The following is a 288,358-nucleotide window of genomic DNA, read 5'->3' as shown; positions in this document are numbered from 1 at the left end:
AAACGTTCCTCGAATTTGAAGGAGACGTCATAGAATTCATAGTTTTTCATAGGGACGCAATTTCTGTGTTTATTCGACTATGTGAGGGCGCGAGGAATGCAGTAAAGAAGGAACAGTGCATCGGAAAGGAGATAGGCGTATCCCAAAAGAAACTCCTGTCGTTTCCATAGAAACGTTCCTCGATTTCGAATGAGACGTAATAGAATCCATAGTTTTTCATAGGGACTCAATTTCTGTGTTTATTCGTCAATGTGAGGGCGCGAGGAATACTATAAAGAAGGAATAGTGCATCGGAAAGGAGATAGCCGTATCCCAAAAGAAAATCCGGTCGTTTCCATAGAAAAGTTCCTCGATTTAGAAGGAGACGTCATAGGATCCATAGTTTTCCATAGGGACGCAATTTCTGTGTTTATTCGTCAATGTGAGGGCGCGAGGAATGCAGTAAAGAAGGAATAGTGAATCGGAAAGGAGATAGGCGTATCCCAAAAGATAATCCTCTTGTTTCCATGGAAACGTTCCTCGATTTAGAAGGAGTCGTCATAGAATCCATCGTTTTTCATAGGGACGATATTTCTGTGTTTATTCATCAATTCGAGGCCGCGAGAAATGCCGTAAAGAGGGAATATTCATCGGAAAGGAGATAATCGTATCCCACAAGAAAATCATGTCGTTTCCATAGAAACGTTCCTCGATTTAGAAGGAGACGTCATAGAATCCATCGTTTTTCATAGGGACGCAATTTCTGTGATTATTCGTCAATGTGAGGGCGCGACGAATGCAGTAGAGAAGGAATAGTGCATCGGAAAGGAGATAGCCGTATCCCAAAAGAAAAATCTCTCGTTTCCATAGAAACGTCCTCTATTTGGAAGGAGACGTCATAGAAAACATATTTTTTCATAGGGACGCTATTATTGTGTTTATTCGTCAGTGTGAGGGCGCGAGGAATGCAGTAAAGAAGGAATAGTGCATCGGAAAGGGGATAGTCGTATCCCAAAAGAAAATCCTGTCGTTTCCATAGAAAGGTTCGTCGATTTAGAAGGGGACGTCATTGAATCCATAGTTTTTCATAGGGACGTAATTTCTGTGTTTATTCGTCAATGTGAGAGCGAGGAATGCAGTAAAGAAGGAATAGTGCATCATAAAGGAGATAGCCGTTTCCCAACAGAAAATCCTGTACTTTCCATAGAAACGTTCCTCGATTTAGAAGGAGACGTCATAGAATTAATAGTTTTTTATAGAGACGCAATTTCTGTGTTTATTCGTGAATTCGAGGGCGCGAAGAATGCAGTAAAGAAGGAATAGTGCATCGGAAAGGAGATAGCCGTATCACGAAAGAAAATCCTGTCGTTTCCATAGAAACGTTCCTCGATTTAGAAGGAGACGTCATAGAATCCATAGTTTTTCATAGGGACGCAATTTCTGTGTTTATTGGTCAATGTGAGGGCTCGTCGAATGCAGTAGAGAAGGAATAGTGCATCGGAAAGGGGATAGTCGTATCCCAAAAGGAAATCCTGTCGTTTCCATAGAAACGTCCCTCGATTTAGAAGGGGACGTCATAGAATCCATAGTTTTTCATAGGGACGCAATATCTGTGTTTATTCGTCAATGTGAGGGCGCGAGGAATGCAGTAAAGAAGGAATAGTGCATCGGAAAGGAGATAGCCGTATCCCAACAGAAAATCCTGTAGTTTCCATAGAAACGTTCCTCGATTTAGAAGGAGACGTCATAGAATTAATAGTTTTTTATAGATACGCAATTTCTGTGTTTATTCGTGACTTCGAGGGCGCGAAGAATGCAGTAAAGAAGGATTAGTGCATCGGAAAGGAGATAGCCGTATCTTAAATAAAATAACCTGTCGTTTCCATATTAACGTTCCTCGATTTAGAAGGAGACGTCATAGAATCCATAGTTTTTCATAGGAACGCAATTTCTGTGTTTATTCGCCAATGTGAGAGCGCGAGGAATGCAGTAAAGAAGGATTAGTGAATCGGAAAGTAGATAGGCGTACCCCAAAAGATAATCATCTTTTTTCCGTAGAAACGTTCCTCGAATTTGAAGGAGACGTCATAGAATTCATAGTTTTTCATAGGGACGCAATTTCTGTGTCTATTCGTCAATGTGAGAGCGAGGAATGCAGTAAAGAAGGAATAGTGCATCGGAAAGGAGATAGCCGTATCACGAAAGAAAATCCTGTCGTTTCCATAGAAACGTTCCTCGATTTAGAAGGAGACGTCATAGAATCCATAGTTTTTCATAGGGACGCAATTTCTGTGTTTATTCGTCAATTCTGGGGCGCGTGGAATGCAGTAATGAAGGAATAGTGCATCGGAAAGGAGATAGCCGTATCCCAAAAGAAAATCCTGTCGTTTCCATATAAACGTTCCTCGATTTAGAAGGAGACGTCGTAGAATCCATAGTTTTTCATAGGGACGCAATTTCTGTGTTTATTCGTCAATGTGAGGGCGCGAGGAATGCACTAAAGAAGGAATAGTGCATCGGAAAGGAGATAGCCGTATCCCAAAAGAAAAATCTCTCGTTTCCATATAAACGTTCCTCGATTAAGAAGGAGACATCATAGAAACCATATTTTTTCATAGGGACGCTATTATTGTGTTTATTCGTCAGTGTGAGGGCGCAAGGATTGCAGTAATGAAGGAATAGTGCATCGGAAAGAAGATAGTCGTATCCCAAAAGAAAATCCTGTCGTTTCCATAGGAACGTTCCTCGATTTAGAAGGAGACGTCATAGAATCCATCGTTTTTCATAGGGACGATATTTCTGTGTTTATTCATCAATTCGAGGCCGCGAGAAATGCCGTAAAGAGGGAATATTCATCGGAAAGGAGATAATCGTATCCCAAAAGAAAATCATGTCGTTTCCATAGAAACGTTCCTCGATTCAGAAGGAGACGTCATAGAATCCATCGTTTTTCATAGGGACGCAATTTCTGTGTTTATTGGTCAATGTGAGGGCTCGTCGAATGCAGTAGAGAAGGAATAGTGCATCGGAAAGGAGATAGCCGTATCCCAAAAGAAAAATCTCTCGTTTCCATAGGAACGTTCCTCGATTTAGAAGGAGACGTCATAGAATCCATCGTTTTTCATAGGGACGCAATTTCTGTGTTTATTGGTCAATGTGAGGGCTCGTCGAATGCAGTAGAGAAGGAATAGTGCATCGGAAAGGAGATAGCCGTATCCCAAATGAAAAATCTCTCGTTTCCATAGAAACGTTCCTCTATTTAGATGGAGACGTCATAGAAACCATAATTTATCATTGGGACGCTATTATTGTGTTTATTCGTCAGTGTGAGGGCGCGAGGAATGCAGTAAAGAAGGAATAGTGCATCGGAAAGGGGATAGTCGTATCCCAAAAGGAAATCCTGTCGTTTCCATAGAAACGTCCCTCGATTTAGAAGGGGACGTCATAGAATCCATAGTTTTTCATAGGGACGCAATATCTGTGTTTATTCGTCAATGTGAGGGCGCGAGGAATGCAGTAAAGACGGAATAGTGCATCGGAAAGGAGATAGCCGTATCCCAACAGAAAATCCTGTAGTTTCCATAGGAACGTTCCTCGATTTAGAAGGAGACGTCATAGAATTAATAGTTTTTTATAGATACGCAATTTCTGTGTTTATTCGTGACTTCGAGGGCGCGAAGAATGCAGTAAAGAAGGATTAGTGCATCGGAAAGGAGATAGCCGTATCTTAAATAAAATAACCTGTCGTTTCCATATTAACGTTCCTCGATTTAGAAGGAGACGTCATAGAATCCATAGTTTTTCATAGGAACGCAATTTCTGTGTTTATTCGCCAATGTGAGAGCGCGAGGAATGCAGTAAAGAAGGATTAGTGAATCGGAAAGTAGATAGGCGTACCCCAAAAGATAATCATCTTTTTTCCGTAGAAACGTTCCTCGAATTTGAAGGAGACGTCATAGAATTCATAGTTTTTCATAGGGACGCAATTTCTGTGTTTATTCGTCAATGTGAGAGCGAGGAATGCAGTAAAGAAGGAATAGTGCATCGGAAAGGAGATAGCCGTATCACGAAAGAAAATCCTGTCGTTTCCATAGAAACGTTCCTCGATTTAGAAGGAGACGTCATAGAATCCATAGTTTTTCATAGGGACGCAATTTCTGTGTTTATTCGTCAATTCTAGGGCGCGTGGAATGCAGTAATGAAGGAATAGTGCATCGGAAAGGAGATAGCCGTATCCCAAAAGAAAATCCTGTCGTTTCCATAGAAACGTTCCTCGATTTAGAAGGAGACGTCGTAGAATCCATAGTTTTTCATAGGGACGCAATATCTGTGTTTATTCGTCAATGTGAGGGCGCGAGGAATGCACTAAAGAAGGAATAGTGCATCGGAAAGGAGATAGCCGTATCCCAAAAGAAAAATCTCTCGTTTCCATATAAACGTTCCTCGATTAAGAAGGAGACGTCATAGAAACCATATTTTTTCATAGGGACGCTATTATTGTGTTTATTCGTCAGTGTGAGGGCGCAAGGATTGCAGTAATGAAGGAATAGTGCATCGGAAAGAAGATAGTCGTATCCCAAAAGAAAATCCTGTCGTTTCCATAGGAACGTTCCTCGATTTAGAAGGAGACGTCATAGAATCCATCGTTTTTCATAGGGACGATATTTCTGTGTTTATTCATCAATTCGAGGCCGCGAGAAATGCCGTAAAGAGTGAATATTCATCGGAAAGGAGATTATCGTATCCCAAAAGAAAATCATGTCGTTTCCATAGAAACGTTCCTCGATTTAGAAGGAGACGTCATAGAATCCATCGTTTTTCATAGGGACGCAATTTCTGTGTTTATTGGTCAATGTGAGGGCTCGTCGAATGCAGTAGAGAAGGAATAGTGCATCGGAAAGGAGATAGCCGTATCCCAAAAGAAAAATCTCTCGTTTCCATAGGAACGTTCCTCTATTTAGAAGGAGACGTCATAGAAACCATAATTTATCATAGGGACGCTATTATTGTGTTTATTCGTCAGTGTGAGGGCGCGAGAATTGCAGTAAAGAAGGAATAGTGCATCGGAAAGGAGATAGTCGTATCCCAAAAGTAAATCCTGTCGTTTCCATAGAAACGTTCCTCGATTTAGAAGGGGACGTCATAGTATCCATAGTTTTTCATAGGGACGCAATCTCTGTGTTTATTCGTCAATGTGAGAGCGAGGAATGCAGTAAAGAAGGCATAGTGCATCGGAAAGGAGATAGCCGTATCCCAACAGAAAATCCTGTAGTTTCCATAGAAACGTTCCTAGATTTAGAAGGAGACGTCATAGAATTAATAGTTTTTTATAGAGACGCAATTTCTGTGTTTATTCGTGAATTCGAGGGCGCGAAGAATGCAGTAAAGAAGGAATAGTACATCGGAAAGGTGATAGCCGTATCCCAACAGAAAATCCTGTAGTTTCCATAGAAACGTTCCTCGATTTAGAAGCAGACGTCATAGAATCCATAGTTTTTCATACGGACGCCATTTCTGTGTTTATTCGTCAATTCTAGGGCGCGTGGAATGCAGTAATGAAGGAATAGTGCATCGGAAAGGAGATAGCCGTATCCCAAAAGAAAATCCTGTCGTTTCCATATAAACGTTCCTCGATTTAGAAGGAGACGTCATAGAATCCATAGATTTTCATAGGGACGCAATTTCTGTGTTTATTCGTCAATGTGAGGGCGCGAGGAATGCACTATAGAAGGAATAGTGCATCGGAAAGGAGATAGCCGTATCCCAAAAGAAAAATCTCTCGTTTCCATATAAACGTTCCTCGATTAAGAAGGAGACGTCATAGAAACCATATTTTTTCATAGGGACGCTATTATTGTGTTTATTCGTCAGTGTGAGGGCGCAAGGATTGCAGTAATGAAGGAATAGTGCATCGGGAAGGAGGTAGTCGTATCCCAAGAGAAAATCCTGTCGTTTCCATAGAAACGTTCCTCGGTTTAGAAGGAGACGTCATAGATTCCATAGTTTCCCATAGGGACGCAATTTCTGTGTTTATTCGTCAATGTGAGAGCGAGGAATGCAGGAAAGAAGGAATAGTGTATCGGAAAGGAGATAGCTTTATCCCAAAAGAAAATCCTGTCGTTTCCATAGAAACGTTCCTCGATTTAGAAGGAGACGTCGTAGAATCCATAGTTTGTCATAGGGACGCAATTTCTGTGTTTATTCGTCAATGTGAGGGCGCGAGGAATGCAGTAAAGAAGGAATAGTGCATCAGAAAGGAGATAGCCATGTCCCAAAAGAAAATCCTGTCGTTTCCATATAAACGTTCCACGATTTAGATGGAGAAGTCATAGAATCCATAGTATTTCATAGGGACGCAATTTCTGTGTTTATTCGTCAATGTGAGGGCGCGAGGAATGCAGTAAAGAAGGATTAGTGAATCGGAAAGTAGATAGGCGTATCCCAAAAGATAATCATCTTGTTTCCATAGAAACGTTCCTCGAATTTGAAGGAGACGTCATAGAATTCATAGTTTTTCATAGGGACGCAATTTCTGTGTTTATTCGTCTATGTGAGGGCGCGAGGAATGCAGTAAAGAAGGAACAGTGCATCGGAAAGGAGATAGGCGTATCCCAAAAGAAACTCCTGTCGTTTCCATAGAAACGTTCCTCGATTTCGAATGAGACGTAATAGAATCCATAGTTTTTCATGGGGACTCAATTTCTGTGTTTATTCGTCAATGTGAGGGCGCGAGGAATACTATAAAGAAGGAATAGTGAATCGGAAAGGAGATAGCCGTATCCCAAAAGAAAATCCGGTCGTTTCCATAGAAAAGTTCCTCGATTTAGAAGGAGACGTCATAGGATCCATAGTTTTCCATAGGGACGCAATTTCTGTGTTTATTCGTCAATGTGAGGGCGCGAGGAATGCAGTAAAGAAGGAATAGTGAATCGGAAAGGAGATAGCCGTATCCCAAAAGATAATCCTCTTGTTTCCATGGTAACGTTCCTCGATTTAGAAGGAGTCGTCATAGAATCCATCGTTTTTCATAGGGACGATATTTCTGTGTTTATTCATCAATTCGAGGCCGCGAGAAATGCCGTAAAGAGGGAATATTCATCGGAAAGGAGATAATCGTATCCCACAAGAAAATCATGTCGTTTCCATAGAAACGTTCCTCGATTTAGAAGGAGACGTCATAGAATCCATCGTTTTTCATAGGGACGCAATTTCTGTGATTATTCGTCAATGTGAGGGCGCGACGAATGCAGTAGAGAAGGAATAGTGCATCGGAAAGGAGATAGCCGTATCCCAAAAGAAAAATCTCTCGTTTCCATAGAAACGTCCTCTATTTAGAAGGAGACGTCATAGAAAACATATTTTTTCATAGGGACGCTATTATTGTGTTTATTCGTCAGTGTGAGGGCGCGAGGAATGCAGTAAAGAAGGAATAGTGCTTCGGAAAGGGGATAGTCGTATCCCAAAAGAAAATCCTGTCGTTTCCATAGAAACGTTCGTCGATTTAGAAGGGGACGTCATTGAATCCATAGTTTTTCATAGGGACGTAATTTCTGTGTTTATTCGTCAATGTGAGAGCGAGGAATGCAGTAAAGAAGGAATAGTGCATCGGAAAGGAGATAGCCGTATCCCAACAGAAAATCCTGTAGTTTCCATAGAAACGTTCCTCGATTTAGAAGGAGACGTCATAGAATTAATAGTTTTTTATAGAGACGCAATTTCTGTGTTTATTCGTGAATTCGAGGGCGCGAAGAATGCAGTAAAGAAGGAATAGTGCATCGGAAAGGAGATAGCCGTATCACGAAAGAAAATCCTGTCGATTCCATAGAAACGTTCCTCGATTTAGAAGGAGACGTCATAGAATCCATAGTTTTACATAGGGACGCAATTTCTGTGTTTATTCGTCAATTCTAGGGAGCGTGGAATGCAGTATTGAAGGAATAGTGCATCGGAAAGGAGATAGCCGTATCCCAAAAGAAAATCCTGTCGTTTCCATAGGAACGTTCCTCGATTTAGAAGGAGACGTCATAGAATCCATCGTTTCTCATAGGGACGATATTTCTGTGTTTATTAATCAATTCGAGGCCGCGAGAAATGCCGTAAAGAGGGAATATTCATCGGAAAGGAGATAATCGTATCCCAAAAGAAAATCATGTCGTTTCCATAGAAACGTCCTCGATTTAGAAGGAGACGTCATAGAATCCATCGTTTTTCATAGGGACGCAATTTCTGTGTTTATTGGTCAATGTGAGGGCTCGTCGAATGCAGTAGAGAAGGAATAGTGCATCGGAAAGGAGATAGCCGTATCCCAAAAGAAAAATCTCTCGTTTCCATAGAAACGTTCCTCTATTTAGATGGAGACGTCATAGAAACCATAATTTATCATAGGGACGCTATTATTGTGTTTATTCGTCAGTGTGAGGGCGCGAGGAATGCAGTAAAGAAGGAATAGTGCATCGGAAAGGGGATAGTCGTATCCCAAAAGGAAATCCTGTCGTTTCCATAGAAACGTCCCTCGATTTAGAAGGGGACGTCATAGAATCCATAGTTTTTCATAGGGACGCAATATCTGTGTTTATTCGTCAATGTGAGGGCGCGAGGAATGCAGTAAAGAAGGAATAGTGCATCGGAAAGGAGATAGCCGTATCCCAACAGAAAATCCTGTAGTTTCCATAGAAACGTTCCTCGATTTAGTAGGAGACGTCATAGAAATAATAGTTTTTTATAGAGACGCAATTTCTGTGTTTATTCGTGACTTCGAGGGCGCGAAGAATGCAGTAAAGAAGGATTAGTGCATCGGAAAGGAGATAGCCGTATCTTAAATAAAATATCCTGTCGTTTCCATATTAACGTTCCTCGATTTAGAAGGAGACGTCATAGAATCCATAGTTTTTCATAGGGACGCAATTTCTGTGTTTATACGCCAATGTGAGGGCGCGAGGAATGCAGTAAAGAAGGATTAGTGAATCGGAAAGTAGATAGGCGTACCCCAAAAGATAATCATCTTGTTTCCATAGAAACGTTCCTCGAATTTGAAGGAGACGTCATAGAATTCATAGTTTTTCCTAGGGACGCAATTTCTGTGTTTAATCGTCTATGTGAGGGCGCGAGGAATGCAGTAAAGAAGGAATAGTGCATCGGAAAGGAGATAGGCGTATCCCAAAAGAAACTCCTGTCGTTTCCATAGAAACGTTCCTCGATTTCGAATGAGACGTCATAGAATCCATAGTTTTTCATAGGGACTCAATTTATGAGTTTATTCGTCAATGTGAGGGCGCGAGGAATACAATAAAGAAGGAATAGTGCATCGGAAAGGAGATAGCCGTATCCCAAAAGAAAATCCGGTCGTTTCCATAGAAACGTTCCTCGATTTAGATGGAGACGTCATAGAATCCATAGTTTTTCATAGGGACGCAATTTCTGTGTTTATGCGTCAATGTGAGGGCGCGAGGAATGCAGTAAAGAAGGAATAGTGAATCGGAAAGGAGATAGGCGTATCCCAAAAGATAATCCTCTTGTTCCCATATAAACGTTCCTCGAATTAGAAGGAGACGTCATAGAATTCATAGTTTTTCATAGGGACGCAATTTCTGTGTTTATTCGTCTATGTGAGGGCGCGACGAATGCAGTAAAGAAGGAATAGTGAATCGGAAAGGAGATAGTCGTATCCCAAAAGAAAATCCTGTCGTTTCCATAGAAACGTTCCTCGATTTAGAAGGTGTCGTCATAGAATCCATCGTTTTTCATAGGGACGATATTCTGTGTTTATTCATCAATTCGAGGCCGCAAGAAATGCCGTAAAGCGGGAATATTCATCGGAAAGGAGATAATCGTATCCCACAAGAAAATCATGTCGTTTCCATAGAAACGATCCTCGATTTAGAAGGAGACGTCATAGAATCCATTGTTTTTCATAGGGACGCAATTTCTGTGATTATTCGTCAATGTGAGGGCGCGACGAATGCAGTAGAGAAGGAATAGTGCATCGGAAAGGAGATAGCCGTATCCCAAAAGAAAAATCTCTCGTTTCCATAGAAACGTCCTCTATTTAGAAGGAGACGTCATAGAAAACATATTTTTTCATAGGGACGCTATTATTGTGTTTATTCGTCAGTGTGAGGGCGCGAGGAATGCAGTAAAGAAGGAATAGTGCATCGGAAAGGGGATAGTCGTATCCCAAAAGAAAATCCTGTCGTTTCCATAGAAACGTTCCTCGATTTAGAAGGGGACGTCATAGAATCCATAGTTTTTCATAGGGACGCAATTTCTGTGTTTATTCGTCAATGTGAGGGCGCGAGGAATGCAGTAAAGAAGGAATAGTGCATCGGAAAGGAGATAGCCGTATCTTAAATAAAATATCCTGTCGTTTCCATATTAACGTTCCTCGATTTAGAAGGAGACGTCATAGAATCCATAGTTTTTCATAGGGACGCAATTTCTGTGTTTATTCGCCAATGTGAGGGCGCGAGGAATGCAGTAAAGAAGGATTAGTGAATCGGAAAGTAGATAGGCGTACCCCAAAAGATACTCCTCTTGTTTCCATATAAACGTTCCTCGATTTAGATGGAGACGTCATAGAATCCATATTTTTCATAGGGACGCAATTTCTGTGTTTATGCGTCAATGTGAGGGCGCGAGGAATGCAGTAAAGAAGGAATAGTGAATCGGATAGGAGATAGGCGTATCCCAAATGATACTCCTCTTGTTTCCATATCAACGTTCCTCGAATTAGAAGGAGACGTCATAGAATTCATAGTTTTTTATAGGGACGCAATTTCTGTGTTTATTCGTCTATGTGAGGGCGCGACGAATGCAGTAAAGAAGGAATAGTGCATCGGAAAGGAGATAGTCGTATCCCAAAAGAAAATCCTGTCGTTTCCATGGAAACGTTCCTCGATTTAGAAAGAGTCGTCATAGAATCCATCGTTTTTCATAGGGACGATATTTCCGTGTTTATTCATCAATTCGAGGGCGCGAGGAATGCAGTAAAGAAGGATTAGTGCATCGGAAAGGAGATAGCCGTATCACGAAAGTAAATCCTGTCGTTTCCATAGAAACGTTCCTCGATTAAGCAGGAGACGTCATAGAAACCATATTTTTTCATAGGGACGCTATTATTGTGTTTATTCGTCAATGTGAGGGCACGAGGAATGCAGTAAAGAAGGAATAGTGCATCGGAAAGGAGATAGCCGTATCCCAACAGAAAATCCTGTCGTTTCCATAGAAACGTTCCTCGATTTAGAAGGAGACGTCAGAGAATTAATAGTTTTTCATAGGGACGCAATTTCTGTGTTTATTCGTGAATTCGAGGGCGCGAAGAATGCAGTAAAGAAGGATTAGTGCATCGGAAAGGAGATAGCCGTATCACGAAAGAAAATCCTGTCGTTTCCATAGAAACGTTCCTCGATTTAGAAGGAGACCTCATAGAATCCATAGTTTTCCATAGGTACGCAATTTCTGCGTCTATTCGTCAATGTGAGGGCGCAAGGAATGCAGAAAAGAAGGAATAGTGCATCGGAAAGGAGATAGCCGTATCCCAAATGAAAATCCTGCCGTTTCCATAGAAACGTTCTTCGATTTAGAAGGAGATGTCATAAAATCTATAAATTTTCATAGGAACGCAATTTCTGTGTTTATTCGTCAATGTGAGGGCGCAAGGAATGCAGTAAAGATGGAATAGAGCATCGGAAAGGACATAGTCGTAGCCCAAAGGAAAATCCTGTCGTTTCCATAGAAACTTTCCTCGATTTAGAAGGAGACGTCATAGAATCCATAGTTTTTCATAGGGACGCAATTTCTGTGTTTATTCGTCAATTCGAGGGCGCGAAGAATGCAGTAAAGAAGGAATAGTGCATCGGAAAGGAGATAGCCGTATCCCAAAAGAAAAATCTCTCGTTTCCATAGAAACGTTCCTCTATTTAGAAGGAGACGTCCTAGAAACCATATTTTTTCATAGGGACGTAATTTCTGTGTTTATTCGTCAATGTGAGGGTGCGAGGAATGCAGTAAAGAAGGAATAGTGCATCGGAAAGGAGAAAGCCGTATCTTAAAAAAAATATCCTGTCGTTTCCATATAAACGTTCCTCGATTTAGAAGGAGACGTCATAGAATCCATAGTTTTTCATAGGGACGCAATTTCTGTGTTTATTCGTCAATGTGAGGGAGCGAGGAATGCACTAAAGAAGGAATAGTGCATCGGAAAGGATATAGCCGTATCCCAAAAGAAAAATCTCTCGTTTCCATATAAACGTTCCTCGATTAAGAAGGAGGCGTTATAGAAATCTTATTTTTTCCTAGGGACGCTATTATTGTGTTTATTCGTCAGTGTGAGGGCGCAAGGATTGCAGTAATGAAGGAATAGTGCATCGGGAAGGAGATAGTCGTATCCCAAGAGAAAATCCTGTCGTTTCCATAGAAACGTTCCTCGGTTTAGAAGGAGACGTCATAGAATCCATAGTTTCCCATAGGGACGCAATTTCTGTGTTTATTCGTCAATGTGAGAGCGAGGAATGCAGGAAAGAAGGAATAATGCATCGGAAAGGAGATAGCCGTATCCCAAAAGAAAATCCTGTCGTTTCCATAGAAACGTTCCTCGATTTAGAAGGAGACGTCATAGAATCCATAGTTTTTCATTGGGACGCAATTTCTGTGTTTATTCGTCAATGTGAGGGCGCGACGAATGCAGTAAAGAAGGATTAGTGCATCGGAAATTAGATAGCCGTATCCCAAAAGAAAAATCTCTCGTATCCATAGAAACGTTCCTCTATTTAGAAGGAGACGTCATAGAAACCATATTTTTTCATAGGGACGCAATTTCTGTGTTTATTCGTCAATGTGAGGGCGCGAGGAATGCAGTAAAGAAGGATTAGTGCATCGGAAAGGTGATAGCCGTATCTTAAAGAAAATATCCTGTCGTTTCCATAGAAACGTTCCTCGATTAAGAAGGAGATGTCACAGAAACCCTATTTTTTCATAGAGACGCTATTATTATGTTTATTCGTCAGTGTGAGGGCGCAAGGATTGCAGTAATGAAGGAATAGTGCATCGGAAAGGAAATAGTCGTATCCCAAAAGAAATTCCTGTCGTTTCCATAGAAACGTTCCTCGATTTAGAAGGAGACGTCATAGAATCCATAGTTTTTCACATGGACGCAATTTCGGTGTTTATTCGTCAATGTGAGGGCGCGAGGAATGCAGTAAAGAAGGAATAGTGCATCGGAAAGGAGATAGCCGTATCCCAAATGAAAATCCTGTCGTTTCCATAGAAACGTCCTTCGATTTAGAAGGAGATGTCATAAAATCTATAGTTTTTCATAGGAACGCAATTTCTGTGTTTATTCGTCAATGTGAGGGCGCAAGGAATGCAGTAAAGATGGAATAGAGCATCGGAAAGACATAGTCGTAGCATAAAAGAAAATCCTGTCGATTCCATAGAAACTTTCCTCGATTTAGAAGGAGACGTCATAGAATCCATAGTTTTTCATAGGGACGCAATTTCTGTGTTTATTCGTCAATTCGAGGGCGCTAGGAATGCAGTAAAGAAGGAATAGTGCATCGGAAACGAGATAGCCGTATCCCAAAAGAAAAATCCCTCGTTTCCATAGAAACGTTCCTCTATTTAGAAGGAGACGTCATTGAAACCATATTTTTTCATAGGGACGTAATTTCTGTGTTTATTCGTCAATGTGAGGGCGCGAGGAATGCAGTAAAGAAGGAATAGTGCATCGCAAAGGAGATAGCCGTATCTTAAAAAAATTATCCTGTCGTTTCCATGTAAACGTTCCTCGATTTAGAAGGAGACGTCATAGAATCCATAGTTTTTCATAGGGACGACATTTCTGTGTTTATTCGTCAATGTGAGGGCGCGAGGAATGCACTAAAGAAGGAATAGTGCATCGGAAAGGAGATAGCCGTATCCCAAAAGAAAAATCTCTCGTTTCCATATAAACGTTCCTCGATTAAGAAGGAGACGTCATTGAAACCTTATATTTTCATAGGGACGCTATTATTGTGCTTATTCGTCAGTGTGAGAGCGCAAGGATTGCAGTAATGAAGGAATAGTGCATCGGGAAGGAGATAGTCGTATCCCAAGAGAAAATCGTGTCGTTTCCATAGAAACGTTTCTCGGTTTAGAAGGAGACGTCATATAATCCATAGTTTCCCATAGGGACGCAATTTCTGTGTTTATTCGTCAATGTGAGGGCGCGACGGATGCAGTAAAGAAGGATTAGTGCATCGGAAAGGAGATAGCCGTATGCCAAAAGAAAAATCTCTCGTTTCCATAGAAACGTTCCTCTATTTAGAAGGAGACGTCATAGAATTAATAGTTTTTCATAGGGACGCAATTTCTGTGTTTATTCGTCAATGTGAGGGCGCGAGGAATGCAGTAAAGAAGGAATAGTGCATCGGAAAGGAGATATTCGTAGCCCAAAAGAAAATCCTGTCGCTTCCATAGAAATATTCCTCGATTTAGAAGGAGACGTCATAGAATCCATAGTTTTTCATAGGGACGCAATTTCGGTGTTTATTCGTCAATGTGAGGGCGCGAGGAATGCAGTAAAGAAGGAATAGGGCATCGGAAAGGAGATAGCCGTATCCCAACAGAAAATCCTGTCGTTTCCATAGAAACGTTCCTCGATTTAGAAGAGGACGTCATAGAATTAATAGTTCGTCATAGGGACGCAATTTCTGTGTTTATTCGTGAATTCGAGGGCGCGAAGAATGCAGTAAAGAAGGATTAGTGCATCGGAAAGGAGATAGCCGTATCACGAAAGTAAATCCTGTCGTTTCCATAGAAACGTTCCTCGATTAAGCAGGAGACGTCATAGAAACCATATTTTTTCATAGGGACGCTATTATTGTGTTTATTCGTCAATGTGAGGGCACGAGGAATGCAGTAAAGAAGGAATAGTGCATCGGAAAGGAGATAGCCGTATCCCAACAGAAAATCCTGTCGTTTCCATAGAAACGTTCCTCGATTTAGAAGGAGACGTCAGAGAATTAATAGTTTTTCATAGGGACGCAATTTCTGTGTTTATTCGTGAATTCGAGGGCGCGAAGAATGCAGTAAAGAAGGATTAGTGCATCGGAAAGGAGATAGCCGTATCACGAAAGAAAATCCTGTCGTTTCCATAGAAACGTTCCTCGATTTAGAAGGAGACCTCATAGAATCCATAGTTTTCCATAGGTACGCAATTTCTGCGTCTATTCGTCAATGTGAGGGCGCAAGGAATGCAGAAAAGAAGGAATAGTGCATCGGAAAGGAGATAGCCGTATCCCAAATGAAAATCCTGCCGTTTCCATAGAAACGTTCTTCGATTTAGAAGGAGATGTCATAAAATCTATAAATTTTCATAGGAACGCAATTTCTGTGTTTATTCGTCAATGTGAGGGCGCAAGGAATGCAGTAAAGATGGAATAGAGCATCGGAAAGGACATAGTCGTAGCCCAAAGGAAAATCCTGTCGTTTCCATAGAAACTTTCCTCGATTTAGAAGGAGACGTCATAGAATCCATAGTTTTTCATAGGGACGCAATTTCTGTGTTTATTCGTCAATTCGAGGGCGCGAAGAATGCAGTAAAGAAGGAATAGTGCATCGGAAAGGAGATAGCCGTATCCCAAAAGAAAAATCTCTCGTTTCCATAGAAACGTTCCTCTATTTAGAAGGAGACGTCCTAGAAACCATATTTTTTCATAGGGACGTAATTTCTGTGTTTATTCGTCAATGTGAGGGTGCGAGGAATGCAGTAAAGAAGGAATAGTGCATCGGAAAGGAGAAAGCCGTATCTTAAAAAAAATATCCTGTCGTTTCCATATAAACGTTCCTCGATTTAGAAGGAGACGTCATAGAATCCATAGTTTTTCATAGGGACGCAATTTCTGTGTTTATTCGTCAATGTGAGGGAGCGAGGAATGCACTAAAGAAGGAATAGTGCATCGGAAAGGATATAGCCGTATCCCAAAAGAAAAATCTCTCGTTTCCATATAAACGTTCCTCGATTAAGAAGGAGGCGTTATAGAAATCTTATTTTTTCCTAGGGACGCTATTATTGTGTTTATTCGTCAGTGTGAGGGCGCAAGGATTGCAGTAATGAAGGAATAGTGCATCGGGAAGGAGATAGTCGTATCCCAAGAGAAAATCCTGTCGTTTCCATAGAAACGTTCCTCGGTTTAGAAGGAGACGTCATAGAATCCATAGTTTCCCATAGGGACGCAATTTCTGTGTTTATTCGTCAATGTGAGAGCGAGGAATGCAGGAAAGAAGGAATAATGCATCGGAAAGGAGATAGCCGTATCCCAAAAGAAAATCCTGTCGTTTCCATAGAAACGTTCCTCGATTTAGAAGGAGACGTCATAGAATCCATAGTTTTTCATTGGGACGCAATTTCTGTGTTTATTCGTCAATGTGAGGGCGCGACGAATGCAGTAAAGAAGGATTAGTGCATCGGAAATTAGATAGCCGTATCCCAAAAGAAAAATCTCTCGTATCCATAGAAACGTTCCTCTATTTAGAAGGAGACGTCATAGAAACCATATTTTTTCATAGGGACGCAATTTCTGTGTTTATTCGTCAATGTGAGGGCGCGAGGAATGCAGTAAAGAAGGATTAGTGCATCGGAAAGGTGATAGCCGTATCTTAAAGAAAATATCCTGTCGTTTCCATAGAAACGTTCCTCGATTAAGAAGGAGATGTCACAGAAACCCTATTTTTTCATAGAGACGCTATTATTATGTTTATTCGTCAGTGTGAGGGCGCAAGGATTGCAGTAATGAAGGAATAGTGCATCGGAAAGGAAATAGTCGTATCCCAAAAGAAATTCCTGTCGTTTCCATAGAAACGTTCCTCGATTTAGAAGGAGACGTCATAGAATCCATAGTTTTTCACATGGACGCAATTTCGGTGTTTATTCGTCAATGTGAGGGCGCGAGGAATGCAGTAAAGAAGGAATAGTGCATCGGAAAGGAGATAGCCGTATCCCAAATGAAAATCCTGTCGTTTCCATAGAAACGTCCTTCGATTTAGAAGGAGATGTCATAAAATCTATAGTTTTTCATAGGAACGCAATTTCTGTGTTTATTCGTCAATGTGAGGGCGCAAGGAATGCAGTAAAGATGGAATAGAGCATCGGAAAGACATAGTCGTAGCATAAAAGAAAATCCTGTCGATTCCATAGAAACTTTCCTCGATTTAGAAGGAGACGTCATAGAATCCATAGTTTTTCATAGGGACGCAATTTCTGTGTTTATTCGTCAATTCGAGGGCGCTAGGAATGCAGTAAAGAAGGAATAGTGCATCGGAAACGAGATAGCCGTATCCCAAAAGAAAAATCCCTCGTTTCCATAGAAACGTTCCTCTATTTAGAAGGAGACGTCATTGAAACCATATTTTTTCATAGGGACGTAATTTCTGTGTTTATTCGTCAATGTGAGGGCGCGAGGAATGCAGTAAAGAAGGAATAGTGCATCGCAAAGGAGATAGCCGTATCTTAAAAAAATTATCCTGTCGTTTCCATGTAAACGTTCCTCGATTTAGAAGGAGACGTCATAGAATCCATAGTTTTTCATAGGGACGACATTTCTGTGTTTATTCGTCAATGTGAGGGCGCGAGGAATGCACTAAAGAAGGAATAGTGCATCGGAAAGGAGATAGCCGTATCCCAAAAGAAAAATCTCTCGTTTCCATATAAACGTTCCTCGATTAAGAAGGAGACGTCATTGAAACCTTATATTTTCATAGGGACGCTATTATTGTGCTTATTCGTCAGTGTGAGAGCGCAAGGATTGCAGTAATGAAGGAATAGTGCATCGGGAAGGAGATAGTCGTATCCCAAGAGAAAATCGTGTCGTTTCCATAGAAACGTTTCTCGGTTTAGAAGGAGACGTCATATAATCCATAGTTTCCCATAGGGACGCAATTTCTGTGTTTATTCGTCAATGTGAGGGCGCGACGGATGCAGTAAAGAAGGATTAGTGCATCGGAAAGGAGATAGCCGTATGCCAAAAGAAAAATCTCTCGTTTCCATAGAAACGTTCCTCTATTTAGAAGGAGACGTCATAGAATTAATAGTTTTTCATAGGGACGCAATTTCTGTGTTTATTCGTCAATGTGAGGGCGCGAGGAATGCAGTAAAGAAGGAATAGTGCATCGGAAAGGAGATATTCGTAGCCCAAAAGAAAATCCTGTCGCTTCCATAGAAATATTCCTCGATTTAGAAGGAGACGTCATAGAATCCATAGTTTTTCATAGGGACGCAATTTCGGTGTTTATTCGTCAATGTGAGGGCGCGAGGAATGCAGTAAAGAAGGAATAGGGCATCGGAAAGGAGATAGCCGTATCCCAACAGAAAATCCTGTCGTTTCCATAGAAACGTTCCTCGATTTAGAAGAGGACGTCATAGAATTAATAGTTCGTCATAGGGACGCAATTTCTGTGTTTATTCGTGAATTCGAGGGCGCGAAGAATGCAGTAAAGAAGGATTAGTGCATCGGAAAGGAGATAGCCGTAACACGAAAGAAAATCCTTTCGTTTCCATAGAAACGTTCCTCGATTTAGAAGAAGACGTCATAGAATCCATAGTTTTCCATAGGTACGCAATTTCTGTGTCTATTCGTCAATGTGACGGCGCAAGGAATGCAGTAAAGAAGAAATAGTGCATCGGAAAGGAGATAGCCGTATCCCAAATGAAAATCTTGTCGTTTCCATAGAAACGTTCTTCGATTGAGAAGGAGATGACATAAAATCTATAGTTTTTCACAGGAACGCAATTTCTGTGTTTATTCGTCAATGTGAGGGCGCGAGGAATGCAGTAAAGATGGAATAGTGCATCGGAAAGGAGATAGTCGTAGCCCAAAAGAAAATCCTGTCGTTTCCATAGAAGCTTTCCTCGATTTAGAAGGAGACGTCATAGAATCCATAGTTTCTCATAGGGACGCAATTTCTGTGTTTATTCGTCAATTCGAGGGCGCGAGGAATGCAGTAAAGAAGGAATAGTGCATCGGAAAGGAGATAGCCGTATCCCAAAAGAAAAATCTCTTGTTTCCATAGAAACGTTCCTTAATTTAGAAGGAGACGTCATAGAAACCATATTTTTTCATAGGGATGCAATTTCTGTGTTTATTCGTCAATGTGAGGGCGCGAGGAATGCAGTAAAGAAGGAATAGTGCATCGGAAAGGAGATAGCCGTATCTTAAAAAAAATATCCTGTCATTCCCATAGAAAAGTTCTTCGATTTAGAAGGAGATGTCATAGTATCCATAGTTTTTCATAGGGACGCAATTTCTGTGTTTATTCGTCAATTCTAGGGCGCGTGGAATGCAGTAAAGAAGGATTAGTGCATCGGAAAGGAGATAGCCGTATCACGAAAGAAAATCCTGTCGTTTCCATAGAAACGTTCCTCGATTTAGAAGGAGACGTCTTAGAAACCATAGTTTTTCATTGGGGCGCAATTTCTGTGTTTATTCGTCAATTCTAGGGCGCGTGGAATGCAGTAAAGAAGGAATAGTGCATCGGAAAGGAGATAGCCGTATCCCAAAAGAAAATCCTGTCGTTTCCATAGAAACGTTCCTCGATTAAGAAGGAGATGTCATAGAAGCCCTATCTTTTCATAGAGACGCTATTATTATGTTTATTCGTCAGTGTGAGGGCGCAAGGATTGCAGTAATGAAGGGATAGTGCATCGGGAAGGAGATAGTCGTATCCCAAGAGAAAATCCTGTCGTTTCCATAGAAACGTTCCTCGGTTTAGAAGGAGACGTCATAGAATCAATAGTGTTTCATATGGACGCAATTTCTGTGTTTATTCGTCAATGTGAGGGCGCGAGGAATGCAGTAAAGAAGGAATAGTGCATCAGAAAGGAGATAGCCGTATCCCAAAAGAAAATCCTGTGGTTTCCAAATAATAGTTCGTCGATTTAGAAGGAGACGTCATAGAATCCATAGTTTTTCATAGGGACACAATTTCTGTGTTTATTCGTCAATGTGAGGGCGCGAGGTATGCAGTAAAGAAGGAATAATGAATCGGAAAGGAGATAGCCGTACCCCAAAAGAAAATCCTGTCGTTTCCATAGAAACGTTCCTCGATTTAGAAGGAGACGTCATAGAATCCGTAGTTTTTCATAGGGACGCAATTTCTGTATTTATTCGTCAATGTGAGGGCGCGAGGAATGCAGTAAAGAAGGAATAGTGCATTGGAAAGAAGATAGTCGTATCCCAAAAGAAAATCCTGTCGTTTCCACAGAAACGTTCCTCGATTTAGAAGGAGACGTCATTGAATCCGTAGTTTTTCATAGGGACGCAATTTCTGTATTTATTCGTCAATGTGAGAGCGCGAGGAATGCAGTAAAGAAGGAATAGTGCATCGGAAAGAAGATAGTCGTATCCCAAAAGAAAATCCTGTCGTTTCCATAGAAACGTTCCTAGATTTAGAAGGAGACGTCATAGAATCCATAGTTTTTCATAGGGACGCAATTTCTGTGTTTATTCGTCAATGGGAGGGCGCGAGGAATGCAGTAAAGAAGGAATAGTGCATCGGAAAGGAGATAGCCGTATCCCAAAAGAAAATCCTCTCGTTTCCATTAACACGTTCTTCGATTTAGAAGGAGACGTCATACAATCCATAGTTTTTCATAGGGACGCAATTTCTGTGTTTATTCGTCAATGGGAGGGCGCAAGGAATGCAGTAAAGAAGGAATAGTCATCGGAAAGGAGATAATCGTATCCCAAAAGAAAATCCTGTCGTTTCCATAGATACGTTCCTCGATTTCGAGTGAGACGTCACAGAATCCATAGTTTTTCATAGAGACGCAATTTCTGTGTTTATTCGTCAATGTGAAAGCGAGGAAGGCAATAAAGAAGGAATAGTGCATCGGAAAGTAGATAGTCGTAACCCGAAAGAAAATCCTGTCGTTTCCATGGTAACGTTCCTCGCTTTAGAAGGAGACGCATAGAATTAATAGTTTTTCATAGGGACGCAATTTCTGTGTTTATTCGTGAATTCGAGGGCGCGAAGAATGCAGTAAAGAAGGATTAGTGCATCGGAAAGGAGATAGCCGTATCACGAAAGAAAATCCTGTCGTTTCCATAGAAACGTTCCCCTATTTAGAAGGAGACGTCATAGAATCCATAGTTTTTCATAGGTACGCAATTTCTGTGTCCATTCGTCAATGTGAGGGCGCAAGGAATGCAGTAAAAAAGGAATAGTGCATCGGAAAGGAGATAGCCGTATCTTAAAAAAAATATCCTGTCGTTTCCATAGAAACGTTCTTCGATTTAGAAGGAGATGTCATAGAATCCATAGTTCTTCATAGGGACGCAATTTCTGTGTTTATTCGTCAATGTGAGGGCGGGAGGAATGCAGTAAAGAAGGAATAGTGCATCGGAAAGGAGATATTCGTAGCCCAAAAGAAAATCCTGTCGTTTCCATAGAAACGTTCCTCGATTTAGAAGGAGACGTCATAGAATTAATAGTTTTTCATAGGGACGCAATTTCTGTGTTTATTCGTCAATTCTAGGGCGCGTGGAATGCAGTAAAGAAGGAATAGTGCATCGGAAAGGAGATAGCCGTATCCCAAAAGAAAATCCTGTCGTTTCCATATAAACGTTCCTCAATTTAGAAGGAGACGTCATAGAATCCATAGTTTTTCATAGGGACGCAATTTCTGTGTTTATTCGTCAATGTGAGGGCGCAAGGAATGCACTAAAGAAGGAATAAAGCATCGGAAAGGAGATAGCCGTATCCCAAAAGAAAAATCTCTCGTTTCCATATAAACGTTCCTCGATTAAGAAGGAGACGTCATAGAAACCATATTTTTTCATAGGGACGCTATTATTGTGCTTATTCGTCAGTGTGAAGGCGCAAGGAGTGCTGTAATGAAGGAATAGTGCATCGGGAGGTTGATAGTCGTATCCCAAGAGAAAATCCTGTCGATTCCATATAAACGTTCCACAATTTAGAAGGAGACGTCATAGAATCCATAGTTTCTCATAGGGACGCAATTTCTGTGTTTATTCGTCAATGTGAGGGCGCGAGGAATGCAGTAAAGAAGGAATAGTGATTCGGAAAGTAGATAGACGTATCCCAGAAGATAATCCTCTTGTTTCCATAGAAACGTTCCTCGAATTTAAAGGAGACGTCATAGAATTCATAGTTTTTCATAGGGACGCTATTTCTGTGTTTATTCGTCTATGTGAGGGCGCGAGGAATGCAGTATAGAAGGAATAGTGCATCGGAAAGGAGATAGGCGTATCCCAAAAGAAACTCCTGTCGTTTCCATAGAAACGTTCCACGATTTCGAATTAGACGTCATAGAATCCATAGTTTTCCATAGGGACGCAATTTCTGTGTTTATTCGTCAATGTGAGGGCGCGAGCAATACAATAAAGAAGGAATAGTGCATCGGAAAGGAGATAGCCGTATCCCCAAAAAAAATCCCGTCGTTTCCGTAGAAACGTTCCTCGAATTAGAAGGAGACGTCATAGAATCCATAGTTTTCCATAGGGACGCAATTTCTGTGTTTATTCGTCACTGTGAGAGCGAGGAATGCAGGAAAGATGGAATAGTGCATCGGAAAGGAGATAGCCGTAACCCAAAAGGAAATCCTGTCGTTTCCATAGAAACGTTCCTCGATTTAGAAGGAGACGTCATAGAAACCATAGTTTTTCATAGGGACGCAATTTCTGTGTTTATTCGTCAATGTGAGGGCGCGAGGAATGCAGTAAAGAAGGAATAGTGAATCGGAAAGGAGATAGGCGTATCCCAAAAGATAATACTCTTGTTTCCATATAAACGTTCCTCGAATTAGAAGGAGACGTCATAGAATTCAAAGTTTTTCATAGGGACGCAATTTCTGTGTTTATTCGTCTATGTGAGGGCGCGACGAATGCAGTAAAGAAGGAATAGTGCATTGGAAAGGAGATAGCCGTATCCCAAAAGAAAATCCTGTCGTTTCCATAGAAACGTTCCTCGATTAAGAAGGAGATGTCATAGAAGCAATATTTTTTCATAGAGACGCTATTATTATGTTTATTCGTCAGTGTGAGGGCGCAAGGATTGCAGTAATGAAGGGATAGTGCATCGTGAAGGAGATAGTCGTATCCCAAGAGAAAATCCTGTCGTTTCCATAGAAACGTTCCTCGGTTTAGAAGGAGACGTCATAGAATCGATAGTGTTTCATATGGACGCAATTTCTGTGTTTATTCGTCAATGTGAGGGCGTGAGGAATGCAGTAAAGAAGGAATAGTGCATCAGAAAGGAGATAGCCGTATCCCAAAAGAAAATCCTGTGGTTTCCATATAAAAGTTCCTCGATTTAGAAGGAGACGTCATAGAATCCATAGTTTTTCATAGGGACGCAATTTCTGTGTTTATTCGTCAATGTGAGGGCGCGAGGATTGCAGTAAAGAAGGAATAGTGCATCGGAAAGAAGATAGTCGTATCCCAAAAGAAAATCCTGTCGTTTCCACAGAAACGTTCCTCGATTTAGAAGGAGACGTCATTGAATCCGTAGTTTTTCATAGGGACGCAATTTCTGTATTTATTCGTCAATGTGAGAGCGCGAGGAATGCAGTAAAGAAGGAATAGTGCATCGGAAAGAAGATAGTCGTATCCCAAAAGAAAATCCTGTAGTTTCCATAGAAACGTTCCTCGATTTAGAAGGAGACGTCATAGAATCCATAGTTTTTCATAGGGACGCAGTTTCTGTGTTTATTCGTCAATGTGAGGGCGCGAGGAATGCAGTAAAGAAGGAATAGTGCATCGGAAAGGAGATAGCCGTATCCCAAAAGAAAATCCTCTCGTTTCCATTAAAACACAGAAACTGCGTCCCTATGAAAAACTATTAATTCTATGACGTCTCCTTCTAAAGCGAGGAACGTTTCCATGGAAACGACAGGATTTTCTTTCGGGTTACGACTATCTACTTTCCGATGCACTATTCCTTCTTTATTGCATTCCTCGCTCTCACATTGACGAATAAACACAGAAATTGCGTCCCTATGAAAAACTATGGATTCTGTGACGTCTCATTCGAAATCGAGGAACGTATCTATGGAAACGACAGGATTTTCTTTTGGGATACGACTATCTTCTTTCCGATGCACTATTCCTTCTTTACTGCAATCCTCGCGCCCTCACATTGACGAATAAACACAGGATTTTCTTTCGTGATACGTTTCTATGGAAACGAGAGATTTTTCTTTTGGCATACGGCTATCTCCTTTCCGATGCACTAATCCTTCTTTACTGCATCCTATGGGAAACTATGGATTATATGACGTCTCCTTCTAAACCGAGAAACGTTTCTATGGAAACGACACGATTTTCTCTTGGGATACGACTATCTCCTTCCCGATGCACTATTCCTTCATTACTGCAATCCTTGCGCTCTCACACTGACGAATAAGCACAATAATAGCGTCCCTATGAAAATATAAGGTTTCAATGACGTCTCCTTCTTAATCGAGGAACGTTTATATGGAAACGAGAGATTTTTCTTTTGGGATACGGCTATCTCCTTTCCGATGCACTATTCCTTCTTTACTGCATTCCTCGCGCCCTCACATTGACGAATAAACACAGAAACTGCGTCCCTATGAAAAACTATGGATTCTATGACGTCTCCTTCTAAATCGAGGAACGTTTCTATGGAAACTACAGGATTTTCTTTTGGGATACGACTATCTTCTTTCCGATGCACTATTCCTTCTTTACTGCATTCCTCGCGCTCTCACATTGACGAATAAATACAGAAATTGCGTCCCTATGAAAAACTACGGATTCAATGACGTCTCCTTCTAAATCGAGGAACGTTTCTGTGGAAACGACAGGATTTTCTTTTGGGATACGACTATCTTCTTTCCGATGCACTATTCCTTCTTTACTGCAATCCTCGCGCCCTCACATTGACGAATAAACACAGAAATTGCGTCCCTATGAAAAACTATGGATTCTATGACGTCTCCTTCTAAATCGAAGAACGTTTTAATGGAAACGAGAGGATTTTCTTTTGGGATACGGCTATCTCCTTTCCGATGCACTATTCCTTCTTTACTGCATTCCTCGCGCCCTCACATTGACGAATAAACACAGAAACTGCGTCCCTATGAAAAACTATGGATTCTATGACGTCTCCTTCTAAATCGAGGAACGTTTCTATGGAAACTACAGGATTTTCTTTTGGGATACGACTATCTTCTTTCCGATGCACTATTCCTTCTTTACTGCATTCCTCGCGCTCTCACATTGACGAATAAATACAGAAATTGCGTCCCTATGAAAAACTACGGATTCAATGACGTCTCCTTCTAAATCGAGGAACGTTTCTGTGGAAACGACAGGATTTTCTTTTGGGATACGACTATCTTCTTTCCGATGCACTATTCCTTCTTTACTGCAATCCTCGCGCCCTCACATTGACGAATAAACACAGAAATTGCGTCCCTATGAAAAACTATGGATTCTATGACGTCTCCTTCTAAATCGAGGAACTTTTATATGGAAACCACAGGATTTTCTTTCGTGTTACGGCTATCTCCTTTCCGATGCACTAATCCTTCTTTACTGCATTCTTCGCGCCCTCGAATTCACGAATAAACACAGAAATTGCGTCCCTATGACGAACTATTAATTCTATGACGTCCTCTTCTAAATCGAGGAACGTTTCTATGGAAACGACAGGATTTTCTGTTGGGATACGGCTATCTCCTTTCCGATGCCCTATTCCTTCTTTACTGCATTCCTCGCGCCCTCACATTGACGAATAAACACCGAAATTGCGTCCCTATGAAAAACTATGGATTCTATGACGTCTCCTTCTAAATCGAGGAATATTTCTATGGAAGCGACAGGATTTTCTTTTGGGCTACGAATATCTCCTTTCCGATGCACTATTCCTTCTTTACTGCATTCCTCGCGCCCTCACATTGACGAATAAACACAGAAATTGCGTCCCTATGAAAAACTATTAATTCTATGACGTCTCCTTCTAAATAGAGGAACGTTTCTATGGAAACGAGAGATTTTTCTTTTGGCATACGGCTATCTCCTTTCCGATGCACTAATCCTTCTTTACTGCATCCGTCGCGCCCTCACATTGACGAATAAACACAGAAATTGCGTCCCTATGGGAAACTATGGATTATATGACGTCTCCTTCTAAACCGAGAAACGTTTCTATGGAAACGACACGATTTTCTCTTGGGATACGACTATCTCCTTCCCGATGCACTATTCCTTCATTACTGCAATCCTTGCGCTCTCACACTGACGAATAAGCACAATAATAGCGTCCCTATGAAAATATAAGGTTTCAATGACGTCTCCTTCTTAATCGAGGAACGTTTATATGGAAACGAGAGATTTTTCTTTTGGGATACGGCTATCTCCTTTCCGATGCACTATTCCTTCTTTACTGCATTCCTCGCGCCCTCACATTGACGAATAAACACAGAAACTGCGTCCCTATGAAAAACTATTAATTCTATGACGTCTCCTTCTAAAGCGAGGAACGTTTCCATGGAAACGACAGGATTTTCTTTCGGGTTACGACTATCTACTTTCCGATGCACTATTCCTTCTTTATTGCATTCCTCGCTCTCACATTGACGAATAAACACAGAAATTGCGTCCCTATGAAAAACTATGGATTCTGTGACGTCTCATTCGAAATCGAGGAACGTATCTATGGAAACGACAGGATTTTCTTTTGGGATACGACTATCTTCTTTCCGATGCACTATTCCTTCTTTACTGCAATCCTCGCGCCCTCACATTGACGAATAAACACAGGATTCTCTTTCGTGATACGTTTCTATGGAAACGAGAGATTTTTCTTTTGGCATACGGCTATCTCCTTTCCGATGCACTAATCCTTCTTTACTGCATCCTATGGGAAACTATGGATTATATGACGTCTCCTTCTAAACCGAGAAACGTTTCTATGGAAACGACACGATTTTCTCTTGGGATACGACTATCTCCTTCCCGTAGAACGTATCACGTATCACGAAAGAAAATCCTGTCGTTTCCATAGAAACGTTCCTCTATTTAGAAGGAGACGTCATAGAATCCATAGTTTTTCATAGGTTCGCAATTTCTGTGTCTATTCGTCAATGTGAGGGCGCAAGGATTGCAGTAAAGAAGGAATAGTGCATCGGAAAGGAGATAGCCGTATCTTAAAAAAAATATCCTGTCGTTTCCATAGAAACGTTCTTCGATTTAGAAGGAGAAGTAATAGAATCCATAGTTCTTCATAGGGACGCAATTTCTGTGTTTATTCGTCAATGTGAGGGCGGGAGGAATGCAGTAAAGAAGGAATAGTGCATCGGAAAGGAGATATTCGTAGCCCAAAAGAAAATCCTGTCGTTTCCATAGAAACGTTCCTCGATTTAGAAGGAGACGTCATAGAATTAATAGTTTTTCATAGGGACGCAATTTCTGTGTCTATTCGTCAATTCTAGGGCGCGTGGAATGCAGTAAAGAAGGAATAGTGCATCGGAAAGGAGATAGCCGTATCCCAAAAGAAAATCCTGTCGTTTCCATATAAAACGTTCCTCAATTTAGAAGGAGACGTCATAGAATCCATAGTTTTTCATAGGGACGCAATTTCTGTGTTTATTCGTCAATGTGAGGGCGCGAGGAATGCACTAAAGAAGGAATAAAGCATCATAAAGGAGATAGCCGTATCGCAAAAGAAAAATCTCTCGTTTCCATATAAACGTTCCTCGATTAAGAAGGAGACGTCATAGAAACCATATTTTTTCATAGGGATGCTATTATTGTGCTTATTCGTCAGTGTGAGGGCGCAAGGATTGCAGTAATGAAGGAATAGTGCATCGGGAGGTTGATAGTCGTATCCCAAGAGAAAATCCTGTCGATTCCATAGAAACGTTCCACGATTTAGAAGGAGACGTCATAGAATCCATAGTTTTTCATAGGGACGCAATTTCTGTGTTTATTCGTCAATGTGAGGGCGCGAGGAATGCAGTAAAGAAGGAATAGTGATTCGGAAAGTAGATAGACGTATCCCAGAAGATAATCCTCTTGTTTCCATAGAAACGTTCCTCGAATTTGAAGGAGACGTCATAGAATTCATAGTTTTTCATAGGGACGCAATTTCTGTGTTTATTCGTCTATGTGAGGGCGCGAGGAATGCATTATAGAAGGAATAGTGCATCGGAAAGGAGATAGGCGTATCCGAAAAGAAACTCCGGTCGTTTCCATAGAAACGTTCCACGATTTCGAATTAGACGTCATAGAATCCATAGTTTTCCATAGGGACGCAATTTCTGTGTTTATTCGTCACTGTGAGAGCGAGGAATGCAGGAAAGAAAGAATAGTGCATCGGAAAGGAGATAGCCGTATCCCAAAAGAAAATCCTGTCGTTTCCATAGAAACGTTCCTCGATTTAGAAGGAGACGTCATAGAAACCATAGTTTTTCATAGGGACGCAATTTCTGTGTTTATTCGTCAATGTGAGGGCGCGACGACTGCAGTAAAGATGGAATAGTGCATCGGAAAGGAGATAGCCGTATCCCAAAAGAAATATCTCTCGTTTCCATAGAAACGTTCCTCTATTTAGAAGGAGACGTCATAGAAACCATATTATTTCATAGGGACGATATTATTGTGTTTATTCGTCAGTGTGAGGGCGCGAGGAATGCAGTAAAGAAGGAATAGTCCATCGGAAAGGAGATAGCCGTATCCCAACAGAAAATCCTGTAGTTTCCATAGAAACGTTCCTCGATTTAGAAAGAGACGTCATAGAATTAATAGTTTTTCATAGGGACGCAATATCTGTGTTTAATCGTGAATTCGAGGGCGCGAAGAATGCAGTAAAGAAGGAATAGCGCATCGGAAAGGAGATAGTCGTATCCTAAAAGAAAATCCTGTCGTTTCCATAGAAACGTTCCTCGATTTCGAATGAGACGTCAAAGAATCCTTAGTTTCTCATAGGGACGCAATTTCTGGGTTTATTCGTCAATGTGAGTGCGAGGAATGCAGTAAAGAAGGAATAGTGCATCGGAAAGGAGATAGTCGTATACCGAAAGAAAAGCCTTTTGTTGCCATGGAAACGTTCCTCGATTTAGAAGGAGACGTCATAGAATACATAGTTTTTCATAGGGACGCAATTTCTGAGTTTATTCGTCAATTCTAGGGCGCAAGGAATGCAGTAACGAAGGAATAGTGCATCGGAAAGGAGATAGCCGTATCCCAAAAGAAAAATCTCTCGTTTCCATAGAAACGATCCTCGATTAAGAAGGAGACGTCATAGAAACCATAATTTTTCATAGGGACGCTATTATTGTGTTTATTCTTCAGTGTGAGGGCGCAAGGCTTGCAGTAATGAAGGAATATTTCATCGGGAAGGAGATAGTCGTATCCCAAAAGAAAATCCTGTCGTTTCCACAGAAACGTTCCTCGGTTTAGAAGGAGACGTCGTAGAATCCATAGTGTTTCATATGGACGCAATTTCTGTGTTTATTCGTCAATGTGAGGGCGCGAGGAATGCACTAAAGAAGGAATAGCACATCGGAAAGGAGATAATCGTATCCTAATAGAAAATCCTGTCAATTCCATAGAAACGTTCTTCGAATTTGAAGGAGACGTCATAGAATTCATAGTTTTTCATAGCGACGCAATTTCTGTGTTTATTCGTCAATGTGAGGGCGCGAGGAATGCAGTAAACAAGGAATAGTGCATCGGAAAGGAGATAATCGTATCCGAAAAGAAAATCCTGTCGTTTCCATGGAGCCGTTCATCGATTTAATGAGACGTCATAGAATCCATAGTTTTTCATAGAGACGCAATTTCTGTGTTTATTTGTCTATGTGAGGGCGCGAGGAATGCAGTAAAGAAGGAATAGTACATCGGAAAGGAGATAATCGTATCCTAAAAGAAAATGCTGTCGATTCCATAGAAACGTTCCTCGAATTTGAAGGAGACGTCATAGAATCCATAGCTTTTCATAGGGACGCAATTTCTGTGTTTATTCGTCTATGTGAGGGCGCGAGGAATGCAGTAAACAAGGAATAGTGCATCGGTAAGGAGATAGTCGTATCCCGATAGGAAATCCTGTCGTTTCCATGGAAACGTTCCTCGATTAAGAAGGAGACGTCATAGAAACCATATTTTTTCATAGGGACGCTATTATTGTGTTTATTCGTCAGTGTGAAGGCGCAAGGCTTGCTGTAATGAAGGAATAGTGCATCGGGAAGGAGATAGTCGTATCCCAAAAGAAAATCCTGTCGTTTCCATAGAAACGTACCTCGGTTTTGAAGGAGACGTCATAGAATCCATAGTGTTTAATATGGACGCAATTTCTGTGTTAATTCTTCAGTGTGAAGGCGCAAGGCTTGCTGTAATGAAGGAATAGTTCATCGGGAAGGAGATAGCCGTATCCCAAAAGAAAATCCTGTCGTTTCCTTATTAAAGTTCCTCGATTTAGAAGGAGACGTCATAGAATCCATAGTTTCTCATAGGTACGCAATTTCTGTGTTTATTCGTCAATCTGAGGGGGCGAGGAATGCAGTATAGAAGGAATAGTGCATCGGAAAGGAGATAGCCGTATCCCAAAAGAAAATCCTCTCGTTTCCATAGAAACGTTCCTCGATTTAGGAGGAGACGTCATTGAATCCATTGTTTTTCGTAGGAGCGCAATTTCTGTGTTTATTCGTCAATGTGAGGGCGCGAGGAATGCAGTAAAGAAGGAATAGTGAATCGGAAAGGCGTATCCCAAAAGATAATACTCATGTTTCCATATAAACGTTCCTCGAATTAGAAGGAGACGTCATAGAATTAATAGTTTTTCATAGGGACGCAATTTCTCTGTTTATTCGTCTATGTGAGGGCGCGAGGAAAGCAGTAAAGAAGGAATGGTGCATCGGAAAGGAGATAATCGTATCCTAAAATAAAATCCTGTCGTTTCCATAGAAACGTTCTTCGATTTCGAATGAGACGTCACAGAATCCATAGTTTTTCATAGGGACGCAATTTCTGTGTTTATTCGTCAATTCGAGGGCGCGAGGAATGCAGTAAAGAAGGATTAGTGCATCGGAAAGTAGATAGCCGTGTCCCAAATGAAAATCCTGTCGTTTCCATAGAAACGTTCCTCCATTTAGAAGTAGACGTTATAGAATCCATAGTTTTTCATAGGGACGCAAGTTCTGTGTTTCTTCGTGAATTCGAGGGCGCGAGGAATGCAGTAAAGAAGGAATAGTGCATCGGAAAGGAGATAGCCGTTTCACATAAGGAAATCCTGTCGTTTCCATTGAAACGTTCTTCGATTTAGAGCTAGACGTCATAGAATCCATAGTTTTTCATTGGGGCGCAATTTCTGTGTCTATTCGTCAATGTGATTGCGCGAGGAATGCAGTAAAGAAGGAATAGTGAATCGGAAAGGAGATAGTCGTATCCCAAAAGAAAATCTTGACGTTACCATGGAGCCGTTCATCGATTTAGAAGGAGACGTCATAGAATCCATAGTTTTTCATAGGGACACAATATCTGTATTTATTCGTCAATGTGATGGCGCGAGGAATGCAGTAAAGAAGGAAAAGTGCATCGGAAAGAGATAGCCGTATCCCAAAAGATAAATCTCTCGTTTCCATAGAAACATTCCTCTATTTAGAAAGAGACGTCATAGAAACCATATTTTTTCATAGGGGCGCTATTATTATGTAAATACGTCAGTGTGAGGGCGCGAGGATTGCAGTAAAGAAGGAATAGTGCATCGGAAAGGAGATAGTCGTATCCCAAAAGTAAATCCTGTCGTTTACCTAGAAACGTTCTTCGATTTAGTAAGAGGTGTCATAGAATCCATAGTTTTTCATAGGGACGCAATTTCTGTGTTTATTCGTCAATGTGAGGGCGCGAGGAATGCAGTAAAGAAGGAATAGTGCATCGGTAAGGAGATAGTCGTATCCCGATAGAAAATCCTGTCGTTTCCATGGAAACGTTCCTCGATTTTGAAGGAGACGTCATAGAATCCATAGTTTTTCATAGGTACGCAATCTCTGTGTTTATTCGTCAATGTGAGGGGGCGAGGAATGCAGTATAGAAGGAATAGTGCATCGGAAAGGAGATAGCCGTATCCCAAAAGAAAATCCTCTCGTTTCCATAGAAACGTACCTCGATTTAGGAGGAGACGTCATTGAATCCATAGTTTTTCGTAGGAGCGCAATTTCTGTGTTTATTCGTCAATGTGAGGGCGCGAGGAATGCAGTAAAGAAGGAATAGTGAATCGGAAAGGCGTATCCCAAAAGATAATACTCATGTTTCCATATAAACGTTCCTCGAATTAGAAGGAGACGTCATAGAATTAATAGTTTTTCATAGGGACGCAATTTCTCTGTTTATTCGTCTATGTGAGGGCGCGAGGAAAGCAGTAAAGAAGGAATGGTGCATCGGAAAGGAGATAATCGTATCCTAATAGAAAATCCTGTCGTTTCCATAGAAACGTTCTTCGATTTCGAATGAGACGTCACAGAATCCATAGTTTTTCATAGCGACGCAATTTCTGTGTTTATTCGTCAATGTGAGGGCGCGAGGAATGCAGTAAAGAAGGAATAGTGCATCGGAAAGGAGATAGCCGTGTCCCAAAAGAAAATCCTGTCGTTTCCATAGAAACGTTCCTCTATTTAGAAGTAGACGTTATAGAATCCATAGTTTTTCATAGGGACGCAAGTTCTGTGTTTCTTCGTGAATTCGAGGGCGCGAGGAATGCAATAAAGAAGGAATAGTGCATCGGAAAGGAGATAGCCGTTTCACATAAGGAAATCCTGTCGTTTCCATTGAAACGTTCCTCGATTTAGAAGTAGACGTCATAGAATCCATAGTTTTACATTGGGGCGCAATTTCTGTGTCTATTCGTCAATGTGAGGGCGCGAGGAATGCAGTAAAGAAGGAATAGTGAATCGGAAAGGAGATAGTCGAATCCCAAAAGAAAATCCTGACGTTTCCATGGAGCCGTTCATCGATTTAGTAGGAGACGTCATAGAATCCATAGTTTATCATAGGTACGCAATTTATGTGTTTATTCGTCAATGTGAGGGCGTGAGGAATGCAGTTCGAAGGAATAGTAAGCGGAGAGGAGATAACGTATCCTAAAAGAAAATCCTGTCGTTTCCATAGAAACGTTCCTCGATTTAGAAGGAGACGTCATAGAATCCGTAGTTTTTCATAGGGACGCAATATCTGTATTTATTCGTCAATGTGATGGCGCGCGGAATGCAGTAAAGACGGAATAGCGCATCGGAAAGGAGATAGCCGTATCCCAAAAGAAAAATCTCTCGTTTCCATAGAAACGTTCCTCTATTTAGAAGGAGACGTCATAGGAACCATATTATTTCATAGGGACGATATTATTGTGTGTATACGTCAGTGTGAGGGCGCGAGGATTGCAGTAAAGAAGGAATAGTGCATCGGAAAGGAGATAGTCGTATCCCAAAAGTAAATCCTGTCGTTTCCCTAGAAACGTTCTTCGATTTAGAAGGAGATGTCATAGAATCCATAGTTTTTCATAGGGACGCAATTTCTGTGTTTATTCGTCAATGTGAGGGCGCGAGGAATGCAGTAAAGAAGGAATAGTGCGTCGGAAAGGAGATAGTCGTATCCTAAAAGAAAATCCTGTCGTTTCCATAGAAACGTTCCTCGATTTCGAATGAGACGTCACAGAATCCATAGTTTCTCATAGGGACGCAATTTCTGGGTTTATTCGTCAATGTGAGAGCGAGGAATGCAGTAAAGAAGGAATAGTGCATCGGAAAGGAGATAGTCGTATACCGAAAGAAAAGCCTTTTGTTTCCATGGAAACGTTCCTCGATTTAGAAGGAGACGTCATAGAATACATAGTTTTTCATAGGGACGCAATTTCTGAGTTTATTCGTCAATTCTAGGGCGCAAGGAATGCAGTTACGAAGGAATAGTGCATCGGAAAGGAGATAGCCGTATCCCAAAAGAAAAATCTCTCGTTTCCATAGAAACGTTCCTCGATTAAGAAGGAGACATCATAGAAACTATATTTTTTCATAGGGACGCTATTATTGTGTTTATTCTTCAGTGTGAGGGCGCAAGGCTTGCAGTAATGAAGGAATAGTGCATCGGGAAGGAGATAGTCGTATCCCAAAAGAAAATCCTGTCGTTTCCATAGAAACGTTCCTCGGTTTAGAAGGAGACGTCGTAGAATCCATAGTGTTTCATATGGACGCAATTTCTGTGTTTATTCGTCAATGTGAGGGCGCGAGGAATGCAGTAAAGAAGGAATAGTACATCGGAAAGGAGATAATCGTATCCTAATAGAAAATCCTGTCGTTTCCATAGAAACGTTCTTCGAATTTGAAGGAGACGTCATAGAATTCATAGTTTTTCATAGCGACGCAATTTCTGTGTTTATTCGTCAATGTGAGGGCGCGAGGAATGCAGTAAACAAGGAATAGTGCATCGGAAAGGAGACAGTCGTATCCGAAAAGAAAATCCTGTCGATTCCATGGAGCTGTTCATCGATTTAATGAGACGTCATAGAATCCATAGTTTTTCATAGAGACGCAATTTCTGTGTTTATTCGTCTATGTGAGGGCGCGAGGAATGCAGTAAAGAAGGAATAGTACATCGGAAAGGAGATAATCGTATCCTAAAAGAAAATCCTGTCGTTTCCATAGAAACGTTCCTCGAATTTGAAGGAGACGTCATAGAATCCATAGTTTTTCATAGGGACCCAATTTCTGTGTTTATTCGTCTATGTGAGGGCGCGAGGAATGCAGTAAACAAGGAATAGTGCATCGGAAAGGAGATAGTCGTATCCCAAAAGAAAATCCTGTCGTTTCCATAGAAACGTACCTCGGTTTTGAAGGAGACGTCATAGAATCCATAGTGTTTAATATGGACGCAATTTCTGTGTTTATTCGTCAGTGTGAAGGCGCAAGGCTTGCTGTAATGAAGGAATAGTGCATCGGGAAGGAGATAGCCGTATCCCAAAAGAAAATCATGTCGTTTCCATATTAAAGTTCCTCGATTTAGAAGGAGACGTCATAGAATCCATAGTTTTTCATAGGTACGCAATTTCTGTGTTTATTCGTCAATCTGAGGGGGCGAGGAATGCAGTATAGAAGGAATAGTGCATCGGAAAGGAGATAGCCGTATCCCAAAAGAAAATCCACTCGTTTCCATAGAAACGTTCCTCGATTTAGGAGGAGACGTCATTGAATCCATAGTTTTTCGTAGGAGCGCAAATTCTGCGTTTATTCGTCAATGTGAGGGTGCGAGGAATGCAGTAAAGAAGGAATAGTGAATCGGAAAGGCGTATCCCAAAAGATAATACTCATGTTTCCATATAAACGTTCCTCGAATTAGAAGGAGACGTCATAGAATTAATAGTTTTTCATAGGGACGCAATTTCTCTGTTTATTCGTCTATGTGAGGGCGCGAGGAAAGCAGTAAAGAAGGAATGGTGCATCGGAAAGGAGATAATCGTATCCTAAAAGAAAATCCTGTCGTTTCCATAGAAACGTTCTTCGATTTCGAAAGAGACGTCACAGAATCCATAGTTTTTCATAGCGACGCAATGTCTGTGTTAATTCGTCAACGTGAGGGCGCGAGGAATGCAGTAAAGAAGGAATAGTGCATCGGAAAGGAGATAGCCGTGTCCCAAAAGAAAATCCTGTCGTTTCCATAGAAACGTTCCTCTATTTAGAAGTAGACGTTATAGAATCCATTGTTTTTCATAGGGACGCAATTTCTGTGTTTCTTCGTGAATTCGAGGGCGCGAGGAATGCAGTAAAGAAGGAATAGTGCATCGGAAAGGAGATAGCCGTTTCACATAAGGAAATCCTGTCGTTTCCATTGAAACGTTCCTCGATTTAGAAGTAGACGTCATAGAATCCATAGTTTTTCATTGGGGCGCAATTTCTGTGTCTATTCGTCAATGTGAGGGCGCGAGGAATGCAGTAAAGAAGGAATAGTGAATCGGAAATGAGATAGTCGTATCCCAAAAGAAAATCCTGACGTTTCCATGGAGCCGTTCATCGATTTAGATGGAGACGTCATAGAATCCATAGTTTTTCATAGGGACGCAATATCTGTATTTATTCGTCAATGTGATGGCGGGAGGAATGCAGTAAAGAAGGAATAGTGCATCGGAAAAAGATAGCCGTATCCCAAAAGATAAATCTCTCGTTTCCATAGAAACATTCCTCTGTTTAGAAGGAGACGTCATAGAAACCATATTTTTTCATAGGGACGCTATTATTGTGTATATACGTCAGTGTGAGGGCGCGAGGATTGCAGTAAAGAAGGAATAGTGCATCGGAAAGGAGATAGTCGTATCCCAAAAGTAAATCCTGTCGTTTACCTAGAAACGTTCTTCCATTTAGTAAGAGGTGTCATAGAATCCATAGTTTTTCATACGGACGCAATTTCTGTGTTTATTCGTCAATGTGAGGGCGCGAGGAATGCAGTAAAGAAGGAATAGTGCATCGGTAAGGAGATAGTCGTATCCCGATAGAAAATCCTGTCGTTTCCATGGAAACGATCCTCGATTTTGAAGGAGACGTCATAGAATCCATAGTTTTTCATAGGTACGCAATTTCTGTGTTTATTCGTCAATGTGAGGGGGCGAGGAATGCAGTATAGAAGGAATAGTGCATCGGAAAGGAGATAGCCGTATCCCAAAAGAAAATCCTCTCGTTTCCATGGAAACGTACCTCGATTTAGGAGGAGACGTCATTGAATCCATAGTTTTTCGTAGGAGCGCAATTTCTGTGTTTATTCGTCAATGTGAGGGCGCGAGGAATGCAGTAAAGAAGGAATAGTGAATCTGAAAGGCGTATCCCAAAAGATAATACTCATGTTTCCATATAAACGTTCCTCGAATTAGAAGGAGACGTCATAGAATTAATAGTTTTTCATAGGGACGCAATTTCTCTGTTTATTCGTCTATGTGAGGGCGCGAGGAAAGCAGTAAAGAAGGAATGGTGCATCGGAAAGGAGATAATCGTATCCTAAAAGAAAATCCTGTCGTTTCCATAGAAACGTTCTTCGATTTCGAATGAGACGTCACAGAATCCATAGTTTTTCATAGCGACGCAATTTCTGTGTTTATTTGTCAATGTGAGGGCGCGAGGAATGCAGTAAAGAAGGAATAGTGCATCGGAAAGGAGATAGCCGTGTCCCAAAAGAAAATCCTGGTCGTTTCCATAGAAACGTTCCTCTATTTAGAAGTCGACGTTATAGAATCCATTGTTTTTCATAGGGACGCAATTTCTGTGTTTATTCGTCAATGTGAGGGCGCGAGGAATGCAGTAAAGAAGGAATAGTGCGTCGGAAAGGAGATAGTCGTATCCCAAAAGAAAATCCTGTCGTTTCCATAGAAACGTTCCTCGATTTAGAAGGAGACGTCATAGATTCCATAGTTTTTCATAGGGACGCAATTTCTGTGTTTATTCATTAATGTGAGTGCGCGAGGAATGCAGTAAAGACGGAATTGCGCATCGGAAAGGAGATAGTCGTATCCCAACAGAAAATCCTGTCGTTTCCATGGAGCCGTCCATCGATTTTGAAGGAGACGTCATAGAATCAATAGTTTTTCATAGGTACGCAATTTATGTGTTTATTCGTTAATGTGAGGGCGTGAGGAACGCAGTATAGGAGGAATAGTAAGCGGAAACTAGATAATCGTATCCGAAAAGAAAATCCTGTCGTTTCCATATAAACGTACCTCGATTTAGAAGGAGACGTCATAGAATCCATAGTTTTTCATAGGGACGCAATTTCTGTGTTTATTCGTCAATGTGAGGGCGCCAGGAATGCAGTAAAAAAGGAATAGTGCATCCGAAAGGAGATAGTCGTATCTTAAAAGAAAATCCTGTCGTTTCCATGGGAACGTTCCTCGATTTAGAAGGAGACGTCATAGAACCCATAGTTTTTCATTGGTACGCAATTTCTGTGTTTATTCGTCAATGTGAGGGCGCGAGGAATGCAGTAAAGAAGAAATAGTAATCGGAAAGGAGATAATCGTATTCCAAAAGAAAATCCTGTCGTTTCAATAGAAACATTCCTCGATTTAGAAGGAGACGTCATAGAATCCATAGTTTTTCATAGGGACGCAATTTCTGTGTTTATTCGTCAATGTGAGGGCGCGAGGAAAGCAGTAAAGAAGGAATAGTGCATCGGAAAGGAGATATTCGCATCCCAAAAGAAAATCCTGACGTTTCCATAGAAACGTTCCCCGATTTAGAATGAGACGTCATAGAATCCATAGTTTTTCATAGGGACGCAATTTCTGTGTTTAAACGTCCATTTGAGGGTGCGAGGAATGCAGTAAAAATGGAATAGTGCATCGGAAAGGAGATAGCCGTATCCTAAAAGAAAATCCTGTCGTTTCCATAGAAACGTTCTTCGATTTAGAAGGAGATGTCATAGAATCCATAGTTTTTCATAGGGACGCAATTTCTGTGTTTATTCGTCAATTCGAGGGCGCGAGGAATGCAGTAAAGAAGGAATAGTGCATCGGAAAGGAGATAGTCGTAGCCCAAATGAAAATCCTGTCGATTCCATAGAAACGTTCCTCGATTTAGAAGGAGACGTCATAGAATCCATAGTTTTTCAAAGGGGCGCACTTTCTGTGTTTATTCGTCAATTCGATGGCGTGAGGAATGCTGTAAACAAGGAATAGTGCATCGGAAAGGAGATAGCCGTATCTCAAAAGAAAATCCTGTCGTTTCCATAGAAACGTTCCTCGATTTAGAAGGAGGCGCCATAGAATTAATAGTTTTTCACAGGGACGCAATTTCTGTGTTTATTCGTCAATTCGAGGGCGCGAGGAATGCAGCAAAGAAGGAATTGTGCATCGGAAAGGAGATAGCCGTATCCCGAAAGAAAATCCTGTCTTTTCCATAGAAGCGTTCCTCGATTTAGAAGGAGACGTCATAGAATCCACAGTTTTTCATAAGGACGCAATTTCTGTGTTTATTCGTCAATGTGAGCGCGCGAGAAATGCAGTAAAGAGGAATAGTCATCGGAAAGGAGATAATCGTATCCCAAAAGATAATCCTGTCGTTTCCATAGAAACGTTCCTCGATTTAGAAGGAGACGTCATAGAATCCATAGTTTTTCATAGGGACACAATCTCTGTGTTTATTCGTCAATGTGAGGGCGCGAGGAATGCAGTAAAGAAGCAATAGTGCATCGGAAAGGAAACAGCCGTATCCCAAAAGAAAAATCTCTCGTATCCATAGAAACGTTCCTCGATTTAAAAGGAGACGTCATAGAAACCATATTTTTTCATAGGGACGCTATTATTGTGTTTATTCGTCAGTGTGATGCGCGAGGAATGCAGTAAAGAAGGACCAGTGCATCGGAAAAGAGACAGTCGTATCCCAAAAGAAAATCCAGTCGTTTCCATAGAAACTTTCCTCGATTTAGAAGGAGACGTCGTAGAACCCATAGTTTTTGATAGGGACGCAATTTCTGTGTTTATTCGTCAATGTGAGGGCGCGAGGAATGCAGTAAAGAAGAAATACTGCATCGGTAAGGAGATAGCCGTATCCCAAAAGAAAAACCTCTCGTTTTCATAGAAACGTGCCTTTATTTAGAAGGAGACGTTATAGAAAACATATTTTTTCATAGGGACGATATTATTGTGTTTATTCGTCAACGTGAGGGCGCTAGGAATGCAGTAAAGAAGGAATAGTGAATCGGAAAGAGATAGGCGTATCCCAAAACATAATCCTTTTGTTTCCATAGAAACGTTCCTCGAATTTGAAGGAGACATCATAGAATTCATAGTTTTTGAATGGTACGCAATTTCTGTGTTTATTCGTCAATGTGAGGGCGCGAGGAATGCAGTAAAGAAGGAATAGTAATCGGAATGGAGATAATCGTATTCCAAAAGAAAATCCTGTCGTTTCAATAGGAACATTCCTCGATTTAGAAGGAGACGTCATAGAATCCATAGTTTTTCATAGGGACGCAATTTCTGTGTTTATTCGTCAATGTGAGGGCGCGAGGAATGCAGTAAAGAAGGAATAGTGCATCGGAAAGGAGATAGCCGTATCCCAAAAGAAAATCCTGTCGTTTCCATGGGAACGTTCCTCGATTTAGAAGGAGACGTCATAGAATCCATAGTCTTATACTGGTACGCAATATCTGTGTTTATTCGTCAATGTGAGGGCGCGAGGAATGCAGTAAAGAAGAAATAGTAATCGGAAAGGAGATAATCGTATTCTAAAAGAAAATCCTGTCGTTTCAATAGAAACATTCCTCGATTTAGAAGGAGACGTCATAGAATCCATAGTTTTTCATAGGGACGCAATTTCTGTGTTTATTCGTCCATTTGAGGGTGCGAGGAATGCAGTAAAAATGGAATAGTGCATCGGAAAGGAGATAGCCGTATCCTAAAAGAAAATCCTGTCGTTTCCATAGAAACGTTCTTCGATTTAGAAGGAGACGTCATAGAATCCATAGTTTTTCATAGGGACGCAATTTCTGTGTTTATTCGTCAATTCGAGGGCACGAGGAATGCAGTAAAGTAGGAATAGTGCATCGGAAAGGAGATAGTCGTAGCCCAAAAGAAAATCCTGTCGTTTCCATAGAAACTTTCCTCGATTTAGAAGGAGACGTCATAGAATCCATAGTTTTTCAAAGGGGCGCACTTTCTGTGTTTATTCGTCAATTCGATGGCGCGAGGAATGCTGTAAACAAGGAATAGTGCATCGGAAAGGAGATAGCCGTATCTCAAAAGAAAATCCTGTCGTTTCCATAGAAACGTTCCTCGATTTAGAAGGAGGCGCCATAGAATTAATAGTTTTTCACAGGGACGCAATTTCTGTGTTTATTCGTCAATTCGAGGGCGCGAGGAATGCAGTAAAGAAGAAATAGTGCATCGGAAAGGTAACAGCCGTATCCCAAAAGAAAAATCTCTCGCATCCATAGAAACGTTCCTCGATTTAAAAGGAGACGTCATAGAAACCATATTTTTTCATAGGGACGCTATTATTGTGTTTATTCGTCAGTGTGATGCGCGAGGAATGCAGTAAAGAAGGACCAGTGCATCGGAAAAGAGACAGTCGTATCCCAAAAGAAAATCCTGTCGTTTCCATAGAAACTTTCCTCGATTTAGAAGGAGACGTCATAGAACCCATAGTTTTTGATAGGGACGCAATTTCTGTGTTTATTCGTCAATGTGAGGGCGCGAGGAATGCAGTAAAGAAGAAATACTGCATCGGTAAGGAGATAGCCGTATCCCAAAAGAAAAATCTCTCGTTTTCATAGAAACGTGCCTTTATTTAGAAGGAGACGTTATAGAAAACAAAATTTTTCATAGGGACGATATTATTGTGTTTATTCGTCAACGTGAGGGCGCGAGGAATGCAGTAAAGAAGGAATAGTGAATCGGAAAGAGATAGGCGTATCCCAAAACATAATCCTTTTGTTTCCATAGAAACGTTCCTCGAATTTGAAGGAGACATCATAGAATTCATAGTTTTTGAATGGTACGCAATTTCTGTGTTTATTCGTCAATGTGAGGGCGCGAGGAATGCAGTAAAGAAGGAATAGTAATCGGAATGGAGATAATCGTATTCCAAAAGAAAATCCTGTCGTTTCAGTAGGAACATTCCTCGATTTAGAAGGAGACGTCATAGAATCCATAGTTTTTCATAGGGACGCAATTTCTGTGTTTATTCGTCAATGTGAGGGCGCGAGGAATGCAGTAAAGAAGGAATAGTGCATCGGAAAGGTGATAGCCGTATCCCAAAAGAAAATCCTGTCGTTTCCATGGGAACGTTCCTCGATTTAGAAGGAGACGTCATAGAATCCATAGTTTTATACTGGTACGCAATATCTGTGTTTATTCGTCAATGTGAGGGCGCGAGGAATGCAGTAAAGAAGAAATAGTAATCGGAAAGGAGATAATCGTATTCTAAAAGAAAATCCTGTCGTTTCAATAGAAACATTCCTCGATTTAGAAGGAGACGTCATAGAATCCATAGTTTTTCATAGGGACGCAATTTCTGTGTTTATTCGTCAATGTGTGGGCGCGAGGAATGCAGTAAAGAAGGAATAGTGCATCGGAAAGGAGATATTCGCGTCTTAAAAGAAAATCCTGACGTTTCCGTAGAAACGTTCCCCGATTTAGTATGAGACGTCATAGAATCCATAGTTTTTCGTAGGGACGCAATTTCTGTGATTATTCGTCCATGTGAGGGTGCGAGGAATGCAGTAAAGAAGGAATAGTGCATCGGAAACGAGATAGTCGTATCCCAAAAGAAAATCCTGTCGTTTCCATAGAAACTTTCCTCGATTTAGAAGGAGACGTCGTAGAACCCATAGTTTTTGATAGGGACGCAATTTCTGTGTTTATTCGTCAATGTGAGGGCGCGAGGAATGCAGTAAAGAAGAATTACTGCATCGGTAAGGAGATAGCCGTATCCCAAAAGAAAAACCTCTCGTTTTCATAGAAACGTGCCTTTATTTAGAAGGAGACGTTATAGAAAACATATTTTTTCATAGGGACGATATTATTGTGTTTATTCGTCAACGTGAGGGCGCTAGGAATGCAGTAAAGAAGGAATAGTGAATCGGAAAGAGATAGGCGTATCCCAAAACATAATCCTTTTGTTTCCATAGAAACGTTCCTCGAATTTGAAGGAGACATCATAGAATTCATAGTTTTTGAATGGTACGCAATTTCTGTGTTTATTCGTCAATGTGAGGGCGCGAGGAATGCAGTAAAGAAGGAATAGTAATCGGAATGGAGATAATCGTATTCCAAAAGAAAATCCTGTCGTTTCAATAGGAACATTCCTCGATTTAGAAGGAGACGTCATAGAATCCATAGTTTTTCATAGGGACGCAATTTCTGTGTTTATTCGTCAATGTGAGGGCGCGAGGAATGCAGTAAAGAAGGAATAGTGCATCGGAAAGGAGATAGCCGTATCCCAAAAGAAAATCCTGTCGTTTCCATGGGAACGTTCCTCGATTTAGAAGGAGACGTCATAGAATCCATAGTCTTATACTGGTACGCAATATCTGTGTTTATTCGTCAATGTGAGGGCGCGAGGAATGCAGTAAAGAAGAAATAGTAATCGGAAAGGAGATAATCGTATTCTAAAAGAAAATCCTGTCGTTTCAATAGAAACATTCCTCGATTTAGAAGGAGACGTCATAGAATCCATAGTTTTTCATAGGGACGCAATTTCTGTGTTTATTCGTCCATTTGAGGGTGCGAGGAATGCAGTAAAAATGGAATAGTGCATCGGAAAGGAGATAGCCGTATCCTAAAAGAAAATCCTGTCGTTTCCATAGAAACGTTCTTCGATTTAGAAGGAGACGTCATAGAATCCATAGTTTTTCATAGGGACGCAATTTCTGTGTTTATTCGTCAATTCGAGGGCACGAGGAATGCAGTAAAGTAGGAATAGTGCATCGGAAAGGAGATAGTCGTAGCCCAAAAGAAAATCCTGTCGTTTCCATAGAAACTTTCCTCGATTTAGAAGGAGACGTCATAGAATCCATAGTTTTTCAAAGGGGCGCACTTTCTGTGTTTATTCGTCAATTCGATGGCGCGAGGAATGCTGTAAACAAGGAATAGTGCATCGGAAAGGAGATAGCCGTATCTCAAAAGAAAATCCTGTCGTTTCCATAGAAACGTTCCTCGATTTAGAAGGAGGCGCCATAGAATTAATAGTTTTTCACAGGGACGCAATTTCTGTGTTTATTCGTCAATTCGAGGGCGCGAGGAATGCAGTAAAGAAGAAATAGTGCATCGGAAAGGTAACAGCCGTATCCCAAAAGAAAAATCTCTCGCATCCATAGAAACGTTCCTCGATTTAAAAGGAGACGTCATAGAAACCATATTTTTTCATAGGGACGCTATTATTGTGTTTATTCGTCAGTGTGATGCGCGAGGAATGCAGTAAAGAAGGACCAGTGCATCGGAAAAGAGACAGTCGTATCCCAAAAGAAAATCCTGTCGTTTCCATAGAAACTTTCCTCGATTTAGAAGGAGACGTCATAGAACCCATAGTTTTTGATAGGGACGCAATTTCTGTGTTTATTCGTCAATGTGAGGGCGCGAGGAATGCAGTAAAGAAGAAATACTGCATCGGTAAGGAGATAGCCGTATCCCAAAAGAAAAATCTCTCGTTTTCATAGAAACGTGCCTTTATTTAGAAGGAGACGTTATAGAAAACAAAATTTTTCATAGGGACGATATTATTGTGTTTATTCGTCAACGTGAGGGCGCGAGGAATGCAGTAAAGAAGGAATAGTGAATCGGAAAGAGATAGGCGTATCCCAAAACATAATCCTTTTGTTTCCATAGAAACGTTCCTCGAATTTGAAGGAGACATCATAGAATTCATAGTTTTTGAATGGTACGCAATTTCTGTGTTTATTCGTCAATGTGAGGGCGCGAGGAATGCAGTAAAGAAGGAATAGTAATCGGAATGGAGATAATCGTATTCCAAAAGAAAATCCTGTCGTTTCAGTAGGAACATTCCTCGATTTAGAAGGAGACGTCATAGAATCCATAGTTTTTCATAGGGACGCAATTTCTGTGTTTATTCGTCAATGTGAGGGCGCGAGGAATGCAGTAAAGAAGGAATAGTGCATCGGAAAGGTGATAGCCGTATCCCAAAAGAAAATCCTGTCGTTTCCATGGGAACGTTCCTCGATTTAGAAGGAGACGTCATAGAATCCATAGTTTTATACTGGTACGCAATATCTGTGTTTATTCGTCAATGTGAGGGCGCGAGGAATGCAGTAAAGAAGAAATAGTAATCGGAAAGGAGATAATCGTATTCTAAAAGAAAATCCTGTCGTTTCAATAGAAACATTCCTCGATTTAGAAGGAGACGTCATAGAATCCATAGTTTTTCATAGGGACGCAATTTCTGTGTTTATTCGTCAATGTGTGGGCGCGAGGAATGCAGTAAAGAAGGAATAGTGCATCGGAAAGGAGATATTCGCGTCTTAAAAGAAAATCCTGACGTTTCCGTAGAAACGTTCCCCGATTTAGTATGAGACGTCATAGAATCCATAGTTTTTCGTAGGGACGCAATTTCTGTGATTATTCGTCCATGTGAGGGTGCGAGGAATGCAGTAAAGAAGGAATAGTGCATCGGAAACGAGATAGTCGTATCCCAAAAGAAAATCCTGTCGTTTCCATAGAAACGTTCCTCGATTTAGAAGGAGTAGTCATAGAATGCATAGTTTTTCATAGGGACGCAATTTCTGTGTTTATTCGTCAATGTGAGGGCGCGAGGAATGCAGTAAAGAAGGAATAGTGCATCGGAAACGAGATAGTCGTATCCCAAAAGAAAATACTGTCGTTTCCATGGAAACCTTCCTCGATTTAGAAGGAGACGTCATAGAATCCATAGTTTTTCATAGGGACGCAATTTCTGTGTTTATTCATTAAAGTGAGTGCGCGAGGAATGCAGTAAAGACGGAATAGCGCATCGGAAAGGATATAGTCGTATCCCAACAGAAAATCCTGTCGTTTCCATGGAGCCGTCCATCGCTTTTGAAGGAGACGTCATAGAATCAATAGTTTTTCATAGGTACGCAATTTATGTGTTTATTCGTTAATGTGAGGGCGTGAGGAATGCAGTATAGAAGGAATAGTAAGCGGAAACTAGATAATCGTATCCGAAAAGAAAATCCTGTCGTTTCCATAGAACCGTACCTCGATTTAGAAGGAGACGTCATAGAATCCATAGTTTTTCATTGGGACGCAATTTCGGTGTTTATTCGTCAATGTGAGGGCGCGAGGAATGAAGTAAAGAAAGAATAGTGCATCGGAAAGGAGATAGCCGTATCCCAACAGAAAATCCTGTAGTTTCCATAGAAACGTTCCTCGATTTAGAAAGAGATGTCATAGAATTAATAGTTTTTCATAGGGACGCAATTTCTGTGTTTATTCGTGAATTCGAGGGCGCGAAGAATGCAGTAAAGAAGGAATAGTGCATCGGAAAGGAGATAGTCGTATCCGAAAAGAAAATCCTGTCATTTCCATGGAGCTGTTCATCGATTTAATGAGACGTCACAGAATCCATAGTTTTTCATAGAGACGCAATTTCTGTGGTTATTCGTCTATGTGAGGGCGCGAGGAATGCAGTAAAGAAGGAATAGTACATCGGAAAGGAGATAATCGTATCCTAAAAGAAAATCCTGTCGTTTCCATAGAAACGTTCCTCGAATTTGAAGGAGACGTCATAGAATCCATAGTTTTTCATAGGGACGCAATTTCTGTGTTTATTCGTCTATGTGAGAGCGCGAGGAATGCAGTAAACAAGGAATAGTGCATCGGTAAGGAGATAGTCGTATCCCGATAGAAAATCCTGTCGTTTCCATGGAAACGTTCCTCGATTAAGAAGGAGACGTCATAGAAACCATATTTTTTCATAGGGACGCTATTATTGTGTTTATTCGTCAGTGTGAAGGCGCAAGGCTTGCTGTAATGAAGGAATAGTGCATCGGGAAGGAGATAGTCGTATCCCAAAAGAAAATCCTGTCGTTTCCATAGAAACGTAACTCGGTTTTGAAGGAGACGTCATAGAATCCATAGTTTTTCATAGGTACGCAATTTCTGTGTTTATTCGTGAATTCGAGGGCGCGAGGAATGCAGTAAAGAAGGAATAGTGAATCGGAAAGGCGTATCCCAAAAGATAATACTCATGTTTCCATATAAACGTTCCTCGAATTAGAAGGAGACGTCATAGAAATAATAGTTTTTCATAGGGACGCAATTTCTCTGTTTACTCGTCAATGTGAGGGCGCGAGGAATGCAGTAAAGAAGGAATAGTGCATCGGAAAGGAGATAGCCGTGTCCCAAAAGAAAATCCTGTCGTTTCCATAGAAACGTTCCTCTATTTAGAAGTAGACGTTATAGAATCCATTGTTTTTCATAGGGACGCAATTTCTGTGTTTCTTCGTGAATTCGAGGGCGCGAGGAATGCAGTAAAGAAGGAATAGTGCATCGGAAAGGAGATAGCCGTTTCACATAAGGAAATCCTGTCGTTTCCATTGAAACGTTCCTCGATTTAGAAGTAGACGTCATTGAATCCATAGTTTTTCATTGGCGCGCAATTTCTGTGTCTATTCGTCAATGTGAGGGCGCGAGGAATGCAGTAAAGAAGGAATAGTGAATCGGAAAGGAGATAGTCGTATCCCAAAAGAAAATCCTGACGTTTCCATGGAGCCGTTCATCGATTTAGATGGAGACGTCATAGAATCTATAGTTTTTCATAGGGACGCAATATCTGTATTTATTCGTCAATGTGATGGCGGGAGGAATGCAGTAAAGAAGGAATAGTGCATCGGAAAAAGATAGCCGTATCCCAAAAGATAAATCTCTCGTTTCCATAGAAACATTCCTCTGTTTAGAAGGAGACGTCATAGAAATTATATTTTTTCATAGGGACGCTATTATTGTGTATATTCGTCAGTGTGAGGGCGCGAGGATTGCAGTAAAGAAGGAATAGTGCATCGGAAAGGAGATAGTCGTATCCCAAAAGTAAATCCTGTCGTTTCCCTAGAAACGTTCTTCGATTTAGAAGGAGATGTCATAGAATCCATAGTTTTTCATAGGGACGCAATTTCTGTGTTTATTCGTCAATGTGAGGGCGCGAGGAATGCAGTAAAGAAGGAATAGTGCATCGGTAAGGAGATAGTCGTATCCCGATAGAAAATCCTGTCGTTTCCATGGAAACGTTCCTCGATTTTGAAGGAGACGTCATAGAATCCATAGTTTTTCATAGGTACGCAATTTCTGTGTTTATTCGTCAATGTGAGGGGGCGAGGAATGCAGTATAGAAGGAATAGTGCATCGGAAAGGAGATAGCCGTATCCCAAAAGAAAATCCTCTCGTTTCCATAGAAACGTTCCTCGATTTAGGAGGAGACGTCATTGAATCCATTGTTTTTCGTAGGAGCGCAATTTCTGTGTTTATTCGTCAATGTGAGGGCGTGAGGAATGCAGTAAAGAAGGAATAGTGAATCGGAAAGGCGTATCCCAAAAGATAATACTCATGTTTCCATATAAACGTTCCTCGAATTAGAAGGAGACGTCATAGAATCCATAGTTTTTCATAGGGACGCAATTTCTGTGTTTATTCGTCTATGTGAGGGCGCGAGGAATGCAGTAAACAAGGAATAGTGCATCGGTAAGGAGATAGTCGTATCCCGATAGAAAATCCTGTCGTTTCCATGGAAACGTTCCTCGATTAAGAAGGAGACGTCATAGAAACCATATTTTTTCATAGGGACGCTATTATTGTGTTTATTCGTCAGTGTGAAGGCGCAAGGCTTGCTGTAATGAAGGAATAGTGCATCGGGAAGGAGATAGTCGTATCCCAAAAGAAAATCCTGTCGTTTCCATAGAAACGTACCTCGGTTTTGAAGGAGACGTCATAGAATCCATAGTGTTTAATATGGACGCAATTTCTGTGTTTATTCGTCAGTGTGAAGGCGCAAGGCTTGCTGTAATGAAGGAATAGTGCATCGGGAAGGAGATAGCCGTATCCCAAAAGAAAATCATGTCGTTTCCATACTAAAGTTCCTCGATTTAGAAGGAGACGTCATAGAATCCATAGTTTTTCATAGGTACGCAATTTCTGTGTTTATTCGTCAATCTGAGGGGGCGAGGAATGCAGTATAGAAGGAATAGTGCATCGGAAAGGAGATAGCCGTATCCCAAAAGAAAATCCTCTCGTTTCCATAGAAACGTTCCTCGATTTAGGAGGAGACGTCATTGAATCCATTGTTTTTCGTAGGAGCGCAATTTCTGTGTTTATTCGTCAATGTGAGGGCGTGAGGAATGCAGTAAAGAAGGAATAGTGAATCGGAGAGGCGTATCCCAAAAGATAATACTCATGTTTCCATATAAACGTTCCTCGAATTAGAAGGAGACGTCATAGAATTAATAGTTTTTCATAGGGACGCAATTTCTCTGTTTACTCGTCAATGTGAGGGCGCGAGGAATGCAGTAAAGAAGGAATAGTGCATCGGAAAGGAGATAGCCGTGTCCCAAAAGAAAATCCTGTCCTTTCCATAGAAATGTTCCTCTATTTAGAAGTAGACGTTATAGAATCCATTGTTTTTCATAGGGACGCAATTTCTGTGTTTCTTCGTGAATTCGAGGGCGCGAGGAATGCAGTAAAGAAGGAATAGTGCATCGGTAAGGAGATAGTCGTATCCCGATAGAAAATCCTGTCGTTTCCATGGAAACGTTCCTCGATTTTGAATGAGACGTCATAGAATCCATAGTTTTTCATAGGTACGCAATTTCTGTGTTTATTCGTCAATGTGAGGGGGCGAGGAATGCAGTATAGAAGGAATAGTGCATCGGAAAGGAGATAGCCGTATCCCAAAAGAAAATCCTCTCGTTTCCATAGAAACGTTCCTCGATTTAGGAGGAGACGTCATTGAATCCATTGTTTTTCGTAGGAGCGCAATTTCTGTGTTTATTCGTCAATGTGAGGGCGTGAGGAATGCAGTAAAGAAGGAATAGTGAATCGGAAAGGCGTATCCCAAAAGATAATACTCATGTTTCCATATAAACGTTCCTCGAATTAGAAGGAGACGTCATAGAATTAATAGTTTTTCATAGGGACGCAATTTCTGTGTTTATTCGTCAATTCGAGGGCGCGAGGAATGCAGTAAAGAAGGAATAGTGCATCGGAAAGGAGATAGCCGTGTCCCAAATGAAAATCCTGTCGTTTCCATAGAAACGTTCCTCCATTTAGAAGTAGACGTTATAGAATCCATAGTTTTTCATAGGGACGCAAGTTCTGTGTTTCTTCGTGAATTCGAGGGCGCGAGGAATGCAGTAAAGAAGGAATAGTGCATCGGAAAGGAGATAGCCGTTTCACATAAGGAAATCCTGTCGTTTCCATTGAAACGTTCTTCGATTTAGAGCTAGACGTCATAGAATCCATAGTTTTTCATTGGGGCGCAATATCTGTGTCTATTCGTCAATGTGAGGGCGCGAGGAATGCAGTAAAGAAGGAATAGTGAATCGGAAAGGAGATAGTCGTATCCCAAAAGAAAATCTTGACGTTTCCATGGAGCCGTTCATCGATTTAGAAGGAGACGTCATAGAATCCATAGTTTTTCATAGGGACGCAAATCTGTATTTATTCGTCAATGTGATATTTCGAGGAATGCAGTAAAGAAGGAATAGTGCATCGGAAAGAGATAGCCGTATCCCAAAAGATAAATCTCTTGTTTCCATAGAAACATTCCTCTATTTAGAAAGAGACGTCATAGAAACCATATTTTTTCATAGGGGCGCTATTATTGTGTAAATACGTCAGTGTGAGGGCGCGAGGATTGCAGTAAAGAAGGAATAGTGCATCGGAAAGGAGATAGTCGTATCCCAAAAGTAAATCCTGTCGTTTACCTAGAAACGTTCTTCGATTTAGTAAGAGGTGTCATAGAATCCATAGTTTTTCATAGGGACGAAATTTCTGTGTTTATTCGTCAATGTGAGGGCGCGAGGAATGCAGTAAAGAAGGAATAGTGCATCGGTAAGGAGATAGTCGTATCCCGATAGAAAATCCTGTCGTTTCCATGGAAACGATCCTCGATTTTGAAGGAGACGTCATAGAATCCATAGTTTTTCATAGGTACGCAATTTCTGTGTTTATTCGTCAATGTGAGGGGGCGAGGAATGCAGTATAGAAGGAATAGTGCATCGGAAAGGAGATAGCCGTATCCCAAAAGAAAATCCTCTCGTTTCCATGGAAACGTACCTCGATTTAGGAGGAGACGTCATTGAATGCATAGTTTTTCGTAGGAGCGCAATATCTGTGTTTATTCGTCAATGTGAGGGCGCGAGGAATGCAGTAAAGAAGGAATAGTGAATCGGAAAGGCGTATCCCAAAAGATAATACTCATGTTTCCATATAAACGTTCCTCGAATTAGAAGGAGACGTCATAGAATTAATAGTTTTTCATAGGGACGCAATTTCTCTGTTTATTCGTCTATGTGAGGGCGCGAGGAAAGCAGTAAAGAAGGAATGGTGCATCGGAAAGGAGATAATCGTATCCTAAAAGAAAATCCTGTCGTTTCCATAGAAACGTTCTTCGATTTCGAATGAGACGTCACAGAATCCATAGTTTTTCATAGCGACGCAATTTCTGTGTTTATTCGTCAATGTGAGGGCGCGAGGAATGCAGTAAAGAAGGAATAGTGCATCGGAAAGGAGATAGCCGTGTCCCAAAAGAAAATCCTGTCGTTTCCATAGAAACGTTCCTCTATTTAGAAGTCGACGTTATAGAATCCATAGTTTTTCATAGGGACGCAAGTTCTGTGTTTCTTCGTGAATTCGAGGGCGCGAGGAATGCAGTAATGAGGGAATAGTGCATCGGAAAGGAGATAGCCGTTTCACATAAGGAAATCCTGTCGTTTCCATTGAAACGTTCCTCGATTTAGAAGTAGACGTCATAGAATCCATAGTTTTACATTGGGGCGCAATTTCTGTGTCTATTCGTCAATTTGAGGGCGCGAGGAATGCAGTAAAGAAGGAATAGTGAATCGGAAAGGAGATAGTCGAATCCCAAAAGAAAATCCTGACGTTTCCATGGAGCCGTTCATCGATTTAGTAGGAGACGTCATAGAATCCATAGTTTTTCATAGGTACGCAATTTATGTGTTTATTCGTCAATGTGAGGGCGTGAGGAATGCAGTTCGAAGGAATAGTAAGCGGAGAGGAGATAACGTATCCCAAAAGAAAATCCTGTCGTTTCCATAGAAACGTTCCTCGATTTAGAAGGAGACGTCATAGAATCCATAGTTTTTCATAGGGACGCAATTTCTGTATTTATTCGTCAATGTGATGGCGCGAGGAATGCAGTAAAGAAGGAATAGAGCACCGGAAAGAGATAGCCGTATCCCAAAAGATAAATCTCTCGTTTCCATAGAAACATTCCTCTATTTAGAAGGAGACGTCATAGAAACCATATTTTTTCATAGGGACGCTATTATTGTGTATATACGTCAGTGTGAGGGCGCGAGGATTGCAGTAAAAAAGGAATAGTGCATCGGAAAGGAGATAGTCGTATCCCAAAAGTAAATCCTTTCGTTTCCCTAGAAACGTTCTTCGATTTAGAAGGAGATGTCATAGAATCCATAGTTTTTCATAGGGACGCAATTTCTGTGTTTATTCGTCAATGTGAGGGCGCGAGGAATGCAGTAAAGAAGGAATAGTGCGTCGGAAAGGAGATAGTCGTATCCCAAAAGAAAATCCTGTCGTTTCCATAGAAACGTTCCTCGATTTAGAAGGAGACGTCATAGATTCCATAGTTTTTCATAGGGACGCAATTTCTGTGTTTATTCATTAATGTGAGTGCGCGAGGAATGCAGTAAAGACGGAATAGCGCATCGGAAAGGAGATAGTCGTATCCCAACAGAAAATCCTGTCGTTTCCATGGAGCCGTCCATCGATTTTGAAGGAGACGTCATAGAATCAATAGTTTTTCATAGGTACGCAATTTATGTGTTTATTCGTTAATGTGAGGGCGTGAGGAATGCAGTATAGAAGGAATAGTAAGCGGAAACTAGATAATCGTATCCGAAAAGAAAATCCTGTCGTTTCCATAGAAACGTACCTCGATTTAGAAGGAGACGTCATAGAATCCATAGTTTTTCATAGGGACGCAATTTCTGTGTTTATTCGTCAATGTGAGGGCGCCAGGAATGCAGTAAAAAAGGAATAGTGCATCCGAAAGGAGATAGTCGTATCTTAAAAGAAAATCCTGTCGTTTCCATGGGAACGTTCCTCGATTTAGAAGGAGACGTCATAGAACCCATAGTTTTTCATTGGTACGCAATTTCTGTGTTTACTCGTCAATGTGAGGGCGCGAGGAATGCAGTAAAGAAGAAATAGTAATCGGAAAGGAGATAATCGTATTCCAAAAGAAAATCCTGTCGTTTCAATAGAAACATTCCTCGATTTAGAAGGAGACGTCATAGAATCCATAGTTTTTCATAGGGACGCAATTTCTGTGTTTATTCGTCAATGTGAGGGCGCGAGGAAAGCAGTAAAGAAGGAATAGTGCATCGGAAAGGAGATATTCGCATCCCAAAAGAAAATCCTGACGTTTCCATAGAAACGTTCCCCGATTTAGAATGAGACGTCATAGAATCCATAGTTTTTCATAGGGACGCAATTTCTGTGTTTATTCGTCAATTCGATGGCGTGAGGAATGCTGTAAACAAGGAATAGTGCATCGGAAAGGAGATAGCCGTATCTCAAAAGAAAATCCTGTCGTTTCCATAGAAACGTTCCTCGATTTAGAAGGAGGCGCCATAGAATTAATAGTTTTTCACAGGGACGCAATTTCTGTGTTTATTCGTCAATTCGAGGGCGCGAGGAATGCAGCAAAGAAGGAATTGTGCATCGGAAAGGAGATAGCCGTATCCCGAAAGAAAATCCTGTCTTTTCCATAGAAGCGTTCCTCGATTTAGAAGGAGACGTCATAGAATCCACAGTTTTTCATAAGGACGCAATTTCTGTGTTTATTCGTCAATGTGAGCGCGCGAGAAATGCAGTAAAGAGGAATAGTCATCGGACAGGAGATAATCGTATCCCAAAAGATAATCCTGTCGTTTCCATAGAAACGTTCCTCGATTTAGAAGGAGACGTCATAGAATCCATAGTTTTTCATAGGGACACAATTTCTGTGTTTATTCGTCAATGTGAGGGCGCGAGGAATGCAGTAAAGAAGCAATAGTGCATCGGAAAGGAAACAGCCGTATCCCAAAAGAAAAATCTCTCGTATCCATAGAAACGTTCCTCGATTTAGAAGGAGACGTCATAGAAACCATATTTTTTCATAGGGACGCTATTATTGTGTTTATTCGTCAGTGTGATGCGCGAGGAATGCAGTAAAGAAGGACCAGTGCATCGGAAAAGAGACAGTCGTATCCCAAAAGAAAATCCTGTCGTTTCCATAGAAACTTTCCTTGATTTAGAAGGAGACGTCGTAGAACCCATAGTTTTTGATAGGGACGCAATTTCTGTGTTTATTCGTCAATGTGAGGGCGCGAGGAATGCAGTAAAGAAGAAATACTGCATCGGTAAGGAGATAGCCGTATCCCAAAAGAAAAATCTCTCGTTTTCATAGAAACGTGCCTTTATTTAGAAGGAGACGTTATAGAAAACATATTTTTTCATAGGGACGATATTATTGTGTTTATTCGTCAACGTGAGGGCGCTAGGAATGCAGTAAAGAAGGAATAGTGAATCGGAAAGAGATAGGCGTATCCCAAAATATAATCCTTTTGTTTCCATAGAAACGTTCCTCGAATTTGAAGGAGACATCATAGAATTCATAGTTTTTGAATGGTACGCAATTTCTGTGTTTATTCGTCAATGTGAGGGCGCGAGGAATGCAGTAAAGAAGGAATAGTAATCGGAATGGAGATAATCGTATTCCAAAAGAAAATCCTGTCGTTTCAATAGGAACATTCCTGGATTTAGAAGGAGACGTCATAGAATCCATAGTTTTTCATAGGGTCGCAATTTCTGTGTTTATTCGTCAATGTGAGGGCGCGAGGAATGCAGTAAAGAAGGAATAGTGCATCGGAAAGGAGATAGCCGTATCCCAAAAGAAAATCCTGTCGTTTCCATGGGAACGTTCCTCGATTTAGAAGGAGACGTCATAGAATCCATAGTTTTATACTGGTACGCAATATCTGTGTTTATTCGTCAATGTGAGGGCGCGAGGAATGCAGTAAAGAAGAAATAGTAATCGGAAAGGAGATAATCGTATTCTAAAAGAAAATCCTGTCGTTTCAATAGAAACATTCCTCGATTTAGAAGGAGACGTCATAGAATCCATAGTTTTTCATAGGGACGCAATTTCTGTGTTTATTCGTCCATTTGAGGGTGCGAGGAATGCAGTAAAAATGGAATAGTGCATCGGAAAGGAGATAGCCGTATCCTAAAAGAAAATCCTGTCGTTTCCATAGAAACGTTCTTCGATTTAGAAGGAGATGTCATAGAATCCATAGTTATTCATAGGGACGAAATTTCTGTGTTTATTCGTCAATTCGAGGGCGCGAGGAATGCAGTAAAGTACGAATAGTGCATCGGAAAGGAGATAGTCGTAGCCCAAAAGAAAATCCTGTCGTTTCCATAGAAACGTTCCTCGATTTAGAAGGAGACGCCATAGAATCCATTGTTTTTCAAAGGGGCGCACTTTCTGTGTTTATTCGTCAATTCGATGGCGCGAGGAATGCTGTAAACAAGGAATAGTGCATCGGAAAGGAGATAGCCGTATCTCAAAAGAAAATCCTGTCGTTTCCATAGAAACGTTCCTCGATTTAGAAGGAGGCGCCATAGAATTAATAGTTTTTCACAGGGACGCAATTTCTGTGTTTATTCGTCAATTCGAGGGCGCGAGGAATGCAGCAAAGAAGGAATTGTGCATCGGAAAGGAGATAGCCGTATCCCGAAAGAAAATCCTGTCGTTTCCATAGAAGCGTTCCTCGATTTAGAAGGAGACGTCATAGAATCCACAGTATTTCATAAGGACGCAATTTCTGTGTTTATTCGTCAATGTGAGCGCGCGAGAAATGCAGTAAAGAGGAATAGTCATCGGAAAGGAGATAATCGTATCCCAAAAGATAATCCTGTCGTTTCCATAGAAACGTTCCTCGATTTAGAAGGAGACGTCATAGAATCCATAGTTTTTCATAGGGACACAATTTCTGTGTTTATTCGTCAATGTGAGGGCGCGAGGAATGCAGTAAAGAAGCAATAGTGCATCGGAAAGGAAACAGCCGTATCCCAAAAGAAAAATCTCTCGTATCCATAGAAACGTTCCTCGATTTAAAAGGAGACGTCATAGAAACCATATTTTTTCATAGGGACGCTATTATTGTGTTTATTCGTCAGTGTGATGCGCGAGGAATGCAGTAAAGAAGGACCAGTGCATCGGAAAGGAGACAGTCGTATCCCAAAAGAAAATCCTGTCGTTTCCATAGAAACTTTCCTCGATTTAAAAGGAGACGTCATAGAACCCATAGTTTTTGATAGGGACGCAATTTCTGTGTTTATTCGTCAATGTGAGGGCGCGAGGAATGCAGTAAAGAAGAAATACTGCATCGGTAAGGAGATAGCCGTATCCCAAAAGAAAAATCTCTCGTTTTCATAGAAACGTGCCTTTATTTAGAAGGAGACGTTATAGAAAACATATTTTTTCATAGGGACGATATTATTGTGTTTATTCGTCAACGTGAGAGCGCGAGGAATGCAGTAAAGAAGGAATAGTGAATCGGAAAGAGATAGGCGTATCCCAAAACATAATCCTTTTGTTTCCATAGAAACGTTCCTCGAATTTGAAGGAGACATCATAGAATTCATAGTTTTTGAATGGTACGCAATTTCTGTGTTTATTCGTCAATGTGAGGGCGCGAGGAATGCAGTAAAGAAGGAATAGTAATCGGAATGGAGATAATCGTATTCCAAAAGAAAATCCTGTCGTTTCAATAGGAACATTCCTCGATTTAGAAGGAGACGTCATAGAATCCATAGTTTTTCATAGGGACGCAATTTCTGTGTTTATTCGTCAATGTGAGGGCGCGAGGAATGCAGTAAAGAAGGAATAGTGCATCGGAAAGGAGATAGCCGTATCCCAAAAGAAAATCCTGTCGTTTCCATGGGAACGTTCCTCGATTTAGAAGGAGACGTCATAGAATCCATAGTTTTATACTGGTACGCAATATCTGTGTTTATTCGTCAATGTGAGGGCGCGAGGAATGCAGTAAAGAAGAAATAGTAATCGGAAAGGAGATAATCGTATTCTAAAAGAAAATCCTGTCGTTTCAATTGAAACATTCCTCGATTTAGAAGGAGACGTCATAGATTCCATAGTTTTTCATAGGGACGCAATTTCTGTGTTTATTCGTCAATGTGTGGGCGCGAGGAATGCAGTAAAGAAGGAATAGTGCATCGGAAAGGAGATATTCGCGTCTTAAAAGAAAATCCTGACGTTTCCGTAGAAACGTTCCCCGATTTAGTATGAGACGTCATAGAATCCATAGTTTTTCGTAGGGACGCAATTTCTGTGTTTATTCGTCCATGTGAGGGTGCGAGGAATGCAGTAAAGAAGGAATAGTGCATCGGAAACGAGATAGTCGTATCCCAAAAGAAAATCCTGTCGTTTCCATAGAAACGTTCCTCGATTTAGAAGGAGTAGTCATAGAATGCATAGTTTTTCATAGGGACGCAATTTCTGTGTTTATTCGTCAATGTGAGGGCGCGAGGAATGCAGTAAAGAAGGAATAGTGCATCGGAAAGGAGATAGCCGTATCCCAAAAGAAAATACTGTCGTTTCCATGGAAACCTTCCTCGATTTAGAAGGAGACGTCATAGAATCCATAGTTTTTCATAGGGACGCAATTTCTGTGTTTATTCGTCAATGTGAGCGCGTGAAGAATGCAGTAAAGAAGCAATAGTCATCGGAAAGGAGATAATCGTATCCCAAAAGAAAATCCTGTCGTTTCCATAGAAACGTTCCTTGATTTAGAAGGAGACATCATAGAATCCATAGTTTTTCATAGGGACGCAATTTCTGTGTTTATTCGTCAATGTGAGGGCGCGAGGAATGCAGTAAAGAAGGAATAGTGCATCGGAAAGGAGATAGCCGTATCCCAAAAGATAATCCTGTCGTTTCCATGGGAACGTTCCTCGATTTAGAAGGAGACGTCATAGAATCCATAGTTTTTCATAGGGACGCAATTTCTGTGTTTATTCGTCAATTCGATGGCGCGAGGAATGCAGTAAAGAAGGAATAGTGCATCGGAAAGGAGATAGCCGTATCCCAAAAGAAAATCCTGTCGTTTCCATAGGAACGTTCCTCGATTTAGAAGGAGACGCCATAGAATTAATAGTTTTTCATAGGGACGAAATTTCTATGTTTATTCGTCAATTCGAGGGCGCGAGGAATGCAGCAAAGAAGGAATAGTGCATCGGAAAGGAGATAGCCGTATCCCGAAAGAAAGTCCTGTCGTTTCCATAGAAGCGTTCCTCGATTTAGAAGGAGACGTCATAGAATACACAGTTTTTCATAAGGATGCAATATCTGTGTTTATTCGTCAATGTGAGCGCGCGAGGAATGCAGTAAAGAAGGAATAGTCATCGGAAAGGAGATAATCCTATTCCAAAAGATAATCCTGACGTTTCCATAGAAACGTTACTCGATTTAGAAGGAGATGCCATAGAATTAATAGTTTTTCATAGGGAAGCAATTTCTGTGTTTATTCGTCAATTCGAGGGCGCGAGGAATGCAGCAAAGAAGGAATAGTGCATCGGAAAGGAGATAGCCGTATCCCAAAAGAAAATCCTGTCGTTTCCATGGGAACGTTCCTCGATTTAGAAGGAGACGTCATAGAATCCATAGTTTTTCACTGGTACGCAATTTCTGTGTTTATTCGTCAATGTGAGGGCGCGAGGAATGCAGTAAAGAAGAAATAGTAATCGGAAAGGAGATAATCCTATCCCAAAAGATAATCCTGACGTTTCCATAGAAACGTTACTCGATTTAGAAGGAGACGTCATAGAATGCATAGTTTTTCATAGGGACGCAATTTCTGTGTTTATTCGTCAATGTGAGGGCGCGAGGAATGCAGTAAGGAGGGAATAGTGCATCGGAAAGGAGATAGTCGTATCCCAAAAGAAATTCCTGTCGTTTCCATAGAAATGTTCCTCGATTTAGAAGAAGACGTCATAGAATCCATAGTTTTTCATAGGGACTCACTTTCTGAGTTTAGTCGTCAATGTGAGGGCGCGAGAAGTGCCGTAAAGAAGGAATAGTCATCGGAAAGGAGATAATCGGATCCCAAAAGAAAATCCTGTCGCTTCCATAGAAACGTTCCTCGATTTAGAAGGAGACGTCATAGGATCCATAGTTTTTCATAGGGACGCCATTTCAGTGTTTATTCGTCAATGTGAGCGCGTGAAGAATGCAGTAAAGAAGCAATAGTCATCGGAAAGGAGATAATCGTATCCCAAAAGAAAATCCTGTCGTTTCCATAGAAACGTTCCTTGATTTAGAAGGAGACGTCATAGAATCCATAGTTTTTCATAGGGACGCAATTTCTGTGTTTATTCGTCAATGTGAGGGCGCGAGGAATGCAGTAAAGAAGGAATAGTGCATCGGAAAGGAGATAGCCGTGTCCCAAAAGAAAATCCTGTCGTTTCCATGGGTACGTTCCTCGATTCAGAAGGAGACGTCATAGAATCCATAGTTTTTCATAGGGACGCAATTTGTGTGTTTATTCGTCAATTCGATGGCGCGAGGAATGCAGTAAAGAAGGAATAGTGCATCGGAAAGGAGATAGCCGTATCCCAAAAGAAAATCATGTCGTTTCCATAGAAACGTTCCTCGATTTAGAAGGAGACGCCATAGAATTAATAGTTTTTCATAGGGGCGCAATTTCTGTGTTTATTCGTCAATTCGAGGGCGCGAGGAATGCAGCAAAGTAGGAATAGTGCATCGGAAAGGAGATAGCCGTATCCCGAAAGAAAGTCCTGTCGTTTCCATAGAAGCGTTCCTCGATTTAGAAGGAGACGTCATAGAATCCACAGTTTTTCATAAGGATGCAATTTCTGTGTTTATTCGTCAATGTGAGCGCGCGAGGAATGCAGTAAAGAAGGAATAGTGCATCGGAAAGGAAATAGCCGTATCCCAAAAGAAAAATCTCTCGTATCCATAGAAACGTTCCTCGACTTAGAAGGAGACGTCATAGAAACCATATTTTTTCATAGGGACGCTATTATTGTGTTTATTCGTCAGTGTGATGGCGCGAGGAATGCAGTAAAGAAGGACCAGTGCATCGGAAAGGAGACAGTCGTATCCCAAAGGAAAATCCTGTCGTTTCCATAGAAACGTTCCTCGATTTAGAAGGAGACGTCATAGAATCCATAGTTTTTCATAGGGACGCAATTTCTGTGTTTATTCGTCAATGTGAGGGCGCGAGGAATGCAGTGAAGAAGGAATAGTGCATCGGAAAGGAGATAGCCGTATCCCAAAAGAAAATACTGTCGTTTCCATGGGAACGTTCCTCGATTTAGAAGGAGACGTCATAGAATCCATAGTTTTTCACTGGTACGCAATTTCTGTGTTTATTCGTCAATGTGAGGGCGCGAGGAATGCAGTAAAGAAGAAATAGTAATCGGAAAGGAGATAATCCTATCCCAAAAGATAATCCTGACGTTTCCATAGAAACGTTACTCGATTTAGAAGGAGACGTCATAGAATGCATAGTTTTTCATAGGGACGCAATTTCTGTGTTTATTCGTCAATGTGAGGGCGCGAGGAATGCAGTAAGGAGGGAATAGTGCATCGGAAAGGAGATAGTCGTATCCCAAAAGAAATTCCTGTCGTTTCCATAGAAATGTTCCTCGATTTAGAAGAAGACGTCATAGAATCCATAGTTTTTCATAGGGACTCACTTTCTGAGTTTAGTCGTCAATGTGAGGGCGCGAGAAGTGCCGTAAAGAAGGAATAGTCATCGGAAAGGAGATAATCGGATCCCAAAAGAAAATCCTGTCGCTTCCATAGAAACGTTCCTCGATTTAGAAGGAGACGTCATAGGATCCATAGTTTTTCATAGGGACGCCATTTCAGTGTTTATTCGTCAATGTGAGCGCGTGAAGAATGCAGTAAAGAAGCAATAGTCATCGGAAAGGAGATAATCGTATCCCAAAAGAAAATCCTGTCGTTTCCATAGAAACGTTCCTTGATTTAGAAGGAGACGTCATAGAATCCATAGTTTTTCATAGGGACGCAATTTCTGTGTTTATTCGTCAATGTGAGGGCGCGAGGAATGCAGTAAAGAAGGAATAGTGCATCGGAAAGGAGATAGCCGTATCCCAAAAGAAAATCCTGTCGTTTCCATGGGTACGTTCCTCGATTCAGAAGGAGACGTCATAGAATCCATAGTTTTTCATAGGGACGCAATTTGTGTGTTTATTCGTCAATTCGATGGCGCGAGGAATGCAGTAAAGAAGGAATAGTGCATCGGAAAGGAGATAGCCGTATCCCAAAAGAAAATCATGTCGTTTCCATAGAAACGTTCCTCGATTTAGAAGGAGACGCCATAGAATTAATAGTTTTTCATAGGGGCGCAATTTCTGTGTTTATTCGTCAATTCGAGGGCGCGAGGAATGCAGCAAAGTAGGAATAGTGCATCGGAAAGGAGATAGCCGTATCCCGAAAGAAAGTCCTGTCGTTTCCATAGAAGCGTTCCTCGATTTAGAAGGAGACGTCATAGAATCCACAGTTTTTCATAAGGATGCAATTTCTGTGTTTATTCGTCAATGTGAGCGCGCGAGGAATGCAGTAAAGAAGGAATAGTGCATCGGAAAGGAAATAGCCGTATCCCAAAAGAAAAATCTCTCGTATCCATAGAAACGTTCCTCGACTTAGAAGGAGACGTCATAGAAACCATATTTTTTCATAGGGACGCTATTATTGTGTTTATTCGTCAGTGTGATGGCGCGAGGAATGCAGTAAAGAAGGACCAGTGCATCGGAAAGGAGACAGTCGTATCCCAAAGGAAAATCCTGTCGTTTCCATAGAAACGTTCCTCGATTTAGAAGGAGACGTCATAGAATCCATAGTTTTTCATAGGGACGCAATTTCTGTGTTTATTCGTCAATGTGAGGGCGCGAGGAATGCAGTGAAGAAGGAATAGTGCATCGGAAAGGAGATAGCCGTATCCCAAAAGAAAATACTGTCGTTTCCATGGAAACGTTCCTCGATTTAGAAGGAGACGTCATAGAATCCATAGTTTTTCATAGGGACGCAATTTCTGTGTTTATTCGTCAATGTGAGGGCGCGAAGAATGCAGTAAGGAAGGAATAGTCATCGGAAAGGAGATAATCGTATCCCAAAAGAAAATCCTGTCGTTTCCATAGAAACGTTCCTCGATTTAGAAGGAGACGTCATAGAATCCATGCTTTTTCATAGGGACGCAATTTCTGTGTTTATTCGTCAATGTGAGGGCGCGAGGATTGCAGTAAAGAAGGAATAGTGCATCGGAAAGGAGATAGCCGTATCCCAAAAGAAAATCCTGTCGTTTCCATAGAAACGTTCCTCGATTTAGAAGGAGACGCCATAGAATTAATAGTTTTTCATAGTGACGCAATTTCTGTGTTTTTTCGTCAATTCGAGGGCGCGAGGAATGCAGCAAAGAAGGAATAGTGCATCGGAAAGGAGATAGCCGTATCCCAAAAGAAAATCCTGTCGTTTCCATAGAAGCGTTCCTCGATTTAGAAGGAGAAGTCATAGAATCCACAGGTTTTCATAAGGCCGCAATTTCTGTGTTTATTCGTCAATGTGAGCGCGCGAGGAATGCAGTAAAGAAGGAATAGTCATCGGAAAGGAGATAATGGTATCCCAAAAGATAATCCTGACGTTTCCATAGAAACGTTACTCGATTTAGAAGGAGACGTCATAGAATCCATAGTTTTTCATAGGGACGCAATTTATGTGTTTATTCGTCAATGTGAGTGCGCGAGGAATGCAGTAAAGAAGGAATTGTGCATCGGAAAGGAAATAGCCGTATCCCAAAAGAAAAATCTCTCGTATCCATAGAAACGTTCCTCGATTTAGAAGGAGACGTCATAGAAACCATATTTTTTCATAGGGACGCTATTATTGTGTTTATTCGTCAGTGTGATGGCGCGAGGAATGCAGTAAAGAAGGACCAGTGCATCGGAAAGGAGACAGTCGTATACCAAAAGAAAATCCTGTCGTTTCCATAGAAACGTTCCTCGATTTAGAAGGAGACGTCATAGAACCCATAGTTTTTGATAGGGACGCAATTTCTGTGTTTATTCGTCAATGTGAGGGCGCGAGGAATGCAGTAAAGAAGGAATAGTGCATCGGAAAGGAGATAGCCGAATCCCAAAAGAAAATCCTGTCGTTTCCATAGAAGCGTCCCTCGATTTAGTAGGAGACGTCATAGAATCCACAGTTTTTCATAAGGACGCAATTTCTGTGTTTATTCGTCAATGTGAGCGCGCGAGGAATGCAGTAAAAAAGGAATAGTCATCGGAAAGGAGATAATCCTATCCCAAAAGATAATCCTGACGTTTCCATAGAAACGTCACTCGATTTAGAAGGAGACGCCATAGAATTAATAGTATTTCATAGGGAAGCAATATCTGTGTTTATTCGTCAATTCGAGGGCGCGAGGAATGCAGCAAAGAAGGAATAGTGCATCGGAAAGGAGATAGCCGTATCCCAAAAGAAAATCCTGTCGTTTCCATGGGAACGTTCCTCGATTTAGAAGGAGACGTCATAGAATCCATAGTTTTTTGCTGGTACGCAATTTCTGTGTTTATTCGTCAATGTGAGGGCGCGAGGAATGCAGTAAAGAAGAAATAGTAATCGGAAAGGAGATAATCCTATACCAAAAGATAATCCTGACGTTTCCATAGAAACGTTACTCGATTTAGAAGGAGACGTCATAGAATCCATAGTTTTTCATAGGGACGCAATTTCTGTGTTTATTCGTCAATTCGAGGGCGCGAGGAATGCAGTAAGGAAGGAATAGTGCATCGGAAAGGAGATAGTCGTATCCCAAAAGAAAATCCTGTCGTTTCCATAGAAAAGTTCCTCGATTTAGGAGAAGACATCATAGAATCCATAGTTTTTCATAGGGACTCACTTTCTGAGTTTAGTCGTCAATGTGAGGGCGCGAGAAGTGCCGTAAGGAAGGAATAGTCATCGGAAAGGAGATAATCGGATCCCAAAAGAAAATCCTGTCGCTTCCATAGAAACGTTCCTCGATTTAGAAGGAGACGTCATAGGATCCATAGTTTTTCATAGGGACGCAATTTCTGTGTTTATTCGTCAATGTGAGGGTGCGAGGAATGCAGTAAAGAAGGAATAGTGCATCGGAAACGAGATAGGCGTATCCCAAAAGAAAATCCTGTCGTTTCCATAGAAACGTTCCTCGATTTAGAAGGAGACGTCATAGAATCCATAGTTTTTCATAGGGACGCAATTTCTGTGTTTATTCGTCCATGTGAGGGCGCGAGGAATGCAGTAAAGAAGGAATAGTGCAACGGAAAGGAGATAGCCGTATCCCAAAAGAAAATACTGTCGTTTCCATGGAAACGTTCCTCGATTTAGAAGGAGACGTCATAGAATCCATAGTTTTTCATAGGGACGCAATTTCTGTGTTTATTCGTCAATGTGAGGGCGTGAAGAATGCAGTAAAGAAGCAATAGTCATCGGAAAGGAGATAATCGTATCCCAAAAGAAAATCCTGTCGTTTCCATAGAAACGTTCCTCGATTTAGAAGGAGACGTCATAGAATCCATAGTTTTTCATAGGGACGCAATTTCTGTGTTTATTCTTCAATGTGAGGGCGCGAGGAATGCAGTAAAGAAGGAATAGTGCATCGGAAAGGAGATAGCCGTATCCCAAAAGAAAATCCTGTCGTTTCCACAGAAACGTTCCTCGATTTAGATGGAGACGCCATTGAATTAATAGTTTTCCATAGGGACGCAATTTCTGTGTTTATTCGTCAATTCGAGGGCGCGAGGAATGCAGCAAAGAAGGAATAGTGCATCGGAAAGGAGATAGCCGTATCCCGAAAGAAAGTCCTGTCGTTTCCATAGAAGCGTTTGTCGATTTAGAAGGAGACGTCATATAATCCACAGTTTTTCATAAGGATGCAATTTCTGTGTTTATTCGTCAATGTGAGCGCGCGAGGAATGCAGTAAAGAAGGAATAGTGCATCGGAAAGGAGATAGCCGTATCCCAAAAGAAAATACTGTCGTTTCCATGGAAACGTTCCTCGATTTAGAAGGAGACGTCATAGAATCCATAGTTTTTCATAGGGACGCAATTTCTGTGTTTATTCGTCAATGTGAGGGCGCGAAGAATGCAGTAAAGAAGGAATAATCATCGGAAAGGAGATAATCGTATCCCAAAAGAAAATCCTGTCGTTTCCATAGAAACGTTCCTCGTTTTAGAAGGAGACGTCATAGAATCCATACTTTTTCATAGGGATGCAATTTCTGTGTTTATTCGGCAATGTGAGGGCGCGAGGAATGCAGTAAAGAAGGAATAGTGCATCGGAAAGGAGATAGCCGTATCCCAAAAGAAAGTCCTGTCGTTTCCATAGAAACGTTACTCGGTTTAGAAGGAGACGCCATAGAATTAATAGTTTTTCATAGGGACGCAATTTCTGTGTTTATTCGTCAATTCGAGGGCGCGAGGAATGCAGCAAAGTAGGAATAGAGCATAGGAAAGGAGATAGTCGTATCCCGAAAGAAAATCCTGTCGTTTCCATAGAAGCGTTCCTCGATTTAGAAGGAGACGTCATAGAATCCACAGTTTTTCATAAGGACGCAATTTCTGTGTTTTTTCGTCAATGTGAGCGCGCGAGGAATACAGTAAAGTAGGAATAGTCATCGGAAAGGAGATAATCGTATCCCAATACATAATCCTGACGTTTCCATAGAAACGTTACTCGATTTAGAAGGAGACGTCATAGAATCCATAGTTTTTCATAGGGACGCAATTTCTGTGTTTATTCGTCAATGTGAGCGCGTGAAGAATGCAGTAAAGAAGCAATAGTCATCGGAAAGGAGATAATCGTATCCCAAAAGAAAATCCTGTCGTTTCCATAGAAACGTTCCTTGATTTAGAAGGAGACGTCATAGAATCCATAGTTTTTCATAGGGACGCAATTTCTGTGTTTATTCGTCAATGTGAGGGCGCGAGGAATGCAGTAAAGAAGGAATAGTGCATCGGAAAGGAGATAGCCGTATCCCAAAAGAAAATACTGTCGTTTCCATGGAAACCTTCCTCGATTTAGAAGGAGACGTCATAGAATCCATAGTTTTTCATAGGGACGCAATTTCTGTGTTTATTCGTCAATGTGAGCGCGTGAAGAATGCAGTAAAGAAGCAATAGTCATCGGAAAGGAGATAATCGTATCCCAAAAGAAAATCCTGTCGTTTCCATAGAAACGTTACTTGATTTAGAAGGAGACGTCATAGAATCCATAGTTTTTCATAGGGACGCAATTTCTGTGTTTATTCGTCAATGTGAGGGCGCGAGGAATGCAGTAAAGAAGGAATAGTGCATCGGAAAGGAGATAGCCGTATCCCAAAAGATAATCCTGTCGTTTCCATGGGAACGTTCCTCGATTTAGAAGGAGACGTCATAGAATCCATAGTTTTTCATAGGGACGCAATTTCTGTGTTTATTCGTCAATTCGATGGCGCGAGGAATGCAGTAAAGAAGGAATAGTGCATCGGAAAGGAGATAGCCGTATCCCAAAAGAAAATCCTGTCGTTTCCATAGAAACGTTCCTCGATTTAGAAGGAGACGCCATAGAATTAATAGTTTTTCATAGGGACGAAATTTCTATGTTTATTCGTCAATTCGAGGGCGCGAGGAATGCAGCAAAGAAGGAATAGTGCATCGGAAAGGAGATAGCCGTATCCCGAAAGAAAGTCCTGTCGTTTCCATAGAAGCGTTCCTCGATTTAGAAGGAGACGTCATAGAATACACAGTTTTTCATAAGGATGCAATATCTGTGTTTATTCGTCAATGTGAGCGCGCGAGGAATGCAGTAAAGGAGGAATAGTCATCGGAAAGGAGATAATCCTATTCCAAAAGATAATCCTGACGTTTCCATAGAAACGTTACTCGATTTAGAAGGAGATGCCATAGAATTAATAGTTTTTCATAGGGAAGCAATTTCTGTGTTTATTCGTCAATTCGAGGGCGCGAGGAATGCAGCAAAGAAGGAATAGTGCATCGGAAAGGAGATAGCCGTATCCCAAAAGAAAATCCTGTCGTTTCCATGGGAACGTTCCTCGATTTAGAAGGAGACGTCATAGAATCCATAGTTTTTCACTGGTACGCAATTTCTGTGTTTATTCGTCAATGTGAGGGCGCGAGGAATGCAGTAAAGAAGAAATAGTAATCGGAAAGGAGATAATCCTATCCCAAAAGATAATCCTGACGTTTCCATAGAAACGTTACTCGATTTAGAAGGAGACGTCATAGAATCCATAGTTTTTCATAGGGACGCAATTTCTGTGTTTATTCGTCAATGTGAGGGCGCGAGGAATGCAGTAAGGAGGGAATAGTGCATCGGAAAGGAGATAGTCGTATCCCAAAAGAAATTCCTGTCGTTTCCATAGAAATGTTCCTCGATTTAGAAGAAGACGTCATAGAATCCATAGTTTTTCATAGGGACTCACTTTCTGAGTTTAGTCGTCAATGTGAGGGCGCGAGAAGTGCCGTAAAGAAGGAATAGTCATCGGAAAGGAGATAATCGGATCCCAAAAGAAAATCCTGTCGCTTCCATAGAAACGTTCCTCGATTTAGAAGGAGACGTCATAGGATCCATAGTTTTTCATAGGGACGCCATTTCTGTGTTTATTCGTCAATGTGAGCGCGTGAAGAATGCAGTAAAGAAGCAATAGTCATCGGAAAGGAGATAATCGTATCCCAAAAGAAAATCCTGTCGTTTCCATAGAAACGTTCCTTGATTTAGAAGGAGACGCCATAGAATCCATAGTTTTTCATAGGGACGCAATTTCTGTGTTTATTCGTCAATGTGAGGGCGCGAGGAATGCAGTAAAGAAGGAATAGTGCATCGGAAAGGAGATAGCCGTATCCCAAAAGAAAATCCTGTCGTTTCCATTGGTACGTTCCTCGATTCAGAAGGAGACGTCATAGAATCCATAGTTTTTCATAGGGACGCAATTTGTGTGTTTATTCGTCAATTCGATGGCGCGAGGAATGCAGTAAAGAAGGAATAGTGCATCGGAAAGGAGATAGCCGTATCCCAAAAGAAAATCATGTCGTTTCCATAGAAACGTTCCTCGATTTAGAAGGAGACGCCATAGAATTAATAGTTTTTCATAGGGGCGCAATTTCTGTGTTTATTCGTCAATTCGAGGGCGCGAGGAATGCAGCAAAGAAGGAATAGTGCATCGGAAAGGAGATAGCCGTATCCCGAAAGAAAGTCCTGTCGTTTCCATAGAAGCGTTCCTCGATTTAGAAGGAGACGTCATAGAATCCACAGTTTTTCATAAGGATGCAATTTCTGTGTTTATTCGTCAATGTGGGCGCGCGAGGAATGCAGTAAAGAAGGAATAGTGCATCGGAAAGGAAATAGCCGTATCCCAAAAGAAAATCCTGTCGTTTCCATGGGAACGTTCCTCGATTTAGAAGGAGACGTCATAGAATCCATAGTTTTTTGCTGGTACGCAATTTCTGTGTTTATTCGTCAATGTGAGGGCGCGAGGAATGCAGTAAAGAAGAAATAGTAATCGGAAAGGAGATAATCCTATACCAAAAGATAATCCTGACGTTTCCATAGAAACGTTACTCGATTTAGAAGGAGACGTCATAGAATCCATAGTTTTTCATAGGGACGCAATTTCTGTGTTTATTCGTCAATGTGAGGGCGCGAGGAATGCAGTAAGGAAGGAATAGTGCATCGGAAAGGAGATAGTCGTATCCCAAAAGAAAATCCTGTCGTTTCCATAGAAAAGTTCCTCGATTTAGGAGAAGACATCATAGAATCCATAGTTTTTCATAGGGACTCACTTTCTGAGTTTAGTCGTCAATGTGAGGGCGCGAGAAGTGCCGTAAGGAAGGAATAGTCATCGGAAAGGAGATAATCGGATCCCAAAAGAAAATCCTGTCGCTTCCATAGAAACGTTCCTCGATTTAGAAGGAGACGTCATAGGATCCATAGTTTTTCATAGGGACGCAATTTCTGTGTTTATTCGTCAATGTGAGGGTGCGAGGAATGCAGTAAAGAAGGAATAGTGCATCGGAAACGAGATAGGCGTATCCCAAAAGAAAATCCTGTCGTTTCCATAGAAACGTTCCTCGATTTAGAAGGAGACGTCATAGAATCCATAGTTTTTCATAGGGACGCAATTTCTGTGTTTATTCGTCCATGTGAGGGCGCGAGGAATGCAGTAAAGAAGGAATAGTGCAACGGAAAGGAGATAGCCGTATCCCAAAAGAAAATACTGTCGTTTCCATGGAAACGTTCCTCGATTTAGAAGGAGACGTCATAGAATCCATAGTTTTTCATAGGGACGCAATTTCTGTGTTTATTCGTCAATGTGAGGGCGTGAAGAATGCAGTAAAGAAGCAATAGTCATCGGAAAGGAGATAATCGTATCCCAAAAGAAAATCCTGTCGTTTCCATAGAAACGTTCCTCGATTTAGAAGGAGACGTCATAGAATCCATAGTTTTTCATAGGGACGCAATTTCTGTGTTTATTCTTCAATGTGAGGGCGCGAGGAATGCAGTAAAGAAGGAATAGTTCATCGGAAAGGAGATAGCCGTATCCCAAAAGAAAATCCTGTCGTTTCCATAGAAACGTTCCTCGATTTAGATGGAGACGCCATAGAATTAATAGTTTTCCATAGGGACGCAATTTCTGTGTTTATTCGTCAATTCGAGGGCGCGAGGAATGCAGCAAAGAAGGAATAGTGCATCGGAAAGGAGATAGCCGTATCCCGAAAGAAAGTCCTGTCGTTTCCATAGAAGCGTTTGTCGATTTAGAAGGAGACGTCATATAATCCACAGTTTTTCATAAGGATGCAATTTCTGTGTTTATTCGTCAATGTGAGCGCGCGAGGAATGCAGTAAAGAAGGAATAGTGCATCGGAAAGGAGATAGCCGTATCCCAAAAGAAAATACTGTCGTTTCCATGGAAACGTTCCTCGATTTAGAAGGAGACGTCATAGAATCCATAGTTTTTCATAGGGACGCAATTTCTGTGTTTATTCGTCAATGTGAGGGCGCGAAGAATGCAGTAAAGAAGGAATAATCATCGGAAAGGAGATAATCGTATCCCAAAAGAAAATCCTGTCGTTTCCATAGAAACGTTCCTCGTTTTAGAAGGAGACGTCATAGAATCCATACTTTTTCATAGGGATGCAATTTCTGTGTTTATTCGTCAATGTGAGGGCGCGAGGAATGCAGTAAAGAAGGAATAGTGCATCGGAAAGGAGATAGCCGTATCCCAAAAGAAAGTCCTGTCGTTTCCATAGAAACGTTACTCGGTTTAGAAGGAGACGCCATAGAATTAATAGATTTTCATAGGGACGCAATTTCTGTGTTTATTCGTCAATTCGAGGGCGCGAGGAATGCAGCAAAGTAGGAATAGAGCATAGGAAAGGAGATAGTCGTATCCCGAAAGAAAATCCTGTCGTTTCCATAGAAGCGTTCCTCGATTTAGAAGGAGACGTCATAGAATCCACAGTTTTTCATAAGGACGCAATTTCTGTGTTTTTTCGTCAATGTGAGCGCGGGAGGAATACAGTAAAGTAGGAATAGTCATCGGAAAGGAGATAATCGTATCCCAATAGATAATCCTGACGTTTCCATAGAAACGTTACTCGATTTAGAAGGAGACGTCATAGAATCCATAGTTTTTCATAGGGACGCAATTTCTGTGTTTATTCGTCAATGTGAGCGCGTGAAGAATGCAGTAAAGAAGCAATAGTCATCGGAAAGGAGATAATCGTATCCCAAAAGAAAATCCTGTCGTTTCCATAGAAACGTTCCTTGATTTAGAAGGAGACGTCATAGAATCCATAGTTTTTCATAGGGACGCAATTTCTGTGTTTATTCGTCAATGTGAGGGCGCGAGGAATGCAGTAAAGAAGGAATAGTGCATCGGAAAGGAGATAGCCGTATCCCAAAAGAAAATACTGTCGTTTCCATGGAAACCTTCCTCGATTTAGAAGGAGACGTCATAGAATCCATAGTTTTTCATAGGGACGCAATTTCTGTGTTTATTCGTCAATGTGAGCGCGTGAAGAATGCAGTAAAGAAGCAATAGTCATCGGAAAGGAGATAATCGTATCCCAAAAGAAAATCCTGTCGTTTCCATAGAAACGTTACTTGATTTAGAAGGAGACGTCATAGAATCCATAGTTTTTCATAGGGACGCAATTTCTGTGTTTATTCGTCAATGTGAGGGCGCGAGGAATGCAGTAAAGAAGGAATAGTGCATCGGAAAGGAGATAGCCGTATCCCAAATGATAATCCTGTCGTTTCCATGGGAACGTTCCTCGATTTAGAAGGAGACGTCATAGAATCCATAGTTTTTCATAGGGACGCAATTTCTGTGTTTATTCGTCAATTCGATGGCGCGAGGAATGCAGTAAAGAAGGAATAGTGCATCGGAAAGGAGATAGCCGTATCCCAAAAGAAAATCCTGTCGTTTCCATAGAAACGTTCCTCGATTTAGAAGGAGACGCCATAGAATTAATAGTTTTTCATAGGGACGAAATTTCTATGTTTATTCGTCAATTCGAGGGCGCGAGGAATGCAGCAAAGAAGGAATAGTGCATCGGAAAGGAGATAGCCGTATCCCGAAAGAAAGTCCTGTCGTTTCCATAGAAGCGTTCCTCGATTTAGAAGGAGACGTCATAGAATACACAGTTTTTCATAAGGATGCAATATCTGTGTTTATTCGTCAATATGAGCGCGCGAGGAATGCAGTAAAGGAGGAATAGTCATCGGAAAGGAGATAATCCTATTCCAAAAGATAATCCTGACGTTTCCATAGAAACGTTACTCGATTTAGAAGGAGATGCCATAGAATTAATAGTTTTTCATAGGGAAGCAATTTCTGTGTTTATTCGTCAATTCGAGGGCGCGAGGAATGCAGCAAAGAAGGAATAGTGCATCGGAAAGGAGATAGCCGTATCCCAAAAGAAAATCCTGTCGTTTCCATGGGAACGTTCCTCGATTTAGAAGGAGACGTCATAGAATCCATAGTTTTTCACTGGTACGCAATTTCTGTGTTTATTCGTCAATGTGAGGGCGCGAGGAATGCAGTAAAGAAGAAATAGTAATCGGAAAGGAGATAATCCTATCCCAAAAGATAATCCTGACGTTTCCATAGAAACGTTACTCGATTTAGAAGGAGACGTCATAGAATCCATAGTTTTTCATAGGGACGCAATTTCTGTGTTTATTCGTCAATGTGAGGGCGCGAGGAATGCAGTAAGGAGGGAATAGTGCATCGGAAAGGAGATAGTCGTATCCCAAAAGAAATTCCTGTCGTTTCCATAGAAATGTTCCTCGATTTAGAAGAAGACGTCATAGAATCCATAGTTTTTCATAGGGACTCACTTTCTGAGTTTAGTCGTCAATGTGAGGGCGCGAGAAGTGCCGTAAAGAAGGAATAGTCATCGGAAAGGAGATAATCGGATCCCAAAAGAAAATCCTGTCGCTTCCATAGAAACGTTCCTCGATTTAGAAGGAGACGTCATAGGATCCATAGTTTTTCATAGGGACGCCATTTCTGTGTTTATTCGTCAATGTGAGCGCGTGAAGAATGCAGTAAAGAAGCAATAGTCATCGGAAAGGAGATAATCGTATCCCAAAAGAAAATCCTGTCGTTTCCATAGAAACGTTCCTTGATTTAGAAGGAGACGCCATAGAATCCATAGTTTTTCATAGGGACGCAATTTCTGTGTTTATTCGTCAATGTGAGGGCGCGAGGAATGCAGTAAAGAAGGAATAGTGCATCGGAAAGGAGATAGCCGTATCCCAAAAGAAAATCCTGTCGTTTCCATGGGTACGTTCCTCGATTCAGAAGGAGACGTCATAGAATCCATAGTTTTTCATAGGGACGCAATTTGTGTGTTTATTCGTCAATTCGATGGCGCGAGGAATGCAGTAAAGAAGGAATAGTGCATCGGAAAGGAGATAGCCGTATCCCAAAAGAAAATCCTGTCGTTTCCATAGAAACGTTCCTCGATTTAGAAGGAGACGCCATAGAATTAATAGTTTTTCATAGGGGCGCAATTTCTGTGTTTATTCGTCAATTCGAGGGCGCGAGGAATGCAGCAAAGAAGGAATAGTGCATCGGAAAGGAGATAGCCGTATCCCGAAAGAAAGTCCTGTCGTTTCCATAGAAGCGTTCCTCGATTTAGAAGGAGACGTCATAGAATCCACAGTTTTTCATAAGGATGCAATTTCTGTGTTTATTCGTCAATGTGGGCGCGCGAGGAATGCAGTAAAGAAGGAATAGTGCATCGGAAAGGAAATAGCCGTATCCCAAAAGAAAAATCTCTCGTATCCATAGAAACGTTCCTCGATTTAGAAGGAGACGTCATAGAAACCATATTTTTTCATAGGGACGCTATTATTGTGTTTATTCGTCAGTGTGATGGCGCGAGGAATGCAGTAAAGAAGGACCAGTGCATCGGAAAGGAGACAGTCGTATCCCAAAGGAAAATCCTGTCGTTTCCATAGAAACATTCCTCGATTTAGAAGGAGACGTCATAGAATCCATAGTTTTTCATAGGGACGCAATTTTTGTGTTTATTCGTCAATGTGAGGGCGCGAGGAATGCAGTGAAGAAGGAATAGTGCATCGGAAAGGAGATAGCCGTATCCCAAAAGAAAATACTGTCGTTTCCATGGAAACGTTCCTCGATTTAGAAGGAGACGTCATAGAATCCATAGTTTTTCATAGGGACGCAATTTCTGTGTTTATTCGTCAATGTGAGGGCGCGAAGAATGCAGTAAGGAAGGAATAGTCATCGGAAAGGAGATAATCGTATCCCAAAAGAAAATCCTGTCGTTTCCATAGAAACGTTCCTCGATTTAGAAGGAGACGTCATAGAATCCATGCTTTTTCATAGGGACGCAATTTCTGTGTTTATTCGTCAATGTGAGGGCGCGAGGATTGCAGTAAAGAAGGAATAGTGCATCGGAAAGGAGATAGCCGATCCCAAAAGTAAATCCTGTCGTTTCCATAGAAACGTTCCTCGATTTAGAAGGAGACGCCATAGAATTAATAGTTTTTCATAGTGACGCAATTTCTGTGTTTTTTCGTCAATTCGAGGGCGCGAGGAATGCAGCAAAGAAGGAATAGTGCATCGGAAAGGAGATAGCCGTATCCCAAAAGAAAATCCTGTCGTTTCCATAGAAACATTCCTCGATTTAGAAGGAGACGCCATAGAATTAATAGTTTTTCATAGGGACGCAATTTCTGTGTTTATTCGTCAATTCGAGGGCGCGAGGAATGCAGCAAAAAAGGAATAGTGCATCGGAAAGGAGATAGCCGTATCCCGAAAGAAAATCCTGTCGTTTCCATAGAAGCGTTCCTCGATTTAGAAGGAGAAGTCATAGAATCCACAGGTTTTCATAAGGACGCAATTTCTGTGTTTATTCGTCAATGTGAGCGCGCGAGGAATGCAGTAAAGAAGGAATAGTCATCGGAAAGGAGATAATGGTATCCCAAAAATAATCCTGACGTTTCCATAGAAACGTTACTCGATTTAGAAGGAGACGTCATAGAATCCATAGTTTTTCATAGGGACGCAATTTATGTGTTTATTCGTCAATGTGAGTGCGCGAGGAATGCAGTAAAGAAGGAATTGTGCATCGGAAAGGAAATAGCCGTATCCCAAAAGAAAAATCTCTCGTATCCATAGAAACGTTCCTCGATTTAGAAGGAGACGTCATAGAAACCATATTTTTTCATAGGGACGCTATTATTGTGTTTATTCGTCAGTGTGATGGCGCGAGGAATGCAGTAAAGAAGGACCAGTGCATCGGAAAGGAGACAGTCGTATACCAAAAGAAAATCCTGTCGTTTCCATAGAAACGTTCCTCGATTTAAAAGGAGACGTCATAGAACCCATAGTTTTTGATAGGGACGCAATTTCTGTGTTTATTCGTCAATGTGAGGGCGCGAGGAATGCAGTAAAGAAGGAATAGTGAATCGGAAAGGAGATAGCCGAATCCCAAAAGAAAATCCTGTCGTTTCCATAGAAGCGTTCCTCGATTTAGTAGGAGACGTCATAGAATCCACAGTTTTTCATAAGGACGCAATTACTGTGTTTATTCGTCAATGTGAGCGCGCGAGGAATGCAGTAAAAAAGGAATAGTCATCGGAAAGGAGATAATCCTATCCCAAAAGATAATCCTGACGTTTCCATAGAAACGTCACTCGATTTAGAAGGAGACGCCATAGAATTAATAGTATTTCATAGGGAAGCAATATCTGTGTTTATTCGTCAATTCGAGGGCGCGAGGAATGCAGCAAAGAAGGAATAGTGCATCGGAAAGGAGATAGCCGTATCCCAAAAGAAAATCCTGTCGTTTCCATGGGAACGTTCCTCGATTTAGAAGGAGACGTCATACAATCCATAGTTTTTCACTGGTACGCAATTTCTGTGTTTATTCGTCAATGTGAGGGCGCGAGGAATGCAGTAAAGAAGAAATAGTAATCGGAAAGGAGATAATCCTATACCAAAAGATAATCCTGACGTTTCCATAGAAACGTTACTCGATTTAGAAGGAGACGTCATAGAATCCATAGTTTTTCATAGGGACGCAATTTCTGTGTTTATTCGTCAATGTGAGGGCGCGAGGAATGCAGTAAGGAAGGAATAGTGCATCGGAAAGGAGATAGTCGTATCCCAAAAGAAATTCCTGTCGTTTCCATAGAAATGTTCCTCGATTTAGGAGAAGACATCATAGAATCCATAGTTTTTCATAGGGACTCACTTTCTGAGTTTAGTCGTCAATGTGAGGGCGCGAGAAGTGCCGTAAGGAAGGAATAGTCATCGGAAAGGAGATAATCGGATCCCAAAAGAAAATCCTGTCGCTTCCATAGAAACGTTCCTCGATTTAGAAGGAGACGTCATAGGATCCATAGTTTTTCATAGGGACGCAATTTCTGTGTTTATTCGTCAATGTGAGGGTGCGAGGAATGCAGTAAAGAAGGAATAGTGCATCGGAAACGAGATAGGCGTATCCCAAAAGAAAATCCTGTCGTTTCCATAGAAACGTTCCTCGATTTAGAAGGAGACGTCATAGAATCCATAGTTTTTCATAGGGACGCAATTTCTGTGTTTATTCGTCCATGTGAGGGCGCGAGGAATGCAGTAAAGAAGGAATAGTGCAACGGAAAGGAGATAGCCGTATCCCAAAAGAAAATACTGTCGTTTCCATGGAAACGTTCCTCGATTTAGAAGGAGACGTCATAGAATCCATAGTTTTTCATAGGGACGCAATTTCTGTGTTTATTCGTCAATGTGAGGGCGTGAAGAATGCAGTAAAGAAGCAATAGTCATCGGAAAGGAGATAATCGTATCCCAAAAGAAAATCCTGTCGTTTCCATAGAGACGTTCCTCGATTTAGAAGGAGACGTCATAGAATCCATAGTTTTTCATAGGGACGCAATTTCTGTGTTTATTCTTCAATGTGAGGGCGCGAGGAATGCAGTAAAGAAGGAATAGTGCATCGGAAAGGAGATAGCCGTATCCCAAAAGAAAATCCTGTCGTTTCCATAGAAACGTTCCTCGATTTAGAAGGAGACGCCATAGAATTATTAGTTTTCCTTAGGGACGCAATTTCTGTGTTTATTCGTCAATTCGAGGGCGCGAGGAATGCAGCAAAGAAGGAATAGTGCATCGGAAAGGAGATAGCCGTATCCCGAAAGAAAGTCCTGTCGTTTCCATAGAAGCGTTTGGCGATTTAGAAGGAGACGTCATAGAATCCACAGTTTTTCATAAGGATGCAATTTCTGTGTTTATTCGTCAATGTGAGCGCGCGAGGAATGCAGTAAAGAAGGAATAGTGCATCGGAAAGGAGATAGCCGTATCCCAAAAGAAAATACTGTCGTTTCCATGGAAACGTTCCTCGATTTAGAAGGAGACGTCATAGAATCCATAGTTTTTCATAGGGACGCAATTTCTGTGTTTATTCGTCAATGTGAGGGCGCGAAGAATGCAGTAAAGAAGGAATAATCATCGGAAAGGAGATAATCGTATCCCAAAAGAAAATCCTGTCGTTTCCATAGAAACGTTCCTCGGTTTAGAAGGAGACGCCATAGAATTAATAGTTTTTCATAGGGACGCAATTTCTGTGTTTATTCGTCAATTCGAGGGCGCGAGGAATGCAGCAAAGAAGGAATAGAGCATAGGAAAGGAGATAGTCGTATCCCGAAAGAACATCCTGTCGTTTCCATAGAAGCGTTCCTCGATTTAGAAGGAGACGTCATAGAATCCACAGTTTTTCATAAGGACGCAATTTCTGTGTTTTTTCGTCAATGTGAGCGCGCGAGGAATACAGTAAAGTAGGAATAGTCATCGGAAAGGAGACAATCGTATCCCAATAGATAATCCTGACGTTTCCATAGAAACGTTACTCGATTTAGAAGGAGACGTCATAGAATCCATAGTTTTTCATAGGGACGCAATTTATGTGTTTATTCGTCAATGTGAGGGCGCGAGGAATGCAGTAAAGAAGGAATAGTGCATCGGAAAGGAAATAGCCGTATCCCAAAAGAAAAATCTCTCGTATCCATAGAAACGTTCCTCGATTTAGAAGGAGACGTCATAGAAACCATATTTTTTCATAGGGACGCTATTATTGTGTTTATTCGTCAGTGTGATGGCGCGAAGAATGCAGTAAAGAAGGACCAGTGCATCGGAAAGGAAACAGTCGTATCCCAAAAGAAAATCATGTCGTTTCCATAGAAACGTTCCCCGATTTAGAAGGAGACGTCATAGAACCCATAGTTTTTGATAGGGACGCAATCTCTGTGTTTACTCGTCAATGTGAGGGCGCGAGGAATGCAGTAAAGAAGAAATAGTGCACCGGTAAGGAGATAGCCGTATCCCAAAATAAAAATCTCTCTTTTCCATAGAAACGTTCCTTTATTTAGAAGGAGACGTCATAGAAAACATATTTTGTCATAGGGACGCTATTATTGTGTTTATACGTCAGCGTGAGGGCGCGGGGAATGCAGTAAAGAAGGAATAGTGCATCGGAATGGAGATAGTCGTATCCCAAAAGAAAATCCTGTCGTTTCCCTATGAAACGTTCTTCGACTTAGAAGGAGATGTCATATAATCGATAGTTTTTCATAGGGACGCAATTTCTGTGTTTATTCGTCAATGTGTGAGCGCGAGGAATGCAGTAAAGAAGGAATAGTGCATCGGAAAGGAGATAGTCGTATCCCAAAAGAAAATCCTGTCGTTTCCAAAGAAATGTTCCTCGATTTAGAAGAAGACGTCATAGAATCCATAGTTTTTCATAGGGACGCAATTTCTGTGTTTATTCGTCAATGTGAGGGCGCGCGGAATGCAGTAAAGAAGGAATAGTGCATCGGAAAGGTGATAGCCGTATCCCAAAAGACAAATCTCTCGTTTCCATAGAAACACTCCTCTATTTAGAAGGAGAAGTCATAGAAACCATATTTCCTCATAGGGACGCTATTATTGTGTTTATTTGACAGTGTGAGGGCGCGAGGAATGCTGTAAAGAAGGAATAGTTCATCGGAAAGGAGATTGTCGTATCCCAAAAGAAAATCCTGTCGTTTCCATAGAAACGTTCCTCGATTAAGAAGGAGACGTCATAGAATCCATAGTTTTTCATAGGGCCGCAATTTCTGTGTTTATTCGTCAATGTGATGGCGCGAGGAATGCAGAAAAGAAGGAATAGTGCATCGGAAAGGAGATAGCCGTATCCCAACTGAAAATCCTGTAGGTTCCATAGAAACGTTCCTCGATTTAGAAGGAGACGTCATAGAATTAATAGTTTTTCATAGGGACGCAATTGCTGTGTTTATTCGTGAATTCGAGGACGCGAAGAATGCAGTAAAGAAGGAATAGTGCATCCGAAAAGAGATAGTCGTATCCCAAAAGAAAATCCTGTCGTTTCCATAGGAATGTTCTTCGATTTAGAAGGAGATGTCATAAAATCCATAGTTTTTCATAGGAACGCAATTTCTGTGTTTATTCGTCAATGTGAGGGCGCGAGGAATGCAGTAAAGAAGGAATAGTGCATCGGAAAGGAGATAGTCGTATCCCAAAAGAAAATCCTGTCGTTTCCATAGAAACGTTCCTCGAATTAGAAGGAGACGTCATAGAATCCATAGTTTTTCAATGGTACGCAATTTCTGTGTTTATTCGTCAATGTGAGGGCGCGAGGAATGCAGTAAAGAAGGAATAGTGCATCGGAAAGGAGATAGCCGTATCCCAAAAGTAAAATCTCTCGTATCCATAGAAACGTTCCTCGATTTAGAAGGAGACGTCATAGAAACCATATTTTTTCATAGGGACGCTATTATTGTGTTTATTCGTCAGTGTGATGGCGCGAGGAATGCAGTAAAGAAGGACCAGTGCATCGAGAAGGAGACAGTCGTATCCCAAAAGAAAATCCTGTCGTTTCCATAGAAACGTTCCTCGATTTAGAAGGAGACGTCATAGAACCCATAGTTTTTGATAGGGACGCAATTTCTGTGTTTATTCGTCAATGTGAGGGCGCGAGGAATGCAGTAAAGAAGGAATAGTGCATCGGAAAGGAGATAGCCGTATCCCAAAAGAAAATACTGTCGTTTCCATGGAAACGTTCCTCGATTTAGAAGGAGACGTCATAGAATCCATAGTTTTACATAGGGACGCAATTTCTGTGTTTATTCGTCAATGTGAGGGCGCGAGGAATGCAGTAAAGAAGGAATAGTAATCGGAAAGGAGATAATCGTATTCCAAAAGAAAATCCTGTCGTTTCAATAGAAACATTCCTCGATTTAGAAGGAGACGTCATAGAATCCATAGTTTTTCATAGGGACGGAATTTCTGTGTTTATTCGTCGATGTGTGGGCGCGAGGAAAGCAGTAAAGATGGAATAGTGCATCGGAAAGGAGACAGTCGCATCCCAAAAGAAAATCCTGTCGTTTCCATAGAAACGTTCTTCGGTTTAGAAGGAGATGTCATAGAATCCATAGTTTTTCATAGGGACGCAATTTCTGTGTTTATTCGTCAATTCGAGGGCGCAAGGAATGCAGTAAAGAAGGAATAGTGAATCGGAAAGGAGATAGTCGTAGCCCAAAAGAAAATCCTGTCGTTTCCATAGAAACGTTCCTCGATTTAGAAGGAAACGTCATAGAATCCATAGTATTTCATTGGTAGGCAATTTATGTGTTTATTCATCGTTGTGAGTGCGCGAGGAATGCAGTAAAGAAGGAATAGTGCATCGGAAAGGAGTTAGCCATATCCCAAAAGAAAATCCTTTCGTTTACATACAAACGTTCTTCGATTTAGATAGAGACGCCATAGAATTAATAGTTTTTCATAGGGACGCTATTTCTGTGTTTATTCGGCAATGTGAGGGCGCGAGGAATGCAGTAAAGAAGGAATAGTGCATCGGAAAGGAGATAGTCGTATCCCAAAAGAAAATCCTGTCGTTTCCACAGAAACGTTCCCCGATTTAGAAGGAGACGACATAGAATCCATAGTTTTTCATAGGACGCAATTTCTCTGTTTATTCGTCCATGTGAGGGTGCTAGGAATGCAGTAAAGAAGGAATAGTGCATCGGAAAGGAGATAGCCGTATCCCAAACGAAAAACCTGTCGTTTCCATAGCAACGTTCCTCGATTTAGAAGGAGACGTCATAGAATCCATAGTGTTTCATAGGGACGCAATTTCTGTGTTTATTCGTCAATTCGAGGGCGCGAGGAATGCAGTAAAGAAGGAATAGTGAATCGGAAAGGAGATAGTCGTAGCCCAAAAGAAAATCCTGTCGTTTCCATAGAAACGTTTCTCGATTTAGAAGGAGACGTCACAGAATCCATAGTGTTTCATAGGGACGCAATTTCTGTGTTTATTCGTCAATGCGAGGGCGCGAGGTATGCAGTAAAGAAGGAATAGTGCATCGGAGAGGAGATAGTCGTATCCCAAAAGAAAATCCTGTCGTTTCCATAGAAATGTTCCTCGATTTAGAAGAAGACGTCATAGAATCCATAGTTTTTCATAGGGACGCAATTTCTGTGTTTATTCGTCAATGTGAGGGCGCGCGGAATGCAGTAAAGAAGGTATAGTGCATCGGAAAGGTGATAGCCGTATCCCAAAAGACAAATCTCTCGTTTCCATAGAAACACTCCTCTATTTAGAAGGAGAAGTCATAGAAACTATATTTCCTCATAGGGACGCTATTATTGTGTTTATTTGACAGTGTGAGGGCGCGAGGAATGCTGTAAAGAAGGAATAGTTCATCGGAAAGGAGATTGTCGTATCCCAAAAGAAAATCCTGTCGTTTCCATAGAAACGTTAGTCGATTAAGAAGGAGACGTCATAGAATCCATAGTTTTTCATAGGGCCGCAATTTCTGTGTTTATTCGTCAATGTGAGGGCGCGAGGAATGCAGAAAAGAAGGAATAGTGCATCGGAAAGGAGATAGCCGTATCCCAACAGAAAATCCTGTAGGTTCCATAGAAACGTTCCTCGATTTAGAAGGAGACGTCATAGAATTAATAGTTTTTCATAGGGACGCAATTGCTGTGTTTATTCGTGAATTCGAGGACGCGAAGAATGCAGTAAAGAAGGAATAGTGCATCGGAAAAGAGATAGTCGTATCCCAAAAGAAAATCCTGTCGTTTCCATAGAAACGTTCTTCGATTTAGTAGGAGACTTCACAGAATCCATATAGTTTCATAGGGACGCAATTTCTGTGTTTATTCGTCAATGTGAGGGCGCGAGGAATGCAGTAAAGAAGGAATAGTGCATCGGAAAGGAGATAGCCGTATCCCAAAAGAAAATCCTGTCGTTTCCATAGGAATGTTCTTCGATTTAGAAGGAGATGTCGTAAAATCCATAGTTTTTCATAGGAACGCAATTTCTGTGTTTATTCGTCAATGTGAGGGCGCGAGGAATGCAGTAAAGAAGGAATAGTGCATCGGAAAGGAGATAGTCGTATCCCAAAAGAAAATCCTGTCGTTTCCATAGAAACGTTCCTCGATTTAGAAGGAGACGTCATAGAATCCATAGTTTTTCAATGGTACGCAATTTCTGTGTTTATTCGTCAATGTGAAGGCGCGAGGAATGCAGTAAAGAAGGAATAGTGCATCGGAAAGGAGATAGCCGTAACCCAAAAGTAAAATCTCTCGTATCCATGGAAACGTTCCTCGATTTAGAAGGAGACGTCATAGAAACCATATTTTTTCATAGGGACGCTATTATTGTGTTTATTCGTCAGTGTAATGGCGTGAGGAATGCAGTAAAGAAGGACCAGTGCATCGGGTAGGAGACAGTCGTATCCCAAAAGAAAATCCTGTCGTTTCCATAGAAACGTTCCTCGATTTAGAAGGAGTCGTCATAGAACCCATAGTTTTTGATAGGGACGATATTTCTGTGTTTATTCGTCAATGTGAGGGCGCGAGGAATGCAGTAAAGAAGGAATAGTGCATCGGAAAGGAGATAGCCGTATCCCAAAAGAAAATACTGTCGTTTCCATGGAAACGTTCCTCGATTTAGAAGGAGACGTCATAGAATCCATAGTTTTACATAGGGACGCAATTTCTGTGTTTATTCGTCAGTGTGAGGGCGCGAGGAATGCAGTAAAGAAGGAATAGTAATCGGAAAGGAGATAATCGTATCCCAAAAGAAAATCCTGTCGTTTCCATAGAAATGTTCTTCGATTTAGAGGGAGATGTCATAAAATCCATAGTTTTTCATAGGAACGCAATTTCTGTGTTTATTCGTCAATTCTAGGGCGCGTGGAATGCAGTAAAGAAGGAATAGTGCATCGGAAAGGAGTTAGCCGTATCCCAAAAGAAAATCCTGTCGTTTCCATACAAACGTTCCTCGATTTAGATAGAGACGCCATAGAATTAATAGTTTTTCATAGGGACGCAATTTCTGTGTTTCTTCGTCAATTCGAGGGCGCGAGGAATGCAGTAAAGAAGGAATAGTGCATCGGAAAGGAAATAGCCGTATCCCAAAAGAAAAATCTCTCGTATCCATAGTAACGTTCCTCGATTTAGAAGGAGACGTCATAGAATCCATAGTTTTTCATAGGGACGCAATTTCTGTGTTTATTCGTCAATGTGAGGGCGCGAGGAATGCAGAAAAGAAGGAATAGTGCATCGGAAAGGAGATAGCCGTATCCCAACAGAAAATCCTGTAGGTTCCATAGAAACGTTCCTCGATTTAGAAGGAGATGCCATAGAATTAATAGTTTTTCATAGGGACGCAATTTCTGTGTTTATTCGTCAATGTGAGGGCGCGAGGAATGCAGCAAAGAAGGAATAGTGCATCGGAAAGGAGATAGCCGTATCCCGAAAGAAAATCCTGTCGTTTCCATAGAAGCGTTCCTCGATTTAGAAGGAGACGTCATACAATCCATAGTCTTTCATAGGGACGCAATTTCAGTGTTTATTCGTCAATTCGAGGGCGTGAGGAATGCAGTAAAGTAGGAATAGTGCATCGGAAAGGAGATAGTCGTAGCCCAAAAGAAAATCCTGTCGTTTCCATAGGAACGTTCCTCGATTTAGAAGGAGACGTCACAGAATCCATAGTGTTTCATAGGGACGCAATGTCTGTGTTTATTCGTCAATGTGAGGGCGCGAGGAATGCAGTAAAGATGGAATAGTGCATCGGAAAGGAGACAGTCGTATCCCAAAAGAAAATCCTGTCGTTTCCATAGAAACGTTCCTCGATTTAGAAGGAGACGTCATAGAATCCATAGTTTTTCATAGGGACGGAATTTCTGTGTTTATTCGTCGGTGTGTGGGCGCGAGGAAAGCTGTAAAGAAGGAATAGTGCATCGGAAAGGAGACAGTCGCATCCCAAAAGAAAATCCTGTCGTTTCCATAGAAACGTTCTTCGGTTTAGAAGGAGATGTCATAGAATCCATAGTTTTTCATAGGGACGCAATTTCTGTGTTTATTCGTCAATTCGAGGGCGCGAGGAATGCAGTAAAGAAGGAATAGTAATCGGAAAGGAGATAGTCGTAGCCCAAAAGAAAATCCTGTCGTTTCCATAGAAACGTTCCTCGATTTAGAAGGAGACGTCATAGAATCCATAGTATTTCATTGGTACGCAATTTATGTGTTTATACATCGTTGTGAGTGCGCGAGGAATGCAGTAAAGAAGGAATAGTGCATCGGAAAGGAGTTAGCCATATCCCAAAAGAAAATCCTTTCGTTTACATACAAACGTCCTTCGATTTAGATAGAGACGCCATAGAATTAATAGTTTTTCATAGGGACGCTATTTCTGTGTTTATTCGTCAATGTGAGGGCGCGAGGAATGCAGTAAAGAAGGAATAGTGCATCGGAGAGGAGATAGCCGTATCCCAAAAGAAAATCCTGTCGTTTCCATAGAAATGTTCTTAGATTTAGAGGGAGATGTCATAAAATCCATAGTTTTTCATAGGAACGCAATTTCTGTGTTTATTCGTCAATTCTAGGGCGCGTGGAATGCAGTAAAGAAGGAATAGTGCATCGGAAAGGAGTTAGCCGTATCCCAAAAGAAAATCCTGTCGTTTCCATACAAACGTTCCTCGATTTAGATAGAGACGCCATAGAATTAATAGTTTTTCATAGGGACGCAATTTCTGTGTTTCTTCGTCAATTCGAGGGCGCGAGGAATGCAGTAAAGAAGGAATAGTGCATCGGAAAGGAAATAGCCGTATCCCAAAAGAAAAATCTCTCGTATCCATAGAAACGTTCCTCGATTTAGAAGGAGACGTCATAGAATCCATAGTTTTTCATAAGGATGCAATTTCTGTGTTTATTCGTCAATGTGAGGGCGCGAGGAATGCAGAAAAGAAGGAATAGTGCATCGGAAAGGAGATAGCCGTATCCCAACAGAAAATCCTGTAGGTTCCATAGAAACGTTCCTCGATTTAGAAGGAGTTGCCATAGAATTAATAGTTTTTCATAGGGACGCAATTTCTGTGTTTATTCGTCAATTCGAGGGCGCGAGGAATGCAGCAGAGAAGGAATAGTGCATCGGAAAGGAGATAGCCGTATCCCGAAAGAAAATCCTGTCGTTTCCATAGAAGCGTTCCTCGATTTAGAAGGAGACGTCATACAATCCATAGTCTTTCATAGGGGCGCAATTTCAGTGTTTATTCGTCAATTCGAGGGCGTGAGGAATGCAGTAAAGTAGGAATAGTGCATCGGAAAGGAGATAGTCGTAGCCCAAAAGAAAATCCTGTCGTTTCCATAGGAACGTTCCTGGATTTAGAAGGAGACGTCACAGAATCCATAGTGTTTCATAGGGACGCAATTTCTGTGTTTATTCGTCAATGTGAGGGCGCGAGGAATGCAGTAAAGAAGGAATAGTGCATCGGAAAGGAGATAGTCGTATCCCTAAAGAAAATCCTGTCGTTTCCATAGAAATGTTCTTCGATTTAGAAGGAGATGTCATGAAATCCATAGTTTTTCATAGAAACGCAATTTCTGTGTTTATTCGTCAATGTGAGTGCGCGAGGAATGCAGTAAAGAAGGAATAGTGCATCGGAAAGGAGTTAGCCGTATCCCAAAAGAAAATCCTTTCGTTTCCATACAAACGTTCCTCAATTTAGATAGAGACGCCATAGAATTAATAGTTTTTCATAGGGACGCAATTTCTGTGTTTATTCGTCAATTCGAGGGCGCGAGGAATGCAGTAAAGAAGGAATAGTGCTTCGGAAAGGAGATAGTCGCAGCCCAAAAGAAAATCCTGTCGTCTCCATAGAAACGTTTCTCGATTTAGAAGGAGACGTCACAGAATCCATAGAGTTTCATAGGGACGCAATTTCTGTGTTTATTCGTCAATGTGAGGGCGCGAGGAATGCAGTAAAGAAGGAATAGTGCATCGGAGAGGAGATAGCCGTATCCCAAAAGAAAATCCTGTCGTTTCCATAGAAATGTTCTTCGATTTAGAAGGAGATGTCATAAAATCCATAGTTTTTCATAGGAACGCAATTTCTGTGTTTATTCGTCAATTCTAGGGCGCGTGGAATGCAGTAAAGAAGGAATAGTGCATCGGAAAGGAGTTAGCCGTATCCCAAAAGAAAATCCTTTCGTTTCCATACAAACGTTCCTCGATTTAGATGGAGACGCCATAGAATTAATAGTTTTTCATAGGGACGCAATTTCTGTGTTTCTTCTTCAATTCGAGGACGCGAGGAATGCAGTAAAGAAGGAATAGTGCATCGGAAAGGAGATAGCCGTATCCCAAAAGAAAATCCTGTCGTTTCCATAGAAACGTTCCTCGATTTAGAAGGAGACGTCATAGAATCCATAGTTTTTCATTGGTACGCAATTTCTGTGTTTATTCGTCAATGTATGGGCGCGAGGAAAGCAGTAAAGAAGGAATAGTGCATCGGAAAGGAGATAGTTGCATCCCAAAAGAAAATCCTGTCGTTTCCATAGAAACGTTCCCCGATTTAGAAGGAGACGTCATAGAATCCATAGTTTTTCATAGGACGCAATTTCTGTGTTTATTCGTCCATGTGAGGGTGCGAGGAATGCAGTAAAGAAGGAATAGTGCATCGGAAATGAGATAGCCGTATCCCAAACGAGAATCCTGTCGTTTCCATGGAAACGTTCCTCGATTTAGATGGAGACGTCATAGAATCCATAGTTTTCATAGGGACGCAATTTCTGTGTTTATTCGTCAGTGTGAGGGCGTGAATAATGCAGTAAAGAAGCAATAGTCATCGGAAAGGAGATAATCGTATCCCAAAAGAAAATCCTGTCGTTTCCATAGAAACGTTCCTCGATTTAGAAGGAGACGCCATAGAATTAATAGTTTTTCATAGGGACGCAATTTCTGTGTTTATTCGTCAATTCGAGGGCGCGAGGAATGCAGCAAAGAAGGAATAGTGCATCGGAAAGGAGATAGCCGTATCCCGAAAGAAAGTCCTGTCGTTTCCATAGAAGCGTTCCTCGATTTAGAAGGAGACGTCATAGAATCCACAGTTCTTCATAAGGATGCAATTCCTGTGTTTATTCGTCAATGTGAGGGCGCGAGGAATGCAGTAAAGAAGGAATTGTGCATCGGAAAGGAGACAGTCGTATCCCAAAAGAAAATACTGTCGTTTCCATAGAAACGTTCTTCGGTTTAGAAGGAGATGTCATAAAATCCATAGTTTTTCATAGGAACGCAATTTCTGTGTTTATTCGTCAATGTGAGGGCGCGAGGAATGCAGTAAAGAAGGAATAGTGCATCGGAAAGGAAATAGCCGTATCCCAAAAGTAAAACCTTTCGTATCCATAGAAACGTTCCTCGATTTAGAAGGAGCCGTCATAGAAACCATATTTTTTCATACGGACGCTATTATTGTGTTTATTCGTCAGTGTGATGGCGCGAGGAATGCAGTAAAGAAGGACCAGTGCATCGGAAAGGAGACAGTCGTATCCCAAAAGTAAATCCTGTCGTTTCCATAGAAACGTTCTTCGGTTTAGAAGGAGATGTCATAGAATCCATAGTTTTTCGTAGGGACGCAATTTCTGTGTTTATTCGTCAATTCGAGGGCGCGAGGAATGCAGTAAAGAAGGAATAGTGCATCGGAAAGGAGATAGCCGTAGCCCAAAAGAAAATCCTGTCGTTTCCATAGAAACGTTCCTCGATTTAGAAGGAGACGTCATAGAATCCATAGTATTTCATTGGTACGCAATTTATGTGTTTATTCAACGTTGTGAGTGCGCGAGGAATGCAGTAAAGAAGGAATAGTGCATCGGAAAGGAGTTAGCCATATCCCAAAAGAAAATCCTTTCGTTAACATACAAACGTTATTCGATTTAGATAGGGACGCCATAGAATTAATAGTTTTTCATAGGGACGCCATTTCTGTGTTTATTCGGCAATGTGAGGGCGCGAGGAATGCAGTAAAGAAGGAATAGTGCATCGGAAAGGAGATAATCGTATCCCAAAAGAAAATCCTGTCGTTTCCATAGAAACGTTCCTCGATTTAGAAGGAGACGTCATAGAATCCATAGTTTTTCATAGGGACGCAATTTCTGTGTTTATTCGTCAATGTGAGGGCGCGAGGAATGCAGTAAAGAAGGAATAGTGCATCGGAGTGGAGATAGCCGTATCCCGAAAGAAAATCCAGTCGTTTCCATAGAAGCGTTCCTCGATTTAGAAGGAGACGTCATAGAATCCACAGTTTTTCATAAGGACGCAATTTCTGTGTTTATTCGTCAATGTGAGCGCGCGAGGAATGCAGTAAAGAAGGAATAGTCATCGGAAAGGAGATAATCGTATCCCAAAAGATAATCCTGACGTTTCCATAGAAACGTTACTCGATTTAGAAGGAGACGTCATAGAATCCATAGTTTTTCATAGGGACGCAATTTATGTGTTTATTCGCCAATGTGAGGGCGCGAGGAATGCAGTAAAGAAGGAATAGTGCATCGGAAAGGATATAGCCGTATCCCAAAAGAAAAATCTCTCGTATCCATAGAAACGTACCTCGATTTAGAAGGAGACGTCATAGAAACCATATTTTTTCATAGGGACGCTATTATTGTGTTTATACGTCAGCGTGAGGGCGCGGGGAATGCAGTAAAGAAGGAATAGTGCATCGGAATGGAGATAGTCGTATCCCAAAAGAAAATCCTGTCGTTTCCCTATGAAACGTTCTTCGACTTAGAAGGAGATGTCATATAATCGATAGTTTTTCATAGGGACGCAATTTCTGTGTTTATTCGTCAATGTGTGGGCGCGAGGAATGCAGTAAAGAAGGAATAGTACATCGGAAAGGAGATAGTCGTATCCCAAAAGAAAATCCTGTCGTATCCATAGAAATGTTCCTCGATTTAGAAGAAGACGTCATAGAATCCATAGTTTTTCATAGGGACGCAATTTCTGAGTTTAGTCGTCAATGTGAGGGCGCGAGAAGTGCCGTAAAGAAGGAATAGTCATCGGAAAGGAGATAATCGAATCCCAAAAGAAAATCCTGTCGCATCCATAGAAACGTTCCTCGATTGAGAAGGAGACGTCATAGGATCCATAGTTTTTCATAGGGACGCAATTTCTGTGTTTATTCGTCAATGTGAGGGCGCGCGGAATGCAGTAAAGAAGGAATAGTGCATCGGAAAGGTGATAGCCGTATCCCAAAAGACAAATCTCTCGTTTCCATAGAAACACTTCTCTGTTTAGAAGGAGACGTCATAGAAACCATATTTCCTCATAGGGACGCTATTATTGTGTTTATTTGACAGTGTGAGGGCGCGAGGAATGCTGTAAAGAAGGAATAGTTCATCGGAAAGGAGATTGTCGTATCCCAAAAGAAAATCCTGTCGTTTCCATAGAAACGTTCCTCGATTTAGAAGGAGACGTCATAGAATCCATAGTTTTTCATAGGGCCGCAATATCTGTGTTTATTCGCCAATGTGAAGGCGCGAGGAATGCAGAAAAGAAGGAATAGTGCATCGGAAAGGAGATAGCCGTATCCCAACAGAAAATCCTGTAGGTTCCATAGAAACGTTCCTCGATTTAGAAGGAGACGTCATAGAATTAATAGTTTTTCATAGGGACGCAATTTCTGTGTTTATTCGTGAATTCGAGGGCGCGAAGAATGCAGTAAAGAAGGTATAGTGCATCGGAAAAGAGATAGTAGTATCCCAAAAGAAAATCTTGTCGTTTCCATAGGAACGTTCCTCGATTTAGAAGGAGAATTCACAGAAAACATATTGTTTCATAGGGACGCAATTTCTGTGTTTATTCGTCAATGTGAGGGCGCGAGGAATGCAGTAAAGAAGGAATAGTGCATCGGAAAGGAGATAGTCGTATCCCAAAAGAAAATCCTGTCGTTTCCATAGAAACGTTCCTCGATTTAGAAGGAGTCGTCATAGAATCCACAGTTTTTCAATGGTACGCAATTTCTGTGTTTATTCGTCAATGTGAGGGCGCGAGGAATGCAGTAAAGAAGGAATAGTAATCGGAAAGGTGATAATCGTACTCCAAAAGAAAATACTGTCGTTTCCATAGAAACGTTCTTCGATTTAGAAGGAGGTGTCATAGAATCGATAGTTTTTCATAGGGACGCAATTACTGTGTTCATTCGTCAATTCGAGGGCGCGAGGAATGCAGTAAAGAAGGAATAGTGCATCGGAAAGGAAATAGCCGTATCCCAAAAGTAAAACCTCTGGTATCCATAGAAACGTTCCTCGATTTAGAAGGAGACGTCATAGAAACCATATTTTTTCATACGGACGCTATTATTGTGTTTATTCTTCAGTGTGATGGCGCGAGGAATGCAGTAAAGAAGGACCAGTGCATCGGAAAGGAGACAGTGGTATCCCAAAAGAAAATCCTGTCGTTTCCATAGAAACGTTCTTCGGTTTAGAAGGAGATGTCATAGAATCCATAGTTTTTCATAGGGACGCAATTTCTGTGTTTATTCGTCAATTCGAGGGCGCGAGGAATGCAGTAAAGAAGGAATAGTGCATCGGAAAGGAGATAGTCGTAGCCCAAAAGAAAATCCTGTCGTTTCCATAGAAACGTTCCTGGATTTAGAAGGAGACGTCATAGAATCCACAGTTTTTCAATGGTACGCAATTTCTGTGTTTATTCGTCAAAGTGAGCGCGCGAGGAATTCAGTAAAGAAGGAATAGTCATCGGAAAGGAGATAATCGTATCCCAAAAGATAATCCTGATGTTTCCATAGAAACGTTACTCGATTTAGAAGGAGACGTCATAGAATCCATAGTTTTTCTTAGGGACGCAATTTCTGTGTTTATTCGTCAATGTGAGGGCGCGAGGAATGCAGTAAAGAAGGAATAGTGCATCGGAAAGGAAATAGCCGTATCCCAAAAGAAAAATCTCTCGTATCCATAGAAACATTCCTCGATTTAGAAGGAGACGTCATAGAAACCATATTTTTTCATAGGGACGCTATTATTGTGTTTATTCGTCAGTGTGATGGCGTGAGGAATGCAGTAAAGAAGGACCAGTGCATCGGAAAGGAGACAGTCCTATCCCAAAAGAAAATCCTGTCGTTTCCATAGAAACGTTCATCGATTTAGAAGGAGACGTCATAGAACCCATAGTTTTTGATAGGGACGCAATTTCTGTGTTTATTCGTCAATGTGAGGGCGCGAGGAATGCAGTAAAGTAGGAATAGTGCATCGGAAAGGAGATAGCCGTATCCCAAAAGAAAATCCTGTCGTTTCCATAGAAACGTTCCTCGATTTAGAAGGAGACGCCATAGAATTAATAGTTTTTCATAGGGACGCAATTTATGTGTTTATTCGTCAATGTGAGTGCGCGAGGAATGCAGTAAAGAAGGAATAGTGCATCGGAAAGGAAATAGCCGTATCCCAAAAGAAAAATCTCTCGTATCCATAGAAACGTTCCTCGATTTAGAAGGAGACGTCATAGAAACCATATTTTTTCATAGGGACGCTATTATTGTGTTTATACGTCAGCGTGAGGGCGCGGGGAATGCAGTAAAGAAGGAATAGTGCATCGGAATGGAGATAGTCGTATCCCAAAAGAAAATCCTGTCGTTTCCCTATGAAACGTTCTTCGACTTAGAAGGAGATGTCATATAATCGATAGTTTTTCATAGGGACGCAATTTCTGTGTAAATTCGTCAATTCGATGGCGCGAGGAATGCAGTAAAGAAGGAATAGTGCATCGGAAAGGAAATAGCCGTATCCCAAAAGTAAAACCTTTCGTATCCATAGAAACGTTCCTCGATTTAGAAGGAGACGTCATAGAAACCATATTTTTTCATACGGACGCTATTATTGTGTTTATTCGTCAGTGTGATGGCGCGAGGAATGCAGTAAAGAAGGAATTGTGCATCGGAAAGGAGACAGTCGTATCCCAAAAGAAAATACTGTCGTTTCCATAGAAACGTTCTTCGGTTTAGAAGGAGATGTCATAAAATCCATAGTTTTTCATAGGAACGCAATTTATGTGTTTATTCGTCAATGTGAGTGCGCGAGGAATGCAGTAAAGAAGGAATAGTGCATCGGAAAGGAAATAGCCGTATCCCAAAAGAAAAATCTCTCGTATCCATAGAAACGTTCCTCGATTTAGAAGGAGACGTCATAGAAACCATATTTTTTCATACGGACGCTATTATTGTGTTTATTCGTCAGTGTGATGGCGCGAGGAATGCAGTAAAGAAGGACCAGTGCATCGGAAAGGAGACAGTCGTATCCCAAAAGTAAATCCTGTCGTTTCCATAGAAACGTTCTTCGGTTTAGAAGGAGATGTCATAGAATCCATAGTTTTTCGTAGGGACGCAATTTCTGTGTTTATTCGTCAATTCGAGGGCGCGAGGAATGCAGTAAAGAAGGAATAGTGCATCGGAAAGGAGACAGCCGTAGCCCAAAAGAAAATCCTGTCGTTTCCATAGAAACGTTCCTCGATTTAGAAGGAGACGTCATAGAATCCATAGTATTTCATTGGTACGCAATTTATGTGTTTATTCAACGTTGTGAGTGCGCGAGGAATGCAGTAAAGAAGGAATAGTGCATCGGAAAGGAGTTAGCCATATCCCAAAAGAAAATCCTTTCGTTAACATACAAACGTTCTTCGATTTAGATAGGGACGCCATAGAATTAATAGTTTTTCATAGGGACGCCATTTCTGTGTTTATTCGGCAATGTGAGGGCGCGAGGAATGCAGAAAGAAGGAATAGTGCATCGGAAAGGAGATAATCGTATCCCAAAAGAAAATCCTGTCGTTTCCATAGAAACGTTCCTCGATTTAGAAGGAGACGTCATAGAATCCATAGTTTTTCATAGGGACGCAATTTCTGTGTTTATTCGTCAATGTGAGGGCGCGAGGAATGCAGTAAAGAAGGAATAGTGCATCGGAGAGGAGATAGCCGTATCCCGAAAGAAAATCCAGTCGTTTCCATAGAAGCGTTCCTCGATTTAGAAGGAGACGTCATAGAATCCACAGTTTTTCATAAGGACGCAATTTCTGTGTTTATTCGTCAATGTGAGCGCGCGAGGAATGCAGTAAAGAAGGAATAGTCATCGGAAAGGAGATAATCGTATCCCAAAAGATAATCCTGACGTTTCCATAGAAACGTTACTCGATTTAGAAGGAGACGTCATAGAATCCATAGTTTTTCATAGGGACGCAATTTATGTGTTTATTCGCCAATGTGAGGGCGCGAGGAATGCAGTAAAGAAGGAATAGTGCATCGGTAAGGATATAGCCGTATCCCAAAAGAAAAATCTCTCGTATCCATAGAAACGTTCCTCGATTTAGAAGGAGACGTCATAGAAACCATATTTTTTCATAGGGACGCTATTATTGTGTTTATACGTCAGCGTGAGGGCGCGGGGAATGCAGTAAAGAAGGAATAGTGCATCGGAATGGAGATAGTCGTATCCCAAAAGAAAATCCTGTCGTTTCCCTATGAAACGTTCTTCGACTTAGAAGGAGATGTCATATAATCGATAGTTTTTCATAGGGACGCAATTTCTGTGTTTATTCGTCAATGTGTGGGCGCGAGGAATGCAGTAAAGAAGGAATAGTACATCGGAAAGGAGATAGTCGTATCCCAAAAGAAAATCCTGTCGTTTCCATAGAAATGTTCCTCGATTTAGAAGAAGACGTCATAGAATCCATAGTTTTTCATAGGGACGCAATTTCTGAGTTTAGTCGTCAATGTGAGGGCGCGAGAAGTGCCGTAAAGAAGGAATAGTCATCGGAAAGGAGATAATCGAATCCCAAAAGAAAATCCTGTCGCATCCATAGAAACGTTCCTCGATTGAGAAGGAGACGTCATAGGATCCATAGTTTTTCATAGGGACGCAATTTCTGTGTTTATTCGTCAATGTGAGGGCGCGCGGAATGCAGTAAAGAAGGAATAGTGCATCGGAAAGGTGATAGCCGTATCCCAAAAGACAAATCTCTCGTTTCCATAGAAACACTTCTCTGTTTAGAAGGAGACGTCATAGAAACCATATTTCCTCATAGGGACGCTATTATTGTGTTTATTTGACAGTGTGAGGGCGCGAGGAATGCTGTAAAGAAGGAATAGTTCATCGGAAAGGAGATTGTCGTATCCCAAAAGAAAATCCTGTCGTTTCCATAGAAACGTTCCTCGATTTAGAAGGAGACGTCATAGAATCCATAGTTTTTCATAGGGCCGCAATATCTGTGTTTATTCGTCAATGTGAAGGCGCGAGGAATGCAGAAAAGAAGGAATAGTGCATCGGAAAGGAGATAGCCGTATCCCAACAGAAAATCCTGTAGGTTCCATAGAAACGTTCCTCGATTTAGAAGGAGACGTCATAGAATTAATAGTTTTTCATAGGGACGCAATTTCTGTGTTTATTCGTGAATTCGAGGGCGCGAAGAATGCAGTAAAGAAGGTATAGTGCATCGGAAAAGAGATAGTAGTATCCCAAAAGAAAATCTTGTCGTTTCCATAGAAACGTTCCTCGATTTAGAAGGAGAATTCACAGAAAACATATTGTTTCATAGGGACGCAATTTCTGTGTTTATTCGTCAATGTGAGGGCGCGAGGAATGCAGTAAAGAAGGAATAGTGCATCGGAAAGGAGATAGTCGTATCCCAGAAGAAAATCCTGTCGTTTCCATAGAAACGTTCCTCGATTTAGAAGGAGTCGTCATAGAATCCACAGTTTTTCAATGGTACGCAATTTCTGTGTTTATTCGTCAATGTGAGGGCGCGAGGAATGCAGTAAAGAAGGAATAGTAATCGGAAAGGTGATAATCGTACTCCAAAAGAAAATCCTGTCGTTTCCATAGAAACGTTCTTCGATTTAGAAGGAGGTGTCATAGAATCCATAGTTTTTCATAGGGACGCAATTTCTGTGTTAATTCGTCAATTCGAGGGCGCGAGGAATGCAGTAAAGAAGGAATAGTGCATCGGAAAGGAAATAGCCGTATCCCAAAAGTAAAACCTCTCGTATCCATAGAAACGTTCCTCGATTTAGAAGGAGACGTCATAGAAACCATATTTTTTCATACGGACGCTATTATTGTGTTTATTCTTCAGTGTGATGGCGCGAGGAATGCAGTAAAGAAGGACCAGTGCATCGGAAAGGAGACAGTGGTATCCCAAAAGAAAATCCTGTCGTTTCCATAGAAACGTTCTTCGGTTTAGAAGGAGATGTCATAGAATCCATAGTTTTTCATAGGGACGCAATTTCTGTGTTTATTCGTCAATTCGAGGGCGCGAGGAATGCAGTAAAGAAGGAATAGTGCATCGGAAAGGAGATAGTCGTAGCCCAAAAGAAATTCCTGTCGTTTCCATAGAAACGTTCCTCGATTTAGAAGGAGACGTCATAGAATCCACAGTTTTTCAATGGTACGCAATTTCTGTGTTTATTCGTCAATGTGAGGGCGCGAGGAATGCAGTACAGAAGGAATAGTAATCGGAAAGGTGATAATCGTACTCCAAAAGAAAATCCTGTCGTTTCCATAGAAACGTTCTTCGATTTAGAAGGAGATGTCATAGAATCCATAGTTTTTCATAGGGACGCAATTTCTGTGTTTATTCGTCAATTCTAGGGCGCGTGGAATGCCGTAAAGAAGGAATAGTGCATCGGAAAGGAGTTAGCCGTATCTTAAAAGAAAATCCTTTCGTTTCCATACAAACGTTCCTCGATTTAGATAGAGACGCCATAGAATTAATAGTTTTTCATAGGGACGCAATTTCTGTGTTTCTTCGTCAATTCGAGGGCGCGAGGAATGCAGTAAAGAAGGAATAGCGCATCGGAAAGGAGATAGCCGTATCCCAAAAGAAAATCCTGTCGTTTCCATAGAAACGTTCCTCGATTTAGAAGGAGACGTCATAGAATCCATAGTTTTTCATTGGTACGCAATTTCTGTGTTTATTCGTCAATGTATGGGCGCGAGGGAAGCAGTAAGGAAGGAATAGTGCATCGGAAAGGAAATAGCCGTATCCCAAAAGAAAAATCTCTCGTATCCGTAGAAACGTTCCTCGATTTAGAAGGAGACGTCATAGAAACCATATTTTTTCATAGGGACGCTATTATTGTGTTTATACGTCAGCGTGAGGGCGCGGGGAATGCAGTAAAGAAGGAATAGTGCATCGGAATGGAGATAGTCGTATCCCAAAAGAAAATCCTGTCGTTTCCCTATGAAACGATCTTCGACTTAGAAGGAGATGTCATATAATCGATAGTATTTCATAGGGACGCAATTTCTGTGTTAATTCGTCAATTCGAGGGCGCGAGGAATGCAGTAAAGAAGGAATAGTGCATCGGAAAGGAAATAGCCGTATCCCAAAAGTAAAACCTTTCGTATCCATAGAAACGTTCCTCGATTTACAAGGAGACGTCATAGAAACCATATTTTTTCATACGGACGCTATTATTGAGTTTATTCGTCAGTGTGATGGCGCGAGGAATGCAGTAAAGAAGGAATTGTGCATCGGAAAGGAGACAGTCGTATCCCAAAAGAAAATCCTGTCGTTTCCATAGAAACGTTCTTCGGTTTAGAAGGAGATGTCATAAAATCCATAGTTTTTCATAGGAACGCAATTTCTGTGTTTATTCGTCAATGTGAGGGCGCGAGGAATGCAGTAAAGAAGGAATAGTGCATCGGAAAGGAAATAGCCGTATCCCAATAGTAAAACCTTTCGTATCCATAGAAACGTTCCTCGATTTAGAAGGAGACGTCATAGAAACCATATTTTTTCATACGGACGCTATTATTGTGTTTATTCGTCAGTGTGATGGCGCGAGGAATGCAGTAAAGAAGGACCAGTGCATCGGAAAGGAGACAGTCGTATCCCAAAAGTAAATCCTGTCGTTTCCATAGAAACGTTCTTCGGTTTAGAAGGAGATGTCATAGAATCCATAGTTTTTCATAGGGACGCAATTTCTGTGTTTATTCGTCAATTCGAGGGCGCGAGGAATGCAGTAAAGAAGGAATAGTGCATCGGAAAGGAGATAGTCGTATCCCAAAAGAAAATCCTGTCGTTTCCATAGAAACGTTCCTCGATTTAGAAGGAGACGTCATAGAATCCATAGTTTTTCATAGGGACGCAATTTCTGTGTTTATTCGTCAATGTGAGGGCGCGAGGAATGCAGTAAAGAAGGAATAGTGCATCGGAAAGGAGATAGCCGTATCCCGAAAGAAAATCCAGTCGTTTCCATAGAAGCGTTCCTCGATTTAGAAGGAGACGTCATAGAATCCACAGTTTTTCATAAGGACGCAATTTCTGTGTTTATTCGTCAATGTGAGCGCGCGAGGAATGCAGTAAAGAAGGAATAGTCATCGGAAAGGAGATAATCGTATCCCAAAAGATAATCCTGACGTTTCCATCGAAACGTTACTCGATTTAGAAGGAGACGTCATAGAATCCATAGTTTTTCATAGGGACGCAATTTATGTGTTTATTCGCCAATGTGAGGGCGCGAGGAATGCAGTAAAGAAGGAATAGTGCATCGGAAAGGATATAGCCGTATCCCAAAAGAAAAATCTCTCGTATCCATAGAAACGTTCCTCGATTTAGAAGGAGACGTCATAGAAACCATATTTTTTCATAGGGACGCTATTATTGTGTTTCTACGTCAGCGTGAGGGCGCGGGGAATGCAGTAAAGAAGGAATAGTGCATCGGAATGGAGATAGTCGTGTCCCAAAAGAAAATCCTGTCGTTTCCCTATGAAACGTTCTTCGACTTAGAAGGAGATGTCATATAATCGATAGTTTTTCATAGGGACGCAATTTCTGTGTTTATTCGTCAATGTGTGGGCGCGAGGAATGCAGTAAAGAAGGAATAGTGCATCGGAAAGGAGATAGTCGTATCCCAAAAGAAAATCCTGTCGTTTCCATAGAAGTGTTCCTCGATTTAGAAGAAGACGTCATAGAATCCATAGTTTTTCATAGGGATGCAATTTCTGAGTTTAGTCGTCAATGTGAGGGCGCGAGAAGTGCCGTAAAGAAGGAATAGTCATCGGAAAGGAGATAATCGTATCCCAAAAGAAAATCCTGTCGCATCCATAGAAACGTTCCTCGATTGAGAAGGAGACGTCATAGGATCCATAGTTTTTCATAGGGACGCAATTACTGTGTTTATTCCTCAATGTGAGGGCGCGCGGAATGCAGTAAAGAAGGAATAGTGCATCGGAAAGGTGATAGCCGTATTCCAAAAGACAAATCTCTCGTTTCCATAGAAACACTCCTCTATTTTGAAGGAGACGTCATAGGAACCATATTTCCTCATAGGGACGCTATTATTGTGTTTATTTGACAGTGTGAGGGCGCGAGGAATGCTGTAAAGAAGGAATAGTTCATCGGAAAGGAGATTGTCGTATCCCAAAAGAAAATCCTGTCGTTTCCATAGAAACGTTCCTCGATTTAGAAGGAGATGTCATAGAATCCATAGTTTTTCATAGGGCCGCAATATCTGTGTTTATTCGTCAATGTGATTGCGCGAGGAATGCAGAAAAGAAGGAATAGTGCATCGGAAAGGAGATAGCCATATCCCAACAGAAAATCCTGTAGGTTCCATAGAAACGTTCCTCGATTTAGAAGGAGACATCATAGAATTAATAGTTTTTCATAGGGACGCAATTTCTGTGTTTATTCGTGAATTCGAGGGCGCGAAGAATGCAGTAAAGAAGGAATAGTGCATCGGAAAAGAGATAGTAGTATCCCAAAAGAAAATCCTGTCGTTTCCATAGAAACGTTCCTCGATTTAGAGGGAGACTTCACAGAAAACATATTGTTTCATAGGGACGCAATTTCTGTGTTTATTCGTCAATGTGGGGGCGCGAGGAATGCAGTAAAGAAGAAATAGTGCATCGGAAAGGAGATAGCCGTATCCCAAAAGAAAATCCTTTCGTTTCCATAGAAATGTTCTTCGATTTAGTAGGAGATGTCATAAAATCCATAGTTTTTCATAGGAACGCAATTTCTGAGTTTATTCGTCAATGTGAGGGCGCGAGGAATGCAGTAAAGAAGGAATAGTGCATCGGAAAGGAGATAGTCGTATCCCAAAAGAAAATCCTGTCGTTTCCATAGAAACGTTCCTCGATTTAGAAGGAGTCGTCATAGAATCCACAGTTTTTCAATGGTACGAAATTTCTGTGTTTATTCGTCAATGTGAGGGCGCGAGGAATGCAGTAAAGAAGGAATAGTAATCGGAAAGGTGATAATCGTACTCCAAAAGAAAATCCTGTCGTTTCCATAGAAACGTTCTTCGATTTAGAAGGAGGTGTCATAGAATCCATAGTTTTTCATAGGGACGCAATTTCTGTGTTAATTCGTCAATTCGAGGGCGCGAGGAATGCAGTAAAGAAGGAATAGTGCATCGGAAAGAAAATAGCCGTATCCCAAAAGTAAAACCTCTCCTATCCATAGAAACGTTCCTCGATTTAGAAGGAGACGTCATAGAAACCATATTTTTTCATACGGACGCTATTATTGTGTTTATTCGTCAGTGTGATGGCGCGAGGAATGCAGTAAAGAAGGACCAGTGCATCGGAAAGGAGACAGTCGTATCCCAAAAGAAAATCCTGTCGTTTCCATAGAAACGTTCTTCGGTTTAGAAGGAGATGTCATAGAATCCATAGTTTTTGATAGGGACGCAATTTCTGTGTTTATTCGTCAATTCGAGTGCGCGAGGAATGCAGTAAAGAAGGAATAGTGCATCGGAAAGGAGATAGTCGTAGCCCAAAAGAAAATCCTGTCGTTTCCATAGAAACGTTCCTCGATTGAGAAGGAGACGTCATAGAATCCATAGTTTTTCATAGGGACGCTATTTCTGTGTTTATTCGGCAATGTGGGAGCGCGAGGAATGCAGTAAAGAAGGAATAGTGCATCGGAAAGGAGATAGTCGTATCCCAAAAGAAAATCCTTTCGTTTCCATAGAAACGTTCCTCGATTTAGAAGGAGACGTCATAGAATCCATAGTTTTTCAATGGTACGCAATTTCTGTGTTTATTCGTCAATGTGAGGGCGCGAGGAATGCAGTAAAGAAGGAATAGTAATCGGAAAGGAGATAATCGTATTCCAAAAGAAAATCCTGTCGTTTCAATAGAAACATTCCTCGATTTAGAAGGAGACCTCATAGATTCCATAGTTTTTCATAGGGACGCAATTTCTGTGTTTATTCGTCAATTCGAGATCGCGAGGAATGCAAGAAAGAAGGAATAGTGCGTCGGAAAGGAGTTAGCCGTATCCCAAAAGAAAATCCTTTCGTTTCCACACAAACGTTCCTCGATTTAGATAGAGACGCCATAGAATTAATAGTTTTTCATAGGGACGCAATTTCTGTGTTTATTCGTCAATTCGAGGGCGCGAGGAATGCAGTAAAGAAGGAATAGTGCTTCGGAAAGGAGAAAGTCGTAGCCCAAAAGAAAATCCTGTCGTTTCCATAGAAACGTTCCTCGATTTAGAAGGAGACGTCACAGAATCCATAGTGTTTCATAGGGACGCAATTTCTGTGTTTATTCGTCAATGTGAGGGCGCGAGGAATGCAGTAAAGAAGGAATAGTGCATCGGAGAGGAGATAGCCGTATCCCAAAAGAAAATCCTGTCGTTTCCATGGAAATGTTCTTCGATTTAGAAGGAGATGACATAAAATCCATAGTTTTTCATAGGAACGCAATTTCTGTGTTTATTCGTCAATTCTAGGGCGCGTGGAATGCCGTAAAGAAGGAATAGTGCATCGGAAAGGAGTTAGCCGTATCTTAAAAGAAAATCCTTTCGTTTCCATACAAACGTTCCTCGATTTAGATAGAGACGCCATAGAATTAATAGTTTTTCATAGGGACGCAATTTCTGTGTTTCTTCGTCAATTCGAGGGCGCGAGGAATGCAGTAAAGAAGGAATAGCGCATCGGAAAGGAGATAGCCGTATCCCAAAAGAAAATCCTGTCGTTTCCATAGAAACGTTCCTCGATTTAGAAGGAGACGTCATAGAATCCATAGTTTTTCATTGGTACGCAATTTCTGTGTTTATTCGTCAATGTATGGGCGCGAGGGAAGCAGTAAAGAAGGAATAGTGCATCGGAAAGGAGATAGTTGCATCTCAATAGAAAATCCTGTCGTTTCCATAGAAACGTTCCCCGATTTAGAAGGAGACGTCATAGAATCCATAGTTTTTCATAGGACGCAATTTCTGTGTTTATTCGTCCATGTGAAGGTGCGAGGAATGCAGTAAAGAAGGAATAGCGCATCAGAAATGAGATAGCCGTATCCCAAACGAAAATCCTGTCGCTTCCATAGAAAAGTTCTTCGATTTAGAAGGAGATGTCATAGAATCCATAGCTTTTCATGGGGACGCAATTTCTGTGTTTTTTCGTCAATTCGAGGGCGCGAGGAATGCAGTAAAGAAGGAATAGTGCATCGGAAAGGAGATAGTCGTAGCCCAAAAGAAAATCCTGTCGTTTCCATAGAAACGTTCCTCGATTTAGAAGGAGGCGTCATAGAATCCATAGTTTTTCAAAGGAGCGCAATTTCTGTGTTTACTCGTCAATGTGAGGGCGCGAGGAATGCAGTAAAGAAGGAATAGTGCATCGGAAAGGAGATAGCCGTATCCCAAAAGAAAATCCCGTCGTTTCCATAGAATCGTTCCTCGATTTATAAGGAGACGCCATAGAGTTAATAGTTTTTCATAGGGACGCAATTTCTGTGTTTATTCGTCAATTCTAGGGCGCGAGGGATGCAGCAAAGAAGGAATAGTGCATCGGAAATGAGATAGCCGTATCCCAAAAGAAAAAACTCTCGTTTCCATAGAAACACTACTCTATTTAGAAGGAGACGTCATAGAAACCATATTTTCTCATAGGGGCCCTATTATTGTGTTTATTAGTCAGTGTGAGGGCGCGAGGAATGCAGTAAAGAATGAATAGTGCATCGGAAAGGAGATAGCCGTATCCCAAAAGAAAATCCTGTCGTTTCCACAGAAACGTTCCTCGATTTAGAAGGAGACGCCATAGAGTTAATAGTTTTTCATAGGGACGCAATTTCTGTGTTTATTCGTCAATTCGAGGGCGCGAGGAATGCAGCAAAGAAGGAATAGTGCATCGGAAATGAGATAGCCGTATCCCAAAAGAAAAAACTCTCGTTTCCATAGAAACACTCCTCTATTTAGAAGGAGACGTCATAGAAACCATATTTTCTCATAGGGTCGCTATTATTGTGTTTATTAGTCAGTGTGAGGGCGCGAGGAATGCAGTAAAGAAGGAATAGTGCATCGGAAAAGAGATAGTCGCATCCCAAAAGAAAATCCTGTCGTTTCCATAGAAACGTTCCCCGATTTAGAAGGAGACGTCATAGAACCCATAGTTTTTCATAGGGACGGAATCTCTGTGTTTATTCGTCCATGTGAGGGTGCGAGGAATGCAGTAAAGAAGGAATAGTGATCCGAAAGGAGATAGCTGTATCCCAAAAGAAGATCCTGTCGTTTCCATATAAACGTTCCTCGATTTAGAAAAGACGCCTTAGAATTAATAGTTTTTCATAGAGACACAATTTCTGTGTTTATTCGTCAATTCGAGGGCGCGAGGAACGCAGCAAAGAAGGAATAGTGCATCGGTATGGAGATAGCCGTATCCCGAAAGAAAATCCTGTCGTTTCCATAGAAGCGTTCCTCGATTTAGAAGGAGACGTCATAGAATCCACAGTTTTTCATAAGGACGCAATTTCTGTGTTTATTCGTCAATGTGAGCGCGCGAGGAATGCAGTAATGAAGGAATAGTCATCAGAAAGGAGATAATCATATCCCAAAAGATAATCCTGTCGTTTCCATTGAAACGTTCCTCGATTTAGAAGGGGACGTCATAGAATCCATAGATTTTCATAAGGACGCAATTTCTGTGTTTATTCGTCAATGTCAGGGCGCGAGGATGCAGTAGAGAAGGAATAGTGCATCGGAAAGGAGATAGCCGTATCCCAAAAGAAAAAAAACCTCTCGTATCCATAGAAACGTTCCTCGATTTAGAAGGAGACGTCATAGAATACATAGTTTTTCAATCGTACGCAATTTCTGTGTTTATTCGTCAATGTGAGGGCGCGAGGAATGCAGTAAAGAAGGAATAGTAATCGGAAAGGAGATAATCGTATTCCAAAAGAAAATCCTGTCGTATCAATAGAAACATTCCTCGATTTAGAAGGAGACGTCATAGTATCCATAGTTTTTCATACGGACGCAATCTCTGTGTTTACTCGTCAATGTGAGGGCGCGAGGAATGCAGTAAAGAAGGAATAGTGCATCGGAAAGGAGATAGCCGTATCCCAAAAGAAAATCCCGTCGTTTCCATAGAATCGTTCCTCGATTTATAAGGAGACGCCATAGAGTTAATAGTTTTTCATAGGGACGCAATTTCTGTGTTTATTCGTCAATTCTAGGGCGCGAGGAATGCAGCAAAGAAGGAATAGTGCATCGGAAATGAGATAGCCGTATCCCAAAAGAAAAAACTCTCGTTTCCATAGAAACACTACTCTATTTAGAAGGAGACGTCATAGAAACCATATTTTCTCATAGGGGCGCTATTATTGTGTTTATTAGTCAGTGTGAGGGCGCGAGGAATGCAGTAAAGAATGAATAGTGCATCGGAAAGGAGATAGCCGTATCCCAAAAGAAAATCCTGTCGTTTCCACAGAAACGTTCCTCGATTTAGAAGGAGACGCCATAGAGTTAATAGTTTTTCATAGGGACGCAATTTCTGTGTTTATTCGTCAATTCGAGGGCGCGAGGAATGCAGCAAAGAAGGAATAGTGCATCGGAAATGAGATAGCCGTATCCCAAAAGAAAAAACTCTCGTTTCCATAGAAACACTCCTCTATTTAGAAGGAGACGTCATAGAAACCATAATTTCTCATAGGGTCGCTATTATTGTGTTTATTAGTCAGTGTGAGGGCGCGAGGAATGCAGTAAAGAAGGAATAGTGCATCGGAAAAGAGATAGTCGCATCCCAAAAGAAAATCCTGTCGTTTCCATAGAAACGTTCCCCGATTTAGAAGGAGACGTCATAGAACCCATAGTTTTTCATAGGGACGGAATCTCTGTGTTTATTCGTCCATGTGAGGGTGCGAGGAATGCAGTAAAGAAGGAATAGTGATCCGAAAGGAGATAGCTGTATCCCAAAAGAAGATCCTGTCGTTTCCATATAAACGTTCCTCGATTTAGAAAAGACGCCTTAGAATTAATAGTTTTTCATAGAGACACAATTTCTGTGTTTATTCGTCAATTCGAGGGCGCGAGGAACGCAGCAAAGAAGGAATAGTGCATCGGTATGGAGATAGCCGTATCCCGAAAGAAAATCCTGTCGTTTCCATAGAAGCGTTCCTCGATTTAGAAGGAGACGTCATAGAATCCACAGTTTTTCATAAGGACGCAATTTCTGTGTTTATTCGTCAATGTGAGCGCGCGAGGAATGCAGTAAAGAAGGAATAGTCATCAGAAAGGAGATAATCATATCCCAAAAGATAATCCTGTCGTTTCCATTGAAACGTTCCTCGATTTAGAAGGGGACGTCATAGAATCCATAGTTTTTCATAGGGACGCAATTTCTGTGTTTATTCGTCAATGTCAGGGCGCGAGGATGCAGTAAAGAAGGAATAGTGCATCGGAAAGGAGATAGCCGTATCCCAAAAGAAAAATCTCTCGTTTCCATAGAAACGTTCCTTTATTTAGAAGGAGACGTCATTGAAACCATATTTTTTCATAGGGACGCTATTATTGTGTTTATTCGTCAGTGTGAGGGCGCGAGGAATGCAGTAAAGAAGGAATAGTGCATCGGAAAGGAGATAGTCGTATCCCAATAGAAAATCCTGTCGTTTCCCTAGAAACGTTATTCGACTTAGAAAGAGATGTCATAGAATCCATAGTTTTCCATAGGAACGCAATTTCTGTGTTTATTCGTCACGTTGTGGGCGCGAGGAATGCAGAAAAGAAGGAATAGTGCATCGGAAAAGAGACAGTCGTATCCCAAAAGAAAATCCTGTCGTTTCAATAGAAATGTTCCTCGATTTAGAAGAAGACGTCATAGAATCCATAGTTTTTCATAGGGACGCAATTTCTGAGTTTATTCGTCAATGTGATGGAGCGAGAAGTGCCGTAAAGAAAGAATAGTCATCGGAAACGAGGTAATCGTATCCCAAAAGAAAATCCTGTCGTTTGCATAGAAACCTTCCTCGATTTAGAAGGAGACGTCATAGAATACATAGTTTTTCAATCGTACGCAATTTCTGTGTTTATTCGTCAATGTGAGGGCGCGAGGAATGCAGTAAAGAAGGAATAGTAATCGGAAAGGAGATAATCGTGTTCCAAAAGAAAATCCTGTCGTATCAATAGAAACATTCCTCGATTTAGAAGGAGACGTCATAGAATCCATAGTTTTTCATAGGGACGCAATTTCTGTGTTTATTCGTCAATGTGTGGGCGCGAGGAAAGCAGTAAGGAAGGAATAGTGCATCAGGAAGGAGATAGCCGTATCCCAAAAGAAAATCCTGTCGTATCAATAGAAACATTCCTCGATTTAGAAGGAGACGTCATAAATTCCATAGTTTTTCATAGGGACGCAATTTCTGTGTTTATTCGTCAATGTGAGGGCGCGAGGAATGCAGTAAAGAAGGAATGGTGCATTGGAAAGGAGATAGTCGTATCCCAAAAGAAAACCCTGTCGTTTCTATAGAAACGTTCCTCGATGTAGATGGAGACGTCATAGCATCCATATTTTTTCATAGGGACGCAATTTCTGTGTTTACTCTTCAATGTGAGGGCGCGAGAAATGCAGTAAAAAAGGAATAGTGCATCGGAAAGGAGATAGTCGTATCCCAAAAGAAAATCTTGTCGTTTCGATAGAAACGTTCCTCGATTTTGAAGGAGACGTCATAGAATCCACAGTTCTTCATAGGGACGCAATTTCTGTGTTAATTCGTCAATGTGAGGTTGCGAGGAATACAGTAAAGAAGGAATAGCGCATCGGAAATGAGATAGTCGTATGCCAAAAGAAAATCCTGACGTATCCATAGAAACGTTCCCCGATTTAGAAGGAGACGTCATAGATTCATACTTTTTCGTAGGGACACAATTTCTGTGTTTATTCTTCAGTGTGATGGCGTGAGGAATGCAGTAAAGAAGGAATAGAGCATCGGAAAGGGGATAGCCGTATCCCAAAAGAAAATCTTGTCGTTTCCATAGAAACGTTCCTCGATTTAGAAGGAGACGTCATAGAATCCACAGTTTTTCATAGGGACGCAATTTCTGTGTTATTCGTCAATGTGAGGTTGCGAGGAATGCAGTAAAGAAGGAATAGTGCATCGGAAAACATATAGTCGTATGCCAAAAGAAAATCCTGTCGTTTCCATAGAAACGTTCTTCGATTTACAAGGACACGTCATAGATCCACAGTTCTTCATAGGAACGCTATTATTGTGTTTATTCTTCAATGTGGGGGCGCGAGGAATTCAGTAAAGAAGGACTAGTGCATCAGAAAGGAGATAGTCGTATCCCAAAAGAAAATCCTGTCGTTTCCATAAAAATGTTCCTCGATTTAGGAGGAAACGTCATAGAATCTATAGTTTTTCTTAGGGACGCAATATCTGTGTTTATTCGTCAATGTGAGGGCGCGAGGAATGCAGTAAAGAAGGAATATTGAATCGGATAGGAAATAGGCGTATCCCAAAAGCAAATCCCGTCGTTTCCATTGATATGTTCCTCGATTTAGAAGGAGACGTCATAGGATCCATAGATTTTCATAGGGACGCAATTTCTGTGTTTATTCGTCCATGTGAGGCTGCGAGGAATGCAGTAAAGAAGGAATAGTGCATCGGAAAGGAGATAGCCGTGTCCCAAACGAAAATACTGTCGTTTCCATAGGAACGTCCTTCGATTTAAAAGGAGATGTCATAGAATCCATAGTTTTTCAATGGTACGCAATTTCTGTGTTTATTCGTCAATGTGAGGGCGCGAGGAATGCAGTAAAGAAGGAATAGTAATCGTAAAGGAGATAATCGTATTCCAAAAGAAAATCCTGTCGTTTCAATAGAAACAATCCTCGATTTAGAAGGAGACGTCATAGAATCCATAGTTTTTCATAGGGACGCAATTTCTGTGTTTATTCGTCAATGTGTGGGCGCGAGGAAAACAGAAAGAAGGAATAGTGCATCGGAAAGGAGATTGTCGCATCCCAAAAGAAAATCCTGCCGTTTCCATAGAAACGTTCCCCGATTTAGAAGGAGACGTCGTAGAATCTATAGGTTTTCATAGGGTCGCAATTTCTGTGTTTATTCGTCAATTCGAGGGCGCGAGGAATGCAGTAAAGAAGGAATAGTGCATCGGAAAAGAGATAGTCGTAGCCCAAAAGAAAATCCTTTCGTTTCCATAGAAACGTACCTCGATTTAGAAGGAGACGTCATAGAATCCACAGTTTTTCATAGGGACGCAATTTCTGTGTTTATTCGTCAACGTGAGGGCGCGAGGAATGCAGTAAAGAAGGAATAGTGCATCGGAAAGGAGATAGCCGTATCCCAAAAGAAAATCCTGTCGTTTCCATAGAAATGTTTATCGATTGAGAAGGAGATGTCATAAAATCCATAGTTTTTCATAGGAACGCAATTTCTGTGTTTATTCGTCAATGTGAGGGCGCGAGGAATGCAGTAAAGAAGGAATAGTGCATCGGAAAGGAGATAGTCGTAGCCCAAAAGAAAATCCTGTCATTTTTATAGAAACGTTCCTCGATTTAGAAGTAGACTTCATAGAATCCATAGTTTTTCGTAGGGACGCAATTTCTGTGTTTATTCGTCAATTCGAGGGCGCGTGGAATGCAGCAAAGAAGGAATAGTGCATCGGAAAGGAGATAGCCGTATCCCAATAGAAAATCCTGTCGTTTCCATAGAAACGTTCCTCGTTTTAGAAGGAGACGTCATAGAATCCATAGTTTTTCATTGGTACGCAATTTCTGTGTTTATTCGTCAATGTGAGGGCGCGAGGAATGCAGTAAAGAAGGAATAGTAATCGGAAAGGTGATAATCGTATTCCAAAATAAAATCCTGTCGTTTCAATAGAAACATTCCTTTATTTAGAAGGAGACGTCATAGAATCCATAGTTTTTCATAGGGACACAATTTCAGTGTTTATTCGTCAATGTGTGGGCGCAAGGAAAGCAGTAAAAAAGGAATAGTGCATCGGAAAGGAGATAGTCGCATCCCAAAAGAAAATCCTGACGTTTCCATAGAAACGTTCCCCGATTTAGAAGGAGACGTCATAGAATCCATAGTTTTTCATAGGACGCAATATCTGTGTTTATTCGTCCATGTGAGGGTGCGAGGACTGCAGTAAAGAAGGAATAGTGCATCGGAAAGGAGATAGCCGTATCCCAAACAAGGATACTTTCGTTTCCATAGAAAAGTTTTTCGATTTAGAAGGAGATGTGATAGAATCCATAGTTTTTCATAGGGACGCAATTTCTGTGTTTATTCGTCAATTCGAGGGCGCGAGGAATGCAGTAAAGAAGGAATAGTGCATCGGAAAGGAGATTGCCGGATCCCAAAAGAAAATCCTGTCGTTTCCATAGAAATGTTCTTCGATTTAGAAGGAGATGTCATAAAATCCATAGTTTTTCATAGGAACGCAATTTCTGTGTTTATTCGTCAATGTGAGGGCGCGAGGAATGCAGTAAAGAAGGAATAGTGCATCGGAGAGGAGATAGTCGTAGCCCAAAAGAAAATCCTGTCGTTTCCATAGAAACGTTCCTCGATTTAGAAGGAGACGTCATAGAATACATAGTTTTTCATAGGGACGCAATTTCTGTGTTAATTCGCAATTCGAGGGCGCGAGGAATGCAGTAAAGTAGGAATAGTGCATCGGAAAGGAGTTAGCCGTATCCCAAAAGAAAATCCTTTCGTTTCCATACAAACGTTCCTCGATTTAGATCGAGACGCCATAGAATTAATAGTTTTTCATAGGGACTCAATTTCTGTGTTTCTTCGTCAATTCGAGGGCGCGAGGAATGCAGAAAAGAAGGAATCGTGCATCGGAAAGGAGACAGCCGTATCCCAAAGGAAAATCCAGTCGTTTCCATAGAAACGTTCCTCGATTTAGAAGGAGACGTCATAGATTCCATAGTTTTTCATTGGTACGCAATTTCTGTGTTTATTCGTCAATGTGAGGGCGCGAGGAATGCAGTAAAGGAGGAATAGTAATCGGAAAGGAGATAATCGTATTCCAAAAAAAAAATCCTATCGTTTCAATTGAAACATTCCTCGATTTAGATGGAGACGTCATAGATTCCATAGTTTTTCATAGGGACGCAATTTCTGTGTTTATTCGTCAATGTGTGGGCGCGAGGAAAGCAGTAAAGAAGGAATAGTGCATCGGAAAGGAGATAGTTGCATCCCAAAAGAAAATCCTGTCGTTTCCATAGAAACGTTCCCCGATTTAGAAGGAGACGTCATAGAAACCATAGTTTTTCATAGGGACGCAATTTCTGTGTTTATTCGTCAATGTGAGGGCGCGAGGAATGCAGTAAAGAAGGAATTGTAATCGGAAAGGAGATAATCGTATTCCAAAAGAAAATCCTGTCGTTTACATAGGAACGTTCTTCGATTTAGAAGGAGACGTCATAGAATCCATAGTTTTTAATTGGTACGAAATTTCTGTGTTTATTCGTCAATGTGTGGGCGCGTGGAAAGCAGTAAAGAAGGAATAGTGCATCAGGAAGGAGATAGCCGTATCCCAAAAGAAAATCCTGTCGTATCAATAGAAACATTGCTCGATTTAGAAGGAGACGTCTTGGAAACCATAGTTCTTCATAGGAACGCAATTTCTGTGTTTATTCGTCAATGTCTGGGCGCGAAAAATGCAGTAAAGAAGGAATAGTGTATCGGGTAGGAGATAGGCGTATCCCAAAAGAAAATCCTGTTGTTTCCATTGAAACGTTCCTCGATTTAGGAGGAGACGTCATAGAATCCATAGTTTTGCATAGGGACGCAATTTCTGTGTTTATTCGTCAATGTGATGGAGCGAGAAGTGCCGTAAAGAAAGAATAGTCATCGGAAACGAGGTAATCGTATCCCAAAAGAAAATCCTGTCGTTTGCATAGAAACCTTCCTCGATTTAGAAGGAGACGTCATAGAATACATAGTTTTTCAATCGTACGCAATTTCTGTGTTTATTCGTCAATGTGAGGGCGCGAGGAATGCAGTAAAGAAGGAATAGTAATCGGAAAGGAGATAATCGTATTCCAAAAGAAAATCCTGTCGTATCAATAGAAACATTCCACGATTTAGAAGGAGACGTCATAGAATCCATAGTTTTTCATAGGGACGCAATTTCTGTGTTTATTCGTCAATGTGTGGGCGCGAGGAAAGCAGTAAGGAAGGAATAGTGCATCAGGAAGGAGATAGCCGTATCCCAAAAGAAAATCCTGTCGTATCAGTAGAAACATTCCTCGATTTAGAAGGAGACGTCATAAATTCCATAGTTTTTCATAGGGACGCAATTTCTGTGTTTATTCGTCAATGTGAGGGCGCGAGGAATGCTGTAAAGAAGGAATGGTGCATTGGAAAGGAGATAGTCGTATCCCAAAAGAAAACCCTGTCGTTTCCATAGAAACGTTCCTCGATGTAGATGGAGACGTCATAGCATCCATATTTTTTCATAGGGACGCAATTTCTGTGTTTACTCTTCAATGTGAGGGCGCGAGAAATGCAGTAAAAAAGGAATAGTGCATCGGAAAGGAGATAGTCGTATCCCAAAAGAAAATCTTGTCGTTTCGATAGAAACGTTCCTCGATTTTGAAGGAGACGTCATAGAATCCACAGTTCTTCATAGGGACGCAATTTCTGTGTTAATTCGTCAATGTGAGGTTGCGAGGAATACAGTAAAGAAGGAATTGCGCATCGGAAATGAGATAGTCGTATGCCAAAAGAAAATCCTGACGTATCCATAGAAACGTTCCCCGATTTAGAAGGAGACGTCATAGATTCATACTTTTTCGTAGGGACACAATTTCTGTGTTTATTCTTCAGTGTGAGGGCGTGAGGAATGCAGTAAAGAAGGAATAGAGCATCGGAAAGGGGATAGCCGTATCCCAAAAGAAAATCTTGTCGTTTCCATAGAAACGTTCCTCGATTTAGAAGAAGACGTCATAGAATCCACAGTTTTTCATAGGGACGCAATTTCTGTGTTATTCGTCAATGTGAGGTTGCGAGGAATGCAGTAAAGAAGGAATAGTGCATCGGAAAACATATAGTCGTATGCCAAAAGAAAATCCTGTCGTTTCCATAGAAACGTTCTTCGATTTACAAGGACACGTCATAGATCCACAGTTCTTCATAGGAACGCTATTATTGTGTTTATTCTTCAATGTGGGGGCGCGAGGAATTCAGTAAAGAAGGACTAGTTCATCAGAAAGGAGATAGTCGTATCCCAAAAGAAAATCCTGTCGTTTCCATAAAAATGTTCCTCGATTTAGGAGGAAACGTCATAGAATCTATAGTTTTTCTTAGGGACGCAATATCTGTGTTTATTCGTCAATGTGAGGGCGCGAGGAATGCAGTAAAGAAGGAATAGTGAATCGGATAGGAGATAGGCGTATCCCAAAAGAAAATCCCGTCGTTTCCATTGATATGTTCCTCGATTTAGAAGGAGACGTCATAGGATCCATAGATTTTCATAGGGACGCAATTTCTGTGTTTATTCGTCCATGTGAGGCTGCGAGGAATGCAGTAAAGAAGGAATAGTGCATCGGAAAGGAGATAGCCGTGTCCCAAACGAAAATACTGTCGTTTCCATAGGAACGTCCTTCGATTTAAAAGGAGATGTCATAGAATCCATAGTTTTTCAATGGTACGCATTTTCTGTGTTTATTCGTCAATGTGAGGGCGCGAGGAATGCAGTAAAGAAGGAATAGTAATCGTAAAGGAGATAATCGTATTCCAAAAGAAAATCCTGTCGTTTCAATAGAAACAATCCTCGATTTAGAAGGAGACGTCATAGAATCCATAGTTTTTCATAGGGACGCAATTTCTGTGTTTATTCGTCAATGTGTGGGCGCGAGGAAAACAGAAAGAAGGAATAGTGCATCGGAAAGGAGATTGTCGCATCCCAAAAGAAAATCCTGCCGTTTCCATAGAAACGTTCCCCGATTTAGAAGGAGACGTCGTAGAATCTATAGTTTTTCATAGGGTCGCAATCTCTGTGTTTATTCGTCAATTCGAGGGCGCGAGGAATGCAGTAAAGAAGGAATAGTGCATCGGAAAAGAGATAGTCGTAGCCCAAAAGAAAATCCTTTCGTTTCCATAGAAACGTACCTCGATTTAGAAGGAGACGTCATAGAATCCACAGTTTTTCATAGGGACGCAATTTCTGTGTTTATTCGTCAATGTGAGGGCGCGAGGAATGCAGTAAAGAAGGAATAGTGCATCGGAAAGGAGATAGCCGTATCCCAAAAGAAAATCCTGTCGTTTCCATAGAAATGTTTATCGATTGAGAAGGAGATGTCATAAAATCCATAGTTTTTCATAGGAACGCAATTTCTGTGTTTATTCGTCAATGTGAGGGCGCGAGGAATGCAGTAAAGTAGGAATAGTGCATCGGAAAGGAGATAGTCGTAGCCCAAAAGAAAATCCTGTCATTTTTATAGAAACGTTCCTCGATTTAGAAGTAGACGTCATAGAATCCATAGTTTTTCGTAGGGACGCAATTTCTGTGTTTATTCGTCAATTCGAGGGCGCGTGGAATGCAGCAAAGAAGGAATAGTGCATCGGAAAGGAGATAGCCGTATCCCAATAGAAAATCCTGTCGTTTCCATAGAAACGTTCCTCGTTTTAGAAGGAGACGTCATAGAATCCATAGTTTTTCATTGGTACGCAATTTCTGTGTTTATTCGTCAATGTGAGGGCGCGAGGAATGCAGTAAAGAAGGAATAGTAATCGGAAAGGTGATAATCGTATTCCAAAAGAAAATCCTGTCGTTTCAATAGAAACATTCCTTTATTTAGAAGGAGACGTCATAGAATCCATAGTTTTTCATAGGGACACAATTTCAGTGTTTATTCGTCAATGTGTGGGCGCAAGGAAAGCAGTAAAAAAGGAATAGTGCATCGGAAAGGAGATAGTCGCATCCCAAAAGAAAATCCTGACGTTTCCATAGAAACGTTCCCCGATTTAGAAGGAGACGTCATAGAATCCATAGTTTTTCATAGGACGCAATTTCTGTGTTTATTCGTCCATGTGAGGGTGCGAGGAATGCAGTAAAGAAGGAATAGTGCATCGGAAAGGAGATAGCCGTATCCCAAACAAGGATACTTTCGTTTCCATAGAAAAGTTTTTCGATTTAGAAGGAGATGTGATAGAATCCATAGTTTTTCATAGGGACGCAATTTCTGTGTTTATTCGTCAATTCGAGGGCGCGAGGAATGCAGTAAAGAAGGAATAGTGCATCGGAAAGGAGATTGCCGGATCCCAAAAGAAAATCCTGTCGTTTCCATAGAAATGTTCTTCGATTTAGAAGGAGATGTCATAAAATCCATAGTTTTTCATAGGAACGCAATTTCTGTGTTTATTCGTCAATGTGAGGGCGCGAGGAATGTAGTAAAGAAGGAATAGTGCATCGGAGAGGAGATAGTCGTAGCCCAAAAGAAAATCCTGTCGTTTCCATAGAAACGTTCCTCGATTTAGAAGGAGACGTCATAGAATACATAGTTTTTCATAGGGACGCAATTTCTGTGTTAATTCGCAATTCGAGGGCGCGAGGAATGCAGTAAAGTAGGAATAGTGCATCGGAAAGGAGTTAGCCGTATCCCAAAAGAAAATCCTTTCGTTTCCATACAAACGTTCCTCGATTTAGATCGAGACGCCATAGAATTAATAGTTTTTCATAGGGACTCAATTTCTGTGTTTCTTCGTCAATTCGAGGGCGCGAGGAATGCAGAAAAGAAGGAATCGTGCATCGGAAAGGAGACAGCCGTATCCCAAAGGAAAATCCAGTCGTTTCCATAGAAACGTTCCTCGATTTAGAAGGAGACGTCATAGATTCCATAGTTTTTCATTGGTACGCAATTTCTGTGTTTATTCGTCAATGTGAGGGCGCGAGGAATGCAGTAAAGGAGGAATAGTAATCGGAAAGGAGATAATCGTATTCCAAAAAAAAAATCCTGTCGTTTCAATTGAAACATTCCTCGATTTAGATGGAGACGTCATAGATTCCATAGTTTTTCATAGGGACGCAATTTCTGTGTTTATTCGTCAATGTGTGGGCGCGAGGAAAGCAGTAAAGAAGGAATAGTGCATCGGAAAGGAGATAGTTGCATCCCAAAAGAAAATCCTGTCGTTTCCATAGAAACGTTCCCCGATTTAGAAGGAGACGTCATAGAAACCATAGTTTTTCATAGGGACGCAATTTCTGTGTTTATTCGTCAATGTGAGGGCGCGAGGAATGCAGTAAAGAAGGAATTGTAATCGGAAAGGAGATAATCGTATTCCAAAAGAAAATCCTGTCGTTTACATAGAAACGTTCTTCGATTTAGAAGGAGACGTCATAGAATCCATAGTTTTTCATAGGGACACAATTTCAGTGTTTATTCGTCAATGTGTGGGCGCAAGGAAAGCAGTAAAAAAGGAATAGTGCATCGGAAAGGATATAGACGCATCCCAAAAGAAAATCCTGACGTTTCCATAGAAACGTTCCCCGATTTAGAAGGAGACGTCATAGAATCCATAGTTTTTCATAGGACGCAATTTCTGTGTTTATTCGTCCATGTGAGGGTGCGAGGAATGCAGTAAAGAAGGAATAGTGCATCGGAAAGGAGATAGCCGTATCCCAAACAAGGATACTTTCGTTTCCATAGAAAAGTTTTTCGATTTAGAAGGAGATGTGATAGAATCCATAGTTTTTCATAGGAACGCAATTTCTGTGTTTATTCGTCAATGTGAGGGCGCGAGGAATGCAGTAAAGAAGGAATAGTGCATCGGAGAGGAGATAGTCGTAGCCCAAAAGAAAATCCTGTCGTTTCCATAGAAACGTTCCTCGATTTAGAAGGAGACGTCATAGATTACATAGTTTTTCATAGGGACGCAATTTCTGTGTTAATTCGCAATTCGAGGGCGCGAGGAATGCAGTAAAGTAGGAATAGTGCATCGGAAAGGAGTTAGCCGTATCCCAAAAGAAAATCCTTTCGTTTCCATACAAACGTTCCTCGATTTAGATCGAGACGCCATAGAATTAATAGTTTTTCATAGGGACTCAATTTCTGTGTTTCTTCGTCAATTCGAGGGCGCGAGGAATGCAGAAAAGAAGGAATCGTGCATCGGAAAGGAGACAGCCGTATCCCAAAGGAAAATCCAGTCGTTTCCATAGAAACGTTCCTCGATTTAGAAGGAGACGTCATAGATTCCATAGTTTTTCATTGGTACGCAATTTCTGTGTTTATTCGTCAATGTGAGGGCGCGAGGAATGCAGTAGAGGAGGAATAGTAATCGGAAAGGAGATAATCGTATTCCAAAAAAAAAAATCCTGTCGTTTCAATTGAAACTTTCCTCGATTTAGATGGAGACGTCATAGATTCCATAGTTTTTCATAGGGACGCAATTTCTGTGTTTATTCGTCAATGTGTGGGCGCGAGGAAAGCAGTAAAGAAGGAATAGTGCATCGGAAAGGAGATAGTTGCATCCCAAAAGAAAATCCTGTCGTTTCCATAGAAACGTTCCCCGATTTAGAAGGAGACGTCATAGAAACCATAGTTTTTCATAGGGACGCAATTTCTGTGTTTATTCGTCAATGTGAGGGCGCGAGGAATGCAGTAAAGGAGGAATTGTAATCGGAAAGGAGATAATCGTATTCCAAAAGAAAATCCTGTCGTTTACATAGAAACGTTCTTCGATTTAGAAGGAGACGTCATAGAATCCATAGTTTTTAATTGGTACGAAATTTCTGTGTTTATTCGTCAATGTGTGGGCGCGTGGAAAGCAGTAAAGAAGGAATAGTGCATCAGGAAGGAGATAGCCGTATCCCAAAAGAAAATCCTGTCGTATCAATAGAAACATTCCTCGATTTAGAAGGAGACGTCTTGGAAACCATAGTTCTTCATAGGAACGCAATTTCTGTGTTTATTCGTCAATGTCTGGGCGCGAAAAATGCAGTAAAGAAGGAATAGTGAATCGGGTAGGAGATAGGCGTATCCCAAAAGAAAATCCTGTTGTTTCCATTGAAACGTTCCTCGATTTAGGAGGAGACGTCATAGAATCCATAGTTTTGCATAGGGACGCAATTTCTGTGTTTATTCGTCAATGTGAGGGCGCGAGGAATGCAGTAAAGAAGGAATAGTGCATCGGAAAAGAGATAGTCGTATCCCAAAAGAAAAGCCTGTCGTTCGCATAGAAACGTTCTTCGATTTAGAAGGAGACGTCGTGAAATCCATAGTTTTTTATAGAGACCCAATTTCTGTGTTTATACGTCAATGTCTGGGCGCGAGGAATGCAGTAAAGTAGGAATAGTGCATCGAAAAAGAGATAGTCGTATCTCAAAAGAAAACCCTGTCGTTTCCATAGAAACGTTCCTCGATTTAGGAGACGTCATAGAATGCATAGTCTTTCATCGGGACGCAATTTCACTGTTTATTCTTCAGTGTGAGGGCGCGAGGAATGCAGCTAAGAAAGAATAGTGCATCGGAAAGGAGATAGTCGTATCCCAAAAGAAAACACTGTCCTTTCCATTGAAACGTTCCTCGATTTAGAACGAGACGTCATAGAAACCATGGTTTTTCATAGGGACGCAATTTATGTGTTTATACGTCAATGTGAGGGTGCGAGGACTGTAGTAAAGAAGGAGTAGTTCATCGGAAAGGAGATAATCGTATCCCATTAGAAAATCCTGTCGTTTCCATAGAAGAATTCCTCGATTTAGAAGGAGACGTCATAGAATCCATTGCTTTTCATAGGGACGCAATTTATGTGTTTATACGTCAATGTGGAGGTGCGAGGAATGCAGTAAAGAAGGAATAGTGCATCGGAAAAGAGATAGTCGTATCGCAAATGAAAAGCCTGTCGTTTCCATAGAAACGTTCCACGATATAGAAGGAGACGTCATGGAAACCATAGTTCTTCATAGGGACGCAATTTCTGTGTTTATTCGTCAATGTCTGGGCGCGAGGAATGCAGTAAAGAAGGAATGGTGCATTGGAAAGGAGATAGTCGTATCCCAAAAGAAAACCCTGTCGTTTCGATAGAAACGTTCCTCGATTTTGAAGGAGACGTCATGGAATCCACAGTTTTTCATAGGGACGCAATTTCTGTGTTAATTCGTCAATGTGAGGTTGCGAGGAATACAGTAAAGAAGGAATAGCGCATCGGAAAGGAGATAGTCGTATGCCAAAAGAAAATCCTGTCGTTTCCATAGAAACGTTCCTCGATTTAGAAGGAGACGTCATAGATTCATAGTTTTTCGTAGGGACACAATTTCTGTGTTTATTCTTCAGTGTGAGGGCGTGAGGAATGCAGTAAAGAAGGAATAGAGCATCGGAAAGGGGATAGCCGTATCCCAAAAGAAAATCTTGTCGATTCCATAGAAACGTTCCTCGATTTAGAAGGAGACGTAATAGAATCCACAGATTTTCATAGGGACGCAATTTCTGTGTTATTCGTCAATGTGAGGTTGCGAGGAATGCAGTAAAGAAGGAATAGTGCATCGGAAAACATATAGTCGTATGCCAAAAGAAACTCCTGTCGTTTCCATAGAAACGTTCTTCGATTTAGAAGGACACGTCATAGATCCACAGTTCTTCATAGGGACGCTATTATTGTGTTTATTCTTCAATGTGGGGGCGCGAGGAATTCAGTAAAGAAGGACTAGTGCATCAGAAAGGAGATAGTCGTATCCCAAAAGAAAATCCTGTCGTTTCCATAAAAATGTTCCTCGATTTAGGAGGAAACGTCATAGAATCTATAGTTTTTCTTAGGGACGCAATATCTGTGTTTATTCGTCAATGTGAGGGCGCGAGGAATGCAGTAAAGAAGGAATAGTGAATCGGATAGGAGATAGGCGTATCCCAAAAGAAAATCCCGTCGTTTCCATTGATATGTTCCTCGATTTAGACGTCATAGGATCCATAGATTTTCATAGGGACGCAATTTCTGTGTTTATTCGTCCATGTGAGGCTGCGAGGAATGCAGTAAAGAAGGAATAGTGCATCGGAAAGGAGATAGCCGTGTCCCAAACGAAAATACTGTCGTTTCCATAGGAACGTTCTTCGATTTAGACGGAGACGTCATAGAATCCATAGTTTTTCAATGGTACGCAATTTCTGTGTTTATTCGTCAATGTGAGGGCGCGAGGAATGCAGTAAAGAAGGAATAGTAATCGGAAAGGAGATAATCGTATTCCAAAAGAAAATCCTGTCATTTCAATAGAAACAATCCTCGATTTAGAAGGAGACGTCATAGAATCCATAGTTTTTCATAGGGACGCAATTTCTGTGTTTATTCGTCAATGTGTGGGCGCGAGGAAAGCAGAAAGAAGGAATAGTGCATCGGAAAGGAGATAGTCGCATCCCAAAAGAAAATCCTGACGTTTCCATAGAAACGTTCCCCGATTTAGAAGGAAACGTCGTAGAATCTATAGTTTTTCATAGGGTCGCAATTTCTGTGTTTATTCGTCAATTCGAGGGCGCGAAGAATGCAGTAAAGAAGGAATAGTGCATCGGAAAAGAGATAGTCGTAGCCCAGAAGAAAATCCTTTCGTTTCCATAGAAACGTACCTCGATTTAGAAGGAGACGTCATAGAATCCACAGTTTTTCATAGGGACGCAATTTCTGTGTTTATTCGTCAATGTGAGGGCGCGAGGAATGCAGTAAAGAAGGAGTAGTGCATCGGAAAGGAGATAGCCGTATCCCAAAAGAAAATCCTGTCGTTTCCATAGAAATGTTTATCGATTGAGAAGGAGATGTCATAAAATCCATAGTTTTTCATAGGAACCCAATTTCTGTGTTTATTCGTCAATGTGAGGGCGCGAGGAATGCAGTAAAGAAGGAATAGTGCATCGGAAAGGAGATAGTCGTAGCCCAAAAGAAAATCCTGTCATTTTTATAGAAACGTTCCTCGATTTAGAAGCAGACGTCATAGAATCCATAGTTTTTCGTAGGGACGCAATTTCTGTGTTTATTCGTCAATTCGAGAACGCGTGGAATGCAGCAAAGAAGGAATAGTGCATCGGAAAGGAGATAGCCGTATCCCAATAGAAAATCCTGTCGTTTCCATACAAACGTTCCTCGTTTTAGAAGGAGACGTCATAGAATCCATAGTTTTTCATTGGTACGCAATTTCTGTGTTTATTCGTCAATGTGAGGGCGCGAGGAATGCAGTAAAGAAGGAATAGTAATCGGAAAGGTGACAATCGTATTCCAAAAGAAAATCCTGTCGTTTCAATAGAAACATTCCTTGATTTAGAAGGAGACGTCATAGAATCCATAGTTTTTCATAGGGACGCAATTTCAGTGTTTATTCGTCAATGTGTGGGCGCAAGAAAAGCAGTAAAGAAGGAATAGTGCATCGGAAAGGAGATAGTCGCATCCCAAAAGAAAATCCTGACGTATCCATAGAAACGTTCCCCGATTTAGAAGGAGACGTCATAGAATCCATAGTTTTTCATAGGACGCAATTTCTGTGTTTATTCGTCAATTCGAGGGCGCGAGGAATGCAGTAAAGAAGGAATAGTGCTCCGGGAAGGAGATAGTCGTAGCCCAAAAGAAAATCCTGTCGTTTCCATAGAAACGTTCCTCGATTTAGAAGGAGACGTCACAGAATCCATAGTGTTTCATAGGGACGCAATTTCTGAGTTTATTCGTCAATGTGAGGACGCGAGGAATGCAGTAAAGAAGGAATAGTGCATCGGAAAGGAGATTGCCGTATTCCAAAAGAAAATCCTGTCGTTTCCATAGAAATGTTCTTCGATTTAGAAGGAGATGTCATAAAATCCATAGTTTTTCATAGGAACGCAATTTCTGTGTTTATTCGTCAATGTGAGGGCGCGAGGAATGCAGTAAAGAAGGAATAGTGCATCGGAGAGGAGATAGTCGTAGCCCAAAAGAAAATCCTGTCGTTTCCATAGAAACGTTCCTCGATTTAGAAGGAGACGTCATAGAATACATAGTTTTTCATAGGGACGCAATTTCTGTGTTAATTCGCAATTCGAGGGCGCGAGGAATGCAGTAAAGTAGGAATAGTGCATCGGAAAGGAGTTAGCCGTATCCCAAAAGAAAATCCTTTCGTTTCCATACAAACGTTCCTCGATTTAGATCGAGACGCCATAGAATTAATAGTTTTTCATAGGGACTCAATTTCTGTGTTTCTTCGTCAATTCGAGGGCGCGAGAAATGCAGAAAAGAAGGAATCGTGCATCGGAAAGGAGATAGCCGTATCCCAAATGAAAATCCAGTCGTTTCCATAGAAACGTTCCTCGATTTAGAAGGAGACGTCATAGAATCCATAGTTTTTCATTGGTACGCAATTTCTGTGTTTATTCGTCAATGTGAGGGCGCGAGGAATGCAGTAAAGGAGGAATAGTAATCGGAAAGGAGATAATCGTATTCCAAAAAAAAAATCCTGTCGTTTCAATTGAAACATTCCTCGATTTAGATAGAGACGTCATAGATTCCATAGTTTTTCATAGGGACGCAATTTCTGTGTTTATTCGTCAATGTGTGGGCGCGAGGAAAGCAGTAAAGAAGGAATAGTGCATCGGAAAGGAGATAGTTGCATCCCAAAAGAAAATCCTGTCGTTTCCATAGAAACGTTCCCCGATTTAGAAGGAGACGTCATAGAATCCATAGTTTTTCATAGGGACGCAATTTCTGTGTTTATTCGTCAATGTGAGGGCGCGAGGAATGCAGTAAAGAAGGAATTGTAATCGGAAAGGAGATAATCGTATTCCAAAAGAAAATCCTGTCGTTTCAATAGAAACATTCCTCGATTTAGAAGGAGACGTCATAGAATCCATAGTTTTTCATAGGGACGCAATTTCTGTGTTTATTCGTCAATGTGTGGGCGCGAGGAATGCAGTAAAGAAGGAATAGTGCATCGGAACGGAGATAGTCGTAGCCCAAAAGAAAATCCTGTCGTATCCATGGAAACGTTCCTCGATTTAGAAGGAGACGTCACAGAATCCATAGTGTTTCATAGGGACGCAATTTCTGTGTTTATTCGTCAATGTGAGGGCGCGAGGAATGCTGTAAAGAAAGAATAGTGCATCGGAAAGGAGATAGCCGTATCCCAAAAGAAAATCCTGTCGTTTCCATAGAAAAGTTCTTCGATTTAGAAGGAGATGTCATAAAATCCGTAGTTTTTCATAGGAACGCAATTTCTGTGTTTATTCGTCAATGTGAGGGCGCGAGGAATGCAGTAAAGAAGGAATAGTACATCGGAAAGGAGATAGTCGTAGCCCAAAAGAAAACCCTGTCGTTTCCATAGAAACGTTCATCGATTTAGAAGGAGACGTCATAGAATCCATAGTTTTTCATAGGGACGCAATTTCTGTGTTTATTCGTCAATTCGAGGGCGCGAGGAATGCAGTAAAGTAGGAATAGTGCATCGGAAAGGAGTTAGTCGTATACCAAAAGAAAATCCTTTCGTTTCCATACAAACGTTCCTCGATTTAGATCGAGACGCCATAGAATTAATAGTTTTTCATAGGGACGCAATTTCTGTGTTTCTTCGTCAATTCGAGGGCGCGAGGGATGCAGAAAAGAAGGAATAGTGCATCGGAAAGGAGATAGCCGTTTCCCAAAAGAAAATCCTGACGTTTCCATAGAAACGTTCCTCGATTTAGAAGGAGACGTCTTAGAATCCATAGTTTTTCATTGGTACGCAATTTCTGTATTTATTCGTCAGTGTGAGGGCGCGAGGAATGCAGTAAAGAAGGAATAGTAATCGGAAAGGAGATAATCGTATTCAAAAAAAAAATCCTGTCGTTTCAATTGAAACATTCCTCGATTCAGAAGGAGACGTCATAGATTCCATAGTTTTTCATAGGGACGCAATTTCTGTGTTCATTCGTCAATGTGTGGGCGCGAGGAAAGCAGTAAAGAAGGAATAGTGCATCGGAAACGAGATAGTTGCATCCCAAAAGAAAATCCTGTCGATTCCATAGAAAAGTTCCCCGATTTAGAAGGAGACGTCATAGAATCCATAGTTTTTCATAGGGCACAATTTCGGTGTTTATTCGTCCATGTGAGGGTGCGAGGAATGCAGTAAAGAAGGAATAGTGCATCGGAAAGGAGATAGCCGTATCCCAAACGAAAATCCTGTCGTTTCCATAGAAACGTTCTTCGATTTAGAAGGAGATGTCATAGAATCCATAATTTTTCATAGGGACGCAATTACTGTGTTTCTTCGTCAATTCGAGGACGCGAGGAATGCAGTAAAGAAGGAATAGTGCAACGGAAAGGAGATAGTCGTAGCCCAAACGAAAATCCTGTCGATTCCATAGAAACGTTCCTCGGTTTAGAAGGAGTCGTCATAGAATCCATAGTTTTTCAAAGGGGCGCAATTTCTGTGTTTATTCGTCAGTTCGAGGGCGCGAGGAATGCAGTAAAGAAGGATTAGTGCATCGGAAAGGAGATAGCCGTATCCCAAAAGATAATCCTGTCGTTTCCATAAAAACGTTCCTCGATTTAGAAGGAGACGCCATAGAATTAATAGTTTTTCATAGGGCCGCAATTTCTGTGTTTATTCGTCAATTCGAGGGCGCGAGGAATGCAGCAAAGAAGGAATAGTGCATCGGAAATGAGATAGCCGTATCCCAAAAGAAAAATCTCCCGTTTCCATAGAAACACTCCTCTATTTAGAAGCAGACGTCATAGAAACCATATTTTCTCATAGGGACGCTATTATTGTGTTTATTAGTCAGTGTGAGGGCGCGAGGAATGCAGTAAAGGAGGAATAAGCATCGGAAAGGAGATAGTCGCATCCCAAAAGAAAATCCTGCCGTTTCCATAGAAACGTTCCCCGATTTAGAAGGAGACGTCATTGAATCCATAGTTTTTCATAGGGACGCAATTTCTGTGTTTATTCGTCCATGTGAGGGTGCGAGGAATGCAGTAAAGAAGGAATAGTGCATCGGAAAGGAGATAGCCGTATCCCAAAAGAAAATCCTGTCGTTTCCATAGAAACGTTCCTCGATTTAGAAGGAGACGCCTTAGAATTAATAGTTTTTCATAGGGACACAATTTCTGTTTTTATTCGTCAATTCGAGGGCGCAAGGAATGCAGCAAAGAAGGAATAGTGCATCGGTAAGGAGATAGCCGTATCCCGAAAGAAAATCCTTTCGTTTCCATAGAAGCGTTCCTCGATTTAGAAGGAGACGTCATAGAATCCACAGTTTTTCATAAGGACGCAATTTCTGTGTTTATTCGTCAATGTGAGCGCGCGAGGAATGCAGTAAAGAAGGAATAGTGCAACGGAAAGGAGATAGCCGTATCCCAAAAGAAAAATCTCTCGTATCCACAGAAACGTTCCTCGATTTAGAAGGAGACGTCATAGAACCCATAGTTTTTGATAGGGACGCAAATTCTGTGTTTATTCGTCGATGTGAGGGCGCGAGGAGTGCAGTAAAGAAGGAATAGTGCATCGGAAAGGAGATAGCCATATCCCAAAAGAAAAATTTCTCGTTTCCATAGAAACGGTCCTTTATTTAGTAGGAGACGTCACAGAATCCATAGTTTTTCATAGGGACGCTATTATTGTGTTTATTCGTCAGTGTGAGGGCGCGAGGAATGCAGTAATGAAGGAATAGTGCATCGGAAAGGAGATAGCCGTATCCCAAAAGAAAATCCTGTCGTTTCCCTAGAAACGTTCTACGACTTAGAAAGAGATGTCGTAGAATCCATAGTTTTTCATAGGGACGCAATTTCTGTGTTTATTCGTCGATGTGTGGGCGCGAGAAATGCAGTAAAGGAGGAATAGTGCATTGGAAAGGAGATAGTCGTATCCCAAAAGAAAATCCTGTCGTTTCCATTGAAACGTTCCTCGATTTAGCATGAGACGTCATAGAATCCATAGTTTTTCATAGGGACGCAATCTCTGTGTTTATTCGTCAATGCGTGGGCGCGAGGAATGCAGTAAAGAAGGAATAGTGCTTCGGAAAGGAGATAGTCGCATCCCAAAAGTAAATCCTGACTTTTCCATAGAAACGTTCCCCGATTTAGAAGGAGACGTCATAGAATCCTTAGTTTTTCATTGGTACGCAATTTCTGTGTTTATTCGTCAATGTGAGGGCGCGAGGAATGCAGTAAAGAAGGAATAGTAATCGGAAAGGAGATAATCGTATTCCAAAAAAAAATCTAGTCGTTTCAATTGAAACATACCTCGATTTAGAAGGAGACGTCATAGATTCCATAGTTTTTCATAGGGACGCAATTTCTGTGTTTATTCGTCAATGTGTGGGCGCGAGGAAAGCAGTAAAGAAGGAATAGTGCATCGGAAACGAGATAGTTTCATCCCAAAAGAAAATCCTGTCGTTTCCATAGAAAAGTTCCCCGATTTAGAAGGAGACGTCATAGAATCAATAGTTTTTCATAGGGACGCAATTTCTGTGTTTATTCGTCCATGTGAGGGTGCGAGGAATGCAGTAAAGAAGGAATAGTGCATCGGAAATGAGATAGCCGTATCCCAAAAGAAAAATCTCCCGTTTCCATAGAAACAATCCTCTATTTAGAAGCAGACGTCATAGAAACCATATTTTCTCATAGGGACGCTATTATTGTGTTTATTAGTCAGTGTGAAGGCGCGAGGAATGCAGTAAAGGAGGAATAAGCATCTGAAAGGAGATAGCCGTATCCCAAAAGAAAATCCTGTCGTTTCCATAGAAACGTTCCTCGATTTAGAAGGAGACGCCTTAGAATTAATAGTTTTTCATATGGACACAATTTCTGTTTTTCTTCGTCAATTCAAGGGCGCAAGGAATGCAGCAAAGAAGGAATAGTGCATCGGTAAGGAGATAGCCGTATCCCGAAAGAAAATCCTGTCGTTTCCATAGAAGCGTTCCTCGATTTAGAAGGAGACGTCATAGAATCCACAGTTTTTCATAAGGACGCAATTTCTGTGTTTATTCGTCAATGTGAGCGCGCGAGGAATGCAGTAAAGAAGGAATAGTGCATCGGAAAGGAGATAGTCGTATCCCAAAAGAAAATCCTGTCGTTTCCATAGAAACGTTCCTCGATTTAGCAGGAGACGTCATAGAATCCATAGTTTTTCATAGGGGCGCAATTTCTGAGTTTATTCGTCAATGTGAGGGAGCGAGAAGTGCCGTAAAGAAGGAATAGTCATCGGAAACGAGGTAATCGTATCCCAAAAGAAAATCCTGTCGTTTCCATAGAAACGTTCCTCGATTTAGAAGGAGACGTCATAGAATCCATAGTTTTTCATAGGTACGCAATTTCTGTGTTTATTCGTCAATGTGTGGGCGCGAGGAATGCAGTAAAGAAGGAATAGTGCTTCGGAAAGGAGATAGTCGCATCCCAAAAGAAAATCCTGACCTTTCCATAGAAACGTTCCCCGATTTAGAAGGAGACGTCATAGAATCCATAGTTTTTGATAGGACGCAATTTCTGTGTTTATTCGTCCATGTGAGGGTGCGAGGAATGCAGTAAAGAAGGAATAGTGCATCGGAAAGGAGATAGCCGTATCCCAAACGAAAATCCTGTCGTTTCCATAGAAATGTTCTTCGATTTAGAAGTAAATATCATAGAATCCATAGTTTTTCATAGGGACGCAATTTCTGTGTTTATTCGTCATTCGAGGGCGCGAGGAATGCAGTAAAGTAGGAATAGTGCATCGGAAAGGAGATAGCCGTAACCCAAAAGAAAATCCTGTCGTTTCCATAGAAATGTTCTTCGATTTAGAAGGAGATGTCATAAAATCCATAGTTTTTCAAAGCACGAAATTTCTGTGTTTATTCGTCAATGTGAGGGCGCGAGGAATGCAGTAAAGAAGGAATAGTGCATCGGAAAGGAGATAGTCGTAGCCCAAAAGAAAATCCTGTCGTTTCCACAGAAACGTTCTTCGATTTAGAAGGAGACGTCATAGAATCCATAGTTTTTCATAGGAACGCAATTTCTGTGTTTATTCGTCAATTCGAGGGCTCGAGGAATGCAGTAAAGAAGGAATAGTGCATCGGAAAGGAGATAGCCGTATCCCAAAAGAAAATCCCTTCGTTTCCATTCAATCGTTCCTCGATTTAGATAGAGACGCCATAGAATTAATAGTTTTTCATAGGGACGAAATTTCTGCGTTTATTCGTCAATTCGAGGGCGCGAGGAATGCAGTACAGAAGGAATAGTGCATCGGAAAGGAGATAGCCGTAATCCAAAAGAAAATCCTGTCGTTTCCATAGAAACGTTCCTCGATTTAGAAGGAGACGTCATAGAATCCATAGTTTTTCATTGGTACGCAATTTCTGTGTTTATTCGACAATGTGAGGGCGCGAGGAATGCAGTAAAGAAGGAATAGTAATCGGAAAGGAGATAATCGTATTCCAAAAGAAAATCCTGTCGTTTCAATAGAAACATTCCTCGATTTAGAAGGAGACGTCATAGAATCCATCGTTTCTCATAGGGACGCAATTTCTGTGTTTATTCGTCGATGTGTGGGCGCGAGGAACGCAGTAAAGAAGGAATAGTGCATCGGAAAGGAGGTAGTCGCATCCCAAAAGAAAATCCTGTCGTTTCCATAATAACGTTCCCCGATTTAGAAGGAGGCGTCATAGAATCCATAGTTTTTCGTAGGGACGCAATATCTGTGTCTATTCGTCCATGTGAGGGTGCGAGGAATGCAGTAAAGAAGGAATAGTGCATCGGAAAGGTGATAGCCGTATCCCAAACAAAAATCCTGTCGTTTCCATAGAAACGTTCTTCGATTTAGAAGGAGATGTCATAGATTCCATAGTTTTTCATAGGGACGCAATTTCTGTGTTTATTCGTCAATTCGAGGGCGCGAGGAATGCAGTAAAGAAGGAATAGTGCAACGGAAAGATGATAGTCGTAGCCCAAAAGAAAATCCTGTCGTTTCCATAGAAACGTTCCTCGATTTAGAAGGAGACGTCATAGAATCCATAGTTTTTCAAAGGGGCACAATTTCTGTGTTTATTCGTCAATTCGAGGGCGCGAGGAATGCAGTAAAGAAGGAATAGTGCATCGGAAAGGAGATAGTCGTAGCCCAAAAGAAAATCCTGTCGTTTCCATAGAAACGTTCCTCGATTTAGAAGGAGACGTCACAGAATCCATAGTGTTTCATAGGGACGCAATTTCTGAGTTTATTCGTCAATGTGAGGGCGCGAGGAATGCAGTAAAGAAGGAATAGTGCATCGGAAAGGAGTTAGCCGTATCCCAAAAGAAAATCCTTTCGTTTCCATACAAACGTTCCTCGATTCAGTTCGAGACGCCATAGAATTAACAGTTTTTCATAGGGACTCAATTTCTGTGTTTCTTCGTCAATTCGAGGGCGCGAGGAATGCAGAAAAGAAGGAATCGTGCATCGGGAAGGAGATAGCCGTATCCCAAAAGAAAATCCAGTCGTTTCCATAGAAACGTTACTCGATTTAGAAGGAGACGTCATAGAATCCATAGTTTTTCATTGGTACGCAATTTCTGTGTTTATTCGTCAATGTGAGGGCGCGAGGAATGCAGTAAAGAAGGAATAGTAATCGGAAAGGAGATAATCGTATTCCAAAAAAAAATACTGTCGTTTCAATTGAAACATTCCTCGATTTAGAAGGAGACGTCATAGAATCCATAGTTTTTCATAGGGACGCAATTTCTGTGTTTATTCGTCAATTTGTGGGCGCGAGGAAAGCAGAAAGAAGGAATAGTGCATCGGAAAGGAGATAGTCGCATCCCAAAAGAAAATCCTGACGTTTTCATAGAAACGTTCCCCGATTTAGAAGGAGACGTCATAGAATCTATAGTTTTTCATAGGGTCGCAATTTCTGTGTTTATTCGTCAATTCGAGGGCGCGAGGAATGCAGTAAAGAAGGAATAGTGCATCGGAAAAGAGATAGTCGTAGCCCAAAAGAAAATCCTTTCGTTTCCATAGAAACGTACCTCGATTTAGAAGGAGACGTCATAGAATCCACAGTTTTTCATAGGGACGCAATTTCTGTGTTTATTCGTCAATGTGAGGGCGCGAGGAATGCAGTAAAGAAGGAATAGTAGTCGGAAAGGTGATTATCGTATTCCAAAAGAAAATCCTGTCGTTTCAATAGAAACATTCCTTGATTTAGAAGGAGACGTCACAGAATCCATAGTGTTTCATAGGGACGCAATTTCTGAGTTTATTCGTCAATGTGAGAGCGCGAGGAATGCAGTAAAGAAGGAATAGTGTATCGGAAAGGAGATAGCCGTATCCCAAAAGAAAATCCTGTCGTTTCCATAGAAATGTTCTTCGATTTAGAAGGAGATGTCATAAATCCATAGTTTTTCATAGGAACGCAATTTCTGTGTTTATTCGTCAATGTGAGGGCGCGAGGAATGCAGTAAAGAAGGAATAGTGCATCGGAAAGGAGATAGTCGTAGCCCAAAAGAAAATCCTGTCGTTTCCATAGAAACGTTCCTCGATTTAGATCGAGACGCCATAGAATTAATAGTTTTTCATAGGGACTCAATTTCTGTGTTTCTTCGTCAATTCGAGGGCGTGAGGAATGCAGAAAAGAAGGAATCGTGCATCGGAAAGGAGATAGCCGTATCCCAAAAGAAAATCCAGTCGTTTCCATAGAAACGTTCCTCGATTTAGAAGGAGACGTCATAGAATCCATAGTTTTTCATTGGTACGCAATTTCTGTGTTTATTCGTCAATGTGAGGGCGCGGGGAATGCAGTAAAGAAGGAATAGTAATCGGAAAGGAGATAATCGTATTCCAAAAAAAAATCCTGTCGTTTCAATTGAAACATTCCTCGATTTAGAAGGAGACGTCATAGATTCCATAGTTTTTCATAGGGACGCAATTTCTGTGTTTATTCGTCAATGTCTGGGCGCGAGGAAAGCAGTAAAGAAGGAATAGTGCATCGGAAAGGAGATAGTTGCATCCCAAAAGAAAATCCTGTCGTTTCCATAGAAACGTTCCCCGATTTAGAAGGAGATGTCATAGAATTAATAGTTTTTCATAGGGACGCAATTTCTGTGTTTATTCGTCAATGTGAGGGCGCGAGGAATGCAGTAAAGAAGGAATAGTAATCGGATAGGACATAATCGTATTCCAAAAGAAAATCCTGTCATTTCAATAGAAACATTCCTCAATTTAGAAGGAGACGTCATAGAATCCATAGTTTTTCATAGGGACGCAATTTCTGTATTAATTCGCAATTCGAGGGCGCGAGGAATGCAGTAAAGTAGGAATAGTGCATCGGAAAGGAGTTAGCCGTATCCCAAAAGAAAATCCTGTCGTTTCCATAGAAACGTTCCTCGATTTAGAAGGAGACGTCATTGAATCCATAGTTTTTCATTGGTACGCAATTTCTGTGTTTATTCGTCAATGTGTGGGCGCGGGGAAAGCAGAAAGAAGGAATAGTGCATGGGAAAGGAGATAGCCGTATCCCAAACAAGGATCCTTTCGTTTCCATAGAAAAGTTTTTCGATTTAGAAGGAGATGTGATAGAATCCATAGTTTTTCATAGGGACGCAATTTCTGTGTTTATTCGTCAATTCGAGGGCGCCAGGAATGCAGTAAAGAAGGAATAGTGCACCGGAAAGGAGATAGTCGTAGCCCAAAAGAAAATCCTGTCGTTTCCATAGAAACGTTCGTCGATTTAGAAGGAGACGTCACAGAATCCATAGTGTTTCATAGGGACGCAATTTCTGAGTTTATTCGTCAATGTGAGGGCGCGAGGAATTCAGTAAAGAAGGAATAGTGCATCGGAAAGGAGATAGCCGTATCCCAAAAGAAAATCCAGTCGTTTCCATAGAAACGTTCCTCGATTTAGAAGGAGACGTCATAGAATCCATAGTTTTTCATTGGTACGCAATTTCTGTGTTTATTCGTCAATGTGAGGGCGCGAGGAATGCAGTAAAGAAGGAATAGTAATCGGAAAGGAGATAATCGTATTCCAAAAAAAAATCCTGTCGTTTCAATTGAAACATTCCTCGATTTAGAAGGAGACGTCGTAGAATCTATAGTTTTTCATAGGGTCGCAATTTCTGTGTTTATTCGTCAATTCGAGGGCGCGAGGAATGCAGTAAAGAAGGAATAGTGCATCGGAAAAGAGATAGTCGTAGCCCAAAAGAAAATCCTTTCGTTTCCATAGAAACGTACCTCGATTTAGAAGGAGACGTCATAGAATCCACAGTTTTTCATAGGGACGCAATTTCTGTGTTTATTCGTCAATGTGAGGGCGCGAGGAATGCAGTAAAGAAGGAATAGTGCATCGGAAAGGAGTTAGCCGTATCCCAAAAGAAAATCCTGTCGTTTCCATAGAAATGTTCTTCGATTTAGAAGGAGATGTCATAAATCCATAGTTTTTCATAGGAACGCAATTTCTGTGTTTATTCGTCAATGTGAGGGCGCGAGGAATGCAGTAAAGAAGGAATAGTGCATCGGAAAGGAGATAGTCGTAGCCCAAAAGAAAATCCTGTCGTTTCCATAGAAACGTTCCTCGATTTAGATCGAGACGCCATAGAATTAATAGTTTTTCATAGGGACTCAATTTCTGTGTTTCTTCGTCAATTCGAGGGCGTGAGGAATGCAGAAAAGAAGGAATCGTGCATCGGAAAGGAGATAGCCGTATCCCAAAAGAAAATCCAGTCGTTTCCATAGAAACGTTCCTCGATTTAGAAGGAGACGTCATAGAATCCATAGTTTTTCATTGGTACGCAATTTCTGTGTTTATTCGTCAATGTGAGGGCGCGGGGAATGCAGTAAAGAAGGAATAGTAATCGGAAAGGAGATAATCGTATTCCAAAAAAAAATCCTGTCGTTTCAATTGAAACATTCCTCGATTTAGAAGGAGACGTCATAGATTCCATAGTTTTTCATAGGGACGCAATTTCTGTGTTTATTCGTCAATGTCTGGGCGCGAGGAAAGCAGTAAAGAAGGAATAGTGCATCGGAAAGGAGATAGTTGCATCCCAAAAGAAAATCCTGTCGTTTCCATAGAAACGTTCCCCGATTTAGAAGGAGATGTCATAGAATTAATAGTTTTTCATAGGGACGCAATTTCTGTGTTTATTCGTCAATGTGAGGGCGCGAGGAATGCAGTAAAGAAGGAATAGTAATCGGATAGGACATAATCGTATTCCAAAAGAAAATCCTGTCATTTCAATAGAAACATTCCTCAATTTAGAAGGAGACGTCATAGAATCCATAGTTTTTCATAGGGACGCAATTTCTGTATTAATTCGCAATTCGAGGGCGCGAGGAATGCAGTAAAGTAGGAATAGTGCATCGGAAAGGAGTTAGCCGTATCCCAAAAGAAAATCCTGTCGTTTCCATAGAAACGTTCCTCGATTTAGAAGGAGACGTCATTGAATCCATAGTTTTTCATTGGTACGCAATTTCTGTGTTTATTCGTCAATGTGTGGGCGCGGGGAAAGCAGAAAGAAGGAATAGTGCATGGGAAAGGAGATAGCCGTATCCCAAACAAGGATCCTTTCGTTTCCATAGAAAAGTTTTTCGATTTAGAAGGAGATGTGATAGAATCCATAGTTTTTCATAGGGACGCAATTTCTGTGTTTATTCGTCAATTCGAGGGCGCCAGGAATGCAGTAAAGAAGGAATAGTGCACCGGAAAGGAGATAGTCGTAGCCCAAAAGAAAATCCTGTCGTTTCCATAGAAACGTTCGTCGATTTAGAAGGAGACGTCACAGAATCCATAGTGTTTCATAGGGACGCAATTTCTGAGTTTATTCGTCAATGTGAGGGCGCGAGGAATTCAGTAAAGAAGGAATAGTGCATCGGAAAGGAGATAGCCGTATCCCAAAAGAAAATCCTGTCGTTTCCATAGAAATGTTCTTCGATTTAGAAGGAGATGTCATAAAATCCATAGTTTTTCATAGGAACGCAATTTCTGTGTTTATTCGTCAATGTGAGGGCGCGAGGAATGCAGTAAAGAAGGAATAGTGCATCGGAAAGGAGATAGTCGTAGCCCAAAAGAAAATCCTGTCGTTTCCATAGAAACGTTCCTCGATTTAGATCGAGACGCCATAGAATTAATAGTTTTTCATAGGGACTCAATTTCTGTGTTTCTTCGTCAATTCGAGGGCGCGAGGAATGCAGAAAAGAAGGAATCGTGCATCGGAAAGGAGATAGCCGTATCCCAAAAGAAAATCCAGTCGTTTCCATAGAAACGTTCCTCGATTTAGAAGGAGACGTCATAGAATCCATAGTTTTTCATTGGTACGCAATTTCTGTGTTTATTCGTCAATGTGAGGGCGCGAGGAATGCAGTAAAGAAGGAATAGTAATCGGAAAGGAGATAATCGTATTCCAAAAAAAAATCCTGTCGTTTCAATTGAAACATTCCTCGATTTAGAAGGAGACGTCGTAGAATCTATAGTTTTTCATAGGGTCGCAATTTCTGTGTTTATTCGTCAATTCGAGGGCGCGAGGAATGCAGTAAAGAAGGAATAGTGCATCGGAAAAGAGATAGTCGTAGCCCAAAAGAAAATCCTTTCGTTTCCATAGAAACGTACCTCGATTTAGAAGGAGACGTCATAGAATCCACAGTTTTTCATAGGGACGCAATTTCTGTGTTTATTCGTCAATGTGAGGGCGCGAGGAATGCAGTAAAGAAGGAATAGTGCATCGGAAAGGAGTTAGCCGTATCCCAAAAGAAAATCCTGTCGTTTCCATAGAAATGTTTATCGATTGAGAAGGAGATGTCATAAAATCCATAGTTTTTCATAGGAACGCAATTTCTGTGTTTATTCGTCAATGTGAGGGCGCGAGGAATGCAGTAAAGAAGGAATAGTGCATCGGAATGCAGATAGTCGTAGCCCAAAAGGAAATCCTGTCATTTTTATAGAAACGTTCCTCGATTTAGAAGTAGACGTCATAGAATACATAGTTTTTCGTAGGGACGCAATTTCTGTGTTTATTCGTCAATTCGAGGGCGCGTGGAATGCAGCAAATAAGGAATAGTGCATCGGAAAGGAGATAGCCGTATCCCAAAAGAAAATCCTGTCGTTTCCATAGAAACGTTCCTCGATTTAGAAGGAGACGTCATAGAATCCATAGTTTTTCATTGGTACGTAATTTCTGTGTTTATTCGTCAATGTGAGGGCGCGAGGAATGCAGTAAAGAAGGAATAGTAATCGGAAAGGTGATAATCGTATTCCAAAAGAAAATCCTGTCGTTTCAATAGAAACATTCCTTGTTTTAGAAGGAGACGTCATAGAATCCATAGTTTTTCATAGGGACGCAATTTCTGTGTTTATTCGTCAATGTGTGGGCGCAAGGAAAGCAGTAAAGAAGGAATATTGCATCGGAAAGGAGATAGTCGCATCCCAAAAGAAAATCCTGACGTTTCCATAGAAACGTTCCCCGATTTAGAAGGAGACGTTATAGAATCCATAGTTTTTCATAGGACGCAATTTCTGTGTTTATTCGTCCATGTGAGGGTGCGAGGAATGCAGTAAAGAAGGAATAGTGCATCGGAAAGGAGATAGCCGTATCCCAAACAAGGATCCTTTCGTTTCCATAGAAAAGTTTTTCGATTTAGAAGGAGATGTGATAGAATCCATAGTTTTTCATAGGGACGCAATTTCTGTGTTTATTCGTCAATTCGAGGGCGCGAGGAATGCAGTATAGAAGGAATAGTGCACCGGAAAGGAGATAGTCGTAGCCCAAAAGAAAATCCCGTCGTTTCCATAGAAACGTTCGTCGATTTAGAAGGAGACGTCACAGAATCCATAGTGTTTCATAGGGACGCAATTTCTGAGTTTATTCGTCAATGTGAGGGCGCGAGGAATGCAGTAAAGAAGGAATAGTGCATCGGAAAGGAGATAGCCGTATCCCAAAAGAAAATCCTGTCGTTTCCATAGAAATGTTCTTCGATTTAGAAGGAGATGTCATAAAATCCATAGTTTTTCATAGGAACGCAATTTCTGTGTTTATCCGTCAATGTGAGGGCGCGAGGAATGCAGTAAAGAAGGAATAGTGCATCGGAAAGGAGATAGTCGTAGCCCAAAAGAAAATCCTGTCGTTTCCATAGAAACGTTCCTCGATTTAGAAGGAGACGTCATAGAATACATAGTTTTTCATAGGGACGCAATTTATGTGTTAATTCGCAATTCGAGGGCGCGAGGAATGCAGTAAAGTAGGAATAGTGCATCGGAAAGGAGTTAGCCGTATCCCAAAAGAAAATCCTTTCGTTTCCATACAAACGTTCCTCGATTTAGATCGAGACGCCATAGAATTAATAGTTTTTCATAGGGACTCAATTTCTGTGTTTCTTCGTCAATTCGAGGGCGCGAGGAATGCTGAAAAGAAGGAATCGTGCATCGGAAAGGAGATAGCCGTATCCCAAAATAAAATCCAGTCGTTTCCATAGAAACGTTCCTCGATTTAGAAGGAGACGTCATAGAATCCATAGTTTTTCATTGGTACGCAATTTCTGTGTTTATTTGTCAATGTGAGGGCGCGAGGAATGCAGTAAAGAAGGAATAGTAATCGGAAAGGAGATAATCGTATTCCAAAAAAAAATCCTGTCGTTTCAATTGAAACATTCCTCGATTTAGAAGGAGACGTCATAGATTCCATAGTTTTTCATAGGGACGCAATTTCTGTGATTATTCGTCAATGTGTGGGCGCGAGGAAAGCAGTAAAGAAGGAATAGTGCATCGGAAAGGAGATAGTTGCATCCCAAAAGAAAATCCTGTCGTTTCCATAGAAACGTTCCCCGATTTAGAAGGAGACGTCATAGAATCCATAGTTTTTCATAGGGACGCAATTTCTGTGTTTATTCGTCAATGTGTGGGCGCGAGGAAAGCAGTAAAGAAGGAATAGTGCATCGGAAAGAAGATAGTCGCATCCCAAAAGAAAATCCTGACGTTTCCATAGAAACGTTCCCCTATTTAGAAGGAGACGTCATAGAATCCATAGTATTTCATAGGACGCAATTTCTGTGTTTATTCGTCCATGTGAGGGTGCGAGGAATGCAGTAAAGAAGGAATAGTGCATCGGAAAGGAGATAGCCGTATCCCAATTGAAGATCCTGTCGTCTCCATAGAAAAGTTTTTCGATTTAGAAGGAGATGTGATAGAATCCATAGTTTTTCATAGGGACGCAATTTCTGTGTTTATTCGTCAATTCGAGGGCGCGAGGAATGCAGTAAAGTAGGAATAGTGCATCGGAAAGGAGTTAGTCGTATACCAAAAGAAAATCCTTTCGTTTCCATACAAACGTTCCTCGATTTAGATCGAGACGCCATAGAATTAATAGTTTTTCATAGGGACGCAATTTCTGTGTTTATTCGTCAATTCGAGGGCGCGAGGAATGCAGCAAAGAAGGAATAGTGCATCGGAAATGAGATAGCCGTATCCCAAAAGAAAAATCTCCCGTTTCCATAGAAACACTCCTCTATTTAGAAGCAGACGTCATGGAAACCATATTTTCTCATAGGGACGCTATTATTGTGTTTATTAGTCAGTGTGAGGGCGCGAGGAATGCAGTAAAGGAGGAATAAGCATCGGAAAGGAGATAGCCGTATCCCGAAAAAAAATCCTGTCGTTTCCATAGAAGCGTTCCTCGATTTAGAAGGAGACGTCATAGAATCCACAGTTTTTCATAAGGACGCAATTTCTGAGTTAATTCGTCAATGTGAGCGCGCGAGGAATGCAGTAAAGAAGGAATAGTGCATCGGAAAGGAGATAGCCGTATCCCAAAAGAAAAATCTCTCGTATCCACAGAAACGTTCCTCGATTTAGAAGGAGACGTCATAGAAATCATATTTTTTCATAGGGACGCTATTATTGTGTTTATTCGTCAGTGTGAGGGCGCGAGGAATGCAGTAAAGAAGGACCAGTGCATCGGAAAGGAGACAGTCGTATCCCAAAAGAAAATCCTGTCGTTTCCCTAGAAACGTTCTTCGATTTAGAAGGAGACGTCATAGAATCCATAGTTTTTCATAGGGACGCAATTTCTGAGTTTATTCGTCAATGTGAGGGAGCGAGAAGTGCCGTAAAGAAGGAATAGTCATCGGAAACGAGGTAATCGTATCCCAAAAGAAAATCCTGTCGTTTCCATAGAAACGTTCCTCGATTTAGAAGGAGACGTCATAGAATCCATAGTTTTCCATAGGGACGCAATCTCTGTGTTTATTCGTCAATGTGTGGGCGCGAGGAATGCAGTAAAGAAGGAATAGTGCTTCGGAAAGGAGATAGTCGCATCCCAAAAGAAAATCCTGACCTTTCCATAGAAACGTTCCCCGATTTAGAAGGAGACGTCATAGAATCCATAGTTTTTGATAGGACGCAATTTCTGTGTTTATTCGTCCATGTGAGGGTGCGAGGAATGCAGTAAAGAAGGAATAGTGCATCGGAAAGGAGATAGCCGTATCCCAAACGAAAATCCTGTCGTTTCCATAGAAATGTTCTTCGATTTAGAAGGAAATGTCATAGAATCCATAGTTTTTCATAGGGACGCATTTACTGTGTTTATTCGTCATTCGAGGGCGCGAGGAATGCAGTAAAGAAGGAATAGTGCATCGGAAAGGAGATAGCCGTATCCCAAAAGAAAATCCTGTCGTTTCCATAGAAATGTTCTTCGATTTAGAAGGAGATGTCATAAAATCCATAGTTTTTCATAGGAACGAAATTTCTGTGTTTATTCGTCAATGTGAGGGCGCGAGGAATGCAGTAAAGAAGGAATAGTGCATCGGAAAGGAGACAGTCGTAGCCCAAAAGAAAATCCTGTCGTTTCCACAGAAACGTTCCTCGATTTAGAAGGAGACGTCATAGAATCCATAGTTTTTCATAGGGACGCAATTTCTGAGTTTATTCGTCAATTCGAGGGCGCGAGGAATGCAGTAAAGAAGGAATAGTGCATCGGAAAGGAGATAGCCGTATCCCAAAAGAAAATCCCTTCGTTTCCATTCAATCGTTCCTCGATTTAGATAGAGACGCCATAGAATTAATAGTTTTCCATAGGGACGCAATTTCTGCGTTTATTCGTCAATTCGAGGGCGCGAGGAATGCAGTACAGAAGGAATAGTGCATCGGAAAGGAGATAGCCGTAATCCAAAAGAAAATCCTGTCGTTTCCATAGAAACGTTCCTCGATTTAGAAGGAGACGTCATAGAATCCATAGTTTTTCATTGGTACGCAATTTCTGTGTTTATTTGTCAATGTGAGGGCGCGAGGAATGCAGTAATGAAGGAATAGTAATCGGAAAGGAGATAATCGTATTCCAAAAGAAAATCCTGTCGTTTCAATAGAAACATTCCTCGATTTAGAAGGAGACGTCATAGAATCCATCGTTTCTCATGGGGACGCAATTTCTGTGTTTATTCGTCGATGTGTGGGCGCGAGGAACGCAGTAAAGAAGGAATAGTGCATCGGAAAGTAGGTAGTCGCATCCCAAAAGAAAATCCTGTCGTTTCCATAATAACGTTCCCCGATTTAGAAGGAGGCGTCATAGAATCCATAGTTTTTCATAGGGACGCAATTTCTGTGTTTATTCGTCCATGTGAGGGTGCGAGGAATGCAGTAAAGAAGGAATAGTGCATCGGAAAGGTGATAGCCGTATCCCAAACGAAAATCCTGTCGTTTCCATAGAAACGTTCTTCGATTTAGAAGGAGATGTCATAGAATCCATAGTTTTTCATAGGGACGCAATTTCTGTGTTTGTTCGTCAATTCGAGGGCGTGAGGAATGCAGTAAAGAAGGAATAGTGCAACGGAAAGATGATAGTCGTAGCCCAAAAGAAAATCCTGTCGTTTCCATAGAAACGTTCCTCGATTTAGAAGGAGACGTCATAGAATCCATAGTTTTTCAAAGGCGCACAATTTCTGTGTTTATTCGTCAATTCGAGGGCGCGAGGAATGCAGTAAAGAAGGAATAGTGCATCGGAAAGGAGATAGCCGTATCCCAAAAGAAAATCCTGTCGTTTCCATAGAAACGTTCCTCGATTTAGAAGGAGACGCCATAGAATTAATAGTTTTTCATAGGGACGCAATTTCTGTGTTTATTCGTCAATTCGAGGGCGCGAGGAATGCAGCAAAGAAGGAATAGTGCATCGGAAATGAGATAGCCGTATCCCAAAAGAAAAATCTCTCGTTTCCATAGAAACACTCCTCTATTTAGAAGGAGACGTCATAGAAACAATATTTTCTCATATGGACGCTATTATTGTGTTTATTAGTCAGTGTGAGGGCGCGAGAAATGCAGTGAAGAAGGAATAGTGCATCGGAAAGGAGATAGTCGCATCCAAAAAGAAAATCCTGTCGTTTCCATAGAAACGTTCCTCGATTTAGAAGGAGACGTCACAGAATCCATAGTGTTTCATAGGGACGCAATTTCTGAGTTTTTTCGTCAATGTGAGGGCGCGAGGAATGCAGTAAAGAAGGAATAGTGCATCGGAAAGGAGTTAGCCGTATCCCAAAAGAAAATCCTTTCGTTTCCATACAAACGTTCCTCGATTTAGTTCGAGACGCCATAGAATTAATAGTTTTTCATAGGGACTCAATTTCTGTGTTTCTTCGTCAATTCGAGGGCGCGAGGAATGCAGAAAACAAGGAATCGTGCATCGGCAAGGAGATAGCCGTATCCCAAAAGAAAATCCAGTCGTTTCCATAGAGACGTTACTCGATTTAGAAGGAGACGTCATAGAATCCATATTTTTTCATTGGTACGCAATTTCTGTGTTTATTCGTCAATGTGAGGGCGCGAGGAATGCAGTAAAGAAGGAATAGTAATCGGAAAGGAGATAATCGTATTCCAAAAAAAAATCCTGTCGTTTCAATTGAAACATTCCTCGATTTAGAAGGAGACGTCATAGAATCCATAGTTTTTCATAGGGACGCAATTTCTGTGTTTATTCGTCAATGTGTGGGCGCGAGGAAAGCAGAAAGAAGGAATAGTGCATCGGAAAGGAGATAGTCGCATCCCAAAAGAAAATCCTGACGTTTTCATAGAAACGTTCCCCGATTTAGAAGGAGACGTCGTAGAATCTATAGTTTTTCATAGGGTCGCAATTTCTGTGTTTATTCGTCAATTCGAGGGCGCGAGGAATGCAGTAAAGAAGGAATAGTGCATCGGAAAAGAGATAGTCGGAGCCCAAAAGAAAATCCTTTCGTTTCCATAGAAACGTACCTCGATTTAGAAGGAGACGTCATAGAATCCACAGTTTTTCATAGGGACGCAATTTCTGTGTTTATTCGTCAATGTGAGGGCGCGAGGAATGCAGTAAAGAAGGAATAGTAATCGGAAAGGTGATAATCGTATTCCAAAAGAAAATCCTGTCGTTTCAATAGAAACATTCCTTGATTTAGAAGGAGACGTCATAGAATCCATAGTTTTTCATAGGGACGCAATTTCTGTGTTTATTCATCAATGTGTGGGCGCGAGGAAAGCAGAAAGAAGGAATAGTGCATCGGAAAGGTGATAATCGTATTCCAAAAGAAAATCCTGTCGTTTCAATAGAAACATTCCTTGATTTAGAAGGAGACGTCATAGAATCCATAGTTTTTCATAGGGACGCAATTTCTGTGTTTATTCGTCAATTCGAGGGCGCGTGGAATGCAGCAAAGAAGGAATAGTGCATCGGAAAGGAGATAGCCGTATCCCAAAAGAAAATCCTGTCGTTTCCATAGAAACGTTCCTCGATTTAGAAGGAGACGTCACAGAATCCATAGTTTTTCATTGGTACGCAATTTCTGTGTTTATTCGTCAATGTGAGGGCGCGAGGAATGCAGTAAAGAAGGAATAGTAATCGGAAAGGTGATAATCGTATTCCAAAAGAAAATCCTGTCGTTTCAATAGAAACATTCCTTGATTTAGAAGGAGACGTCATAGAATCCATAGTTTTTCATAGGGACGCAATTTCTGTGTTTATTCGTCAATGTGTGGGCGCAAGGAAAGCAGTAAAGAAGGAATATTGCATCGGAAAGGAGATAGTCGCATCCCAAAAGAAAATCCTGACGTTTCCATAGAAACGTTCCCCGATTTAGAAGGAGACGTCATAGAATCCATAGTTTTTCATAGGACGCAATTTCTGTGTTTATTCGTCCATGTGAGGGTGCGAGGAATGCAGTAAAGAAGGAATAGTGCATCGGAAAGGAGATAGCCGTATCCCAAAAGAAAATCCTGTCGTTTCCATAGAAATGTTCTTCGATTTAGAAGGAGATGTCATAAAATCCATAGTTTTTCATAGGAACGCAATTTCTGTGTTTATTCGTCAATGTGAGGGCGCGAGGAATGCAGTAAAGAAGGAATAGTGCATCGGAAAGGAGATAGTCGTAGCCCAAAAGGAAATCCTGTCGTTTCCATAGAAACGTTCCTCGATTTAGAAGGAGACGTCATAGAATACATAGTTTTTCATAGGGACGCAATTTCTGTGTTAATTCGCAATTCGAGGGCGCGAGGAATGCAGTAAAGTAGGAATAGTGCATCGGAAAGGAGTTAGCCGTATCCCAAAAGAAAATCCTTTCGTTTCCATACAAACGTTCCTCGATTTAGATCGAGACGCCATAGAATTAATAGTTTTTCATAGGGACTCAATTTCTGTGTTTCTTCGTCAATTCGAGGGCGCGAGGAATGCAGAAAAGAAGGAATCGTGCATCGGAAAGGAGATAGCCGTATCCCAAAATAAAATCCAGTCGTTTCCATAGAAACGTTCCTCGATTTAGAAGGAGACGTCATAGAATCCATAGTTTTTCATTGGTACGCAATCTCTGAGTTTATTCGTCAATGTGAGGGCGCGAGGAATGCAGTAAAGAAGGAATAGTAATCGGAAAGGAGATAATCGTATTCCAAAAAAAAAATCCTGTCGTTTCAATTGAAACATTCCTCGATTTAGAAGGAGACGTCATAGATTCCATAGTTTTTCATAGGGACGCAATTTCTGTGATTATTCGTCAATGTGAGGGAGCGAGAAGTGCCGTAAAGAAGGAATAGTCATCGGAAGCGAGGTAATCGTATCCCAAAAGAAAATCCTGTCGTTTCCATAGAAACGTTCCTCGATTTAGGAGGAGACGTCATAGAATCCATAGTTTTTCATAGGGACGCAATCTCTGTGTTTATTCGTCAATGTGTGGGCGCGGGGAATGCAGTAAAGAAGGAATAGTGCTTCGGAAAGGAGATAGTCGCATCCCAAAAGAAAATCCTGACGTTTCCATAGAAACGTTCCCCTATTTAGAAGGAGACGTCATAGAATCCATAGTATTTCTTAGGACGCAATTTCTGTGATTATTCGTCCATGTGAGGGTGCGAGGAATGCAGTAAAGAAGGAATAGTGCATCGGAAAGGAGATAGCCGTATCCCAATTTAAGATCCTGACGTCTCCATAGAAAAGTTTTTCGATTTAGAAGGAGATGTGATAGAATCCATAGCTTTTCATAGGGACGCAATTTCTGTGTTTATTCGTCAATTCGAGGGCGCGAGGAATGCAGTAAAGAAGGAATAGTGCATCGGAAAGGAGATAGTGGTAGCCCAAAAGAAAATCCTGTCGTATCCATAGAAACGTTCCTCGATTTAGAAGGAGACGTCACAGAATCCATAGTGTTTCATAGGTACGCAATTTCTGTGTTTATTCGTCAATGTGGGGGCGCGAGGAATGCTAAAAAGAAGGAATAGTGCATCGGAAAGGAGATAGCCGTATCCCAAAAGAAAATCCTGTCGTTTCCATAGAAATGTTCTCCGATTTAGAAGGAGATGTCATAAAATACGTAGTTTTTCATAGGAACGCAATTTCTGTGTTTATTCGTCAATGTGAGGGCGCGAGGAATGCAGTAAAGAAGGAATAGTGCATCGGAAAGGAGATAGTCGTAGCCCAAAAGAAAACCCTGTCGTTTCCATAGAAACGTTCCTCGATTTAGAAGGAGACGTCATAGAATCCATAGTTTTTCATAGGGACGCAATTTCTGTGTTTATTCGTCAATTCGAGGTCGCGAGGAATGCAGTAAAGTAGGAATAGTGCATCGGAAAGGAGTTAGTCGTATACCAAAAGAAAATCCTTTCGTTTCCATACAAACGTTCCTCGATTTAGATCGAGACGCCATAGAATTAATAGTTTTTCATAGGGACGCAATTTCTGTGTTTCTTCGTCAATTCGAGGGCGCGAGGAATGCAGAAAAGAAGGAATAGTGCATCGGAAAGGAGATAGTCGTAGCCCAAAAGAAAATCCTGTCGTTTTTATAGAACCTTTCCTCGATTTAGAAGGAGACGTCATAGAATCCATAGTTTTTCATAGGGACGCAATTTCTGTGTTTATTCGTCAATGTGAGGGCGCGAGGAATGCAGTAAAGAAGGAATAGTAATCGGAAAGGAGATAATCGTATTCCAAAAGAAAATCCTTCCTTTTCCATACAAACGTTCCTCGATTTAGATCGAGACGCCATAGAAGTAATAGTTTTTCATAGTGACGCAATTTCTGTGTTTCTTCGTCAATTCGAGGGCGCGAGGAATGCAGAAAAGAAGGAATAGTGCATCGGAAAGGAGATAGTCGTAGCCCAAAAGAAAATCCTTTCGTTTCCATAGAAACGTACCTCGATTTAGAAGGAGACGTCATAGAATCCACAGTTTTTCATAGGGACGCAATTTCTGTGTTCATTCGCCAATGTGAGGGCGCGAGGAATGCAGTAAAGAAGGAATAGTGCATCGGAAAGGAGTTAGCCGTATCCCAAAAGAAAATCCTGTCGTTTCCATAGAAATGTTTATCGATTGAGAAGGAGATGTCATAAAATCCATAGTTTTTCATAGGAACGCAATTTCTGTGTTTATTCGTCAATGTGAGGGCGCGAGGAATGCAGTAAAGAAGGAATAGTGCATCGGAATGCAGATAGTCGTAGCCCAAAAGAAAATCCTGTCATTTTTATAGAAACATTCCTCGATTTAGAAGTAGACGTCATAGAATCCATAGTTTTTCGTAGGGACGCAATTTCTGTGTTTATTCGTCAATTCGAGGGCGCGTGGAATGCAGCAAAGAAGGAATAGTGCATCGGAAAGGAGATAGCCGTATCCTAAAAGAAAATCCTGTCGTTTCCATAGAAACGTTCCTCGATTTAGAAGGAGACGTCATAGAATCCATAGTTTTTCATTGGTACGCAATTTCTGTGTTTATTCGTCAATGTGAGGGCGCGAGGAATGCAGTAAAGAAGGAATAGTGCATCGGAAAGGAGATAGTCGTAGCCCAAAAGAAAATCCTGTCGTTTTTATAGAACCTTTCCTCGATTTAGAAGGAGACGTCATAGAATCCATAGTTTTTCATAGGGACGCAATTTCTGTGTTTATTAGTCAATTCGAGGGCGCGAGGAATGCAGTAAAGAAGGAATAGTGCATCGGAAAGGAGATAGCCGTATCCCAAAAGAAAATCCTGTTGTTTCCATAGAAACGTTCCTCGATTTAGAAGGAGACGTCATAGAATCCATAGTTTTTCATTGGTACGCAATATCTGTGTTTATTCGGCAATGTGAGGGCGCGAGGAATGCAGTAAAGAAGGAATAGTAATCGGAAAGGAGATAATCGTATTCCAAAAGAAAATCCTTTCTTTTCCATACAAACGTTCCTCGATTTAGATCGAGACGCCATAGAAGTAATAGTTTTTCATAGTGACGCAATTTCTGTGTTTCTTCGTCAATTCGAGGGCGCGAGGAATGCAGCAAAGAAGGAATAGTGCATCGGAAAGGAGATAGTCGTAGCCCAAAAGAAAATCCTTTCGTTTCCATATCAACGTACCTCGATTTAGAAGGAGACGTCATAGAATCCACAGTTTTTCATAGGGACGCAATTTCTGTGTTTATTCGTCAATGTGAGGGCGCGAGGAATGCAGTAAAGAAGGAATAGTGCATCGGAAAGGAGATAGTCGTAGCCCAAAAGAAAATCCTGTCGTTTTTATAGAACCTTTCCTCGATTTAGAAGGAGACGTCATAGAATCCATAGTTTTTCATAGGGACGCAATTTCTGTGTTTATTAGTCAATTCGAGGGCGCGAGGAATGCAGTAAAGAAGGAATAGTGCATCGGAAAGGAGATAGCCGTATCCCAAAAGAAAATCCTGTCGTTTCCATAGAAACGTACCTCGATTTAGAAGGAGACGTCATAGAATCCATAGTTTTTCATTGGTACGCAATTTCTGTGTTTATTCGTCAATGTGAGGGCGCGAGGAATGCAGTAAAGAAGGAATAGTAATCGGAAAGGAGATAATCGTATTCCAAAAGAAAATCCTTTCTTTTCCATACAAACGTTCCTCGATTTAGATCGAGACGCCATAGAAGTAATAGTTTTTCACAGTGACGCAATTTCTGTGTTTCTTCGTCAATTCGAGGGCGCGAGGAATGCAGAAAAGAAGGAATAGTGCATCGGAAAGGAGATAGTCGTAGCCCAATAGAAAATCCTTTCGTTTCCATAGAAACGTACCTCGATTTAGAAGGAGACGTCATAGAATCCACAGTTTTTCATAGGGACGCAATTTCTGTGTTTATTCGCCAATGTGAGGGCGCGAGGAATGCAGTAAAGAAGGAATAGTGCATCGGAAAGGAGTTAGCCGTATCCCAAAAGAAAATCCTGTCGTTTCCATAGAAATGTTTATCGATTGAGAAGGAGATGTCATAAAATCCATAGTTTTTCATAGGAACGCAATTTCTGTGTTTATTCGTCAATGTGAGGGCGCGAGGAATGCAGTAAAGAAGGAATAGTGCATCGGAATGCAGATAGTCGTAGCCCAAAAGAAAATCCTGTCATTTTTATAGAAACGTTCCTCGATTTAGAAGTAGACGTCATAGAATCCATAGTTTTTCGTAGGGACGCAATTTCTGTGTTTATTCGTCAATTCGAGGGCGCGTGGAATGCAGCAAAGAAGGAATAGTGCATCGGAAAGGAGATAGCCGTATCCCAAAAGAAAATCCTGTCGTTTCCATAGAAACGTTCCTCGATTTAGAAGGAGACGTCATAGAATCCATAGTTTTTCATTGGTACGCAATTTCTGTGTTTATTCGTCAATGTGAGGGCGCGAGGAATGCAGTAAAGAAGGAATAGTAATCAGAAAGGTGATAATAGTATTCCAAAAGAAAATCCTGTCGTTTCAATAGAAACATTGCTTGATTTAGAAGGAGACGTCATAGAATCCATAGTTTTTCATAGGGACGCAATTTCTGTGTTTATTCGTCAATGTGTGGGCGCAAGGAATGCAGTAAAGAAGGAATATTGCATCGGAAAGGAGATAGTCGCATCCCAAAAGAAAATCCTGATGTTACCATAGAAACGTTCCCCGATTTAGAAGGAGACGTCATAGAATCCATAGTTTTTCATAGGACGCAATTTCTGTGTTTATTCGTCCATGTGAGGGTGCGAGGAATGCAGTAAAGAAGTAATCGTGCATCGGAAAGGAGATAGCCGTATCCCAAACAAGGATCCTTTCGTTTCCATAGAAAAGTTTTTCGATTTAGAAGGAGAGGTGATAGAATCCATAGTTTTTCATAGGGACGCAATTTCTGTGTTTATTCGTCAATTCGAGGGCGCGAGGAATGCAGTAAAGAAGGAATAGTGCACCGGAAAGGAGATAGTCGTAGCCCAAAAGAAAATCCTGTCGTTTCCATAGAAACGTTCGTCGATTTAGAAGGAGACGTCACAGAATCCATAGTGTTTCATAGGGACGCAATTTCTGAGTTTATTCGTCAATGTGAGGGCGCGAGGAATGCAGTAAAGAAGGAATAGTGCATCGGAAAGGAGATAGCCGTATCCCAAAAGAAACTCCTGTCGTTTCCATAGAAATGTTCTTCGATTTAGAAGGAGATGTCATAAAATCCATAGTTTTTCATAGGAACGCAATTTCTGTGTTTATTCGTCAATGTGAGGGCGCGAGGAATGCAGTAAAGAAGGAATAGTGCATCGGAAAGGAGATAGTCGTAGCCCAAAAGAAAATCCTGTCGTTTCCATAGAAACGTTCCTCGATTTAGAAGGAGACGTCATAGAATACATAGTTTTTCATAGGGACGCAATTTCTGTGTTAATTCGCAATTCGAGGGCGCGAGGAATGGAGTAAAGTAGGAATAGTGCATCGGAAAGGAGTTAGCCGTATCCCAAAAGAAAATCCTTTCGTTTCCATACAAACGTTCCTCGATTTAGATCGAGACGCCATAGAATTAATAGTTTTTCATAGGGACCCAATTTCTGTGTTTCTTCGTCAATTCGAGGGCGCGAGGAATGCAGAAAAGAAGGAATCGTGCATCGGAAAGGAGATAGCCGTATCCCAAAATAAAATCCAGTCGTTTCCATAGAAACGTTCCTCGATTTAGAAGGAGACGTCATAGAATCCATAGTTTTTCATTGGTACGCAATTTCTGTGTTTATTCGTCAATGTGAGGGCGCGAGGAATGCAGTAAAGAAGGAATAGTAATCAGAAAGGTGATAATAGTATTCCAAAAGAAAATCCTGTCGTTTCAATAGAAACATTGCTTGATTTAGAAGGAGACGTCATAGAATCCATAGTTTTTCATAGGGACGCAATTTCTGTGTTTATTCGTCAATGTGTGGGCGCAAGGAATGCAGTAAAGAAGGAATATTGCATCGGAAAGGAGATAGTCGCATCCCAAAAGAAAATCCTGATGTTACCATAGAAACGTTCCCCGATTTAGAAGGAGACGTCATAGAATCCATAGTTTTTCATAGGACGCAATTTCTGTGTTTATTCGTCCATGTGAGGGTGCGAGGAATGCAGTAAAGAAGTAATCGTGCATCGGAAAGGAGATAGCCGTATCCCAAACAAGGATCCTTTCGTTTCCATAGAAAAGTTTTTCGATTTAGAAGGAGAGGTGATAGAATCCATAGTTTTTCATAGGGACGCAATTTCTGTGTTTATTCGTCAATTCGAGGGCGCGAGGAATGCAGTAAAGAAGGAATAGTGCACCGGAAAGGAGATAGTCGTAGCCCAAAAGAAAATCCTGTCGTTTCCATAGAAACGTTCGTCGATTTAGAAGGAGACGTCACAGAATCCATAGTGTTTCATAGGGACGCAATTTCTGAGTTTATTCGTCAATGTGAGGGCGCGAGGAATGCAGTAAAGAAGGAATAGTGCATCGGAAAGGAGATAGCCGTATCCCAAAAGAAACTCCTGTCGTTTCCATAGAAATGTTCTTCGATTTAGAAGGAGATGTCATAAAATCCATAGTTTTTCATAGGAACGCAATTTCTGTGTTTATTCGTCAATGTGAGGGCGCGAGGAATGCAGTAAAGAAGGAATAGTGCATCGGAAAGGAGATAGTCGTAGCCCAAAAGAAAATCCTGTCGTTTCCATAGAAACGTTCCTCGATTTAGAAGGAGACGTCATAGAATACATAGTTTTTCATAGGGACGCAATTTCTGTGTTAATTCGCAATTCGAGGGCGCGAGGAATGGAGTAAAGTAGGAATAGTGCATCGGAAAGGAGTTAGCCGTATCCCAAAAGAAAATCCTTTCGTTTCCATACAAACGTTCCTCGATTTAGATCGAGACGCCATAGAATTAATAGTTTTTCATAGGGACCCAATTTCTGTGTTTCTTCGTCAATTCGAGGGCGCGAGGAATGCAGAAAAGAAGGAATCGTGCATCGGAAAGGAGATAGCCGTATCCCAAAATAAAATCCAGTCGTTTCCATAGAAACGTTCCTCGATTTAGAAGGAGACGTCATAGAATCCATAGTTTTTCATTGGTACGCAATTTCTGTGTTTATTCGTCAATGTGAGGGCGCGAGGAATGCAGTAAAGAAGGAATAGTAATCGGAAAGGAGTTAATCGTATTCCAAAAAAAAATCCTGTCGTTTCAATTGAAACATTCCTCGATTTAGAAGGAGACGTCATAGATTCCATAGTTTTTCATAGGGACGCAATTTCTGTGATTATTCGTCAATGTGTGGGCGCGAGGAAAGCAGTAAAGAAGGAATAGTGCATCGGAAAGGAGATAGTTGCATCCCAAAAGAAAATCCTGTCGTTTCCATAGAAACGTTCCCCGATTTAGAAGGAGACGTCATAGAATCCATAGTTTTTCATAGGGACGCAATTTCTGTGTTTATTCGTCAATGTGTGGGCGCGAGGAAAGCAGTAAAGAAGGAATAGTGCATCGGAAAGGAGATAGTCGCATCCCAAAAGAAAATCCTGACGTTTCCATAGAAACGTTCCCCTATTTAGAAGGAGACGTCATAGAATCCATAGTATTTCATAGGACGCAATTTCTGTGTTTATTCGTCCATGTGAGGGTGCGAGGAATGCAGTAAAGAAGGAATAGTGCATCGGAAAGGAGATAGCCGTATCCCAATTGAAGATCCTGTCGTCTCCATAGAAAAGTTTTTCGATTTAGAAGGAGATGTGATAGAATCCATAGTTTTTCATAGGGACGCAATTTCTGTGTTTATTCGTCAATTCGAGGGCGCGAGGAATGCAGTAAAGAAGGAATAGTGCATCGGAAAGGAGATAGTCGTAGCCCAAAAGAAAATCCTGTCGTATCCATAGAAACGTTCCTCGATTTAGAAGGAGACGTCACAGAATCCATAGTGTTTCATAGGGACGCAATTTCTGTGTTTATTCGTCAATGTGAGGGTGCGAGGAATGCTAAAAAGAAGGAATAGTGCATCGGAAAGGAGATAGCCGTATCCCAAAAGAAAATCCTGTCGTTTCCATAGAAATGTTCTCCGATTTAGAAGGAGATGTCATAAAATACGTAGTTTTTCATAGGAACGCAATTTCTGTGTTTATTCGTCAATGTGAGGGCGCGAGGAATGCAGTAAAGAAGGAATAGTGCATCGGAAAGGAGATAGTCGTAGCCCAAAAGAAAACCCTGTCGTTTCCATAGAAACGTTCCTCGATTTAGAAGGAGACGTCATAGAATCCATAGTTTTTCATAGGGACGCAATTTCTGTGTTTATTCGTCAATTCGAGGGCGCGAGGAATGCAGTAAAGTAGGAATAGTGCATCGGAAAGGAGTTAGTCGTATACCAAAAGAAAATCCTTTCGTTTCCATACAAACGTTCCTCGATTTAGATCGAGACGCCATAGAATTAATAGTTTTTCATAGGGACGCAATTTCTGTGTTTATTCGTCAATTCGAGGGCGCGAGGAATGCAGCAAAGAAGGAATAGTGCATCGGAAATGAGATAGCCGTATCCCAAAAGAAAAATCTCCCGTTTCCATAGAAACACTCCTCTATTTAGAAGCAGACGTCATAGAAACCATAATTTCTCATAGGGACGCTATTATTGTGTTTATTAGTCAGTGTGAGGGCGCGAGGAATGCAGTAAAGGAGGAATAAGCATCGGAAAGGAGATAGCCGTATCCCGAAAAAAAATCCTGTCGTTTCCATAGAAGCGTTCCTCGATTTAGAAGGAGACGTCATAGAATCCACAGTTTTTCATAAGGACGCAACTTCTGTGTTTATTCGTCAATGTGAGCGCGCGAGGAATGCAGTAAAGAAGGAATAGTGCATCGGAAAGGAGATAGCCGTATCCCAAAAGAAAAATCTCTCGTATCCACAGAAACGTTCCTCGATTTAGAAGGAGACGTCATAGAAATCATATTTTTTCATAGGGACGCTATTATTGTGTTTATTCGTCAGTGTGAGGGCGCGAGGAATGCAGTAAAGAAGGACCAGTGCATCGGAAAGGAGACAGTCGTATCCCAAAAGAAAATCCTGTCGTTTCCCTAGAAACGTTCTTCGACTTAGAAAGAGATGTCGTAGAATCCATAGTTTTTTCATAGGGACGCAATTTCTGTGTTTATTCGTCGATGTGTGGGCGCGAGAAATGCAGTAAAGAAGGAATAGTGCATCGGAAAGGAGATAGTCGTATCCCAAAAGAAAATCCTGTCGTTTCCATAGAAACGTTCCTCGATTTAGCAGGAGACGTCATAGAATCCATAGTTTTTCATAGGGACGCAATTTCTGAGTTTATTCGTCAATGTGAGGGAGCGAGAAGTGCCGTAAAGAAGGAATAGTCATCGGAAACGAGGTAATCGTATCCCAAAAGAAAATCCTGTCGTTTCCATAGAAACGTTCGTCGATTTAGAAGGAGACGTCATAGAATCCATAGTTTTTCATAGGGACGCAATCTCTGTGTTTATTCGTCAATGTGTGGGCGCGAGGAATGCAGTAAAGAAGGAATAGTGCTTCGGAAAGGAGATAGTCGCATCCCAAAAAAAAATTCTTACCTTTCCATAGAAACGTTCAACGATTTAGAAGGAGACGTCATAGAATCCATAGTTTTTGATAGGACGCAATTTCGGTGTTTATTCGTCCATGTGAGGGTGCGAGGAATGCAGTAAAGAAGGAATAGTGCATCGGAAAGGAGATAGCCGTATCCCAAACGAAAATCCTGTCGTTTCCATAGAAATGTTCTTCGATTTAGAAGGAAATGTCATAGAATCCATAGTTTTTCATAGGGACGCAATTACTGTGTTTATTCGTCATTCGAGGGCGCGAGGTATGCAGTAAAGAAGGAATAGTGCATCGGAAAGGAGATAGCCGTATCCCAAAAGAAAATCCTGTCGTTTCCATAGAAATGTTCTTCGATTTAGAAGGAGATGTCATAAAATCCATAGTTTTTCATAGGAACGAAATTTCTGTGTTTATTCGTCAATGTGAGGGCGCGAGGAATGCAGTAAAGAAGGAATAGTGCATCGGAAAGGAGACAGTCGTAGCCCAAAAGAAAATCCTGTCGTTTCCACAGAAACGTTCCTCGATTTAGAAGGAGACGTCATAGAATCCATAGTTTTTCATAGGGACGCAATTTCTGTGTTTATTCGTCAATTCGAGGGCGCGAGGAATGCAGTAAAGAAGGAATAGTGCATCGGAAAGGAGATAGTCGTAGCCCAAAAGAAAATCCTTTCGTTTCCATAGAAACGTACCTCGATTTAGAAGGAGACGTCATAGAATCCACAGTTTTTCATAGGGACGCAATTTCTGTGTTTATTCGCCAATGTGAGGGCGCGAGGAATGCAGTAAAGAAGGAATAGTGCATCGGAAAGGAGTTAGCCGTATCCCAAAAGAAAATCCTGTCGTTTCCATAGAAATGTTTATCGATTGAGAAGGAGATGTCATAAAAACCATAGTTTTTCATAGGAACGCAATTTCTGTGTTTATTCGTCAATGTGAGGGCGCGAGGAATGCAGTAAAGAAGGAATAGTGCATCGGAATGCAGATAGTCGTAGCCCAAAAGAAAATCCTGTCATTTTTATAGAAACGTTCCTCGATTTAGAAGTAGACGTCATAGAATCCATAGTTTTTCGTAGGGACGCAATTTCTGTGTTTATTCGTCAATTCGAGGGCGCGTGGAATGCAGCAAAGAAGGAATAGTGCATCGGAAAGGAGATAGCCGTATCCCAAAAGAAAATCCTGTCGTTTCCATAGAAACGTTCCTCGATTTAGAAGGAGACGTCATAGAATCCATAGTTTTTCATTGGTACGCAATTTCTGTGTTTATTCGTCAATGTGAGGGCGCGAGGAATGCAGTAAAGAAGGAATAGTAATCGGAAAGGTGATAATCGTATTCCAAAAGAAAATCCTGTCGTTTCAATAGAAACATTCCTTGATTTAGAAGGAGACGTCATAGAATCCATAGTTTTTCATAGGGACGCAATTTCTGTGTTTATTCGTCAATGTGTGGGCGCAAGGAAAGCAGTAAAGAAGGAATATTGCATCGGAAAGGAGATAGTCGCATCCCAAAAGAAAATCCTGATGTTTCCATAGAAACGTTCCCCGAGTTAGAAGGAGGCGTCATAGAATCCATAGTTTTTCATAGGACGCAATTTCTGTGTTTATTCGTCCATGTGAGGGTGCGAGGAATGCAGTAAAGAAGTAATAGTGCATCGGAAAGGAGATAGTCGTAGCCCAAAAGAAAATCCTGTCGTTTCCATAGAAACGTTCCTCGATTTAGAAGGAGACGTCATAGAATACATAGTATTTCATAGGGACGCAATTTCTGTGTTAATTCGCAATTCGAGGGCGCGAGGAATGGAGTAAAGAAGGAATAGTGCACCGGAAAGGAGATAGTCGTAGCCCAAAAGAAAATCCTGTCGTTTCCATAGAAACGTTCGTCGATTTAGAAGGAGACGTCACAGAATCCATAGTGTTTCATAGGGACGCAATTTCTGAGTTTATTCGTCAATGTGAGGGCGCGAGGAATGCAGTAAAGAAGGAATAGTGCATCGGAAAGGAGATAGCCGTATCCCAAAAGAAAATCCTGTCGTTTCCATAGAAATGTTCTTCGATTTAGAAGGAGATGTCATAAAATCCATAGTTTTTCATAGGAACGCAATTTCTGTGTTTATTCGTCAATGTGAGGGCGCGAGGAATGCAGTAAAGAAGGAATAGTGCATCGGAAAGGAGATAGTCGTAGCCCAAAAGAAAATCCTGTCGTTTCCATAGAAACGTTCCTCGATTTAGAAGGAGACGTCATAGAATACATAGTATTTCATAGGGACGCAATTTCTGTGTTAATTCGCAATTCGAGGGCGCGAGGAATGGAGTAAAGTAGGAATAGTGCATCGGAAAGGAGTTAGCCGTATCCCAAAAGAAAATCCTTTCGTTTCCATACAAACGTTCCTCGATTTAGATCGAGACGCCATAGAATTAATAGTTTTTCATAGGGACCCAATTTCTGTGTTTCTTCGTCAATTCGAGGGCGCGAGGAATGCAGAAAAGAAGGAATCGTGCATCGGAAAGGAGATAGCCGTATCCCAAAATAAAATCCAGTCGTTTCCATAGAAACGTTCCCCGATTTAGAAGGAGACGTCATAGAATCCATAGTTTTTCATTGGTACGCAATTTCTGTGTTTATTCGTCAATGTGAGGGCGCGAGGAATGCAGTAAAGAAGGAATAGTAATCGGAAAGGAGATAATCGTATTCCAAAAAAAAATCCTGTCGTTTCAATTGAAACATTCCTCGATTTAGAAGGAGACGTCATAGATTCCATAGTTTTTCATAGGGACGCAATTTCTGTGATTATTCGTCAATGTGTGGGCGCGAGGAAAGCAGTAAAGAAGGAATAGTGCATCGGAAAGGAGATAGTTGCATCCCAAAAGAAAATCCTGTCGTTTCCATAGAAACGTTCCCCGATTTAGAAGGAGACGTCATAGAATCCATAGTTTTTCATAGGGACGCAATTTCTGTGTTTATTCGTCAATGTGTGGGCGCGAGGAAAGCAGTAAAGAAGGAATAGTGCATCGGAAAGGAGATAGTCGCATCCCAAAAGAAAATCCTGACGTTTCCATAGAAACGTTCCCCTATTTAGAAGGAGACGTCATAGAATCCATAGTATTTCATAGGACGCAATTTCTGTGTTTATTCGTCCATGTGAGGGTGCGAGGAATGCAGTAAAGAAGGAATAGTGCATCGGAAAGGAGATAGCCGTATCCCAATTGAAGATCCTGTCGTCTCCATAGAAAAGTTTTTCGATTTAGAAGGAGATGTGATAGAATCCATAGTTTTTCATAGGGACGCAATTTCTGTGTTTATTCGTCAATTCGAGGGCGCGAGGAATGCAGTAAAGAAGGAATAGTGCATCGGAAAGGAGATAGTCGTAGCCCAAAAGAAAATCCTGTCGTATCCATAGAAACGTTCCTCGATTTAGAAGGAGACGTCACAGAATCCATAGTGTTTCATAGGGACGCAATTTCTGTGTTTATTCGTCAATGTGAGGGTGCGAGGAATGCTAAAAAGAAGGAATAGTGCATCGGAAAGGAGATAGCCGTATCCCAAAAGAAAATCCTGTCGTTTCCATAGAAATGTTCTCCGATTTAGAAGGAGATGTCATAAAATACGTAGTTTTTCATAGGAACGCAATTTCTGTGTTTATTCGTCAATGTGAGGGCGCGAGGAATGCAGTAAAGAAGGAATAGTGCATCGGAAAGGAGATAGTCGTAGCCCAAAAGAAAACCCTGTCGTTTCCATAGAAACGTTCCTCGATTTAGAAGGAGACGTCATAGAATCCATAGTTTTTCATAGGGACGCAATTTCTGTGTTTATTCGTCAATTCGAGGGCGCGAGGAATGCAGTAAAGTAGGAATAGTGCATCGGAAAGGAGTTAGTCGTATACCAAAAGAAAATCCTTTCGTTTCCATACAAACGTTCCTCGATTTAGATCGAGACGCCATAGAATTAATAGTTTTTCATAGGGACGCAATTTCTGTGTTTATTCGTCAATTCGAGGGCGCGAGGAATGCAGCAAAGAAGGAATAGTGCATCGGAAATGAGATAGCCGTATCCCAAAAGAAAAATCTCCCGTTTCCATAGGAACACTCCTCTATTTAGAAGCAGACGTCATAGAAACCATATTTTCTCATAGGGACGCTATTATTGTGTTTATTAGTCAGTGTGAGGGCGCGAGGAATGCAGTAAAGGAGGAATAAGCATCGGAAAGGAGATAGCCGTATCCCGAAAAAAAATCCTGTCGTTTCCATAGAAGCGTTCCTCGATTTAGAAGGAGACGTCATAGAATCCACAGTTTTTCATAAGGACGCAACTTCTGTGTTTATTCGTCAATGTGAGCGCGCGAGGAATGCAGTAAAGAAGGAATAGTGCATCGGAAAGGAGATAGCCGTATCCCAAAAGAAAAATCTCTCGTATCCACAGAAACGTTCCTCGATTTAGAAGGAGACGTCATAGAAATCATATTTTTTCATAGGGACGCTATTATTGTGTTTATTCGTCAGTGTGAGGGCGCGAGGAATGCAGTAAAGAAGGACCAGTGCATCGGATAGGAGACAGTCGTATCCCAAAAGAAAATCCTGTCGTTTCCCTAGAAACGTTCTTCGACTTAGAAAGAGATGTCGTAGAATCCATAGTTTTTTCATAGGGACGCAATTTCTGTGTTTATTCGTCGATGTGTGGGCGCGAGAAATGCAGTAAAGAAGGAATAGTGCATCGGAAAGGAGATAGTCGTATCCCAAAAGAAAATCCTGTCGTTTCCATAGAAACGTTCCTCGATTTAGCAGGAGACGTCATAGAATCCATAGTTTTTCATAGGGACGCAATTTCTGTGTTTGTTCGTCAATTCGAGGGCGTGAGGAATGCAGTAAAGAAGGAATAGTGCAACGGAAAGAAGATAGTCGTAGCCCAAAAGAAAATCCTGTCGTTTCCATAGAAACGTTCCTCGATTTAGAAGGAGACGTCATAGAATCCATAGTTTTTCAAAGGGGCACAATTTCTGTGTTTATTCGTCAATTCGAGGGCGCGAGGAATGCAGTAAAGAAGGAATAGTGCATCGGAAAGGAGATAGCCATATCCCAAAAGAAAATCCCGTCGTTTCCATAGAAACGTTCCTCGATTTAGAAGGAGACGCCATAGAATTAATAGTTTTTCATAGGGACGCAATTTCTGTGTTTATTCGTCAATTCGAGGGCGCGAGGAATGCAGCAAAGAAGGAATAGTGCATCGGAAATGAGATAGCCGTATCCCAAAAGAAAAATCTCTCGTTTCCATAGAAACACTCCTCTATTTAGAAGGAGACGTCATAGAAACAATATTTTCTCATATGGACGCTATTATTGTGTTTATTAGTCAGTGTGAGGGCGCGAGAAATGCAGTAAAGAAGGAATAGTGCATCGGAAAGGAGATAGTCGCATCCAAAAAGAAAATCCTGTCGTTTCAATAGAAACGTTCCCCGATTTAGAAGGAGACGTCATAGAATCCATAGTTTTTCATAGGGACGCAATTTCTGTGTTTATTCGTCCATGTGAGGGTGCGAGGAATGCAGTAAAGAAGGAATAGTGCATCGGAAAGGAGATAGCCGTATCCCAAACAAGGATCCTTTCGTTTCCATAGAAAAGTTTTTCGATTTAGAAGGAGATGTGATAGAATCCATAGTTTTTCATACTGACGCAATTTCTGTGTTTATTCGTCAATTCGAGGGCGCGAGGAATGCAGTAAAGAAGGAATAGTGCATCGGAAAGGAGATAGTCGTAGCCCAAAAGAAAATCCTGTCGTTTCCATAGAAACGTTCCTCGATTTAGAAGGAGACGTCACAGAATCCATAGTGTTTCATAGGGACGCAATTTCTGAGTTTATTCGTCAGTGTGAGGGCGCGAGGAATGCAGTAAAGAAGGAATAGTGCATCGGAAAGGAGTTAGCCGTATCCCAAAAGAAAATCCTTTCGTTTCCATACAAACGTTCCTCGATTTAGTTCGAGACGCCATAGAATTAATAGTTTTTCATAGGGACTCAATTTCTGTGTTTCTTCGTCAATTCGAGGGCGCGAGGAATGCAGAAAACAAGGAACCGTGCATCGGGAAGGAGATAGCCGTATCCCAAAAGAAAATCCAGTCGTTTCCATAGAAACGTTACTCGATTTAGAAGGAGACGTCATAGAATCCATAGTTTTTCATTGGTACGCAATTTCTGTGTTTATTCGTCAATGTGAGGGCGCGAGGAATGCAGTAAAGAAGGAATAGTAATCGGAAAGGAGATAATCGTATTCCAAAAAAAAATCCTGTCGTTTCAATTGAAACATTCCTCGATTTAGAAGGAGACGTCATAGAATCCATAGTTTTCCATAGGGACGCAATTTCTGTGTTTATTCGTCAATGTGTGGGCGCGAGGAAAGCAGAAAGAAGGAATAGTGCATCGGAAAGGAGATAGTCGCATCCCAAAAGAAAATCCTGACGTTTTCATAGAAACGTTCCCCGATTTAGAAGGAGACGTCGTAGAATCTATAGTTTTTCATAGGGTCGCAATTTCTGTGTTTATTCGTCAATTCGAGGGCGCGAGGAATGCAGTTAAGAAGGAATAGTGCATCGGAAAAGAGATAGTCGTAGCCCAAAAGAAAATCCTTTCGTTTCCATAGAAACGTACCTCGATTTAGAAGGAGACGTCATAGAATCCACAGTTTTTCATAGGGACGCAATTTCTGTGTTTATTCGTCAATGTGAGGGCGCGAGGAATGCAGTAAAGAAGGAATAGTAATCGGAAAGGTGATAATCGTATTCCAAAAGAAAATCCTGTCGTTTCAATAGAAACATTCCTTGATTTAGAAGGAGACGTCACAGAATCCATAGTGTTTCATAGGGACGCAATTTCTGAGTTTATTCGTCAATGTGAGGGCGCGAGGAATGCAGTAAAAAAGGAATAGTGCATCGGAAAGGAGATAGCCGTATCCCAAAAGAAAATCCTGTCGTTTCCATAGAAATGTTCTTCGATTTAGAAGGAGATGTCATAAAATCCATAGTTTTTCATAGGAACGCAATTTCTGTGTTTATTCGTCAATTCGAGGGCGCGAGGAATGCAGTAAAGTAGGAATAGTGCATCGGAAAGGAGTTAGCCGTATCCCAAAAGAAAATCCTTTCGTTTCCATACAAACGTTCCTCGATTTAGATCGAGACGCCATAGAATTAATAGTTTTTCATAGGGACTCAATTTCTGTGTTTCTTCGTCAATTCGAGGGCGCGAGGAATGCAGAAAAGAAGGAATCGTGCATCGGAAAGGAGATAGCCGTATCCCAAAAGAAAATCCAGTCGTTTCCATAGAAACGTTCCTCGATTTAGAAGGAGACGTCATAGAATCCATAGTTTTTCATTGGTACGCAATTTCTGTGTTTATTCGTCAATGCGAGGGCGCGAGGAATGCAGTAATGAAGGAATAGTAATCGGAAAGGAGATAATCGTATTCCAAAAAAAAATCCTGTCGTTTCAATTGAAACATTCCTCGATTTAGAAGGAGACGTCATAGATTCCATAGCTTTTCATAGGGACGCAATTTCTGTGTTTATTCGTCAATGTGTGGGCGCGAGGAAAGCAGTAAAGAAGGAATAGTGCATCGGAAAGGAGATAGTTGCATCCCAAAAGAAAATCCTGTCGTTTCCATAGAAACGTTCCCCGATTTAGAAGGAGACGTCATAGAATCCATAGTTTTTCATTGGTACGCAATTTCTGTGTTTATTCGTCAATGTGAGGGCGCGAGGAATGCAGTAAAGAAGGAATAGTAATCGGAAAGGTGATAATCGTATTCCAAAAGAAAATCCTGTCGTTTCAATAGAAACATTCCTTGATTTAGAAGGAGACGTCATAGAATCCATAGTTTTTCATAGGGACGCAATTTCTGTGTTTATTCGTCAATGTGTGGGCGCAAGGAAAGCAGTAAAGAAGGAATATTGCATCGGAAAGGAGATAGTCGCATCCCAAAAGAAAATCCTGACGTTTCCATAGAAACGTTCCCCGATTTAGAAGGAGACGTCATAGAATCCATAGTTTTTCATAGGACGCAATTTCTGTGTTTATTCGTCCATGTGAGGGTGCGAGGAATGCAGTAAAGAAGGAATAGTGCATCGGAAAGGAAATAGCCGTATCCCAAAAGGAAATCCTTTCGTTTCCATACAAACGTTCCTCGATTTAGATCGAGACGCCATAGAATTAATAGTTTTTCATAGGGACTCAATTTCTGTGTTTCTTCGTCAATTCGAGGGCGCGAGGAATGCAGAAAAGAAGGAATCGTGCATCGGAAAGGAGATAGCCGTATCCCAAAATAAAATCCAGTCGTTTCCATAGAAACGTTCCTCGATTTAGAAGGAGACGTCATAGAATCCATAGTTTTTCATTGGTACGCAATCTCTGTGTTTATTCGTCAATGTGAGGGCGCGAGGAATGCAGTAAAGAAGGAATAGTAATCGGAAAGGAGATAATCGTATTCCAAAAAAAAATCCTGTCGTTTCAATTGAAACATTCCTCGATTTAGAAGGAGATGTCATAGATTCCATAGTTTTTCATAGGGACGCAATTTCTGTGATTATTCGTCAATGTGAGGGAGCGAGAAGTGCCGTAAAGAAGGAATAGTCATCGGAAACGAGGTAATCGTATCCCAAAAGAAAATCCTGTCGTTTCCATAGAAACGTTCCTCGATTTAGAAGGAGACGTCATAGAATCCATAGTTTTTCATAGGGACGCAATCTCTGTGTTTATTCGTCAATGTGTGGGCGCGAGGAATGCAGTAAAGAAGGAATAGTGCTTCGGAAAGGAGATAGTCGCATCCCAAAAGAAAATCCTGACGTTTCCATAGAAACGTTCCCCTATTTAGAAGGAGACGTCATAGAATCCATAGTATTTCATAGGACGCAATTTCTGTGTTTATTCGACCATGTGAGGGTGCGAGGAATGCAGTAAAGAAGGAATAGTGCATCGGAAAGGAGATAGCCGTATCCCAATTGAAGATCCTGTCGTCTCCATAGAAAAGTTTTTCGATTTAGAAGGAGATGTGATAGAATCCATAGTTTTTCATAGGGACGCAATTTCTGTGTTTCTTCGTCAATTCGAGGGCGCGAGGAATGCAGTAAAGAAGGAATAGTGCATCGGAAAGGAGATAGTCGTAGCCCAAAAGAAAATCCTGTCGTATCCATAGAAACGTTCCTCGATTTAGAAGGAGACGTCACAGAATCCATAGTGTTTCATAGGGACGCAATTTCTGTGTTTATTCGTCAATGTGAGGGCACGAGGAATGCTAAAAAGAAGGAATAGTGCATCGGAAAGGAGATAGTCGTAGCCCAAAAGAAAATCCTGTCGTATCCATAGAAACGTTCCTCGATTTAGAAGGAGACGTCATAGATTCCATAGTTTTTCATAGTGACGCAATTTCTGTGTTTCTTCGTCAATGTGTGGGCGCGAGGAAAGCAGTAAAGAAGGAATAGTGCATCGGAAAGGAGATAGTTGCATCCCAAAAGAAAATCCTGTCGTTTCCATAGAAACGTTCCCCGATTTAGAAGGAGACGTCATAGAATCCATAGTTTTTCATAGGGACGCAATTTCTGTGTTTATTCGTCAATGTGAGGGCGCGAGGAATGCAGTAAAGAGGGAATAGTGCATCGGAAAGGAGATAGTCGTAGCCCAAAAGAAAATCCTGTCGTTTTTATAGAACCTTTCCTCGATTTAGAAGGAGACGTCATAGAATCCATAGTTTTTCATAGGGACGCAATTTCTGTGTTTATTAGTCAATTCGAGGGCGCGAGGAATGCAGTAAAGAAGGAATAGTGCATCGGAAAGGAGATAGCCGTATCCCAAAAGAAAATCCTGTCGTTTCCATAGAAACGTTCCTCGATTTAGAAGGAGACGTCATAGAATCCATAGTTTTTCATTGGTACGCAATTTCTGTGTTCATTCGTCAATGTGAGGGCGCGAGGAATGCAGTAAAAAAGGAATAGTAATCGGAAAGGAGATAATCGTATTCCAAAAGAAAATCCTTTCTTTTCCATACAAACGTTCCTCGATTTAGATCGAGACGCCATAGAAGTAATAGTTTTTCATAGTGACGCAATTTCTGTGTTTCTTCGTCAATTCGAGGGCGCGAGGAATGCAGAAAAGAAGGACTAGTGCATCGGAAAGGAGATAGCCGTATCCCAAAAGAAAATCCTGTCGTTTCCATAGAAACGTTCCTCGATTTAGAAGGAGACGTCATAGAATCCATAGATTTTCATTGGTACGCAATTTCTGTGTTTATTCGTCAATGTGAGGGCGCGAGGAATGCAGTAAAGAAGGAATAGTAATCGGAAAGGAGATAATCGTATTCCAAAAAAAAATCCTGTCGTTTCAATTGAAACGTTCCTCGATTTAGAAGGAGACGTCATAGATTCCATAGTTTTTCATAGGGACGCAATTTCGGTGTTTATTCGTCAATGTGTGGGCGCAAGGAAAGCAGTAAAGAAGGAATAGTGCATTGGAAAGGAGATAGTTGCATCCCAAAAGAAAATCCTGTCGTTTCCATAGAAACGTTCCCCGATTTAGAAGGAGACGTCATAGAATCCATAGTTTTTCATAGGGACGCAATTTCTGTGTTTATTCGTCAATGTGAGGGCGCGAGGAATGCAGTAAAGAAGGAATAGTAATCGGAAAGGAGATAATCGTATTCCAAAAAAAAATCCTGTCGTTTCAATTGAAACATTACTCGATTTAGAAGGAGACGTCATAGATTCCATAGTTTTTCATAGGGACGCAATTTCTGTGTTTATTCGTCAATGTGTGGGCGCGAGGAAAGCAGTAAAGAAGGAATAGTGCATCGGAAAGGAGATAGTTGCATCCCAAAAGAAAATCCTGTCGTTTCCATAGAAACGTTCCCCGATTTAGAAGGAGACGTCATAGAATCCATAGTTTTTCATAGGGACGCAATTTCTGTGTTTATTCGTCAATGTGAGGGCGCGAGGAATGCAGTAAAGAAGGAATAGTAATCGGAAAGGAGATAATCGTATTCCAAAAGAAAATCCTGTCGTTTCAATAGAAACATTCCTCGATTTACAAGGAGACGTCATAGAATCTATAGTTTTTCATAGGGACGCAATTTCTGTGTTTATTCGTCAATGTGAGGGCGCGAGGAATGCTGTAAAGAAGGAATAGTGCATCGGAAAGGAGATAGCCGTATCCCAAAAGAAAATCCTGTCGTTTCCATAGAAATGTTCTTCGATTTAGAAGGAGATGTCATAAAATCCTTAGTTTTTCATAGGAACGCAATTTCTGTGTTTATTCGTCAATGTGAGGGCGCGAGGAATGCAGTAAAGGAGGACTAGTGCATCGGAAAGGAGATAGTCGTAGCCCAAAAGAAAACCCTGTCGTTTCCATAGAAACGTTCCTCGATTTAGAAGGAGACGTCATAGAATCCATAGTTTTTCATAGGGACGCAATTTCTGTGTTTATTCGTCAATTCGAGGGCGCGAGGAATGCAGTAAAGTAGGAATAGTGCATCGGAAAGGAGTTAGTCGTATACCAAAAGAAAATCCTTTCGTTTCCATACAAACGTTCCTCGATTTAGATCGAGACGCCATAGAATTAATAGTTTTTCATAGGGATGCAATTTCTGTGTTTCTTCGTCAATTCGAGGGCGCGAGGAATGCAGAAAAGAAGGAATAGTGCATCGGAAAGGAGATAGCCGTTTCCCAAAAGAAAATCCTGTCGTTTCCATAGAAACGTTCCTCGATTTAGAAGGAGACGTCATAGAATCCATAGTTTTTCATTGGTACGCAATTTCTGTGTTTATTCGTCAATGTGAGGGCGCGAGGAATGCAGTAAAGAAGGAATAGTAATCGGAAAGGTGATAATCGTATTCCAAAAAAAAATCCTGTCGTTTCAATTGAAACATTCCTCGATTTAGAAGGAGACGTCATAGATTCCATAGTTTTTCATAGGGACGCAATTTCTGTGTTTATTCGTCAATGTGTGGGCGCGAGGAAAGCAGTAAAGAAGGAATAGTGCATCGGAAAGGAGATAGTTGCATCCCAAAAGAAAATCCTGTCGTTTCCATAGAAACGTTCCCCGATTTAGAAGGAGACGTCATAGAATCCATAGTTTTTCATAGGGACGCAATTTCTGTGTTTATTCGTCAATATAAGGGCGCGAGGAATGCAGTAAAGAAGGAATAGTGCATCGGAAAGGAGATAGTCGTAGCCCAAAAGAAAATCCTGTCGTTTTTATAGAACCTTTCCTCGATTTAGAAGGAGACGTCATAGAATCCATAGTTTTCCATAGGGACGCAATTTCTGTGTTTATTAGTCAATTCGAGGGCGCGAGGAAAGCAGTAAAGAAGGAATAGTGCATCGGAAAGGAGATAGCGGTATCCCAAAAGAAAATCCTGTCGTTTCCATAGAAACGTTCCTCGATTTAGAAGGAGACGTCATAGAATCCATAGTTTTGAAATTGGTACGCAATTTCTGTGTTTATTCGTCAATGTGAGGGCGCGAGGAATGCAGTAAAGAAGGAATAGTAATCGGAAAGGAGATAATCGTATTCCAAAATAAAATCCTGTCGTTTCAATAGAAACATTCCTCGATTTAGCAGGAGACGTAATAGATTCCATAGTTTTTCATAGGGACGCAATTTCTGTGTTTATTCGTCAATGTGTGGGCGCGAGGAAAGCAGTAAAGAAGGAATAGTGCATCGGAAAGGAGATAGTTGCATCCCAAAAGAAAATCCTGTCGTTTCCATAGAAACGTTCCCCGATTTAGAAGGAGACGACATAGAATCCATAGTTTTTCATAAGGACGCAATTTCTGTGTTTATTCGTCAATGTGAGGGCGCGAGGAATGCAGTAAAGAAGGAACAGTGCATCGGAAAGGAGATAGTCGTAGCCCAAAAGAAAATCCTGTCGTTTTTATAGAAACGTTCCTCGATTTAGAAGGAGACGTCATAGAATCCATAGTTTTTCATAGGGACGCAATTTCTGTGTTTATTCGTCAATGTGAGGGCGCGAGGAATGCAGTAAAGAAGGAATAGTGCATCGGAAAGGAGATAGTCGTAGCCCAAAAGAAAACCCTGTCGTTTCCATAGAAACGTTCCTCGATTTAGAAGGAGACGTCATAGATTCCATAGTTTTTCATAGGGACGCAATTTCTGTGTTTATTCGTCAATTCGAGGGCGCGAGGAATGCAGTAAAGTAGGAATAGTGCATCGGAAAGGAGTTAGCCGTATCCCAAAAGAAAATCCTTTCGTTTCCATACAAACGTTCCTCGATTTAGATCGAGACGCCATAGAACTAATAGTTTTTCATAGTGACGCAATTTCTGTGTTTCTTCGTCAATTCAAGGCGCGAGGAATGCAGAAAAGAAGGAATAGTGCATCGGAAAGGAGATAATCGTATCCCAAAAGAAAATCCTGTCGTTTCCATAGAAACGTTCCCCGATTTAGAAGGAGACGTCATAGAATCCATAGTTTTTCATTGGTACGCAATTTCTGTGTTTATTCGTCAATGTGAGGGCGCGAGGAATGCAGTAAAGAAAGAATAGTAATCGGAAAGGAGATAATCGTATTCCAAAAGAAAATCCTGTCGTTTCAATTGAAACATTCCTCGATATAGAAGGAGACGTCATAGATTCCATAGTTTTTCATAGGGACGCAATTTCTGTGTTTATTCGTCTATGTGTAGGCGCGAGGAAAGCAGTAAAGAAAGAATAGTGCATCGGAAACGAGATAGTTGCATCCCAAAAGAAAATCCTGTCGTTTCCATAGAAAAGTTCCCCGATTTAGAAGGAGACGTCATAGAATCCATAGTTTTTCATAGGGACGCAATTTCTGTGTTTATTCGTCAATTCGAGGGCGCGAGGAATGCTGTAAAGAAGTAATAGTGCAACGGAAAGGAGATAGTCGTAGCCCAAACGAAAATCCTGTCGTTTCCATAGAAACGTTCCTCGGTTTAGAAGGAGACGTCATAGAATCCATAGTTTTTCATAGGGACGCAATTTCTGTGTTTATTCGTCAATGTCAGGGCGCGAGGAATGCAGTAAAGAAGGAATAGTGCATCGGAAAGGAGATAGCCGTATCCCAAAAGAAAAATCTCTCGTATCCACAGAAACGTTCCTCGATTTAGAAGGAGACGTCATAGAAATCATAATTTTTCATAGGGACGCTATTATTGTGTTTATTCGTCAGAGTGAGGTCGCGAGGAATGCAGTAAAGAAGGACCAGTGCATCGGAAAGGAGACACTCGTATCCCAAAAGAAAGTCCTGTCGTTTCCATAGAAACGTTCCTCGATTTAGAAGGAGACGTCATAGAACCCATAGTTTTTGATAGGGACGCAATTTCTGTGTTTATTCGTCGATGTGAGGGCGCGAGGAGTGCAGTAAAGAAGGAATAGTGCATCGGAAAGGAGATAGCCGTATCCCAAAAGAAAAATTTCTCGTTTCCATAGAAACGGTCCTTTATTTAGAAGGAGACGTCATAGAATCCATAGTTTTTCACAGGGACGCTATTATTGTGTTTATTCGTCAGTGTGAGGGCGCGAGGAATGCAGTAAAGAAGGAATAGTGCATCGGAAAGGAGATAGTCGTATCCCAAAAGAAAATCCTGTCGTTTCCCTAGAAACGTTCTTCGACTTAGAAAGAGATGTCGTAGAATCCATAGTTTTTCATAGGGACGCAAATTCTGTGTTTATTCGTCGATGTGTGGGCGCGAGAAATGCAGTAAAGAAGGAATAGTGCATCGGAAAGGAGATAGTCGTATCCCAAAAGAAAATCCTGTCGTTTCCTTAGAATCGTTCCTCGATTTAGCAGGAGACGTCATAGAATCCATAGTTTTTCATAGAGACGCAATTTCTGAGTTTATTCGTCAATGTGAGGGAGCGAGAAGTGCCGTAAAGAAGGAATAGTCATCGGAAACGAGGTAATCGTATCCCAAAAGAAAATCCTGTCGTTTCCATAGAAACGTTCCTCGATTTAGAAGGAGACGTCATAGAATCCATAGTTTTTCATAGGGACGCAATCTCTGTGTTTATTCGTCAATGTGTGGGCGCGAGGAATGCAGTAAAGAAGGAATAGTGCTTCGGAAAGGAGATAGTCGCATCCCAAAAGAAAATCCTGACGTTTCCATAGAAACGTTCCCCGATTTAGAAGGAGACGTCATAGAATCCATAGTTTTTGATAGGACGCAATTTCTGTGTTTATTCGTCCATGTGAGGGTGCGAGGAATGCAGTAAAGAATGAATAGTGCATCGGAAACGAGTTAGTCGTATACCAAAAGAAAATCCTTTCGTTTCCATACAAACGTTCCTCGATTTAGATCGAGACGCCATAGAATTAATAGTTTTTAATAGGGATGCAATTTCTGTGTTTCTTCGTCAATTCGAGGGCGCGAGGAATGCAGTAAAGAAGGAGTAGTGCATCGGAAAGGAGATAGCCGTATCCCAAAAGAAAATCCTGTCGTTTCCATAGAAATGTTCTTCGATTTAGAAGGAGATGTCATAAAATCCATAGTTTTTCATAGGAACGAAATTTCTGTGTTTATTCGTCAATGTGAGGGCGCGAGGAATGCAGTAAAGAAGGAATAGTGCATCGGAAAGGAGATAGTCGTAGCCCAAAAGAAAATCCTGTCGTTTCCACAGAAACGTTCCTCGATTTAGAAGGAGACGTCATAGAATCCATAGTTTTTCATTGGTACGCAATTTCTGTGTTTATTCGTCAATGTGAGGGCGCGAGGAATGCAGTAAAGTAGGAATAGTAATCGGAAAGGAGATAATCGTATTCCAAAAGGAAATCCTGTCGTTTCAATAGAAACATTCCTCGATTTAGAAGGAGACGTCATAGAATCCATAGTTTTTCATAGGGACGCAATTTCTGTGTTTATTCGTCAATGTGTGGGCGCGAGGAACGCAGTAAAGAAGGAATAGTGCATCGGAAAGGAGGTAGTCGCATCCCAAAAGAAAATCCTGTCGTTTCCATAATAACGTTCCCCGATTTAGAAGGAGGCGTCATAGAATCCATAGTTTTTCATAGAGACGCAATTTCTGAGTTTATTCGTCAATGTGAGGGAGCGAGAAGTGCCGTAAAGAAGGAATAGTCATCGGAAACGAGGTAATCGTATCCCAAAAGAAAATCCTGTCGTTTCCATAGAAACGTTCCTCGATTTAGAAGGAGACGTCATAGAATCCATAGTTTTTCATAGGGACGCAATCTCTGTGTTTATTCGTCAATGTGTGGGCGCGAGGAATGCAGTAAAGAAGGAATAGTGCTTCGGAAAGGAGATAGTCGCATCCCAAAAGAAAATCCTGACGTTTCCATAGAAACGTTCCCCGATTTAGAAGGAGACGTCATAGAATCCATAGTTTTTGATAGGACGCAATTTCTGTGTTTATTCGTCCATGTGAGGGTGCGAGGAATGCAGTAAAGAATGAATAGTGCATCGGAAACGAGTTAGTCGTATACCAAAAGAAAATCCTTTCGTTTCCATACAAACGTTCCTCGATTTAGATCGAGACGCCATAGAATTAATAGTTTTTAATAGGGATGCAATTTCTGTGTTTCTTCGTCAATTCGAGGGCGCGAGGAATGCAGTAAAGAAGGAGTAGTGCATCGGAAAGGAGATAGCCGTATCCCAAAAGAAAATCCTGTCGTTTCCATAGAAATGTTCTTCGATTTAGAAGGAGATGTCATAAAATCCATAGTTTTTCATAGGAACGAAATTTCTGTGTTTATTCGTCAATGTGAGGGCGCGAGGAATGCAGTAAAGAAGGAATAGTGCATCGGAAAGGAGATAGTCGTAGCCCAAAAGAAAATCCTGTCGTTTCCACAGAAACGTTCCTCGATTTAGAAGGAGACGTCATAGAATCCATAGTTTTTCATTGGTACGCAATTTCTGTGTTTATTCGTCAATGTGAGGGCGCGAGGAATGCAGTAAAGTAGGAATAGTAATCGGAAAGGAGATAATCGTATTCCAAAAGGAAATCCTGTCGTTTCAATAGAAACATTCCTCGATTTAGAAGGAGACGTCATAGAATCCATAGTTTTTCATAGGGACGCAATTTCTGTGTTTATTCGTCAATGTGTGGGCGCGAGGAACGCAGTAAAGAAGGAATAGTGCATCGGAAAGGAGGTAGTCGCATCCCAAAAGAAAATCCTGTCGTTTCCATAATAACGTTCCCCGATTTAGAAGGAGGCGTCATAGAATCCATAGTTTTTCATAGGGACGCAATTTCTGTGTTTATTCGTCCATGTGAGGGTGCGAGGAATGCAGTAAGGAAGGAATAGTGCATCGGAAAGGTGATAGCCGTATCCCAAACGAAAATCCTGTCGTTTCCATAGAAACGTTCTTCGATTTAGAAGGAGATGTCATAGAATCCATAGTTTTTCATAGGGACGCAATTTCTGTGTTTATTCGTCAATTCGAGGGCGCGAGGAATGCAGTAAAGAAGGAATAGTGCAACAGAAAGATGATAGTCGTAGCCCAAAAGAAAATCCTGTCGTTTCCATAGAAACGTTCCTCGATTTAGTAGGAGACGTCATAGAATCCATAGTTTTTCATAGGGACGCAATCTCTGTGTTTATTCGTCAATGTGTGGGCGCGGGGAATGCAGTAAAGAAGGAATAGTGCTTCGGAAAGGAGATAGTCGCATCCCAAAAGAAAATCCTGACGTTTCCATAGAAACGTTCCCCGATTTAGAAGGAGACGTCATAGAATCCATACTTTTTGATAGGACGCAATTTCTGTGTTTATTCGTCCATGTGAGGGTGCGAGGAATGCAGTAAAGAATGAATAGTGCATCGGAAAGGAGATAGCCGTATCCCAAACGAAAATCCTGTCGTTTCCATAGAAACGTTCTTCGATTTAGAAGGAAATGTCATAGAATCCATAGTTTTTCATAGGGACGCAATTTCTGTGTTTTTTCGTCATTCGAGGGCGCGAGGAATGCAGTAAAGAAGGAATAGTGCATCGGAAAGGAGATAGCCGTATCCCAAAAGAAAATACTGTCGTTTCCATAGAAATGTTCTTCGATTTAGAAGGAGATGTCATAAAATCCATAGTTTTTCATAGGAACGAAATTTCTGTGTTTATTCGTCAATGTGAGGGCGCGAGGAATGCAGTAAAGAAGGAATAGTGCATCGGAAAGGAGATAGTCGTAGCCCAAAAGAAAATCCTGTCGTTTCCACAGAAACGTTCCTCGATTTAGAAGGAGACGTCATAGAATCCATAGTGTTTCATTGGTACGCAATTTCTGTGTTTATTCGTCAATGTGAGGGCGCGAGGAATGCAGTAAAGAAGGAATAGTAATCGGAAAGGAGATAATCGTATTCCAAAAGAAAATCCTGTCGTTTCAATAGAAACATTCCTCGATTTAGAAGGAGACGTCATAGAATCCATAGTTTTTCATAGGGACGCAATTTCTGTGTTTATTCGTCAATGTGTGGGCGCGAGGAACGCAGTAAAGAAGGAATAGTGCATCGGAAAGGAGGTAGTCGCATCCCAAAAGAAAATCCTGTCGTTTCCATAATAACGTTCCCCGATTTAGAAGGAGGCGTCATAGAATCCATAGTTTTTCATAGGGACGCAATTTCTGTGTTTATTCGTCCATGTGAGGGTGCGAGGAATGCAGTAAAGAAGGAATAGTGCATCGGAAAGGTGATAGCCGTATCCCAAACGAAAATCCTGACGTTTCCATAGAAACGTTCTTCGATTTAGAAGGAGATGTCATAGAATCCATAGTTTTTCATAGGGACGCAATTTCTGTGTTTATTCGTCAATTCGAGGGCGCGAGGAATGCAGTAAAGAAGGAATAGTGCAACGGAAAGATGATAGTCGTATCCCAAAAGAAAATCCTGTCGTTTCCTTAGAATCGTTCCTCGATTTAGCAGGAGACGTCATAGAATCCATAGTTTTTCATAGAGACGCAATTTCTGAGTTTATTCGTCAATGTGAGGGAGCGAGAAGTGCCGTAAAGAAGGAATAGTCATCGGAAACGAGGTAATCGTATCCCAAAAGAAAATCCTGTCGTTTCCATAGAAACGTTCCTCGATTTAGAAGGAGACGTCATAGAATCCATAGTTTTTCATAGGGACGCAATCTCTGTGTTTATTCGTCAATGTGTGGGCGCGAGGAATGCAGTAAAGAAGGAATAGTGCTTCGGAAAGGAGATAGTCGCATCCCAAAAGAAAATCCTGACGTTTCCATAGAAACGTTCCCCGATTTAGAAGGAGACGTCATAGAATCCATAGTTTTTGATAGGACGCAATTTCTGTGTTTATTCGTCCATGTGAGGGTGCGAGGAATGCAGTAAAGAATGAATAGTGCATCGGAAACGAGTTAGTCGTATACCAAAAGAAAATCCTTTCGTTTCCATACACACGTTCCTCGATTTAGATCGAGACGCCATAGAATTAATAGTTTTTAATAGGGATGCAATTTCTGTGTTTCTTCGTCAATTCGAGGGCGCGAGGAATGCAGTAAAGAAGGAGTAGTGCATCGGAAAGGAGATAGCCGTATCCCAAAAGAAAATCCTGTCGTTTCCATAGAAATGTTCTTCGATTTAGAAGGAGATGTCATAAAATCCATAGTTTTTCATAGGAACGAAATTTCTGTGTTTATTCGTCAATGTGAGGGCGCGAGGAATGCAGTAAAGAAGGAATAGTGCATCGGAAAGGAGATAGTCGTAGCCCAAAAGAAAATCCTGTCGTTTCCACAGAAACGTTCCTCGATTTAGAAGGAGACGTCATAGAATCCATAGTTTTTCATTGGTACGCAATTTCTGTGTTTATTCGTCAATGTGAGGGCGCGAGGAATGCAGTAAAGTAGGAATAGTAATCGGAAAGGAGATAATCGTATTCCAAAAGGAAATCCTGTCGTTTCAATAGAAACATTCCTCGATTTAGAAGGAGACGTCATAGAATCCATAGTTTTTCATAGGGACGCAATTTCTGTGTTTATTCGTCAATGTGTGGGCGCGAGGAACGCAGTAAAGAAGGAATAGTGCATCGGAAAGGAGGTAGTCGCATCCCAAAAGAAAATCCTGTCGTTTCCATAATAACGTTCCCCGATTTAGAAGGAGGCGTCATAGAATCCATAGTTTTTCATAGGGACGCAATTTCTGTGTTTATTCGTCCATGTGAGGGTGCGAGGAATGCAGTAAGGAAGGAATAGTGCATCGGAAAGGTGATAGCCGTATCCCAAACGAAAATCCTGTCGTTTCCATAGAAACGTTCTTCGATTTAGAAGGAGATGTCATAGAATCCATAGTTTTTCATAGGGACGCAATTTCTGTGTTTATTCGTCAATTCGAGGGCGCGAGGAATGCAGTAAAGAAGGAATAGTGCAACAGAAAGATGATAGTCGTAGCCCAAAAGAAAATCCTGTCGTTTCCATAGAAACGTTCCTCGATTTAGTAGGAGACGTCATAGAATCCATAGTTTTTCATAGGGACGCAATCTCTGTGTTTATTCGTCAATGTGTGGGCGCGGGGAATGCAGTAAAGAAGGAATAGTGCTTCGGAAAGGAGATAGTCGCATCCCAAAAGAAAATCCTGACGTTTCCATAGAAACGTTCCCCGATTTAGAAGGAGACGTCATAGAATCCATACTTTTTGATAGGACGCAATTTCTGTGTTTATTCGTCCATGTGAGGGTGCGAGGAATGCAGTAAAGAATGAATAGTGCATCGGAAAGGAGATAGCCGTATCCCAAACGAAAATCCTGTCGTTTCCATAGAAACGTTCTTCGATTTAGAAGGAAATGTCATAGAATCCATAGTTTTTCATAGGGACGCAATTTCTGTGTTTTTTCGTCATTCGAGGGCGCGAGGAATGCAGTAAAGAAGGAATAGTGCATCGGAAAGGAGATAGCCGTATCCCAAAAGAAAATACTGTCGTTTCCATAGAAATGTTCTTCGATTTAGAAGGAGATGTCATAAAATCCATAGTTTTTCATAGGAACGAAATTTCTGTGTTTATTCGTCAATGTGAGGGCGCGAGGAATGCAGTAAAGAAGGAATAGTGCATCGGAAAGGAGATAGTCGTAGCCCAAATGAAAATCCTGTCGTTTCCACAGAAACGTTCCTCGATTTAGAAGGAGACGTCATAGAATCCATAGTGTTTCATTGGTACGCAATTTCTGTGTTTATTCGTCAATGTGAGGGCGCGAGGAATGCAGTAAAGAAGGAATAGTGCATCGGAAAGGAGATAATCGTATTCCAAAAGAAAATCCTGTCGTTTCAATAGAAACATTCCTCGATTTAGAAGGAGACGTCATAGAATCCATAGTTTTTCATAGGGACGCAATTTCTGTGTTTATTCGTCAATGTGTGGGCGCGAGGAACGCAGTAAAGAAGGAATAGTGCATCGGAAAGGAGGTAGTCGCATCCCAAAAGAAAATCCTGTCGTTTCCATAATAACGTTCCCCGATTTAGAAGGAGGCGTCATAGAATCCATAGTTTTTCATAGGGACGCAATTTCTGTGTTTATTCGTCAATGTGAGGGTGCGAGGAATGCAGTAAAGAAGGAATAGTGCATCGGAAAGGTGATAGCCGTATCCCAAACGAAAATCCTGACGTTTCCATAGAAACGTTCTTCGATTTAGAAGGAGATGTCATAGAATCCATAGTTTTTCATAGGGACGCAATTTCTGTGTTTATTCGTCAATTCGAGGGCGCGAGGAATGCAGTAAAGAAGGAATAGTGCAACGGAAAGATGATAGTCGTAGCCCAAAAGAAAATCCTGTCGTTTCCATAGAAACGTTCCTCGATTTAGAAGGAGACGTCATAGAATCCATAGTTTTTCAAAGGGGCGCAATTTCTGTGTTTATTCGTCAATTCGAGGGCGCGAGGAATGCAGTAAAGAAGGAATAGTGCATCGGAAAGGAGATAGCCGTATCCCAAAAGAAAATCCTGTCGTTTCCATAGAAACGTTCCTCGATTTAGAAGGAGACGCCATAGAATTAATAGTTTTTCATAGCGACGCAATTTCTGTGTTTGTTCGTCAATTCGAGTGCGCGAGGAATGCAGCAAAGAAGGAATAGTGCATCGGAAATGAGATAGCCGTATCCCAAAAAAAAATCTCTCGTTTCCATAGAAACACTCCTCTATTTAGAAGGAGACGTCATAGAAACAATATTTTCTCATATGGACGCTATTATTGTGTTTATTAGTAAGTGTGAGGGCGCGAGAAATGCAGTAAAGAAGGAATAGTGCATCGGAAAGGAGATAGTCGCATCCCAAAAGAAAATCCTGTCGTTTCAATAGAAACGTTCCCCGATTTAGAAGGAGACGTCATAGAATCCATAGTTTTTCATAGGGACGCAATTTCTGTGTTTATTCGTCCATGTGAGGGTGCGAGGAATGCAGTAAAGAAGGAATAGTGCGTCGGAAAGGAGATAGCCGTATCCCAAAAGAAAAATCTCTCGTATCCATAGAAACGTTCCTCGATTTAGAAGGAGACGTCATAGAAACCATATTTTTTCATAGGGACGCTATTATTGTGTTTATTCGTCAGTGTGAGGGCGCGAGGAATGCAGTAAAGAAGGACCAGTGCATCGGAAAGGAGACAGTCGTATCCCAAAAGAAAATAGTGTCGTTTCCATAGAAACGTTCCTCGATTTAGAAGGAGACGTCATAGAATCCATAGTTTTTTATTGGGACTCAATTTCTGTGTTTATTCGTCAATGTGTGGGCGCGAGGAATGCAGTAAGGAAGGAATAGTGCATCGGAAAGGAGATGGTCGTATCCCAAAAGAAAATCCTGTCGTTTTTATAGAAACGTTCCTCGATTTAGAAGTAGACGTCATAGAATCCATAGTTTTTCGTAGGGACGCAATTTCTGTGTTTATTCGTCAATGTGAGGGCGCGAGAAGTGCCGTAAAGAAGGAATAGTCATCGGAAAGGAGATAGTCGCATCCCAAAAGAAAATCCTGACGTTTCCATAGAAACGTTCCCCTATTTAGAAGGAGACGTCATAGAATCCACAGTTTTTCATAGGAACGCAATTTCTGTGTTTATTCGTCAATGTGAGGGCGCGAGGAATGCAGTAAAGAAGGAATAGTGCATCGGAAAGGAGATAGTCGTAGCCCAAAAGAAAATCCTGTCGTTTTTATAGAAACGTTCCTCGATTTAGAAGTAGACGTCATAGAATCCATAGTTTTTCGTAGGGACGCAATTTCTGTGTTTATTCGTCAATTCGAGGGCGCGTGGAATGCAGCAAAGAAGGAATAGTGCATCGGAAAGGAGATAGCCGTATCCCAAAAGAAAATCCTGTCGTTTCCATAGAAACGTTCCTCGATTTAGAAGGAGACGTCATAGAATCCATAGTTTTTCATTGGTACGCAATTTCTGTGTTTATTCGTCAATGTGAGGGCGCGAGGAATGCAGTAAAGAAGGAATAGTAATCGGAAAGGTGATAATCGTATTCCAAAAGAAAATCATGACGTTTCCATAGAAACGTTCCCCGATTTAGAAGGAGACGTCATAAAATCCATAGTTTTTCATAGGACGCAATTTCTGTGTTTATTCGTCCATGTGAGGGTGCGAGGAATGCAGTAAAGAAGGAATAGTGCATCGGAAAGGAGATAGCCGTATCCCAAACAAGGATCCTTTCGTTTCCATAGAAAAGTTTTTCGATTTAGAAGGAGATGTGATAGAATCCATAGTTTTTCATAGGGACGCAATTTCTGTGTTTATTCGTCAATTCGAGGGCGCGAGGAATGCAGTAAAGAAGGAATAGTGCATCGGAAAGGAGATAGTCGTAGCCCAAAAGAAAATCCTGTCGTTTCCATAGAAACGTTCCTCGATTTAGAAGGAGACGTCACAGAATCCATAGTGTTTCATAGGGACGCAATTTCTGAGTTTATTCGTCAATGTGAGGGCGCGAGGAATGCAGTAAAGAAGGAATAGTGCATCGGAAAGGAGTTAGCCGTATCCCAAAAGAAAATCCTTTCGTTTCCATACAAACGTTCCTCGATTTAGATCGAGACGCCATAGAATTAATAGTTTTTCATAGGGACTCAATTTCTGTGTTTCTTCGTCAATTCGAGGGCGCGAGGAATGCAGAAAAGAAGGAATCGTGCATCGGAAAGGAGATAGCCGTATCCCAAAAGAAAATCCAGTCGTTTCCATAGAAACGTTCCTCGATTTAGAAGGAGACGTCATAGAATCCATAGTTTTTCATTGGTACGCAATTTCTGTGTTTATTCGTCAATGTGAGGGCGCGAGGAATGCAGTAAAGAAGGAATAGTAATCGGAAAGGAGATAATCGTATTCCAAAAAAAAATCCTGTCGTTTCAATTGAAACATTCCTCGATTTAGAAGGAGACGTCATAGATTCCATAGTTTTTCATAGGGGCGCAATTTCTGTGTTTATTCGTCAATGTGTGGGCGCGAGGAAAGCAGGAAAGAAGGAATAGTGCATCGGAAAGGAGATAGTTGCATCCCAAAAGAAAATCCTGTCGTTTCCATAGAAACGTTCCCCGATTTAGAAGGAGACGTCATAGAATCCATAGTTTTTCATAGGGACGCAATTTCTGTGTTTATTCGTCAATGTGAGGACGCGAGGAATGCAGTAAAGAAGGAATTGTAATCGGAAAGGAGATAATCGTATTCTAAAAGAAAATCCTGTCGTTTCAATAGAAACATTCCTCGATTTAGAAGGAGACGTCATAGAATCCATAGTTTTTCATAGGGACGCAAATTCTTTGTTTATTCGTCAATGTGTGGGCGCGAGGAAAGAAGTAAAGAAGGAATAGTGCATCGGAAAGGAGATAGTCGCATCCCAAAACAAAATCCTGACGTTTCCATAGAAACGTTCCCCTATTTAGAAGGAGACGTCATAGAATCCATAGTTTTCCATAGGACGCAATTTCTGTGTTTATTCGTCCATGTGAGGGTGCGAGGAATGCAGTAAAGAAGGAATAGTGCATCGGAAAGGAGATAGCCGTATCCCAATTGAAGATCCTGTCGTCTCCATAGAAAAGTTTTTCGATTTAGAAGGAGATGTGATAGAATCCATAGTTTTTCATAGGGACGCAATTTCCGTGTTTATTCGTCAATTCGAGGGCGCGAGGAATGCAGTAAAGAAGGAATAGAGCATCGGAAAGGAGATAGTCGTAGCCCAAAAGAAAATCCTCTCGTTTCCATAGAAATGTTACTCGATTTAGAAGGAGACGTCACAGAATCCATAGTGTTTCATAGGGACGCAATTTTTGTGTTTATTCGTCTATTCGAGGGCGCGAGGAATGCAGTAAAGAAGGAATAGTGCATCGGAAAGGAGATAGCCGTATCCCAAAAGAAAATCCTGTCGTTTCCATAGAAACGTTCCTCGATTTAGAAGGAGACGCCTTAGAATTAATAGTTTTTTATAGGGACACAATTTCTGTTTTTATTCGTCAATTCGAGGGCGCAAGGAATGCAGCAAAGAAGGAATAGTGCATCGGTAAGGAGATAGCCGTATCCCGAAAGAAAATTCTGTCGTTTCCATAGAAGCGTTCCTCGATTTAGAAGGAGACGTCATAGAATCCACAGTTCTTCATAAGGACGCAATTTCTGAGTTTATTCGTCAATGTGAGCGTGCGAGGAATGCAGTAATGAAGGAATAGTCATCTGAAAGGAGATAACCATATCCCAAAAGATAATCCTGTCGTTTCCATAGAAACGTTCCTCGATTTAGAAGGAGACGTCATAGAATCCATAGTTTTTCATAGGGAAGCAATTTCTCTGTTTATTCGTCAATGTCAGGGCGCGAGGAATGCAGTAAAGAAGGAATAGTGCATCGGAAAGGAGATAGCCGTATCCCAAAAGAAAAATCTCTCGTATCCACAGAAACGTTCCTCGATTTAGAAGGAGACGTCATAGAAATCATATTTTTTCATAGGGTCGCTATTATTGTGTTTATTCGTCAGTGTGGGGGCGCGAGGAATGCAGTAAAGAAGGACCAGTGCATCGGAAAGGAGACAGTCGTATCCCAAAAGAAAGTCCTGTCGTTTCCATAGAAACGTTCCTCGATTTAGAAGGAGACGTCATAGAACCCATAGTTTTTGATAGGGACGCAATTTCTGTGTTTATTCGTCGATGTGAGGGCGCGAGGAGTGCAGTAAAGAAGGAATAGTGCATCGGAAAGGAGATAGCCGAATCCCAAAAGAAAAATTTCTCGTTTCCATAGAAACGGTCCTTTATTTAGAAGGAGACGTCATAGAATCCATAGTTTTTCATAGGGACGCTATTATTGTGTTTATTCGTCAGTGTGAGGGCGCGAGGAATGCAGTAAGGAAGGAATAGTGCATCGGAAAGGAGATAGTCGTATCCCAAAAGAAAATCCTGTCGTTTCCCTAGAAACGTTCTTCGACTTAGAAAGAGATGTCGTAGAATCCATAGTTTTTCATAGGGACGCAATTTCTGTGTTTATTCGTCGATGTGTGGGCGCGAGAAATGCAGTAAAGAAGGAATAGTGCATCGGAAAGGAGATAGTCGTATCCCAAAAGAAAATCCTGTCGTTTCCATAGAAACGTTCCTCGATTTAGCAGGAGACGTCATAGAATCCATAGTTTTTCATAGGGACGCAATATCTGAGTTTATCTGTCAATGTGAGGGAGCGAGTAGTGCCGTAAAGAAGGAATAGTCATCGGAAACGAGGTAATCGTATCCCAAAAGAAAATCCTGTCGTTTCCATATAAACGTTCCTCGATTTAGAAGGAGACGTCATAGAATCCATAGTTTTTCATAGGGACGCAATTTCTGTGTTTATTCGTCAATGTGAGGACGCGAGGAATGCAGTAAAGGAGGAATTGTAATCGGAAAGGAGATAATCGTATTGCAAAAGAAAATCCTGTCGTTTCAATAGAAACATTCCTCGATTTAGAAGGAGACGTCATAGAATCCATAGTTTTTCATAGGGACGCAAATTCTGTGTTTATTCGTCAATGTGTGGGCGCGAGGAAAGCAGTAAAGAAGGAATAGTGCATCGGAAAGGAGATAGTCGCATCCCAAAACAAAATCCTGACGTTTCCATAGAAACGTTCCCCTATTTAGAAGGAGACGTCATAGAATCCATAGTTTTCCATAGGACGCAATTTCTGTGTTTATTCGTCCATGTGAGGGTGCGAGGAATGCAGTAAAGAAGGAATAGTGCATCGGAAAGGAGATAGCCGTATCCCAATTGAAGATCCTGTCGTCTCCATAGAAAAGTTTTTCGATTTAGAAGGAGATGTGATAGAATCCATAGTTTTTCATAGGGACGCAATTTCCGTGTTTATTCGTCAATTCGAGGGCGCGAGGAATGCAGTAAAGAAGGAATAGAGCATCGGAAAGGAGATAGTCGTAGCCCAAAAGAAAATCCTCTCGTTTCCATAGAAACGTTCCTCGATTTAGAAGGAGACGTCACAGAATCCATAGTGTTTCATAGGGACGCAATTTTTGTGTTTATTCGTCTATTCGAGGGCGCGAGGAATGCAGTAAAGAAGGAATAGTGCATCGGAAAAGAGATAGCCGTATCCCAAAAGAAAATCCTGTCGTTTCCATAGAAACGTACCTCGATTTAGAAGGAGACGCCTTAGAATTAATAGTTTTTTATAGGGACACAATTTCTGTTTTTATTCGTCAATTCGAGGGCGCAAGGAATGCAGCAAAGAAGGAATAGTGCATCGGTAAGGAGATAGCCGTATCCCGAAAGAAAATTCTGTCGTTTCCATAGAAGCGTTCCTCGATTTAGAAGGAGACGTCATAGAATCCACAGTTTTTCATAAGGACGCAATTTCTGTGTTTATTCGTCAATGTGAGCGTGCGAGGAATGCAGTAATGAAGGAATAGTCATCTGAAAGGAGATAACCATATCCCAAAAGATAATCCTGTCGTTTCCATAGAAACGTTCCTCGATTTAGAAGGAGACGTCATAGAATCCATAGTTTTTCATAGGGAAGCAATTTCTCTGTTTATTCGTCAATGTCAGGGCGCGAGGAATGCAGTAAAGAAGGAATAGTGCATCGGAAAGGAGATAGCCGTATCCCAAAAGAAAAATCTCTCGTATCCACAGAAACGTTCCTCGATTTAGAAGGAGACGTCATAGAAATCATATTTTTTCATAGGGTCGCTATTACTGTGTTTATTCGTCAGTGTGGGGGCGCGAGGAATGCAGTAAAGAAGGACCAGTGCATCGGAAAGGAGACAGTCGTATCCCAAAAGAAAGTCCTGTCGTTTCCATAGAAACGTTCCTCGATTTAGAAGGAGACGTCATAGAACCCATAGTTTTTGATAGGGACGCAATTTCTGTGTTTATTCGTCGATGTGAGGGCGCGAGGAGTGCAGTAAAGAAGGAATAGTGCATCGGAAAGGAGATAGCCGAATCCCAAAAGAAAAATTTCTCGTTTCCATAGAAACGTTCCTTTATTTAGAAGGAGACGTCATAGAATCCATAGTTTTTCATAGGGACGCTATTATTGTGTTTATTCGTCAGTGTGAGGGCGCGAGGAATGCAGTAAGGAAGGAATAGTGCATCGGAAAGGAGATAGTCGTATCCCAAAAGAAAATCCTGTCGTTTCCATTGAAACGTTCCTCGATTTAGCAGGAGACGTCATAGAATCCATAGTTTTTCATAGGGACGCAATCTCTGTGTTTATTCGTCAATGTGTGGGCGCGAGAAATGCAGTAAAGAAGGAATAGTGCTTCGGAAAGGAGATAGTCGCATCCCAAAAGAAAATCCTGACGTTTCCTTAGAAACGTTCCCCGATTTAGAAGGAGACGTCATAGAATCCATAGTTTTTGATAGGACGCAATTTCTGTGTTTATTCGTCCATGTGAGGGTGCGAGGAATGCAGTAAAGAAGGAATAGTGCATCGGAAAGCAGATAGCCGTATCCCAAACGAAAATCCTGTCGTTTCCATAGAAACGTTCTTCGATTTAGAAGGAAATGTCATAGAATCCATAGTTTTTCATAGGGACGCAATTTCTGTGTTTATTCGTCGATGTGTGGGCGCGAGAAATGCAGTAAAGAAGGAATAGTGCATCGGAAAGGAGATAGTCGTATCCCAAAAGAAAATCCTGTCGTTTCCATAGAAACGTTCCTCGATTTAGCAGGAGACGTCATAGAATCCATAGTTTTTCATAGGGACGCAATATCTGAGTTTATCTGTCAATGTGAGGGAGCGAGTAGTGCCGTAAAGAAGGAATAGTCATCGGAAACGAGGTAATCGTATCCCAAAAGAAAATCCTGTCGTTTCCATAGAAACGTTCCTCGATTTAGAAGGAGACGTCATAGAATCCATAGTTTTTCATAGGGACGCAATCTCTGTGTTTATTCGTCAATGTGTGGGCGCGAGAAATGCAGTAAAGAAGGAATAGTGCTTCGGAAAGGAGATAGTCGCATCCCAAAAGAAAATCCTGACGTTTCCTTAGAAACGTTCCCCGATTTAGAAGGAGACGTCATAGAAACCATAGTTTTTGATAGGACGCAATTTCTGTGTTTATTCGTCCATGTGAGGGTGCGAGGAATGCAGTAAAGAAGGAATAGTGCATCGGAAAGCAGATAGCCGTATCCCAAACGAAAATCCTGTCGTTTCCATAGAAACGTTCTTCGATTTAGAAGGAAATGTCATAGAATCCATAGTTTTTCATAGGGACGCAATTTCTGTGTTTATTCGTCATTCGAGGGCGAGAGGAATGCAGTATAGAAGGAATAGTGCATCGGAAAGGAGATAGCCGTATCCCAAAAGAAAATCCTGTCGTTTCCATAGAAATGTTCTTCGATTTAGAAGGAGATGTCATAAAATCCATAGTTTTTCATAGGAACGAAATTTCTGTGTTTATTCGTCAATGTGAGGGCGTGAGGAATGCAGTAAAGAAGGAATAGTGCATCGGAAAGGAGATAGTCGTAGCCCAAAAGAAAATCCTGTCGTTTCCACAGAAACGTTCCTCGATTTAGAAGGAGACGTCATAGAATCCATAGTTTTTCATAGGGACGCAATTTCTGTGTTTATTCGTCAATTCGAGGGCGCGAGGAATGCAGTAAAGAAGGAATAGTGCATCGGAAAGGTGATAGCCGTATCCCAAAAGAAAATCCCTTCGTTTCCATTCAATCGTTCCTCGATTTAGATAGAGACGCCATAGAATTAATAGTTTTTCATAGGGACGCAATTTCTGCGTTTATTCGTCAATTCGAAGGCGCGAGGAATGCAGTACAGAAGGAATAGTGCATCGGAAAGGAGATAGCCGTAATCCAAAAGAAAATCCTGTCGTTTCCATAGAAACGTTCCTCTATTTAGAAGGAGACGTCATAGAATCCATAGTTTTTCATAGGACGCAATTTCTGTGTTTATTCGTCCATGTGAGGGTGCGAGGAATGCAGTAAAGAAGGAATAGTGCATCGGAAAGGAGATAGCCGTATCCCAATTGAAGATCCTGTCGTCTCCATAGAAAAGTTTTTCGATTTAGAAGGAGATGTGATAGAATCCATAGTTTTTCATAGGGACGCAATTTCTGTGTTTATTCGTCAATTCGAGGGCGCGAGGAATGCAGTAAAGAAGGAATAGTGCATCGGAAAGGAGATAGTCGTAGCCCAAAAGAAAATCCTCTCGTTTCCATAGAAACGTTCCTCGATTTAGAAGGAGACGTCACAGAATCCATAGTGTTTCATAGGGACGCAATTTCTGTGTTTATTCGTCAATTCGAGGGCGCGAGGAATGCAGTAAAGAAGGAATAGTGCATCGGAAAGGAGATAGCCGTATCCCAAAAGAAAATCCTGTCGTTTCCATAGAAACGTTCCTCGATTTAGAAGGAGACGCCTTAGAATTAATAGTTTTTCATAGGGACACAATTTCTGTTTTTATTCGTCAATTCGAGGGCGCAAGGAATGCAGCAAGGAAGGAATAGTGCATCGGTAAGGAGATAGCCGTATCCCGAAAGAAAATCCTGTCGTTTCCATAGAAGCGTTCCTCGATTTAGAAGGAGACGTCATAGAATCCACAGTTTTTCATAAGGACGCAATATCTGTGTTTATTCGTCAATGTGAGCGCGCGAGGAATGCAGTAATGAAGGAATAGTCATCTGAAAGGAGATAACCATATCCCAAAAGATAATCCTGTCGTTTCCATAGAAACGTTCCTCGATTTAGAAGGAGACGTCATAGAATCCATAGTTTTTCATAGGGACGCAATTTCTGTGTTTATTCGTCAATGTCAGGGCGCGAGGAATGCAGTAAAGAAGGAATAGTGCATCGGAAAGGAGATAGCCGTATCCCAAAAGTAAAATCTCTCGTATCCACAGAAACGTTCCTCGATTTAGAAGGAGACGTCATAGAAATCATATTTTTTCATAGGGTCGCTATTATTGTGATTATTCGTCAGTGTGGGGGCGCGAGGAATGCAGTAAAGAAGGACCAGTGCATCGGAAAGGAGACAGTCGTATCCCAAAAGAAAGTCCTGTCGTTTCCATAGAAACGTTCCTCGATTTAGAAGGAGACGTCATAGAACCCATAGTTTTTGATAGGGATGCAATTTCTGAGTTTATTCGTCGATGTGAGGGCGCGAGGAGTGCAGTAAAGAAGGAATAGTGCATCGGAAAGGAGATAGCCGTATCCCAAAAGAAAAATTTCTCGTTTCCATAGAAACGGTCCTTTATTTAGAAGGAGACGTCATAGAATCCATAGTTTTTCATAGGGACGCTATTATTGTGTTTATTCGTCAGTGTGAGGGCGCGAGGAATGCAGTAAAGAAGGAATAGTGCATCGGAAAGGAGATAGTCGTATCCCAAAAGAAAATCCTGTCGTTTCCCTAGAAACGTTCTTCGACTTAGAAAGAGATGTCGTAGAATCCATAGTTTTTCATAGGGACGCAATTTCTGTGTTTATTCGTCGATGTGTGGGCGTGAGAAATGCAGTAAAGAAGGAATAGTGCATCGGAAAGGAGATAGTTGCATCCCAAAAGAAAATCCTGTCGTTTCCATAGAAACGTTCTTCGATTTAGCAGGAGACGTCGTAGAATCCATAGTTTTTCATAGGGACGCAATTTCTGAGTTTATTCGTCAATGTGAGGGAGCGAGAAGTGCCGTAAAGAAGGAATAGTCATCGGAAACGAGGTAATCGTATCCCAAAAGAAAATCCTGTCGTTTCCATAGAAACGTTCCTCGATTTAGAAGGAGACGTCATAGAATCCATAGTTTTTCATAGGAACGCAATCTCTGTGGTTATTCGTCAATGTGTGGGCGCGAGGAATGCAGTAAAGAAGGAATAGTGCTTCGGAAAGGAGATAGTCGCATCCCAAAAGAAAATCCTGACGTTTCCATAGAAACGTTCCCGGATTTTGAAAGAGACGTCATAGAATCCATAGTTTTTGATAGGACGCAATTTCTGTGTTTATTCGTCCATGTGAGGGTGCGAGGAATGCAGTAAAGAAGGAATAGTGCATCAGAAAGGAGATAGCCGTATCCCAAACGAAAATCCTGTCGTTTCCATAGAAACGTTCTTCGATTTAGAAGGAAATGTCATAGAATCCATAGTTTTTCATAGGGACGCAATTTCTGTGTTTATTCGTCATTCGAGGGCGCGAGGAATGCAGTAAAGAAGGAATAGTGCATCGGAAAGGAGATAGCCGTATCCCAAAAAAAAATCCTGTCGTTTCCATAGAAATGTTCTTCGATTTAGAAGGAGATGTCATAAAATCCATAGTTTTTCATAGGAACGAAATTTCTGTGTTTATTCGTCAATGTGAGGGCGCGAGGAATGCAGTAAAGAAGGAATAGTGCATCGGAAAGGAGATAGACGTAGCCCAAAAGAAAATACTGTCGTTTCCACAGAAACGTTCCTCGATTTAGAAGGAGACGTCATACAATCCATAGTTTTTAATAGGGACGCAATTTCTGTGTTTATTCGTCAATTCGAGGGCGCGAGGAATGCAGTAAAGAAGGAATAGTGCAATTGAAAGGAGATAGCCGTATCCCAAAAGAAAATCCCTTCGTTTCCATTCAATCGTTCCTCGATTTAGATAGAGACGCCATAGAATTAATAGTTTTTCATAGGGACGCAATTTCTGCGTTTATTCGTCAATTCGAGGGCGCGAGGAATGCAGTACAGAAGGAATAGTGCATCGGAAAGGAGATAGCCGTAATCCAAAAGAAAATCCTGTCGTTTCCATAGAAACGTTCCTCGATTTAGAAGGAGACGTCATAGAATACATAGTTTTTCATTGGTACGCAATTTCTGTGTTTATTCGTCAATGTGAGGGCGCGAGGAATGCAGTAAAGAAGGAATAGTAATCGGAAAGGAGATAATCGTATTCCAAAAGAAAATCCTGTCGTTTCAATAGAAACATTCCTCGATTTAGAAGGAGACGTCATAGAATCCATAGTTTTTCATAGGGACGCAATTTCTGTGTTTATTCGTCAATGTGTGGGCGCGAGGAACGCAGTAAAGAAGGAATAGTGCATCGGAAAGGAGGTAGTCGCATCCCAAAAGAAAATCCTGCCGTTTCCATAATAACGTTCCCCGATTTAGAAGGAGGCGTCATAGAATCCATAGTTTTTCATAGGGACGCAATTTCTGTGTTTATTCGTCCATGTGAGGGTGCGAGGAATGCAGTAAAGAAGGAATAGTGCATCGGAAAGGTGATAGCCGTATCCCAAACGAAAATCCTGTCGTTTCCATAGAAACGTTCCTCGATTTAGAAGGAGATGTCATAGAATCCATAGTTTTTCATAGGGACGCAATTTCTGCGTTTATTCGCCAATTCGAGGGCGCGAGGAATGCAGTAAAGAAGGAATAGTGCAACGGAAAGATGATAGTCGTAGCCCAAAAGAAAATCCTGTCGTTTCCATAGAAACGTTCCTCGATTTAGAAGGAGACGTCAAAGAATCCAAAGTTTTTCAAAGGGGCGCAATTTCTGTGTTTATTCGTCAATTCGAGGGCGCGAGGAATGCAGTAAAGAAGGAATAGTGCATCGGAAAGGAGATAGCCGTATCCCAAAAGAAAATCCTGTCGTTTCCATAGAAACGTTCCTCGATTTAGAAGGAGACGCCATAGAATTAATAGTTTTTCATAGGGACGCAATTTCTGTGTTTATTCGTCAATTCGAGGGCGCGAGGAATGCAGCAAAGAAGGAATAGTGCATCGGAAATGAGATAGCCGTATCCCAAAAGAAAAATCTCTCGTTTCCATAGAAACACTCCTCTATTTAGAAGGAGACGTCATAGAAACAATATTTTCTCATATGGACGCTATTATTGTGTTTATTAGTCAGTGTGAGGGCGCGAGAAATGCAGTAAAGAAGGAATAGTGCATCGGAAAGGAGATAGTCGCATCCCAAAAGAAAATCCTGTCGTTTCAATAGAAACGTTCCCCAATTTAGAAGGAGACGTCATAGAATCCATAGTTTTTCATAGGGACGCAATTTCTGTGTTTATTCGTGCATGTGAGGGTGCGAGGAATGCAGTAAAGAAGGAATAGTGCATCGGAAAGGAGATAGCCGTATCCCAAAAGAAAAATCTCTCGTATCCATAGAAACGTTCCTCGATTTAGAAGGAGACGTCATAGAAACCATATTTTTTCATAGGGACGCTATTATTGTGTTTATTCGTCAGTGTGAGGGCGCGAGGAATGCAGTAAAGAAGGACCAGTGCATCGGAAAGGAGACAGTCGTATCCCAAAAGAAAATAGTGTCGTTTCCATAGAAACCTTCCTCGACTTAGAAGGAGACGTCATAAAATCCATAGTTTTTTATTGGGACTCAATTTCTGTGTTTATTCGTCAATGTGTGGGGGTGCGAGGAATGCAGTAAAGAAGGAATAGTGCATCGGAAAGGAGATGGTCGTATCCCAAAAGAAAATCCTGTCGTTTCCATAGAATCGTTCCTCGATTTAGAAGGAGACGTAATAGAATCCATAGTTTTTCATAGGGGCGCAAGTTCTGAGTTTCTTCGTCAATGTGAGGGCGCGAGAAGTGCCGTAAAGAAGGAATAGTCATCGGAAAAGAGGTAATCGTATCCCAAAAGAAAATCCTTTCGTTTCCATAGAAACGTACCTCGATATAGAAGGAGACGTCATAGAATCCACAGTTTTTCATAGGGACGCAATTCTGTGTTTATTCGTCAATGTGAGGGCGCGAGGAATGCAGTAAAGAAGGAATAGTGCATCGGAAAGGAGATAGCCGTATCCCAAAAGAAAATCCTGTCGTTTCCATAGAAATGTTTATCGATTGAGAAGGAGATGTCATAAAATCCATAGTTTTTCATAGGAACGCAATTTCTGTGTTTATTCGTCAATGTGAGGGCGCGAGGAATGCAGTAAAGAAGGAATAGTGCATCGGAAAGGAGATAGTCGTAGCCCAAAAGAAAATCCTGTCGTTTTTATAGAAACGTTCCTCGATTTAGAAGTAGACGTCATAGAATCCATAGTTTTTCGTAGGGACGCAATTTCTGTGTTTATTCGTCAATTCGAGGGCGCGTGGAAGGCAGCAAAGAAGGAATAGAGCATCGGAAAGGAGATAGCCGTATCCCAAAAGAAAATCCTGTCGTTTCCATAGAAACGTTCCTCGATTTAGAAGGAGACGTCATAGAATCCATAGTTTTTCATTGGTACGCAATTTCTGTGTTTATTCGTCAATGTGAGGGCGCGAGGAATGCAGTAAAGATGGAATAGTAATCGGAAAGGTGATAATCGTATTCCAAAAGAAAATCCTGTCGTTTCAATAGAAACTTTCCTTGATTTAGAAGGAGACGTCATAGAATCCATAGTTTTTCATAGGGACGCAATTTCTGTGTTTATTCGTCAATGTGAGGGCGAGAGGAATGCAGTAAAGAAAGAATAGTGCATCGGAAAGGAGATAGACGCATCCCAAAAGATAATCCTGACGTTTCAGTAGAAGCGTTCCCCTATTTAGAAGGAGACGTCATAGAATCCATAGTTTTTCATTCGACGCAATTTCTGTGTTTATTCGTCCATGTGAGGGTGCGAGGAATGCAGTAAAGAAGGAATAGTGCATCGGAAAGGAGATAGCCGTATCCCAATTGAAGATCCTGTCGTCTCCATAGAAAAGTTTTTCGATTCAGAAGGAGATGTGATAGAATCCATAGTCTTTCATAGGGACGCAATTTCTGTGTTTATTCGTCAATTCGAGGGCGCGAGGAATGCAGTAAAGAAGGAATAGTGCATCGGAAAGGAGATAGTCGTAGCCCAAAAGAAAATCCTCTCGTTTCCATACAAACGTTCCTCGATTTAGATCGAGACGCCATAGAATTAATAGTTTTTCATAGGGACTCAATTTCTGTGTTTCTTCGTCAATTCGAGGGCGCGAGGAATGCAGAAAAGAAGGAATCGTAATCGGAAAGGAGATAATCGTATTCCAAAAGAAAATCCTGTCGTTTCAATACAAACATTCCTCGATTTCGAAGGAGACTTCATAGAATCCATAGTTTTTCATAGGGACGCAATTTCTGTGTTTATTCGTCAATGTGTGGGCGCGAGGAAAGCAGTAAAGAAGGAATAGTGCATCGGAAAGGAGATAGACGCATCCCAAAAGATAATCCTGACGTTTCCATAGAAACGTTCCCCTATTTAGAAGGAGACGTCATAGAATCCATAGTTTTTCATGGGACGCAATTTCTGTGTTTATTCGCCCATGTGAGGGTGCGAGGAATGCAGTAAAGAAGGAATAGTGCATCGGAAAGGAGATAGCCGTATCCCAATTGAAGATCCTGTCGTCTCCATAGAAAAGTTTTTCGATTTAGAAGGAGATGTGATAGAATCCATAGTCTTTCATTGGGACACAATTTCTGTGTTTCTTCGTCAATTCGAGGGCGCGAGGTATGCAGTAAAGAAGGAATAGTGCATCGGAAAGGAGATAGTCGTAGCCCAAAAGAAAATCCCCTCGTTTCCATAGAAACGTTCCTCGATTTAGAAGGAGACGTCACAGAATCCATAGTGTTTCATAGGGACGCAATTTCTGTGTTTATTCGTCAATGTGAGGGCGCAAGGAATGCTGTAAAGAAGGAATAGTGCATCGGAAAGGAGATAGCCGTATCCCAAAAGAAAATCCTGTCGTTTCCATAGAAATGTTCTTCGATTTAGAAGGAGATGTCATAAAATCCGTAGTTTTTCATAGGAACGCAATTTCTGTGTTTATTCGTCAATGTGAGGGCGCGAGGAATGCAGTAAAGAAGGAATAGTGCATCGGAAAGGAGATAGCCGTATCCCAAAAGAAAATCCTGTCGTTTCCATAGAAACGTTCCTCGATTTAGAAGGAGACGTCATAGAATCCATAGTTTTTCATTGGTACGCAATTTCTGTGTTTATTCGTCAATGTGAGGGCGCGAGGAATGCAGTAAAGAAGGAATAGTAATCGGAAAGGAGATAATCGTATTTCAAAAGAAAATCCTGTCGTTTCAATAGAAACATTATTCGATTTAAAAGAAGACCTCATAGAATCCATAGTTATTCATAGGGACGCAATTTCTGTGTTTATTCGTCAATGTGTGGGCGCGAGGAAAGCAGTAAAGAAGGAATAGTGCATCGGAAAGGAGATAGTCGCATCCCAAAAGAAAATCCTGACGTTTCCATAGAAACGTTCCCCTATTTAGAAGGAGACGTCATAGAATCCATAGTTTTTCATAGGACGCCATTTCTGTGTTTATTCGTCCTTGTGAGGGTGCGAGGAATGCAGTAAAGAAGGAATAGTGCATCGGAAAGGAGATAGCCGTATCCCAAACGAAAACCCTGTCGTTTCCATAGAAACGTTCTTCGATTTAGGAGGAGATGTCATAGAATCCATAATTTTTCATAGGGACGCAATTTCTGTGTTTATTCGTCAATTCGAGGGCGCGAGGAATGCAGTAAAGAAGGAATAGTGCAACGGAAAGGAGATAGTCGTAGCCCAAACGAAAATCCTGTCGTTTCCATAGAAACGTTCCTCGGTTTAGAAGGAGACGTCATAGAATCCATAGTTTTTCAAAGGGGCGCAATTTCTGTGTTTATTCGTCAGTTCGAGGGCGCGAGGAATGCAGTAAAGAAGGATTAGTGCATCGGAAAGGAGAGAGCCGTATCCCAGAAGAAAATCCTGTCGTTTCCATAGAAACGTTCCTCGATTTAGAAGGAGACGCCATAGAATTAATAGTTTTTCATAGGGCCGCAATTTCTGTGTTTATTCGTCAATTCGAGGGCGCGAGGAATGTAGCAAAGAAGGAATAGTGCATCGGAAATGAGATAGCCGTATCCCAAAAGAAAAATCTCCCGATTCCATAGAAACACTCCTCTATTTAGAAGCAGACGTCATAGAAACCATATTTTCTCATAGGGACGCTATTATTGTGTTTATTAGTCAGTGTGAGGGCGCGAGGAATGCAGTAAAGGAGGAATAAGCATCGGAAAGGAGATAGCCGTATCCCAAAAGAAAAATCTCTCGTTTCCATAGAAACGTTCCTCGATTTAGAAGGAGACGCCTTAGAATTAATAGTTTTTCATACGGACACAATTTCTGTTTTTATTCGTCAATTCGAGGGTGCAAGGAATGCAGCAAAGAAGGAATAGTGCATCGGTAAGGAGATAGCCGTATCCCGAAAGAAAATCCTGTCGTTTCCATAGAAGCGTTCCTCGATTTAGAAGGAGACGTCATAGAATCCACAGTTTTTCATAAGGCCGCAATTTCTGTGTTTATTCGTCAATGTGAGCGCGCGAGGAATGCAGTAGTGAAGGAATAGTCATCGGAAAGGAGATAACCATATCCCAAAAGATAATCCTGTCGTTTCCATAGAAACGTTCCTCGATTTAGAAGGAGACGTCAAGGAAATCATATTTTTTCATAGGGACGCTATTATTGTGTTTATTCGTCAGTGTGAGGGCGCGAGGAATGCAGTAAAGAATTACCAGTGCATCGGAAAGGAGACAGTCGTATCCCAAAAGAAAGTCCTGTCGTTTCCATAGAAACGTTCCTCGATTTAGAAGGAGACGTCATAAAATCCATAGTTTTTCATTGGTACGCAATTTCTGTGTTTATTCGTCAATGTGAGGGCGCGAGGAATGCAGTAAAGATGGAATAGTAATCGGAAAGGTGATAATCGTATTCCAAAAGAAAATCCTGTCGTTTCAATAGAAACATTCCTCGATTTAGAAGGCGACGTCATAGAATCCATAGTTTTTCATAGGGACGCAATTTCTGTGTTTATTCGTCAATGTGTGGGCGCGAGGAAAGCAGTAAAGAAGGAATAGTGCATCGGAAAGGAGATAGACGCATCCCAAAAGATAATCCTGACGTTTCCATAGAAACGTTCCCCTATTTAGAAGGAGACGTCATAGAATCCATAGTTTTTCATAGGACGCAATTTCTGTGTTTATTCGCCCATGTGAGGGTGCAAGGAATGCAGTAAAGAAGGAATAGTGCATCGGAAAGGAGATAGCCGTATCCCAATTCAAGATCCTGTCGTCTCCATAGAAAAGTTTTTCGATTTAGAAGGAGATGTGATAGAATCCATAGTCTTTCATTGGGACACAATTTCTGTGTTTATTCGTCAATTCGAGGGCGCGAGGAATGCAGTAAAGAAGGAATAGTGCATCGGAAAGGAGATAGTCGTAGCCCAAAAGAAAATCCTCTCGTTTCCATAGAAACGTTCCTCGATTTAGAAGGAGACGTCACAGAATCCATAGTGTTTCATAGGGACGCAATTTCTGTGTTTATTCGTCAATGTGAGGGCGCGAGGAATGCTGTAAAGAAGGAATAGTGCATCGGAAAGGAGATAGACGTATCCCAAAAGAAAATCCTGTCGTTTCCATAGAAATGTTCTTCGATTTAGAAGGAGATGTCATAAAATCCGTAGTTTTTCATAGGAACGCAATTTCTGTGTTTATTCGTCAATGTGAGGGCGCGAGGAATGCAGTAAAGAAGGAATAGTGCATCGGAAAGGAGATAGTCGTAGCCCAAAAGAAAACCCTGTCTTTTCCATAGAAACGTTCCTCGATTTAGAAGCAGACGTCATAGAATCCATAGTTTTTCATAGGGACGCAATTTCCGTGTTTATTCGTCAATTCGAGGGCGCGAGGAATGCAGTAAAGTAGGAATAGTGCATCGGAAAGGAGTTAGCCGTATACCAAAAGAAAATCCTTTCGTTTCCATACAAACGTTCCTCGATTTAGATCGAGACGCCATAGAATTAATAGTTTTTCATAGGGACGCAATTTCTGTGTTTCTTCGTGTATTCGAGGGCGCGAGGAATGCAGAAAAGAAGGAATAGTGCATCGGAAAGGAGATAGCCGTTTCCCAAAAGAAAATCATGTCGTTTCCATAGACACGTTCCTCGATTTAGAAGGAGACGTCACAGAATCCATAGTTTTTCATTGGTACGCAATTTCTGTGTTTATTCGTCAATGTAAGGGCGCGAGGAATGCAGTAAAGAAGGAATAGTAATCGGAAAGGAGATAATCGTATTCCAAAAAAAAAATCCTGTCGTTTCAATTGAAACATTCCTCGATTTAGAAGGAGACGTCATAGATTCCATTGTTTTTCATAGGGACGCAATTTCTGTGTTTATCCGTCAATGTGTGGGCGCGAGGAAAGCAGTAAAGAAGGAATAGTGCATCGGAAAGGAGATAGTTGCATCCCAAAAGAAAATCCTGTCGTTTCCATAGAAACGTTCCCCGATTTAGAAGGAGACGTCATAGAATCCATAGTTTTTCATAGGGACGCAATTTCTGTGTTTATTCGTCAATGTGAGGGCGCGAAGAATGCAGTAAAGAAGGAATAGTGCATCGGAAAGGAGATAGCCGTATCCCAAAAGAAGATCCTGTCGTTTCCATAGAAACGTTCCTCGATTTAGAAGGAGACGTCATAGAATCCATAGTTTTTCATTGGTACGCAATTTCTGTGTTTATTCGTCAATGTGAGGGCGCGAGGAATGCAGTAAAGAAGGAATAGTAATCGGAAAGGAGATAATCGTATTTCAAAAGAAAATCCTGTCGTTTCAATAGAAACATTATTCGATTTAGAAGAAGACGTCATAGAATCCGTAGTTTTTCATAGGGACGCAATTTCTGTGTTTATTCGTCAATGTGTGGGCGCGAGGAAAGCAGTAAAGAAGGAATAGTGCATCGGAAAGGAGATAGTCGCATCCCAAAAGAAAATCCTGACGTTTCCATAGAAACGTTCCCCTATTTAGAAGGAGACGTCATAGAATCCACAGTTTTTCATAGGACGCAATTTCTGTGTTTATTCGTCCATGTGAGGGTGCGAGGAATGCAGTAAAGAAGGAATAGTGCATCGGAAAGGAGATAGCCGTATCCCAAACGAAAATCCTGTCGTTTCCATAGAAACGTTCTTCGATTTAGAAGGAGATGTCATAGCATCCATAATTTTTCATAGGGACGCAATTTCTGTGTTTATTCGTCAATTCGAGGGCGCGAGGAATGCAGTAAAGAAGGAATAGTGCAACGGAAAGGAGATAGTCCTAGCCCAAACGAAAATCCTGTCGTTTCCATAGAAACGTTCCTCCGTTTAGAAGGAGACGTCATAGAATCCATAGTTTTTCAAAGGGGCGCAATTTCTGTGTTTATTCGTCAGTTCGAGGGCGCGAGGAATGCAGTAAAGAAGGATTAGTGCATCGGAAAGGAGAGAGCCGTATCCCAGAAGAAAATCCTGTCGTTTCCATAGAAACGTTCCTCGATTTAGAAGCAGACGCCATAGAATTAATAGTTTTTCATAGGGCCGCAATTTCTGTGTTTATTCGTCAATTCGAGGGCGCGAGGAATGTAGCAAAGAAGGAATAGTGCATCGGAAATGAGATAGCCGTATCCCAAAAGAAAAATCTCCCGTTTCCATAGAAACACTCCTCTATTTAGAAGCAGACGTCATAGAAACCATATTTTCTCATAGGGACGCTATTATTGTGTTTATTAGTCAGTGTGAGGGCGCGAGGAATGCAGTAAAGGAGGAATAAGCATCGGAAAGGAGATAGCCGTATCCCAAAAGAAAAATCTCTCGTTTCCATAGAAACGTTCCTCGATTTAGAAGCAGACGCCTTAGAATTAATAGTTTTTCATACGGACACAATTTCTGTTTTTATTCGTCAATTCGAGGGCGCAAGGAATGCAGCAAAGAAGGAATAGTGCATCGGTAAGGAGATAGCCGTATCCCGAAAGAAAATCCTGTCGTTTCCATAGAAGCGTTCCTCGATTTAGAAGGAGACGTCATAGAATCCACAGTTTTTCATAAGGACGCAATTTCTGTGTTTATTCGTCAATGTGAGCGCGCGAGGAATGCAGTAGTGAAGGAATAGTCATCGGAAAGGAGATAACCATATCCCAAAAGATAATCCTGTCGTTTCCATAGAAACGTTCCTCGATTTAGAAGGAGACGTCATAGAATCCATAGTTTTTCATAGGGACGCAATTTCTGTGTTTATTCGTCAATGTCAGGGCGCGAGGAATGCAGTAAAGAAGGAATAATGCATCGGAAAGGAGAAAGCCGTATCCCAAAAGAAAAATCTCTCGTATCCACAGAAACGTTCCTCGATTTAGAAGGAGACGTCATAGAAATCATATTTTTTCATAGGGACGCTATTATTGTGTTTATTCGTCAGTGTGAGGGCGCGAGGAATGCAGTAAAGAAGGACCAGTGCATCGGAAAGGAGACAGTCGTATCCCAAAAGAAAGTCCTGTCGTTTCCATAGAAACGTTCCTCGATTTAGAAGGAGACGTCATAGAATCCATAGTTTTTCATTGGTACGCAATTTCTGTGTTTATTCGTCAATGTGAGGGCGCCAGGAATGCAGTAAAGATGGAATAGTAATCGGAAAGGTGATAATCGTATTCCAAAAGAAAATCCTGTCGTTTCAATAGAAACATTCCTTGATTTAGAAGGAGACGTCATAGAATCCATAGTTTTTCATAGGGACGCAATTTCTGTGTTTATTCGTCAATGTGAGGGCGCGAGGAATGCAGTAAAGAAAGAATAGTGCATCGGAAAGGAGATAGACGCATCCCAAAAGATAATCCTGACGTTTCCATAGAAACGTTCCCCTATTTAGAAGGAGACGTCATAGAATCCATAGTTTTTCATAGGACGCAATTTCTGTGTTTATTCGTCCATGTGAGGGTGCGAGGAATGCAGTAAAGAAGGAATAGTGCATCGGAAAGGAGATAGCCGTATCCCAATTGAAGATCCTGTCGTCTCCATAGAAAAGTTTTTCGATTTAGAAGGAGATGTGATAGAAACCATAGTCTTTCATAGGGACGCCATTTCTGTGTTTATTCGTCAATTCGAAGGCGCGAGGAATGCAGTAAAGAAGGAATAGTGCATCGGAAAGGAGATAGTCGTAGCCCAAAAGAAAATCCTCTCGTTTCCATACAAACGTTCCTCGATTTAGATCGAGACGCCATAGAAATAATAGTTTTTCATAGGGACTCAATTTCTGTGTTTCTTCGTCAATTCGAGGGCGCGAGGAATGCAGAAAAGAAGGAATCGTAATCGGAAAGGAGATAATCGTATTCCAAAAAAAATCCTGTCGTTTCAATAGAAACATTCCTCGATTTAGAAAGAGACGTCATAGAATCCATAGTTTATCATAGGGACGCAATTTCTGTGTTTATTCGTCAATGTGTGGGCGCGAGGAAAGCAGTAAAGAAGGAATAGTGCATCGGAAAGGAGATAGACGCATCCCAAAAGATAAACCTGACGTTTCCATAGAAACGTTCCCCTATTTAGAAGGAGACGTCATAGAATCCATAGTTTTTCATAGGACGCAATTTCTGTGTTTATTCGCCCATGTGAGGGTGCAAGCAATGCAGTAAAGAAGGAATAGTGCATCGGAAAGGAGATAGACGTATCCCAATTGAAGATCCTGTCGTCTCCATATAAAAGTTTTTCGATTTAGAAGGAAATGTGATAGAATACATAGTCTTTCATTGGGACACAATTTCTGTGTTTATTCGTCAATTCGAGGGCGCGAGGAATGCAGTAAAGAAGGAATAGTGCATCGGAAAGGAGATAGTCGTAGCCCAAAAGAAAATCCTCTCGTTTCCATAGAAACGTTCCTCGATTTAGAAGGAGACGTCAAGAATCCATAGGGTTTCATAGGGACGCAATCTCTGTGTTTATTCGTCAATGTGAGGGCGCGAGGAATGCTTTAAAGAAGGAATAGTGCATCGGCAAGGAGATAGCCGTATCCCAAAAGAAAATCCTGTCGTTTCCATAGAAATGTTCTTCGATTTAGAAGGAGATGTCATAAAATCCGTAGTTTTTCATAGGAACGCAATTTCTGTGTTTATTCGTCAATGTGAGGGCGCGAGGAATGCAGTAAAGAAGGAATAGTGCATCGGAAAGGAGATAGTCGTAGCCCAAAAGAAAACCCTGTCTTTTCCATAGAAACGTTCCTCGATTTAGAAGCAGACGTCATAGAATCCATAGTTTTTGATAGGGACGCAATTTCTGTGTTTATTCGTCAATTCGAGGGCGCGAGGAATGCAGTAATGTAGGAATAGTGCATCGGAAAGGAGTTAGCCGTATACCAAAAGAAAATCCTTTCGTTTCCATACAAACGTTCCTCGATTTAGATCGAGACGCCATAGAATTAATAGTTTTTCATAGGGACGCAATTTCTGTGTTTCTTCGTGTATTCGAGGGCGCGAGGAATGCAGAAAAGAAGGAATAGTGCATCGGAAAGGAGATAGCCGTTTCCCAAAAGAAAATCCTGTCGTTTCCATAGAAACGTTCCCCGATTTAGAAGGAGACGTCATAGAATCCATAGTTTTTCATAGGGACGCAATTTCTGTGTTTATTCGTCAATGTGAGGGCGCGAGGAATGCAGAAAAGAAGGAATAGTGCATCGGAAAGGAGATAGTCGTAGCCCAAAAGAAAATCCTGTCGTTTTTATAGATACGTTCCTCGATTTAGAAGGAGACGTCATAGAATCCATAGTTTTTCATAGGGACGCAATTTCTGTGTTTATTAGTCAATTCGAGAGCGCGAGGAATGCAGTAAAGATGGAATAGTGCATAGGAAAGGAGATAGCCGTATCCCAAAAGAAAATCCTGTCGTTTCCATCGAAACGTTCCTCGATTTAGAAGGAGACGTCATAGAATCCATAGTTTTTCATTGGTACGCAATTTCTGTGTTTATTCGTCAATGTGAGGGCGCGAGGAATGCAGTAAAGAAGGAATAGTAATCGGAAAGGAGATAATCGTATTTCAAAAGAAAATCCTGTCGTTTCAATAGAAACATTATTCGATTTAGAAGAAGACGTCATAGAATCCATAGTTTTTCATAGGGACGCAATTTCTGTGTTTATTCGTCAATGTGTGGGCGCGAGGAAAGCAGTAAAGAAGGAATAGTGCATCGGAAAGGAGATAGTCGCATCCCAAAAGAAAATCCTGACGTTTCCATAGAAACGTTCCCCTATTTAGAAGGAGACGTCATAGAATCCATAGTTTTTCATAGGACGCAATTTCTGTGTTTATTCGTCCATGTGAGGGTGCGAGGAATGCAGTAAAGAAGGAATAGTGCATCGGAAAGGTGATAATCGTATTCCAAAAGAAAATCCTGTCGTTTCAATAGAAACATTCCTTGATTTAGAAGGAGACGTCATAGAATCCGTAGTTTTTCATAGGGACGCAATTTCTGTGTTTATTCGTCAATTCGAGGGCGCGAGGAATGCAGTAAGGAAGGAATAGTGCAACGGAAAGGAGATAGTCGTAGCCCAAACGTAAATCCTGTCGTTTCCATAGAAACGTTCCTCGGTTTAGAAGGAGACGTCATAGAATCCATAGTTTTTCAAAGGGGCGCAATTTCTGTGTTTATTCGTCAGTTCGAGGGCGCGAGGAATGCAGTAAAGAAGGATTAGTGCATCGGAAAGGAGAGAGCCGTATCCCAGAAGAAAATCCTGTCGTTTCCATAGAAACGTTCCTCGATTTAGAAGCAGACGCCATAGAATTAATAGTTTTTCATAGGGCCGCAATTTCTGTGTTTATTCGTCAATTCGAGGGCGCGAGGAATGTAGCAAAGAAGGAATAGTGCATCGGAAATGAGATAGCCGTATCCCAAAAGAAAAATCTCCCGTTTCCATAGAAACACTCCTCTATTTAGAAGCAGACGTCATAGAAACCATATTTTCTCATAGGGACGCTATTATTGTGTTTATTAGTCAGTGTGAGGGCGCGAGGAATGCAGTAAAGGAGGAATAAGCATCGGAAAGGAGATAGCCGTATCCCAAAAGAAAAATCTCTCGTTTCCATAGAAACGTTCCTCGATTTAGAAGCAGACGCCTTAGAATTAATAGTTTTTCATACGGACACAATTTCTGTTTTTATTCGTCAATTCGAGGGCGCTAGGAATGCAGCAAAGAAGGAATAGTGCATCGGTAAGGAGATAGCCGTATCCCGAAAGAAAATCCTGTCGTTTCCATAGAAGCGTTCCTCGATTTAGAAGGAGACGTCATAGAATCCACAGTTTTTCATAAGGACGCAATTTCTGTGTTTATTCGTCAATGTGAGCGCGCGAGGAATGCAGTAGTGAAGGAATAGTCATCGGAAAGGAGATAACCATATCCCAAAAGATAATCCTGTCGTTTCCATAGAAACGTTCCTCGATTTAGAAGGAGACGTCATAGAATCCATAGTTTTTCATAGGGACGCAATTTCTGTGTTTATTCGTCAATGTCAGGGCGCGAGGAATGCAGTAAAGAAGGAATAATGCATCGGAAAGGAGAAAGCCGTATCCCAAAAGAAAAATCTCTCGTATCCACAGAAACGTTCCTCGATTTAGAAGGAGACGTCATAGAAATCATATTTTTTCATAGGGACGCTATTATTGTGTTTATTCGTCAGTGTGAGGGCGCGAGGAATGCAGTAAAGAAGGACCAGTGCATCGGAAAGGAGATAGCCGTTTCCCAAAAGAAAATCATGTCGTTTCCATAGACACGTTCCTCGATTTAGAAGGAGACGTCACAGAATCCATAGTTTTTCATTGGTACGCAATTTCTGTGTTTATTCGTCAATGTAAGGGCGCGAGGAATGCAGTAAAGAAGGAATAGTAATCGGAAAGGAGATAATCGTATTCCAAAAAAAAATCCTGTCGTTTCAATTGAAACATTCCTCGATTTAGAAGGAGACGTCATAGAATCTATAGTTTTTCATAGGGACGCAATTTCTGTGTTTATTCGTCAATGTGAGGGCGCGAGGAATGCAGTAAAGAAGGAATAGTGCATCGGAAAGGAGATAGCCGTATCCCAAAAGAAGATCCTGTCGTTTCCATAGAAACGTTCCTCGATTTAGAAGGAGACGTCATAGAATCCATAGTTTTTCATTGGTACGCAATTTCTGTGTTTATTCGTCAATGTGAGGGCGCGAGGAATGCAGTAAAGAAGGAATAGTAATCGGAAAGGAGATAATCGTATTTCAAAAGAAAATCCTGTCGTTTCAATAGAAACATTATTCGATTTAGAAGAAGACGTCATAGAATCCGTAGTTTTTCATAGGGACGCAATTTCTGTGTTTATTCGTCAATGTGTGGGCGCGAGGAAAGCAGTAAAGAAGGAATAGTGCATCGGAAAGGAGATAGTCGCATCCCAAAAGAAAATCCTGACGTTTCCATAGAAACGTTCCCCTATTTAGAAGGAGACGTCATAGAATCCATAGTTTTTCATAGGACGCAATTTCTGTGTTTATTCGTCCATGTGAGGGTGCGAGGAATGCAGTAAAGAAGGAATAGTGCATCGGAAAGGAGATAGCCGTATCCCAAACGAAAATCCTGTCGTTTCCATAGAAACGTTCTTCGATTTAGAAGGAGATGTCATAGAATCCATATATTTCCATAGGGACGCAATTTCTGTGTTTATTCGTCAATTCGAGGGCGCGAGGAATGCAGTAAAGAAGGAATAGTGCAACGGAAAGGAGATAGTCCTAGCCCAAACGAAAATCCTGTCGTTTCCATAGAAACGTTCCTCCGTTTAGAAGGAGACGTCATAGAATCCATAGTTTTTCAAAGGGGCGCAATTTCTGTGTTTATTCGTCAGTTCGAGGGCGCGAGGAATGCAGTAAAGAAGGATTAGTGCATCGGAAAGGAGAGAGCCGTATCCCAGAAGAAAATCCTGTCGTTTCCATAGAAACGTTCCTCGATTTAGAAGCAGACGCCATAGAATTAATAGTTTTTCATAGGGCCGCAATTTCTGTGTTTATTCGTCAATTCGAGGGCGCGAGGAATGTAGCAAAGAAGGAATAGTGCATCGGAAATGAGATAGCCGTATCCCAAAAGAAAAATCTCCCGTTTCCATAGAAACACTCCTCTATTTAGAAGCAGACGTCATAGAAACCATATTTTCTCATAGGGACGCTATTATTGTGTTTATTAGTCAGTGTGAGGGCGCGAGGAATGCAGTAAAGGAGGAATAAGCATCGGAAAGGAGATAGCCGTATCCCAAAAGAAAAATCTCTCGTTTCCATAGAAACGTTCCTCGATTTAGAAGCAGACGCCTTAGAATTAATAGTTTTTCATACGGACACAATTTCTGTTTTTATTCGTCAATTCGAGGGCGCAAGGAATGCAGCAAAGAAGGAATAGTGCATCGGTAAGGAGATAGCCGTATCCCGAAAGAAAATCCTGTCGTTTCCATAGAAGCGTTCCTCGATTTAGAAGGAGACGTCATAGAATCCACAGTTTTTCATAAGGTCGCAATTTCTGTGTTTATTCGTCAATGTGAGCGCGCGAGGAATGCAGTAGTGAAGGAATAGTCATCGGAAAGGAGATAACCATATCCCAAAAGATAATCCTGTCGTTTCCATAGAAACGTTCCTCGATTTAGAAGGAGACGTCATAGAATCCATAGTTTTTCATAGGGACGCAATTTCTGTGTTTATTCGTCAATGTCAGGGCGCGAGGAATGCAGTAAAGAAGGAATAATGCATCGGAAAGGAGAAAGCCGTATCCCAAAAGAAAAATCTCTCGTATCCACAGAAACGTTCCTCGATTTAGAAGGAGACGTCATAGAAATCATATTTTTTCATAGGGACGCTATTATTGTGTTTATTCGTCAGTGTGAGGGCGCGAGGAATGCAGTAAAGAAGGACCAGTGCATCGGAAAGGAGACAGTCGTATCCCAAAAGAAAGTCCTGTCGTTTCCATAGAAACGTTCCTCGATTTAGAAGGAGACGTCATAGAATCCATAGTTTTTCATTGGTACGCAATTTCTGTGTTTATTCGTCAATGTGAGGGCGCCAGGAATGCAGTAAAGATGGAATAGTAATCGGAAAGGTGATAATCGTATTCCAAAAGAAAATCCTGTCGTTTCAATAGAAACATTCCTTGATTTAGAAGGAGACGTCATAGAATCCATAGTTTTTCATAGGGACGCAATTTCTGTGTTTATTCGTCAATGTGAGGGCGCGAGGAATGCAGTAAAGAAAGAATAGTGCATCGGAAAGGAGATAGACGCATCCCAAAAGATAATCCTGACGTTTCCATAGAAACGTTCCCCTATTTAGAAGGAGACGTCATAGAATCCATAGTTTTTCATAGGACGCAATTTCTGTGTTTATTCGTCCATGTGAGGGTGCGAGGAATGCAGTAAAGAAGGAATAGTGCATCGGAAAGGAGATAGCCGTATCCCAATTGAAGATCCTGTCGTCTCCATAGAAAAGTTTTTCGATTTAGAAGGAGATGTGATAGAAACCATAGTCTTTCATAGGGACGCCATTTCTGTGTTTATTCGTCAATTCGAGGGCGCGAGGAATGCAGTAAAGAAGGAATAGTGCATCGGAAAGGAGATAGTCGTAGCCCAAAAGAAAATCCTCTCGTTTCCATACAAACGTTCCTCGATTTAGATCGAGACGCCATAGAAATAATAGTTTTTCATAGGGACTCAATTTCTGTGTTTCTACGTCAATTCGAGGGCGCGAGGAATGCAGAAAAGAAGGAATAGTGCATCGGAAAGGAGATAGCCGTTTCCCAAAAGAAAATCCTGTCGTCTCCATAGAAACGTTCCTCGATTTAGAAGGAGACGTCATAGAATCCATAGTCTTTCATTGGGACACAATTTCTGTGTTTATTCGTCAATTCGAGGGCGCGAGGAATGCAGTAAAGAAGGAATAGTGCATCGGAAAGGAGATAGTCGTAGCCCAAAAGAAAATCCTCTCGTTTCCATAGAAACGTTCCTCGATTTAGAAGGAGACGTCAAGAGTCCATAGGGTTTCATAGGGACGCAATCTCTGTGTTTATTCGTCAATGTGAGGGCGCGAGGAATGCTGTAAAGAAGGAATAGTGCATCGGAAAGGAGATAGCCGTATCCCAAAAGAAAATCCTGTCGTTTCCATAGAAATGTTCTTCGATTTAGAAGGAGATGTCATAAAATCCGTAGTTTTTCATAGGAACGCAATTTCTGTGTTTATTCGTCAATGTGAGGGCGCGAGGAATGCAGTAAAGAAGGAATAGTGCATCGGAAAGGAGATAGTCGTAGCCCAAAAGAAAACCCTGTCTTTTCCATAGAAACGTTCCTCGATTTAGAAGCAGACGTCATAGAATCCATAGTTTTTGATAGGGACGCAATTTCTGTGTTTATTCGTCAATTCGAGGGCGCGAGGAATGCAGTAATGTAGGAATAGTGCATCGGAAAGGAGTTAGCCGTATACCAAAAGAAAATCCTTTCGTTTCCATACAAACGTTCCCCGATTTAGATCGAGACGCCATAGAATTAATAGTTTTTCATAGGGACGCAATTTCTGTGTTTCTTCGTGTATTCGAGGGCGCGAGGAATGCAGAAAAGAAGGAATAGTGCATCGGAAAGGAGATAGCCGTTTCCCAAAAGAAAATCCTGTCGTCTCCATAGAAACGTTCCCCGATTTAGAAGGAGACGTCATAGAATCCATAGTTTTTCATAGGGACGCAATTTCTGTGTTTATTCGTCAATGTGAGGGCGCGAGGAATGCAGTAAAGAAGGAATAGTGCATCGGAAAGGAGATAGTCGTAGCCCAAAAGAAAATCCTGTCGTTTTTATAGATACGTTCCTCGATTTAGAAGGAGACGTCATAGAATCCATAGTTTTTCATAGGGACGCAATTTCTGTGTTTATTAGTCAATTCGAGAGCGCGAGGAATGCAGTAAAGAAGGAATAGTGCATCGGAAAGGAGATAGCCGTATCCCAAAAGAAAATCCTGTCGTTTCCATAGAAACGTTCCTCGATTTAGAAGGAGACGTCATAGAATCCATAGTTTTTCATTGGTACGCAATTTCTGTGTTTATTCGTCAATGTGAGGGCGCGAGGAATACAGTAAAGAAGGAATAGTAATCGGAAAGGAGATAATCGTATTTCAAAAGAAAATCCTGTCGTTTCAATAGAAACATTATTCGATTTAGAAGAAGACGTCATAGAATCCATAGATTTTCATAGGGACGCAATTTCTGTGTTTATTCGTCAATGTGTGGGCGCGAGGAAAGCAGTAAAGAAGGAATAGTGCATCGGAAAGGAGATAGTCGCATCCCAAAAGAAAATCCTGACGTTTCCATAGAAACGTTCCCCTATTTAGAAGGAGACGTCATAGAATCCATAGTTTTTCATAGGACGCAATTTCTGTGTTTATTCGTCCATGTGAGGGTGCGAGGAATGCAGTAAAGAAGGAATAGTGCATCGGAAAGGTGATAATCGTATTCCAAAAGAAAATCCTGTCGTTTCAATAGAAACATTCCTTGATTTAGAAGGAGACGTCATAGAATCCGTAGTTTTTCATAGGGACGCAATTTCTGTGTTTATTCGTCAATTCGAGGGCGCGAGGAATGCAGTAAGGAAGGAATAGTGCAACGGAAAGGAGATAGTCGTAGCCCAAACGTAAATCCTGTCGTTTCCATAGAAACGTTCCTCGGTTTAGAAGGAGACGTCAGAGAATCCATAGTTTTTCAAAGGGGCGCAATTTCTGTGTTTATTCGTCAGTTCGAGGGCGCGAGGAATGCAGTAAAGAAGGATTAGTGCATCGGAAAGGAGAGAGCCGTATCCCAGAAGAAAATCCTGTCGTTTCCATAGAAACGTTCCTCGATTTAGAAGCAGACGCCATAGAATTAATAGTTTTTCATAGGGCCGCAATTTCTGTGTTTATTCGTCAATTCGAGGGCGCGAGGAATGTAGCAAAGAAGGAATAGTGCATCGGAAATGAGATAGCCGTATCCCAAAAGAAAAATCTCCCGTTTCCATAGAAACACTCCTCTATTTAGAAGCAGACGTCATAGAAACCATATTTTCTCATAGGGACGCTATTATTGTGTTTATTAGTCAGTGTGAGGGCGCGAGGAATGCAGTAAAGGAGGAATAAGCATCGGAAAGGAGATAGCCGTATCCAAAAAGAAAAATCTCTCGTTTCCATAGAAACGTTCCTCGATTTTGAAGCAGACGCCTTAGAATTAATAGTTTTTCATACGGACACAATTTCTGTTTTTATTCGTCAATTCGAGGGCGCAAGGAATGCAGCAAAGAAGGAATAGTGCATCGGTAAGGAGATAGCCGTATCCCGAAAGAAAATCCTGTCGTTTCCATAGAAGCGTTCCTCGATTTAGAAGGAGACGTCATAGAATCCACAGTTTTTCATAAGGACGCAATTTCTGTGTTTATTCGTCAATGTGAGCGCGCGAGGAATGCAGTAGTGAAGGAATAGTCATCGGAAAGGAGATAACCATATCCCAAAAGATAATCCTGTCGTTTCCATAGAAACGTTCCTCGAATTAGAAGGAGACGTCATAGAATCCATAGTTTTTCATAGGGACGCAATTTCTGTGTTTATTCGTCAATGTCAGGGCGCGAGGAATGCAGTAAAGAAGGAATAATGCATCGGAAAGGAGAAAGCCGTATCCCAAAAGAAAAATCTCTCGTATCCACAGAAACGTTCCTCGATTTAGAAGGAGACGTCATAGAAATCATATTTTTTCATAGGGACGCTATTATTGTGTTTATTCGTCAGTGTGAGGGCGCGAGGAATGCAGTAAAGAAGGACCAGTGCATCGGAAAGGAGACAGTCGTATCCCAAAAGAAAGTCCTGTCGTTTCCATAGAAACGTTCCTCGATTTAGAAGGAGACGTCATAGAATCCATAGTTTTTCATTGGTACGCAATTTCTGTGTTTATTCGTCAATGTGAGGGCGCCAGGAATGCAGTAAAGATGGAATAGTAATCGGAAAGGTGATAATCGTATTCCAAAAGAAAATCCTGTCGTTTCAATAGAAACATTCCTTGATTTAGAGGGAGACGTCATAGAATCCATAGTTTTTCATAGGGACGCAATTTCTGTGTTTATTCGTCAATGTGAGGGCGCGAGGAATGCAGTAAAGAAAGAATAGTGCATCGGAATGGAGATAGACGCATCCCAAAAGATAATCCTGACGTTTCCATAGAAACGTTCCCCTATTTAGAAGGAGACGTCATAGAATCCATAGTTTTTCATAGGACGCAATTTCTGTGTTTATTCGTCCATGTGAGGGTGCGAGGAATGCAGTAAAGAAGGAATAGTGCATCGGAAAGGAGATAGCCGTATCCCAATTGAAGATGCTGTCGTCTCCATAGAAAAGTTTTTCGATTTAGAAGGAGATGTGATAGAATCCGTAGTCTTTCATAGGGACGCCATTTCTGTGTTTATTCGTCAATTCGAGGGCGCGAGGAATGCAGTAAAGAAGGAATAGTGCATCGGAAAGGAGATAGTCGTAGCCCAAAAGAAAGTCCTCTCGTTTCCATACAAACGTTCCTCGATTTAGATCGAGACGCCATAGAATTAATAGTTTTTCATAGGGACTCAATTTCTGTGTTTCTTCGTCAATTCGAGGGCGCGAGGAATGCAGAAAAGAAGGAATCGTAATTGGAAAGGAGATAATCGTATTCCAAAAGAAAATCCTGTCGTTTCAATAGAAACATTCCTCGATTTAGAAGGAGGCGTCATAGAATCCATAGTTTTTCATAGGGACGCAATTTCTGTGTTTATTCGTCAATGTGTGGGCGCGAGGAAAGCAGTAAAGAAGGAATAGTGCATCGGAAAGGAGATAGACGCATCCCAAAAGATAAACCTGACGTTTCCATAGAAACGTTCCCCTATTTAGAAGGAGACGTCATAGAATCCATAGTTTATCATAGGACGCAATTTCTGTGTTTATTCGCCCATGTGAGGGTGCAAGGAATGCAGTAAAGAAGGAATAGTGCATCGGAAAGGAGATAGACGTATCCCAATTGAAGATCCTGTCGTCTCCACAGAAAAGTTTTTCGATTTAGAAGGAGATGTGATAGAATCCATAGTCTTTCATTGGGACACAATTTCTGTGTTTATTCGTCAATTCGAGGGCGCGAGGAATGCAGTAAAGAAGGAATAGTGCATCGGAAAGGAGATAGTCGTAGCCCAAAAGAAAATCCTCTCGTTTCCATAGAAACGTTCCTCGATTTAGAAGGAGACGTCAAAAATCCATAGTGTTTCATTGGGACGCAATTTCTGTGTTTATTCGTCAATGTGAGGGCGCGAGGAATGCTGTAAAGAAGGAATAGTGCATCGGAAAGGAGATAGCCGTATCCCAAAAGAAAATCCTGTCGTTTCCATAGAAATGTTCTTCGATTTAGAAGGAGATGTCATAAAATCCGTAGTTTTTCATAGGAACGCAATTTCTGTGTTTATTCGTCAATGTGAGGGCGCGAGGAATGCAGTAAAGAAGGAATAGTGCATCGGAAAGGAGATAGTCGTAGCCCAAAAGAAAACCCTGTCTTTTCCATAGAAACGTTCCTCGATTTAGAAGCAGACGTCATAGAATCCATAGTTTTTGATAGGGACGCAATTTCTGTGTTTATTCGTCAATTCGAGGGCGCGAGGAATGCAGTAAAGTAGGAATAGTGCATCGGAAAGGAGTTAGCCGTATACCAAAAGAAAATCCTTTCGTTTCCATACAAACGTTCCTCGATTTAGATCGAGACGCCATAGAATTAATAGTTTTTCATAGGGACGCAATTTCTGTGTTTATTCGTGTATTCGAGGGCGCGAGGAATGCAGAAAAGAAGGAATAGTGCATCGGAATGGAGATAGCCGTTTCCCAAAAGAAAATCCTGTCGTTTCCATAGAAACGTTCCTCGATTTAGAAGGAGACGTCATAGAATCCATAGTTTTTCATTGGTACGCAATTTCTGTGTTTATTCGTCAATGTAAGGGCGCGAGGAATGCAGTAAAGAAGGAATAGTAATCGGAAAGGAGATAATCGTATTCCAAAAAAAAATCCTGTCGTTTCAATTGAAACATTCCTCGATTTAGAAGGAGACGTCATAGATTCCATAGTTTTTCATAGGGACGCAATTTCTGTGTTTATTCGTCAATGTGTGGGCGCGAGGAAAGCAGTAAAGAAGGAATAGCGCATCGGAAAGGAGATAGTTGCATCACAAAAGAAAATCCTGTCGTTTCCATAGAAACGTTCCCCGATTTAGAAGGAGACGTCATAGAATCCATAGTTTTTCATAGGGACGCAATTTCTGTGTTTATTCGTCAATTCGAGGGCGCGAGGAATGCAGTAAAGCAGGAATAGTGCAACGGAAAGGAGATAGTCGTAGCCCAAAAGAAAATCCTGTCGTTTTTATAGAAACGTTCCTCGATTTAGAAGGAGACGTCATAGAATCCATAGTTTTTCATAGGGACGCAATTTCTGTGTTTATTAGTCAATTCGAGAGCGCGAGGAATGCAGTAAAGAAGGAATAGTGCATCGGAAAGGAGATAGCCGTATCCCAAAAGAAAATCCTGTCGTTTCCATAGAAACGTTCCTCGATTTAGAAGGAGACGTCATAGAATCCATAGTTTTTCATTGGTACGCAATTTCTGTGTTTATTCGTCAATGTGAGGGCGCGAGGAATGCAGTAAAGAAGGAATAGTAATCGGAGAGGAGATAATCGTATTTCAAAAGAAAATCCTGTCGTTTCAATAGAAACATTATTCGATTTAGAAGAAGACGTCATAGAATCCATAGTTTTTCATAGGGACGCAATTTCTGTGTTTATTCGTCAATGTGTGGGCGCGAGGAAAGCAGTAAAGAATGAATAGTGCATCGGAACGGAGATAGTCGCATCCCAAAAGAAAATCCTGACGTTTCCATAGAAACGTTCCCCTATTTAGAAGCAGACGTCATAGAATCCATAGTTTTTCATAGGACGCAATTTCTGTGTTTATTCGTCCATGTGAGGGTGCGAGGAATACAGTAAAGAAGGAATAGTGCATCGGAAAGGAGATAGCCGTATCCCAAACGAAAATCCTGTCGTTTCCATAGAAACGTTCTTCGATTTAGAAGGAGATGTCATAGAATCCATAATTTTTCATAGGGACGCAATTTCTGTGTTTATTCGTCAATTCGAGGGCGCGAGGAATGCAGTAAAGAAGGAATAGTGCAACGGAAAGGAGATAGTCGTAGCCCAAACGAAAATCCTGTCGTTTCCATAGAAACGTTCCTCGGTTTAGAAGGAGACGTCATAGAATCCATAGTTTTTCAAAGGGGCGCAATTTCTGTGTTTATTCGTCAGTTCGAGGGCGCGAGGAATGCAGTAAAGAAGGATTAGTGCATCGGAAAGGAGAGAGCCGTATCCCAGAAGAAAATCCTGTCGTTTCCATAGAAACGTTCCTCGATTTAGAGGCAGACGCCATAGAATTAATAGTTTTTCATAGGGCCGCAATTTCTGTGTTTATTCGTCAATTCGAGGGCGCGAGGAATGTAGCAAAGAAGGAATAGTGCATCGGAAATGAGATAGCCGTATCCCAAAAGAAAAATCTCCCGTTTCCATAGAAACACTCCTCTATTTAGAAGCAGACGTCATAGAAACCATATTTTCTCATAGGGACGCTATTATTGTGTTTATTAGTCAGTGTGAGGGCGCGAGGAATGCAGTAAAGGAGGAATAAGCATCGGAAAGGAGATAGCCGTATCCCAAAAGAAAGTCCTGTCGTTTCCATATTACCGTTCCTCGATTTAGAAGGAGACGTCATAGAATCCATAGTTTTTCATTGGTACGCAATTTCTGTGTTTATTCGTCAATGTGAGGGCGCGAGGAATGCAGTAAAGAAGGAATAGTAATCGGAAAGGAGATAATCGTATTCCAAAAAAAAATCCTGTCGTTTCAATTGAAACATTCCTCGATTTAGAAGGAGACGTCATAGATTCCATAGTTTTTCATAGGGACGCAATTTCTGTGTTTATTCGTCAATGTGTGGGCGCGAGGAAAGCAGTAAAGAAGGAATAGTGCATCGGAAAGGAGATAGTTGCATCCCAAAAGAAAATCCTGTCGTTTCTATAGAAACGTTCCCCGATTTAGAAGGAGACGTCATAGAATCCATAGTTTTTCATAGGGACGCAATTTCTGTGTTTATTCGTCAATGTGAGGGCGCGAGGAATGCAGTAAAGAAGGAATAGTGCATCGGAAAGGAGATAGTCGTAGCCCAAAAGAAAATCCTGTCGTTTCCATAGAAATGTTCTTCGATTTAGAAGGAGATGTCATAAAATCCATAGTTTTTCATAGGAACGAAATTTCTGTGTTTATTCGTCAATGTGAGGGCGCGAGGAATGCAGTAAAGAAGGAATAGTGCATCGGAAAGGAGATAGTCGTAGCCCAAAAGAAAATCCTGTCGTTTCCACAGAAACGTTCCTCGATTTAGAAGGAGACGTCATAGAATCCATAGTATTTCATAGGGACGCAATTTCTGTGTTTATTCGTCAATTCGAGGGCGCGAGGAATGCAGTAAAGAAGGAATAGTGCATCGGAAAGGAGATAGCCGTATCCCAAAAGAAAATCCCTTCGTTTCCATTCAATCGTTCCTCGATTTAGATAGAGACGCCATAGAATTAATAGTTTTTCATAGGGACGCAATTTCTGCTTTTATTCGTCAATTCGAGGGCGCGAGGAATGCAGTACAGAAGGAATAGTGCATCGGAAAGGAGATAGCCGTAATCCAAAAGAAAATCCTGTCGTTTCCATAGAAACGTTCCTCGATTTAGAAGGAGACGTCATAGAATCCATAGTTTTTCATTGGTACGCAATTTCTGTGTTTATTCGTCAATGTGAGGGCGCGAGGAATGCAGTATAGAAGGAATAGTAATCGGAAAGGAGATAATCGTATTCCAAAAGAAAATCCTGTCGTTTCAATAGAAACATTGCTCGATTTAGAAGGAGACGTCATAGAATCCATAGTTTTTCATAGGGACGCAATTTCTGTGTTTATTCGTCAATGTGTGGGCGCGAGGAACGCAGTAAAGAAGGAATAGTGCATCGGAAAGGAGGTAGTCGCATCCCAAAAGAAAATCCTGTCGTTTCCATAATAACGTTCCCCGATTTAGAAGGAGACGTCATAGAATCCATAGTTTTTCATAGGGACGCAATTTCTGTGTTTATTCGTCCATGTGAGGGTGCGAGGAATGCAGTAAAGAAGGAATAGTGCATCGGAAAGGTGATAGCCGTTTCCCAAACGAAAATCCTGTCGTTTCCATAGAAACGTTCCCCGATTTAGAAGGAGACGTCATAGAATCCATAGTTTTTCATAGGGACGCAATTTCTGTGTTTATTCGTCAATGTGAGGGCGCGAGGAATGCAGTAAAGAAGGAATAGTGCATCGGAAAGGAGATAGTCGTAGCCCAAAAGAAAATCCTGTCGTTTTTATAGAAACGTTCCTCGATTTAGAAGGAGACGTCATAGAATCCATAGTTTTTCATAGGGACGCAATTTCTGTGTTTATTAGTCAATTCGAGGGCGCGAGGAATGCAGTAAAGAAGGAATAGTGCATCGGAAAGGAGATAGCCGTATCCCAAAAGAAAATCCTGTCGTTTCCATAGAAACGTTCCTCGATTTAGAAGGAGACGTCATAGAATCCATAGTTTTTCATAGGGCCGCAATTTCTGTGTTTATTCGTCAATTCGAGGGCGCGAGGAATGTAGCAAAGAAGGAATAGTGCATCGGAAATGAGATAGCCGTATCCCAAAAGAAAAATCTCCCGTTTCGATAGAAACGCTCCTCTATTTAGAAGCAGACGTCATAGAAACCATATTTTCTCATAGGGACGCTATTATTGTGTTTATTAGTCAGTGTGAGGGCGCGAGGGATGCAGTAAAGAAGGAATAAGCATCGGAAAGGAGATAGCCGTATCCCAAAAGAAAATCCTGTCGTTTCCATAGAAACGTTCCTCGATTTAGTAGGAGACGCCTTAGAATTAATAGTTTTTCATAGGGACACAATTTCTGTTTTTATTCGTCAATTCGAGGGCGCTAGGAATGCAGCAAAGAAGGAATAGTGCATCGGTAAGGAGATAGCCGTATCCCGAAAAAAATCCTGTCGTTTCCATAGAAGCGTTCCTCGATTTAGAAGGAGACGTCATAGAATCCACAGTTTTTCATAAGGACGCAATTTCTGTGTTTATTCGTCAATGTGAGCGCGCGAGGAATGCAGTAATGAAGGAATAGTCATCGGAAAGGAGATAACCATATCCCAAAAGATAATCCTGTCGTTTCCATAGAAACGTTCCTCGATTTAGAAGGAGACGTCATAGAATCCATAGTTTTTCATAGGGACGCAATCTCTGTGTTTAATCGTCAATGTGTGGGCGCGAGGAATGCAGTAAAGAAGGAATAGTGCTTCGGAAAGGAGATAGTCGCATTCCAAAAGAAAATCCTGACGTTTCCATAGAAACGTTCCCCGATTTAGAAGGAGACGTCATAGAATCCATAGTTTTTCATAGGACGCAATTTCTGTGTTTATTCGTCCATGTGAGGGTGCGAGGAATGCAGTAAAGAAGGAATAAAGTATCGGAAAGGAGATAGCCGTATCCCAAACGAAAATCCTGTCGTTTCCATAGAAACGTTCTTCGATTTAGAAGGAAATGTCATAGAATCCATAGTTTTTCATAGGGACGCAATTTCTGTGTTTATTCGTCATTCGAGGGCGCGAGGAATGCAGTAAAGATGGAATAGTGCATCGGAAAGGAGATAGCCGTATCCCAAAAGAAAATCCTGTCGTTTCCATAGAAATGTTCTTCGATTTAGAAGGAGATGTCATAAAATCCATAGTTTGTCATAGGAACGAAATTTCTGTGTTTATTCGTCAATGTGAGGGCGCGAGGAATGCAGTAAAGAAGGAATAGTGCATCGGAAAGGAGATAGTCGTAGCCCAAAAGAAAATCCTGTCGTTTCCACAGAAACGTTCCTCGATTTAGAAGGAGACGTCATAGAATCCATAGTTTTTCATAGGGACGCAATATCTGTGTTTATTCGTCAATTCGAGGGCGCGAGGAATGCAGTAAAGAAGGAATAGTGCATCGGAAAGGAGATAGCCGTATCCCAAAAGAAAATCCCTTCGTTTCCATTCAATCGTTCCTCGATTTAGATAGAGACGCCATAGAATTAATCTTTTTTCATAGGGACGCAATTTCTGCGTTTATTCGTCAATTCGAGGGCGCGAGGAATGCAGTACAGAAGGAATAGTGCATCGGAAAGGAGATAGCCGTAATCCAAAAGAAAATCCTGTCGTTTCCATAGAAACGTTCCTCGATTTAGAAGGAGACGTCATAGAATCCATAGTTTTTCATTGCTACGCAATTTCTGTGTTTATTCGTCAATGTGAGGGCGCGAGGAATGCAGTAAAGAAGGAATAGTAATCGGAAAGGGGATAATCGTATTCCAAAAGAAAATCCTGTCGTTTCAATAGAAACATTGCTCGATTTAGAAGGAGACGTCATAGAATCCATAGTTTTTCATAGGGACGCAATTTCTGTGTTTATTCGTCAATGTGTGGGCGCGAGGAACGCAGTAAAGAAGGAATAGTGCATCGGAAAGGAGGTAGTCGCATCCCAAAAGAAAATCCTGTCGTTTCCATAATAACGTTCCCCGATTTAGAAGGAGACGTCATAGAATCCATAGTTTTTCATAGGGACGCAATTTCTGTGTTTATTCGTCCATGTGAGGGTGCGAGGAATGCAGTAAAGAAGGAATAGTGCATCGGAAAGGTGATAGCCGTTTCCCAAACGAAAATCCTGTCGTATCCATAGAAACGTTCCCCGATTTAGAAGGAGATGTCATTGAATCCATAGTTTTTCATAGGGACGCAATTTCTGTGTTTATTCGTCAATGTGAGGGCGCGAGGAATGCAGTAAAGAAGGAATGGTGCATCGGAAAGGAGATAGTCGTAGCCCAAAAGAAAATCCTGTCGTTTTTATAGAAACGTTCCTCGATTTAGAAGGAGACGTCATAGAATCCATAGTTTTTCATAGGGACGCAATTTCTGTGTTTATTAGTCAATTCGAGGGCGCGAGGAATGCAGTAAAGAAGGAATAGTGCATCGGAAAGGAGGTAGCCGTATCCCAAAAGACAATCCTGTCGTTTCCATAGAAACGTTCCTCGATTTAGATGGAGACGTCATAGAATCCATAGTTTTTCATAGGGCCGCAATTTCTGTGTTTATTCGTCAATTCGAGGGCGCGAGGAATGTAGCAAAGAGGGAATAGTGCATCGGTAAGGAGATAGCCGTATCCCGAAAGAAAATCCTGTCGTTTCCATAGAAGCGTTCCTCGATTTAGAAGGAGACGTCATAGAATCCACAGTATTTCATAAGGACGCAATTTCTGTGTTTATTCGTCAATGTGAGCGCGCGAGGAATGCAGTAATGAAGGAATAGTCATCGGAAAGGAGATAACCATATCCCAAAAGATAATCCTGTCGTTTCCATAGAAACGTTCCTCGATTTAGAAGGAGACGTCATAGAATCCATAGTTTTTCATAGGGACGCAATTTCTGTGTTTATTCGTCAATGTCAGGGCGCGAGGAATGCAGTAAAGAAGGAATAATGCATCGGAAAGGAGATAGCCGTATCCCAAAAGAAAAATCTCTCGTATCCACAGAAACGTTCCTCGATTTAGAAGGAGACGTCATAGAAATCATATTTTTTCATAGGGACGCTATTATTGTGTTTATTCGTCAGTGTGAGGGCGCGAGGAATGCAGTAAAGAAGGACCAGTGCATCGGAAAGGAGACAGTCGTATCCCAAAAGAAAGTCCTGTCGTTTCCATAGAAACGATCCTCGATTTAGAAGGAGACGTCATAGAACCCATAGTTTTTGATAGGGACGCAATTTCTGTTTTTATTCGTCGATGTGAGGGCGCGAGGAGTGCAGTAAAGAAGGAATAGTGCATCGGAATGGAGATAGCCGTATCCCAAAAGAAAAATTTCTCGTTTCCATAGAAATGGTCCTTTATTTAGTAGGAGACGTCATAGAATCCATAGTTTTTCATAGGGACGCTATTATTGTGTTTATTCGTCTGTGTGAGGGCGCGAGGAATGCAGTAAAGAAGGAATAGTGCATCGGAAAGGAGATAGTCGTAACCCAAAAGAAAATCCTGTCGTTTCCCTAGAAACGTTCTTCGACTTAGAAAGAGATGTCGTAGAATCCATAGTTTTTCATAGGGATGCAATTTCTGTGTTTATTCGTCGATGTGTGGGCGCGAGAAATGCAGTAAAGAAGGAATAGTGCATCGGAAAGGAGATAGTCGTATCCCAAAAGAAAATCCTGTCGTTTCCATAGAAACGTTCCTCGATTTAGCAAGAGACGTCATAGAATCCATAGTATTTCATAGGGACGCAATTTCTGAGTTTATTCGTCAATGTGAGGGAGCGAGAAGTGCCGTAAAGAAGGAATAGTCATCGGAAACGAGGTAATCGTATCCCAAAAGAAAATCCTGTCGTTTCCATAGAAACGTTCCTCGATTTAGAAGGAGACGTCATAGAATCCATAGTTTTTCATAGGGACGCAATCTCTGTGTTTATTCGTCAATGTGTGGGCGCGAGGAATGCAGTAAAGAAGGAATAGTGCTTCGGAAAGGAGATAGTCGCATCCCAAAAGAAAATCCTGACGTTTCCACAGAAACGTTCCCCGATTTAGAAGGAGACGTCATAGAATCCATAGTTTTTCATAGGACGCAATTTCTGTGTTTATTCGTCCATGTGAGGGTGCGAGGATTGCAGTAAAGAAGGAATAGTGCATCGGAAAGGAGATAGCCGTATCCCAAACGAAAATCCTGTCGTTTCCATAGAAACGTTCTTCGATTTAGAAGGAAAGGTCATAGAATCCATAGTTTTTCATAGGGACGCAATTTCTGTGTTTATTCGTCATTCGAGGGCGCGAGGAATGCAGTAAAGAAGGAATAGTGCATCGGAAAGGAGATGGTCGTATCCCAAAAGAAAATCCTGTCGTTTCCATAGAATCGTTCCTCGATTTAGAAGGAGACGTCATAGAATCCATAGTTTTTCATAGGGACGCAATTTCTTTCTTCGTCAATGTGAGGGCGCGAGAAGTGCCGTAAAGAAGGAATAGTCATCGGAAAGGAGATAATCGTAACCCAAAAGAAAATCCTGTCGTTTCCATAGAAACGTTCCTCGATTTAGAAGGAGACGTCATAGAATCCATAGTTTTTCATAGGGACGCAATTTCTGTGTTTATTCGTCAATGTGGGGGCGCCAGGAATGCAGTAAAGAAGGAATAGTGCATCGGAAAGGATATAGCCGTATCCCAAAAGAAAAATCTCTCGTTTCCATAGAAACACTCCTCTATTTAGAAGGAGACGTCATAGAAACCATATTTCCCCATAGGGACGTTATTATTGTGTTTATTCGTCAGTGTGGTCGCGAGGAATGCAGTAAAGAAGGAATAGTTCATCGGAAAGGAGATTGTCGTATCCCAAAAGAAAATCCTGTCGTTTCCATAGAAACGTTCCTCGATTTAGAAGGAGACGTCATAGTATCCATAGTTTTTCATAGGGACGCAATCTCTGTGTTTATTCGTCAATGTGTGGCGCGAGGAATGCAGTAAAGAAGGAATAGTGCTTCGGAAAGGAGATAGCCGTATCCCAAACGAAAATCCTGTCGTTTCCATAGAAACGTTCTTCGATTTAGAAGGAAATGTCATAGAATCCATAGTTTTTCATAGGGACGCAATTTCTGTGTTTATTCGTCATTCGAGGGCGCGAGGAATGCAGTAAAGAAGGAATAGTGCATCGGAAAGGAGATAGCCGTATCCCAAAAGAAAATCCTGTCGTTTCCATAGAAATGTTCTTCGATTTAGAAGGAGATGTCATAAAATCCATAGTTTTTCATAGGAACGAAATTTCTGTGTTTATTCGTCAATGTGAGGGCGCGAGGAATGCAGTAAAGAAGGAATAGTGCATCGGAAAGGAGATAGTCGTAGTCCAAAAGAAAATCCTGTCGTTTCCACAGAAACGTTCCTCGATTTAGAAGGAGACGTCATAGAAACCATAGTTTTTCATAGGGACGCAATTACTATGTTTATTCGTCAATTCGAGGGCGCGAGGAATGCAGTAAAGAAGGAATAGTGCATCGGAAAGGAGATAGCCGTATCCCAAAAGATAATCCCTTCGTTTCCATTCAATCGTTCCTCGATTTAGATAGAGACGCCATAGAATTAATAGTTTTTCATAGGGACGCAATTTCTGCGTTTATTCGTCAATTCGAAGGCGCGAGGAATGCAGTACAGAAGGAATAGTGCATCGGAAAGGAGATAGCCGTAATCCAAAAGAAAATCCTGTCGTTTCCATAGAAACGTTCCTCGATTTAGAAGGAGACGTCATAGAATCCATAGTTTGTCATTGGTACGCAATTTCTGTGTTTATTCGTCAATGTGAGGGCGCGAGGAATGCAGTAAAGGAGGAATAGTAATCGGAAAGGAGATTATCGTATTCCAAAAGAAAATCCTGTCGTTTCAATAGAAACATTCCTCGATTTAGAAGGAGACGTCATAGAATCCATAGTTTTTCATAGGGACGCAATTTCTGTGTTTATTCGTCAATGTGTGGGCGCGAGGAACGCAGTAAAGAAGGAATAGTGCATCGGAAAGGAGGTAGTCGCATCCCAAAAGAAAATCCTGTCGTTTCCATAATAACGTTCCCCGATTTAGAAGGAGACGTCATAGAATCCATAGTTTTTCATAGGGACGCAATTTCTGTGTTTATTCGTCCATGTGAGGGTGCGAGGAATGCAGTAAAGAAGGAATAGTGCATCGGAAAGGTGATAGCCGTATCCCAAACGAAAATCCTGTCGTTTCCATTGAAACGTTCTTCGATTTAGAAGGAGATGTCATAGAATCCATAGTTTTTCATAGGGACGCAATTTCTGTGTTTATTCGTCAATTCGAGGGCGCGAGGAATGCAGTAAAGAAGGAATAGTGCAACGGAAGGATGATAGTCGTAGCCCAAAAGAAAATCCTGTCGTTTCCATAGAAACGTTCCTCGATTTAGAAGGAGACGTCATAGAATCCATTGCTTTTCAAAGGGGCGCAATTTCTGTGTTTATTCGTCCATGTGAGGGTGCGAGGAATGCAGTAAAGAAGGAATAGTGCATCGGAAAGGAGATAGCCGTATCCCAAAATAAAAATCTCTCGTATCCATAGAAACGTTCCTCGATTTAGAAGGAGACGTCATAGAAACCATATTTTTTCATAGGGACGCTATTATTGTGTTTATTCGTTAGTGTGAGGGCGCGAGGAATGCAGTAAAGAAGGACCAGTGCATCGGAAAGGAGACAGTCGTATCCCAAAAGAAAATAGTGTCGTTTCCATAGAAACGTTCCTCGATTTAGAAGGAGACGTCATAGAATCCATAGTTTTTTATTGGGACTCAATTTCTGTGTTTATTCGTCAATGTGTGGGCGCGAGGAATGCAGTAAAGAAGGAATAGTGCATCGGAAAGGAGATGGTCGTATCCCAAAAGAAAATCCTGTCGTTTCCATAGAATCGTTCCTCGATTTAGAAGGAGACGTCATAGAATCCATAGTTTTTCATAGGGACGCAATTTCTGAGTTTCTTCGTCAATGTGAGGGCGCGAGAAGTGCCGTAAAGAAGGAATAGTCATCGGAAAGGAGGTAATCGTAACCCAAAAGAAAATCCTGTCGTTTCCATAGAAACGTTCCTCGATTTAGAAGGAGACGTCATAGAATCCATAGTTTTTCATAGGGACGCAATTTCTGTGTTTATTCGTCAATGTGTGGGCGCCAGGAATGCAGTAAAGAAGGAATAGTGCATCGGAAAGGATATAGCCGTATCCCAAAAGAAAAATCGCTCGTTTCCATAGAAACACTCCTCTATTTAGAAGGAGACGTCATAGAAACCATATTTCCCCATAGGGACGTTATTATTGTGTTTATTCGTCAGTGTGGTCGCGAGGAATGCAGGAAAGAAGGAATAGTTCATCGGAAAGGAGATTGTCGTATCCCAAAAGAAAATCCTGTCGTTTCCAAAGAAACGTTCCTCGATTTAGAAGGAGAAGTCATAGTATCCATAGTTTTTCATAGGGACGCAATCTCTGTGTTTATTCGTCAATGTGTGGGCGCGAGGAATGCAGTAAAGAAGGAATAGTGCTTCGGAAAGGAGATAGTCGCATCCCAAAAGAAAATCCTGACGTTTCCATAGAAACGTTCCCCGATTTAGAAGGAGACGTCATAGAATCCATAGTTTTTCATAGGACGCAATATCTGTGTTTATTCGTCCATGTGAGGGTGCGAGGAATGCAGTAAAGAAGGAATAGTGCATCGGAAAAGAGATAGCCGTATCCCAAACGAAAATCCTGTCGTTTCCATAGAAACGTTCTTCGATTTAGAAGGAAATGTCATAGAATCCATAGTTTTTCATAGGGACGCAATTTCTGTGTATATTCGTCATTCGAGGGCGCGAGGAAAGCAGTAAAGAAGGAATAGTGCATCGGAAAGGAGATAGCCGTATCCCAAAAGAAAATCCTGTCGTTTCCATAGAAATGTTCTTCGTTTAGAAGGAGATGTCATAAAATCCATAGTTTTTCATAGGAACGAAATTTCTGTGTTTATTCGTCAATGTGAGGGCGCGATGAATGCAGTAAAGAAGGAATAGTGCATCGGAAAGGAGATAGTCGTAGCCCAAAAGAAAATCCTGTCGTTTCCACAGAAACGTTCCTCGATTTAGAAGGAGACGTCATAGAATCCATAGTTTTTCATAGGGACGCAATTTCTGTGTTTATTCGTCAATTCGAGGGCGCGAGGAATGCAGTAAAGAAGGAATAGTGCAACGGAAGGATGATAGTCGTAGCCCAAAAGAAAATCCTGTCGTTTCCATAGAAACGTTCCTCGATTTAGAAGGAGACGTCATAGAATATATAGTTTTTCAAAGGGGCGCAATTTCTGTGTTTATTCGTCCGTGTGAGGGTGCGAGGAATGCAGTAAAGAAGGAATAGTGCATCGGAAAGGAGATAGCCGTATCCCAAAATAAAAATCTCTCGTATCCATAGAAACGTTCCTCGATTTAGAAGGAGATGTCATAGAAACCATATTTTTTCATAGGGACGCTATTATTGCGTTTATTCGTCAGTGTGAGGGCGCGAGGAATGCAGTAAAGAAGGACCAGTGCATCGGAAAGGAGACAGTCGTATCCCAAAAGAAAATAGTGTCGTTTCCATAGAAACGTTCCTCGATTTAGAAGGAGACGTCATAGAATCCATAGTTTTTTATTGGGACTCAATTTCTGTGTTTATTCGTCAATGTGTGGGCGCGAGGAATGCAGTAAAGAAGGAATAGTGCATCGGAAAGGAGATGGTCGTATCCCAAAAGAAAATCCTGTCGTTTCCATAGAATCGTTCCTCGATTTAGAAGGAGACGTCATAGAATCCATAGTTTTTCATAGGGACGCAATTTCTGCGTTTATTCGTCAATTCGAGGGCGCGAGGAATGCAGTACAGAAGGAATAGTGCATCGGAAAGGAGATAGCCGTAATCCAAAAGAAAATCCTGTCGTTTCCATAGAAACGTTCCTCGATTTAGAAGGAGACGTCATAGAATCCATAGTTTTTCATTGGTACGCAATTTCTGTGTTTATTCGTCAATGTGAGGGCGCGAGGAATGCAGTAAAGAAGGAATAGTAATCGGAAAGGAGATAATCGTATTCCAAAAGAAAATCCTGTCGTTTCAATAGAAACATTGCTCGATTTAGAAGGAGACGTCATAGAATCCATAGTTTTTCATAGGGACGCAATTTCTGTGTTTATTCGTCAATGTGTGGGCGCGAGGAACGCAGTAAAGAAGGAATAGTGCATCGGAAAGGAGGTAGTCGCATCCCAAAAGAAAATCCTGTCGTTTCCATAATAACGTTCCCCGATTTAGAAGGAGACGTCATAGAATCCATAGTTTTTCATAGGGACGCAATTTCTGTGTTTATTCGTCCATGTGAGGGTGCGAGGAATGCAGTAAAGAAGGAATAGTGCATCGGAAAGGTGATAGCCGTTTCCCAAACGAAAATCCTGTCGTATCCATAGAAACGTTCCCCGATTTAGAAGGAGATGTCATAGAATCCATAGTTTTTCATAGGGACGCAATTTCTGTGTTTATTCGTCAATGTGTGGGCGCGAGGAACGCAGTAAAGAAGGAATAGTGCATCGGAAAGGAGATAGCCGTATCCCAAAATAAAAATCTCTCGTATCCATAGAAACGTTCCTCGATTTAGAAGGAGATGTCATAGAAACCATATTTTTTCATAGGGACGCTATTATTGCGTTTATTCGTCAGTGTGAGGGCGCGAGGAATGCAGTAAAGAAGGACCAGTGCATCGGAAAGGAGACAGTCGTATCCCAAAAGAAAATCCTGTCGTTTCCACAGAAACGTTCCTCGATTTAGAAGGAGACGTCATAGAATCCATAGTTTTTCATAGGGACGCAATTACTATGTTTATTCGTCAATTCGAGGGCGCGAGGAATGCAGTAAAGAAGGAATAGTGCATCGGAAAGGAGATAGCCGTATCCCAAAAGATAATCCCTTCGTTTCCATTCAATCGTTCCTCGATTTAGATAGAGACGCCATAGAATTAATAGTTTTTCATAGGGACGCAATTTCTGCGTTTATTCGTCAATTCGAAGGCGCGAGGAATGCAGTACAGAAGGAATAGTGCATCGGAAAGGAGATAGCCGTAATCCAAAAGAAAATCCTGTCGTTCCCATAGAAACGTTCCTCGATTTAGAAGGAGACGTCATAGAATCCATAGTTTTTCATTGGTACGCAATTTCTGTGTTTATTCGTCAATGTGAGGGCGCGAGGAATGCAGTAAAGAAGGAATAGTAATCGGAAAGGAGATTATCGTATTCCAAAAGAAAATCCTGTCGTTTCAATAGAAACATCCCTCGATTTAGAAGGAGACGTCATAGAATCCATAGTTTTTCATAGGGACGCAATTTCTGTGTTTATTCGTCAATGTGTGGGCGCGAGGAACGCAGTAAAGAAGGAATAGTGCATCGGAAAGGAGGTAGTCGCATCCCAAAAGAAAATCCTGTCGTTTCCATAATAACGTTCCCCGATTTAGAAGGAGACGTCATAGAATCCATAGTTTTTCATAGGGCCGCAATTTCTGTGTTTATTCGTCCATGTGAGGGTGCGAGGAATGCAGTAAAGAAGGAATAGTGCATCGGAAAGGTGATAGCCGTATCCCAAACGAAAATCCTGTCGTTTCCATAGAAACGTTCTTCGATTTAGAAGGAGATGTCATAGAATCCATAGTTTTTCATAGGGACGCAATTTCTGTGTTTATTCGTCAATTCGAGGGCGCGAGGAATGCAGTAAAGAAGGAATAGTGCAACGGAAGGATGATAGTCGTAGCCCAAAAGAAAATCCTGTCGTTTCCATAGAAACGTTCCTCGATTTAGAAGGAGACGTCATAGAATCCATAGCTTTTCAAAGGGGCGCAATTTCTGTGTTTATTCGTCCATGTGAGGGTGCGAGGAATGCAGTAAAGAAGGAATAGTGCATCGGAAAGGAGATAGCCGTATCCCAAAATAAAAATCTCTCGTATCCATAGAAACGTTCCTCGATTTAGAAGGAGACGTCATAGAAACCATATTTTTTCATAGGGACGCTATTATTGTGTTTATTCGTAAGTGTGAGGGCGCGAGGAATGCAGTAAAGAAGGACCAGTGCATCGGAAAGGAGACAGTCGTATCCCAAAAGAAAATAGTGTCGTTTCCATAGAAACGTTTCTCGATTTAGAAGGAGACGTCATAGAATCCATAGTTTTTTATTGGGACTCAATTTCTGTGTTTATTCGTCAATGTGTGGGCGCGAGGAATGCAGTAAAGAAGGAATAGTGCATCGGAAAGGAGATGGTCGTATCCCAAAAGAAAATCCTGTCGTTTCCATAGAATCGTTCCTCGATTTAGAAGGAGACGTCATAGAATCCATAGTTTTTCATAGGGACGCAATTTCTGAGTTTCTTCGTCAATGTGAGGGCGCGAGAAGTGCCGTAAAGAAGGAATAGTCATCGGAAAGGAGGTAATCGTAACCCAAAAGAAAATCCTGTCGTTTCCATAGAAACGTTCCTCGATTTAGAAGGAGACGTCATAGAATCCATAGTTTTTCATAGGGACGCAATTTCTGTGTTTATTCGTCAATGTGTGGGCGCCAGGAATGCAGTAAAGAAGGAATAGTGCATCGGAAAGGATATAGCCGTATCCCAAAAGAAAAATCTCTCGTTTCCATAGAAACACTCCTCTATTTAGAAGGAGACGTCATAGAAACCATATTTCCCCATAGGGACGTTATTATTGTGTTTATTCGTCAGTGTGGTCGCGAGGAATGCAGTAAAGAAGGAATAGTTCATCGGAAAGGTGATTGTCGTATCCCAAAAGAAAATCCTGTCGTTTCCAAAGAAACGTTCCTCGATTTAGAAGGAGACGTCATAGTATCCATAGTTTTTCATAGGGACGCAATCTCTGTGTTTATCCGTCAATGTGTGGGCGCGAGGAATGCAGTAAAGAAGGAATAGTGCTTCGGAAAGGAGATAGTCGCATCCCAAAAGAAAATCCTGACGTTTCCATAGAAACGTTCCCCGATTTAGAAGGAGACGTCATAGAATCCATAGTTTTTCATAGGACGCAATATCTGTGTTTATTCGTCCATGTGAGGGTGCGAGGAATGCAGTAAAGAAGGAATAGTGCATCGGAAAAGAGATAGCCGTATCCCAAACGAAAATCCTGTCGTTTCCATAGAAACGTTCTTCGATTTAGAAGGAAATGTCATAGAATCCATAGTTTTTCATAGGGACGCAATTTCTGTGTATATTCGTCATTCGAGGGCGCGAGGAATGCAGTAAAGAAGGAATAGTGCATCGGAAAGGAGATAGCCGTATCCCAAAAGAAAATCCTGTCGTTTCCATAGAAATGTTCTTCGTTTAGAAGGAGATGTCATAAAATCCATAGTTTTTCATAGGAACGAAATTTCTGTGTTTATTCGTCAATGTGAGGGCGCGAGGAATGCAGTAAAGATGGAATAGTGCATCGGAAAGGAGATAGTCATAGCCCAAAAGAAAATCCTGTCGTTTCCACAGAAACGTTCCTCGATTTAGAAGGAGACGTCATAGAATCCATAGTTTTTCATAGGGACGCAATTTCTGTGTTTATTCGTCAATTCGAGGGCGCGAGGAATGCAGTAAAGAAGGAATAGTGCAACGGAAGGATGATAGTCGTAGCCCAAAAGAAAATCCTGTCGTTTCCATAGAAACGTTCCTCGATTTAGAAGGAGACGTCATAGAATATATAGTTTTTCAAAGGGGCGCAATTTCTGTGTTTATTCGTCCGTGTGAGGGTGCGAGGAATGCAGTAAAGAAGGAATAGTGCATCGGAAAGGAGATAGCCGTATCCCAAAATAAAAATCCCTCGTATCCATAGAAACGTTCCTCGATTTAGAAGGAGACGTCATAGAAGCCATATTTTTTCATAGGGACACTATTATTGTGTTTATTCGTCAGTGTGAGGGCGCGAGGAATGCAGTAAAGAAGGACCAGTGCATCGGAAAGGAGACAGTCGTATCCCAAAAGAAAATAGTGTCGTTTCCATAGAAACGTTCCTCGATTTAGAAGGAGACGTCATAGAATCCATAGTTTTTTATTGGGACTCAATTTCTGTGTTTATTCGTCAATGTGTGGGCGCGAGGAATGCAGTAAAGAAGGAATAGTGCATCGGAAAGGAGATGGTCGTATCCCAAAAGAAAATCCTGTCGTTTCCATAGAATCGTTCCTCGATTTAGAAGGAGACGTCATAGAATCCATAGTTTTTCGTAGGGACGCAATTTCTGAGTTTCTTCGTCAATGTGAGGGCGCGAGAAGTGCCGTAAAGAAGGAATAGTCATCGGAAAGGAGGTAATAGTATCCCAAAAGAAAATCCTGTCGTTTCCATAGAAACGTTCCTCGATTTAGAAGGAGACGTCATAGAATCCATAGTTTTTCATAGGGACGCAATTTCTGTGTTTATTCGTCAATGTGTGGGCGCGAGGAATGCAGTAAGGAAGGAATAGTGCATCGGAAAGGATATAGCCGTATCCCAAAAGAAAAATCTCTCGTTTCCATAGAAACACTCCTCTATTTAGAAGGAGACGTCATAGAAACCATATTTCCCCTTAGGGACGCTATTATTGTGTTTATTCGTCAGTGTGGTCGCGAGGAATGCAGTAAAGAAGGAATAGTTCATCGGAAAGGAGATTGTCGTATCCCAAAAGAAAATCCTGTTGTTTCCATAGAAACGTTCCTCGATTTAGAAGGAGACGTCATAGTATCCATAGTTTTTCATAGGGACGCAATCTCTGTGTTTATTCGTCAATGTGTGGGCGCGAGGAATGCAGTAAAGAAGGAATAGTGCTTCGGAAAGGAGATAGTCGCATCCCAAAAGAAAATCCTGACGTTTCCATAGAAACGTTCCCCGATTTAGAAGGAGACGTCATAGAATCCATAGTTTTTCATAGGACGCAATTTCTGTGTTTATTCGTCCATGTGAGGGTGCGAGGAATGCAGTAAAGAAGGAATAGTGCATCGGAAAGGAGATAGCCGTATCCCAAACGAAAATCCTGTCGTTTCCATAGAAACGTTCTTCGATTTAGAAGGAAATGTCATAGAATCCATAGTTTTTCATAGGGACGCAATTTCTGTGTTTATTCGTCATTCGAGGGCGCGAGGAATGCAGTAAAGAAGGAATAGTGCATCGGAAAGGAGATAGTCGTAGCCCAAAAGAAAATCCTGTCGTTTCCACAGAAACGGTCCTCCATTTAGAAGGAGACGTCATAGAATCCATAGTTTTTCATAGGGACGCAATTTCTGTGTTTATTCGTCAATTCGAGGGCGCGAGGAATGCAGTAAAGAAGGAATAGTGCATCGGAAAGGAGATAGCCGTATCCCAAAAGAAAATCCCTTCGTTTCCATTCAATCGTTCCTCGATTTAGATAGAGACGCCATAGAATTAAAAGTTTTTCATAGGGACGCAATTTCTGCGTTTATTCGTCAATTCGAGGGCGCGAGGAATGCAGTACAGAAGGAATAGTGCATCGGAAAGGAGATAGCCGTAATCCAAAAGAAAATCCTGTCGTTTCCATAGAAACGTTCCTCGATTTAGAAGGAGACGTCATAGAATCCATAGTTTTTCATTGGTACGCAATTTCTGTGTTTATTCGTCAATGTGAGGGCGCGAGGAATGCAGTAAAGAAGGAATAGTAATCGGAAAGGAGATAATCGTATTCCAAAAGAAAATCCTGTCGTTTCAATAGAAACATTCCTCGATTTAGAAGGAGACGTCATAGAATCCATAGTTTTTCATAGGGACGCAATTTCTGTGTTTATTCGTCAATGTGTGGGCGCGAGGAACGCAGTAAAGAAGGAATAGTGCATCGGAAAGGAGGTAGTCGCATCCCAAAAGAAAATCCTGTCGTTTCCATAATAACGTTCCCCGATTTAGAAGGAGACGTCATTGAATCCATAGTTTTTCATAGGGACGCAATTTCTGTGTTTATTCGTCCATGTGAGGGTGCGAGGAATGCAGTAAAGAAGGAATAGTGCAACGGAAGGATGATAGTCGTAGCCCAAAAGAAAATCCTGTCGTTTCCATAGAAACGTTCCTCGATTTAGAAGGAGACGTCATAGAATCCATAGTTTTTCAAAGGGGCGATATTTCTGTGTTTATTCGTCAATTCGAGGGCGCGAGGAATGCAGTAAAGAAGGAATAGTGCATCGGAAAGGAGATAGCCGTATCGCAAAAGAAAATCCTGTCGTTTCCATAGAAACGTTCCTCGATTTAGAAGGAGACGCCTTAGAATTAATAGTTTTTCATAGGGACACAATTTCTGTTTTTATTCGTCAATTCGAGGGCGCTAGGATTGCAGCAAAGAAGGAATAGTGCATCGGTAAGGAGATAGCCGTATCCCGAAAGAAAATCCTTTCGTTTCCATAGAAGCGTTCCTCGATTTAGAAGGAGACGTCATAGAATCCACAGTTTTTCATAAGGACGCAATTTCTGTGTTTATTCGTCAATGTGAGCGCGCGAGGAATGCAGTAATGAAGGAATAGTCATCGGAAAGGAGATAACCATATCCCAAAAGATAATCCTGTCGTTTCCATAGAAACGTTCCTCGATTTAGAAGGAGACGTCATAGAATCCATAGTTTTTCATAGGGACGCAATTTCTGTGTTTATTCGTCAATGTCAGGGCGCGAGGAATGCAGTAAAGAAGGAATAATGCATCGGAAAGGAGATAGCCGTATCCCAAAAGAAAAATCTCTCGTATCCTCAGAAACGTTCCTCGATTTAGAAGGAGACGTCATAGAAATCATATTTTTTCATAGGGGCGCTATTATTGTGTTTATTCGTCAGTGTGAGGGCGCGAGGAATGCAGTAAAGAAGGACCAGTGCATCGGAAAGGAGACAGTCGTATCCCAAAAGAAAGTCCTGTCGTTTCCATAGAAACGATCCTCGAATTAGAAGGAGACGTCATAGAACCCATTGTTTTTGATAGGGACGCAATTTCTGTTTTTATTCGTCGATGTGAGGGCGCGAGTAGTGCAGTAAAGAAGGAATAGTGCATCGGAAAGGAGATAGCCGTATCCCAAAAGAAAAATTTCTCGTTTCCATAGAAATGGTCCTTTATTTAGTAGGAGACGTCATAGAATCCATAGTTTTTCATAGGGACGCTATTATTGTGTTTATTCGTCTGTGTGAGGGCGCGAGGAATGCAGTAAAGAAGGAATAGTGCATCGGAAAGGAGATAGTCGTAACCCAAAAGAAAATCCTGTCGTTTCCCTAGAAACGTTCTTCGACTTAGAAAGAGATGTCGTACAATCCATAGTTTTTCATAGGGACGCAATTTCTGTGTTTATTCGTCGATGTGTGGGCGCGAGAAATGCAGTAAAGAAGGAATAGTGCATCGGAAAGGAGATAGTCGTATCCCAAAAGAAAATCCTGTCGTTTCCATAGAAACGTTCCTCGATTTAGCAAGAGACGTCATAGAATCCATAGTTTTTCATAGGGACGTAATTTCTGAGTTTATTCGTCAATGTGAGGGAGCGAGAAGTGCCGTAAAGAAGGAATAGTCATCGGAAACGAGGTAATCGTATCCCAAAAGAAAATCCTGTCGTTTCCATAGAAACGTTCCTCGATTTAGAAGGAGACGTCATAGAATCCATAGTTTTTCATAGGGACGCATTCTCTGTGTTTATTCGTCAATGTGTGGGAGCGAGGAATGCAGTAAAGAAGGAATAGTGCTTCGGAAAGGAGATAGTCGCATCCCAAAAGAAAATCCTGACGTTTCCACAGAAACGTTCCCCGATTTAGAAGGAGACGTCATAGAATCCATAGTTTTTCATAGGACGCAATTTCTGTGTTTATTCGTCCATGTGAGGGTGCGAGGAATGCAGTAAAGAAGGAATAGTGCATCGGAAAGGAGATAGCCGTATCCCAAACGAAAAACCTGTCGTTTCCATAGAAACGTTCTTCGATTTAGAAGGAAAGGTCATAGAATCCATAGTTTTTCATAGGGACGCAATTTCTGTATTTATTCGTCATTCGAGGGCGCGAGGAATGCAGTAAAGAAGGAATAGTGCATCGGAAAGGAGATGGTCGTATCCCAAAAGAAAATCCTGTCGTTTCCATAGAATCGTTCCTCGATTTAGAAGGAGACGTCATAGAATCCATAGTTTTTCATAGGGACGCAATTTCTGAGTTTCTTCGTCAATGTGAGGGCGCGAGAAGTGCCGTAAAGAAGGAATAGTCATCGGAAAGGAGGTAATCGTAACCCAAAAGAAAATCCTGTCGTTTCCATAGAAACGTTCCTCGATTTAGAAGGAGACGTCATAGAATCCATAGTTTTTCATAGGGACGCAATTTCTGTGTTTATTCGTCAATGTGGGGGCGCCAGGAATGCAGTAAAGAAGGAATAGTGCATCGGAAAGGATATAGCCGTATCCCAAAAGAAAAATCTCTCGTTTCCATAGAAACACTCCTCTATTTAGAAGGAGACGTCATAGAAACCATATTTCCCCATAGGGACGTTATTATTGTGTTTATTCGTCAGTGTGGTCGCGAGGAATGCAGTAAAGAAGGAATAGTTCATCGGAAAGGAGATTGTCGTATCCCAAAAGAAAATCCTGTCGTTTCCATAGAAACGTTCCTCGATTTAGAAGGAGACGTCATAGTATCCATAGTTTTTCATAGGGACGCAATCTCTGTGTTTATTCGTCAATGTGTGGGCGCGAGGAATGCAGTAAAGAAGGAATAGTGCTTCGGAAAGGAGATAGCCGTATCCCAAACGAAAATCCTGTCGTTTCCATAGAAACGTTCTTCGATTTAGAAGGAAATGTCATAGAATCCATAGTTTTTCATAGGGACGCAATTTCTGTGTTTATTCGTCATTCGAGGGCGCGAGGAATGCAGTAAAGAAGGAATAGTGCATCGGAAAGGAGATAGCCGTATCCCAAAAGAAAATCCTGTCGTTTCCATAGAAATGTTCTTCGATTTAGAAGGAGATGTCATAAAATCCATAGTTTTTCATAGGAACGAAATTTCTGTGTTTATTCGTCAATGTGAGGGCGCGAGGAATGCAGTAAAGAAGGAATAGTGCATCGGAAAGGAGATAGTCGTAGCCCAAAAGAAAATCCTGTCGTTTCCACAGAAACGTTCCTCGATTTAGAAGGAGACGTCATAGAATCCATAGTTTTTCATAGGGACGCAATTACTATGTTTATTCGTCAATTCGAGGGCGCGAGGAATGCAGTAAAGAAGGAATAGTGCATCGGAAAGGAGATAGCCGTATCCCAAAAGATAATCCCTTCGTTTCCATTCAATCGTTCCTCGATTTAGATAGAGACGCCATAGAATTAATAGTTTTTCATAGGGACGCAATTTCTGCGTTTATTCGTCAATTCGAAGGCGCGAGGAATGCAGTACAGAAGGAATAGTGCATCGGAAAGGAGATAGCCGTAATCCAAAAGAAAATCCTGTCGTTTCCATAGAAACGTTCCTCGATTTAGAAGGAGACGTCATAGAATCCATAGTTTTTCATTGGTACGCAATTTCTGTGTTTATTCGTCAATGTGAGGGCGCGAGGAATGCAGTAAAGAAGGAATAGTAATCGGAAAGGAGATTATCGTATTCCAAAAGAAAATCCTGTCGTTTCAATAGAAACATTGCTCGATTTAGAAGGAGACGTCATAGAATCCATAGTTTTTCATAGGGACGCAATTTCTGTGTTTATTCGTCAATGTGTGGGCGCGAGGAACGCAGTAAAGAAGGAATAGTGCATCGGAAAGGAGGTAGTCGCATCCCAAAAGAAAATCCTGTCGTTTCCATAATAACGTTCCCCGATTTAGAAGGAGACGTCATAGAATCCATAGTTTTTCATAGGGACGCAATTTCTGTGTTTATTCGTCCATGTGAGGGTGCGAGGAATGCAGTAAAGAAGGAATAGTGCATCGGAAAGGTGATAGCCGTATCCCAAACGAAAATCCTGTCGTTTCCATAGAAACGTTCTTCGATTTAGAAGGAGATGTCATAGAATCCATAGTTTTTCATAGGGACGCAATTTCTGTGTTTATTCGTCAATTCGAGGGCGCGAGGAATGCAGTAAAGAAGGAATAGTGCAACGGAAGGATGATAGTCGTAGCCCAAAAGAAAATCCTGTCGTTTCCATAGAAACGTTCCTCGATTTAGAAGGAGACGTCATAGAATCCATAGCTTTTCAAAGGGGCGCAATTTCTGTGTTTATTCGTCCATGTGAGGGTGCGAGGAATGCAGTAAAGAAGGAATAGTGCATCGGAAAGGAGATAGCCGTATCCCAAAATAAAAATCTCTCGTATCCATAGAAACGTTCCTCGATTTAGAAGGAGACGTCATAGAAACCATATTTTTTCATAGGGACGCTATTATTGTGTTTATTCGTCAGTGTGAGGGCGCGAGGAATGCAGTAAAGAAGGACCAGTGCATCGGAAAGGAGACAGTCGTATCCCAAAAGACAATAGTGTCGTTTCCATAGAAACGTTCCTCGATTTAGAAGGAGACGTCATAGAATCCATAGTTTTTTATTGGGACTCAATTTCTGTGTTTATTCGTCAATGTGTGGGCGCGAGGAATGCAGTAAAGAAGGAATAGTGCATCGGAAAGGAGATGGTCGTATCCCAAAAGAAAATCCTGTCGTTTCCATAGAATCGTTCCTCGATTTAGAAGGAGACGTCATAGAATCCATAGTTTTTCATAGGGACGCAATTTCTGAGTTTCTTCGTCAATGTGAGGGCGCGAGAAGTGCCGTAAAGAAGGAATAGTCATCGGAAAGGAGGTAATCGTAACCCAAAAGAAAATCCTGTCGTTTCCATAGAAACGTTCCTCGATTTAGAAGGAGACGTCATAGAATCCATAGTTTTTCATAGGGACGCAATTTCTGTGTTTATTCGTCAATGTGTGGGCGCCAGGAATGCAGTAAAGAAGGAATAGTGCATCGGAAAGGATATAGCCGTATCCCAAAAGAAAAATCTCTCGTTTCCATAGAAACACTCCTCTATTTAGAAGGAGACGTCATAGAAACCATATTTCCCCATAGGGACGTTATTATTGTGTTTATTCGTCAGTGTGGTCGCGAGGAATGCAGTAAAGAAGGAATAGTTCATCGGAAAGGAGATTGTCGTATCCCAAAAGAAAATCCTGTCGTTTCCAAAGAAACGTTCCTCGATTTAGAAGGAGACGTCATAGTATCCATAGTTTTTCATAGGGACGCAATCTCTGTGTTTATTCGTCAATGTGTGGGCGCGAGGAATGCAGTAAAGAAGGAATAGTGCTTCGGCAAGGAGATAGTCGCATCCCAAAAGAAAATCCTGACGTTTCCATAGAAACGTTCCCCGATTTAGAAGGAGACGTCATAGAATCCATAGTTTTTCATAGGACGCAATATCTGTGTTTATTCGTCCATGTGAGGGTGCGAGGAATGCAGTAAAGAAGGAATAGTGCATCGGAAAAGAGATAGTCGTATCCCAAACGAAAATCCTGTCGTTTCCATAGAAACGTTCTTCGATTTAGAAGGAAATGTCATAGAATCCATAGTTTTTCATAGGGACGCAATTTCTGTGTATATTCGTCATTCGAGGGCGCGAGGAATGCAGTAAAGAAGGAATAGTGCATCGGAAAGGAGATAGCCGTATCCCAAAAGAAAATCCTGTCGTTTCCATAGAAATGTTCTTCGTTTAGAAGGAGATGTCATAAAATCCATAGTTTTTCATAGGAACGAAATTTCTGTGTTTATTCGTCAATGTGAGGGCGCGAGGAATGCAGTAAAGAAGGAATAGTGCATCGGAAAGGAGATAGTCGTAGCCCTGAAGAAAATCCTGTCGTTTCCACAGAAACGTTCCTCGATTTAGAAGGAGACGTCATAGAATCCATAGTTTTTCATAGGGACGCAATTTCTGTGTTTATTCGTCAATTCGAGGGCGCGAGGAATGCAGTAAAGAAGGAATAGTGCAACGGAAGGATGATAGTCGTAGCCCAAAAGAAAATCCTGTCGTTTCCATAGAAACGTTCCTCGATTTAGAAGGAGACGTCATAGAATATATAGTTTTTCAAAGGGGCGCAATATCTGTGTTTATTCGTCCGTGTGAGGGTGCGAGGAATGCAGTAAAGAAGGAATAGTGCATCGGAAAGGAGATAGCCGTATCCCAAAATAAAAATCTCTCGTATCCATAGAAACGTTCCTCGATTTAGAAGGAGACGTCATAGAAACCATATTTTTTCATAGGGACGCTATTATTGTGTTTATTCGTCAGTGTGAGGGCGCGAGGAATGCAGTAAAGAAGGACCAGTGCATCGGAAAGGAGACAGTCGTATCCCAAAAGAAAATAGTGTCGTTTCCATAGAAACGTTCCTCGATTTAGAAGGAGACGCCATAGAATCCATAGTTTATTATTGGGACTCAATTTCTGTGTTTATTCGTCAATGTGTGGGCGCGAGGAATGCAGTAAAGAAGGAATAGTGCATCGGAAAGGAGATGGTCGTATCCCAAAAGAAAATCCTGTCGTTTCCATAGAATCGTTCCTCGATTTAGAAGGAGACGTCATAGAATCCATAGTTTTTCATAGGGACGCAATTTCTGTGTTTATTCGTCAATGTGTGGGCGCAAGGAATGCAGTAAGGAAGGAATAGTGCATCGGAAAGGATATAGCCGTATCCCAAAAGAAAAATCTCTCGTTTCCATAGAAACACTCCTCTATTTAGAAGGAGACGTCATAGAAACCATATTTCCCCATAGGGACGCTATTATTGTGTTTATTCGTCAGTGTGGTCGCGAGGAATGCAGTAAAGAAGGAATAGTTCATCGGAAAGGAGATTGTCGTATCCCAAAAGAAAATCCTGTCGTTTCCATAGAAACGTTCCTCGATTTAGAAGGAGACGTCATAGTATCCATAGTTTTTCATAGGGACGCAATCTCTGTGTTTATTCGTCAATGTGTGGGCGCGAGGAATGCAGTAAAGAAGGAATAGTGCTTCGGAAAGGAGATAGTCGCATCCCAAAAGAAAATCCTGACGTTTCCATAGAAACGTTCCCCGATTTAGAAGGAGACGTCATAGAATCCATAGTTTTTCATAGGACGCAATTTCTGTGTTTTTTCGTCCATGTGAGGGTGCGAGGAATGCAGTAAAGAAGGAATAGTGCATCGGAAAGGCGATAGCCGTATCCCAAACGAAAATCCTTTCGTTTCCATAGAAACGTTCTTCGATTTAGAAGGAAATGTCATAGAATCCATAGTTTTTCATAGGGACGCAATTTCTGTGTTTATTCGTCATTCGAGGGCGCGAGGAATGCAGTAAAGAAGGAATAGTGCATCGGAAAGGAGATAGTCGTAGCCCAAATGAAAATCCTGTCGTTTCCACAGAAACGTTCCTCGATTTAGAAGGAGACGTCATAGAATCCATAGTTTTTCTTAGGGACGCAATTTCTGTGTTTATTCGTCAATTCGAGGGCGCGAGGAATGCAGTAAAGAAGGAATAGTGCATCGGAAAGGAGATAGCCGTATCCCAAAAGAAAATCCCTTCGTTTCCATTCAATCGTTCCTCGATTTAGATAGAGACGCCATAGAATTAATAGTTTTTCATAGGGACGCAATTTCTGCGTTTATTCGTCAATTCGAGGGCGCGAGGAATGCAGTACAGAAGGAATAGTGCATCGGAAAGGAGATAGCCGTAATCCAAAAGAAAATCCTGTCGTTTCCATAGAAACGTTCCTCGATTTAGAAGGAGACGTCATAGAATCCATAGTTTTTCATTGGTACGCAATTTCTGTGTTTATTCGTCAATGTGAGGGCGCGAGGAATGCAGTAAAGAAGGAATAGTAATCGGAAAGGAGATAATCGTATTCCAAAAGAAAATCCTGTCGTTTCAATAGAAACATTCCTCGATTTAGAAGGAGACGTCATAGAATCCATAGTTTTTCATAGGGACGCAATTTCTGTGTTTATTCGTCAATGTGTGGGCGCGAGGAACGCAGTAAAGAAGGAATAGTGCATCGGAAAGGAGGTAGTCGCATCCCAAAAGAAAATCCTGTCGTTTCCATAATAACGTTCCCCGATTTAGAAGGAGACGTCATAGAATCCATAGTTTTTCATAGGGACGCAATTTCTGTGTTTATTCGTCCATGTGAGGGTGCGAGGAATGCAGTAAAGAAGGAATAGTGCAACGGAAGGATGATAGTCGTAGCCCACAAGAAAATCCTGTCGTTTCCATAGAAAAGTTCCTCGATTTAGAAGGAGACGTCATAGAATCCATAGTTTTTCATAGGGACGCAATTTCTGTGTTTATTCGTCAATGTGTGGGCGCCAGGAATGCAGTATAGAAGGAATAGTGCATCGGAAAGGATATAGCCATATCCCAAAAGAAAAATCTCTCGTTTCCATAGAAACACTCCTCTATTTAGAAGGAGACGTCATAGAAACCATATTTCCCCATAGGGACGCTATTATTGTGTTTATTCGTCAGTGTGGTCGCGAGGAATGCAGTAAAGAAGGAATAGTGCATCGGAAAGGAGATAGTCGTATCCCAAAAGAAAATCCTTTCGTTTCCATACAAACGTTCCTCGATTTAGATAGAGACGCCATAGAATTAATAGTTTTTCATAGGGACGCAATTTCTGTGTTTATTCGTCAATTCGAGGGCGCGAGGAATGCAGTACAGAAGGAATAGTGCATCGGAAAGGATGTAATCTCCCCACGGAAAATTACCCTCTACCACGCAATAATTAATAATGGTCAATCAAATCATCCACATTTATTTACGTATGATAAGTATCTGAGCAGATTTTCTAGTAATATATGCGCCGACAGCTCGTCGACGCCAAGGTATTTTTCGAGTACGTTTATTCTTTGGAACAACAGAGGTACACAGGTGTATGCTCCATGGTCATTATAGTTATAGAAAGAGAGATAGAAAGAGTGAGAAAGGAACAGCTTCGGAAAATATCGGTTAGGAGATTGTCGTATTGCAAAAGGAGATTTATTTACTCTTCTTCGCGATAAAGCGAGGCAGGAAAGTTTGTGCCGCTAGTGGGGTAGACAAAGAGAAAGAAGGACTTGTAAAAGTAAATTTCATGAGACTAAAAATCCACGGAAACGGAACATGTACGGAAATGGATTCAATATACAATTTTCCTCAGAAATAAGGTTTGTGACCATTTCATTTTAGAGTGAATGACGAATGCGTTCTCTGTCTGAATTGTTGATGATTGTCTGGGGCCTGTAATTAATTGGGAAGTTTCAGCTGTGACGAAGAGAGCCTGCAATCTCCGAGTTTTATTGAAATCGTCCAAAAAGGCTTCGTCCACATCTGAAATTTTAGATCTGTCGTAAACTGAACGAAGTGTTCAAAACGATCGATTTTTTCCCAACTGAATGCAGCGCATAATAATAATAACGTATGTGAAGATCTTTTCTAGCAAGCCAGCCGCTGAATATTAAGAAGAAGGGCTCCACCAGAGATTTTAATAGGCTGATTTCATGTAACTTAAGACTTTCAGCAAAATCGATTTAAGTAGTAAGGGCATTCATTAGAATGGCCAATCCGTGACAGGACACGTTTTTGGACGTTGTTAAAATAATTTTGTTCTTTGTTTCATGTGAACTACGACGAGACAACTTAACGTGGAAAAGAGAAGAAATACTCGCAGGCGCATTATTTCATCGACAAATAAAAGCAGCACGCTGGACGCAGAAAATGGGCCAGATCTATAATTTTTTTGTAAACCTGATAGTATTGAGGAAGTAGTCGTAGATTTGAACATTTTCTAATTGTGTTCATAACAGAAGTAGTTTGATTCACTTGCTCTAGTTGCATTTACCTGTATAAGTACCATAACAAAGTAGCCACAGAAGTATTCGTGTGAAGGGAGATATATATATACCTTGACGGTAGAACATTTATATGGTTTTAACGAGGGCAATGTTTAAGATGAGTCAAGCAGAGCAGAGCAATACGCAACAGCCTTCAGCTGTGAGCACTGATGATAATGATGTAGTAAGGAGTGTTGTAGAACCGATCGCTACAGATAGGGCAATAGAACGCCCGGTAGACACGGCGGGAGATGTATCAGCCAGTACGCAACATGGATTAGACCCATTGGTCATTATCATGAGGCAGATGCAGATGTTAACGGAGACCGTGAATAATATGAATACAAAATTAGCCTCAGTTACTGAAGGGCAGGAAAATATGAAAACTGACATTAACGCGAAATTAGCCTCAGTTACTGAAGGGCAGGAAAATATGAAAACTGACATTAACGCGAAATTAGCCTCAGTTACTGAAGGGCAAGAAAATTTGAAAACCGACATTAACGCGAAGTTCGCCGCAGTGAATGAAGGGCAAAATGATCTGAATGCGAAGTTAGCCTCAGTTACTGAGGGGCAAAATGATTTGAATACGAAGTTAGCATCAGTTACGGAAGGGCAGGAAAAGCTGAAAGCTGAGATTAAGCAGCAATTACACGACAGTTTTTCCGAATTAGAACAACGGATAGAGGCAAAGACAAAGGAACTTAAAGATCAGGCCGAAGAGACGGAACGAAAATTAACTGCACAAATCGAATTGGTTAAAGCTCAATGTGAGGAATCTACTCACCGCGTACGTGTAGAAATGAAGGAGTACGTGGCTATTAAGATAGATACCGTACGCGAACAGGTGGAAATGGTTCCGCAATTAGTACAAAAGCAAGATGCCATGTCGTGTGCAATTGCGCAACTTCCTGAATTGGCACGTACGCAGACGAACATAAAGGAAAGTGTGGAACATCTGACAGAACGTCAAGACGTTACAGACCACCAGATTAATGTATTAACGGGTAAATTATCCGAAATCACATTAGAAAACAAAAGGCTAATGTGTGAAAACGTTGAGCATAATGTTAAAGAAGCATTCCAGAGTCTGTGCGGCAAACAGGAAGAGAATTTGTTTGCGAAAGGACTAGAGGAAGTGCGACAGCAGTTAGGTGCTGATCTCGAGCATTGGAAACAAACGATAGCAGAGTCGATACGCGTTTCACAACAAGGCTCAGAACAAATGAATACCGGCCAGCAGCAGAAGTTGCCAGCGACTATAGAGCCAGTTACTGCACATTCGCACACAATACCGACTTGTGTAACTCAAATATTAAATTGCCACGAGCTAGTTGTTCGCGTGAAGTTTTATCTGACGGAGATTACGAAAGCCTTTGCCATGCCGAAGAAAAAATGGTAAAGCATCGGCAATTTCAGATTTTTAATACTGACAAAAGGGGGGTCCATCCGATTGTTTTTATTCGAAGTTTTAGAGGAGTTCTACCCAGAAATTGGTCGGAGTGGCAGAAGATCAGTTTCGTTACTGGGTATATACAAGGTTCGGGGGCGATATGGGCCTCGGATATGACTTCTGTTTGCTCGACCTATGACGATTTTGAGAAAGCGTTTTTAGCAAAGTTCTGGTCAGAAGGAGTACAGGAACGCCTAAGGCAGGAGGTGCTCTACCCAGAGCCTTTCTCCTTTTCGAAAGGAAGCCTTAGGAAGTATTTTGAAAAATATATAAATAAAACTAGATATTGGGACAGACCTATGCCTTTGCCAGACATAATAAACATACTTAAAGCAAGATTACCAACGAGCATCCGGAATCAATTAATTTACGGCAACGATAAAGACCTGGAGTCGTTCCTCACGACGTTAGATCATATAGATATTATAGAAGAGAACAACCAGAAAGCCCGTAACAACAGATTCCAATATCGGGAGATAGAACCTCCGCCAAATGGTAGGCAAGGGAACGCACAGAGATCGATAAATAGTGGAGAAACCCCTCAAAATCTCAATAATAATACCGGCAATAGTCTTGCGAGGGGCTATCCAAGGAACAACAGGAATGAGAAACGATATAATCCCGTATGGGGGAACGAAAGGAATTTCAGACCACAAGCTTGGAACAATAACAGTAATAGAAAGTGGAACCAACCGGGGGGAACAAACTCAAATAACCAACATCAGTGGGGACGGACATCCGCGAATCAACCGGTAATTACCGAAGTGACGGATGAGGTCAACCACCAGGTGAATCAAAATCCAACAAACTTGTAAGGACCCACTCGTGCCCCGGAGGAGCGGTCAACAATAGGTTGAGGGGCAACAGGATATGTATACCCATGCTAACGTATAATGATGGACGATTACTGGCAGATGAATTGACCGAGGACTTAGAACCCCAAGATGAGAATAGGGAACAGGTGGCAGTAGCCGAAGTGCAAGTCATTTTGGAAACTGTACCTATAGTGGCAGTTTTAGACACAGCTGCAACCACAAATGTCATTTCGGAGGCTCTATTCAAGAAGATCAGAAATATAAGACGAGTACCAATTTTTCCAGTTCAAAATTGCAAAATAATAGGTGCCGTTGGGGCTCGATCGGCGAATGTAAAAGTGCAGTCACTACTTAGTGTAGAAGTAGGAAATGTAGCAATATTAAGCACATTCCTTGTGGTGAAAAATTTGGTGGTAGACTGCATTATCGGAGTCGACAGCCTGCGTCAGTACGGATGCAGAATAGATTTTAAAACAGGAAAAATTTGGTTAGATGTAAATAAACAAGAAATTGAATTGGACTTGTTGAAAAAAGAAAGCCTTACCAGAAAATATAATAGTGGGATCAGTGTGCAAGTAATCAGGACTGCACGAAATTCTAAACAGCACGTGAATAATGAGTTCAAAGTCAAAGGAGATTTCGGTCAATTAGTGGATGAGAAGTTAAATGAATCCGACTGCATCACGGAAGATCAGAAGAAGCAGCTCAAAGGGTTATTATCAGCGTATGAAAACGTGTTTGATGAAAGGCCAGGAGTGATTAAAGGATACATATGCCATCTCTACGTTAAGCCGCACGAAACGTATTGTAGAACTTTCTATCCTGTTCCCTGGAGGTTAAAGGCTCAAGTTCAAAAGGAAATAGATCGCATGTTGAAATGGGGTTTGATCGAACCCTCTACAAGCCCATACTGCTCCCCATTGTTGGTTGTGCCAAAAGCAAATGGAACTGTGAGACTGGTACTCGACGCTAGGGAAATAAATAAAATTATAATTCCAGTGAGGACACACCCGGAAAACATAGACGAACTGATACAACGGTTCCAGGATGTCCAATATTTGACGAGCATCGATTTGCGGAGTTCTTATTGGCAAGTCAAGCTGGATGAGGTATCGAGGAAATATACAGCATTCATTTATGCAGGAAGAAGTTACCAATTTACTGTAGTTCCTTTCGGACTCAACATTAGTGCTGGAATTTTTATAGCAGCGCTAAATTACGCATTAGGCCCAGAACTAAGAAGCAGGATAACAGTATTTGTTGATGATACGCTTATTGCATCGAAGACCTGGGAAGAGCATATTACTTTACTGAGGCGGGTGTTGGACGTTTTCAAAACCATGGGAATAACTGCTAACCTACAGAAATCACATTTTGCACTAAATAGAATCAAGTTCCTGGGGCATATAATTGACGCAAAGGGAATTTTACCGACCAAGGAGAAGCTAATGGCGATTAGTAAGTTTCCAACACCAAGAAATAGGAGGCAATTAAAAGGGTTTTTGGGTCTTGCATCATTTTTTAGAAGATTTATCACGAATCAGGCCATGAATGCAGCAGCACTGAATAGTTTGCTGAAGAAGGATGTGCCCTGGCTCTGGACATTAGAGTGTCAAGAAGCATTCGAAGAGATAAAGAAGCAATTAGTAAATGCACCGCTTTTGTACCATCCGGACATGCAAGAGGAATTCTATTTGTCAACAGATTCGTCAAATGTGGGTCTTGGAGCGTGCCTTTTCCAAGTACGCAAGATAAATGGAGAGCTTAACTTTTGTCCGATTGCGTTTGCTAGTCGTGTTTTGTCCAACTGTGAACGAACGTACACGACGACAGAATTGGAGGCTCTTGCGGTCGTCTGGGGATTTAAAAAATTTCACTATTACTTATATGGGTCGAAGACTATCGTATATTGCGATCACCAAGCATTAACGTTTTTACAAACGTGTAAACTGTTACGCCCCAGACTGGCTAGATGGACTCTCGCTCTGCAACAATACCAGTTTCAGATCGTACATGTCTCAGGGCAGCAAAACATTATTGCGGACGCTCTATCAAGGTCACCGCAGGGTTTAACCAAAGAGATTGAAGTAAATAATTCCTCAGAATTCCCGATATTGCTGCTGCAGGAAAATCCATGTAAGACGTACTACATCAATTTGTGTGTGCATATGGCCCAGTTACAGAAAAAGGATGCTCAATGGGGAAGTGTCATTCAAAGGTTACAACAGCAACCTTCGGATCAGATTGCAAATTATTACAAGCTAGTAAATGGCGTATTATTTTTCCGCTGTGGAAGGCCAAACAAAGTCCGTTGGTGTGTTTGTATACCTGAGGCACAAATAGAGAAACTTGTCTGGTTCACTCATTTGACCTGGGGACATTTCGGTGCGACAAAATGTGCAGACAAGGTAAGTGGGTACTGTTATTTCCCCAACATAGAGCGCAGAGTGCACGAGGTCTTAAAGAGGTGCATAATCTGCCAAAAAACAAAGCCGGATTCAAAAGGGACTAAGCACCCATTATGCTCTATAGTAGTACAAGAACCAAAAGGATTAATTTCGTGCGATCTGTGTGGACCGTTACCTACTTCAAGAGGTGGTGTTAAATATGTGTTAGCATTTCTGGATGTGTGCACGAAATACGTAAAGCTATACCCGATAAAGACGGCTACAGGAAAAGTAATTGTATTAAGATTAATAAGAGATTATCTTCCACATGTGGGTATACCAAAGGCGATCATAACTGACAATGCTAAAATATTTACGGGACTCCGGTGGAAGCAGACTTTGTCTCAAGTAGGTGTGAAACACGTACTAACATCATTTTACCACCCACAAGGTAATTTGGTGGAGAGGATTTTTAGAGAATTCAATCGATTTATGAGGACGTATTGCCATAATAAGCAAACTGCGTGGGCAAATAATGTGGAAGAGTTTGAGCAATTATACAATAACATGCCACACTCCTCAACTGGATATACACCTCGTGAATTGATGTTCGAAGAGAAGGAGGAAAACTTCTGGACTCACCATATCCCCAAAACTCAGGAAACCGAGATGCCTTGGGAAGAAAAAATAAGACAAGCTATCATAAATATGACGAAAAAGGCTGATCAAAGAAAACAACGATATGACAAATTGATCAAGAGGGTACAGACATACCATGTCGGCGAGAAGGTACTAGTCAAACGACATACCAAATCATCCGTAATAAAGAAAAGTATAAAGAAGTGGGAGTAACTATATACTGGACCATACATTATCCTACAAATTTCGAATCCTGGAGCTTATCTGTTAGCATACCCGGGATCGAACAAAATAAAAGGGTTATTTCCTCATAACGACTTAAAAACATATAATGAAGATTAGAAGATAGGGAGGAATGGTGTTCCGAGTGACAGAGATGAACGCTCGTAAAAAATATAACAATAAACTGTGTGTGTGTAATGTTAAAAGCCTTTAAATTGAAATAGTTAGTTAGTGACATAGAGTATAGAAATAATGACTAATTAGCACTATTGAGGGTTGTAAAAAAGGATAGTGGAGATAGGCTTCACCTGTGGTTTGGGTGAACATAGAACTTTAGCATTGCTAATGTTATCAAGATGTATAAAAGATCTGACTGACCTTCAAGAAGAATAAAATGTTTCCCTGCAAATGACGCTGAATAATCTAAAGAGGTTCGAGTGAAGATTCGTATATAATCTCATGTGAACGCTTAAATGTGTAAATATGTGAATTGTGGTAGTGAATCATGAGTGACGGTTAACGCCGCAACGATTATTTCCCGCGCAAAACAGTTGACGTCAGCGCGAGAATTAAAATCGATATAGACGATACAGATATTCTTTGTAAGAGACTCGCACCAAACGCGAGGATAAATTGATTCATGTTGAACTTTAAAAGGAATAGGTGGTATAATTAGAAGCTAAGAGTTTTAATTTTTTATTGAATGATTAAAGAAAGAAGTATTCATAGATTCACTAGTAATTTAATGGTTCGTGTTCATTTGGGAATTTTGTGTGAAAAATCCATTTCCATATATGAGCATGGATGAACGCCGTATGAATCAGAGAGTAAATGAAAGAAGTGAATCCGCATTCTTCAATGCTAATAACTTCTACATTTCAGCACTCAAGTGTAGAAATATATGTATTTAGAAAAAAAAGTTTTTTTTGAGTATAGCTAAATTATATGACTTATCAAAGAAATATGGATGATGTCTTGAAATAAAATGAACTACACTTTCCATTATTCGATAATTTGAATCCAAAATCTATAGTCAGTTACATGAATCCTTTAAATTACGAAGAACAAATCAGTCACAGAAAATCTGTTAAAACTTTTGGACTTATAAGCACAAGTGGGGAGGCAAAGTCAAAAGGAGTATTCAAACGAGACTAAATCGGATGATGCTTTTGGCAACATCATTAATTAAGAGTTGAATTCCTTGAAGTACGTCGTAACAAAAAGGATCCATGAAGCCACAAGGATTTTGCTTTCAAAAAGGAGAATCTTGGACGGTGCTACCTAATCAGTTCTCTTGCAGGAAGAGTTTCCCTTTTGGTCATTGCTAATCCTTTTGGAATGAATGTTGCATGTGAATTCGAGTATCCCTGTCCCTTCTACTCTTCCCATTGTGGGCCGCGTAGAAGATCAACGACAGAGGGGGCCGCATAGAAGACCGACTACAACTGTGGACGTCGGGGACATGCAAGACCCGGGGGAGTTTAGCACCGCAAGATATATTGTCCTAGAAGCAAGATTGTAAAACGCAAATTCACGTTATTTATTGTAAAACGTTTTTTTCTTGCTAGAGGCACAAACTACTCTTCTCCAAATCGTGGTACTAATTAGGCCCTATCTTTCCTTTAGAGATAAATTTCAAAATTATTTTTGTTCTTCTATAGGCTTTCCTATCATCTATGTACCGTAGGCTGGGGGTTTAAGCTTAAGAGGTTTTCCAAGGTTTCCCTGCTTAAGAAAGTTCCCGAATGGGTAGACCCTGACATACGTTCATGAAAGATCATCTTCCTTGGTTGTGCACACCAAACATAACACCTAGATGCACGTAAAAGTAATACAGCCGCGGTACCGGTCTCTTCATTTCTTCTGTCTTCAACATTTCTTTTCTTCGTCTAGTTCAAACACAATATTCTTTTTCAGTCGGAGGACTGACAATCATCACTTCCGGGTTATCCACGCTAATAGATAGCTCGCGAAGTGTGTTCGGTGAATAAAAATTGACCTCACAAACTTCGCACGCTGCGAGGGGCATTGTAATCTCCCCACGGAAAATTACCCTCTACCACGCAATAATTAATAATGGTCAATCAAATCATCCACATTTATTTACGTATGAAAAGTATCTGAGCAGATTTTCTAGTAATAAATGCGCCGACAGCTCGTCGACGCCAAGGTATTTTTCGAGTACGTTTATTCTTTGGAACAACAGAGGTACACAGGTGTATGCTCCATGGTCATTATAGTTATAGAAAGAGAGATAGAAAGAGTGAGAAAGGAACAGCTTCGGAAAGTATCGGTTAGAAGATTGTCGTATTGCAAAAGGAGATTTATTTACTCTTCTTCGCGATAAAGCGAGGCAGGAAAGTTTGTGCCGCTAGCGGGGTAGACAAAGAGAAAGAAGGACTAGTAAAAGTAAATTTCATGAGACTAAAAATCCACGGAATCGGAACATGTACGGAAATGGATTCAATATACAATTTTCCACAGAAATAAGGTTTGTGACCATTTCATTTTAGAGTGAATGACGAATGCGTTCTCTGTCTGAATTGTTGATGATTGTCTGGGGCCTGTAATTAATTGGGAAGTTTCAGCTGTGACGAAGAGAGCCTGCAATCTCTGAGTTTTATTGAAATCGTCCAAAAAGGCTTCGTCCACATCTGAAATTTTAGATCTGTCGTAAACTGAACGAAGTGTTCAAAACGATCGATTTTTTCCCAACTGAATGCAGCGCATAATAATAATAACGTATGTGAAGATCTTTTCTAGCAAGCCAGCCGCTGAATATTAAGAAGAAGGGCTCCACCAGAGATTTTAATAGGCTGATTTCATGTTACTTAAGACTTTCAGCAAAATCGATTTAAGTAGTAAGGGCATTCATTAGAAGGAGATAGCCGTATCCCAAAAGAAAATCCTTTCGTTTCCATACAAACGTTCCTCGATTTAGATAGAGACGCCATAGAATTAATAGTTTTTCATAGGGACGCAATTTCTGTGTTTATTCGTCAATTCGAGGGCGCGAGGAATGCAGTACAGAAGGAATAGTGCATAGGAAAGGAGATAGCCGTAACCCAAAAGAAAATCCTGTCGTTTCCATAGAAACGTTCCTCGATTTAGAAGGAGACGTCATGGAATCCATAGTTTTTCCTTGGTACGCAATTTCTGTGTTTATTCGTCAATGTGAGGGCGCGAGGAATGCAGTAAAGAAGGAATAGTAATCGGAAAGGAGATAATCGTATTCCAAAAGAAAATCCTGTCGTTTCAATAGAAACATTCCTCGATTTAGAAGGAGACGTCATAGAATCCATAGTTTTTCATAGGGACGCAATTTCTGTGTTTATTCGTCAATGTGTGGGCGCGAGGAACGCAGTAAAGAAGGAATAGTGCATCGGAAAGGAGGAAGTCGCATCCCAAAAGAAAATCCTGTCGTTTCCATAATAACGTTCCCCGATTTAGAAGGAGACGTCATAGAATACATAGTTTTTCATAGGGACGCAATTTCTGGGTTTATTCGTCAATTCGAGGGCGCGAGGAATGCAGTAAAGAAGGAATAGTGCAACGGAAAGGTGATAGTCGTAGCCCAAAAGAAAATCCTGTCGTTTCCATAGAAACGTTCCTCGATGTAGAAGAAGACGTCTTAGAATCCATAGTTTTTCAAAGGGGCGCAATTTCTGTGTTTATTCGTCAATTCGAGGGTGCGAGGAATGCAGTAAAGAAGGAATAGTGCATCGGAAAGGAGATAGCCGTATCCCAAAAGAAAATCCTGTCGTTTCCATAGTAACGTTCCTCGATTTAGAAGGAGATGCCATAGAATTCATAGTTTTTCATAGGGACGCAATTTCTGTGTTTATTCGTCAATTCGAGGGCGCGAGGAATGCAGCAAAGAAGGAATAGTGCATCGGAAATGAGATAGCCGTATCCCAAAAGAAAAATCTCTCGTTTCCATAGAAACACTCCTCTATTTAGAAGGAGACGTCATAGAAACCATATTTTTTCATAGGGACGCTATAATTGTGTTTATTCGTCAGTGTGAGGGCGCGAGGAATGCAGTAAAGAAGGACCAGTGCATCGGAAAGGAGACAGTAGTATCCCAAAAGAAAATAGTGTCGTTTCCATAGAAACGTTCCTCGATTTAGAAGGAGACGTCATAGAATCCATAGTTTTTCATAGGGACGCAATTTCTGAGTTTCTTCGTCAATGTGAGGGCGCGAGAAGTGCCGTAAAGAAGGAATAGTCATCGGAAAGGAGGTAATCGTATCCCAAAAGAAAATCCTGTCGTTTCCATAGGAACGTTCCTCGATTTAGAAGGAGACGTCATAGAATCCATAGTTTTTCATAAGGACGCAATTTCTGTGTTTATTCGTCGATGTGAGGGCGCGAGGAATGCAGTAAAGAAGGAATAGTGCATCGGAAAGGAGATAGCCGTATCCCAAAAGAAAAATCTCTCGTTTCCATAGAAACGTTCCTTTATTTAGAAGGAGACGTCATAGAAACCATATTTTTTCATAGGGACGCTATTATTGTGTTTATTCGTCAGTGTGAGGGCGCGTGGAATGCAGTAAAGAAGGAATGGTGTATCGGAAAGGAGATAGTCGTATCCCAAAAGAAAATCCTTTCGTTTCCATACAAACATTCCTCGATTTAGATAGAGACGCCATAGAATTAATAGTTTTTCATAGGGACGCAATTTCTGTGTTTATTCGTCAATTCGAGGGCGCGAGGATTGCAGTACAGAAGGAATAGTGCATCGGAAAGGAGATAGCCGTAACCCAAAAGAAAATCCTGTCGTTTCCATAGAAACGTTCCTCGATTTAGAAGGAGACGTCATAGAATCCATAGTTTTTCATTGGTACGCAATTTCTGTGTTATTCGTCAATGTGAGGGCGCGAGGAATGCAGTAAAGAAGGAATAGTAATCGGAAAGGAGGTAATCGTATTCCAAATGAAAATCCTGTCGTTTCAATAAAAACATTCCTCGATTTAGAAGGAGACGTCATAGAATCCATAGTTTTTCATAGGGACGCAATTTCTGTGTTTATTCGTCAATGTGTGGGCGCGAGGAACGCAGTAAAGAAGGAATAGTGCATCGGAAAGGAGGTAGTCGCATCCCAAAAGAAAATTCTGTCGTTTCCATAATAACGTTCCCCGATTTAGAAGGAGACGTCATAGAATCCATAGTTTTTCATAGGGACGCAATTTCTGTGTTTATTCGTCCATGTGAGGGTGCGAGGAATGCAGTAAAGAAGGAATAGTGCATCGGAAAGGAGATAGCCGTATCCCAAACGAAAATCCTGTCGTTTCCATAGAAACGTTCTTCGATTTAGAAGGAGATGTCATAGAATCCATTGTTTTTCATAGGGACGCAATTTCTGTGTTTATTCGTCAATTCGAGAGCGCGAGGAATGCAGTAAAGAAGGAATAGTGCAACGGAAAGGTGATAGTCGTAGCCCAAAAGAAAATCCTGTCGTTTCCATAGAAACGTTCCTCGATTTAGAAGAAGACGTCATAGAATCCATAGTTTTTCAAATGGGCGCAATTTCTGTGTTTATTCGTCAATTCGAGGGCGCGAGGAATGCAGTAAAGAAGGAATAGTGCATCGGAAAGGAGTTAGCCGTATCCCAAAAGAAAACCCTGTCGTTTCCATAGTAACGTTCCTCGATTTAGAAGGAGACGCCATAGAATTAATAGTTTTTCATAGGGACGCAATTTCTGTGTTTATTCGTCAATTCGAGGGCGCGAGGAATGCAGCAAAGAAGGAATAGTGCATGGGAAATGAGATAGCCGTATCCCAAAAGAAAAATCTCTCGTTTCCATAGAAACACTCCTCTATTTTGAAGGAGACGTCATAGATACCATATTTTCTCATATGGACGCTATTATTGTGTTTATCAGTCAGTGTGAGGGCGCGAGAAATGCAGTAAAGAAGGAATAGTGCATCGGAAAGGAGATAGTCGCATCCCAAAACAAAATCCTGTCGTTTCAATAGAAACGTTCCCCGATTTGGAAGGAGACGTCATAGAATCCATAGTTTTTCATAGGGACGCATATTCTGTGTTTATTTGTCCATGTGAGGGTGCGAGGAATGCAGTAAAGAAGGAAATGTGCATCGGAAAGGAGATAGCCGTATCCCAACAGAAAATCCTGTAGTTTCCATAGAGGCGTTCCTCGATTTAGAAGGAGACGTCACAGGATCCAAAGTGTTTCATAGGGACGCAATTTCTGTGTTTATTCGTCAATGTGAGTGCGCGAGGAATGCAGTAAAGAAGGAATAGTGCATCGGAAAAGAGATAGACGTATCCCAAAAGATAAATCTCTCGTTTCCATAGAAACGTTCCTTTATTTAGAAGGAGACGTAATAGAAACCATATTTTTTCATAGGGTCGCAATTATTGTGTTTATTCGTCAGTGTGAGGGCGCGTGGAATGCAGTAAAGAAGGAATAGTGCATCGGAAAGGAGATAGTCGTATCCCAAAAGAAAATCCTGTCGTTTCCATGGAAACGTTCCTCGATTTAGAAGGAGACGTCATAGAATTCATAGTTTTTCATAGGGACGCAATTTCTGTGTTTATTCGTCAATGTGAGGGCGCGAGGAATGCAGTAAAGAAGGAATAGTGCATCGGAAAGGAGATAGCCGTATCCCAAAAGAAAATCCTTTCGTTTCCATACAAACGTTCCTCGATTTAGGTAGAGACGCCATAGAATTAATAGTTTTTCATAGGGACGCAATTTCTGTGTTTATTCGTCAATTCGAGGGCGCGAGGAATGCAGTAAAGAAGGAATAGTGCATCGGAAAGGAGATAGCCGTATCCCGAAAGAAAATCCTGTCGTTTCCATAGAAACGTTCCTCGATTTAAAAGGAGACTTCATGGAATCCATAGTTTTTCATAGGGACGCAATTTCTCTGTTTATTCGTCAATGTGAGGGCGCGAGGAATGCAGTAAAGAAGGAATAGTGCAACGGAAAGGAGATAGCCGTATCCCAAAAGAAAAATCTCTCGTATCCATAGAAACGTTCCTCGATTTAGAAGGAGACGTCATAGAATACATATTTTTTCATAGGGACGCTATTATTGTGTTTATTTGTCAGTGTGAGGGCGCGAGGACTGCAGTAAAGAAGGATTAGTGCATCGGAAAGGAGATAGGCGTATCCCAATTGAAAATCCTGTCGTTTCCATAGAAACGTTCCTCGAATTAGAAGGAGACGTCATAGAATCCATAGTTTTTCATAGGGACGCAATTTCTGTGTTTATTCGTCAATGTGAGGGCGCGAGGAATGCAGTAAAAATGGAATAGTGCATCGGAAAGGAGATAGCCGTATCCCAAAGAAAAATCTCTCGTTTCCATAGAAACGTTCCTCTATTTAGAAGGAGACGTCACAGAAACCACATTTTTTTCATAGGGACGCTATTATTGTGTTTATTCGTCAGTGTGAGGGCGCGAGGAATGCAGTAAAGAAGGACCAGTGCATCGGAAAGAAGATAGTCGTATCCCAAAAGAAAAATCACTCGTTTCCATAGAAACGTTCCTCTATTTAGAATGAGACGACATAGAAATCATATTTTTTCATAGGGACGCTATTATTGTGTTTATTCGTCAGTGTGAGGGCGCGAGGGATGCAGTAAAGAAGGACCAGTGCATCGGAAAGGAGATAGCCGTATCCCAAAAGAAAAATCTCTCGTTTCCATAGAAACGTTCCTCTATTTAGATGGAGACGTCATAGAAACCATATTTTTTCATAGGGACGCTATTAATGTGTTTATTCGTCAGTGTGAGGGCGCGAGGAATGCAGTAAAGAAGGAATAGTGCATCGGAAAGGAGATAGCCGTATCCCAAAAGTAAATGCTGTCGTTTCCCTAGAAACGTTCTTCGATTTAGAAGGAGACGTCATAGAATCCATAGTTTTTCATAGGGCCGCAATGCCTGTGTTTATTCGTCAAATCGAAGGCGCGAGGAATGCAGAAAAGAAGGAATGTGGCATCGGAAAGGAGATAGCCGTATCCGAAAAGAAAAATCTATCGGTTCCATAGAAACGTTCCTCTATTTAGAAGGAGACGTCACAGAAACCACATTTTTTCATAGGGACGCTATTATTGTGTTTATTCGTCAGTGTGAGGGCGCGAGGAATGCAGTAAAGAAGGACCAGTGCATCAGAAAGAAGATAGTCGTATCCCAAAAGAAAAATCACTCGTTTCCATAGAAACGTTTCTCTATTTAGAATGAGACGACATAGAAATCATATTTTTTCATAGGGACGCTATTATTGTGTTTATTCGTCAGTTTGAGGGCGCGAGGAATGCAGTAAAGAAGGACCAGTGCATCGAAAAGGAGATAGTCGTATGCCAAAAGAAAATCCTGTCGTTTCCATAGAACCGTTCCTCGATTTACAAGGAGACGTCATAGAATTAATAGTTTTTCATACGGACGCAATTTCTGAGTTTATTCGTGAATTCGAGGGCGCGAGGATTGCATTAAAGAAGGAATAGTGCATCGCAAAGGAGATAGTCGTATCCCAAAAGAAAATCCTGTCATTTCCCTAGAAACGTTCTTCGATTTAGAAGGAGATGTCATAGAATCCATAGTTTTTCATAGGGACGCAATTTCTGTGTTTATTCGTCAATGTAAGTGCGCGAGGAATGCAGTAAACAAGTAATAGTGAGTCGGAAAGGAGATAAGCGTATCCCAAAAGAAAACCTTGTCGTTTCCATAGAAACGTTCCCTGATTTAGAAGGACACATCATAGAATCCATAGTTTTTCATAGGGACGCAATTTCTGTGTTTATTCGTCAATGTGTGGGCGCGAGGAATGCAGTAATGAAGGAATAGTGCATGGGAAAGGAGATAGCCGTATCTTAAAAAAAATATCCTGTCGTTTCCATAGAAACGTTCTTCGATTTAGAAGGAGATGTCATAGAATCCATAGTTTTTCATAGGGACGCAATTACTGTGTTTATTCGTCAATGTGAGTGCGCGAGGAATGCAGTAAAGAAGGAATAGTGCATCGGAAAGGAGATATTCGTAGCCAAAAAGAAAAACATGTCGTTTCCATAGAAACGTTCCTCGATTTAGAAGGAGACGTCATAGAATCCATAGTTTTTCGTTGGGACGAAATTTCTGTGTTTATTCGTCAATGTGAGGGCGCGAGGAATGCAGTAATGAAAGAATAGTGCATCGGAAAGGAGATAGTCGTATCCCAAAAGGAAATCCTGTCGTTTCCCTAGAAACGTTCTTCGATTTAGAAGGAGATGTCATAGAATCCATAGTTTCTCATAGGGACGCAATTTCTGTGTTTATTCGTCAATATATGGGCGCGAGGAATGCAGTAATGAAGGAATAGTGCATCAGAAAGGAGATAGCCGTATCTTAAAAAAAAAAAATCCTGTCGTTTCCATAGAAACGTTCTTCGATTTAGAAGGAGATGTCATAGAATCAATAGTTTTTCATAGAGACGCAATTTCTGTGTTTATTCGTCAATGTGAGTGCGCGAGGAATGCAGTAAAGAAGGAATAGTGCATCGGAAAGGAGATATTAGTAACCAAAAAGAAAATCCTGTCGTTTCCATAGAAACGTTCCTCGATTTAGAAGGAGACGTCATAGAATTCATAGTTTTTCATAGGGACGCAATTTCTGTATTTATTCGTTAATGTGAGGGCGCGAGGAATGCAGTAAAGAAGGAATAGTGCATCGGACAGGAGATAGACGTATCCCAAAAGAAAAATCTCTCGTTTCCATAGAAACGTTCCTCTATTTAGAATGAGACGTCATAGAAATCAAATTTTTTCATAGGGACGCTATTATTGTGTTTATTCTTCAGTGTGACGGTGCGAGGAATGCAGTAAAGAAGGACCAGTGCATCGGAAAGGAGATAGTCGTATCCCAAAAGAAAATCCTGTCGTTTCCATAGAAACGTTCCTCGATTTAGAAGGAGACGTCATAGAATTAATAGTTTTTCATACGGACGCAATTTCTGAGTTTATTCGTGAATTCGAGGGCGCGAAGAATGCAGTAAAGAAGGAATAGTGCATCGGAAAGGAGATAGTCGTATCCCTAAGGAAAATCCTGTCGTTTCCATAGAAACGTTCCTCGATTTAGAAGGAGACTTCATAGAATCCATAGGTTTTGATAGGGACGCAATTTCTGTGTTTATTCGTCAATGTGAGGGCGCGAGGAATGCTGTAAAGAAGGAATAGTGCATCGGGAAGGAGATAGCCGTATCCAAAAAAAAATCTCTCGTTTCCATTGAAACGTTCCTCTATTTAGAACGAGACGTCATAGGAACCATATTTTTTCATAGGGACGCTATTAATGTGTTTATTCGTCAGTGTGAGGGCGCGAGGATTGCATTAAAGAAGGAATAGTGCATCGCAAAGGAGAGAGTCGTATCCCAAAAGAAAATCCTGTCGTTTCCCTAGAAACGTTCTTCGATTTAGAAGGAGATGTCATAGAATCCATAGTTTTTCATAGGGACGCAATTTCTGTGTTTATTCGTCAATGTGAGTGCGCGAGGAATGCAGTAAAGAGGAATAGTGCATCAAAAAGCAGATATTCGTAGCCAAAAAGAAAAACATGTCGTTTCCATAGAAACGTTCCTCGATGTAGAAGGAGACGTCATAGAATCCATAGTTTTTCATTGGGACGCCATTTTTGTGTTTATTCGTCAATGTGAGGGCGCGAGGAATGCAGTAAAGAAGGAATAGTGCATCGGAAAGGAGATAGACGTATCCCAAAAGAAAAATCTCTCGTTTCCATAGAAACGTTCCTCTATTTAGAAGGAGATGTCATAGAAACCATATTTTTTCATAGGGACGCTATTATTGTGTTTATTCGTCAGTGTGAGGGCGCGAAGGATGCAGTAAAGAAGGACCAGTGCATCGGAAAGGAGATAGTCGTATCCCAAAAGAAAATCCTGTCGTTACCATAGAAACGTTCCTCGATTTAGAAGGAGACGTCATAGAATTAATAGTTTTTCATAGGGACGCAATTTCTGTGTTTATTCGTCAATGTGAGGGCGCGAGGAATGCAGTAAAGAAGGAATAGTGCATCGGAAAGGAGATAGCCGTATCCCAAAAAAAAATCTCTCTTTTCCATAGAAACGTTCCTCTATTTAGATGGAGACGTCATAGAAACCATATTTTTTCATAGGGACGCTATTAATGTGTTTATTCGTCAGTGTGAGGGCGCGAAGGATGCAGTAAAGAAGGACCAGTGCATCGGAAAGGAGATAGTCGTATCCCAAAAGAAAATCCTGTCGTTACCATAGAAACGTTCCTCGATTTAGAAGGAGACGTCATAGAATTCATAGTTTTTCATAGGGACGCAATTTCTGTGTTTATTCGTCAATGTGAGGGCGCGAGGAATGCAGTAAAGAAGGGATAGTGCATCGGAAAGGAGATAGTCGTATCCCAAAAGAAAATCCTGTCGTTTCCCTAGAAACGTTCTTCGATTTAGAAGGAGATGTCATAGAATCCATAGTTTTTCATAGGGACGCAATTTCTGTGTTTATTCGTCAATATATGGGCGCGAGGAATGCAGTAATGAAGGAATAGTGCATCGGAAAGGAGATAGCCGTATCTTAAAAAAAAAATCCTGTCGTTTCCACAGAAACGTTCTTCGATTTAGAAGGAGATGTCATAGAATCCATAGTTTTTCACAGAGACGCAATTTCTGTGTTTATTCGTCAATGTGAGTGCGCGAGGAATGCAGTAAAGAAGGAATAGTGCAACGAAAAGGAGATATTCGTAACCAAAAAGCAAATCCTGTCGTTTCCATAGAAACGTTCCTCGATTTAGAAGGAGACGTCATAGAATCCATAGTTTCTCAAGGGACGCAATTTCTGTGTTTATTCGTTAATGTGAGGGCGCGAGGAATGCAGTAAAGAAGGAATAGTGCATCGGAAAGGAGATAGACGTATCCCAAAAGAAAAATCTCTCGTTTCCATAGAAACGTTCCTCTATTTAGAATGAGACGTCATAGAAATCATATTTTTTTATAGGGACGCTATTATTGTGTTTATTCGTCAGTGTGAGGGCGCGAGGATTGCATTAAAGAAGGAATAGTACATCGCAAAGGAGATAGTCGTATCCCAAAAGAAAATCCTGTCTTTTCCATAGAAACGTTCCTCGATTTAGAAGGAGACTTCATAGAATCCATAGTTTTTTTAGGGACGCAATTTCTATGTTTATTCGTCAATGTGAGGGCGCGAGGAATGCAGTAAAGAAGGAATAGTGCATCGGGAAGGAGATAGCCGTATCCCAAAAGAAAAATCTCTCGTTTCCATTGAAACGTTCCTCTATTTAGAACGAGACGTCATAGAAACCATATTTTTTCATAGGGACGCTATTAATGTGTTTATTCGTCAGTGTGAGGGCGCGAGGATGGCATTAAAGAAAGAATAGTGCATCGCAAAGGAGATAGTCGTATCCCAAAAGAAAATCCTGTCGTTTCCCTAGAAACGTTCTTCGATTTAGAAGGAGATGTCATAGAATCCATAGTTTTTCATAGGGACGCAATTTCTGTGTTTATTCGTCAATATATGCGCGCGAGGAATGCAGTAATGAAGGAATAGTGCATCGGAAAGGAGATAGCTGTATCTTAAAAAAAAATCCTGTCGTTTCCATAGAAACGTTCTTCGATTTAGAAGGAGATGTCATAGAATCCATAGTTTTTCATAGGGACGCAATTTCTCTGTTTATTCGTCAATGTGAGTGCGCGAGGAATGCAGTAAAGAGGAATAGTGCATCGGAAAGGAGATATTCGTAGCCAAAAAGAAAAACATGTCGTTTCCATAGAAACGTTCCTCGATTTAGAAGGAGACGTCATAGAATCCATAGTTTTTCATTGGGACGCAATTTTTGTGTTTATTCGTCAATGTGAGGGCGCGAGGAATGCAGTAAAGAAGGAATAGTGCATCGGAAAGGAGATAGGCGTATCCCAAAAGAAAATCCTGTCGTTTCCATAGAAACGTTCCCCTATTTAGAAGGAGACGTCATAGAATCCATAGTTTTTCATTGGGACGCAATTTCTGTGTTTATTCGTCAATGTGAGGGCGCGAGGAATGCAGTAAAGAAGGAATAGTGCATCGGAAAGGAGATAGGCGTATCCCAAAAGAAAATCCTGTCGTTTCCATAGAAACGTTACTCGATTTAGAAGGAGACGTCATAGCATCCATAGTTTTTCATAGAGACGCAATTTCTGTGTTTATTCGTTAGTGTGAGGGCGCGAGGAATGCTGTAAAGAAGGAATAGTGCATCGGAAAGGAGATAGACGAATCCCAAAAGAAAAGTCTCTCGTTTCCATAGAAACGTTCCTCTATTTAGAAGGAGACGTCATAGAAACCATATTTTTTCATAGGGACGCTATTATTGTGTTTATTCGTCAGTGTGAGGGCGCGAGGAATGCAGTAAAGAAGGAATAGTGCATCGGAAAGGAGATAGGCGTATCCCAAAAGAAAATCCTGTCGTTTCCATAGAAACGTTACTCGATTTAGAAGGAGACGTCATAGCATCCATAGTTTTTCATAGAGACGCAATTTCTGTGTTTATTCGTTAGTGTGAGGCCGCGAGGAATGCTGTAAAGAAGGAATAGTGCATCGGAAAGGAGATAGCCGTATCACAAAAGAAATATCTCTCGTTTCCATTGAAACGTTCCTCTATTTAGAACGAGACGTCATAGAAACCATATTTTTTCATAGGGACGCTATTAATGTGTTTATTCGTCAGTGTGAGGGCGCGAGGATTGCATTAAGGAAGGAATAGTGCATCGCAAAGGAGATAGTCGTATCCCAAAAGAAAATCCTGTCGTTTCCCTAGAAACGTTCTTCGATTTAGAAGGAGATGTCATAGAATACATAGTTTTTCATAGGGACGCAATTTCTGTGTTTATTCGTCAATATATGGGCGCGAGGAATGCAGTAATGAAGGAATAGTGCATCGGAAAGGAGATATTCGTAACCAAAAAGAAAATCCTGTCGTTTCCATAGAAACGTTCCTCGATTTAGAAGGAGACGTCATAGAATCCATAGTTTTTCATAGGGACGCAATGTCTGTGTTTATTCGTCAAATCGAAGGCGCGAGGAATGCAGTAAAGAAGGAATAGTGCATCGGAAAGGAGATAGCCGTATCCCAAAAAAAACATCACTCGTATCCATAGAAACGGTCCTCGATTTAGAAGGAGACGTCATAGGAACCATATTTTTTCATTGGGACGCTATTATTGTGTTTTTTCGTCAGTGTGAGTGCGCGAGGAATGCAGTAAAGAAGGAATAGAGCATCGGAATGGAGATAGGCGTATCCCAAATAAAAATCCTGTCGTTTCCATAGAAACGTTCCTCGATCTAGGAGGAGACGTCATAGAATCCATAGTTTTTCATAGGGACGCAATTTCTGTGTTTATTCGTAAATTTGTGGGCGCGAGGAATGCAGTAAAGAAGGATTAGTGCATCGAAAAGGAGATAGCCGTATCAGAAAAGAAAAATCTATCGTTTCCATAGAAACGTTCCTCTATTTAGAAGGAGATGTCACAGAAACCTCATTTTTTCATAGGGACGCTATTAATGTGTTTATTCGTCAGTGTGAGGGCGCGAGGAATGCAGTGAAGAAGGAATAGTGCATCGGAAAGGAGATAGTCGTATCCCAAAAGAAAATCCTGTCGTTTCCCTAGGAACGTTCTTCGATTTAGAACGAGATGTCAGAATCCATAGTTTTTCATAGGGACGCAATTTCTGTGTTTATTCGTCAATATATGGGCGCGAGTAATGCAGTAAAGAAGGAATAGTGCATCGGAAAGTAGATAGACGTATCCGAAAAGAAAAATCTATCGTATCCATTGAAACGTCCTCTATTTAGAACGAGACGTCATAGATACCATATTTTTTCATAGGGACGCTATTAATGTGTTTATTCGTCAGTGTGAGGGCGCGAGGATTGCATTAAAGAAGGAATAGTGCATCGCAAAGGAGATTGTCGTATCCCAAAAGAAAATCCTGTCGTTTCCCTAGAAACGTTCTTCGATTTAGAAGGAGGTGTCATAGATTCCATAGTTTTTCATAGGGACGCAATTTCTCTGTTTATTCGTCAATGTGAGTGCGCGAGGAATGCAGTAAAGAGGAATAGTGCATCGGAAAGGAGATATTCGTAGCCAAAAAGAAAAACATGTCGTTTCCATAGAAACGGTCCTAGATTTAGAAGGAGACGTCATAGAATCCATAGTTTTTCATTGGGACGCAATTTTTGTGTTTATTCGTCAATGTGAGGGCGCGAGGAATGCAGTAAAGAAGGAATAGTGCATCGGAAAGGAGATAGGCGTATCCCAAAAGAAAATCCTGTCGTTTCCATAGAAACGTTACTCGATTTAGAAGGAGACGTCATAGAATCCATAGTTTTTCATAGGGACGCAATTTCTGTGTTTATTCGTCAGTGTGAGGGCGCGAGGAATGCAGTAAAGAAGGAATAGTGCATCGGAAAGGAGATAGGCGTATCCCAAAAGAAAATCCTGACGTTCCCTAGAAACGTTCTTCGATTTAGAAGGAGATGTCATAGAATCCATAGTTTTTCATAGGGACGCAATTTCTGTGTTTATTCGTCAATATATGGGCGCGAGGAATGCAGTAATGAAGGAATAGTGCATCGGAAAGGAGATAGCCGTATCTTAAAAAAAAAATCCTGTCGTTTCCATAGAAACGTTCTTCGATTTAGAAGGAGATGTCATAGAATCCATAGTTTTTCATAGAGACGCAATTTCTGTGTTTATTCGTCAATGTGAGTGCGCGAGGAATGCAGTAAAGAAGGAATAGTGCATCGGAAAGGAGATATTCGTAACCAAAAAGCAAATCCTGTCGTTTCCATAGAAACGTTCCTCGATTTAGAAGGAGACGTCATAGAATCCATAGTTTTTCATGGGGACGCAATTTCTGTGTTTATTCGTTAATGTGAGGGCGCGAGGAATGCAGTAAAGAAGGAATAGTGCATCGGAAAGGAGATAGACGTATCCCAAAAGAAAAATCTCTCGTTTCCATAGAATCGGTCCTCTATTTAGAATGAGACGTCATAGAAATCATATTTTTTCATAGGGACGCTATTATTGTGTTAATTCGTCAGTGTGAGGGCGCGAGGAATGCAGTAAAGAAGGACCAGTGCATCGGAAAGGAGATAGTCGTATCCCAAAAGAAAATCCTGTCGTTTCCATAGAAACGTTCCTCGATTGAGAAGGAGACGTCATAGATTTAATAGTTTTTCATACGGACGCAATTTCTGAGTTTATTCGTGAATTCGAGGGCGCGAAGAATGCAGTAAAGAAGGAATAGTGCATCGGAAAGGAGATAGTCGTATACCTAAAGAAAATCCTGTCGTTTCCATAAAAACGTTCCTCGATTTAGAAGGAGACGTCATAGAATCCATAGTTTTTGATAGGGACGCAATTTCTGTGTTTATTCGTCAATGTGAGGGCGCGAGGAATGCAGTAAAGAAGGAATAGTGCATCGGGAAGGAGATAGCCGTAGCACAAAAGAAAAATCTCTCGTTTCCATTGAAACGTTCCTCTATTTAGAACGAGACGTCATAGAAACCATATTTTTTCATAGGGACGCTATTAATGTGTTTATTCGTCAGTCTGAGGGCGCGAGGATTGCATTAAAGAAGGAATAGTGCATCGCAAAGGAGATAGTCGTATCCCAAAAGAAAATCCTGTCGTTTCCCTAGAAACGTTCTTCGATTTAGAAGGAGATGTCATAGAATCCATAGTTTTTCATAGGGACGCAATTTCTGTATTTATTCGTCAAAGTAAGTGCGCGAGGAATGCAGTAAACAAGGAATAGTGAGTCGGAAAGGAGATAGGCGTATCCCAAAAGAAAACCTTGTCGTTTCCATAGAAACGTTCCCTGAATTAGAAGGACACATCGTAGAATCCATAGTTTTTCATAGGGACGCAATTTCTGTGTTTATTCGTCAATGTGTGAGCGCGAGGAATGCAGTAATGAAGGAATAGTGCATCGGAGAGGAGATAGCCGTATCTTAAAAAAAATATCCTGTCGTTTCCATAGAAACGTTCTTCGATTTAGAAGGAGATGTCATAGAATCCATAGTTTTTCATAGGGACGCAATTTCTGTGTTTATTCGTCAATGTGAGTGCGCGAGGAATGCAGTAAAGAAGGAATAGTGCATCGGAAAGGAGATATTCGTTGCCAAAAAGAAAAACATGTCGTTTCCATAGAAACGTTCCTCGACTTAGAAGGAAACGTCATAGAATCCATAGTTTTTCATTGGGACGCAATTTCTGTGTTTATTCGTCAATGTGAGGGCGCGAGGAATGCAGTAAAGAAGGAATAGTGCATCGGAAAGGAGATAGGCGTATCCCAAAAGAAAATCCTGTCGTTTCCATAGAAACGTTACTCGATTTAGAAGGAGACGTCATAGCATCCATAGTTTTTCATAGGGACGCAATTTCTGTGTTTATTCGTTAATGTGAGGCCGCGAGGAATGCAGTAAAGAAGGAATAGTGCATCGGAAAGGAGATAGACGTATCCCAAAAGAAAAATCTCTCGTTTCCATAGAAACATTCCTCTATTTAGATGGAGACGTCATAGAAACCATATTTTTTCATAGGGACGCTATTAATGTGTTTATTCGTCAGTGTGAGGGCGCGAGAAATGCAGTAAAGAAGGAATAGTGCATCGTAAAGGAGATAGTCGTATCCCAAAAGAAGATCCTGTCGTTTCCCTAGAAACGTTCTTCGATTTAGAAGGAGATGTCATAGAATCCATAGTTTTTCATAGGGACGCAATTTCTGTGTTTATTCGTCAATGTAAGTGCGCGAGGAATGCAGTAAACAAGGAATAGTGAGTCGGAAAGGAGATAGGCGTATCCCAAAAGAAAACCTTGTCGTTTCCATAGAAACGTTCCCTGATTTAGAAGGACACATCGTAGAATCCATAGTTTTTCATAGGGACGAAATTTCTGTGTTTATTCGTCAATGTGTGGGCGCGAGGAATGCAGTAATGAAGGAATAGTGCATCGGAAAGGAGATAGCCGTATCTTAAAAAAAATATCCTGTCGTTTCCATAGAAACGTTCTTCGATTTAGAAGGAGATGTCATAGAATCCATAGTTTTTCATAGAGACGCAATTTCTGTGTTTATTCGTCAATGTGAGGGCGCGAGGAATGCAGTAAAGAAGGAATAGTGCATCGGAAAGGAGATAGTCGTATCCCTAAAGAAAATCATGTCGTTTCCATAGAAACGTTCCTCGATTTAGAAGGAGACGTCATAGAATCCATAGTTTTTGATAGGGACGCAATATCTGTGTTTATTCGTCAATGTGAGGGCGCGAGGAATGCAGTAAAGAAGGAATAGTGCATCGGAAAGGAGATAGGCGTATCCCAAAAGAAAATCCTGTCGTTTCCATAGAAACGTTACTCGATTTAGAAGGAGACGTCATAGCATCCATAGTTTTTCATAGGGACGCAATTTCTGTGTTTATTCGTTAATGTGAGGCCGCGAGGAATGCAGTAAAGAAGGAATAGTGCATCGGAAAGGAGATAGACGTATCCCAAAAGAAAAATCTCTCGTTTCCATAGAAACGTTCCTCTATTTAGAAGGAGACGTCATAGAAACCATATTTTTTCATAGGGACGCTATTATTGTGTTTATTCGTCAGAGTGAGGACGCGAAGGATGCAGTAAAGGAGGACCAGTGCATGGGAAAGGAGATAGTCGTATCCCAAAAGAAAATCCTGTCGTTACCATAGAAACGTTCCTCGATGTAGAAGGAGACGTCATAGAATCCATAGTTTTTCATAGGGACGCAATTTCTGTGTTTATTCGTCAATGTGAGGGCGCGAGGAATGCAGTAAAGAAGGAATAGTGCATCGGAAAGGAGATAGTCGTATCCCTAAAGAAAATCCTGTCGTTTCCATAGAAACGTTCCTCGATTTAGAAGGAGACGTCATACAATCCATAGTTTTTGATAGGGACGCAATTTCTGTGTTTATTCGTCAATGTGAGGGCGCGAGGAATGCAGTAAAGAAGGAATAGTGCATCGGGATGGAGATAGCCGTATCACAAAAGAAATATCTCTCGTTTCCTTTGAAACGTTCCTCTATTTAGAACGAGACGTCATAGAAACCATATTTTTTCATAAGGACGCTATTAATGTGTTTATTCGTCAGTGTGAGGGCGCGAGGATTGCATTAAAGAAGGAATAGTGCATCGCAAAGGAGATAGTCGTATCGCAAAAGAAAATCCTGTCGTTTCCCTAGAAACGTTCTTCGATTTAGAAGGAGATGTCATAGAATCCATAGTTTTTCATAGGGACGCAATTTCTGTGTTTATTCGTCAATATATGGGCGCGAGGAATGCAGTAATGAAGGAATAGTTCATCGGAAAGGAGATAGCCGTATCTTAAAAAAAAAAAATCCTGTCGTTTCCATAGAAACGTTCTTCGATTTAGAAGGAGATGTCATAGAATCCATAGTTTTTCATAGGGACGCAATTTCTGTGTTTATTCGTCAATGTGAGTGCGCGAGGAATGCAGTAAAGAAGGAATAGTGCATCGGAAGGGAGATATTCGTAACCAAAAAGAAAATCCTGTCGTTTCCATAGAAACGTTCCTCGATTTAGAAGGAGACGTCATAGAATCCATAGTTTTTCATAGGGACGCAATGTCTGTGTTTATTCGTCAAATCGAAGGCGCGAGGAATGCAGTAAAGAAGGAATAGTGCATCGGAAAGGAGATAGCCGTATCCCAAAAAAAAAAATCACTCGTATCCATAGAAACGGTCCTCGATTTAGAAGGAGACGTCATAGAAACCATATTTTTTCATTGGGACGCTATTATTGTGTTTTTTCGTCAGTGTGAGTGCGCGAGGAATGCAGTAAAGAAGGAATAGAGCATCGGAATGGAGATAGGCGTATCCCAAATAAAAATCCTGTCGTTTCCATAGAAACGTTCCTCGATTTAGGAGGAGACGTCATAGAATCCATAGTTTTTCATAGGGACGCAATATCTGTGTTTATTCGTAAATTTGTGGGCGCGAGGAATGCAGTAAAGAAGGAATAGTGCATCGGAAAGGAGATAGTCGTATCCCTAAAGAAAATCCTGTCGTTTCCATAGAAACGTTCCTCGATTTAGAAGGAGACGTCATAGAATCCATAGTTTTTGATAGGGACGCAATTTCTGTGTTTATTCGTCAATGTGAGGGCGCGAGGAATGCAGTAAAGAAGGAATAGTGCATCGGGATGGAGATAGCCGTATCACAAAAGAAGTATCTCTCGTTTCCATTGAAACGTTCCTCTACTTAGAACGAGACGTCATAGAAAACATATTTTTTCATAGGGACGCTATTAATGTGTTTATTCGTCAGTGTGAGGGCGCGAGGATTGCATTAAAGAAGGAATAGTGCATCGCAAAGGAGATAGTCGTATCCCAAAAGAAAATCCTGTCGTTTCCCTAGAAACGTTCTTCGATTTAGAAGGATATGTCATAGAATCCATAGTTTTTCATACGGACGCAATTTCTGTGTTTATTCGTCAATATATGGGCGCGAGGAATGCAGTAATGAAGGAATAGTGCATCGGAAAGGAGATAGCCGTATCTTAAAAAAAAAAAATCCTGTCGTTTCCATAGAAACGTTCTTCGATTTAGAAGGAGATGTCATAGAATCCATAGTTTTTCATAGAGACGCAATTTCTGTGTTTATTCGTCAATGTGAGTGCGCGAGGAATGCAGTAAAGAAGGAATAGTGCATCGGAAGGGAGATATTCGTAACCGAAAAGAAAATCCTGTCGTTTCCCTAGAAACGTTCTTCGATTTAGAACGAGATGTCATAGAATCCATAGTTTTTCATAGGGACGCAATTTCTGTGTTTATTCGTCAATATATGGGCGCGAGGAATGCAGTAAAGAAGGAATAGTGCATCGGAAAGTAGATAGACGTATCCGAAAAGAAAGATCTGTCGTTTCCATTGAAACGTCCTCTATTTAGAACGAGACGTCATAGATACCATATTTTTTCATAGGGACGCTATTAATGTGTTTATTCGTCAGTGTGAGGGCGCGAGGATTGCATTAAAGAAGGAATAGTGCATCGCAAAGGAGATAGTCGTATCCCAAAAGAAAATCATGTCGTTTCCCTAGAAACGTTCTTCGATTTAGAAGGAGATGTCATAGAATCCATAGTTTTTCATAGGGACGCAATTTCTCTGTTTATTCGTCAATGTGAGTGCGCGAGGAATGCAGTAAAGAGGAATAGGGCATCGGAAAGGAGATATTCGTAGCCAAAAAGGAAAACATGTCGTTTCCACAGAAACGTTCCTCGATTTAGAAGGAGACGTCATAGTATCCATAGTTTTTCATTGGGACGCAATTTTTGTGTTTATTCGTCAATGTGAGGGCGCGAGGAATGCAGTAAAGAAGGAATAGTGCATCGGAAAGGAGATAGGCGTATCCCAAAAGAAAATCCTGTCGTTTCCATAGAAACGTTACTCGATTTAGAAGGAGACGTCATAGAATCCATAGTTTTTCATAGGGACGCAATTTCTGTGTTTATTCGTTAATGTGAGGCCGCGAGGAATGCAGTAAAGAAGGAATAGTGCATCGGAAAGGAGATAGACGTATCCCAAAAGAAAAATCTCTCTTTTCCATAGAAACGTTCCTCTATTTAGATGGAGACGTCATAAAAACCATATTTTTTCATAGGGACGCTATTAATGTGTTTCTTCGTCAGTGTGAGGGCGCGAGGAATGCAGTAAAGAAGGAATAGTGCATCGGAAAGGAGATAGTCGTATCCCAAAAGAAAATCCTGTCGTTTCCCTAGAAACGTTCTTCGATTTAGAAGGAGATGTCATAGAATCCATAGTTTTTCATAGGGACGCAATTTCTGTGTTTATTCGTCAATATATGGGCGCGAGGAATGCAGTAATGAAGGAATAGTGCATCGGAAAGGAGATAGCCGTATCTTAAAAAAAAAAATCCTGTCGTTTAGATAGAAACGTTCTTCGATTTAGAAGGAGATGTCATAGAATCCATAGTTTTTCATAGAGACGCAATTTCTGTGTTTATTCGTCAATGTGAGTGCGCGAGGAATGCAGTAAAGAAGGAGTAGTGCATCGGAAAGGAGATATTCGTAACCAAAAAGCAAATCCTGTCGTTTCCATAGAAACGTTCCTCGATTTAGAAGGAGACGTCATAGAATCCATAGTTTTTCATAGGGACGCAATTTCTGTGTTTATTCGTTAATGTGAGGGCGCGAGGAATGCTGCAAAGAAGGAATAGTGCATCGGAAAGGAGATAGACGTATCCCAAAAGAAAAATCTCTCGTTTCCATAGAAACGTTCCTCTATTTAGAATGAGACGTCATAGAAATCATATTTTTTCATAGGGACGCTATTATTGTGTTTATTCGTCAGTGTGAGGGCGCGAGGAATGCAGTAAAGAAGGACCAGAACATCGGAAAGGAGATAGTCGAATCCCAAAAGAAAATCCTGTCGTTTCCATAGAAACGTTCCTCGATTGAGAAGGAGACGTCATAGAATTAATAGTTTTTCATACGGACGCAATTTCTGAGTTTATTCGTGAATTCGAGGGCGCGAAGAATGCAGTAAAGAAGGAATAGCGCATCGGAAAGGAGATAGTCGTATCCCTAAAGAAAATCCTGTCGTTTCCATAAAAACGTTCCTCGATTTAGAAGGAGACGTCATAGAATCCATAGTTTTTGATAGGGACGCAATTTCTGTGTTTATTCGTCAATGTGAGGGCGCGAGGAATGCAGTAAAGAAGGAATAGTGCATCGGGAAGGAGATAGCCGTATGACAAAAGAAAAATCTCTCGTTTCCATTGAAACGTTCCTCTATTTAGAACGAGACGTCATAGAAACCATATTTTTTCATAGGGACGCTATTAATGTTTTTATTCGTCAGTGTGAGGGCGCGAGGATTGCATTAAAGAAGGAATAGTGCATCGCAAAGGAGATAGTCGTATCCCAAAAGAAAATCCTGTCGTTTCCCTAGAAACGTTCTTCGATTTAGAAGGAGATGTCATAGAATCCATAGTTTTTCATAGGGACGCAATTTCTGTGTTTATTCGTCAATGTAAGTGCGCGAGGAATGCAGTAAACAAGGAATAGTGAGTCGGAAAGGAGATAGGCGTATCCCAAAAGAAAACCTTGTCGTTTCCATAGAAACGTTCCCTGATTTAGAAGGACACATCGTAGAATCCATAGTTTTTCATAGGGACGCAATTTCTGTGTTTATTCGTCAATGTGTGGGCGCGAGGAATGCAGTAATGAAGGAACAGTGCATCGGAAAGGAGATAGCCGTATCTTAAAAAAAATATCCTGTCGTTTCCATAGAAACGTTCTTCGATTTAGAAGGAGATGTCATAGAATCCATAGTTTTTCATAGGGACGCAATTTCTGTGTTTATTCGTCAATGTGAGTGCGCGAGGAATGCAGTAAAGAAGGAATAGTGCATCGGAAAGGAGATATTCGTAGCCAAAAAGAAAAACATGTCGTTTCCATAGAAACGTTCCTCGATTTAGAAGGAAACGTCATAGAATCCATAGTTTTTCATTGGGACGCAATTTCTGTGTTTATTCGTCAATGTGAGGGCGCGAGGAATGCAGTAAAGAAGGAATAGTGCATCGGAAAGGACATAGGCGTATCCCAAAAGAAAATCCTGTCGTTTCCATAGAAACGATACTCGATTTAGAAGGAGACGTCATAGCATCCATAGTTTTTCATAGGGACGCAATTTCTGTGTTTATTCGTTAATGTGAGGCCGCGAGGAATGCAGTAAAGAAGGAATAGTGCATCGGAAAGGAGATAGACGTATCCCAAAAGAAAAATCTCTCGTTTCCATAGAAACGTTCCTCTATTTAGAAGGAGTCGTCATAGAAACCATATTTTCTCATAGGGACGCTATTATTGTGTTTATTCGTCAGTGTGAGGACGCGAAGGATGCAGTAAAGGAGGACCAGTGCATGGGAAAGAAGATAGTCGTATCCCAAAAGAAAATCCTGTCGTTACCATAGAAACGTTCCTCGATTTAGAAGGAGACGTCATAGAATCCATAGTTTTTCATAGGGACGCAATTTCTGTGTTTATTCGTCAATGTGAGGGCGCGAGGAATGCAGTAAAGAAGGAATAGTGCATCGGAAAGGAGATAGTCGTATCCCTAAAGAAAATCCTGTCGTCTCCATAGAAACGTTCCTCGATTTAGAAGGAGACGTCATAGAATCCATAGTTTTTCGTAGGGACGCAATTTCTGTGTTTATTCGTCAATGTGAGGGCGCGAGGAATGCAGTAAAGAAGGAATAGTGCATCGGGAAGGAGATAGCCGTATCACAAAAGAAATATCTCTCGTTTCCATTGAAACGTTCCTCTATTTAGAACGAGACGTCATAGAAACCATATTTTTTCATAGGGACGCTATTAATGTGTTTATTCGACAGTGTGAGGGCGCGAGGATTGCATTGAAGAAGGAATAGTGCATCGCAAAGGAGATAGTCGTATCCCAAATGAAAATCCTGTCGTTTCCCTAGAAACGTTCTTCGATTTAGAAGGAGATGTCATAGAATCCATAGTTTTTCATAGGGACGCAATTTCTGTGTTTATTCGTCAATATATGGGCGCGAGGAATGCAGTAATGAAGGAATAGTGCATCGGAAAGGAGATAGCCGTATCTTAAAAAAAAAAAAAAAATCCTGTCGTTTCCATAGAAACGTTCTTCGATTTAGAAGGAGATGTCATAGAATCCATAGTTTTTCATAGAGACGCAATTTCTGTGTTTATTCGTCAATGTGAGTGCGCGAGGAATGCAGTAAAGAAGGAATAGTGCATCGGAAAGGAGATATTCGTAACCAAAAAGAAAATCCTGTCGTTTCCATAGAAACGTTCCTCGATTTAGAAGGAGACGTCATAGAATCCATATTTTTTCATAGGGACGCTATTAATGTGTTTATTCGTCAGTGTGAGTGCGCGAGGAATGCAGTAAAGAAGGAATAGAGCATCGGAATGGAGATAGGCGTATCCCAAATAAAAATCCTGTCGTTTCCATAGAAACGTTCCTCGATTTAGGAGGAGACGTCATAGAATCCATAGTTTTTCATAGGGACGCAATATCTGTGTTTATTCGTAAATTAGTGGGCGCGAGGAATGCAGTAAAGAAGGAATAGTGCATCGGAAAGGAGATAGCCGTATCCGAAAAGAAAAATCTATCGTTTCCATAGAAACGTTCCTCTTTTTAGAAGGAGATGTCACAGAAACCACATTTTTTCATAGGGACGCTATTAATGTGTTTATTCGTCAGTGTGATTGCGCGAGGAATGCAGTAAAGAAGGAATAGTGCATCGGAAAGGAGATAGTCGTATCCCAAAAGAAAATCCTGTCGTTTCCCTAGAAACGTTCTTCGATTTAGAACGAGATGTCATAGAATCCATAGTTTTTCATAGGGACGCAATTTCTGTGTTTATTCGTCAATATATGGGCGCGAGGAATGCAGTAAAGAAGGAATAGTGCATCGGAAAGTAGATAGACGTATCCGAAAAGAAAAATCTATCGTTTCCATAGAAACGTTCCTCTATTTAGATTGAGACTTCATAGAAACCATATTTTTTCATAGGGACTCTATTAATGTGTTTATTCGTCAGTGTGAGGGCGCGAGGAATGCAGTAAAGAAGGAATAGTGAATCGGAAAGGAGATAGTCGTATCCCAAAAGAAAATCCTGTCGTTTCCCTAGAAACGTTCTTCGATTTAGAAGGAGATGTCATAGAATCCATAGTTTTTCATAGGGACGCAATTTCTGTGTTTATTCGTCAATATATGGGCGCGTGGAATGCAGTAATGAAGGAATAGTGCATCGGAAAGGAGATAGCCGTATCTTAAAAAAAAAAAATCCTGTCGTTTCCATAGAAACGTTCTTCGATTTAGAAGGAGATGTCATAGAATCCATAGTTTTTCATAGAGACGCAATTTCTGTGTTTATTCGTCAATGTGAGTGCGTGAGGAATGCAGTAAAGAAGGATTAGTGCATCGGAAAGGAGATATTCGTAACCAAAAAGAAAATCCTGTTCTTTCCATAGAAACGTTCCTCGATTTAGAAGGAGACGTCATAGAATGCATAGTTTTTCATAGGGACGCAATGTCTGTGTGTATTCGTCTTATCGAATGCGCGAGGAATGCAGTAATGAAGGAATAGTGCATCGGAAAGGATATAGCCGTATCCGAAAAGAAAAATCTATCGTTTCCATAGAAACGTTCCTCTATTTAGAAGGAGACGTCATATAAACCACATTTTTTCATAGGGACGCTATTATTGTGTTTATTCGTCAGTGTGAGGGCGCGAGGAATGCAGTAAAGAAGGACCAGTGCATCGGAAAGGAGATAGTCGTATCCCAAAAGAAAAATCTCTCGTTTCCATAGAAACGTTCCTCTATTTAGAAGGAGACGTCGTAGAAACCATATTTTTTCATAGGGACGCTATTAATGTGTTTATTCGTCAGTGTGAGGGCGCGAGGAATGCAGTAAAGAAGGAATAGTGCATCGGAAAGGAGATACGCGTATCCCAAAAGAAAATCCTGTCGTTTCCATAGAAACGTTCCTCGATTTAGAAGGAGACGTCATAGAATTCATAGTTTTTCATATGGACGCAATTTCTGTGTTTATTCGTAAATGTGAGGGCGCGAGGAGTGCAGTAAAGAAGGAATAGTGCATCGGAAAGGAGATAGACGTATCCCAATAGAAAAATCTCTCGTTTCCATAGAAACGTTCCTCTATTTAGAAGGAACGTCATAGAAACCATATTTTTTCATAGGGGCGCTATTATTTTGTTTATTCGTCAGTGTGAGGGCGCGAGGAATGCAGTAAAGAAGGACCAGTGCATCGGAAAGGAGATAGTCGTATCCCAAAAGAAAATCCTGCCGTTTCCATAGAAACGTTCTTCGATTTAGAAGGAGATGTCATAGAATTCATAGTTTTTCATAGGGACGCAATTTCTGTGTTTATTCGTCAATGTAAGGGCGCGAGGAATGCAGTAAACAAGGAATAGTGAGTCGGAAAGGAGATAGGCGTATCCCAAAAGAAAACCTTGTCGTTTCCATAGACGCGTTCCCTGATTTAGAAGGACACGTCATAGAATCCATAGTTTTTCATAGGGACGCAATTTCTGTGTTTATTCGTCAATGTGTGGGCGCGAGGAATGCAGTAATGAAGGAATAGTGCATCGGAAAGGAGATAGCCGTATCTTAAAAAAAATATCCTGTCGTTTCCATAGAAACGTTCTTCGATTTGGAAGGAGATGTCATAGAATCCATAGTTTTTCATAGGGACGCAATTTCTGTGTTTATTCGTCAATGTGAGTGCGCGAGGAATGCAGTAAAGAACGAATAGTGCATCGGAAAGGAGATAGCCGTATCCGAAAAGAAAAATCTATCGTTTCCATAGAAACGTTCCTATATTTAGAAGGAGATTTCACAGAAACCACATTTTTTCATTGGGACGCTATTAATGTGTTTATTCGTCAGTGTGAGGGCGCGAGGAATGCAGTAAAGAAGGAATAGTGCATCGGAAAGGAGATAGTCGTATCCCAAAAGAAAATCCTGTCGTTTCCCTAGAAACGTTCTTCGATTTAGAACGAGATGTTATAGAATCCATAGTTTTTCATAGGGACGCAATTTCTGTGTTTATTCGTCAATATATGGGCGCGAGGAATGCAGTAAAGAAGGAATAGTGCATCGGAAAGTAGATAGACGTATCCGAAAAGAAAAATCTATCGTTTCCATAGAAACGTTCCTCTATTTAGATGAAGACTTCATAGAAACCATATTTTTTCATAGGGACGCTATTAATGTGTTTATACGTCAGTGTGAGGGCGCGAGGAATGCAGTAAAGAAGGAATAGTGCATCGGAAAGGAGATAGTCGTATCCCAAAAGAAAATCCTGTCGTTTCCCTAGAAACGTTCTTCGATTTAGAAGGAGATGTCATAGAATCCATAGTTTTTCATAGGGACGCAATTTCTGTGTTTATTCGTCAATATATGGGCGCGAGGAATGCAGTAATGAAGGAATAGTACATCGGAAAGGAGATAGCCGTATCTTAAAAAAAAAAATCCTGTCGTTTCCATAGAAACGTTCTTCGATTTAGAAGGAGATGTCATAGAATCCATAGTTTTTCATAGAGACGCAATTTCTGTGTTTATTCGTCAATGTGAGTGCGCGAGGAATGCAGTAAAGAAGGAATAGTGCATCGGAAAGGAGATATTCGTAACCAAAAAGAAAATCCTGTTCTTTCCATAGAAACGTTCCTCGATTTAGAAGGAGACGTCATAGAATGCAAAGTTTTTCATAGGGACGCAATGTCTGTGTTTATTCGTCTAATCGAATGCGCGAGGAATGCAGTAAAGAAGGAATAGTGCATCGGAAAGGATATAGCCGTATCCGAAAAGAAAAATCTATCGTTTCCATAGAAACGTTCCTCTATTTAGAAGGAGACGTCATATAAACCACATTTTTTCATAGGGACGCTATTATTGTGTTTATTCGTCAGTGTGAGGGCGCGAGGAATGCAGTAAAGAAGGACCAGTGCATCGGAAAGGAGATAGTCGTATCCCAAAAGAAAACTCTCTCGTTTCCATAGAAACGTTCCTCTATTTAGAAGGAGACGTCATAGAAACCATATTTTTTCATAGGGACGCTATTAATGTGTTTATTCGTCAGTGTGAGGGCGCGAGGAATGCAGTAAAGAAGGAATAGTGCATCGGAAAGGAGATACGCGTATCCCAAAAGAAAATCCTGTCGTTTCCATAGAAACGTTCCTCGATTTAGAAGGAGACGTCATAGAATTCATAGTTTTTCATATGGACGCAATTTCTGTGTTTATTCGTAAATGTGAGGGCGCGAGGAGTGCAGTAAAGAAGGAATAGTGCATCGGAAAGGAGATAGACGTATCCCAATAGAAAAATCTCTCGTTTCCATAGAAACGTTCCTCTATTTAGAAGGAGACGTCATAGAAACCATATTTTTTCATAGGGGTGCTATTATTGTGTTTATTCGTCAGTGTGAGGGCGCGAGGAATGCAGTAAAGAAGGACCAGTGCATCGAAAAGGAGATAGTCGTATCCCAAAAGAAAATCCTGTCGTTTCCATAGAAACGTTCTTCGATTTAGAAGGAGATGTCATAGAATTCATAGTTTTTCATAGGGACGCAATTTCTGTGTTTATTCGTCAATGTAAGGGCGCGAGGAATGCAGTAAACAAGGAATAGTGAGTCGGAAAGGAGATAGGCGTATCCCAAAAGAAAATCCTGTCAATCCATAGAAACGTTCTTCGATTTAGAAGGAGATGTCATAGAATCAATAGTTTTTCATAGAGACGCAATTTCTGTGTTTATTCGTCAATGTGAGAGCGCGAGGAATGCTGTAAAGAAGGAATAGTGCATCGGAAAGGAGATATTCGTAGCCAAAAAGAAAATCCTGTCTTTTCCATAGAAACTTTCCTCGATTTAGAAGGAGACGTCATAGAATCCATAGTTTTTTATTGGGACGCAATTTCTGTTTTTATTCGTCAATGTGAGGGCGCGAGGAGTGCAATAAAGATGGAATAGTGCATCGGAAATGAGATAGCCGTATACCAATAGAAAAATCTCTCGTATCCATTGAAACGTTCCTTGATTTAGAAGGAGACGTCATAGAAACCATATTTTTTTATAGGGACGCTATTATTGTGTTTATTCGTCAGTGTGAGGGCGCGAGGAATGCAGTAAAGAAGGAATAGTGCATCGGAAAGGAGATAGGCGTATCCCAAAAGAAAATCCTGTCGTTTCCATAGAAACGTTCCTCGATTTAGAAGGAGACGTCATAGAATCCATAGTTTTTCATAGGGACGCAATTTCTGTGTTTATTCGTTAATGTGAGGGCGCGAGGAATGCAGTAAAGAAGGAATAGTGCATCGGAAAGGAGATAGACGTATCACAAAAGAAAAATCTCTCGTTTCCATAGAAACGTTCCTCTATTTAGAGGGAGACGTCATAGAAACCATATTTTTTCATAGGGACGCTATTATTGTGTTTATTCGTCAGTGTGAGGGCGCGAGGAATGCAGTAAAGAAGGACCAGTGCATCGGAAAGGAGATAGTCGTATCCGAAAAGAAAATCCTGTCGTTTCCATAGAAACGTTCCTCGATTTAGAAGGAGACGTCATAGAATTAATAGTTTTTCATACGGACGCAATTTCTTCTTTTCTTCGTGAATTCGAGGACGCGAAGAATGCAGTAAAGAAGGAATAGTGCATCGGAAAGGAAATAGTCGTATCCCTAAAGAAAATCCTGTCGTTTCCATAGAAACGTTCCTCGATTTAGAAGGAGACTTCATAGAATCCATAGTTTTCGTTAGGGACGCAATTTCTGTGTTTATTCGTCAATGTGAGGGCGCGAGGAAAGCAGTAAAGAAGGAATAGTGCATCGGAACGGAGATAGCCGTATCCCAAAAGAAAAATCTCTCGTTTCCATTGATACGTTCCTCTATTTAGAACGAGACGTCATGGAAACCATATTTTTTCATAGGGACGCTATTAATATGTTTATTCGTCAGTGTGAGGGCGCGAGGAATGCAGTAAAGGAGGAATAGTGCATCGGAAAGGAGATAGTCGTATCCCAAAAGAAAATCCTGTCGTTTCCCTAGGAACATTCTTCGATTTAGAAGGAGATGTCATAGAAACCATAGTTTTTCATAGGGACGCAATTTCTGTGTTTATTCGTCAATGTGTGGACGCGAGGAATGAAGTAATGAAGGAATAGTGCATCGGAAAGGAGATAGCCGTATCTTAAAAAAAAATCCTCTCGTTTCCATAGAAACGTCCTTCGATTTAGAAGGAGATGTCATAGAATCCATAGTTTTTCATAGGGACGCAATTTCTGTGTTTATTCGTCAATGTGAGTGCGCGAGGAATGCAGTAAAGATGGAATAGTGCATCGGAAATGAGATATTCGTAGCCAAAAAGAAAATCCGGTCGTTTCCATAGCAACGTTCCTCGATTTAGAAGGAGACGTCATAGAATCCATAGTTTTTCATAGGGACGCAATGTCTGTGTTTATTCGTCAAATCGAGGGCGCGAAGAATGCAGTAAAGAAGGAATAGTATATCGGAAAGGAGATAGGCGTATCCCAAATGAAAATCCTGTCGTTTCCATAGAAACGTTCCTCGATTTAGAAGGAGACGTCTTAGAAACCATATTTTTTCATAAGGACGCTATTATTGTGTTTATTCGTCAGTGTGAGGGCGCGAGGAATGCAGTAAAGAAGGAATAGTGCATCGGAAAGGAGATAGGCGTATCCCAAATGAAAATCCTGTCGTTTCCATAGAAACGTTCCTCGATTTAGAAGGACACGTCATAGAATCCATAGTTTTTCATAGGGACGCAATATCTGTGTTTATTCGTCAAAGTGAGGGCGCTAGGAATGCAGTAAAGAAGGAATAGTGCATCGGAAAGGAGATAGACGTATCCGAAAAAAAAAATCTCTCGTTTCCATAGAAACGTTCCTCTATTTAGAAGGAGACGTCATAGAAACCACATTTTTTCATAGGGACGCTATTATTGTGTTTATTCGTCAGTGTGAGGGCGCGAGGAATGCAGTAAAGAAGGACCAGTGCATCGGAAAGGAGATAGTCGTATCCCAAAAGAAAATCGTGTCGTCTTCATAGAAACGTTCCTCGATTTAGAAGGAGACGTCATAGAATCCATAGTTTTTCATAGGGACGAAATTTCTGTGTTTATTTATCAATGTGAGGGCGCGAGGAATGCAGTAAAGAAGGAATAGTGCATCGGAAAGGATATAGCCGTATCCCAAAAGAAAAATCTCTCGTTTCCATAGAAACGTTCCTCTATTTAGAAGGAGACGTCATAGAAACCATATTTTTTCATAGGTACGCTATTATTGGGTTTATTCGTCAGTGTGAGGGCCCGAGGGATGCAGTAAAGAAGGACCAGTGCATCGGAAAGGAGATAGTCGTATCCCAAAAGAAAATCCTGTCGTTACCATAGAAACGTTCCTCGATTTAGAAGGAGACGTCATAGAATTCATAGTTTTTCATAGGGACGCAATTTCCGTGTTTATTCGTCAATGTGAGGGCGCGAGGAATGCAGTAAAGAAGGATTGGTGCATCGGAAAGGAGATAGCTGTATCCCAAAAGAAAAATCTCTCGTTTCCATAGAAACGTTCCTCTATTTAGATGGAGACGTCATAGAAACCATATTTTTTCATAGGGACGCTATTAATGTGTTTATTCGTCAGTGTGAGGGCGCGAGGAATGCAGTAAAGAAAGAATAGTGCATCGGAAAGGAGATAGTCGTATCCCAAAAGAAAATCCTGTCGTTTCCCTAGAAACGTTCTTCGATTTAGAAGGAGATGTCATAGAATCCATAGCTTTTCATAGGGACGCAATTTCTGTGTTTATTCGTCAATATATGGGCACGAGGAATGCAGTAATGAAGGAATAGTGCATCGGAAAGGAGATAGCCGTATCTTAAAAAAAAAAAAAAATTCTGTCGTTTCCATAGAGACGTTCTTCGATTTAGAAGGAGATGTCATAGAATCCATAGTTTTTCATAGAGACGCAATTTCTGTGTTTATTCGTCAATGTGAGTGCGCGAGGAATGCAGTAAAGAAGGAATAGTGCATCGGAAAGGAGATAAACGTAACCAAAAAGAAAATCCTGTCGTTTCCATAGAAACGTACCTCGATTTAGAAGGAGACGTCATAGAATCTATAGTTTTTCATAGAGACGCAATGTCTGTGTTTATTCGTCAAATCGAAGGCGCGAGGAATGCAGTAAAGAAGGAATAGTGCATCGGAAAGGAGATAGCCGTATCCCGAAAGAAAATCCTGTCGTTTCCATAGAAACGTTCCTCGATTTAGAAGGAGATGACATAGAATCCATAGTTTTTCATAGGGACGCAATTTCTGTGTTTATTCGTTATTGTGAGGGCGCGAGGAATGCAGTAAAGAACGAATAGTGCAACGGAAAGGAGGTAGCCGTATCCCAAAAGAAAAATCTCTCGTATCCATAGAAACGGTCCTCGATTTAGAAGGAGACGTCATAGAAACCATATTTTTTCATTGGGACGCTATTATTGTGTTTTTTCGTCAGTGTGAGTGCGCGAGGAATGCAGTAAAGAAGGAATAGAGCATCGGAAAGGAGATAGGCGTATCCCAAATAAAAATCCTGTCGTTTCCATAGAAACGTTCCTCGATTTAGAAGGAGACGTCATAGTATCCATAGTTATTCATAGGGACGCAATATCTGTGTTTATTCGTGAATGTGAGGGTGCGAGGAATGCAGTAAAGAAGGAATAGTGCATCGGAAAGGAGATAGTCGTATCCCAAAAGAAAATCCTGTCGTTTCCCTAGAAACGTACTTCGATTTAGAAGGAGATGTCATAGAATCCATAGCTTTTCATAGGGACGCAATTTCTGTGTTTATTCGTCAATATATGGGCACGAGGAATGCAGTAATGAAGGAATAGTGCATCGGAAAGGAGATAGCCGTATCCCAAAAGAAAAATCTCTCGTTTCCATAGAAACGTTCCTCTATTTAGAAGGAGACGTCATAGAAACCATATTTTTTCATAGGGACGCTATTATTGGGTTTATTAGTCAGTGTGAGGGCGCGAGGGATGCAGTAAAGAAGGACCAGTGCATCGGAAAGGAGATAGTCGTATCCCAAAAGAAAATCCTGTCGTTACCATAGAAACGTTCCTCGATTTAGAAGGATACGTCATAGAATCCATAGTTTTTCATAGGGACGCAATTTCTGTGTTTATTCGTCAATGTGAGGGCGCGAGGAATGCAGTAAAGAAGGAATGGTGCATCGGAAAGGAGATAGCCGTATCCCAAAAGAAAAATCTCTCGTTTCCATAGAAACGTTCCTCTATTTAGATGGAGACGTCATAGAAACCATATTTTTTCATAGGGACGCTATTAATGAGTTTATTCGTCAGTGTGAGGGCGCGAGGAATGCAGTAAAGAAGGAATAGTGCATCGGAAAGGAGATAGTCGTATCCCAAAAGAAAATCCTGTCGTTTCCCTAGAAACGTTCTTCGATTTAGAAGGAGATGTCATAGAATCCATAGCTTTTCATAGGGACGCAATTTCTGTGTTTATTCGTCAATATATGGGCACGAGGAATGCAGTAATGAAGGAATAGTGCATCGGAAAGGAGATAGCCGTATCTTAAAAAAAAAAAATCCTGTCGTTTCCATAGAGACGTTCTTCGATTTAGAAGGAGATGTCATAGAATCCATAGTTTTTCATAGAGACGCAATTTCTGTGTTTATTCGTCAATGTGAGTGCGCGAGGAATGCAGTAAAGAAGGAATAGTGCATCGGAAAGGAGATATTCGTAACCAAAAAGAAAATCCTGTCGTTTCCATAGAATTGTACCTCGATTTAGAAGGAGACGTCATAGAATCCATAGTTTTTCATAGGGACGCAATGTCTGTGTTTATTCGTCAAATCGAAGGCGCGAGGAATGCAGTAAAGAAGGAACAGTGCATCGGAAAGGAGATAGCCGTATCCCGAAAGAAAATCCTGTCGTTTCCATAGAAACGTTCCTCGATTTAGAAGGAGATGACATAGAATCCATAGTTTTTCATAGGGACGCAATTTCTGTGTTTATTCGTCAATGTGAGGGCGCGAGGAATGCAGTAAAGAAGGAATAGTGCAATGGAAAGGAGATAGCCGTATCCCAAAAGAAAAATCTCTCGTATCCATAGAAACGGTCTTCGATTTAGAAGGAGACGTCATAGAAACCATATTTTTTCATTGGGACGCTATTATTGTGTTTTTTCGTCAGTGTGAGTGCGCGAGGAATGCAGTAAAGAAGGAATAGAGCATCGGAAAGGAGATAGGCGTATCCCAAATAAAAATCCTGTCGTTTCCATAGAAACGTTCCTCGATTTAGAAGGAGACGTCATAGTACCCATAGTTTTTCATAGGGACGCAATATCTGTGTTTATTCGTCAATGTGAGGGCGCGAGGAATGCAGTAAAGAAGGAATAGTGCATCGGAAAGGAGATAGCCGTATCCCGAAAGAAAAATCTCTCGTTTCCATTGAAACGTTCCTCTGTTTAGAACGAGACGTCATAGAAACCATATTTTTTCAAAGGGACGCTGTTAATGTGTTTATTCGTCAGTGTGAGGGCGCGAGGAATGCATTAAAGAAGGAATAGTGCATCGCAAAGGAGATAGTCGTATCCCAAAAGAAAATCCTGTCGTTTCCCTAGAAACGTTCTTCGATTTAGAAAGAGATGTCATAGAATCCATAGTTTCTCATAGGGACGCAATTTCTGTGTTTATTCGTCAATGTGTGGGCGCGAGGAATGCAGTAATGAAGGAATAGTGCATCGGAAAGGAGATAGCCGCATCTCAAAAAGAATATCCTGTCGTTTCCATAGAAACGTTCTTCGATTTAGAAGGAGATGTCATAGAATCCATAGTTTTTCATAGGAACGCAATTTCTGTGTTTATTCGTCAATGTGATTGCGCGAGGAATGCTGTAAAGAAGGAATAGTGCATCGGAAAGGAGATATTCGTAGCCAAAAAGAAAATCCTGTCATTTCCATAGAAACGTTCCTCGATTTAGAAGGAGACGTCATAGAATCCATAGTTTTTTATTGGGACGCAATTTCTGTGTTTATTCGTCAATGTGAGGGCGCGAGGTATGCAGTAAAGATGGAATAGTGCATCGGAAATGAGATAGCCGTATCCCAAAAGAAAAATCTCTCGTATCCATAGAAACGTTCCTCGATTTAGAAGGAGACGTCATAGGAACCATATTTTTTCATAGGGACGCTATTATTGTGTTTATTCGTCAGTGTGAGGCCGCGAGGAATGCTGTAAAGAAGGAATAGTGCATCGGAAAGGAGATATTCGTAGCCAAAAAGAAAATCCTGTCGTTTCCATAGAAACGTTCCTCGATTTTGAAGGACACGTCATAGAATCCATAGTTTTTCATAGGGACGCAATATCTGTGTTTATTCGTCAATGTGAGGGCGCAAGGAATGCAGTAAAGAAGGAATAGTGCATCGGAAAGGAGATAGACGTATCCGAAAAGAAAAATCTCTCGTTTCCATAGAAACGTTCCTCTATTTAGAAGGAGACGTCATAGAAACCACATTTTTTCATAGGGACGCTATTATTGTGTTTATTCGTCAGTGTGAGGGCGCGAGGAATGCAGTAAAGAAGGACCAGTGCATCGGAAAGGAGATAGTCGTATCCCAAAAGAAAATCGTGTCGTCCCCATAGAAACGTTCCTCGATTTAGAAGGAGACGTCATAGAATCCATGGTTTTTCATAGGGACGAAATTTCTGTGTTTATTCGTCAATGTGAGGGCGCGAGGAATGCAGTAAAGAAGGAATAGTGCATCGGAAAGGATATAGCCGTATCCCAAAAGAAAAATCTCTCGTTTCCATAGAAACGTTCCTCTATTTAGAAGGAGACGTCATAGAAACCATATTTTTTCATAGGTACGCTATTATTGGGTTTATTCGTCAGTGTGAGGGCGCGAGGGATGCAGTAAAGAAGGACCAGTGCATCGGAAAGGAGATAGTCGTATCCCAAAAGAAAATCCTGTCATTACCATAGAAACGTTCCTCGATTTAGAAGGAGACGTCATAGAATCCATAGTTTTTCATAGGGACGCAATTTCCGTGTTTATTCGTCAATGTGAGTGCGCGAGGAATGCAGTAAAGAAGGATTGGTGCATCGGAAAGGAGATAGCCGTATCCCAAAAGAAAAATCTCTCTTTTCCATAGAAACGTTCCTCTATTTAGATGGAGACGTCATAGAAACCATATTTTTTCATAGGGACGCTATTAATGTGTTTATTTGTCAGTGTGAGGGCGCGAGGAATGCAGTAAAGAAGGAATAGTGCATCGGAAAGGAGATAGTCGTATCCCAAAAGAAAATCCTGTCGTTTCCCTAGAAACGTTCTTCGATTTAGAAGGAGATGTCATAGAATCCATAGCTTTTCATAGGGACGCAATTTCTGTGTTTATTCGTCAATATATGGGCACGAGGAATGCAGTAATGAAGGAATAGTGCATCGGAAAGGAGATAGCCGTATCTTAAAAAAAAAAAAAAATCCTGTCGTTTCCATAGAGACGTTCTTCGATTTAGAAGGAGATGTCATAGAATCCATAGTTTTTCATAGAGACGCAATTTCTGTGTTTATTCGTCAATGTGAGTGCGCGAGGAATGCAGTAAAGAAGGAATAGTGCATCGGAAAGGAGATATTCGTAACCAAAAAGAAAATCCTGCCGTTTCCATAGAAACGTACCTCGATTTAGAAGGAGACGTCATAGAATCCATAGTTTTTCATAGGGACGCAATGTCTGTGTTTATTCGTCAAATCGAAGGCGCGAGGAATGCAGTAAAGAAGGAATAGTGCATCGGAAAGGAGATAGCCGTATCCCGAAAGAAAATCCTGTCGTTTCCATAGAAACGTTCCTCGATTTAGAAGGAGATGACATAGAATCCATAGTTTTTCATAGGGACGCAATTTCTGTGTTTATTCGTCAATGTGAGGGCGCGAGGAATGCAGTAAAGAAGGAATAGTGCAACGGAAAGGAGATAGCCGTATCCCAAAAGAAAAATCTCTCGTATCCATAGAAATGGTCCTCGATTTAGAAGGAGACGTCATAGAAACCATATTTTTTCATTGGGACGCTATTATTGTGTTTTTTCGTCAGTGTGAGTGCGCGAGGAATGCAGTAAAGAAGGAATAGAGCATCGGAAAGGAGATAGGCGTATCCCAAATAAAAATCCTGTCGTTTCCATAGAAACGTTCCTCGATTTAGAAGGAGACGTCAAAGTATCCATAGTTATTCATAGGGACGCAATATCTGTGTTTATTCGTCAATGTGAGGGCGCGAGTAATGCAGTAAAGAAGGAATAGTGCATCGGAAAGGAGATAGTCGTATCCCAAAAGAAAATCCTGTCGTTTCCCTAGAAACGTTCTTCGATTTAGAAGGAGATGTCATAGAATCCATAGCTTTTCATAGGGACGCAATTTCTGTGTTTATTCGTCAATATATGGGCACGAGGAATGCAGTAATGAAGGAATAGTGCATCGGAAAGGAGATAGCCGTATCTTAAAAAAAAAAAAATCCTGTCGTTTGCATAGAAACGTTCCTCGATTTAGAAAGAGACGTCATAGAATCCATATTTTTTCATCGGGACGCAATTTCTGAGTTTATTCGTCAATGTGAGTGCGCGAGGAATGCAGTAAAGTAGGAATAGTGCAACGGAAAGGAGATAGACGTATCCCAAAAGAAAAATCCCTCGTATCCATAGAAACGTTCCTCGATTTAGAAGGAGACGTCTTAGAAACCATATTTTTTCATAAGGACGCTATTATTGTGTTTATTCGTCAGTGTGAGGGCGCGAGGAATGCAGTAAAGAAGGAATAGTGCATCGGAAAGGAGATAGGCGTATCCCAAATGAAAATCCTGTCGTTTCCATAGAAACGTTCCTCGATTTAGAAGGACACGTCATAGAATCCATAGTTTTTCATAGGGACGCAATATCTGTGTTTATTCGTCAATGTGAGGGCGCAAGGAATGCAGTATAGAAGGAATAGTGCATCGGAAAGGAGATAGACGTATCCGAAAACAAAAATCTGTCGTTTCCATAGAAACGTTCCTCTATTTAGAAGGAGACGTCATAGAAACCACATTTTTTCATAGGGACGCTATTATTGTGTTTATTCGTCAGTGTGAGGGCGCGAGGAATGCAGTAAAGAAGGACCAGTGCATCGGAAAGGAGATAGTCGTATCCCAAAAGAAAATCGTGTCGTCCTCATAGAAACGTTCCTCGATTTAGAAGGAGACGTCATAGAATCCATAGTTTTTCATAGGGACGCAATTTCTGTGTTTATTCGTCAATGTGAGGGCGCGAGGAATGCAGTAAAGAAGGAATAGTGCATCGGAAAGGAGATAGCCGTATCCCAAAAGAAAAATCTCTCGTTTCCATAGAAACGTTCCTCTATTTAGAAGGAGACGTCATAGAAACCATATTTTTTCATAGGGACGCTATTATTGGGTTTATTCGTCAGTGTGAGGGCGCGAGGGATGCAGTAAAGAAGGACCAGTGCATCGGAAAGGAGATAGTCGTATCCCAAAAGAAAATGCTGTCGTTACCATAGAAACGTTCCTCGACTTAGAAGGATACGTCATAGAATCCATAGTTTTTCACAGGGACGCAATTTCTGTGTTTATTCGTCAATGTGAGGGCGCGAGGAATGCAGTAAAGAAGGAATGGTGCATCGGAAAGGAGATAGCCGTATCCCAAAAGAAAAATCCCTCGTTTCCATAGAAACGTTCCTCTATTTAGATGGAGGCGTCATAGAAACCATATTTTTTCATAGGGACGCTATTAATGTGTTTATTCGTCAGTGTGAGGTCGCGAGGAATGCAGTAAAGAAGGAATAGTGCATCGGAAAGGATATAGTCGTATCCCAAAAGAAAATCCTGTCGTTTCCCTAGAAACGTTCTTCGATTTAGAAGGAGATGTCATAGAATCCATAGCTTTTCATAGGGACGCAATTTCTGTGTTTATTCGTCAATATATGGGGACGAGGAATGCAGTAATGACGGAATAGTGCATCGGAAAGGAGATAGCCGTATCTTAAAAAAAAAAAAAAATCCTGTCGTTTCCATAGAGACGTTCTTCGATTTAGAAGGAGCTGTCATAGAATCCATAGTTTTTCATAGAGACGCAATTTCTGTGTTTATTCGTCAATGTGAGTGCGCGAGGAATGCAGTAAAGAAGGAATAGTGCATCGGAAAGGAGATATTCGTAACCAAAAAGAAAATCCTGTCGTTTCCATAGAAACGTACCTCGATTTAGAAGGAGACGTCATAGAATCCATAGTTTTTCATAGGGACGCAATGTCTGTGTTTATTCGTCAAATCGAAGGCGCGAGGAATGCAGTAAAGAAGGAATAGTGCATCGGAAAGGAGATAGCCGTATCCCGAAAGAAAATCCTGTCGTTTCCATAGAAACGTTCCACGATTTAGAAGGAGATGACATAGAATCCATAGTTTTTCATAGGGACGCAATTTCTGTGTTTATTCGTCAATGTGAGGGCGCGAGGAATGCAGTAAAGAAGGAATAGTGCAACGGAAAGGAGATAGCCGTATCCCAAAAGAAAAATCTCTCGTATCCATAGAAACGGTCCTCGATTTAGAAGGAGACGACATAGAAACCATATTTTTTCATTGGGACGCTATTATTGTGTTTTTTCGTCAGTGTGAGTGCGCGAGGAATGCAGTAAAGAAGGAATAGAGCATCGGAAAGGAGATAGGCGTATCCCAAATAAAAATCCTGTCGTTTCCATAGAAACGTTCCTCGATTTAGAAGGAGACGTCATAGTACCCATAGTTTTTCATAGGGACGCAAATCTGTGTTTATTCGTCAATGTGAGGGCGCGAGGAATGCAGTAAAGAAGGAATAGTGCATCGGAAAGGAGATAGCCGTTTCCCGAAAGAAAAATCTCTCGTTTCCATTGAAACGTTCCTCTGTTTAGAACGAGACGTCATAGAAACCATATTTTTTCAAAGGGACGCTGTTAATGTGTATATTCGTCAGTGTGAGGGCGAGAGGAATGCATTACAGAAGGAATAGTGCATCGCAAAGGAGATAGTCGTATCCCAAAAGAAAATACTGTCGTATCCGTAGAAACGTTCTTCGATTTAGAAAGAGATGTCATAGAATCCATAGTTTTTCATAGGGACGCAATTTCTGTGTTTATTCGTCAATGTGTGGGCGCGAGGAATGCAGTAATGAAGGAATAGTGCATCGGAAAGGAGATAGCCGTATCTCAAAAAAAATATCCTGTCGTTTCCATAGAAACGTTCTTCGATTTAGAAGGAGATGTCATAGAATCCATAGTTTTTCATAGGGACGCAATTTCTGTGTTTATTCGTCAATGTGATTGCGCGAGGAATGCTGTAAAGAAGGAATAGTGCATCGGAAAGGAGATATTCGTAGCCAAAAAGAAAATCCTGTCTTTTCCATAGAAACGTTCCTCGATTTAGAAGGAGACGTCATAGAATCCATAGTTTTTTATTGGGACGCAATTTCTGTGTTTATTCGTCAATGTGAGGGCGCGAGGAATGCAGTAAAGATGGAATAGTGCATCGGAAAGGAAATAGTCGTATCCCTAAAGAAAATCCTGTCGTTTCCATAGAAACGTTCTTCGATTTAAAAGGAGATGTCATAGAATCCATAGTTTTTCATAGGGACGCAATTTCTGTGTTTATTCGTCAATGTGAGTGCGCAAGGAATGCGGTAAAGAAGGAATAGTGCATCGGAAATAAGATATTCGTAGCCAAAAAGAAAATCCGGTCGTTTCCATAGAAACGTTCCTCGATTTAGAAGGAGACGTCACAGAATCCATAGTTTTTCATAGGGACACAATGTCTGTGTTTATTCGTCAGATCGAGGGCGCGAGGAATGCAGTAAAGAAGGAATAGTGCAACGGAAAGGAGATAGACGTATCCCAACAGAAAAATCCCTCGTATCCATAGAAACGTTCCTCGATTTAGAAGGAGACGTCTTAGAAAACATATTTTTTCATAGGGACGCTATTATTGTGTTTATTAGTCAGTGTGAGGGCGCGAGGAATGCAGTAAAGAAGGAATAGTGCATCGGAAAGGAGATAGACGTATCCGAAAAGAAAAATCTCTCGTTTCCATAGAAACGTTCCTCTATTTAGAAGGAGACGTCATAGAAACCACAATTTTTCATAGGGACGCTATTATTGTGTTTATTCGTCAGTGTGAGGGCGCGAGGAATGCAGTAAAGAAGGACCAGTGCATCGGAAAGGAGATAGTCGTATCCCAAAAGAAAATCGTGTCGTCCCCATAGAAACGTTCCTCGATTTAGAAGGAGACGTCATAGAATCCATAGTTTTTCATAGGGACGCAATTTCTGTGTTTATTCGTCAATGTGAGGGCGCGAGGAATGCAGTAAAGAAGGAATAGTGCAACGGAAAGGAGATAGCCGTATCCCAAAAGAAAAATCTCTCGTATCCATAGAAACGGTCCTCGATTTAGAAGGAGACGACATAGAAACCATATTTTTTCATTGGGACGCTATTATTGTGTTTTTTCGTCAGTGTGAGTGCGCGAGGAATGCAGTAAAGAAGGAATAGAGCATCGGAAAGGAGATAGGCGTATCCCAAATAAAAATCCTGTCGTTTCCATAGAAACGTTCCTCGATTTAGAAGGAGACGTCATAGTACCCATAGTTTTTCATAGGGACGCAAATCTGTGTTTATTCGTCAATGTGAGGGCGCGAGGAATGCAGTAAAGAAGGAATAGTGCATCGGAAAGGAGATAGCCGTTTCCCGAAAGAAAAATCTCTCGTTTCCATTGAAACGTTCCTCTGTTTAGAACGAGACGTCATAGAAACCATATTTTTTCAAAGGGACGCTGTTAATGTGTATATTCGTCAGTGTGAGGGCGAGAGGAATGCATTACAGAAGGAATAGTGCATCGCAAAGGAGATAGTCGTATCCCAAAAGAAAATACTGTCGTATCCGTAGAAACGTTCTTCGATTTAGAAAGAGATGTCATAGAATCCATAGTTTTTCATAGGGACGCAATTTCTGTGTTTATTCGTCAATGTGTGGGCGCGAGGAATGCAGTAATGAAGGAATAGTGCATCGGAAAGGAGATAGCCGTATCTCAAAAAAAATATCCTGTCGTTTCCATAGAAACGTTCTTCGATTTAGAAGGAGATGTCATAGAATCCATAGTTTTTCATAGGGACGCAATTTCTGTGTTTATTCGTCAATGTGATTGCGCGAGGAATGCTGTAAAGAAGGAATAGTGCATCGGAAAGGAGATATTCGTAGCCAAAAAGAAAATCCTGTCTTTTCCATAGAAACGTTCCTCGATTTAGAAGGAGACGTCATAGAATCCATAGTTTTTTATTGGGACGCAATTTCTGTGTTTATTCGTCAATGTGAGGGCGCGAGGAATGCAGTAAAGATGGAATAGTGCATCGGAAAGGAAATAGTCGTATCCCTAAAGAAAATCCTGTCGTTTCCATAGAAACGTTCTTCGATTTAAAAGGAGATGTCATAGAATCCATAGTTTTTCATAGGGACGCAATTTCTGTGTTTATTCGTCAATGTGAGTGCGCAAGGAATGCGGTAAAGAAGGAATAGTGCATCGGAAATAAGATATTCGTAGCCAAAAAGAAAATCCGGTCGTTTCCATAGAAACGTTCCTCGATTTAGAAGGAGACGTCACAGAATCCATAGTTTTTCATAGGGACACAATGTCTGTGTTTATTCGTCAGATCGAGGGCGCGAGGAATGCAGTAAAGAAGGAATAGTGCAACGGAAAGGAGATAGACGTATCCCAACAGAAAAATCCCTCGTATCCATAGAAACGTTCCTCGATTTAGAAGGAGACGTCTTAGAAAACATATTTTTTCATAGGGACGCTATTATTGTGTTTATTAGTCAGTGTGAGGGCGCGAGGAATGCAGTAAAGAAGGAATAGTGCATCGGAAAGGAGATAGACGTATCCGAAAAGAAAAATCTCTCGTTTCCATAGAAACGTTCCTCTATTTAGAAGGAGACGTCATAGAAACCACAATTTTTCATAGGGACGCTATTATTGTGTTTATTCGTCAGTGTGAGGGCGCGAGGAATGCAGTAAAGAAGGACCAGTGCATCGGAAAGGAGATAGTCGTATCCCAAAAGAAAATCGTGTCGTCCCCATAGAAACGTTCCTCGATTTAGAAGGAGACGTCATAGAATCCATAGTTTTTCATAGGGACGCAATTTCTGTGTTTATTCGTCAATGTGAGGGCGCGAGGAATGCAGTAAAGAAGGAATAGTGCATCGGAAAGGAGATAGCCGTATCCCAAAAGAAAAATATCTCGTTTCCATAGAAACGTTCCTCTATTTAGAAGGAGGCGTCATAGAAACCATATTTTTTCATAGGGACGCTATTATTGTGTTTATTCGTCAGTGTGAGGGCGCGAGGGATGCAGTAAAGAAGGACCAGTGCATCGGAAAGGAGATAGTCGTATCCCAAAAGAAAATCCTGTCGTTACCATAGAAACGTTCCTCGATTTAGAAGGAGACGTCATAGAATCCATAGTTTTTCATAGGGACGCAATTTCTGTGTTTATTCGTCAATGTGAGGGCGCGAGGAATGCAGTAAAGAAGGAATAGTGCATCGGAAAGGAGATAGCCGTATCCCAAAAGAAAAATCTCTCGTTTCCATAGAAACGAACCTCTATTTAGATGGAGAAGTCATAGAAACCATATTTTTTCATAGGGACACTGTTAATGTGTTTATTCGTCAGTGTGAGGGCGCGAGGAATGCAGTAAAGAAGGAATAGTGCATCGGAAAGGAGATAGTCGTATCCCAAAAGAAAATCCTGTCGTTTCCCTAGAAACGTTCTTCGATTTAGAAGGAGATGACATAGAATCCATAGCTTTTCATAGGGACGCAATTTCTGTGTTTATTCGTCAATATATGGGCGCGAGGAATGCAGTAATAAAGGAATAGTGCATCGGAAAGGAGATAGCCGTACCTTAAAAAAAAAAAAAAATCCTGTCGTTTCCATAGAAACGTTCTTCGATTTAGAAGGAGATGTCATAGAATCCATAGTTTTTCATAGAGACACAATTTCTGTGTTTATTCGTCAATGTGAGTCCGCGAGGAATGCAGTAAAGAAGGAATAGTGCATCGGAAAGGAGATATTCGTAACCAAAAAGAAAATCCTGTCGTTTCCATAGAAACGTTCCTCGATTTAGAAGGAGACGTCATAGAATCCATAGTTTTTCATAGGGACGCAATGTCTGTGTTTATTCGTCAAATCGAAGGCGCGAGAAATGCAGTAAAGAAGGAATAGTGCATCGGAAAGAAGATAGCCGTATCCCGAAAGACAATCCTGTCGTTTCCATAGAAACGTTCCTCGATTTAGAAGGAGATGACATAGAATCCATAGTTTTTCATAGGGACGCAATTTCTGTGTTTATTCGTCAATGTGAGGGCGCGAGGAATGCAGTAAAGAAGGAATAGTGCAACGGAAAGGAGATTGCCGTATCCCAAAAGAAAAATCACTCGTGTCCATAGAAACGGTCCTCGATTTAGAAGGAGACGTCATAGAAAAAATATTTTTTCATTGGGACGCTATTATTGTGTATTTTCGTCAGTGTGAGTGCGCGAGGAATGCAGTAAAGAAGGAATAGAGCATCGGAAAGGAGATAGACGTATCCCAAATAAAAATCCTGTCGTTTCCATAGAAACGTTCCTCGATTTAGAACGATACGTCATAATATAGATAGTTTTTCATAGGGACGCAATATCTGTGTTTATTCGTCAATGTGAGGGCGCGAGGAATGCAGTAAAGAAGGAATAGTGCATCGGAAAGGAGATAGACGTATCCGAAAAGAAAAATCTATCGTTTCCATAGAAACGTTCCTCTGTTTAGAACGAGACGTCATAGAAACCATATTTTTTCAAAGGGACGCTGTTAATGTGTTTATTCGTCAGTGTGAGGGCGCGAGGAATGCATTAAAGAAGGAATAGTGCATCGCAAAGGAGTTAGACGTATCCGAAAAGAAAAATCTCTCGTTTCCATTGAAACGTTCCTCTATTTAGAACGAGACGTCATAGAAACCATATTTTTTCATAGGGATGCTATTAATATGTTTATTCGTCAGTGTGAGGGCGCGAGGAATGCAGTATAGGAGGAATAGTGCATCGGAAAGGAGATAGTCGTATCCCAAAAGAAAATCCTGTCGTTTCCCTAGAAACGTTCTTCGATTTAGAAAGAGATGTCATAGAATCCATAGTTTTTCATAGGGACGCAATTTCTGTGTTTATTCGTCAATGTGTGGGCGCGAGGAATGCAGTAATGAAGGAATAGTGCATCGGAAAGGAGATAGCCGTATCTCAAAAAAAATATCCTGTCGTTTCTATAGAAACGTTCTTCGATTTAGAAGGAGATGTCATAGAATCCTTAGTTTTTCATAGGGACGCAATTTCTGTGTTTATTCGTCAATGTGATTGCGCGAGGAATGCTGTAAAGAAGGAATAGTGCATCGGAAAGGAGATATTCGTAGCCAAAAAGAAAATCCTGTCTTTTCCATAGAAACGTTCCTCGATTTAGAAGGAGACGTCATAGAATCCATAGTTTTTTATTGGGACGCAATTTCTGTGTTTATTCGTCAATGTGAGGGCGCGAGGAATGCAGTAAAGATGGAATAGTGCATCGGAAATGAGATAGCCGTATCCCAAAAGAAAAATCTCTCGTATCCATAGAAACGTTCCTCGATTTAGAAGGAGACGTCATAGAAACCATATTTTTTCATAGGGACGCTATTATTGTGTTTATTCGTCAGTGTGAGGGCGCGAGGAATGCAGTAAAGAAGGAATAGTGCATCGGAAAGGAGATAGCCGTATCTTAAAAAAAATATCCTGTCGTTTCCATAGAAACGTTCTTCGATTTAGAAGGAGATGTCACAGAATCCATAGTTTTTCATAGGGACGCAATTTCTGTGTTTATTCGTCAACGTGAGTGCGCGAGGAATGCAGTAAAGAAGGAATAGTGCAACGGAAAGGAGATAGACGTATCCCAAAAGAAAAATCCCTCGTATCCATAGAAACGTTCCTCGATTTAGAAGGAGACGTCTTAGAAAACATATTTTTTTAAATAAGGACGCTATTATTGTGTTTATTCGTCAGTGTGAGGGCGCGAGGAATGCAGTAAAGAAGGAATAGTGCATCGGAAAGGAGTTAGGCGTATCCCAAATGAAAATCCTGTCGTTTCCATAGAAACGTTCCTCGATTTAGAAGGAGACGTCATAGAATCCATAGTTTTTCATAGGGACGCAATATCTGTGTTTATTCGTCAACGTGAGGGCGCAAGGATTGCAGTAAAGAAGGAATAGTGCATCGGAAAGGAGATAGACGTATCCGAAAAGAAAAATCTCTCGTTTCCATAGAAACGTTCCTCTATTTAGAAGGAGACGTCATAGAAACCACAATTTTTCATAGGGACGCTATTATTGTGTTTATTCGTCAGTGTGAGGGCGCGAGGAATGCAGTAAAGAAGGACCAGTGCATCGGAAAGGAGATAGTCGTATCCTAAAAGAAAATCGTGTCGTCCCCATAGAAACGTTCCTCGATTTAGAAGGAGACGTCATAGAATCCATAGTTTTTCATAGGGACGCAATTTCTGTGTTTATTCGTCAATGTGAGGGCGCGAGGAATGCAGTAAAGAAGGAATAGTGCATCGGAAAGGAGATAGCCGTATCCCAAAATAAAAATCTCTCGTTTCCATAGAAACGTTCCTCTATTTAGAAGGAGGCGTCATAGAAACCATATTTTTAAATAGGGACGCTATTATTGTGTTTATTCGTCAGTGTGAGGGCGCGAGGAATGCAGTAAAGAAGGAATAGTGCATCGGAAAGGAGATAGTCGCATCCCAAAAGAAAATCCTGTCGTTTCCCTAGAAACCTTCTTCGATTTAGAAGGAGACGTCATAGAATCCATAGTTTTTCATAGGGACGCAATGTCTGTGTTTATTCGTCAAATCGAAGGCGCGAGGAATGCAGTAAAGAAGGAATAGTGCATCGGAAAGGAGATAGCCGTATCCCGAAAGAAAATCCTGTCGTTTCCATAGAAACGTTCCTCGATTTAGAAGGAGATGACATAGATTCCATAGTTTTTCATAGGGACGCAATTTCTGTGTTTATTCGTCAATGTGAGGGCGCGAGGAATGCAGTAAAGAAGGAATAGTGCAACGGAAAGGAGATTGCCGTATCCCAAAAGAAAAATCTCTCGTATCCATAGAAACGGTCCTCGATTTAGAGGGAGACGTCATAGAAAAAATATTTTTTCATTGGGACGCTATTATTGTGTTTTTTCGTCAGTGTGAGTGCGCGAGGAATGCAGTAAAGAAGGATTAGAGCATCGGAAAGGAGATAGGCGTATCCCAAATAAAAATCCTGTCGTTTCCATAGAAACGTTCCTTGATTTAGAAGGAGACGTCATAATATCCATAGTATTTCATAGGGACGCAATATCTGTGTTTATTCGTCAATGTGAGGGCGCGAGGAATGCAGTAAAGAAGGAATAGTGCATCGGAAAGGAGATAGACGTATCCGAAAAGAAAAATCTATCGTTTCCATAGAAACGTTCCTCTATTTAGAAGGAGACGTCACAGAAACCACATTTTTTCATAGGGACGCTATTATTGTGTTTATTCGTCAGTGTGAGGGCGCGAGGAATGCAGTAAAAAAGGACCAGTGCATCGGAAAGATGATAGTCGTATCCCAAAAGAAAAATCTCTCGTTTCCATAGAAACGTTCCTCGATTTAGAAGGAGACTTCATAGAATCCACAGTTTTGATAGGGACGTAATTTCTGTGTTTATTCGTCAATGTGAGGGCGCGAGAAATGCAGTAATGAAGGAATAGTGCATCGGAAAGGAGATAGTCGTATCTCAAAAAAAAATATCCTGTCGTTTCCATAGAAACGTACTTCGATTTAGAAGGAGATGTCATAGAATCTATAGTTTTTCATAGGGACGCAATTTCTGTGTTTATTCGTCAATGTGAGTGCGAGAGGAATGCTGTAAAGAAGGAATAGTGCATCGGAAAGGAGATATTCGTAGCCAAAAAGAAAATCCTGTCTTTTCCATAGAAACGTTCCTCGATTTAGAAGGAGACGTCATAGAATCCATAGTTTTTTATTGGGACGCAATTTCTGTGTTTATTCGTCAATTTGAGGGCGCGAGGAATGCAGTAAAGATGGAATAGTGCATCGGAAATGAGATAGCCGTATCCCAAAAGAAAAATCTCTCGTATCCATAGAAACGTTCCTCGAATTAGAAGGAGACGTCATAGAAACCATATTTTTACATAGGGACGCTATTATTGTGTTTATTCGTCAGTGTGAGGGCGCGAGGAATGCAGTAATGAAGGAATAGTGCATCGGAAAGGAGATAGGAGTATCCCAAAAGAAAATCCTGTCGTTTCCATAGAAACGTTCCTCGATTTAGAAGGAGACGTCATAGAATCCATAGTTTTTCATAGGGACGCAATTTCTGTGTTTATTCGTTAATGTGAGGGCGCGAGGAATGCAGTAAAGAAGGAATAGTGCATCGGAAAGGAGATAGACGTATCCGAAAAGAAAAATCTATCGTTTCCATAGAAACGTTCCTCTATTTAGAAGGAGACGTCACAGAAACCACATTTTTTCATAGGGACGCTATTATTGTGTTTATTCGTCAGTGTGAGGGCGCGAGGAATGCAGTAAAAAAGGACCAGTGCATC

Source organism: Schistocerca cancellata, chromosome 1, assembly GCF_023864275.1.
Source record: "Schistocerca cancellata isolate TAMUIC-IGC-003103 chromosome 1, iqSchCanc2.1, whole genome shotgun sequence".
Classification (NCBI taxonomy): Eukaryota; Metazoa; Arthropoda; class Insecta; order Orthoptera; family Acrididae; genus Schistocerca; species Schistocerca cancellata.
The sequence above is the reverse complement of the archived record's forward strand: the minus strand, read 5'-3'. Positions refer to the sequence as shown.